The sequence below is a fragment of the Mastigoproctus giganteus genome, chromosome 4, assembly GCF_048544385.1.
Source record: "Mastigoproctus giganteus isolate SK-2022 chromosome 4, ASM4854438v1, whole genome shotgun sequence".
Taxonomy (NCBI): domain Eukaryota; kingdom Metazoa; phylum Arthropoda; class Arachnida; order Uropygi; family Thelyphonidae; genus Mastigoproctus; species Mastigoproctus giganteus.
The window spans coordinates 53,422,909-53,711,266 of record NC_143578.1 but is presented as its reverse complement, the minus strand read 5'-3'; the positions used below and the strand labels follow the sequence as shown (position 1 = coordinate 53,711,266).

The following is a 288,358-nucleotide window of genomic DNA, read 5'->3' as shown; positions in this document are numbered from 1 at the left end:
ACCTTCTGTGCACACGTGCGAAAATCGTATGATGAGGAGCACGCCTGTGCGGGAAACGTTCCTGGTACAAGCGCAGTGCGGCGCGCCCGTTACAGTCCGCAGCTCCATACGCGAGGTGCATGTCGGCCAGTTCAACATTTGAATACTCGTCCATCCTACTGCCTCGGGAACCGGTTCGCAAATGCTGACTTCCAGCGGGATCGCTGTTCATGCGACCTCCCGTTCAAAGTCCTCTACCGCATGACGAAGGCATTTCGGACCCTGCAAAGCTAATCGCCTAGGAATTTCCCATTTCTAACACTTTTTCACGATATGTTACATTAATGACTACCATAACAAATAGAAATATAAAGAAAAGATATTTATTAATAGTTAAGTAATATTTATTAATAATAAGTAATATATGCCAGGTTCTCTCAAAATATTCCAAAATGAGCATTTGTAACATTTATACAACAGTTTTGGTAAACACAACAATTAAGGCTGAAATGTTATCAAAAGTCCTCAATTTGCTTCAGTTTATCATTTTAAATGTAAAAAAAAATTAAAAGTTCACCAGGTGAAAACTAATATTTAGTTGAACCTCCTCTGGCCCTGATGACAGCAGAACACCGTCGAGGTCTTGACAACATCAATTTCTAAAGATAATCAACTGATAGTTCGTGCTTCCAAACACGAATTATGGCTTCCTCAAATTCACGAGGGGTCTTTGGTTTCTTTCTGGCATCTGCAGATTCCACACGATGCCAACAGTTCCCTCTAGGATTCAGGTTCGGGCTGTTTCCAGGCCAGCTAACAGTTGTAATGGACCGTTCTTCCAACCATTTTTTCACCTGTAACAAACGTAAACACATTACTGTCGAACCTCTAATGCAGAAATGAAACTACAGAACTGCCTACTTACACTTTTCGCCGATGGCAAGGAGCAGAGTTGTCCTGAAAGATGCAATGACTTGGCAGGTTCAAATGGTCTCTAATGGTTGGCAGCAATTTGCCTTCCAATATAGCCAGGTATCCATTGGCATTTACGGAACCTTCTATAAACTGCAGGTGACCTACTCCACGATACGAAATGCACCCCCATATCATTTGGGTGGTAGGGAATTTCACTGTGTACATCATACAGTCTGGATGGTATTCTTCCCCACATCTACGGCGAATTGTTTGTCTCCCATCAGAGCCATGCAGGTTGAATTTCTTCTCATCTGAGAAAATAACTGCCTTCCACTGCTAGGGGGATTCATTTGACATGTTCCTTACACCAAGTCACTCTAGATCAGGATTCACAACGGAGTTGATATTTACCGCTAGGATCAATCGTCTTGAAAGGGGTCGATACATGCCAAGAGGTCGAACAGGGGACCATTCGACCCCTATAATATAATAATAATAATAATAATAATAATAATAAAATTATATGATTTGGAAATATAACTATGAGCATTGGCCTTGTTAATTTTTGTAAATACTTAGCTATTATTTACAGCTTCTTCTTATAATACATTCTTTAAAATATGTGTATTTTTTGGATGAGGGGAAAAAATTAGTTTTTCAAAGGGGTCGACAGGTAAAAAAAAGTTGGGAACCCTGTTCTAGACCACTCTGTCCCACTGCATTCTGAAATTTTCCAGAATGTTCCATAACCTAATTAAAATTCTGCAACTTCCCAAAAAGTTAAATTAGGTCCAACAAAAGTCGGATAAATTATCAAAAATCATTTAATAATTATTTCAGTAAGTCTTGAATTTCTCAAGAGAATATTCTCCGCGTGCTTCACTAAGAAGTGCTGCCATCTACTGGGCAATTCTGGCAGTGACGTTATTTGCATAAAACTTAAATATATGTACAGTACTGTATATAATTTTATTATTTCATTAAAATACCTGTACACTATAGTTTATTTTATTTTGTTGCCATATTTATCAACCCTCTATCAGAATGAATGACTCACTGAAACCAATGATATATTTATGAACGAAATGACAGTGTTTGGTTAAAATTTAAATCCGAAATGTTAAACCTTAATGGTATATTGTATAAGTAAGTTGATGATTGAAATAGCAACCGGAGGAGAGAGAGCGGTTTCGAACTCGCGGAACATTGGGTTCACCGATCTGGAAGAATTCATAGTAAAAGTATACTGAGCGAAGGCAGCACCCCACCCTTAATCAAACAACAGACCATTACGAAACCCACTTGGGGAAAGAGACAGCACAAGATAGAGGAGGAAATTCGAGAATGGGAGTACGCACTTAAAAATTTCATGGGGCGATTAAGAGCATGTGAGGTCACAAAGAAGATCCGGAAACTTCTAGAACTTCCGGTCATCCTTCTAGAACGTTCGAGAAAATTCTGGATGCCGGAAGTTCAGGCAACAAAGTTGGAGGTCAAGACAATAGGATGGGATTGAGCAAATGAGATAGGAGATGAAAGCGGCGAAATAGCTAATGATTGGTCAGAAATAAGGGGTGGGGGATAGAACAAAAAGGTGATGGGAGGCAAAAAAAAGGGGTTTTTTTCCTGAGAGAGTGTTCCGGAATGGAGATCATGAAGAGGATCCCTGAGAGGGAAGCGTCGCAGAGCTAAACCTAAAATAAGGAGGGAAATGTATAAGTTTCCAAAGAGTTAAGAAAATGTGTAGTGGGGGAGTAGAGAAGTGAACCTGTTAAAGAAGCGGTAAGGAAGCTGGAAATCCCCGAATGAAGATATCGGTGGGCAGCGCACATTGAAGATTACAGAAGTCCAATTACTAGGCGATGAGTTCTAGGGAGATAAGGTTACTTGAGATGGTATTAAGAAGAATGTTTATGTATAATCACAAGAAATTATACCTATATACCTTATGTACTCATGTTACACCTTTGTGAGAAATCAACGGCTTGGATATTGATGGGTGACAAGTGAGACAAATTCCTGGACCTGAGGATTGACATCTATCCAAGTGACATGAAGAAAATGATGTGATTGATTTATTAATTGGTCTAATCAATATTACATACATTATATAATTATTTGCTTGATATAGATCAACTGAATTATGATCACTGCCATCAATTACCTATATTTGTAAATAATGTTAATAAACAAATTTGTATATAGTTCATATATGAGTTGTGTCAGTCAAAAAGGGGGGCATAGTAGAGTTTAGTGAAGAATTAATTAAATAAGACTATAAACTAAAGGAGTAGGAAAAGATATAAAATAAAGGAATTGAATAAATAAAAAATTATATATATAATAAAGACAAGTAAAATAAAAAATTCCCCCCCCCCCTATTATAACCTATAGTACTTAGTACTGTGCTTGGGTTGGAGGTTTAGAAGACGAAAGAAGAAGATATTTGTTAACATTAGACTTGAACTTCTGTAGACTGTAATTTTCAGGAAATACGTATGAAGGAAGGTTGTTCCAGAAAACGGCAGTTCAATGAATAAATGAGGAAGATGAAAAGTTGGTTCTGTGGGTTTGAAGTTGGACAGTAAATGGATGTTGGCTGGTGGCGGCACGTGTTCGGACTGTTTTGAAAGAGAGAGGGAGAATTATAGAAGCCAATTCAGAAGAACAGTGCCCATGGAAGTATCTGTAGAAGAGGCATGCAGCAGAAACAGTGCGTCTATGAGAAAGCGAGTGGAGAGACTCTGTTAAAGATGAATCATTAATTAACCTAACTGCCCTCTTCTGAATGGAATCAAGAAGCCTGAGAGAGGTTTTGGGGGCTCCACCCCAGTTGTGGGAACAATATTCCATGGCAGGACGGATTTGCGATTTATACAGACTGAACAGCTGTTTGGAAGAAAAGTAACGCCGAGAGCAAAAGAGAAAACCAAGTTTTTTAGATGCAGAGGAAACAATATTTCTAATGTGCTTGTGCCAAGAGAGATTAAAAGTCAGGGTAATCCCCAAAACAGATATATCAACTTGCTTAGAAATCGGAGTGTCATTAAAGATAAGCATAGGAGCAGAAGAATCATTTTAGCGATATATAAGACAAGACTGAAATCAACTAAGTTGTGTTTGCCCCACTGGAGATCGACATTTAAAGAATTAGCAGCAGATATTCGAGAATTTGAAGATGATTGAGCAGGGCAAGGTTTCTCAAAATGGAAAGTGGAATGCAATGTGCTATCATCGGCAAACCTATGGATAGGATTTTCAGTCAATGGAAGAAGGTCATTAATATACAAGAAGAAAAGTGGGGGAAAGAACTGAACCTTGGGGGACACCGGCATTAGTGGAGAAGTTAGAAGACAGAGAGCTATCTGCCATCACCCTCAGTGAGCGATCAGAGAGAAAACTGGATAACCAATTACTAAAAACAGTTGGCAAACCATAAGATGGAAGCTTGTTTAGAAGACATTTATGCCAAACACGATCAAAAGCCTTTGAGATGACAACAGCAACTACTCGTGTTTCACCGAACCTTTCCATTGAATTAGTCCATAAATGGGTAACATAAGCCAGAACATCACCAGTGGATCGACACTGACGGAATCCATACTGGCGATCGTTGATCAGACGGAAGGTTTCTAGGTAGTTTAAGAGTTGGTGGTTAATTGATTTCTCCATTACTTTAGAAAGAGTAGAAGTAATTGCAATGGGACGATAATTGGATGGGAGGGATTTGTCACCCTTTTTAGGAACTGGCTGGATATGAGCAAATTTCCAAGCAGAAGGAAAAACACCTTTGTAATAAGAGAGTGAAAAAAGGCGGCAAAGAACAGGAGTAAGTTCAGGAGCACAGGTTTTGAGAACAAGTGGAGAAATACCATCTGGACCTGGATCTTTCTTAGCACCAAGATTCGTCAAAATTCTTCTGACATCCTTTTGACGGAAGACCACAGGAGACACTGAATGGAGTGTGTTGGGAATGGTGGGAGGTGTTTTTCCAAGATCATTAATACATGAGTTGGAAGAAAATGGGATGCTAACAGGTCAGCTTTATCCTTGGCTGAAGTGACAACAGAACCATCTGGTTTGGACAGAGGTGGGAGCAGAGATGAGCAAAAGATGCAACCAACATCTTTGGCAAGAGACCAGAATGCTCGGCTAACATTAGGGCAAGAAGCAAGTTTTCTACTCTTAGCCTGTTCAAACTCTAGTTTGGACTGATTAATAACTGTTTTACAATTGTTGCGAGCTTTGTTGTAGGCAGAAAATGAAACTGAAGAATTACAAACAAGCCAGTTACGATATGCAACGTTCTTCTCTTGAACAGCTTTAGCACATTTATTGGAAAAACCAAGGTTTAGATAAAGGATGAGATTTTAAAGGGGAGCGTGGGATAAAGGATTCCATTCCTGCAAGAATAATTTCACTGACACGATCTGAGCAAACGTTAACATCAGAAGTTTTGAAACAGTAATCCGACCAAGGAAAAGAAGAAAATAAGTCTCCCAGGTCATCCCATTTTGCATTCTTGTAATGCCAAAAACAGAGGTCGGGAAAAGCCACGAGATAAAGGTTCCATTGGAGAACAGACAATCACCAAGTTGTGATCTGAAGTGCCTAAAGGACCTCTCACTTCGACCGTGTACTTAGATGGGTTGTTTGTGAGAAAAAGATCAAGCGTGTTGGCTGTATTATTAGGATTGTCCGGTATTCTTGTAGGTAAATGAACAATCTGTGCAAGGTCATTAGTAATTGCAAAAGCCTTAGCATCTCGACCAGCTGGGTCGGTGTGACTAGAAAACTAAAGCCAGCTGCAGATGTGAACATTAAAATCACCAAGGAAAATTACCTCACTGTTAGGAAAGTTGGACAGGAGAAAGTCAAGTTGCAAAGAGAGGAAGACAAAGAGCTCCAAGTGATTAGTGGAGTTGGGAGTACTGTAGAGACAACAGATGAATTTGACACAATGAGGTAGCGAGATTTTAAGCCAGAGAAGATCAAAGAGAGGAGATTCCAAATTGCCAAGACTCTGACAGGGAATATAAGAACGGACATATGCACCGGTACCACCTTTGAGGCGAAAGGAATCATACAGCGAATAATTTGGGCATCTGAGATGAGCAGTAGTTGAATCAACCGATAACTGAGATTCTGTCAGAAAAAGTACATGGGGTTTGGCAGACTGCAAGTGGAAATGGACATCGTTGAGATTAGAATTTGAGACCACGTATATTTGTGAAATGAATTAGCAAGTCCTTGGGAGGTTTAGATCTTTTCGCAGATAAGCTTGCTCTATTATTTTGACAATTCATGGTGTATTCAATAGTAAGAAAAAGTGGGTGGGACATGCTGTATGAAGTAATGAAATTTTTGGATATGGCGTACATGTGGTAAGAATATGCCCAGATCCTTGACATAACGTGGCCTCGACAATGCTCCCCGCATACACACTACTCGGACTCCCTGCAGTCACTATCTGGCAGAGTAGAGGTAGCAAGACTATACACTAGCTGATCCGGAAGCCTCCTAGAGAGTTACCAATAGGTTCGGTCCGGTGTACTAACTAGAGGCCGGCCTGCGAACACCGTTTTAGAGCTGTACCCTCGAAATGTAAAGAATATTGGATCTCGCCACGATGTTCATCATAACCTGAAAAGTCATCAATCATACTGCATGATAGAAGAGGTAGGGAAGGGTTGACCGGAACTTAGCTCTAGAGACTAAACATGGGTTCCACCACTTCAAGCCTCCAATAAGCAAAGTAGTGGTATATTGTCATAATAATAAAATAACTCTTGTCATAATAATAAAATAACGGCCTCCATAATAGGATGTATGGGAGTCTCAGGATTCTGATTAATGGTGGGCCCTGCCACAGCTATATGGAGGACCTCCAACAATGAAAGATGGCGAGAAACATGGGCACCGTCTAATATTTCAACATCGGGTCGTGGATTGTAATTAAAATGCTGCTCACACCAATAAAGTTCCGTCAGAGCCGGCCCGAGGGGGGTACGAACGGTGCGAGCACACAAGGCCCCGCGCCGCTGACTGATTTTGTAAAATAAAAATGGTTTCATTTTTTTTTTTTTTTGTTTTAATACTGTCGCAAAATCTAGCGACATCGCCATAAAATGGCCATATTTCTAATATACATAAGAAATAAAATGTCAATAATCATGTTATTAACATTATCTGAAAGCCCGCCAAGAATTCTCCAAAGAACACGGAAAAATATATTTTCTTTCAAATATATTTAAAATATCTCTCCTTACAAGTCGCTCAGACGTACGATTATATGTTGCCAGCGTTTGCATAGTTATCGTACTTTAAAGGCCATATATATATATATATATATATATATATATATATATATATATATATATATATATATATATATATATATATATATATATATATACCACCGACTAGGCTATTCATTTTAAGCCTCTTTAGTAGGCCATTTACTCATTTGATCCTAATCTAGGCTACCGCAATATTATTGTCTCTCAGAGACCTTATAAGCAATTAGGCTGATCGAAGCCTACAAATAAAAATAATAATTATATAATAATTTATTGGAGTTTCATTTGAAATTATTGAATAAATATTCCCCACAAATACGAATATCTGTATATATATATATATATATATATATATATATATATATATATATATATATATATATATATATACAGGGTGATTCACTACCAGTGCGATAAACTTGCAGGAGGTGTAGGGGGCACAAAGACGAATCGGAATCACATAGCATTGCAGGGTCCGAAATGCCTTCGTCATGCGGGAGGTCGCGTGAACAAAGAAGCAAAGATAAAGAACAGAAACAGCAACTCGTTAGTGTAACAGAAATCATTTTAATGACAAGTTTTACATTGGCAAAAGGTGTTCGAAAGTTCGACCAGAAGCAGTCACGCAGGCTTCACAGCGCCGCCGCCGCATGGAATCCCTAACGTTCTGGAAGATTCCTGGCGTGTCTCGAATCTCCCCGGCAGCTACAGAAATGCGAGCGACGAGGTCTTCAACTGAATCAAGGGGGTCTCGTACACCAATGTGTTCATTTGACCCCAGCAGAAGTCCAGGCATGATAGGTCTGGCGATCTAGTAGGCCAATGAACCGGACCACCACGACCTATCCAATGCTGTCCAAATGCAACGTTTAGGTGTTGGCGGACGTCACTGGTGTAATGTGGGGGAGCCCCGTCATGCTGGAACCACATTGAGCGGCGCAACGACTGAGGAACATGTGCTTCTTCAATAAGTTCGGGCATATCAGAAGGCAGCTGAACTTGCAAGACTGAAAATTGCTAATGAATAATACACAAATAAACCATCTAAATTACAATAGATCTACCAACAAATACTTCCTAAAAATAATGCAGGTGAACGCGCAACGTTCACGTTGCGTTGCAGAGGAACTAAGAGCTTCATGTTTGCAGGATAAAATAGACATTTTGGCTATTCAGGAGCCCTACTCGATGTATAGACAAACGGATAAATTATATCACGTTGTTGGATACCCGTTAGTAGCTAGAGTCGTTGCATATGAATCCAAGCAGCCAAAAACTGCCATTGTTGTATTTAATGGAGCTCTAACTGTAACAGTCATATCTCGTTTTTGTACATCCTTTTCTACCTGCATCCATATTTCTACCCAGTTTTTAGACTGCTACATGGTCTCTTTATATTGCGCTCCAAATGATAATATCGAGGTACCAATGCACCTTTTGGAAGAAATTTTAAGCACTTTTCCTAGTGCAAATATATTGGTTTCAACTGACTCCAATGCAAAATCTCAACTTTGGTTTAGCGAACGCAACGACGCTAGAGGTTCTGTGTTTGAAGAATTTATATTGACTAACCATTGGAATGTGCATAATCTTCCAAACATGCCAACAACCTTTTGGAACGTTCACGGACGGTCTAACATAGACCTCACCCTTTCCTCTCCATGCTTGTCGCAACATGTAAAAAACTGGATGGTCTGCCCGGATGTATGCAATAGCGATCACCGTGCTATCACTTTTGATTTAGTATTAAATGGCACGGATGGAGGTTCTTCAGGTCACCTTCAGGATTTAAACCGCTTCTCTATGAGAACCACGAACTGGACCAAATTTAAGCAAGTCTTGCAACAAGAATTTTCAGATGATAAAATTGCACAATTGAACAGTTTATCTGCAGTAGAATATGCTTACTTTGTGCAAAACACTCTTTACAGAGCTTTGACTGAATCCACTAAAAGGAAAGTTAGGAGACCTGGCTCCACCCCATGGTGGAATCCCCAGTTATCTGTTTTGAGAAGACGGGTTATAGATGCAAGGAAGAATTTCCAGAGGCACAGATACTTAACAGAAACAGACGTTAGGCGACTAAAAGAAGTCTATTGTCAATTAAGTAAGGAATATTTCGAAGCTATTGCGGAAGCCAAAAGATCCTCATGGCAGAAACTAGTGTCCCAGACAGGAAATTCTGACCCATGGGGATTAATATACAAAATTTGTCGTGACAAACTTGCAACTCCTGAGATATATAGTTCTGTTTACTCTAACGGAAGTCTGACTACTGATTGGCTCTCCACGGTTGAAGCTATTATAGAGAGACTTTTCCCTGATGATCACCCAGAGCAAGACACAACCGAACAAGCTCACATAAGGTTCGTTAACGGATCTTACAAGGGATCAAATGACACAGAACTATTTAGTCTAGATGAACTTGCACTTGCAATTTCTAAAATCAATCAGTCAAAATGTCCTGGAATGGACTTAGTTGAAAATGTGGCAATCAAAAGATTTCACCAATATTTTCCACATATATTGTTGAATGTTTTCAACAAATGTCTATTAGAGGGGACTTTTCCAAATTTTTGGAAGATTGCATTAGTAAAGATGCTCAGAAAGCCTGGAAAATTGGCAACGGATCCCAAGGCATATCGCCCAATATCCCTTCTAGGAAATCTTGGAAAGCTTTATGAGAGATTATTAGCGCCTAGGATGCAGAAGGTTTTGGCTGCAAGTAATATGAGTTCTAATTCACAATTCGGCTTTAAAAAAGGCTCCTCCACTGAAGATGCCATCAGAAATTTGGTGAATCTATGCAAAACTACAGACAAAAAATACATGATGGTTGTTTTTATCGACTTTGAGGGCGCTTTCGATACACTCTGGTGGGAGAGCGCCCTCAGGTCACTTCGAGAGGCAGAATGTGATGATTTACTATATCAGGTTATGAGATCTTATTTTTCAAATAGGCAGATAAAAGTCATCTCACAACACTTGGTATTTTCAAAATTCATTTCCAGAGGATGCCCACAAGGCTCGGTCCTTGGGCCTCTCGTCTGGAATTCTGTTTTAGACCAGTGGTTACTAAAAGAAAGTCAAATTTGCAATAAAATAGCATTTGCCGACGATTTAGCGCTGTGCATACCAGGCAGGTCAAGACTTATGCTAGAAACACATGGGAAAGAAATCCTGGATGATTTGCTGGAATGGTCTAGAATAAACAAATTAAAAATTTCTCAGACGAAAACTAAAATGATGATCTTCAACAATAAACTGGATTATAACAGACCTCCTAAACTCCATATTAACAATGTCCAAATTCCTTATGTTTCTCAAAATAAATATCTTGGTCTCATAATTGATGATAAATTTTCTTTTATCCCCCACGTAAAGAACTTAGCTGAAAAGATTAACAAGTTTACTGCCAATGTGATTAGGCTCTCAAGAGCAGAATGGGGTATAAAGCACAAAACTTTGGCATTATATTATAAGGCTATATTTTTGCCAATTGTAGTATATGCGGCTGCCATATGGTTTCCTAGGGTTACTCACGTCACAGTGAAGGCCAAACTCTTATCATTGCAGAGAAAGATGATATTGGCAACACACAGATGCTGCAGAACGACATCAACCAATGCTTTACAGGTGATCTCAGGTTGTATTCCGATTGACCTTTATGTGGCATACCGAGGCATGATTTCTAACTTAAAGAAAGGTTTGGCAACTCAAATCCTCGACATTGCAAGTAATCCGGCCACGGACATTCGGCAGGAGAAAATTAATCTTTGGACAAAATTCACTGAGAAGTGGAAATACAGATGGCAATCCAGTGAAACAGGACTCACTACCAGGGAGTTCATTGAAGATGCAACATTTGCTGTAAATAAGAAAGTTATGGGATGGTTTTATCCTTCTATGACAACGTCATATTTAATTACTGGACATGGTTCACTACGGGATAAATTGTGTAAATTTGGACTTGAACCTGACCCTTTTTGTTTTTGTGGGGCAGTAGAAGATTGGAGGCATGTTCTGCTTTATTGCCCGGCTTATGACGACTTCAGACAAGAACTATTTAACAGCACTCGACCTATTAGGACTGATAACCTCGGTATTTTGATTCAAGATGCCAAGAACTTTGCAGCATTCCAATCCTTTTCTGACAAGGTGTTTAAAAGAAGACGCACCTTGTTTACTAATTCTAGAAGTGGACAGTAGAGTGATGTGTTCATGAACTTATATTTCTACCTTACTAGGTCAAACAGCTGTTAACTTAGAAACTAACTGTTGTGTTCTTAAATTAGTAGCAACATTCAATGTATATAATGGTATTAACTATACATATTTTTATTTTATTTTAACTTTTTTTTTTTATTAATACTATTATTTATTTATTTATTTTTTTTTATTTATTATTATTTTATTTTATTTTTTTCCCTCGGGTTGGGCAGCCTGAGAGCTCCTGTCCTTTGGTATTGCACTCCTTCCACTGGACGACAAATTGGTGCAGCAGCACTAGATAATAGAAGCAGGCACAACTACTCATGCTTAGAAATGGGCAGTGGTTGACAGGGTGTTGATCGCTGTAGAATGTAGACAGTTTCTCTCTCTCTCAACACAGATTTTGCAAGGTGGAGTTCGACTAAACGTCTAGGTGCCACCCAAAACAAGTACATCCGCATACATACACACATAGTATATCTTTTATTGTTTTATTGCTTGCAAGTGAAGCTGTATAATTAAAATTGTTTTGTTTTTTTTTTACGCAGAATGCGACGATTGTAAATAGAAAGTGTTTGTATCTGTGTATATATGTAATAAAAATGTATGTATGTATGTATGTAAAAAAAAAAAAAAAAATAAGTTCGGGCAGAACTTGCTGTAGAAAGATCAAGTATGCCCTACCGTCCAGACGAGGGGGCAGAAAGTACGGTCCAATGAGGTGGTCCCCAACAATGCCGGCCCAAACATTGACAGAGAAACGGCGTTGAGTTGCACGTGTTCGCGTACCATGGGGTTCTCCAAAGCCCACAAATGGGCGTTATGTTGATTGAAGGTTCCCTCTCTTGTGAAACTTGCCTCATCCGTGAACAATACGGACGCAACAAATGCGCTGTCTGCCACACTCAGCTGGAGAAACCAAGTAGCAAAAGTCCTCCAGAGTGAATAATCCGCAGGCTCCAATGATTGGACGCATTGCAGATGGTATGAACTCATTTGGTTTGTTGACAGTATCCTCCATACAGTGGATTGAGAAATACCCAAGCGTTAGCCTATCGCTCGAGTACTCGTACTCAGATTGCCTTCTGCAAGACGTAGGACATTCTCCTCATTGTCTGGCGTCCTCGTCGTTCGCTCTCGATTCATGGTACCTCTCGTGAAACAACCAGTCTCACGTAACCTTCTGTGCACACGTGCGAAAATCGTATGATGAGGAGCACGCCTGTGCGGGAAACGTTTCTGGTATAAGCGAAGAGCGGCGCGCCCGTTACAGTCCGCAGCTCCATATGCGAGGTGCATGTCGGCCAGTTCAACATTTGAATACTCGTCCATCCTACTGCCTCGGGAACCGGTTCGCAAATGCTGACTTCCACAGCGGGATCGCTGTTCACGCGACCTCCCGTTCAACGTCCTCTACCGCATGAAGAAGGCATTTCGGACCCTGCAATGCTATGTGATTCCGATTCGTCTTTGTGCCCCCTACACCTCCTGCAAGTTTGTCGCACTGGTAGTGAATCACCCTGTATATGACAGCTGATCGTACATCGTACGTTTTTATCGCGATTCGCGAGGTGTGAAAATAAATAACATATTTCACAACATGACTAGTAGAGACAGAGATGCAGGAAGAAAGTATGTGTGGCTCTGATAAATTGAAGAAAAAAAGAAAGAGAGAAGAAATTACGGAAAAACAGAGGAACTCCCTCGCAAAATTTTTAAAAACCGAAAATGTGCAACAAACTGAAGAAACGCATAATTCACAGTTACTGGAAGATCAAACTCGCGGAAATAAAATTACTTACTATCAGTTTATTAACACAAGGTTCACCCCTTGTACAGCCAGTGGGCTAGGAGGGTGTACAGAAATTTTAAAATATACATTATACACTTTTGTACAAATTTTCAGATCTTTACAAAATAATTATTGTATAATAATAATTATTAAATAGATTACGCTGTGCGACATCCACGAAAACGATCCTGATCATCATAAAGCCAGCTCTCGTCCTAATGAAGAGGAAAGCGATGATAAGAAAACTGTAGAACGGGAAGATAATCATGAAGCAGAGGGAAACGTACAGACGGAGGATTTTTTGTCAGCGTTGAACAAAGAACAAGATGAATTATTCCGAGGACCGCAGCTTCAAGAGAATCAACAAAGCGACAAGACGAAAATGTCGATATCAATGGTCATGGTACTTGGCCCGAAATTATAACTGATAAATTTAGAATGGCTATCATACAAAATGGCGTAACACAAGTAAAAAACTACGATTTTTCCGAAAGATAAAAATAACAGAAGTTTTTCCGAAAATTATTATTTAAGAAAATTAACGAATGGGGAACGTCAAGAACGAAGGTGGTTGGTTACTCTACTCAAAGTACAAAGATGCCACATTGTGTTATGCGTGTAAGTTATTCTCTTCAAATACCACTTCTCTGTGTTTAACTGGACTTAACGATTGGGTACATTTAAGTTCGCGATTACAAAGTCACGAAAGACCAGAATATCATTTACAAACTATGTACAAATTGTTACAACTTGAAAAGAATTTGAAACTTGGAAACACTATTGACAAAGAACATGAAAAAATAATTAAAAACGAAACGCAGCGTTTAAAATGTGTTTGTGAACGAATAGTGGCTGCAATTCTATAGTTATCAGAGCATAATTTGGCGTTCAGGGGCTACTTGCAAAATTTGACCCAATCATGAAACAACATTTGGATCGGTGCGTAGAATCAGCATCGCGTTCCTATTTATCTCATAGAATACAAGATGAACTGATTTCTGCTTTGACTAAAAAAGTTAGAAAGGAAATAATAAATACAGTTAAGAAAGCTAAGTATTTCAAAATTTTATTAGATTGCACTCTAGACGTAAGCCATTAAGAACAATTATATGTTATTTTAAGATATGTTAATGTAGATAACTCTGAAAGTGATAAGAACGATTTATTTGTTTTGAAACAGTAAAAGACTCGACAAGAAAAGGGTTATCAGCCAAAACTGAAAGCATATTAGAAAAGGAGGAATTAGATTTAGGGAACTGTCGAGGACAGAGGTACGATAACGGAGCTCATATGAGAGGTTTATATAATGGCTTATATAGAGTTTATATAAAGTTTATATAGAGGTTTATATAAAGAATTCCAAAGCACAATATATGCCCTGCGGAAGTCATAATCTGAATTTAGTTCTTGGAGACATTTCAAAATCATCTTCTATTGCAAATTCATTTTTTGGGACTTTACAAATATATATAATATTTTTGCAAGTTCTGTGATACGCTGGGATATATTAAAAGAGCGTGTCAAACATCTTACTCCAAAACCACTGTCAGAAACGAGGTGGGAATGTCGCCTCGAAAGTGTGAAATCTGCGAGACACCAAGTACCACAATTTCCTCTAGCTTTGAAATACCTTTATGAACATACCAGTGACATGAAAACGGAATCCAATCAATCGAAAATAAACTTACTTCATTTGAATTTTTATTAAGTTTGGTCATTTGGTATGACATACTGAAGGAAGTAAATATTGAGAGCAAGATATTTCAAAATTCAAATATAGATATCGGTACTGCAAATTCACATTTAAAAGGCCTTTTAAATTTTTTGAACAGTATCGTGAATCGGGATTCAAATCTTGTTTAATAACTGCAAAGGAAATAGCTGAAGAATTACAAGCGACATCTGAATTTAAGAATCAAAGAACTGTACGAAAAACAAAGCAATTTTGTTATGAAGGAACCGATCAGCCTATTTCATCAGGCGAAGAATATTTCAGAATTCAATATTTTCTAGTCATAATCGATAGTGCGATTATTTCTTTTAAGAAAAGATTCGAAATTTATCACGAACATGAGACATCATATGTTTTTTTATATAATTCGGATAATATTCAAAAACTGACTGAAAACGATCTTCTTAAATGCGACCTTGCAAGACGATATTGATTGCATTGATTTATTTAATGAAATCAAAATTTGTCGTCGAGTTTTGCCTTCCAGGATCACAATATTTACTGAAAAATATCCAAATTTTGTTACTGTTCTGAAAATTATATTAACCTTATCATTTACCGTCGCATCTGCAGAAAGATCTTTCTCAAGATTGAAAACAATAAAAAATTACTTGAGATCTAGCATTAGTCAAGAACGATTTACCACCTTAGCCCATTTTATCTATCGAATCCGAAATAGCCAAAAAACTAAATTATGATGATATTATCAACGAATTTGCTATAAAACATGTAAGAAAATGAAACAAAAATCACATATTGTGACCTTATTCGATTAAGTCGCGTACCAAATTGTATTTTATAAGTATATGAATCAATTATTTTTCTTATTTGATTTATTAAAGATTTTTTTGTGATTGAAATGTTAATTTTATTAAAATAATTTAATTATTTATCATTTTCATGTAATCCTTACTAAACCAATTTGTGCAATGTAATAAATATCAAAAGGCAATAAATTATTTTGTTGTACGAAATTTGTATCAAGGCCCCGCAAGTCAACTTTGCACCGGGTCCCGCTTTTGTTCGGGTCGGCCCTGAGCTCCGTGATGGCTGAGTCGGCGAAATCAGCCCGGCCAATAGCTCCCTCCCATGCTCTCATACACGATCACATAATCTACGTTCTGACTCACCGATATACCAAACCCCACAATCGGAGAAAGTAATGCGATAAACCACATTTGCACGATCCAATAGTGGAACAGTCGATTTCATTTTCGACAACATCGACTGTAATCTCCTGCCAGGAGTTGTACACATCCAATACGGTAACGGCGTAACACCCTGGCATGACGTGCAGAATAGTGGAGAATGTAAAGCGGTGGCAATGAGTGAACCGTTCTGGTGGAAAATAGACCTATTACCATAAAGTTGAAGCTTATCCAGAACATGAGAGGGAGGGTAACATTTGGACTTCAGAGCATTTTGAACAATGCTCTGAAGATGCCCTGGAAAATGTGCAGATTTATAGTTGGTAAACTGCCCTCGACACAGAGGTTGTCTGTAAACTGAAGTAACCAATCGATGATCAGCACGACGGACCAAAACATCCAAAAATGAAAGCCATTATTCTCCTCCCCACCCAGCTTTTCTTTTTACATTTTTTTTTCTAAAAGTTGTCGAGTAATAAAGGATATTTTCAAAAATGTTCCACATTAACTGTTCATTAGCGTTTCCGATTTTTAAACAACTGCATAAACAAGAGGGGAGACGTTAACCTCCACCTCAAAAAGCATGGTAATATTTTTTCAGCTTAGTATGATATTTTATATTCAATGTCATCTTTCGTTCGATTATCTTGACAAGTCCTTATTGAACATAGTCCTTCACACGTAAGTACGGTACGTCTTCAAACTGTTTACATTACAGTGAGCTCCCGTATCTGCGGAGGATAGGTTCCAAGACCTACCGTGGATGGCTGAAACCGCGGATATAAGCGAACGTCTGCTGACCCCATATATATAACGTGATTTTCTTGTACTGTGCATACATACCCATAATAAAGTTTAACTGATAAATTAAACACACAGTAAGACATTACTAACATTAAATACAGTAATAACAAAGTACAGTAGATTCTCGATTTACCGGGAAGCGGATTAACCGGGACACTTCAAGACTCCAAATTAAAAAAAAAAAAAAAAAAAAAAAAGAAGTCAACCAGAAATCATAAAATTCAAGTAATACCTAAAATATGTATACACATATATTTTGAAAGTCGTAAATAAGCGACAAGAATCAGCGTTATAAGTCGTCATTGGGAGATTGGTCTACCTATTATTTTGCAACCCTCGCTGTCTTCACGCCTACCGCTCAAAATAAAAAAAAATAATAAAAAAAGAGATCAAATGTTTAGTTTGATTTAGTGCGTCCCGTCGATTGTTGTGTTCCATCGCACCGCAAAAGGACAAATTTTGTTTCATTATTTGTCAGGGATGTCGGAATTTTTTTTTTTTTTATATAGTAACTTTTTTTTTTTTTTTTTTTATTTTTTTTATAAATCGCGAAAATAATGGGCAAACGCAAGAGTTGTGCTTTCAAATTAAACAAAAACTTGAAATTATTAAAAAGTTTAAAAACGGTGCATCCCTTATATCTCTAATGAACCATTATAATGTTGTTGACCAAACCATGCGCGACATTGTAATAAATAAAGGGAAACTATTCGATTTAAAACCTGACATCGTAAAAAATACAGGGAAGCATCGTATTGGACACGCGAGTAGTAAATGTTGAATTTTTCGTTTTTTTTTTTTTTTTTTTTTTTTCGTGGTTAACCGCGGGTAACTGAATCGGCGGATACGGGGGCACAACTGCATTTTGTAGTATAAACCTAGTGGCGATCCAGGATTTTCTAAGGGGGGCAGAGTGCCGTGTGCAGTGTGCCGGGAATTATTAAGCTTGAATAATTAAGTAACGGTTTAAAAAAAAAATAATAAATAAATATATTATTTTGATCATAAGTGATGAGGGTTTAACCCCCTACCCTGCCCAAACAAGTTAGACCTGTATGCTTCGACTACGCCAGAACTGATCTTGTGCTCCATTCAGTCTATCGAAAAGTGGTCGAAAGCACGCTACTGACAATTCACCCCCTCCCTTTTTTATCGTCAACAGTGCACCTATGGATTTTTTTTTTCTTTTCTTTTCCTATGCATCAGCAATATTTGCGTTCCCGAAGACAAATATTGTTTACTATAATCGCCTTACAACCGGAAGTAAGTCCTCCTCACGACACTGAAAGCATATGCAAAGTGACAAATGTTTGTCATCAGTCGTCACCCTAAGAAACAAGCTTTGCAATGTCATCTACCCAATTTATTTTTTCCTGCAAGTAAAACTGGCCTGTGAGGAAAGCAGTTACTATAATATTGTTATGAGATCGTTTTTTCTGATCTGTATAAGAATCTTGGATTGTAACAGATGACCACTACCAGAACTTTGGTAACTTCTTACTGTTTTTGACTCTTTTTAAATTTTACTGTTTTGTTTTTATTTATTTGTATATATATCTATTACGCGTTTATTTAACAATATTTCAACGTTTTCTAATGGATGAAAAAGCACTTCGAACAAACAATAATCTTAAGTAATCCAAGAGGAATTTTTGATCTTGTTCGAGTGATTAATCAAAACAGCAATAGCCACTGCAATGCCGTCTTTATTGCTCCCGAAAAATTGTGAACTAATTCTTTGGATTTATTCCTGCTTTGAAAGACTGGATGCATCTTGTCTCACTAATAGTTTCCCTTTCTCAGTAATTATTTCCTCTTACAATGTAGTCCGATTATGGAGGATGTTGTTTTCCCGTACGTTACTTCCTCTACAACAAGTAGCTCCACGTCTTACTTCTAACATAAAACGCCTTAAATGGGAAAGAAATATAATAGCCCTGTCAAAAGACAAGATTAATGGCATGGTGTTCCCTATCGGGAACTATTGCATTGTACGTTAGAAGTGTCATTAATATCTGTCACAGCGTGTCTACACCCGCAGTCAGTGGGCACCCGCCTAGATGTGTTGTAGTCGTTGCTTCGAGCTTAGAGAGGGACTTTGGTCTTCTTGTGAATGCTATAACTACACAATAGAATAATTTATGATCCTCTAATGTACTCAGGAGAACAGCCAGTAATTATTACTTAGGATTCTCCAAATCTCATGACGAGAGCAGGGAACATTAACCAAGTGATAATGTTGTTGCCTTATAACTATTTAAAACCTCTGATGTTTAATGAGGCTTATAATTGCTCAGTCCTTTCAGAACTGTTTAAATCAATTATCGCTTATTACACACTAAATTCATACCTGGTTAAATTAAGACATGTTGACTTTTCTCGTAATAACAGCCTTATCCGCTTAAAAAGAAAGATTTTCACCAATTTAATAAAACGTAAAGTTTACGAGACATTACTATATTATATAGAAACTACACTTCAATTTTCCCCTGAAGTGTACCTTCTTTATAACAAAGTAATGCCTCGTAAAATTTCGGCAAATGTAAACTCCCCTAAAAGAGTATAAATTCCCCAAACGGTTGAGACTTGTAAATATTTTGTCGACGCCAGCAAATTCTCCTAGTTAGTGTTGTCAGAAATAAAACAAATTATGAGTAAAGATGATAGTTCGTAATTAAATAAGTCTGCAAAGATTTTAAATTTCATTTTTAACATTCTGTATAAAGTGGAAAAGAAAAGTGGAAATTCTGTATTAAAAGGAGTCCGGCTATTTTTAAAAAGTGTGCGGATTTAGAGAAGTAGCCCGTTATTAGCAATGAAACATTGAGCGACTTTTTGAGTGGCAAAATGGAAGGACGCAGGGTATCCAATAAGCAGTAGCTTGCCAATGGTAACCTCAGCCATCTCAATATACACCCTTTCATGGATATTTTAAAAAGACACAAAAAGAAATTTATGTAAATTTAAACAGTATTCAAAAACCGTAAAAACTTCATAATCTCAAATCCAAAAAGCAACATAAATTGTTGACTCAGGTGGTATAAAATTTTCATTCAATAGAATTTATGCAGACCAGTGCGGATCGTTACAGTTATCATAATTACTCGAGTAAAAGAATTAATAAATTTTAATTACTGATATTTTGGTTTGCCCAAATTTTGATTCTTCCTGTACGTCTACAAAATTAACAGCGTATGACCTCTGATAAAAAAAGGTAAAAGTAGTAATTTTATTTTTAATGGAGTTAGCGAATGACACTGCATTGATATAACTACTAAAATAAGCTTTTAATAATTTGTTATTCTTTTGTTGCTACATTGCGAAATCATGATATGGAACGTTAACGCTATTAACGAAACTGGTTGTTTCTTGCAACCTGCCAAGTATTGGACACACTCTGTACTAAAACAAATTGATTACAAATTTGATAGAGAATATGATAATATCAGCAATATTTTATTTTATTTTTATTAAGAAGATAAGATTTTAAGAATGATTTTAGGAGGGTTTGTAAATCTGGAGGGACTACGTCATCCTACCCAAGTTATGATCCTGTTTAAAAGGGTACTGCTAATCATAACTTTTGGGTGCCGTCAGCTGAAAAAGTTAGAAACCACTGACTTAAAGTAACGGAAAAGCAGAAAAATACAGGAATGCAATTTTTAAAGAAAAAAAGTACTTTTTTTTTTCTAAATGTAATTTTTTTATGTAATGTAAATTATTCGTGTTTATCAGTAATTAAAAAAGGCCATATACGAGGCTTCACAAGCTGAGAGATGATAAAGGTAATTTTTTTAACGATAGGTTAAAAAACTAAGCTGCAAAGTAGGTAGGCATCTGAAGCAATAGAGACGGGTAATCGGGTTTTAAGAACTGTATAAAAAAAAAGATAAAAGCTGTTAATCTTTCTTTTTAATTTCTTTGTTCCGTTATTTATGATGTAATTAATGCAATAGCATTAGATTTTTCAGACTGCAATATGTAAATTGGCAAGAAAATACTCGATAAACAATATGAACCGGCGCACTGAGATCAGAACAGTTAACGCACCAAAAATCCCTAAAACAAGAGCAACCAGCATTTATATATATATATATATATATATATATAAATTTGAAAATAACAAGATTAACGAAGTTGAAAATGTTTGGGAATTTCAATAAGTCTTGCTGCTTGGAACCCAATTTTCTAAATGGTATAATCCACCCCTGGTCATTATCACAACATTCACAAACAACAACGCAACTTAACTTCCCTCACACTACTACTCAACTCGTGCGCCAATGAGCGAAGAGCCGTGCCCTGATGAAGGCTCACCTTGATCTTAAATTCTTCTGATCTTCCCCTTTTGGTTCTTATTGCTGTTCTTGTATCGCTATATACTCATATATTTAATATACGAACCTAATTTATAGCTAATAATTAATTTGCACTATGCATAAACATTTATATATATATCAGACGATGGAGAGCAACACTTTCCCTGAAGCATTTCGGCCTCCACTTTAACATTGCCTTCATAAAGTAAGGCGTTTGCTTCAATTACACATAACTGTACACGTGCTGCAAGTGCGAAGCACTCAATAGGTGCATCCACGAAGCACGGCAAACTCTTGGTGTTTGTGCACTATAATGATCCTGTCAGAGAAATGATTAACGAGCAGCTTTCATAGTCAGTATTCAAACTGGGCTGTTTTCGGATTGTCATTAATTCCTGTCACAGCCAAAGAGAGAGAGAGAGAGAGAGCGAGCGAGCGAGCGAGAGCGCATTTAGGATGTAAACAGAATTCGTTATATTACTATACTTAACATATGAGAGGTGCAGTTATTCTCGTCACAATCATTAAATAAATAAATATGCCAAACTGGCCTTACCATGTTAATTATGCATCGAATTCTAATATAGCTAACTAATCAATGCAATACAAAAACATTTTAAGTTAATTAGCCAACATTAATTCTTAATAACAAAGCAATTCCTTCAAAAATTGTGAGGTATATGTACTAATTCTTATGAAGTGTATCGTTTAAAGCACTGTTTCTCAAACTTTTTTGCTCCCGAATCCATTTTGGCTTCGAAAAATAACCACGGATCCTCACAATCTAACTCACTTAAATATGGGGCGTCCAGACTATAGGTATCCAAAATTAAAAATTTATGTCTCAGAACTGATTTATTATTTTTGCAATCTACCTTTTTCAGACTGACAAAAATAATTGAATAATCAACTCACTATTAGAGTATACAATCAATCGTACATCATAGGCTACTAGTGTGAAGAATAGTGTTTTTTCGTCTCACAAGTCCTTTAACGTTGGGAGTGATTGAAGACAACTGAATTCTCATGTCGAGTGCGACATTGTCTGTAACAATATTCAGATTTTGTTTTAAAAAATAAATAAAATTCAAAGTAGCCATTACAGAAATTATCCGCGGAGCACAGTTTGGGAACCACTGGTTTAAAGGATAAGTTAATTTAAGAGCGATCAGAAACTCAAGTAAATATAGGACATAAAACCTAGAGATCACAGTAAACTTCATACTAGGGATCAAAATAACATTCATCATGGCGTGCAAAATATTCTTGGACAAGATCGAAAAATATCGTATACTAAGGTGAAATCAACCATAAGGTTCACCGTTCAGATCAAATCTTCAGAACAGTACTAGGAAATTGTGATCATTTCCTAGTACTTTAATACTAATCTTCTCTCCCCACCCCCGCCAAAAATAGGAACATTTTCACTCACTAGAACGTTTCATCCAGCTACTCAGGCATGTTTTTGCACTTGATACTGCTTCATCAGGATGTGGGTAAGGAGATCTGCCATTGCTGAAATTAGTGAAAGGCATTTACTAAAGATTATGATTAACAAGGGCCTCGAATTAAGGAGATTTTTTTATGAAACCCCACACACGAAAGGCATTAGTACCGTTTATGTGTTGAAAGCTGAGAAAACATAGCATACTTCTTGACATTGGACTTGAATTTCTGTATATTGTAATTTTCAGGAAATACATGGGGAAGAAGGTTGTTCCAGAAAACAAGAATGGGTGCTGAGTGTTTTCATGTGTTCTAACTAGTTTGGAAGATACTGGGGGAATTAGATGCTAATTCAGAAAAAAAGTGCATATTTTGAAAAGGCATGAGCATCAACTGAACGTCTGTGAACAGAGAGTGGAGAGACTTTGTAAGAGATGGACTATTAATTAATCTGACTGCCCTCCTTTGACATCAAGAAGCTTAAAGGAAGTTTTGGAGACACCACCCCAGCCGCGTGGAACAATTTTCCATGGTAGAACAGATTTAAGATTTGCACAGAGTGAATAAGACAACTGAATTCTCATGTTGTTTAGTTGTTTAGAAGAAAAGTAACGCCGAGAGCGAAAAAGAAAACCCAGCGTTATTAAAAATAAGAATAGGAGCAGAAGGACTTGTTTTCGCAAGAAACCAAGTCTTCTGCTCCTGTGCTTTTTGGTTTCATGAGAAATAAAACAGGATTGAATTTTAGAAGGATTGAAGTTAACTACTTTTTATTCGCCCCACTGGGGAAAATACTTGGAAATAAGCATTCAAGGAATTGGTCGTGGATATTCGAGAAGTTGAGGCTGTTTGTGCAGGACAATGCCTGATGTAGGAGCGAGAGTGCAGTAGCCACGCTCTTTGAGCGGACCGGGGTTGAAGCCCGTGACTGCTAAATACGATTAATGTTTGTACTGATAATTAATTGTAAACTCCTCTGACCTGGTGGCGTGCCAAAGTATAAACGAGAAATGAAAGGTTGAATGCACGAGTAGTAAGCGATCATCAGAAAAACTATGGATTGGATTAATATAATGTTTAAACGGCATGCTGTACAGGTTACCCTGATCAAATCTTTTGAAATGAAAGCATTTCAACTTGTACGATTTAGAATCTATTTATTATTAATAGTCTAACAATCGCAGTTAGTAATCCTGCAGTTACACCGTGACAAAAACGCCAAAGTACCAAACTGCGATACCTATGATTGTTAGATTCGTAATAAATACACTGCTCGACAAAATTAAGAGAACAAAATGTTTCTTGCGAATATTTTATTGTTAACAGTATCGCTGAAGGTATTTGATATAACAGGCATACTGGCATGAAAATTCCGAGTATCCAATAGAAATCGATCCATCACCTTACAGAGCCGCATATTATGCAAATTATTCATGCCTATAAAAACACGGTTCCGACCACATCACTTCATTCCCGTTTTTGGCTTGCTCAGTGGGATAGCCACATCTCCAGTACTCACGATAGCAAGTCATCGTCGTTTAGATGATTCTTGAGATGGAGAGCCGTTGGACAACTCGAAGCCGGGCAATCGCAGGTGGCACGTTGGCTTAATGTGTCACGCAATGTCGTCTCGACACTATGGAAGCAGTTTGCGCAGATGTGGGAAACCACAGGTGGCGCCTAACCCTAACGCTATGGAAGCAGTTTCAGGAGACAAAAACCATTACAAGAAGGGCTAGTCAAGGTTGCCTGAGAGCTACATCAACCAGAACAGACCGCTATCTGGCTCCAACAGCAAGACGGAACCCTACGATGCCATGAGGTTGCTACGGTCACAAGTGTAAACAATCCCAACCGGTCTGTGTTAAGAAGGCTCAATTCAAGTGGATTCTACACAAGGAAGCCAGTGGTTGGTATCCATTAACCTCAAACCACTGCAGATCTTACATGGAGCCCTGAAAAATGAGGTACAGTTCTGTTCTCTGATGAGTCCCGTTTCAGCCTATAAGCAGATTCTAGATGTTATTTCATCTGTAGAACCGAGATATGCGGTACCAACCCTCCAACATCAGAGAAAGGGACACTCACGATGGAGGCGGTGTTCTCATGTAGAACGAAATAATGATCAAAGGCCACACCCTTTCATGTTTTTGATAGGGGGTACCGAGAGCAGATCCATGAACTCTATGTGCGGCATTTTAGAGGTGCGGTTGGCCCAGATTTTCTTTTCATGGACGACAACGCTACTGCACATTGAGCTCAAGTGGTAGAGGAGTATCTTGAAACGATTCCAAGTTCAAAGTATTTTATTAAAGTTTTGCGGGCTCCAGGGTTTCCCCTATCCGCCGCTAAAAGGTATCAGTATACATAGTGTACAATTTAAAGCAACTATAGACAATGATAATGATACATAAAGGCTATTTACAATGATGATGATACATAAAGGCTATTTACAATGATGATGATACATAAAGGCTATTTACAATGGTAATGATAATGATACAAAATAAACAGTGGACTTTGGAGTCCAACAGACTCATTAGTACATCAGGTAAGAGTATCCAAAAACGGAAACAGTCCACAAACAAGCCAAGGTTATCAGCCCCCAACAACCAGCTGATTGTTACAAAGATTTATACTTCAAAAGAATGATTACAATTTCTGGTTTCCAAAACAATAAAAAGGGCCCTAAACTCTTCCATCTAAAGTTCAAAAAAAAAAACAAAAAAAAAAACAATAAAATCTTTCCAACTAACCGACAGACGGCGGTATTTTTCTATCAATTAACATTAGGTTAGTATTTTACTGAACCTCAGGAGTAAGAATTCTTTCCCTCCGTTTAAACATTTTCTCCGCATAGGTGGAGAAGGCAGTATAATACTCAGGACAGGTAACTAGTCTTGGCATTTCAGAGCAATTGAATACATTTGTGAGAAGTTGAAAGTCCAGTCTTAAATCATCATAGAGAGGACAATGAAAGACGGGGTGCTCAACAGTTTCTTGAGCACCACAACTACAGAGAGGAGTGTTACTTAATCCGAATGAGAACAATTTAGAGTTAAGACTGTCATGACCGGTATATAGAAACGTAACATATAAGCCAGGATTGAACCAGTCCATTTTCTTATCATAATCAGCAACCTCGGGAAAAAACCTAAAGGTCTCCCTATCCAAGGTAGAAGTAGACCAGGTATTTTGCCACGCTCTACAACATTCATTTCTCATTCTTTTAAACAAGGGAGTTACCGATTCTGTATCCCCAGGCCCCAGCCGCGTAACATACAATTGATAAAAATATACAAGAGTAGTATAATTAAATGGAAGATTTCTTTACACCAAAAGTACTCCTGGTAATCTTAATAATTTTATAGGTCATAGCTTTTATTTTTATTTTCTGAAGTACATATTTTGTATGGTAATTAAAATTAAGATGCCATCAAAATAAATTCCTAAGTATTTATGCTGCCGAGTACTCCTAATCATTTCTCCATTCAACTTAATAACAAGATGGTCTATTCACATCATGAGAGCCTTTTAGCAACATCTATTTTGTTTTATTAGTCGAAATTTGAAGTTTATGTGTTTGACACCAGATATTCAAGTCCTCTAGAACTTCATTTGCTCTGCACTCTAGTTCTCGGCGGGAATTACCAAAAATCAGAATAGCAAAGTCGTCTGCGTAAGCTGTCTGAAGGATGTTGTCTCGATCAACAGAGAGCCACCCATCAAGGACCATGTTCCAGCACACGGGGCCAAGAACAGAGCCCTGAGGGCAGCCCCTAGAAACAGATCTGGAGACAGAGCAGAATCCTGAGGAAACTGTGATGCTGCGAGAATCAAAGTAATTCGAAAGGAGACGGTAAATAGGAGCAGGGATCCCGGCCTCTCTGGACCTCGCCAGGACACTCGGCCACCAAACGGTGTCGAATGCCCCTTTGAAATCAACAAAGAGACCGAGGACATAATTAGAATTTTGAACAGAACTGAAAACTTGACAAATAGCATCAACAGAAGACCCTCCACGTGTAAAGCCAAATTGAAGTGGGGAACTTAGGTTTCTGTCTAAATAGTAATTTAGAAGACGAGAAACAATTAATTTTTCCAAGACTTTGCCAAGGATGGGCAACAGTGCAATGGGCGTGTAAGAGACCGGATCATTGGAGGGTTTGTCAAAGGACTTAAGTAGAAGTTTAAGTCTAGCCTGTTTCCAAGCCAACGATATCTAGCGACTGCCGTGGCCAGTTCGATCTCAGACTTAAATCCGATCGAACATGTGTGGGACACCTTTGGGAGTCGCATTGCACGCCAACAACCGACTCCTGCGCTGATGGAAGAATGGGCTTTGTTGCCACAGAATCTTATAGACGCCCTTATATCATGCATGGTTCATCGCTGTCAGGCCTGTTTAGCTGTTTGAGGGATCATACGCTGTACTGGTGTCATGTGACCATATTTTCGAGCATCTTATATCGCCATCTGTAATGTGACCTTTTCTTGGTAATTCTTATAAAACCACTATAAATGTCCCTTATACCTGCCAGCAGTTTCTCGCTGTCTCCTAATTTCATCATTATTCTATGGTACACCACCATACCAAATTTTGTCCTGCTTCATTGCAAGCTGCACGAATTATACCACGTTTTCTACATGTTCTGTTAATTTGTCAACTAGTGTAGTAAGGGACCTAGTACTGAACCCTGAAGGATAAAAATGTTCTTGTGTCTGCATTCTGCCAAGACACGACAGGAGCGAATATATGATGAAAGTCTTGTGAAATAACTCTCAACCTAGGGAACTCTGCAAGGCTAACATGATGAAGTTTTTCACAACTTGGCCTGCCCGGGTGAGTAAACGAAATGTTTTGTAAAGACGAAATTAATTTGAAGAGAGAAGGGACAAGGGCTTTTGTTTTTAAACAAAGGTCATCGAGGAGGCCCTACGACTTCACCGGAGTAATTATGGGACGTAAGTCTAACAGGTTTGTGGCAGGGGCAAAATGTAAGCATTTCATTACCTTATCGCACAGTATCTTCCGAAACCTACAATCTTTCTACACCTTGATCGAGAAAGAATAACATACAGCCACTCGAAATGTTGAAAGTAAACATCACAGTAAGAACTCACTCTTAAATTAGAAGCTGTAAAGACGAAAAATAACAGCATATATGAATTTGTCACTTTTCCATCTTTTTCACAACAAAAAAGTTGTCTGAGTCACTTTTCTGTAAAGACGCAACTGAACTGAATCAGACAAAAGACCCAATAATATCCCTGAGAACGTTCACAACGTATTCCGTCCTCAGAAAAATAAATATAAAGGAATTAAACGAATTAAAAATGTAAGGAATCATAATATTCTGAATATACATTTATATTTTCTTAATTCTTCAACAAAGCATTTATAATTTTGTAATACTGAATGATTTGATCACAGTGTACTGATGTGGGATTTAAAGATATAATTACCATCTGGGGTAAAGGAAAGGGTTTTTGCTTCAGTAAAGGTGAGTACAGTGCTCTCAGACAGTTTTTAAATTCTGTACAGAGAGATCAACTGACGATGTCACCAACAGTAAATTCTAAGTGAGAAGCATTCAAGAAATTACTACTAGGCTTTTCATACCGATTAAGAAATATTGTTCAAGGTTTAGGCCTAAATGGTTGTCAAATGAACTAATGAGACTCGCGACAGAAAAGAAAAATGCATGGGATGCATATAAATTAGCAAGCAACTCAGAAGCCTATGGCAGATATAAGCTAGTCTGTAATCAGGTCACAAAGGAGGTTAGGCAGCCGAAGGCAGATTACGAGAAATCTTTGGCAAAAGATGCTAAGAAAAACAGCAAGGATTTCTTTACTTATATAAACTCTAAAATGAAGGGCATGAATCTGATTGGGCCACTTGATATCGATGGTCCGACTGTTGATGATCCTGCTCAGATAGCAAACATGAATGAGTATTTGGCATCTGCATTCACACATGAGGAGTTATTAAGGTTTGAAAATGGCAGAAGGTTATCAAATTGTAGCAGGATGCTTAATGATTTTGTAATAACTGAGAGCAAAGTGGGGGAGAAATTATTGAAGTTAAACATAAGAAAGGCACCTGGGGTGGATGGGATCTATCCAGTTATATTAAAGGAGGCGGCAAAGCAACTAAGCAAACCCTTAGCCATAATTATGAGAGCATCCTTGGATTCAGGGGAGGTTCCCACGGACTGGAGATGTGCAAATGTATCCCCAATTCACAAAGGAAGTTCGAAGGGTGACACGAATAATTACAGACCAGTTAGTTTAACTTCTGTTCCGGGTAAAATAATGGAGTCACTGGTTAAAGATGCATTGCAGGATCATCTAGACAAGACTGCAGCAATAATTCAGACACAGCATGGGTTTGTTAAGGAAAAGTCTTGTCTGACAAATTTGATAGGATATTATGATGTGGTTACAAAGGAACTGGATGCAAAAAATAATTTTGATATCATATATTTGGATTTCAGGAAAGCTTTTGACACTGTTGCGCATGGAAGACTATTGTACAAATCGGAGTAGAATGGTATTAAGGGTAAGTTGCTACAATGGATAAAAGGATGGTTGAGTGGGAGAAGACAGGGGGTGGTAATTAATAGGTGCTGCTCTTCATGGACTAATGTTATTAGTGGAGTCCCACATGGATCGGTGTTGGGTCCTCTGTTGTTTTGTATATTTATCAATGATATTGATAAAAGTATATCAGGCTTAGTGTCGAAGTTTGCAGATGATACAAAGGTTGGCAGGGTTGTTAATGACAATAATGACAGTGTGCTACTGCAACAGGATCTAAATAATTTGGGCAGATGGGCTAAGAAGTGGCAACTGAATTTAACCTTGACAAATGCAAAGTACTGCATATGGGTAGAAGTAACCCCAGAGAAACGTACCAACTGTGTGGTACTGCATTTAAGGTGGTAGAAAATGAAAAAGACCTGGGAGTAATTGTGCAGGCAGATATGAAGTTTTCTGAGCAATGCAGACAGGCTGCCAGGGCAGGTCATGGGGTTTTGTCAATGATATATAGGAATTTTGCTAGCAGGAAAAGGGAGGTGATTGTCCCTCTGTATAAGGCAATGGTCAGGCCACGCCTTGAGTACTGGAGGCCTCATTTTAGGAAGGATGTAGATTTACTTGATCGTGTGCAGAGAAGGGCGACAAGATTGGTGAGGGGAATGAAGGGATCCTCTTACCAAGAGAGGCTTAAGTTCTGCAAATTGCAGTGGCTGGAGACTAGGCACCTGCGCGGTGATCTGATTGAGGTGTATAAGGCCTTGAATGGGTTGAGCACGCTGAATTCTGATGGGATCCTTCCACTTGTTCAGATTACGAACCTAAGGGGGCATAAATTCAAATTAGGAAAGTACAGATGTAGAATAGATGTGCGAAAATTTGCCTTTAGCCAGCGAGTGGTTAATTGCTGGAACAAACTTCCATCCGTCGTTGTGGAAGTTGATAGGTTAAATAAATTTAAGGAGGAACTGGACAGGCATTTGGAGGGAATGGTGTGATTTTTTTTTTTTTTTTTTTGGCTGATGCTGCATAAGCTCATACACTTGCTTTCTTGCATCACATGCCACTACTACTACTATTTGTACGGTTACGAATTATTCATTATTCTAACTATTAGTAATGCACGGTTTCATTTTTTAATCCAAACGCTGCAGAAAATTATACTGTCAATTGAGTGCCAAATAAAAAAAAAAAAAAAAAAAAAAAACGATTACATAACTAGCCGCCCCGTAACAATTACTTAGACGCGTTTATAAATAAATAAATTATAATCCAAATACGCTCTATCTCTTACTGCCTGGTTATCTAAAAAAAAGGAACCATATTTAGTGGCGCACCTAGAAATTTATTTGGGGGGGGGGGGGTGTTGCATGTTCATTCTGCATTGGAAGCGTCAACACCAGAACTGTACAGTTTAAAGCGTTCTTGGGGAAAGAAGCTTTAGTTTATTCATACCCCCCTTTCCCATGGTACGCTTATGACGAGTGACAGGCATAATCGTGAAGTCATAATTGATTATTTAGATTATATGAAATCATTCTAACGACATAATTGAATTATATCATTCGATTATACTAACTACTAATCAATCCATTATTGATTAGTATTTCGATTATTGATGTGTATCACTATGATCGATATTCGTTGTTAATGTATATATAAAATACCCTATGTATTTTTTTTTTTTTTTTTTAATATATATATTTGTCTCCTTTGTACTGAATTATTGCCCCTAACGTGGTGCTGTGATGGGCTTGCTGTAGTTGCAATAAATGAATATTTATTTATTTATTGAATATCATCATATCGTCTAAATATATAACAGGAGAGTTTATAATTCTATAATTTACTCTACTGAATTTTATAAATCAGGAGAGTAAATAAAGAACAGCAGAGTTTATAAGGTCATATATCAAGTTAATCTTAGGTATATAATATATAAACAAATAAATAATAAAAGTATATCAAACATCAAATCAAAACATTTTATGATAAACAAATGTTGGCATTAACTACAAAACATAAAAATAAGTTTTCTCTTAGTATCATTGTAAAATTCGTTCCAGTATTTACTTTGCGTTTACGTTTAACATTCCTACGTAAATGTATGTGTGTGTGTGTGTGTGTGTGTGTGTAAGTATATGCATATAATTTTTACACGAGGCATATATTTAAATATATGCCTCGTTTAAATATATATTTAAATATAGTTTTGTGTTAACATCCATAAAAAATGATGCATGTTAATACTATTTATAATGTACGTTATGAAATTATGGGTGTTAATATTATTTAAAATGTAAATTATATACAAAATCATATTCCGTGGGGCAGCTAAAAGATCTGCATGAAATCTTTTAGCTGCCCCATGTAATATGATTTTGTATATAGTTTACAAAGCCAAAATTAATAAATCTTTAATTTATTCATTTTTTATTTGTATTCAGTATAAAATAAACAAAATATGATTTTACCTGTAATTAACGGTTAACACTTGACTATTTGCCACTTCAACTGTCGCTGTCAATAAACGCTCGCTGCAAATGAGTAATATTAAGAGGATAACTTAAAAATAATAATAATGAACTTCCATATTATCAGAAAATACTAAGACTGTTCATAAATAGCAAGTTATTTTAAACTACGCGCACTTTATTCGAAAATACTCTAAATCAGGAAGTACGACACACGAAATCATTAACTGTCGAATTTCTCCTCACATAGCAGACGACAAAATTGAACCACTTTCAACAAATACGTAATAAATTGGAGAAAAAAAATCAATTGGTGGTGCTAGCAGGTGGTTGCATATAGAGGAAAAACAAAAAAACCTAATATTCAAATAATATAGTGAAATCATTGTTAATTTTGAATGTAATACCTAATAATATTCTGTAATAGATTTAATAATATAATTTAGATATTAAAATTTGAATACACAGAATTTCTGCAAATTATTTTCATATACTAGTTCTCTCTCTCAGGGTAACTCGGGAATTTTTTTTTTTTTTTTTTTTTTTTTTTTGGCTGATGCAGCATAAGTCTCAGGCTTCCTTACACCTTATGGCTAATAATAATAATAATAATAATAATAATAATGATAATGATGGCGAGCAAATAGTAGGAAGGAATGAATGAGTGGCACGCATAGAATATAAATAGGATACACGCAAATATACAGGTATGCAATCACTGTACATTTTCTTTTTAAGACAAATTTGTTTTATGGCCTATGAACCACATTTAGTGGGGAAAGCAGTAATGTAATTGTGGGCAGAATTATACAGTAAGAAAGTTCTCATGAGAAACTTTCAAGTATTTTTACCTTTTTATAATATTAATAAAAATACTATTTACTAAGTTTAGTTCAGCGGCCATTTGTTTTAGTAATAGTGAAAAACTGTTATATTGCTGTTTTATCTTATTTTTGGCACACAGGCTGAAAAGGTTCGCCATCGCTGCTTTATGCTGGTCTCAGATACAGAGAAATACTGTATATGGACATTGCTTAATTTGTATAATGTAACTACCATTTGAAAAGAAATTTTCAGAGAAGCAGAACTTTCAAAAGTAACGTGACCTAAATCCTGACTGTTCTTCCCCGAAGTAGCATTCAACAATACTTCTTACCAATGGCATAGAAAACTCTTGTGGGCTATTTGATGTTGGGGTTCCCATTATTAACTTTATCAGTTTGATATCAGTCAGGAGCTCACATCTGGTGAGTATGACCATCAGGGGTAAAGGAAAGGGTTTTTGCTTCAGTAAAGGTGAGTACAGTGCTCTCAGACAGTTTTTAAATTCTGTACACCACCATACCAAATTTTGTCCTGCTTCATTGCAAGCTGCACGAATTATACCACGTTTTCTACATGTTCTATTAATTTGTCAACTAGTGTAGTAAGGGACCTAGTACTGAACCCTCAAGGACTCCATTAATAACGTTAGTTACATAATAATATCGTGAGAACGGACAAAATGTTCTTGTGTCTGCATTCTGCCAAGACACGACAGGAGCGAATATATGATGAAAGTCTTGTGAAATAACTCTCAACCTAGGGAACTCTGCAAGGCTAACATGATGAAGTTTTTCACAGCTTGGCCTGCCCGGGTGAGTAGACGAAATGTTTTGTAAAGACGAAATTAATTTGAAGAGAGAAGGGACAAGGGCTTTTGTTTTTAAACAAAGGTCATCGACGTAAGTCTAACAGGCTTGTGGCATGGGCAAAAAGTACGCATTTCATTACCTTATCGCGCAGTATCTTCCGTAGGTCCTCAGCTGGATATCACCATTCTTCTGTTTCTTGGCGATTCCCTTCTACTTCTCTCTCTCTCTCTCTCTCTCTCTCTCTCTCTGGGTAACTCGGAAATTTTTTTTTAGCTGGTTCAGCAAAAGCCTCAGGCTTCCTTGCACTATATAGCTAGTAATAATAATAATATATGAGATATTTGAGCGCCCCCCCCCCCTTTGCTGAGATACCTTTGTGTGTTTCACCAGTTCACCTTCCTACTGCTTCTAATTCTTTTCTCCACAAGCATTGCACAGGGCCTTCCTCTGTAATTTCCGTATTCCACTTTATTTCCATTTTTATATATGGGTGCAATTAATACCTTGCTCCAATCTTATAGAACCTTTGAGAAACAGTTTTCGAATAATGAGATCTAAACATTGTAATTTTTTCAACATTTCTGGTCTTATTTTAGCATTAGCATTACTAAAGGCACATGTGCAAGAAAGCAAGCTTATATAGCTTCAGCCAAAAAAAAAAAAAAAAAAAAAAATCTAATTTCACCCATCCACTCGCTCCAAATGTTTGTCTAGTTCTGCATTGAATCTATGTAAGCTATCGACTTCTACAAGGACAAATGGAAGCTTGTTCCAGCAATCAACTGCATGCTGGCTAAAGGCAAACTTCTGCACATCTATCCTACAACTGTCTTTTGTCAATTTGAATTTATGCTCTCTCAAGTGATTATTCTGGACAAGAGGAAGAATCCCATCAGCACTGAGCATGCTCAAACCATTCAAGGCTTTATACACCTCAATCAGATCACCTCGCAGGTGCCTAGTCTCCAGACACTGTACTTTGCAAAATTTAAGCCTTTCTTCGTAAGAGCAACCCTTTGTTCCATTGACTAATCTTGTTGCCCTACTCTGCACTCACTCCAGCAGCTCTATGTCCTTCCTAAAATGAGGCCTCCAGACCTGTATACAGTACTCAAGGTGTGGCCTGACCATTGCCTTATTGACAAATGTAAAGTACTACATATGGGAAACAGTAACCCCCAGAGCAACATATCAACTCTCCGGTACTACACTGACAGTGGTGGAGAATGAAAAGGACCTGGGGGTAATTGTGCAGGCAGACATGAAGTTCTCTGAGCAGTGCAGACGAGCTGCAAGAGTAGCTCATGGTGTCTTGTCAATGATATACAGAAATTTTTCTAGCAGGGATAAGGAGGTGATTATTCCCTTGTATAAGGCAATGGTTAGGCCACATCTTGAGTACTGTATACAGGTCTGGAGGCCTCATTTCAAGAAGGATGTAGAGCTGCTGGAACGGGTACAGAGAAGGGCAACAAGATTAGTGAATGGAACAAAGGGTTGCTCTTACGAAGAAAGGCTTAAGTTTTGCAAATTACAGTGTCTGGAGACTAGGCACCGGCGAGGTGATCTGATAGAGGTGTATAAGGCTTTGAATGGTTTGAGAATGCTCAATGCCGATGGGATTCTTCATCTTGCTCAAAATAATCACCTCAGAGGGCATAAATTCAAATTGAGGAAGGACGGATGTCGGATAGATGTGCGGAAATTTGCCTTTGGCCAGCGGGTGGTTGGTTGGTGGAACCGACTTCCGTCACTTGTTGAAGTTGATAGCCTAAACAAATTTAAGGCTCAACTGGACAGGTATTTCGAACGAACGGAGGGGTGAAATGGGAGTGGTGTGTGTTTTTTTCTTTTTTTCCTTTTTTTTTTTTTTTTTTTATGGCTGATGCTGCATAAGCTTGCTTTCTTGCATCATATGCCTCTACTAATGCTAATGCTAATGCTTATACAAGGGGATAATCACCTCCTTATTCCTAATAAGCAGGTGATTATCCCGTTGTATAAGGCAATGGTGATACTAGAAAAATTGCTGTATATCATTGACAAGACAAAATGAGCTACTCTTGCAGACTGTCTGCACTGCTCACAAAACTTCATATCTGCCTGCACAATTACCTCCAGATCCTTTTCATTCTCTACCACTGTCAGTGTAGTACCACATAGTTGATACATTACTCTGGGGTTACTGCTTCCCATATGCAATACTTTACATTTGTCAATGTTAAACTTCAGTTGCCACTTCTCAGCCCATCTGCTCAACTTTTCCAGATCCTGTTGCAGCAGCTTAGTGTCATTAACAACCCTGCCAACCTTTGTATTGTCTGCAAACTTGAACATTAGGCCTGATATACCATCATCAATATCATTAATAAATACAGAAAATAACAATGGACCGCACCCTGAGAGACTTCACTAATAACATTAGTCCACTAAGAGCAGTATTCATTGATTACCATTGTTTGTCTTCTCCCACTCAACCATCCCTTTATCCATAGCAGCAATTTGCCTCCAGTGCCACACTGCTCCAATTTGTGCAGCAGTCTTTCATGTACAATAGTATCAAAAGCCTTTCTAAGATCGAAATATATGATATCAAAGTTATTATCTGCATCTGGTTCCTTTGTGACCACATCATAGTATCCAATTAAATTGGTCAGACAAGACTTTCCCTTAACAAACCGATGCTGTGTCTGAGCTATTACTGCTGTCTTGTCTAGGTGATCCTGTATCACCTCTTTAACTAGTGCCTCCATTAATTTCCCTGGAACAGAAGTTAAACTAACAGGTCTGTATTTACTTGTGTAGCCCTTTGATCCTCCTTTGTGAATTTGGAGTCATATTTGCACATCTCCAGTCCATGGGTACCTCCCCTGAGTCCAAGGAAGCTCTCATAATTATGGCTAAGGGTTTGCTTACTTCTTTTGCTACCTCCTTTAATATAACTGCATAGATCCCATCCACTCCAGGTGCCTTTCTTATGTTTATCTTCAACAATTTCTCCTCCACTTTCCTCTCAGTTATTACAAAATCGTCTAGCTCACTGCCAATTTAATTCACCTCTGGCATTCCTCTCCCTGAATAACTCCTCATGTGTGAATGTAGATGCAAAATACACATTTAGTTTGTTAGCTACCTGAGCAGGATCATCAACAGTTGAACCATCGATATCCAGTGTACCAATCTGATTCATCCCCTTCCTTCTAGAGTTTACATAAGTAAAGAACTCTTTGCTGTTTTTCTTTGCATCCTTTGCCAAAGATCTCTCATAATCTTTGCCTGCCTAACCTCCTTTGTGACTTGGTTACAGACCAGCTTATATCTATCATAGGCTTCCGTGTCACCCATTAGTTTATATGTATCCAATGCATTTTTCTTCTCTGCCATATGTCTCATTAGTTCATCTGACATCCATTTAGACCTGAACTACCTTGAACAATATTTCTTAGTTTGTATTAAAAGCCTAGTAGCTTCCAAGATTAATTCTTTGAATGATTTCCATTTTGAATTTCCTGTTGGCAACACATCAGTTGGACACACCGTATAGAATTTAAATACTGTCTCAGACCTCCATAGTCGCCTTTACGAAAGCAAAAATCTTTCCCTTTACCCCTGATGGTAGTTATCTCTGAGTAAATCCCACTTCAGCATACTGTGATCATTGCCACCTAGTGGTTCCTTTATCTGCAGATTCTTAATGCATGAAGAATCACTAGTGATAATTAGATCAAGAGTGTTACTCCCTCTAGTTGCCTCCTGAACATGTTGCTATAGAAAACAATTATCCAATAAATTCACAAAAGCCTTGCTAGTGTGTGAGTGACCACCCCACAAATTCCAGTCAATATCTGGGAAATTAAAATCCCCCAGTGCCTCTCTTACATTCAACTTCAACAATTTCTCCTCCACTTTGCTGTCAGTTATTACAAAATCATTAAGCTTCCTGTTTAATAAGCTTCGGTTCCCCGCTTTCCTACAGAATTCCTCATGTGTGAATGTAGATGCAAAATACTCGTTCGGTCTGTCAGCTATATGAGCAGGATCATCAACAATCAAAGCATCGATATCAAATGGACCAACCTGATTCGTCCCTTTCCTTCTAGAGTTGATATAAGTAAAGAAGTCTTTGCTGTTTTTCTTTGCATCCTTTGCCAAAGATTTCTTGTAATCTGCCTTTGCTTGCCTAACCTCCTTTGTTGGTTGGTTAGTATGTTGTTTAATAGCACAAGTGCTGCTAAGGCCCTATATTGTGCTTACCTCCTTTGTGACTTAATTACAAACTAGCTTTTATCTACCATAGGCTTCTGTGTTGCCTGATAATTTATATGTATCCCATGGATTTTTCTTCTCTGATATGAGTCTCATTAGTTCATCTGACATTCAGTTAGGCCTAATCCTTGAACAATATTTCTCAGTTGGTAAGAAAAGCCTAGTAGCTTCCAAGATTAAATCCCTGAATGCTTTCCATTTAGAGTTTGCTGTTGGTAACATCCTCAGTTGGTCCTACTGTATAGAATTTATATGCAAGGAGGATTCGCAAAATGTTGTTTTCTGTGCCTGTAGGAGAACTATTCTACCACAGGCCATTGTACACTGGTGTTCAAAGAAAGTGCATCCCCATTTAAAATTGTAATTGTCATCTGATTAACGTAAGTATATGGCATTATTTCTTACAGATTGCATCAGATAAGATTGACACACATTGATGATGACATAATATTGCATCAGCTGTTACTTTCAGCTATATATGCACGCTCCGTAAAAGTTCCAGTCATTCCTTGCATGTGTCAGGATTAAGTGCAGTTGATGCCATGAAGAAAGAGTGCTATTGTTGCTTTACATGAGGAGGGATGTCTGTCCCATCATATTGCTTATAGAGTGTCTTGTAATCAGTTGACAGTGAGTAGATATCTTTCCAAACTGAAGAATTCTGGTTCTGCTGATAGGAAAAAAAAAAAGAATTGGATGCAAGCGAGTCTGTACTCCAAAACAGAACCGTGTTTTGAAGTGCTTATGCCTTAAAAACCGTAAATCTTCTTCATCTGAGCTGAAAAGAGAATGGGAAGAAAATATTCAGGAGTGGTAGCAAGTGTAGTAACAGTCAGAAGACTGCCTCTTCAAAAATGGACTGGTAGCACGTCATCCTAAGTAGAAGCCCCTCCTCACACAAAAAATGAAAAAGGCCCAATTAAATTGGTCTAAGGAGCATATTAAATGGATCCCCGAGCAGTGGAAGTCAGTTATTTTTTCAGATGAGAAGAAATTCAACCTGCATAGCTCTGATGGGAGACAAACAATTTGCCGTAGATGTGGGGAAGAATACCATCCAGACTGTATGGTGTCTACAGTGAAATTCCCTACCAGCCAAATGATATGGGGGTGCATTTCGTATCATGGAGTAGGTCACCTGCAGTTTATAAAAGGTTCCATAAATGCCAATGGATACCTGGCTGTATTGGAAGGTAAGTTGCTGCCTTTAGAGACCATTTCAATCTCTCAAGTATCTGCATCTTTCAGGATGACTCTGCTCCTTGTCATCAGGTGAAAAGTGTAAGTAGGCACTTCTGTAGTTACTTTAGCTTCATTTCTTTCTGCATTAGAGTTTTGACAGTAATGTGTTTACATTTGTTACAGGTGAAAAAATGGTTAGAAGAATTGTCCATTACAACTCTTAGCTGGCCAGGAAACAGCCCAGACTTGAATCCTATAGAGAACTGTTTGCATCGTGTGGAATCTGCAGTTGCCAGAAAGAAATCAAAGACCCTTCATGAACTTCAGGAAGCCATAATTCATGTTTGGAACTACGAAGTATTAGTTGATTATCTTAAGAAATTGAACTTGTCAATGCCTCGACTGTGTGCTGCTGTCATCAGGGCCAGAGGCGGTTCAACCAGGGACGGCTCCCCCATAGGCACTGCAGCACCCCCGGCTATTTAAATCCAGAAATACAATGAACGGAGTTATATGAAATTATGTGAAGAACGGAGTTATGTGAAGAACAACGCAAAGGAATGAATATTTTTATTAACAGGAACTGCACATAGTATGAGCATCCTCTATTTTCAGTAATCGTTTCAATAATAAACGAATAAAAACACGAAATCATTTCCAACTTTGAAGTTTAATTAATTGTAGGCTTCACTGTGCACCAGGCAATGACATATTTTGCATTCCAGTGAATATCTGAATAATTGGTAAGTTGCCATTGGCAACTTACCAATATACATTTTTTTATAGATGAAACAAATCAAAGTCACTGTAAAGCGCACAGTGCAGTTTTCATCGTTGACCATAATGGATGTATAGCCACAATGTCGGTGTCTTTTTTGTTATTCGCCTGAATTCCAATTAAATAACTAAATAATATCAGTGTTAAATCAATACTCAACATTCAACAGTGTAATTATGTGATTACAGCTTAATTGCAATTCAGCTTGATATAAAGTAAAACATTATTTCTGCGACACAATTTTGCGAAATTTGATTCGATCATGGCCTCTATACTTCCCCATGAAGTAAATCGCATGACAGTGTATAAACTTCAGCAACTTGGTTTTTCAGTTATCTCTCCAAGCAAAAAAATGTGATTAAAAAAGAAGGCCACCCCACAACAAAGATTCAAATTTCTCAGTGGGGAATAAGTAATAAGAAATATATTCGCAGTTTTAAAACTGAATGGTACCAAAGGAAAAGTTGGCTTTGTGCTTGTGAAGTTAAAAATGCTTTGTTTTGTTTTGTTTTTCATTTTTACTGTTTGGAGGTGACTTAACGTGGACAAAAAGCAGCTTTTTTTCCCCATCTGCTCAACTTTTCCAGATCCTGTTGCAGCAGCATAGTGTCAGTAGTGTCCTTAACAACTCTGCCAACCTTTGTATCGTCTGCAAACTTGGACATTAAACTTGATATCCCATCATCAATATCATTCATAAACACCGAAAACAACAACAGACCCAACACTGAACCCTGAGGAACTCCACTAATAACATTAGTCCACGATGAGAAGTGTCCATTGATTACCACTCTCTGTCTTCTCCCCCTCAACCACCCCTTTATCCATAGCAGCAATTTGCCTCCAATGCCACACTTCTCCAATTTGTGCAGCAGTCTTCCATGTGCAACAGTATCAAAAACCTTTCTAAGATCCAAGTATATAATATCAAAGTTATTCCCTGCATCCAGTTCTTTTGTGATTGCATCATAGTATCCAATCAAATTGTTCAGGCAAGACTTCACCTTAACAAAACCATGCTGTGTCCGAGCTATAACTGAAGTCTTGTCTAGATAATCCTGCAGTGCTTCTTTAACCAGTGCCTCCATTAATTTTCCTGGAACAGAAGTTAAACTCACAGGTCTATAATTACTTGTCAGACTTTGATCCTCCTTCGTGAATTGGGGTCACATTTACACATCTCCAGTCTATGGGTACCTCCCCTGAGTCCAAAGAAGCTCTCATAATTATGGCTAAGGGTTTGCTTACTTCCTTTGCTGCCTCCTTTAATATAACTGGATAGATCCCATCCACCCCAGGTGCCTTTCTTGTGTTTATCTTCAACAATTTCTCCTCCACTTTACTCTCAGTTATTTCAAGATTATCTAGCTTACTGCCAGAGTTCAATACACCTCTGGGATTCTCCTGGCTGAATAACTCCTCATGTATGAATGTCGATGCAAAATATTCATTTAGTTTGTTAGCTACCTGAGCAGGGTCATCAACAGTTGACCCATCGATCTCAAGTGGACCAATCTGATTCATCCCCTTCCTTCTAGAGTTTACATAAGTAAAGAACTCTTTGCTGTTTTTCTTTGTATCCTTTGCCAAAGATTTCTCGTAATCTGCCTTCGCCTGCCTAACCTCCTTTGTAACTTGGTTACCTATCAACTTAATATCTATCATAGGCTTCTGTGTCACACGTTAATTTATATGTATTCCATGCATTTTTCTTCTCTGCCATATGTCTCATTAGTTCATCTGACATCCATTTAGGCCTACACCGTGAACAATATTTCTTAGTTAGTATATAAAGCCTTGTAGCTTCCAAGATAAGGCGTTTGAATGCTTCCCAATTTGAATTTGCTGTTGGTAACATCATCAGTTGGTCCCACTGTATAGAATTTAAATCCTGTCTCAGACTATCATAGTCACCTTTACGAAAGCAATAACCCTTTCCTTTACCCCTGATGGTAGTTACCTCTTTGAGTAAATCCCACTTCAGCACACTGTGAACACTGCCACCTAGTGGTTCCTCTATCTGCAGATTCTTAATGCATGAAGAATCACTACTGATAATCAAATCAAGAGTATTACTCCCTCTAGTTTCGTCCCGAACATGCTGATGTAGAAAACAATCATCCAATAAATCCCCAAAAGCCTTGCTAGTATGTGAGTGACCAAACCACAAATTCCAGTCAATATCTGGGAAATTAAGATTCCCCATTATAAGACTCTCTGATTTACTGACCCACTCTATTTCCCTGTACAGTTTCTTATTATATTCATCAGAGTCATTAGGCCTATAAGAAGGGTTGTTTGTGAGAAAAAGATCAAGCATGTTGGCTGTATGATTAGGATTGTTCGGTATTCTTGTAGGTAAATGAACAATCTGTGCAAGGTCATTAGTAATTGCAAAAGCCTCAGCATCTTGACCAGCTGGGTCGGTGTGACTAGAAAACGGAAGCCGGCTGGAGTTGTGAATATTAAAATCGCCAAGAAATATTACCTCGCTGTTAGGAGAGTTGGTATGGAGAAAGTCGAGTTGCAAAGAGAGGAAGTCAAAGAGCTCCAAGTGATTAGTGGAGTTGGGAGAACAGTAGAGACAACAGATGAATTTGACACAATGAGGTAGAGAGATTTTAAGCCAGAGATGATCAAAGAGAGGAGAGTCCAAATTGCCAAGTCTCTGACAGGGAATATCAGAACGGACATATGCACAATTACCACCTTTGAGGTGAAAGGAATCATACAGTGAATAATTTGGGCATCTGAGATGAGCAGTAGTTGAATCAACCGATAACTGAGATTCTGTCAGAAAAAGTACATAGGGTTTGGCAGACTGCAAGTAGAAATGGACAGCGTTAAGATTAGAATTGAATTGAGACCACGTATACAAGTATTTGTGAAATGAATTAAGAAGTGCTTGGGAGGTTTAGATCTTTTCGCAGATAAGCTTTCTGTATTAGTTAGACAATTCACTGTGTATTCAATAGTAAGAAAAAGTGAGTTGGACATGCTGTATGAAGTAATGAAATTTTTGGATATGCCGTACACATGGTAAGAATATACCCAGATCCTCGACATAACGTGGCCTCGACAATGCTCCCCGCATACACACTACTCGGACTCCCTCCAGTCACTATCTGGCAGAGTAGAGGTAGCAAGATTATACACTAGCTGATCCGGAAGCTTCCTAGAGAGTTACCAATAGGTTCGGTCTGGTGTACTAACTAGTGGCCGGCCTGTGAACACCGTTTTAGAGCTGTACCCTCGAAATGTAAGGAATATTGGATCTCGCCATGATGTTCATCATAACCTCAAAGTCATCAATCATACTGCATGATGGAAGAGATACGGAAGGGTTGACCGGAACTTAGCTGTAGAGACTAAACATGGGTTCACCACTTCAAGCCTCCAATAAACAAAGTGGTGGTATTTCACCGGTTGATGAGAATTATCTACCACCTCGTACTGCCTGGTAATATAGAGTGGCGGCATTCCTCCATGTGGTGTGGGCGCCACATCTCGACCCCTGCTTACATTGGTTCACACCTGGGTGGTCACCCACCATGTACTTGTGCATGGAGGTTATACCCAGGATTACTAACAGTCCCACCATCGTGAAGGTGCAAGCAGAGGATTTGGCTGTCACAGACAATTCGAACTTCGCCGAAATTGGGTGCACTTGACTTGAGTGTCACCTGAATATCAGTTCCATCAGTGTTTCAGACTCCCAGGTAGCAAGTACAGCTTGTCTGGCATATCTGAGAGTGTCTGTGACAACCTCAAGGACCAAAGGTTGGATGATAATTGGTTACTGGACCAATCTAGATACAATCACTACCAATTCTTACACTGAATTGCACATATAGTGTCCCTACATATCTTCCCACTGCTTTATATCACATCCTATATTATTTCTGTAATCTCCAAGTGATGATTTTACTGAATGAGTGTTCCATTTCATGAAAAAGGTAGGTGTGCCAAATAAAGTGGGCAGTCATTGTATTATTAAACACACCATTTATGGAAGCTGTAAATGGCATTCATAACTCGCCCCTTGTAAATGCATACCAAGTTACCAAGTTTCAATATATGAATGAAGCTCCAGGAATCAATCCATTTTGCAAATTCAGGTGTTCCTATATTATTTCTCCGCAGCATGTTCCCCTCCCTAAATTAAATGGGTATTATTTGCGTGCTCCTCTTGTTTAAGGATAATTTTAAATATGCTATCGTAAATTAAATTTTAAAATTTAATTTACGATAGCATATTTATTAATATAAACCAGAGCTGTGATGCTCAATATGTTCTATGTTGATTTTAATATTTGTAAAAGAATAAGGGAAGTTTACCTCAATATGGTACATAGAACCGTCTGTAATTTCTGGAGAGATCATACGGAAGTGTTCTACGTATCATATTGAGGTAAACTTCTCTTATTCTTTTACAAAGATAGCATATTTATATATAAAATGCTATTTTATTTAAAAATATCATAATAAAAAGTGCAATTAAAATAAATAAAAACATGTTTGTCTAAATGACTGTTTCTGTTCCCTTGGAGGAGATGCATTCCACAATTTGTTAGGAAATTCTGGTATTTCAGTTTTCATTCCCAACAGTGAATCTTCGGCAATTTTCCAAAAATAAAAATAAAATAAATAAATTAGCATCAGAAAAGCAAATTTGACAATATCCATGTAATATGTATATGTAAAATCAAAATCTAATGTAGTAATATGTATATGTAAAATCAAAATCTAATGTAGTAATATGTAAATATCAAATCCAAACTTTTCAATCTAGGGTAACGTTCTCAGTTTCTTAAACATTTTTGTCTGCAACAAGACAACTGTACTTCAAACAGAGCTACGGCATACTTTTATGCCTATAAGCTGCAGTGTCTCCATGGCATTTGAATATTACACTGCTTGCTCTCATTTGGAGAAGTCTGGATTCGATTCCCATCTGCAATTAGAGGAATACTTTTAAGGTCTTTTCATTCAGGGATGTAGTTAGCCAATCTCAGGTGGAGGGAACTGGGTTATATTTTTTCCCATACAAAATGCAAATTAGCCTGTGGACACACTGACTGTACAATCAAAGGATATGGTGCCATTTAAGACTAGGTACCCAATATGTGGGGGGAAAATAACTATAGAAAGAAGCACAATTATTTTCCTGCCCACAGCTTTAGTTATGTCATAAACCATAATGAAACTACAGTATAGTACAGTCAGTCCTCGTACAGCACGATAGTTATGTTCCTAGAAACCCTCGTGCAATGCAAAATCGTACAATATAAACAACAGGACCTATGGGAAAAATAGGGTTAGGTGCCAACCACCCAAGATTGAACACACATTTGTAACAAAAACATTACCAAACACAATAAATAATCGTAATAAAATACTTACGTATTTTATTATGACTATCACGTAATAAAATATTGCTAATGCTTTTGCTTCTATCGTAAGCAAACTTGTTTTTTGTTTGATTTTCTATCCAAACAGATGACAGCCGTTCCATCTCTTCCAATTCTTTGTGTCTTAATCTAATGGATTTTAATTACACTTTTAGTTGTTCCTGCTATGAAAGTTTTTATTTTCTCTGCATTCTTTGTAATTCTTGGCGTTGCCTCATTTAGGTCTGTAGCACGTGCAATATCACATGGTCTTTCATTTCACTCAAAGCGTTTCACAATTTCATATTTTTTCTCTATCGACAGAGGCGGACTGGCCATAAGCCTTACCGGGGAAACCCCGGGGCCAGTGTGATTTTGGCCATAAACCATAGTATGAGGCCACTATAAATTTTCCCAGGTAAGAATTTTTGACTCAGTCCGCTTCTGTTTATCAATATTGCTTTTCTTTTTCTCTTTGAATCTGCAGTGTCTTCACTGCAGATTCAGACTTCACCCTAAATTTAGCATTACTTGATAAGCTATATATACTTTCAAAAAATTATTACAGTTGCAAAACTTGGATTTTTACAAAAATATTTATAAATAGCATTAACTAATACCAACTACAGGACTAATTAGCCCACAATCCCAACTAGTACACAGAAGGGAAAAATGGTTCCTTCAAGGTCAAATGGTTTAAAAGATACATTCTGGTAATGTTGTTGTTTGGTTTTTCAGGAGTATTAGCAACTAAGGCCATATTGCTCCGGGGATATGCGGTGGTCATTCCCTGACCTTTCCGCATCCTCCGTATTTGGTGGTCACAGGCTCGAACCCCGGTCTAATCAAGAAGCGTGTACTACGCACTGCTGCTCCTGCCCACCTGGCTACAGAAGTGCCCGTTCTGGTAATGGGTTCAGGTTGGGGAGGGTGGTTGCAGAATGGATGTGCAGAGATTTGCCTTTAGCTGGTATGTGGTTAATTGTTGGAGCTGGCTTCTTGCCTGTTGTTGGGGGGGGAGGGTTGGCTGATGCTTTATAGGCTTGCTTTCTTGCATCATTTGCCACTACTGTCTCTCTCCACAGATCCCCTTCTGCATGTTAGGTAGAAATCATATGGCAAATAAATCCAATTTTTCTTTTTCTATTCCTTCATTTTTCTGTTTTGTGTACGCCTATTTATGTTAGATATGTGTATTTGTTATATGTTTACCGAGTGACCTCATATATACTCTAGTGACATTTATGGCATGTTATTATGACAAACAACTTCTATATAACTTTAGCTGTACTTCATAAATCTTAATTATTATCATCAGATTCTGTTAAGTTCCTTTGCTGTATTTGCGATGACTTTGTACTTCATCATGACCTGTTTGTTTGTTTGTTATTTGGCTTTTAGGAGCATTAGCAACTAAGGCCATATTTCTCCGGGATATGCGGTGGTCATTCCCTGACCTTTCCGCATCCTCCATATTTGGTGGTGACGGGCTCGAACCCTGGTCTAATCAAGAAGCGTGTGCTACGCACTGCTGCTCCTTTCCACCTGGCTATGGAGGTGCCTCATCATCATGACCTTGAATGACTGATCTGCCATGGAAGAAGATGGTAGTATATTTCTCTAACTTGTAAATACTGTTGCTTTGCTGTTATTCTCTCATTAAAGGAAATTTATTTATCATTTGTTAAGTGACAGAACTGTTTTATTTTTTTGCTAATTCCGATATAGCTGTGTGTTTATGGAAAAACATCTAAACTTTATTAAATCTGTAAGAAAATACAAATAACAATTACAACCCATCTGAGATCAGCCAGGATTTTACCTGTGGATGATAGTATGGACAATTTTCTCAAAGCAAAAGCATCAGAATGATACATGTCTCATATGTGAATTCAAGTAAAAAATAAATAAATAAAAACAAAAATAAACTCGGCAAAATCTCAGAATTTACATCTTAGTTCAAGATCCTTTATTATACTCATACAACACTACAGAGCTGCTGTCTCTTGTATAAAAAATATTTCACACAAACTTCACGCCCAAAGTGGGAGCCCTGTTTGAAAAAAAATTTTGTTTTTGTACCATTATAACTTCTTTTGGATGACAACAACAGGTCTAGGGCAAAAGGCCTAGGCTGTGTTCGTATTTGCATAACTAGGTTTAGATTTTCCCTCCCTTTCCCATTACGATGCTGATGTCAATGGTTTATCACAGCCTAATAAATACATCAAAGCACTGGCACGAAACTTACACTGATTGACCATTAACAACGCATCTAGTTCACCCACTGACAAACAGGTTGCTTTACCTTTTATCACAGGCAGTCTGGCCATACAAACAAAACCTCGTAGTAACAGCAAGTTATCTAACTTTTCAACAATGTGAATGACAAAGAGCTGCATTCTGCCTTGCAAGCATGGCTGCAGTAGATGAGCAGAACATAAGGATAATAAATAGTGTGATAGAGGGGGGGAAGGGATAGACAGAGAATGAGAGGAACCAAACACAGCATGACATCATGATATATATACCAAACAACAGCTTAAAATTTGATACAAATTCTGCCCATCAGCTGTGTTTCATTTTAAACACAAAATGATTTCCACAGGGCCTTCTAAACACAATGGTATTTTCAGTTTATGCATAGGCACTGGAGCCTTTTCTTTAAGAAGATCTTCATACAAATACAATACTAACAAATTGTCCTCTGTTATGACATTTCTTCAATTTTTACTGTACACATAACAGAAAATCTGAGATTCAGTTTTTCAGTTCATAAAAACAAACACACACACAGTTTCACCCGGTGTGCACAACACATAAAATGGAATACTTCAGTTTGTAGCAAAGATGGCTTATAAACACCACAATTCCACCCCGGTGGAAGGCGAGAAGAGGGTCAAATGGAAAATAACCCTCAATAACATTGCATAGTAGTGGAACCATCCATCAGGACAGAAAACTCCCATAAGGTTACTGGCACACTGTGAAAGTTCTTGTCACCCAATTTTCTTTTAGGCTAACATACTGAGGTTTCTTCACCTTCAAGTGTACAGGCAACAGTTTCAAGTTTGTCAGCCAGGTGCATTTTTTCACAGTAAGGATCCAATTCCAATGCTTCCAAGACCTATAAAGATATGTAAGAATTAATATTTTTAAATATACTGTTTTATCTTTAGAATATTAAAAGTTGCAAAATATTTTATAAATAAATGCCATTTTTTCACTCATTATACTTATTAATTTTAAATTACAGCTGCCATCTAAATTAGAGAATTGATAAAATAAATTTCATACTTAACACCAATGTGAATTTATTGTTGTGTTCATGCCAAGGTATTAACTGTAATATTTCAAGTTAAGAATATTAACAGAGTGAGAAACATTAATTTTTAGGGTGTGTATACCAGAAGGAATAAACCCAGAACTGTACCTGTATTACCTCATACAGGTACAGATCTGGGTACAGAAATCAAAGAAAGCATTTTCAAAAACAGCTATTAGGGGTTTCAGCTGTGTGGATGGAGTAGATGAAATAGAGTTGCTGAAATACTGTTGGGGTCTCACCAACCCCACTTTCCAAACTGAGGGTCATTGCAGTCACCTGGTCAGAGACCATATTTTAACTTTCCCGATGTTAATAAGTATGGTTTTTTTTTTTTTTTTTGCTAACTAAATAATGTAAAAATTTGTCAGAAATTCCATTTGAATATTTTTATTAGATAATACAGTAGCTCCGATCACTAATTTCACCAGAATTAAACCAAAATGCGAACTTGCACTGCTGGATTGGTCAATTGGATAATATACAGTAAACCCCCGCTATTCGCGGGGGTTACGTTCCTGAGAAATGCCGCGAATACCGAAAACGCGAATACTGAGTTATGGCTCCCATAGTAATAAAGGGGTTCCGTTCCAAAGTATGAAATATATAAGAAAAACTAGTCTAAAATTTTGTCTATGTATGTATTATATGTACCTTCATAATATGACTATGTACATAGAGTACATAGTGAAATGCAAGCATATGGCATCGAAATGAAAATAAAAAACAATTTAATATTAAATGTAATATTTATTAGAAATTTCAAACAAATCTTTCAAACCAGCGTCTTTGCTAGCTAAAAAACCTATCCCGCCAGTGCTATCACCAGTTTCGCTAAAGCGTTGATAAGGAGTTTTGCGTTTTCACGAATGATGAGTGAATTTAACGGAATTTTATTTTGAGTTCGGTCTTCTATCCACAGATTTAAAGCTTTTTCCATTTTTTCTAATTTAACATCACAAGTCACAGAGCAAATTTTTGAAGCAATTAGCGGGTTTTCACGGACACTACGGCGGATTTTTTCTTCCGATTTTTTGATTGATCGTACCGTTGACTCATTGATTTTATAATGTTTTGCCACTGAGGAGACACTTTCACCATTAGAAATTTTATCTAATAACTCAATTTTATTCGCTAATGTCATCACCTTTTTTGATATTTTCACATTTCTCTTGTTATTCGTAGTCATATTTTTGTAGGGGTTAGAAAGAACTTGTCCACAATAAAGTCACTTTCTTCCGTTAACACACTCGAAAAAGTCTGTTTTACACTGCAAAACGGTAGATTTATCACTTTTTTAAGCATATCAATTTATAAATTGATAAATTTATTCAATTTATAAGCATATAAATTAAAAGCAAACGACGAAACCTTCCATAACAAGCGCATAACACATATTGAACAAGGATTAGCGAGAAACATTCACGCTCGCGATTTTGTCACCCCTCTCCCCCCACCCACTGAGCGCTGTTTTGACCGGGAAAGATAATTTTAGCCACGCCCATGTTTTTTTATGGCGGAAAATATTCACGGCGCTTTAAAATTCACATTTTTTAGGTTTCATTTTATATTAAATCGGCGATCGCGAAACCGCGAATACAGATACCGCGAATAGCGGGGGTTTGCTGTATATGTCTAAGAAATAAAAATTGCAGGTTAAAATAAAATCCTACCTCCCTCCAGTATGGATGTTGTGGTTGTCTAGTATTTTGTAATATGAGGTATATACAGTCGATTCTGGTTATTTGGGACACATCGTGACTAGTGCATTTTGGCCCAATTAAGCGGCTGCCCCAATTATGAAAAGTTTCACATCAATAGTTAAAAACACAGCTTTACGATTGATTTTCTGTACGATCAAATTATGTTACGATGGACTCACCATTGTAAAGTGTCATTCACTATACAATATGTAGTAAGCACCGGTCATTGTGATCACGTTTGTGAACTGAATTTTAATTTTATTAAACAGAGATTCTAACTAGTGAAAATAGAAGGAATATTATCCACAGGCTATAAAAGTAAAGATATATTAAGTACAAATTTACACTTTATTACCTTATCAATTAAAAAATTAAATTATACATGAAAATCAGAAGAATATTTTCCACAGGTCAGCAAAATAAAGATAAATTTACACTTATGTGTATAGCTTAATTAATATGTACTGTAATATGTACATACTAACTAGTTGGCATTTCTGTTCACTGACATTTGTGGGTGGGGGTTAAAATTCAAAACAGTAAAAAAGATGAGCAATCAATAACAAAGAACACAGCACACACAAATTGCAAATAACACGATTCGCACAACTGAGAACGGAGTAACAAGTTACGAAGTTTGAAAAATAGGAATGAAGAGAAGATTCTGAAAATTAATTTTTTTATGATTGGAAGTGTAAACACATTTTTCCATAATAACCTACAGAATTCCAGTTGTCGGTATCATCGCAAATTCAATAAGATCGAGTTTACTATCTGTTTATAACTGATTGCACTAACATAAAACCCAATAAACAGGGGACTGCTAATTGTTTTATGGTTGTGACCTCCAGAAATCTGACTGAACCATGTGGTATGGTCGGAGACAATCGCAGGGTAATCTTGAGTGCTGTGGTCTGTTGTCCCAATTAAGTGAAATAAACCCTGGCTATTTTCTCAATTGGGTTCTGTTCTTTAAGATTTGACCGGAATCCATTGTGTTTGTGTGTGTGTGTGTGTACACACACACACACACACACACACAAACACAATGGATTCCGGTCAAATCCTTTGACCTCCAAGGCACCTCCTAGTATATTCTGTGTGTGTGTGTGTGTGTGTGTGTGTGTACACACACACACAGAATATACTAGGAGGTGCCTCCGTAGCCGGGTGGGCAGGAGCAGCAGTGCATAGCACACGCTTCTTGATTAGACCGGGGTTCGAGCCCGTCACCACCAAATACGGAGGATGCGGAAAGATCAGGGAATGACCACCGCATATCCCCGGAGCAATATGGCCTTATCTGCTAATGCTCCTAAAAACCAAATAACAAACAAACAAACAAACAGTATACTAGGTAATATGGAAAAAGTGCAGAAAAGAGAGCAAAGAAACAAATAAATGAGAACAGAAGTAGAAGAATGGAAGGAATACATATCTAAAAATTTTGAAAATATTAAATATAAGGCATTTATAGCCAATAAATAATAAATCTAGACCAGTGCCACCTGACAGTCTTCTATTTATTTCTTTACTTTTACTCTTCTTCACAGTAGTTTTACAGTTTATATACAGAATATGTATATTTATTATATTTTTCCAAGTAATTTTCATGGATAAAATTAAATATAAATTTACCTGTTCACTGTATTTAGCAGCATAAACATATAGTTCTCGTAAAGCACTGACAACATCCAGTTCACCCCTGTGTGACTGTAAAGATAAATTATATTCTTTGATTACTCTTCAAATTCCTTTTTGTATTAAAATATTACTATTATGTTTGTGTTAAAATAAAAATTCCTTTTTATTGTAAAATTATAATAGTACCTTTCATTTACATTAGAATGTGCAAAAATATATTAATGAATTTTTCCCTTTAATTGACAAAACTAACTATATTACTATCACCATAAAAAAACATTTATTTATTTAATAATACCTGCAAGTGAGAAAATTTTATTCTTGAAAATTTTGATTTTTTTTATTTCAGAAACTGATAAAAAAAATTTTAATAAATGTAGTGTTAATTATTAAAAAAAAAACTTGTATTCAGCATTCTGCATGCAGAAGTACCTATCTACAAAGGACTATAATAGGATCTGTTTAGTATACCATTGAAAATGCACGACTGTGCATTTTCAGTGGTATACTAAAATTGTGCTGTTGGTCCTGAACTTAAGGACCAACAGCAATATAATCATATTCATGAATAAATTTTGAGAAAGAATCAAATTCATACATAAACAACATTTAGATTATGGCAGATACCCATATCATGTTATAAGTTTACTCCAGGGTTATGAGAATGGAAAATAAATACATAAATGAGGACTCCACAACAATAGCCAACTGATGGAGGCAGAGCTTTATCAGTTGCAAGCTTGATCAAGACTTGATGCAGTAGGGATTCTTGTCAGCCATGTACAGTAGCTGCTGATACTATGATGAATTTTGTGTCTGAGCAAAGGAGTTTCTGCATCTTGGGTGGTAAAGAGTTACACTAAATTTCAATATTGAACGGATCAGTGCCTTTGCACCATGTTTTGTTCGTACTGAACTGCCCAAGTAGATAATTGGCATCGTTTTAGTTGTATCTCATATTGTGGATACCTTCACAATGAATGTCCGAGGTATTGCAGTGCTTTGAATATGTAACGCTTAACAAGTAGAGAAGACTAATGTTACTTATTCTCGGTGGATACTACCACCCAGACAACACCGTTTCGAAGCTTGTTGGCTTACTCATCAGTGGGTGGGCAGGTACCCTGTTGTTGCAATAGCGACAACCCAAAGGTGCCATCTGGGTGGTGATATCTGCTGAGAATAAGTAACATTAGTCTTCTCCACTGGTGAAGCGTTACTTATTCAAAGCAGTGTAATACCTCGGCCACTCATTTTGAAGGTATCCACAATATGAGATACAATTAAAACGATGCCAATTATCGACTTGGACAGTTCACTAAAAAGAAAACATGGTGCAAAGACACTGACCCATTCAGTGAATCTTAAACATAGTCCCATGCATCATGCCTTAGTTTATACTAAATTTCAATGTAAATAGTAAGTAATTATTTTTGGTTTTGAAAGCATTAATCCAGTGTGTTGTACATCACTTATTTTCCAACTATTTTTTCCAGACCATTTAAATTTAGGGGTTTGGCAGATATGATTTTTTTCCCTATCATTTAACAATCTATCATTTTTATTATCTGTAGCATGATGTATTATAATTTAATGTACACTATGCTATAGATGCTAAAGTATTCAAAAGCAATTATATGAAATTCAAATTTTATTACAGTGAAATACAACTAGGAATAAAAAGCAATAATTTTTTTTTTCTAGTCATGTATATGTAATCAAGATTTATTTCAAAAACTATCATAACTGCCATATTCTCGGTTTAGCAATTATTGTTAGGTTGTCCTTTTTGTCCATCTTTATTCCATTGATGAGCACAAAGACATAAGTATCTGTTGTCATATGAATATCTTATGGTTATATACTTGATTCTTTCTCCATTAATATCCAGTCATATTTTGATGACTGTAACTCAAATCCAATTCAGTTATTGTAATCAATAAGCAGTTTCTCTCTTCTATCAACAGTTTCATATATGTATGATTTTTAGAATTTTAATTGCACATTTTGTTTTAGTAATTTACTTATTGATTATTGTAATTTCATTAAAAAAATTCACTGCTTTATGTACCACAGAAAGGGCCTGCATAAGGGCACTCATCTCCTGATCTGTTACTGCTGGCATGGTAGCAATATCCTGATAGAACCTATTTACCATCTTCCTATATGTTGGAATGTCACGAGCAAACAAGAGTTTATTGGAAGGCGAGTCCTATAAGAAATATAATACTGTAAATTAATATAATCAGCAATAAAAAAAAATTTTTCATATAATCTTATGAAGTAACAACTTATTTTTCAAGTTAAAATTAAATTACAAGGAAGTAATCAATGTGATTACTTTCTTGATGATTTCTTGAAAATTTTGATACTGAACTGTTTATAGCATTAAAATCTGCTTCTATTTAAGTGAACAAAAAAAGTGTTATCATCTAGTAATAATTTAAACTAAGAAAATAATAACTTAAGGACCAACAGCAATATAATCATATTCATGAATAAATTTGGAGAAAGAATCAAATTCATACATAAACAACATTTAGATTATGGCAGATGCCCATATCATGTTATAAGTTTATTTCAAGGTTATGAGAATGGAAAATAAATACATAAATAACTATCTATGATACAAATAATTAAAGAAATTGCAGAGGAGGAGGAACAATTGTAACATTATATACAGCTTTTTGAGATTATTTTAAACAGCTGCAAATAAGTATTAAACTTATCTAAATTATGAAAGAAAAAATATTCTACTTTGATTGCGTTTAGGTAAAAAAGGTTGCCTCTATAATGAATAATTATGGTTATTTGCTTTTCCAAGTTAAGTTACTTGCAGGCACCATACCTCTTACTCTTTTAACATACTAACATTTGAAAATTTCTCAGAATTACATGAAACACAATTCTTACTGAGGAAAATTTTCTGTTTCTGTGGTATTAAGCTGTCTTTAGCATTAGCATATGATGCAAGGAAGCAAGCTTATTCAGCATCAGCCAAAAAAAAAAAAAAAAAAAAAAACCACTCCCATTTCACCCCTCCGTTCGTTCGAAATACCTGTCCAGCTGAGCCTTAAATTTGTTTAGGCTATCAACTTCAACAACAAGTGATGCAAGTCTGTTCCACCAACCAACTACCCGCTGGCTAAAGGCAAATTTCCACACATCTATCTTTTTCCTCGATTTCAATTTATGCCCTCTCAGGTGATTATTCTGAGCAAGAGGAAGAATCCCATCAGCATTGAGCATGCCCAAACCATTCAAAGCCTTATACACCTCTATCAGATCACTTCGCTGGTGCCTAGTCTCCTTCGTAAGAGCAACCCTTTGTTCCATTCACTAATCTTGTTGCCCTTCTCTGTACTCGTTCCAGCATCTCTACATCCTTCTTGAAATGAGGCCTCCAGACCCGTATACAGTACTCAAGGTGTGGCCTGACCATTGCCTTATACAAGGGAATAATCACTTCCCTATCCCTGCTAGAAAAATTCCTGTATATCATTGACAAGACACCATGAGCTATTCTTGCAGCCTATCTGCACTGCTCAGAGAACTTCATATCTGCCTGCACAATTACCCCCAGGTCCTTTTCATTCTCTACCACTGTCAGTGTAGTACCGCCGAGGTGATACGTTGCTCTGGGGGTTACTGTTTCCCGTATATAGTGCTTTACATTTGCTAATGTTAAACTTCATTTGCCACCTCTCAGCCCATCTGCTCAACCTTTCCAGATCCTGTTGCAGCAGCATAGCATCAGTAGTGTCCTTAACAACCCTGCCAACCTTTGAATCATCTGCAAACTTAGACATTAAGCTTGATATACCATCATCAATATCATTTATAAATACAGAAAACAACAATGGACCCAACACTGAACCCTGAGGAACTCCACTAATAACATTAGTCCACGTTGAGCAGTGTCCATTGATTATCACTCTCTGTCTTCTGCCACTCAATCATCCCTTTATCCATAGCAGCAATTTGCCTCCAATGCCACACTGCTCCAATTTGTGCAGCAGTCTTCCATGTGCGACAGTATCAAAAGCTTTTCTAAGATCCAAATATATAATATCAAAGTTATTCCCTGCATCCAGTTCTTTTGTGACTACATCATAGTATCCAATCAAATTGGTCAGGCAAGACCTTCCCTTAACAAAACCATGCTGTGTCTGAGCTATAACTGAATTCTTGTCTAGATGATCCAGCAGTGCTTCTTTAACCAGTGCCTCCATTAATTTTCCTGGAACAGAAGTTAAACTCACAGGTCTATAATTACTTGTGTCCGCCTTTGATCCTCCTTTGTGAATTGGGGTTACATTTGCACATCTCCAGTCTATGCGTACCTCCCCTGAGTCCAAAGAAGCTCTCAAAATTATGGCTAGGGGTTTGCTTACTTCCTTTGCTGCCTCCTTTAATATAACTGGGTAGATCCCATCCACCCCGGGTGCCTTTTTTATGTTTATCCTCAACAATTTCTCCTCCACTTTCCTCTCAGTTATTACAAAATCATCTAGCTCACTGCCAGTGTTTACTTCACCTACAGACATTCCCCTTCCTGAATAACTCCTCATGTGTGAATGTAGATGCAAAATACTCATTTAGTTTGTTAGCCACCTGAGCAGGATCCTCAACTGTTGAACCATCAATATCCAGTGGACCAATCTGATTAATCCCTTTCCTTCTTGAGTTTAAATAGGTAAAGAACTCTTTTCTGTTTTCTTTGCATCCTTTGCCAAGGATTTCTCATAATCTGCCTTTGCCTGCCTAATCTCCTTTGTGACTTGGTTACAAACCAACTTATATCTATTATTGGCTTCCATGTCACCCATTAATTTGTATGTATCCCATGTATTTTTCTTCTCTGCCATATGTCTCATTAGTTCATCTGACATCCATTTAGGCCTACACTTTGAACAATATTTCTTAGTTGGTATGTAAAGCCTGGTAGCTTCCAAGATTAGTTCTTTGAATGCTTCACATTTTGAATTTGCTGTTGGTAACATCATCAGTTGGTCCCACTGTATAGAATTTAAATACTGTCTCAGACTATCATAGTCACCTTTACGAAAGCAAAAACCTTTCCCTTTACCTCTGATGGTAGTTACCTCCTTGAGTAAATCCCACTTCGGCACACTGTGATCACTGCCACCTAGTGGTTCCTTTATCTGCAGATTCTTAAGGCATGAAGAATCATTACTGATAATCAGATCAAGAGTATTGGTCCCTCTAGTTCTCTCCCGAAACATGCTGATGTAGAAAACAATCATCCAATAAATCCACAAAAACCTTGCTAGTGTGTGAGTGACCAACCCATAAATTCCAGTCAATATCTGTGAAATTCAAATCCCCCATTATAAGACTCTCTGATTTACTGACCCACTCTATTTCCCTGTACAGTATCTTATTATACTCATCAGAGTCATTAGGCCTATAGCACACTCCACTCTCAATTTTGATTTCCCTATGCTTATGTCACACCAAACTGACTGGACACTGCCCTGTCCATCGATGTCAAGTGGCTCCACTTCCTTGGATTTTATGTGTTTCTTAACTAATAGCATAACCCCTCCTCCCCTCCTGTCCTGTCTATCCTTTCTATACACATTGTATTCCCCAAATTCCAGTTCTGCATTCCTTATATCTGTGTGACACCACGTCTCTGATATCCCAACAATATCTGCCTTTGATGTTTTGAGCAATACCTCAAATTCATCAAATTTATTTACCAAACTCCTAGCATTGGTGTACATGCAAGTATACGTGCACCTGTTCTAATTCTTAGCTGCCCTAACACAACCCACGTGTTTACTTGTTCCGTGATGACTTTCAGCAGTCTCTGAAATATCCCACATCCTGTTTTCCAGGCTGCTGCTCATTTCAATAGAAGCAGTGCAAGAATCACTTTCACCTCTGCCATTGGCTACTGTTAATCTATTAGTCCTTGTATTCCCCCCAAACTAGCAGTTTTCCGACCCACCTAACACTGCCTCGACAGCATCAGCAAATATTCTTGCACCCTTTCTATTTAAGTGTATCCCATCCCTGTAGAAGCAGTCTCTCCTGTTAACGAGTACAGACCAGGCTGAAAAAAATTCTACCCCTTGAGCCTTGCACAAACTTTCCAGGGCCGAATTGATCGACAAGGCTCTCATCATATACTCCCTCCTATTGTGTCTGGGCAGAATTACAGCCACTTTCAAATTCAACCCTACTTCACGGCTTTTTTTTTCAACAGTGACCTGCAGACCAGGCTGAAAAAAATTCTACCCCTTGAGCCTTGCACAAACTTTCCAGGGCCGAATTGATCGACAAGGCTCTCATCATATACTCCCTCCTATTGTGTCTGGGCAGAATTACAGCCACTTTCAAATTCAACCCTACTTCACGGCTTTTTTTCAACAGTGACCTGCACTTGTTAAGTAATTCCACCGGTCTCCTACTCTTAATATCATTAGTGCCAACGTGTACAACTATATCACCTTTTGTGCCCTTAAAAGATGATATCTGCTCTACAACATCATCAACCTTTGCCCCTGGCAGACATACCCTGGTCCTGTTCCACCTATCCTTTTTACAAAGCATTTTCCCCGTTTCCCTGACAATAGAGTCACCCTATCTTTTACATAATAATTTTACATAATGCATAATTCTAGAAGTAACAGAAAAGTAATCATTTGATTAGAATCAGACTGTAAGGGGGCACTTCAGTTAATGTGCAGGATGTTTCACACCATAATTGAAATGGTTATTATGGAATTGTGTGTACAGTCAGTTATTTTTATTTTTACTGGAGAAGATCTGATAAAATTAGTATTGATACTAGTACTAAAATTAATATTGGTCATATTGTGAAAGGGTTTTTGCTACACAAGCCAAAAAAATTGTCTTCTTATAAGTTCTTATCTGGCTGGCCCTTGAAGTACTTCCAGCCATATGCCCCAAATACCAATAGAACTTATTCCAATTATTATTGACTCATTGGGTAGAGGAAAACCTCATACAATCCATACTACAGGGTATTTCAAAAATAGGCATAAAGAATTCTGGGATGTATTTCAGGGCCAAAATTAGAAAAAAAAAAGTCATCAACATATATCTAATTCTGAATGGATATATAGCTATGGTTATAAATAATAAGCAGAATAGACACATACCTAGTACAAATAAATATTTTACTAGGTATATGTCTGTTTGCTTATCCCCCCCCCCTCCTCAAGAAGCTCGAATATCTCTTTTGAAGTGTGGCCACACCACAAAGGGCCAAGTGCAGTCTCACAATTAAATAGTGGAATTATATCCTTCCTATCTATGCAAAAAATTGTTTGATAAATCACTTGAAAAGACACCATAGGTCATCTTTGCTGCCTGCCTGCCTGTACTGTATGGAGAAACGGTTATTATACTTCATGTTGGGCACCATAATTTCCAAATTCCTTTCTTCCTCTACTGTTTTTAATTCAATCCCTGGTATGAGTCATTTTGACTTGTTATTTTCAAAGTGCAAAATCTTGCTTTTTGCAGTGCTAAAGCTACCACTTATCTGATCATCCCTAAAAATTATCCAGGTTTCCTGGATTTCTGGCACTGGTCATTAACCACCATACTGATATTCACATCATCTGCAACAAGATCTATAAAAATTAGGCAGATGGGTTTAGAAATGGCAATTGAAGTTTAACATTGACAAATGCAAAGTACTGCATATGGGTAGCAGTAATCCCAGAATAACATATCAACTCTGCTACACTCAGGATAGTGGAAAATGAAAAGGACCTGGGGATAATTTTGCAGTTTGATATGAATTCTCTGAGTAGTGCAAAGAGGCTGCCAGGACAATTCATAGGGTTTTGTCAATGATATACAGGAATTTTGTTAGCAGAGATAAGGAGGTGATTATCCCATTGTATAAGGCAATGGTCAAGACACACCTTGAATACAGGTCTGGAGGCCTCATTTTAGGAAGGATGTAGAGCTGTTGGAACGAGTACAGAGAAGGGCAACAAGATTAGTGAGGGGAACAAAGGGTTGCTCTTACCAAGAAAGGCTAAAGTTCTGCAAATTTCAGTGTCTGGAGACTAGTAAACAGCAAGGTGATTTGATTGAGGTGTATAAGGCTTTGAATGGTCTGAGCAAGCTCAATGCTGATGGGATTCTTCCTCTTGCTCAGATTACGCACTTGAGGGAGCATAAATTCAAACTGAGGAAAGGCAGCTGCAGAATAGATGTGTAAAAATTTGCCTTTAGCCAGCTTGTGGTTGGTTGCTGGAACGAACTTCCTTCTATCATTGTGGAAGTTGTTGACAGCCTAAATACATTCAAGGAAGAACTGGACAAACTTTTGGAGTGAATGGATAGGTAAAAATGGGAATTTTTTTTTTTTTTTTTTTGTTTTTTGGCTGATGCTGTATAAGCTTGCTTTTTTGCATCATGCCTCTACTAATGCTAATTCTAATAGTAAATTTTGACATCACACCCTGCATCTCTTTTAGTGTCATTATTAGAAATCAGTCAATCTACCTTGAGGGACTCCACTTCTAGCTTTTGCCTATTTTAAAGGGTTACTATTTATTATAACCCTATGCCACTGTCCTGTAGCCATCCCACAATTCATCAAGCTTTTACTTATGACTGCAACATGTTCCAGCTTATATAATACCAATTCCTAATGGGACCATGTCAAATTCTTTGCTAAAGGTCGCCAAATAAACAATGGCAGAATTATTTCCTACATACAACTCATGAATGAAACTGCCAGAATTCATCAGGTTAGGTAAACAAGATTTTCACTTTACAACCCATGCTGCATTCACTTTAAGAAAACAATTTTTATCTAGACAACCCTGGTACTGCATTCTTAAACACTACCATGATTTTTCCTATCACTGAAGTCAGACTGACAGGTCTGTACGTATCCAATTTGTTCTTGGAACCTCCTTTATAGATTGGTAATATATTGGCACTTCTCTAACAAAGTAACCACCCCTGAGTCTAATGAAGTCCTCTGTTACACTTTAGGCTCAGAAATATCAAAGGTCCTCCTACATTAAGTTGTAAACCTGAATTAATAATGTTACTTGCTGCAGCATGAATGTAATGATGCTAATTTGTTTAATCCTTCCTCAGGTAAATTTATTTAATCTTAAACACATCCATTTGTCAAAATGGTATTTTTTTATCCTTGTGCAATGCACTCACCATATACACAGTAAGTTTCTTCAGTACTTCACTAATTTAACTGAAAAAAATAAGATTTTTACCAGTTCCATTATGACAGTTAGTTTTCTTGGTATTGCACTATTTCAAAATTAAAAATTATGTTTTAAATAAGTATATACATGGTTTATTTGAAATTAATGGACAGTGTTAACACATTCTTACATTAACAAATATACATGTTTAATACATTCAGTACAATAAATTTTTTGAATAAATTTTCAATTTCTCAAAATTCAATTGTATTTTTTCTTTTTCTGTAATAGTTACAATGATTCCAAAGATTTTTATTATTAATTACATGCAAAACTTCATTTATTTCTCACCCTGTTCACAGCAACTTGTACTGCACTATTATCTCCCCATCACTTGGTGAGAGGTTCATGAGCATTGATTGACAAATTCAAGTATATTTTTATTTTTTTTAAATTAATGTAACTTATTCTGTCATTTAATAATGAGTTATAAGATCAGTTTATTTAGAAATATTATGATCCAAATGGGCATGGTGTAATGAGTATCAAGATCACATTAACTTCAGTTAATGTGCAGGATGTTTCACACCATAATCGAAATGGTTATTATGGAATTGTGTGTACAGTCAGTTATCTTTATTTTTACTGAAGAAGATTACTTCCAAGTTTCAAATATTCTTGGAATAGCAATCTAAATAAAAAAAAATTACTTGGAGTCATGAACAAAAAAGAAAATAAAACATATATAAATTATACAAGTAAGTACCTGAAAAATGGGATAGGCACATAATTTCAATTTCTTTTTTTCCCCAAAAACAAACATGTGAAGGGCAAACCACTGTGTACTGTTTGCTTTATTAAAAATAAGTCTTAAACATCAAGCAAAGTACTAATGTCACAAAAATGTGACTTTTTATATTTATTCTGAAGTAATAATTAGCCTAAACTGCATTACATTTTTCCTTTTTTTTTTTTTTTTAAGTTGGATTTCTGTTAATTTCAGATTTAAAAATAATAAAATGAGCAGTGAAAAGTCAGCTTGTTACCTTGCCTAGTCGATGTTCAGATGTGGAACATGCATCCATGAGAGTCTGGGCTATAACCGATAGGCAGGAATCCACTACTGGTGTTTTATGTACGTCCAATATAAAATCAGGATTTTTTATAAAATTTACCCAGAACCTCAAAGGAAGACTAAAAAAAAATATATATAATAATGAAATAAAATAAATGAAATTCATCCTTTTTTTGATTCTCTTTTAAACTCATGAGACAACTATGAATATGATCTGTACACTAACATCTTTTTTTGAATTATTTTAAAACAGAATACCAAATTAAAAAATCCTGAAATAATGTTTCAGTACTTCACTGTATTTTATCTAAAAATTAATTATTTAATCAGTGCTCATTTCTGGAAAAAATTATTGCATTCCTTTCATTCTAACTTATGTTTATGCCAAAAATGATAAAATTTTGTGAACAGCATTTTTTCCAGACAAAATTCTGACACAATGACAAAAATTCATAACAAGTTAAGATGTAGTTTTAAACCAAGAAAAGTGTGTTTGCAGATATTTTCCCCCCCCTGTGAAATTTTTATCAGGATTACTCATGAAACTAATACAATTCTTACTGTTGATTACATAAATTAGATCAGTGTCCACTAGCTATCTTTCCAGTCATCTCTACCACCAAATACAGAGGATGCGGAAAAGTCAGGGAATGACCACCACATATTCCTGGAGCAATATGGCCTTAGTTGCTAATGCTCCTAAAAACCAAATAACAAACAAACAATAACAGTCATCTCTGGCTTTCGAAACTTATAAGCAGTGGATGAGGAAATATCACAAATATCTCATCATATCTCTGCTAGAATAGTGAATTTATTATAAACAGGATTGTGACTGAATAAAAATAAATAAAAAAAAAAAGCACAGAGCAAAATTAACTGGTTATAATTACAGCAAGGAACATATACATAAAAATATGCAAGAAAAACAGATTCATGAGTGTTTACAGTTCTTGCTCCATCTTTTAAACAGGATTTTTAAAACTCCAAAGAATATATAGCTATCCACCCTTCAAAGAAAATGAAGCTCAATCTAAAAATTATATCCTGAAAGCCAGTAATTAACTTGCTTGACTTTCAATTAAATGTGTTTATTTAGTAAATCACCAATTACTTGCAATTCCATAAAATGCTGTCTAATTTTATCAGAATGGTGAGGAAACTAATGATTGCCAGTTGCACTGATATAAGTAGTACCAGTCCAAGTTATTTTGTTCCAAGCAATGACATATTCTTTTAATCACCTCTCCCCTTTTAATAATACACAGATACAAACAGACGATGATTGAAAGAGAGAGTGCTCTGCTAATTTACTGAGATATTTTACTTGGCTTGCCAATATCTCAGGCCAACCCTGGGTAAATGTTTTTCCAATAAGATGAACAAACTTTTTAAAAATTACAGGGGTTTGTTTAAAAAAAAAAAAAGCAAGTTCTAAGGCATTATTAATACAATATACTATAAACAGTGGTCATAAAGGCTCTCAATAAAAAAAAATGGATGAAATATTTATTACATACTACAATTTTAATCTGATCAGCAGGTACTTGGTTGAACTATTAATACCTAACTGTAAATATCAGTACTTAACTTGTAAATCGACCAAACACAAATCTAAATATAATAAATATAATATACAATTTAAATTCTCTTTCTTACCTATTACTCTTCCATGCATGAGGAACTTCTGGATCACATATACCATGCCTAAGAGCTGCTTCATCAAACAAGTCAAATAACCACTTTACTGCTGGAGGTAAGGCATCACTGGCAGTTAAAATAGTGGTTAGGAAGTCATTAACAAATTTTTGGACGGTGCCCTACAGTGAAAAATGAATATTAAGTGGTATATGATTTGTAAAATAATAATAATGATAAAATGATACTCACTCTACACTTAATAAATAAAGTTATTATACTAAATAATAATTACAACAGACTGAACATAACTCTTGTCAACAAGAAGGAAAAGGTTGCCTATCTGATTAACACAGTGGTGCCCAACACTGGCAACCTCCAGAAAACCAATGATGAAAAGATCAGGAAGTACATGGACCTAAGACAGGAGATTAGAGATGTGGCATTTGCAACAAGTAAAGACCGTCCTGATCATCATGTCAACCACTGGTATGGTGCCAAAGATCCTACATAATAGCCTAGTAGCAATAGATCTCGCAGAGAACACCTACGAGGCAATCCTGAACACCTGTAGGATAGTCAGAGAGTTCCTCGACCAACAGTAACATTAAACATAACAACCACCCTGTACACTTGGTACCAGTACTCATCAAGGGGCGGAATCCCCATCAGGGAAAATTAATATAATAACAATAATAATAATACAATGTAAAATACATCAAACAAACATTTAAATTGGATTGCACCAATCATCCTACACTGATCTGAAAAAAATAAATAAATAAAAAAAAAAGATTATTGATCTGAAACAAAAAAAAATGTTGGAAATGTTAATGAAATCAGCTAAAGTTTTTGACTGGCTGGAAATCACATGTTATACAGTCCTGCAGTCTTCCTGTTCTTTTCATTTAATTTATCAGATCTTCTAAGCACAGGTGCCCTCAAATATTTGCCTTCTACTTTAATTTAACATCAGCAGGAGTGAACTCAGGAATGTTACAAGTCCGTCCCTTAAAGTGATATACCTCCGGGAATTTTCCTCTTTTTAGTGTGGTATCTATTCTGCACTAAAAAGAATATTCCTGAATTTTTTTGTTATCACAATTGAATTTATGGCATTCTAAGATACTATGTTGAACTATCTCGCATATATCCACATGGCCCAGATGTGTGTAATCCTTTTGCATTTTAATTCTCTTAATGTAAGTCTGGACTATGTATGTTGTATTGAACTCACAAGTTATCCTGTAAACAGCACATATGACAGCAAAGGAAATAATGGAGAAAAATTTTGGAAGCTGATTAATCACCTGTGCTTCTGAAAATTTGCTGAGCTCATTTCCATATGCTGACTGTAAATTACGCTGGTATCTCTGCATCGTCCTTATAGCTCTGTGCAACCATATTGCTCCTACACCTCACTAATTTGCACAAAATCTCTTTACTCATAATAGTTCTCTAAACTTTTGGTAGCATGTCTATTTTGGATTATTTATCCTTAAAATTGTGTAAAAAAAAAAATCCAAGCAAAGTCAAGTAATGATAATAATGATTGATACATAAAACATTCACAATAGTGATTAAAGTTATAATTCTCCAGCAGTTAAATGCTAATGAATCACTTTATAATGTACTAGTATAAGATCATTTGTTGTTGGCATTTCAACAACCCATGATATAAAGAAGCAATAATGAAATTTTTCCACAACACATTTTTCCAACATAAGGATATCCATAAATATACTTGGTCACAGGAGACAAGACAAATTAGATCAGTTATAGATTACATTATTTCAAAACATTCGGGGACCTATGTATTGAAAGATGTCAGAGTTTATAGAGGAGCTGAATGTGGATCTGACCATTTTCTTGTTAAAACAACACTGAGGTGGAATTGGATTAATAAAATATGTGTGGACAACCAACAATGCAGGGAAGGAGAAATGCTACAAGTGGATCAATTTAACATTGACCTACTCCAGGATGACAGCATTAGAAACAACTTCACCCAAAGACTGGATGCTGCAATTAACATAGAGATAAAAGGTAATACTGAAGAAATCTATGAATATTTAAAAAATACTGTTAAAAAAATAGCTCATGAAATCCTAGGCAAAAAGAAGAGCCAAGGACCAAAGAAGACCTGGATTACAGAGAAAGTAAGAGCTGCTGTAGAGGAAAAGAAACTTGATATCAGAAATGGCTGGGTGATAGGAATGATGCATATAGGAACATTTATGTTGAAAAAAAGAAATAGCCAATCGGTTGGTAGTAGAAGCGAAAAATGAAGAATGGGAAAGGAAATGTGCAACTATTAATAGCAAATTGGGCTTCAAGCAATCAGCAGAATCATGGAAGGTCCTTAAAGACTTGAGAAAACAGAATAAACACAATGCTGGTTTCCAATTAATACCTTTGAAAGACTGGACGGAGTACTATGAAGGACTTTTAAAAGAAGACCGGGAAGAGTTCAAGACGATGGAGGATTTTGGTGTTGAAGACTCGGGCTTAAAAGTTTCTGTTAGGGAAGTGGAACTCCTGCTAAAGGAAGGAAGGAAGGAATGGCAAATCACCTGGACCTGGAGGAATTTACATGGAACTTCTAAAATACGGAGGAAGAGGAGTGGCTGTTCTGATACAAAAACTGTTAAATAGTATACTGAGAGGAGAAGAAATACCGAAAGAAATGATAACAGGATATATTACATCAATTTATAAGAAGGGCGATCGGAAAAGCTGTTCAAATTACAGAGGAATCTGCGTCCTGAACCCGCTGTTAAAGATCCTTGGAAAATGGATCAGGAACCATTTAGAAGCCTGAATCGAGGTATCAGAAGAACAAAGTGGTTTTTCAGCTGGGAGGTCATGTATAGATCATATCTCAACAGTATGACAGATCCTTGAAAAATGCCAATCAAAAGGAAAAAAAATCTTTATGATTTTCATTGACCTTGAAAAAGCATATGACAGTGTTCCAAGAAAACTCTTATGGGAAGCACTGAAAGAGGCAAATATTGATGGACAACTGATTAACATTATTAAGGCAATTTACAGGAATAATAGATGCAGAATTAAAGTGAGATCAGCTTTGTCACCTGAATTCCACACTTCAAAAGGCTTATTACAAGGTTGTTGCATGTCACCAACACTTTTCAAAATTTATATTGACATCTGCCTAAGATCCTGGTCAAACAAATGTAATAAAATGGGATTGCCGATTAATAAGAACACCTATATTCACAATTTACTTTTTGCAGACGATCAGGTGGTGATAGCACAAGACTTAGAAGATGCAAAGTATGCATGTCGTCAATTGTTTGAGGAATATAAACAATGGGGTCTAAAAATCAATTTTAGCAAGACTGAAATGTTGTCTTCAGGGCCAGGACACATTCTAAATATTGCAGGTTTTAAAATCAAACAAGTCGATAAATTCAAATATTTGGGATCAATCTTACAAAGTGATGGATCATCCCAAGCAGAGATCAATAAGAGAATTACAGATGGCAGAAAAACTATCGGCATGTTAAACTCTGTTCTGTGGAGCAAAAATATCCTACATAAAACAAAGAAACTTATATTTCAAACGATTGTACAAAGTCTTCTATTGTATGGAGCGGAAACCTGGACATTGAATAGGCGAGCGGAAAACAAATTGCTCTCCACAGAAATGGATTTTTGGAGACACTCAGCAGGAACTTCTAGAAGAGACAGAAAACGGAATGAAGACATAAGGGAAAAAATGGAAGTGAAAAAGACTATTATTGACACCATCAGAGAAAAGCGTCTAACATGGTATGGACATGTAAAACGGATGCAAGAAAACAGATATCCAAAGGCTATCCTGGAATGGATACCTCCTGGAAGAAGGAGAAGAGGAAGACCTAGGAGGCCATGGATGATGGAGTACGGGAGTGCATGACAGCCCGAGGCTCAACTGACCAAGACACCTTGAACCGCACTTTATGGCGGGAAAAAATTCCTAACAAGAAATAACTTGTAGGCTGAGGAAACCCATTGTAAATGGAAACACTCCTCTTGAAGAATAAGAAGAATAATGAAATTTGAAGCTATCTTCACATAGTCACTCAAATAAGGGAATTTAGAAGCATGAGAAAACTTAAATATGATCATTTAAGACTTGTTTAAAGAATACCAGTGATGTTTTTTAAACCAAGAATTTCAAAATCTGAAATGCTTCATTCTAAAACAGAATTATTTATGATCCACAACACAGCTTTGTTCTATCATCAAGTTCAGTTCAGTTCCTTATATGATTTACACTAAATAAAATTTTGATCTTGCACAAATACTATCTTGTACACAGAGTCCTCCTAAATTTCCATAATCAACTGTATACTGAAAGGATGACACCTTTTATAAAGCACTCACTTACAATAACCTATAACTCTACATTCACCAGAACAATGTCTCTTTCTTTCTTTCCATTACATATTTCTCCCTAAATTGTATATATTCTGTGACATTGAAACTGCAGCACTCAGAAGGAATGATTGGAAGTGTATGCAAATCAGCAGGCAGATGAGTTTTGCCAAGATATACAAATGATTAATATATGGGACCATTCAGGTGGAAGCTTTGGCTGATATGAAAACAAATATAGGGATTGTGGAGTTTGAAGCAATGTGTGTGAGACACAGTTAACACTTTTCACTGTTGATTTTACTGACAACCTTTTTGACCCCAGGATTGAAATGAAAACCATGACATTGAGCCAATCTGGATTGGATTGGAGGAGGGGACAGACACTTTTGTGCTTTCTTCACTCTGTGACCGAATTAGTCAGCCTCTGGTGAAGTTGTTTGGCAAAAATATCTAGTTTTTCTCTGTCAAACTGGAAGAAAAAGTTCTAAAAGTGAGGTGGTTTACCCTTCAAGTGGATTAAAAAGTTTATGCCACATATTTGCATCATGATGCAGTGAATGTGTTAACAGACTTTGGTCTCATGGGAATCAACTTCAGAGTGCAAGGAGATCGTAGCGAATGCTGAGATATCATGTTTGATGTCTACAGCATTCTCTACAATACTCAATGATATCAGCAACTCAGTGACTTCGACAGAGGGCAAATTATTGACCTTTGAGAGGCTGAATGGTCATGTAGCGGAATGTGTGGGCTGTGATAATTCCACATTGCACAGATGTTGGCAACAGCGACTGCAAGGAAATACGACTGCTTATTGAATGGGTAGTGGAGCATGACAGAGGACTACAGAACAGGAGGATCATCTTATCCATCGAGAGCTTTACGTTGCACATACAGCCACACTGGCTTCCATCCAATGAGCTGTGATAACAGCTGGCTGTCATCCCACTGCCCACAGAACCATTACATGCTTACTGGCAGAAGGGGTTGCTGTGCATAACAGCCATTACATTGATTACCCCAACCACTGCCCATCATCAACAGTATCTGGAATGGTGCCACACACAAGTCACTGCTACATGACATACAGAATGGCATTAAATGACCTTCATTGATGAATCCCACTTCTGCTTGGGGCCCGGTGATCACCATACATATGTGGCGAATGCAAATCCTAGAGCCATTGTTGAACACCATACTGCATGCCCTGCTGGTGTTATAGTGTGAGGGAGCAATCAGTTTTGATGGTTATCGGTGTTCAAGCAATCTGACTGCTCGCTGCCATGTCACCGAGATTCTGGAACCCATCACTTTCTCATTTCTTACTGGGGTGCTTGATGGCATTTCTCATTGTTTGTATTAAAGACAGTGCTTGAATACATACCACGGGGATCCTTTGCTTGTCTTCATGATGTGGATGTATTGTCTTGGCCAATATAAGCATCATTTTGTGTCATTAAACATGTTTGCACACACATTAGTATCTGCAACTTTTATTGTGTATTCCTTAACACCTTGGCTATCATTACTCTTAAGTATCCTTTCTGTATTTCTGTTCCTTGAGGGTGCTGCAATTTCAATGTCACAGGGTGTATTTTTTTTAAATGTGCTTAAGCAATGTAAACACGAGCTGTGATCCTAATATCAGGTATATGTGTATATATAAATAAACAAATGAACTAACAAACATAAAAGACATGACATTAAGTTATCTACATCAATGATCAAACAAAAGAAATTGCTTTTCATTCATAAAATGCATTCATAAAAGATATGACTAAGTTACCTACAGCAATGAACAAACAAAAGAAATTGTGGCTAAGGTAAAGAAAGCCTGCACGAGAATGACGAGAAACATCGGATAACTTATGCAGAAAATTAGTTTCCCGATACCCGACTCTAGCGCTGCTTGCTCGATAAACAGATGGTAGGTGTTATCGGTCTGGAGCAGAAATTGAGAAGGATATACTGATTGACAGGTAGGGGTGGCAACCGATGAAATGATTGGTGGTGGGCACGGCAGACGACAAGTAGACGTGTAGTCATTGGTTGGCATTTCTAAGAAATAAGTGAATCCATACACCAACCATTAGAATAATTTTACTGTAACTAAAGTTTTACAAATAAATATCAAAAAACAAATTGTATAATTTACAATAAACTGGTGGCTGTATATTACAGAATACTAAAACTATTATAATAAAATCATTTACTATAAAATATGCTAAAATATAAAGATTAAAAGCGCTAAAAACTTGAAGCTTTCGAGAGCGTCAGCTCCCTTCCTCAACAGTAATAAGACTTCCTGCAACACCTCCTTATATAACAGGCTCACGGACCTCCACACGTATTCCTTCACGTGGTTCCCTTGGCGCATGGGCAGAACCGGAAGCGGAAATGGCTCGGGTGCGTGGCAAACAAAATCGTTCATCCGTACTTAGGACAACTGCTTCAAAAATAGGATGTATACACATACCTCTGTCTCTATTCATGGTATTCTTATTGGATGAGCCAATCCGTAAACCCTCTAGCCACTTACGCTCCCAGTACCCATGCGCGTGGTCCACGATAATCGCGTCCTCAGGGGAGATTTGATGCTGCTTCTCCCAAAAATGTTCAGCCACAGCAGACTTATTACTGTTGAGGAAGGGAGCTGACGCTCTCGAAAGCTTCAGGTTTTTTTAGCGCTTTTAATCTTTATATTTTAGCATATTTTATAGTAAATGATTTCATTATAGTTTTAGTATTCAGTAATATACAGCCACCAGTTTATTGTAAATTATAGTAAATTATACAATTTGTTTTTTGATATTTATTTGTAAAACTTTAGTTACAGTAAAATTCATCTAATGGTTGGTGTATGAGTTCACTTATTTCTTAGACATGAATATCCTGAAAGAAGCCTCTGAGGTCGCAGACCTCAGAGGCCTCTTTCAGAATATTGGTTGGCATTATGATGTGTATTTACCAGTAAAGAACGGTGCATAATAGTTCTGTAATGAACGGTGAACAGGTAATAGTAGCGATGAATCTTTTAAGGTGCTGATTGACGTTATGATACGTGTGTATCTGCACTAGTGTCTTTAAAATTAAAGTACGGGGGAAAAAAAATTAATATTTTGTTAATAAACAATTTATGTGCTAGTCCACCCATGATTCTAAAGAAAAAAGGTTAGGTTACCCCCTCCATTTCAGGAGGGGTTCAAGCTCCCATGAGATTCAAGTGGAGGCAACCTGACCTTTATTCACAATTAGGGCATATTATTGACCAAAAAAATAAAAATACAGTCATAAAAAATTTATTTTTTTATGAATGTATTTCTAAATATGACTAATTCTAAAGAAAAAGGTTAGGTTACCCCCTCCTCTTTGGGAGGGGTTCAAACTCCCATGGGATTCAAGTCGAGGTAACCTGACTGTTTTTCACCATTACAAAATACTGTAATGGTGAAAAAAGGTTAGGGCATGTGCGATTAGGACAAGTTACCATTGGTGCTGTTAAAGTGACACTAAACCCATGTTATCGTGTGCTGTGTTTGCGTACCGATCAGCACATTGTTTGCCATGCCTACTTGTCAATCAATATATTGTTCTCGACTTTGCTCCAGACCAAACACCTACCGTCTGTTTACCGAGTGAGCAGCGCTAGAGTGCCCCATATCGGGAAACCAATTTTCCGCGTAAGTTATCCAACGTTTTACGTTGTTCTCATGCAGGCTTTCTTTACCTTCACTGAAATTGTTTTTCATCCATAAAATGCATTTGTCTCTAAATAAGCATGTTCTTGTCAGCTATTAATCAAAAAGCAATAATCAAACAAAACAGCGTTATCAATATAATAGAATTAATATAGAATGGTGCATTCCTTCTACATTGTGACAATCAAAATGCAATTACATACCTTAGTGGACAATAAGCGAGTGAGGAAGATCTCTGGAATGGCCTTATGCATGTGATCTCTACATTGATAATGATCATCTAATGGTTTGACTAGATGCCAATACCTAATTCCTTGCTCAACATCGCTGTTACTCATGATAGGAGAAATAGAATTCAATGATGCATGACCTGTACCTGTGGAATATGTATTTTTTGAGAAAGCATATAAAGAGAAATATAAGCATAAGATAAAAGCATGTTCACATTCTTATATCTTGTGCTTTTATGCACACATTCTATGCACATTAAGTTTACAGTTTTCCTCTGAAAATTAATTTTTCTACTGAGGCAAACAGTACTCATATCATGCAGATATGTGTACTGTTTCTCTTTTGTTGTTTGCTGTTATTTCTTTGATAAGTCAATTTAATGTTTGTAAAATAGTAACTTTGCAATTAATAAAATTAAAAGGAGGCAGAATGGCAATATTTATGAAGACGTGCATATTTAAAGAAGCGAAAATTTTTAATGTGTGAAAAGAAAATCATATCACAAATAATCTCAACTCTGGTATTGCTGTTTAATACAGTATACTGTTCAATGAAAAAACAGCAAAAAAATGAAGTATAGAAAACAATAAGATTTTTTTTCCTAATAGTAATCCTAAATACAAATTACAAGCTGGGGTAAATCACAGTGAAACTAAACTATTATTAGGACTTGGCATTCAGTGCCACATAGCAGCAGTTTCTTGTCATTATCTTCTGCCTAGTATGTACTTTATAATCATTTGTCAGCATCATAAGTTAGAGTGAAAATTAGAAAAGTGCTGGTTCCATCAGATTGTTCCTTAGCATGGTTGACAACAGTTCTATGCATACACGTTTGAATAAGCATATTCCACCTCTAACTGTAAATATACCCACTAGAAGGTGTGTACCCTCTGCTATCACCTTGTTCCTTCTTTTCCAAACTCCATTATTTCTTCATAAAAAAATTCTTACTCCCAACTTACACCTTTGGTAAATGTGCCAAAAAAACACTCCCCTCCCCAAAATAGTCTCTCTTTCTTCAATTCCATGGTAATGTAATCGTCATGCCCCAATAATATCAGCCCATGACTAGCACAATGGTTATGACTGTTGTTCTTTGACACTGTTTGAAAAAGACCTTGGCTTACATCCCATTTAGGAGAAACACTTATGGAATTTTTATACCATGGATACCGTGTTGTTTTAACCTAAAACATCGCTGTGGCCTAAACTGTGCAGTAGAAAGTGCTTTGCATGTTTCTGATTATTTCTACTAATGCAATAACAATAAAGATCAATTATTCCTTCCCCAAAACATATCCTTATTATTTTATTATTTTTTTTTAAGAACTCTTAGCATTGCAAACCCAGTTAAGCGAGAGAGTTCATCAGGTGGCCAAGAAAATATCAGTTCATTTTAAGAAAAATGAGATCTAGCTCTGCTGTGCAGTGAAGTTTTCTGAAATAGAAGTAACATACACATATGTCAGTAACTATTAGAAAAATGCATATGCTTAAGAAACACAAATATTTTCATGAGGGAATGTTAGAAAAATTACAGGGAAAAGTTTTGTTTGTTTTTTTTTTTTGCAGTCAGTCATTGTAAGCAGAATTTCATTCTGAAAAAGGAGTCTCATAGTTCTGATGCTTCCTCATAGAGACCAAGAAATATTTTATAATTTTTGCAAAATAATTTATAGTATGCTAAGACAAAAACATTGACAATTTAGATATCTAAGACTGATATAGCTGCATGACTATATAATAACTGTATTTGTCTACTATCAGTTGAGAACAGTTTTTTTTTTTTTTTTTTGCTGCATAATTCTGTCATACTTAAATCTGTCCTTTCCATTTCCTACTGATAGAGAGAATTGTGCAGAGGTTAGTGGGACACACACATACACCATTCTTCACAAATGAATGACTCCCTTTGAATTATATATTAATTCAAAAAAGCAGTTACTTAAGCTGCAGATCCATAAAAAGGTATATTTATGGAAGTAGCAGAACAGCAAGCTTTTATGAATATTCCCCAAGATTTGAAGTTGAAGAGAAATCAGAATGCTTATATAGCAAAATACATAAATAAAATTTGGCAGAAGCATTATTATTCATACTCAGGAAAACTAGTGAACAAAGAAAAGAGATTATCTTAAACCTAAACATATGCATAATAAATGTACCATTTCACTCAAAGTACTTCCATACTCAAACAATCGAGCTTAATATTCTTGTTATTACGAGGGGTTTCCAAAAAGTAAGGTAACACACATTTTTTTTTTTATTAATAATGGTGAAAGGGAATGAGATGAAGCGTGGTGGACAGATAGACCCATTAAAAATGTTCAAAAAGATTGCCAATGCAGTGTTGCAGTACTGTCGCCTCACAGCAGATTCCAGTTGCAAAATGGCGGCTACCATGCGAGTGTGGTCCAAAACAGGTGCTAGTGAAATTATTCGCTTTTTGCAAGCAAAAGGGTCTTCACCAAATGACATTCGCCATGAACTGGTTGCTGTGTATGGTGAAAAAGTGATGACAAAGAAGCAGGTGTGTTTTTGGTGCAATGAATTTAAAGCGGGCTGTGTTGACATTGAAGATCGACATCATGGCCACAGTGTTCGGGATCGCCAAGGCCTGTTGGTGGATTTCTTGCCAAAGGGAGGAACAATCAATGCACAGTTTTACTGTGCAACATTGGAAAAACTGAAAGCCGACATTTGATGACACGACCAGGACTCCTGACAAGTGGCATGATTTTGTTGCATGACAACGCAATTCCACACACCACTCGTGAGTGGTTGCACCATAATTGTTGGGAAACTCTGTCACATGCCCCCTACAGCCCAGACTTAGTGCCTTCAGACTTCCATTTATTTGGCCCTCTGAAAAAACACCTTTCAGGAAATCATTTCACCACGGATGAGGAAGTTCATCAGGCAGTGCGATGATGAACTTCATCATCGCACTGCCTGATGAACATTTGACATTTTTTACCAGTACTGAAGAAGTACTGAAGAAGTACTGGTATTGATAAACTGATCCATCGTTGGGACAAGTGCATCAATAAAACTAGAGACTTCGTGGAGAAGTTGATAAACTGATCCATCGTTGGAACAAGTGCATCAATAAAACTAGAGACTTTGTGGAGAAGTAGTGCATGTTCACTTATTTCTTGGTGTGTAATTTTAACTTTGTATTATTAAACATCATAGGGAGAAAAAATGTGTTACCTTACTTTTCAGAAACCCCTCATATGTGGCAATCTGAGGTTCTAATGCTTCCCCAAAATGATGATCATACTCATTTAACAACATAACCCATTACAATGCTGCATACCATCAACCACGATATATCAGTTTTACAGGTTTATGTATTATAAATTAACACTGAAGCTGGTGAACATCATGAGAATACCAAAAACTTACTACAGTATATCCCCATTAATTCAATATTGGATTATTCAAAGTGCAGTGCATTTCAAAGTCACTACAATTCACTGACCAACAATACAGGATTTTATATGCATTTTAGTAGACATTATTTGAAACTTGGAGTCTGAATAGTTTCTAGCAACTTCTGAATAGCTTATCTAATTCAAAAAGACTACCAGAACCAACAGGCAAATGTTGTCATAACAAAATTGAATGGAGCTATAACAAAAATTTGCTAGTGTACTGCATAAGATATTATACAGTACAGTCAGTTCTGCTGTAACGAGCATTTTAGCAATGCGAATTTGCTCCAGCACAACTGATATATTTGGGAACAATGCAAATATAGTGTGATTTTCGCATTGGCTCATGCAAGATTTCGCCTGCGAGTAACACCAGGTGAACACAAAAGCCGGCAGCAATCTGAATGTAGTGATCTGCACAGCAATACAATCAAGTTTAAGAAGCTTAAAAAATGTCAAATGTGTGAGAGCTATATTTCCCATTTACTGTAGTTATATTCGTCGGAGACACACTGTTGTCATTTGCTGTATTCACAAGATAATAGGTGATACTGTAAGCTGACTCATGTTTTCAGAAGCTCACATTTTTCTGTTGAACATAAATTTTGTGAGGCAGGATAGCATGAGTGGAGGAGCACATTTCTGGAGGTCACTACCATAAAACAATAAAAACAATTTGCAGTTCCCCCAGTTTATTGGGCTTTTCTGTTAGTACAATCTAATTATGAACGGGTAGTAAACTCGATCTTATTGCATTTGCAATAATACGGATAGCTGGAATTTTGTATGTTTTTACATTATTATGGTGATATGTGTTTCCCCTTCTATGAAATCTCCGATCATATAAAAACATATATAAATTTTCAGAATCTTCTCTTCATTCCTATTTTTTAAGCTTCATACTTTTTACTCCATATTTCACTTGTGCAATTTGTACATGCCATGTTTGTCATTATTGATTGCTTATCTTTTTTATTGTTTTAAATTTTACAATCTAAAAAAAAAATGTCAGTGAACAGAAATATCAATTAGTATATATATATTACAGTGCTATATTTACTGTAATATTTATTTATTTATTAGAAATTTAAGATGTTTAAACTTGTGTTAGCAATTTTATTGGGTTTTTAACTTTTTTTAGTGTTTTACTTACCAGACTGAATGTTTAGTCTTTGCCCCTATCCCTATTTTTCCCATAAGCCCTGTTGTTTTTAATGCATAAAATATCATAATGCAGAGTTTTTAGGAACACATGTTATAGCAGAACTGACTGTATATAGTAACTTAAAATTTTACGTTTCTATTCACTTCCCCAAGAACATCCCAATGACTACAGTTTCACAATTATGCTGCCATCTATTGCAACAGGCACATGATAATTTTGGATGCCAATTTCAAGCTTTCAAGAAAATAAAATTTTTATTTCGTATTTAGCTGTACTTACAATTGGAACTAAAGCTATCATTCTGTTTTGTGACTAGGCTCATAACTGCAGATTCCTTCACACCATAATGCCGCAACGTATTTAACCTCCTCCAACCATTGACTGTTTTGGTTGTGAGATCTTCATCGGCTAGAGTTAAATGTCCACCCCTTCCATGACGCCATTCTAAAATGTGAGAAACAAATAAGTTAAGTACTCCAAAAAATTTTTATTGAGATCTAATTTTAATATACAGTATTCTGTAATAAACTGTAATTCTGAACTTATTCAAAGATATAAAAAAATGTAACATAGGAAACGAAGTACTCATGTGCCTACTAAAGTAAGCTCAACTTTAGCTAATTTATAGGTTTAGTCTAATCCAGAGGTGGCCAACGAGTCGATCGCTGATTTAATTTCGGTCGGATGACAAATTTTAAACATACAGTGATCCCTCAATTTGTGCACCTTGTGCAATGAAATTTTTGAGATGGTAGATTGTGGCGCATTTTGAAGGAAAAAAGTAGATCACATCACATATTAAGTTGGCTACTCCTGGTCTAATCCATTGTAATTCATTTAGTCTTACAATATTAACTTCGTTACTTTATAATCGCACCCTACGTAAGGATATAATGAAATATTAAATTTTTTATTTCTGTTCTTCTGAAATACACATATATAAGATGTGTGTTTGGATTTGAACCAAATTAACTAATGAACACATGATACAAATTTTAAAGCTATAATATGATTAAAGGGCATGCATCAATCCATTTACTGAAAAGCTGATCCAAGTTCATGCAGCCTTCACATATTTGAGCATTGCATGGTAAAATGGAAAGATGCAATGGTAGTCTTGATATAAATTTTGCCAAATAAAGTATTACAGTAGCAGTTGGGAGGGAGGAGAGACTCAAAATTTTGGATCTGAACAACAGCTTTCTACAGCCTCTGGATGGAAGAAGAGGTGAAAAAAGGTTTGGTTAGATAATAATAATTAAACCCCTGCAAGGCACAATGGGAACTGAGCCAAGCCCCAAAATTCTCAGAGCTTTTAAATCTCATCAGTCCTATAGGCTCTCATCAGGCCTGCTGAGAGCCTAAGCACCTTCAAGTAAAATTATCATAAAGATTTTGGTAATAATATTATGTGCTATCACTACACAGCACAAATTGATCAAAAATAAATTGGCACACTGTTCTGGTAAGTCCTAGTAGCTTTGAAAGAAGCCATTATCTTGTAACTTCCACAATTTTTCAGGGGGCAATAACACAACAATTGTGAAAAGCTATACACAAAATGCCACTTACATGGTTTACCTCTTGATGTGATGATATATGACCATTTGTTTACCCTGTTTGAAGTGTCTCTTTTCACAATCTCACAGAGAGCAACAGAGCTTGTGTAAACAACTTTGAAAAAAAACTGTTTTTATTCATTTGTTTATGTAATGTAAAAAAACTTGTCCTTCATAAGGTATTCTGTTGAAAGAGTACCAAATTAATTTTATTAAAAAAATAAAATTTGGATTATTTTATAAAAAAATTCTTAAAAAAGAACTATTGCAGTTATAAACTTTAAATTTGATATTTTCAATGGAAACAGCATCCTTTCATTTTTTATAACAAATGATGAATATTGAAATATATTGTGTCATCATTATTTTGAGAGTTGTATATTTAAAAAATTTATTAAAAACAACTACTGTAGATATGAATGTGATATTACATATTCTGAAAGCCTATACTATTCTTTAATAACAGGAAAAAATTTAATGAGAAATTATTTATTTTTACATTATTTGCTTTTGAAGTTGTATAAAATTGGCTGCCAAAAAATCCATTTTCTTTATAAATTGTATTTAAAAAAAAAAAAAAACTGCTAATAACATGAAAATGATATTTTGTATTTAGATTCCATGTAGTTTTTGGTGATAAGTGAAAGAAAAAAAAATGAATAAGAAATACTGAAAAATGGCTACAATATAAGAGTTTAAAACTGGGGATTGGCTCCATCCCCACATGATGATATTTCAAAAAGTTATACATCCTGCAGCAGGTTAATAAAGGAACATAAGACAATCTTCTTTATTTGTTGCATTCAGATGTTATCATGAGCATGAGTCAAATGAAAATGAGAATTATTTTTTACCAATAATTATATTATAATTATAAAATTCTTTTATTTTAAAAAAATCTCAGCCACAATTCAGGCATGTATTTCATCTGTACACCAAATTTTTTATACCCTATTCATAAAAGACCTGGTTGCAGTTGGCATTATTATTTGATGGCTACTTTCACTTTACCATTTTTGTGGAATTGACATCATGCCAGACCATTTTTTCAGTCTTCCTAAAATTTATGATGGTGTTGTAGACCAGTGACTGATATCCAGCTACCAGGCCATATCATCAACTGCTGTACACCAATCCGCCCTTACGAGAACACTGTCTTCTCTGACAGATATATAAGGGTGATTCTACAGAGTTTTTCTTTCTTTCTTCCTACTAATGATTTGCCCACTTGTTCACTAGTGGGCATTACAAAGTAGAAATTCCTGTCTATGATGGGAGTTCCTACTTAAGAGATGGCTTAGAGACACTCATCACTGTGAACAGCATGTTGTTTCTGTTGCTGCACATCACTTCCAATGCATAGAGAACAAGTAATCCTATTATTTGGTAAAAACATTAGTACTAATCCCTAAATGTACACCAAGGTAATGCTTAATTTAAATTTAGACAATAAAAATTATATTCATTTGAATCACCTTGCATTATAAATTATGCTCATTTACGTTTCCACATATCTTACACCTTTCTATATATAACGTAACATTCTGCATTACTATCTCCATAGAACATCCCCATTATTGTACTTTTTAATCCTTTTGCTTCCAAATGAATTATAAACTTACATTCAGGTATTTGTGTAACTTATATAAATATGATTTATAAGAGAACACCAAGTTTAAACATGAAATTTTACTCACCTAAATCAACATCATGTATTGATGGACGAAGGGAAAAGGGAGTATTTTTATAAACCGAATCAAGAAGTTTTGCTTTTACTTGACTGGTTGTATCACAGTCATTAACTTTGCACTGTATTTTCTCATCCTGATCTTCTTGGATAACTTGAATTGACTGTGATGAATAAAAACAACACGATGGTAATTCAAATAATATTATATAGCTTAACACTGTTATTTCATAAAAACATAAATTTTAAACTTAATTTTCTAAGATTTTACACATTAAGCCAGGCAATATCGTTAATGTTTATTTCATTTATAAACAAAAGTTGAACAGGAATATTTTTTTATTTATACATAGTAAACTTTTGATTATCTGGCCAGCCTAAAGTTCCTGGAAACTTTAGGCTGGCCAGATAATCAAATATAACTGATATACCTATGATTCAGTACTATAATTATCAAAGATATTAATAACCAGAACTTCAAACACAATAAATTAAAAAGTACAGGGCATGCTTAGGATTCTTGTAACAAATTGTTATTTTTGGTTTTTTTAGGAGCATTAGCAACTAAGGCCATATTGCTCCAGGGATATGCGGTGGTCATCCTCTGACCTTTCCACATCCTCCGTATTTGGTGGTCACGGGCTCGAACCCCAGTCTAATCAAGAAGCGTGTGCTACGCACTGCCGCTTCTGCCTACCTGGCTATGGAGGCGCCCCTTGTAACAAGTAATAGAACTGCCAGTAAACTGCAGAAAAACTGTCTGCTTTAGGGAATTCAATGAGTAATAATTATATTAAAAATCATTAATTCACATTACAATGAATGTAGTCAGAGGAAATATTAGCTAAGGATATTTGTAAACAGAAAGTAATAGTTTTTTTTTTTTTTGGCTGATGCTGCATAAGCTTGCTTTCTTGCATCGTATGCCTCTACTAGTGCTAATGTTAGTGTGTCCTAGACAGTAGGACACACTAATCAATTTTAGTTCCAAATGGAGGTTGAAGGAAAATTGCTCTGTTACATGTAATCACATGAACTATATTAAAGATACAAAGAGGTGGGCACTTATTTACATACACACTAATGAGATGGGCACTTATTTACATATACACTAATGAGATGAGTTTTAAATGGGGTGATTTTTTTTTTTTTTTTGCTGATGCTGTATAAGCTTGCTTTCTTACATCATATGCCTCTACTAATGGTAATGCTAAGGTTAGGAGCATAGTGGCCCTCTATGTCAATATAGTGGGCTTACCACTCTTGTTCTTGTTTGCAAAGGCCTGGATTTAAATCTGATCAGCAATCAGAGGAATTACTTTAGAATTATATCAGAGAAAAGGTGATTGTTTGTTTGTTTCAGGATTTATTGGGTGCATCGGCAACTATGGTCATAGTGCGCCAGAGAAAAGATGATAAATTATATGTCCACTTAATATGAATTGCATAATTTTTCATGATCCTGTACAGGTTTACTGAGGTGAGAATTGCAAATTTCTGTCTAATACTAATTGGGAATTAAATGATTTTATGATAACTGAGAGGAAGCTGTAAGAGAAATTGATGCAGCTCAAAGTGAATAAGGCACATGGGCTTTTGAATCTACTAAATTATATTAAAAGAAGCAGCAAAAGAGGTAATCAAATCTCTATAATAAGGAAAGCATCCTTGAATTCAGTGGAAGTACTCTACAGAGTGGAAATGTGAAAATGTCTCTCCTATTCATAAGAGTGGTTCAAAGGTTAAAGTGGATAACTACATACCTGTAAAGTATGACTTTTATGCCAAGGAAAATAATGGTGTCAATAGTTAAAGAAGTAATGGTCAAACATCTTAGGAATAGAGCTAAACAAATTATGAAATGTCTTTGGTTAAGAGTGCAAAGTATAGCAAAGAATTCTTTGCTTGTGTGAAATACAAATGGAAAAGAATGAACCAAATTCAACCACTTGTTATTAACGGTAATAGTAACTATGACCCTAACAGTCAAATTGATAAAGAACACTTCACCAAATAGGTTTAAACTATAAATATAACACTTTTATAAACTAAACGTACTCTTGAACACACACAGATATCAGAATACACTCTGAACAGGTTATTTAATATGAATAAATATCTTGCATCTGTATTAAAATGTGTGAGGAAAACTTTTAGACTTGAGAATGCCAGTTGCCTAACTAATAGCAAGTGAAAATTGAATTTTATTATAACTCAACTGGAAGAGAAATTACCATATTAAAAAACAAACAAGGCACAAGGAACTGAGGAATTCATCTATTTATATTAAAGGAAGCAACAAAAGAAGTTTACTGTATTTTTAATTTTCTTTACTGTTTACAATTTCTGATATTCATTAATAACATCAAACCATTAACTACATTAATGAGAGCATCCTTGGATACTTGTGAAGTCTCTTTAGATTTGAAAAATGCATATTATTAACTAGGGCTTTTTTTTTTTCAACCTTTCTTGTGTAACAGAACACTTTGGAATGGGTAAGAAATTAGTGGAAAACAAAATCAATATAAACTTTAGGCTGATCTCCAGAACAAGGGTACACCCGAGTCGCCAAGTTGTGGGCATGGCTGAATTCGGAATGGATTCAAGCAAAAGAAGTGTTGGTTTTTAATAGACTTTCAACTTTGGCTAGTGAAAAAAGGTTAGGATAGTTTACACCACTAATTTTGGACGAATTCAAGCAAAAGAAGCCAAACCCGAAAAGTGGTACCCATTTTCTGGAGTATAACCATACTTTAATTTGTTCACTCACTTTCAATGCAAAACCATTGTCTTCTTGGCTGAAACAAAATTCAAATTAATTACATCACAAGGATTATTTTTAAAATGACATTTTCCATTTATTTTTCAGTGCATAAAAATGCTGAAACATAGATAAGTACTAATTTTAGTGGAACACTGCAAAACATTTGGGTAATGCTTGTGAAACACCAGTTCTAAAACAATGAACTACAAAGTTTGAATTCTGTGGCAGGAAAAATTATAGGCACCACAGTTAAGGGATGCAATCAAGAATCATCTGTACAAAAAATTAAGACTGGAATTAAGAGAGAATCAAATACTGACTGTGGAAAGACAACAGAATTCAAACTTAAAAAAAAAAAAAAAAAACTGATAGAAAAGTAAAAATAAATAAATAACTTTTATATAGAGACAGAAAAAGATACATACCACTATAGAATACTCTATCTGTTCTCTCAGTAATCTTTCTTCTGATAATGAATAGCGAGCATCATGTGTAATAGCATCAACTGGACCTTTTTCAACTTGGTGTTTGATTGCACTGAACAACAGGAAGAGTGAGCTACCAGCATGATCCTGGTGATAAAAATATCAAAACAACTTTGAATAAATATAAACATTCATAAAACATAAATTGTGTATGTATGTACGTGTGCAACAAGTATGCACATGTTGATCATTTTCTGTGCACTAAAGTTATCACTAAATAAGAGTGAAAAGGAAATGATGTAAATTGTCTAATTTTAATGTTCTTTTAATGTAATGGTTCTAAACAGAATACAGACCCAAATCTGTTAATGGAAAACTGAAATTATCAAGCTGACCAAATGCTTATGTTAGCCTTGGCAAATCTTGACCTGCAACATATTATTATCCAGTCCATTACAACCTTCTAATAGATGTAACTTCCCAGTTTGCTTAAAGTTGATCATTAACTTCTTGCTTTGCCTGATGAACTCTTCTAACATGAACTTTATAATAAAAACAAAAAAATAAATATTACTCTTGAAAGACACTGAGGTAAATATGTTCCTCATTAGATATTATAATAGATAGTGCATTATGGTTCAGTGTTGACAATAGCACAACTAATTCAATTTGAGGTTTTCTGTTACAGCACAGTGGCTTCATAACTCATCACCTGTTTGATTCCCCTTGCTGACCAGAGTAATTCTCTATAAAGACTTTTTTACCTCATGAGCTATAACCAGCTGGGCTCATGGGAGGGATTTTCTCCCAGGAACTCAGGATTTCCTTCCCATATATATGTGAACCATCCTAAAATACACATTTTACAGATATGGTACACTATTGCCTTATGGACTTAAATGCCCCGGAATTTACCTTAAGAAACCCCAGCTACCCCACTTTGAATTGGTGTTAACAGCTGATATATCCTTGAAAAACTGTTTTGCAATTTTCTCTTACAATGGGTAAAAATCAAATGCATAAAATTCAATGCAGAAGTGGGGTAAAAGATAACATAATTAATGGCAGTATTCTGAAATTTGGTCATCCCACAAGTTTTTTAAATATTTTATTGTGGTTCCCTATGCTGAAAAGTTTCCTTAGTCCTACTTTATAAAATAGACACTTAAACTGCAATGCTTTGATTCATCATTAGCATCAAAATTAAACTAAATTTTCCAATTCACAAATATATACATAAACATATACATTTGTATGTATACAAGCATGTTGACATGCAACAACAAAAACTTGATGGGTTTTACAATTCCAGTTCCTTGGTTTGCAAGAGAAATCAAACCGCAGAACTTTTCCAACAGGCAATAAGTTGTGAATCCACTGTTCTGTTACAAGAGCCCTCAAATTGAAGCAGATGAACTATTTCCAGCACTAAACTACCATACAATGCACTTATATAATATCTAATAAGCAATATATTTACTTCAGTGACTTTCAAGAGTAACATTTCTTATTTTTGTCATAAAATTCATGATACGTATATATATATATTAGATGACAATAACATTTATTAATGCCATTCAGTAAAAAGATTAGGAATGATTCACAGTGTGCATTATGATACTGAATTTTATTCCTAAGTTTTGTATCTGCACAAAAATAAACTGGCTTATTAAATTGTTTGTTTGTTTGTTATTTGGTTTTTAGGAGCATTAGCAACTAAAGCCATATTGCTCCGGGGATATGTGGTGGTCATTCCCTGACCTTTCCGCATCCTCCGTATTTTGTGGTGATGGGCTTGAACCCCGGTCTAATCAAGAAGCATGTGCTACGCACTGCTGCTCCTTCCCACCTGGCTACAGAGGCGCCTTTATTAAATTGTAACAGAGATAACTGCTCAAACAGTTTTGGATTTTTTTAGAGACTTTCAAAGAATAAAGGAAATACAAAAAGTTACATATACATGAATTTAAATTATAGGGTAAGTGTATGGATGTACATATTGATCAAGCTTTATGACCTTTCTCTGCAACAAAACTAGATTTTTTTTTTTTCTTTGAAATGGAAAATTTACATAGCTGCTGCCTGTTCTAACCTGTGTGGTGTAGAGTACTTAAATTTGTTTTCATTACAGCTATGTAAAATTTGATGCATTACACTAATCGTGTAATGGTTGTTCTTTTCTGTAGCTTCAAGCATTTGCTCCAAGTTGGTTCAGACTTTTTCTTTGTTTAAAAATTTTTCTAAAAGTTTCTCTAAAAAAGTAAACTGTTTTGGTAATCTTGAATAAATCAGTTTATTCCCAAGATCAGATGCTCATCAAATGAAAGTTATTGCTCATCTATAAAAGTTTTCCATTTCTAGAAACCCCCCTAGTTTTTCCAATTGATTTATGTATTTTATTTGTACAACTATTATAAAATTAGTGTGCAGTGCATCAAATTGTACATAGCTGTTGAAATTGAATATTTCAATAATTGAAAACTGCATAGAAATTGAAGGGCACCCATCACCAATTTCATGAAAAAACTCAACATGCTTGTGCTACTAGAACGCACACACTGTAACAAAACTATAAATTTACAGAACAAAGTTATTTATATGGTAAAGCTCACTAATTTGGACTTCACTAATTCAGACTTCTTCATATGTATTTTATTTATACAGAATAATATTTTCTTTTTGAGATTCTTCATAAACAGGAATTTAATAATACAATTCCAAACATTTTCAGAATATTTTCATAGTAACTTTGTAAAAGAAGGAAAATCATTAAAAAGGAAAAATTAAATAGAAATGAAAACATTAAGGTATTGTTATTGTTAACAAATGCACTTGCAAATCCTTTTGCTGAAATTTTTAAGCAACAATAGCAATATGAAGTGCTTTTTTTACCTCCAAATACCAAAATCCTTATACAATCCATGGATCACGAGCCAATACTGTAAACGTTTGTATTGAAGGAAACAAATGAAGAGTGTTTAGATTTTTTGATAATTGTGAGAGTTAACAGGATACAAGAGAAGAAATGCCAGTGGCCAATATGAAAAATGTAACATAAAAAGTGGCTAATATTAAAAGTTATAACATTCAATCCAACTTGCAGCCCAGTTACTCTTTGCAAACAGACTGCAACATGTAATGCAATAAAGAAGAAAAGAAAACTTAAATTACATGAAGATAGAAGTTGATTTGATAAACAACTTAAAATATATTTTTATGCTATAAGAAGAATTAAAAATGGCATTATGAGATGCCAATAAAATAGGACCTTTATGCAATGGAAAATTTCTAATTTCTTGAAAATATGCAATAAGATTGAGGAGGGGCCATCTACATCAGATTAAATGTAACTGTTAATGTTTAATACATTAATTAAAGTTTGTCATTTAAAATATTATTATTTGTATACTCTGATATGAGCTCTTTATATCCAATTTTGCTTTGAATATAAACATTTTTATAAATTTTAATTTTCTTTATATCATATCAGTAGTGATACTTAAATTAACATATGTTCCTGAACTGTGAAAAAATTTGGTTCTTTTTATGAACTACAACTTGAAAACTGTTAACATATTATATTCTATTATTCAGACTGTTCCCTTTCTTACCTGTTAGTCTGAATTAATGTATAAGTAAAATAAGAGAAAACCGTCTACTAGGATTTGTAATCTACAAAATATTGAGATTTTATTTTATAAGAAAAATAACAGAAAACATCTAAAAAATTCAATTTTTTAAAAATTCAAAAGAATTATTTTTTCTTTACTGTCTACAGTAACTGATTCTCACCCATGCTTAAAAAAAAAAAAGTACAAGTTTTACTTAATAAGAATTTCACATACCTTGAGGTAGTTATACATGCTTAAAGCCATCCAATTAGTTAACATTTTCTCTACAACTGATTCTGTCCTATAAAATAAACAAATAAATTATTCTTACTCCCTAATCATTCTTAATGCTTAACATTAATCATAATCATTCAGTTACTCTAACTTAATTTTTTACTACTTTCTAAATAAATTACTCTTTTAAATAGCTTTTAGCAAGCTGAATATTCAATAATTACAAATAACATATTGTTCATCACTTAAGATAATGCTGTTCTACTCTGTCATTTGAAAACTAAACAATAAAAACAAAACTATGTGCATTTTTGAATTCAATTTCCATCTTCAAGGATATTTTGGTTCCTCCAGTAATGGCAACCAAAAGTGGGCCACTAATGCCCACATTAGAGATGGCACTGCTAACCATGGGTTAATCGATGCTGCTAATAACTTTTTTTAACAAACAAAAAAAAAAAAGTGACCACCATTTGTTTGAAAAATTGAATCTCTATTGTGACAGCTAATGTGTCATTACTAAAATATATTCCAATCTGGTAATGTATCAAATCTAAGTAGGAAGCCAAGCCGTGAATGGAAGAAAAATTTACAGTTAAACAAACAACAATGGTTATATACCTTTAACTTTTAATATTGGGCTACATTAGCCCTACACAGCTGAACAGTAAAGGTTGTAAGATTATATTTCAATACAAGTAAATGTCTAGGGCAAACATGTTCCAGAGAGGTTTGCTATAACTTCCAATTAAACCTATAACTTTTGCTGTGTATTTAAGAATTATGTGTTAAGTGTTGTTTGTTTATCTGTTCATGAGAATAATCTTCTGGGAAATATTCTTTTAAGAATATGTTCTACTTGCATCACTATATCTGAGTGGTAGTGAATTGGGCACCAAAGTTCCTGCAGCCTATTTTTCATCATTGAAGTAGTTCAACTTTTTATTTTTTGAAATAATGCCCTAAACGCTTAAAGTGCAGTCTGGTTATACATTCTTGATGATATCCTTGAATTTTTGCTTTTAAAAATTTGTATTGGCAATGCACGACTGGATCATGTATTCTCATTTTTTCATTTAAGCTATTTAATTTAACATATGTATTTGTTGAACATTATTTAAAATTTAAGAAATACAAAATTTGAAGGATAAAATTTATAGAAATTGGAACTAAAGCTCAAATGGAATGACTCACATGCACTTATCTGCTGACCACTCTTATCTCCTAGTTTCTTACCTGTGATCACTTAGTGCACAATTCCTGAGTATCAAACACAAACACACATTAAAGATTAATAACTTTCTGGTTGGTGCATAATTTGTACTTCTCTTTGCACACCCAATTAATTACTAATATGGTTTCCTAAGGTAAGAAACCATTCTTAGTAATTAACTTCCAAGTCTATGTGCAATTCATACACGTCTGTATATCCAACTATTGTAATGATATAAAGTTTAGCAGTTGCCAGTGATTAGTGCAATATATTAGTTACAGGACTAGGGAAACACTGCATCTTATTTACAAATTCACATATAGTTAAAAGTAGTACTGTAATCATAATGCATTTAGACTGCCTAAGAAATCCTTATATGAAATTTGTTACAGCCAATGCAAAATCTATATCACATAAACCTGTTCTGTATCAACAAAAAAAGAAAAGTAGTTCCAGTTCTCTTTCCCTTTCTCTGGGTTCAAATAAAATAGTAAAAATAAAGGACAAGTGCTTAGAGAAAAAACACTCAGGCCTAAAGGATGTGGAACTTTTATGTATCAGAATAATTTAAAACTTCATTTATTTTGAAAATATCAAACTAAAATATCATTCATTTAAATGACTTCATTAAAGCAGTTAAAACTTTTAAATGCACTAACCTTCTCAGCATTAGTTGTGGATGCTTTGTACAGACAGATTTCTCAGTAAGCTGTAGTAACAAGGACTTCAGGATACTAAAATATTAAAATATTTTTTAGAAGAAAGTATGCTATGCATTCAAAAATTATCAGAATTTTTTCCAACATCTCTTTAAATTTTATATAATTTAAAAATTTTCATTTTGCATCATAGAGATTATAGCTTTAATTACCATTCAGAACAGAACTCAAATATGAGCCTGCCTTGTTCTAATTAAATCTAAAAAAATAATTACTTTCGATTCATAATAGTGCAATTAGCAAATAATTTTATCTTAATTTTTTAATCTATGTACTACCAGATTTTTTAAAAATTCAAAATGTGTGTTACTTATTTCTATATAAATGCAACTTCATTAAAGCAGATATAACAACTATTAGTTTTCATAATATTATTGATATTATGAGAACAATAAATATGTATGAACTCATAAATTTGACTACTTATGTTTTTAAAGACTATAACATGGTACATTTTTTAAAAAATAATAATTCCTGAAATGTGAAAACAAATTATGAGAGAGAGAGAGAGAGCAGTGGATGCACAGAAACACCTTCTATTAATCAGATGTTTTCCAATACATGGTAATTGAAACTGCACCAAGGAAGTTTCTGCTGCTTTATGGAGGTTTTTTGATACATTGACTGCTTTGATTATATTATACCAGCCAACTATGGAAGGAGCGCTAAATGACTAGTAAACCTTTACCATAGCAGTCATATATATTTCACACTTAGAAATATTTCAATGCTATTCTGATACAAATTTCTGATACAAGTGTAACTGGCCACATGCAAAATAGAAATAGATGCCAAAACACAGGAGACAGATGTCTAGAGGCATTATTGTTTGAATTGGAATTCACCCTTGGGTACTAAAAACAACCATTTGTTGGTGAATTCATCTAAACCACAATCCATCTAAACAACTAAATTCAACTGCAACCAGCACTACAGCTCTGCACAATCTAAATTAAACTGCAGCTAGCACTACAGATCCCTGAAAAGGGATAGCAATGGCTTTGAAGTCGGCATTCAATATATTCAGTAAGTTTGTTTTTGAAAAGCAACACACACTTGATTGTATTCTGGAAGAAAAGTGAACTCTACATAATAAAAGTAAAAGACACATTATTCTGGAAATCTTTTAGGAAAAACAGAAAAGTTGATAGGTATGCATAACCATTTTAAAATGGGAATGAAAATTACCCTGTACTCACATTATGAACTTTTTCATATTATGAAACATCTTGCTGAAAAGACAAGTTAATTACTAGAATAAAATATTTACAATTTTGAACCACTTTTTTGTACTCCCCCCCCCCTCTTTTTGGTACCACATAATATGGATAGGCACCATTTGCCAGTCATAGCCCATACTGATTGTGGTGCTGCTTATTCACAGTTTCATTTTTACTCCAGTTTCTTCATTTGTGAACCACGTTTTTCTTATTCTTATGGAATTTAAAGATGAAATGCACAAGGCATAATTATATATGGGTTTTGAGTAATTAACTATATAATATTTGTGTAAATACACCATAGTTTACCCATCAATTTAAACTACGTATGTAGTGTAAAAGGCATCATTTTAATTGTATCTCATATTGTGGCTGCCTTCACAACAAGATACCAGATATTGCACTACTTTGAATAAGTAATGCTTCTCTAATAGAGAAGACTACTGTTATTTATTCTCAGTGGATACCACCACCCAGATCGCACCATTTCAAAGCTGTTGGCCTATCATCGGTGGATGGGCAGGTACCCTGGTAATGCAACATGCCATCATAGTTGTGATATTATATAGTTAATTACTCAAAACCCATATATAATTATGTCTTGTGTATTTCATCTTTAAATACATTTCATCTCTACACCATTTGGCTTCTCTCATACTGTGGAATCACTTCGCAACTGTGATGGCATGTTGCATTACGAGGGTACCTGCCCACCCACCAATGATAGGCCAACAGCTTTGAAACGGTGCTGTCTGGGTGGTGGTATCCACTGAGAATAAATAACAGTAGTCTTCTCTATTAGAGCAGCATTACTTATTCAAAGTAGTGCAATACCTGGTATTGCATTGTGAAGGCAGCCACAATATGATATACAATTAACACAATGCCTTTTACACTACATACATAGTTTAAATTTATGGGTAAACTATGGTATATCTACACCAATATTATATAGTAATTCTTATGGAATGTGGTATGATACAGTAAATTATTTGAATCAGGTAAGATGAAAAACACTTAAAATACTAAAATATCTCATAAATTGGGCACTTTTGTTTTTCAAAACTGGACAAGATTTTAATTTGTCAGAATTAAAAATACAAACCTATAACATATTTTACAGAGTGTGCACAGAGCCTCTGCAAGCACATGGCTCAATGCAGTCACACCATCACCAAGCCAGCCCAGCAGCAGCAGCAGCAGCAGGCTATACTTTATATTTTTGAAAGGACCATTGTCTTAGGTTATAGTGATGCTCAGTCATTAGTAAGTTCAATATTTATTATCATTAGAATGTTGCTGATTATGTTAAAGAATAAAAATATTAATGAAAGTATTTTGCTAAGAGGCAGCATAAAATTTATGGCACAGTAAGAAAATATCATTATAATCATGAAAATAGTGCTTCTCAAATTGCATGTATGGTATTGATGAATTAGCTAATCATTATATCTAAAAAGGCTGGAGAATGAACTTTATATGTTCATTATGCTGTAAAAATGTATTTATAAGTACACACGATGTCTTATTCAGATAAATCGTAAAACTTAACACTTGTAACATTTTTGCATATTGCTTCTATTTCATCTCTACATTTGTACTGCTTAAATGCTATAATGACTGTCCTCCATGAAAATATGATGGTTTCACCACTTCTCACTAACTTGTAAAGCTCTGAGTTTGAATACCATCAGAGACTTCAGGAATTGTTAAAGGCTTCTTAATTCATGGCTGTATTTGTGAGTTATTCCAGGTTTTTTAACCAGCACACTATGAAAATCAGCCTGTGAACAAAACCACTTTTACAAATATAATGCACAGGCCTAAGATAAATATAGTGTCACATGATAATACAAAAGCATTATAAAGTTTAGGACCTTTACTTAAAAACATCAGATCTGATTAGGTCTGATGTTATCTGTAACGAAGGAGTGCTCCTTAACACTACCTACAGCATTTTATATATGCTATAGAAAGCTGCATGCATCAATAAATAACTTAATAATAAGCACTGTAAAATTCATAATATATACGATTCCTAACATGAATGTTATAGCATAACAGTACTGGCCAATAAAAAATATATATACAGGCAACCCTCATATAACACGGTACTTCTACAACACGGTTTCACTCTAACATGACTGATAAATTGTGGCAATCCTTGCACAACACAGTACTTATATAACATGGTTTCGCTCTAATACGGTTAGAGAAATTTGGTAAATCTTGCACAACGGGATTTTTGAGCTTTTTTGCGGGGAAACCCTGCTATTATGTTGGATGTAATTTTTCAAAATTTCCACTCTTTTTGAATCCCCGCTGTTGATTCGCTTGTAAAAAAAAAAATATATTGAGAAATCCCTGTATTTTATTTTGTTGGGAAATCCCCGTGTTACATTCTGTGCTATTGAACTTGTGGAAAAATCTAGATTTCAAAGTTTTATTACTATTGGATAGCAACACCAGGCCATCCAAAAGATTTAAGTCATCCAAACATTGAAGTTTTGTTCCTACCACCACAGTTGTACTGGGTTAATACAACTTCTTTCATTCAGCCATTAGATCAAGGCATTATATCCACCTTTAAAACACATTCCATCAGAAAATCATTACAATGGATTTGGAAAAAAATTGATTCCGAATCTATTGAAGTAATGGAGGCATGGAAACATTTCTCAATTGTGGACTGTATCAGAATCATAGCTTTATTGCTGAAAGAAGTAAAACCGTCAATGTTAACTGTGTGTGGAAAAATTCAATTTAACTGTTAATGTCAATGTTAACTGTGTGTGGAAAGTTCATTCAGGAAATATGGTTGAACCAGCAGAAAACAGAATCGGTGTGATAGTATAACTTGAGATGTCAGTAGGAGGAGAAGGTTTTTGATGATATGACTACTGAAGCCCTTGTGGTTAGCACAGTTGATAGAATCGCCCTCCTCCCCACACCAGGCGGAAAAGACCTGAGTTCAAATTCCGTCGATGACGGGAGAAATTTTTGGGTCTTTTTCACAATGTGGCTGAGTTAGTCAGGCTCAGCCGAGGGTAGAATGGTTTTTTTCTCCTAGAATCTCGGGTTTTTTGTCCAGAAAAACAGAAAATCGACCTCAGGACACATGAAATTTATAGACAATATACACAAAGTAACATGGCCTTAGTTGCCGATGCTACTAAAAAAATTAAAAAGATATGATTACTGAAGACGTTCAAGAATTACTGGTAGAAAAAGAGGCTGGCAAAGTTGATTTGGTGGAAATGGCATCAGAGATAAAACCAAATCAATTCAGAGGATGATATTCTAAACTTCCAAAAAGCATACAGGATGGCATAAAGTTAGCCAAGCAATTATAATCTTATTTTTTGAATGCAGATTCTTGAATGAAAGGAGCCCAAAGTTCAAAAGGGAGCTTCAAAAAAAAATGCTTAGTTCCATACGATGAAATTTGCAAAGATTTATCAAGCAAAAGGGATGTGGTGCTAACACTGTCTGTGTTTGTGTAATAGATGATTGCAAATTACTTGAAGTAGCTTTAAGTATTTGTTCCTTGACAGTAATGATATTTTAGTGTAATTATGCTATTAACGATGAGTAGTATGAAATGGTGGATTATGAATTACATTTTAACAGCATTCTGTATTTATTTTACTTTAACTGCCCAATGGAATACAAAAGATTATCTGAAACGGGACCATTCATTAATTAAACCTTACCAAGGTAGATTATTAATGTGCATTTTAATCGATGTATGAAACCTTTTTTACTGTTGTCATCCTTCCAGTATAAATTCAGGATGAAGAACTCAGGGTGGCACAGAAGTAAGAAAATGGATTTGAAATTAAATCACTAAGCACTGTCCTGTTCAGTTGGTGAATATAAGTAGTACAAAATTGCAGGAAGTCATACTGCAAGATGATGATTTACATCGGAAGAATACTAATTCCTCATCACGAATTTATCTCAGTCATTTTTTGTCTTTAATGTATTCGTAGTTTTTGTACTAACTTTGGTAGCTGCTCTATTCAGTGCAGAATCGGATAGTGGCTTAAGTAGGGTAGTGTTTAGGGCTTGTTTTTTTTTTTATTTTAAAGAACCTAGAGCTATTAAAATAGTATATATAAGAACAATATATATATATATATATATATATATATTTGTTGTTCACGTATAACTACTTTTGACTCTCAGGATAACTCGGGGAATTTTTTTTTGGCTGGTGCAGCAAAAGCCTCAGGCTTCCTTGCACCATAAAGCTAATAATAATAATAATAAAAGCAAACAAACCCAGATTACTGATTTTTTAAAGAGAGTAGAAGATAAACAAAATCTAGAATAGTATATTTTTGTTAGTTTTGTTAACGAAATAGTGTATTTTTGTTAGTTTTGTTAAAGAAATAGTGTATTTTTGTTAGCTTTTGGAACATAACCCCCTTTTTTGTACTTTTTCTTAGTATAACATGGTTTCACACAACACAACATTTTATAGGAACCTAACTACCATGTTATATGAGGGTCACCTATATATGTATATACAGGAATCCCTTGCCAACTGCAGGGGATATGTTTCTGAAAAAAATACCACATTCGGCAAAACTGGAGTTAGCAAGCCTATGGGTTAGCAAGAAAATAGGAAATAAGGGTAAAAACAATAATTATGCCAATAAAATATATAAAAAAAACCCAGTAAATTTAATTTTCAATTAATACAACATAACACAAAAACACTGATAAGGTTGACAATACAAAAAAAAAAAAAAGATTTTAAGAACAAGGATGGAACCAGGTATGCATACACAAATTTATTTTCAATAAAGGGTAAAATAAATGTTAATTTACATTCCCATATAATAAACATGATAATTTTCAAAGCATTACAAAAACAAGTACAAGATACATCCAGGAAAAATGTAAATGTTAGTCAGAAACATGAAAATCTACAAAGAGATGGTAATATGTCCACATGTAACACTATATATATATATATATATATATATATATATACAGGGTGATTCACTACGTGCAACAAACTGGCAGTAGGTGTAGGGGCCACAAAGACGAATTGGAATCACATAGTATTGCAGGGTCCGAAATGCCTTCGTCATGCGGTAGAGGACGCTGAACGGGAGGTCGTGTGAACAGCAATCCCGCTGGAAGTCAACATTTGCGAACCGGTTCCCGAGGCAGTAGGATGGACGAGTATTCAAACGTTGAACTGGCCAACATGCACCTCACGTATGGAGCTGCAGACTGTAATGGGCGAGTCGCTCTGCGCTTGTACCAGGAACATTTCCCACACAGGCGTGCTCCTCATCATACGATTTTCGCACATGTGCACAGAAGGTTACGTGAGACTGGTTGTTTCACGAGAGGTACCATGAATCGAGAGCGAATGACGAGGATGCCAGACAATGAGGAGAATGTCCTACATCTTGCAGAAGGCAATCCAAGTACGAGTACTCGAGCGATAGGCCAACGATTGGGTATTTCCCAATCTACTGTATGGAGCATACTGTCAACAAACCAAATGAGTTCATACCGTCTGCAATGCGTCCAATCATTGGAGCCTGCGGATTATCCACTCTGGAGGACTTTTGCTACTTGGTTTCTTCAACAGAGTGCGGCAGACAGCGCATCTGCTGCATCCATATTGTTCACGGATGAGGCAAGTTTCACAATAGAGGGAACCTTCAATCAACATAACGCCCATTTGTGGGCTTTGGAGAACCCCCATGGTACGCGAACAAGTGCAACTCAACGCCGTTTCTCTGTCAATGTTTGGGCCGGCATTGTTGGAGACCACCTCATTGGACCGTACCTTCTGCCCCCTCGTCTGGACGGTAGGGCATACTTGATCTTTCTACAGCAAGTCCTGCCCAAACTTATTGAAGAAGCACATGTTCCCCAGTCGTTGCGCCGCTCAATGTGGTTCCAGCATCATGGGGCTCCCCCACATTACACCAATGACGTCCGCCAACACCTAAACATTACATTTGGACAGCATTGGATAGGCCGTGGTGGTCCGGTTCATTGGCCTGCCAGATCGCCGGACCTATCATGCCTGGACTTCTTCTGCTGGGGTCAAATGAAGACACTGGTGTACAAGACCCCCGTTGATTCAGTTGAAAACTTCGTTGCTCACATCTCTGTAGCTGCCGGGGAGATTCGAGACACGCCAGGAATCTTCCAGAACGTTAGGGATTCCATGCGGCGGTGCTGTGAAGCCTGTGTGACTGCTTCTGGTCGAACTTTCGAACACCTTCTGTAGCATGGCTTTTTGCCAATGTAAAACTTGTCATTAAAATGATTTCTGTTACACTAACGAGTTGCTGTTTCTGTTCTTTTTCTTTGTTCACGCGACCTCCCGCATGACGAAGGCATTTCAGACCCTGCAATGCTATGTGATTCTGATTCATCTTTGTGCCCCCTACACCTCCTGCAAGTTTGTTGCACTGGTAGTGAATCACCCTGTATATATATATATATATATATATATATATATATATATATTGGAATTATGTCTAATGACATTTTGATTTAAATATTAAATAGCGCAAATGAGGGTATTGGCTCCTACGTTAATGCTATTGTCCTGTAACAATTAGACATTATACGTGCATGGGTTATAGGAGATTGCAAACTGTGATAGGAGATTCTCCTACCGTGTTTGCTGTCATATATGTAAATCACTCTGCTTTTTTAAAATTAGGTACATACATTCAAAAATATTACTCTGATTATTCCAAATTATCCACCAAGTAATTACCTAAAGTTAACCTAGAAAAACTGGTATAAAGATTATAGAAATGGATATGTATAACACATTCCTTTAGTATGGCTATATGTCTGCCCAAAGCCCCTAAGGAAGTAGAAGAGGTATGGCCATGAGGGAGAATGTTAATTTTCTCCAATTTCTCTAGCTTTCTCTAACCTTCTTTAAATTTACATTAATTTGTTGTTTTTATATGTATCTATGTCATATATTTTTATATATAAAGCTATCCATACCAGGGCTAGATTTATATATAACTAGTGGGTTGGTTGGGGTCACTATAAACCTGATGCTCCCAAGTAGTACCATAATTTAATAAGTAATAATGTATAAATAAGTTAAGTACAAATACATATATATATATATATATATATATATATATATACAGTTAATAAGAGTATGAAAATTAATTAGATAGTATGAATCAGAGCTGTAATACTCAATATGTTCTACGTTGATAATGATATTAGTAAATTAATAAGAGGAGTTTACCTCAATATAGTACGTGGAACACTTCCGTATGATACCCTCCAGAAATTAAAACGGAAAAACGAAAAAATCGACAACTTACCGGTACATTAAAGTAAAATATAAATAATTAAAGTAAATTATAAATAATTAAATAATCAATTTAACACAATTCAAAATCAATTCAAAACAATTAAAATTCAAATTAACGCAATTAAAAGAAGCTAACGAAAATATTCAAAACGATTTTCCTTCCTGAAGCTGACAATGCTTTTCGACCGACTGTCGTGATCACAGGAATGAAAATTATCGAATCAGGCTAAACCTGCAACTTAAATAGTGATTATGTGTCTTCGCGCATGCGCGTAAAGGTCCACGCATCGGAGATCAAATATGGCCGCCGAACATTAACAGAATTCTCGTGTAATTTAATTTCAACGGTTTCTGCAATTAATAGTCGCGTATAATTACGTTGAACGTTAAGTATTTTGGCCTCGTTAAATAAAAAAGTATGTTTTTCGTTAATGGCATGAAAGGCTAATTCTGACGCTGCTGAACGAGAAGCACGAACAGAGGCTTCGTGTTGATTTACACGGATATTAAGAGAAAACCGCGTGGAACCCTGATAAGACGAGTCGCAATCACCGCAAGAAATGTTGTATACTAGATCATTAATTTGTGTTGCGAACGCCGAAAGAACCGAGCGATTGTTCAGTATAGTGTGTAACTTCCGTATAGGCCTAGCTATAATTTTAAATTCGGTATCTTTAAAGAATCTGTTAAGCTGTTTGTGCCACTGTTCAACATATGGGACAGAAATAAAGTATTTTTTGATATTACTATTGTTGATTGGTGCAGTATTTTGTATCCTATCCTTAGCTTGTGCCCTAATTCGATTTATTGTGTTAATGGGATAACCCCTGTTCAAGAATCTGCTAGTTAATATTTGTATTTCTGAGTCTAAAGCAGAATCCGTCGTTGAATATTTATAGGCATTTAGAAATTGATTAAAGATAATCGATCTTTTGTAGGTGAACGGGTGGTAGCTATTATAATGTAGAAGCATACCGGTGTTTGTGGGTTTTCGATAGATGCTAAATTGTATTTTGTTCGAGTCCCGGGTAAGCGTGAAATTAAGAAAGTTTAATGACTTAGTATCCGTATCTTCCCTTTCCAATGTAAATTTGAGTCTAGAATGAATATTGTTAAACGAATGTAAAATATCTTGGATAGTACTACTATCGGTAATAACTAGAACATCGTCTAAATACCTCCCATAGTATGTGATACGGGGACGAAAAGGTGTCAAATGTATCTGCTCAATCGTTGAGAGATAGATCTCTGACATTAAGCCACTCAGGCTCAAACCCATTGGTAATCCAAAAATTTGTTTGTACACCTTGTCTCGAAAGGTGATGTAGTTAGCCTCAACTAATAGTTTAATTAAGTGAAAAATCTCCTTTATAGGCAGCTTCGTATAATTAATCGGTGTCGAGTTTTTATTTAACATATCCCAAATAATATCTAATGTGTATTCAACGTTTACATTCGTATATAATGATGTAATATCCAATGAGAATAAATTGTCATTGTCGCCGAGTCTACAGTCTTTAAGATTATTAAATAATGTATCGTAATTCTTAATCCCAAATTGTATAACCTGTCTAAAAGGTTTTATAATGTTATATACATGTGTGGCTAAGGCTGAAAATGCCGAGTTCCTGTAGGAAACAATAGGTCGAATCGGAAATCCAGGCTTGTGTAATTTTACCTGACCAAAAAGTGCAGGAATATTGTATGTTCTGGACTTCAATTCCTTCAACTGAACCATAGTAATGTAGTCGTTTTTACGATATGTGGTTAACGTTTTATTGTATTGATTTACCAAATTGGTAAACAGTGTCGGGTCCACTTCACAATAAGTGGAGCTATCAGATACAACTGAATCTAACTTATTAATATAATCATGTTTATCTAGTATTACCACTGTATCTCCTTTATCTGCCCTCTGTATAATAATGTCCTTATTTTCTCGAAGTTCTCGTAAAGCTGAACTGTCATGTGTATTCAATTTAGGAAGTCGTGTTTCTTTTATGTTATTCACTACTTGGTTAACTTGTTGAATAAATACATCTTTTTGTGGAACACTACGAAGTCCAAATTCAAAATCAATTACGCATTGTTTTTTTGGCAGCTTTCGAGGTGGTAAATTATAATTTAATCCTTTGGATAAAAGTGAAATCTGGTCCTGCGATAGTGTACACGAGGAAAGATTTGTAACCTGTTGATGTGTCGGTTCGTTGGATACTGGGTGAGGGGGTGTTCGTGAACTAGCCGACATATTCTGTGGTAGTGCGTTATGTGTCTGTGGGGGGGATGTCACCCAACTCGTGTGAACTTGGTCGCAAGCTCGCGACAATGTGTTAGAATTCGTATGAACGTGTCTTGAACTATTCGATAATGTTTGCAACTTATTAACGTGTCTGTTTTTTATTTCTGAGGTTTGTGCTTCCCGTCGCAAATCTATGGAGGTCTTCAATACAGACCAATCGTTCGGATGTAGATAATTTTTTAATTTATCGCGAAGCTTCCTAACCTGGGAAAGGTATTTTTGTTTATCCGAATATCGAGATTTTAAGGCAAGCTTAACAATATTACGTGATGTCGCCAGTGATAGTTGTTTTATGCCTGAAATTTTTTGATTTAAATTCACCCTGGCAAACTTCGGAACGATGTTGTTTTGAAGGCAATATTTTAGGAAAGAAATATGGTAACTTTGGGCCGAGTACCTTAGTGTAGATTTAATGTAATTTTGTACCAAGCCATTCAAAAAATCTCCCATAATGTGTGTATCGATTGTATACTACTGGAGAGACAGGAAGTGAATGAAATAGTCAATAAGAGTATGAAAATTAATTAGATAGTATGAATCAGAGCTGTAATACTCAATATGTTCTACGTTGATAATGATATTAGTAAATTAATAAGAGGAGTTTACCTCAATATAGTACGTGGAACACTTCCGTATGATACCCTCCAGAAATTAAAACGGAAAAAACGAAAAAATCGACAACTTACCGGTACATTAAAGTAAAATATAAATAATTAAAGTAAATTATAAATAATTAAATAATCAATTTAACACAATTCAAAATCAATTCAAAACAATTAAAATTCAAATTAACGCAATTAAAAGAAGCTAACGAAAATATTCAAAACGATTTTCCTTCCTGAAGCTGACAATGCTTTTCGACCGACTGTCGTGATCACAGGAATGAAAATTATCGAATCAGGCTAAACCTGCAACTTAAATAGTGATTATGTGTCTTCGCGCATGCGCGTAAAGGTCCACGCATCGGAGATCAAATATGGCCGCCGAACATTAACAGAATTCTCGTGTAATTTAATTTCAACGGTTTCTGCAATTAATAGTCGCGTATAATTACGTTGAACGTTAAGTATTTTGGCCTCGTTAAATAAAAAAGTATGTTTTTCGTTAATGGCATGAAAGGCTAATTCTGACGCTGCTGAACGAGAAGCACGAACAGAGGCTTCGTGTTGATTTACACGGATATTAAGAGAAAACCGCGTGGAACCCTGATAAGACGAGTCGCAATCACCGCAAGAAATGTTGTATACTAGATCATTAATTTGTGTTGCGAACGCCGAAAGAACCGAGCGATTGTTCAGTATAGTGTGTAACTTCCGTATAGGCCTAGCTATAATTTTAAATTCGGTATCTTTAAAGAATCTGTTAAGCTGTTTGTGCCACTGTTCAACATATGGGACAGAAATAAAGTATTTTTTGATATTACTATTGTTGATTGGTGCAGTATTTTGTATCCTATCCTTAGCTTGTGCCCTAATTCGATTTATTGTGTTAATGGGATAACCCCTGTTCAAGAATCTGCTAGTTAATATTTGTATTTCTGAGTCTAAAGCAGAATCCGTCGTTGAATATTTATAGGCATTTAGAAATTGATTAAAGATAATCGATCTTTTGTAGGTGAACGGGTGGTAGCTATTATAATGTAGAAGCATACCGGTGTTTGTGGGTTTTCGATAGATGCTAAATTGTATTTTGTTCGAGTCCCGGGTAAGCGTGAAATTAAGAAAGTTTAATGACTTAGTATCCGTATCTTCCCTTTCCAATGTAAATTTGAGTCTAGAATGAATATTGTTAAACGAATGTAAAATATCTTGGATAGTACTACTATCGGTAATAACTAGAACATCGTCTAAATACCTCCCATAGTATGTGATACGGGGACGAAAAGGTGTCAAATGTATCTGCTCAATCGTTGAGAGATAGATCTCTGACATTAAGCCACTCAGGCTCAAACCCATTGGTAATCCAAAAATTTGTTTGTACACCTTGTCTCGAAAGGTGATGTAGTTAGCCTCAACTAATAGTTTAATTAAGTGAAAAATCTCCTTTATAGGCAGCTTCGTATAATTAATCGGTGTCGAGTTTTTATTCTATGGAGGTCTGTATTGAAGACCTCCATAGATTTGCGACGGGAAGCACAAACCTCAGAAATAAAAAACAGACACGTTAATAAGTTGCAAACATTATCGAATAGTTCAAGACACGTTCATACGAATTCTAACACATTGTCGCGAGCTTGCGACCAAGTTCACACGAGTTGGGTGACATCCCCCCCACAGACACATAACGCACTACCACAGAATATGTCGGCTAGTTCACGAACACCCCCTCACCCAGTATCCAACGAACCGACACATCAACAGGTTACAAATCTTTCCTCGTGTACACTATCGCAGGACCAGATTTCACTTTTATCCAAAGGATTAAATTATAATTTACCACCTCGAAAGCTGCCAAAAAAACAATGCGTAATTGATTTTGAATTTGGACTTCGTAGTGTTCCACAAAAAGATGTATTTATTCAACAAGTTAACCAAGTAGTGAATAACATAAAAGAAACACGACTTCCTAAATTGAATACACATGACAGTTCAGCTTTACGAGAACTTCGAGAAAATAAGGACATTATTATACAGAGGGCAGATAAAGGAGATACAGTGGTAATACTAGATAAACATGATTATATTAATAAGTTAGATTCAGTTGTATCTGATAGCTCCACTTATTGTGAAGTGGACCCGACACTGTTTACCAATTTGGTAAATCAATACAATAAAACGTTAACCACATATCGTAAAAACGACTACATTACTATGGTTCAGTTGAAGGAATTGAAGTCCAGAACATACAATATTCCTGCACTTTTTGGTCAGGTAAAATTACACAAGCCTGGATTTCCGATTCGACCTATTGTTTCCTACAGGAACTCGGCATTTTCAGCCTTAGCCACACATGTATATAACATTATAAAACCTTTTAGACAGGTTATACAATTTGGGATTAAGAATTACGATACATTATTTAATAATCTTAAAGACTGTAGACTCGGCGACAATGACAATTTATTCTCATTAGATATTACATCATTATATACGAATGTAAACGTTGAATACACATTAGATATTATTTGGGATATGTTAAATAAAAACTCGACACCGATTAATTATACGAAGCTGCCTATAAAGGAGATTTTTCACTTAATTAAACTATTAGTTGAGGCTAACTACATCACATTTCGAGACAAGGTGTACAAACAAATTTTTGGATTACCAATGGGTTTGAGCCTGAGTGGCTTAATGTCAGAGATCTATCTCTCAACGATTGAGCAGATACATTTGACACCTTTTCGTCCCCGTATCACATACTATGGGAGGTATTTAGACGATGTTCTAGTTATTACCGATAGTAGTACTATCCAAGATATTTTACATTCGTTTAACAATATTCATTCTAGACTCAAATTTACATTGGAAAGGGAAGATACGGATACTAAGTCATTAAACTTTCTTAATTTCACGCTTACCCGGGACTCGAACAAAATACAATTTAGCATCTATCGAAAACCCACAAACACCGGTATGCTTCTACATTATAATAGCTACCACCCGTTCACCTACAAAAGATCGATTATCTTTAATCAATTTCTAAATGCCTATAAATATTCAACGACGGATTCTGCTTTAGACTCAGAAATACAAATATTAACTAGCAGATTCTTGAACAGGGGTTATCCCATTAACACAATAAATCGAATTAGGGCACAAGCTAAGGATAGGATACAAAATACTGCACCAATCAACAATAGTAATATCAAAAAATACTTTATTTCTGTCCCATATGTTGAACAGTGGCACAAACAGCTTAACAGATTCTTTAAAGATACCGAATTTAAAATTATAGCTAGGCCTATACGGAAGTTACACACTATACTGAACAATCGCTCGGTTCTTTCGGCGTTCGCAACACAAATTAATGATCTAGTATACAACATTTCTTGCGGTGATTGCGACTCGTCTTATCAGGGTTCCACGCGGTTTTCTCTTAATATCCGTGTAAATCAACACGAAGCCTCTGTTCGTGCTTCTCGTTCAGCAGCGTCAGAATTAGCCTTTCATGCCATTAACGAAAAACATACTTTTTTATTTAACGAGGCCAAAATACTTAACGTTCAACGTAATTATACGCGACTATTAATTGCAGAAACCGTTGAAATTAAATTACACGAGAATTCTGTTAATGTTCGGCGGCCATATTTGATCTCCGATGCGTGGACCTTTACGCGCATGCGCGAAGACACATAATCACTATTTAAGTTGCAGGTTTAGCCTGATTCGATAATTTTCATTCCTGTGATCACGACAGTCGGTCGAAAAGCATTGTCAGCTTCAGGAAGGAAAATCGTTTTGAATATTTTCGTTAGCTTCTTTTAATTGCGTTAATTTGAATTTTAATTGTTTTGAATTGATTTTGAATTGTGTTAAATTGATTATTTAATTATTTATAATTTACTTTAATTATTTATATTTTACTTTAATGTACCGGTAAGTTGTCGATTTTTTCGTTTTTTCCGTTTTAATTTCTGGAGGGTATCATACGGAAGTGTTCCACGTACTATATTGAGGTAAACTCCTCTTATTAATTTACTAATATATATACAGTAGACTTTCAGAGTAATGCCACTTTGGGGATTCATATATTAAAAAGTTTTATTTTTAATATATTTAATGCAAAAATAATGAGACTAAATAAGAAATAGAGAGATTAAGAATGCAATTTTATTAACTGCACATAAAAAAACGTAAAAACATATTGACAATCCAATATTATATTCTGCCATTAATACACTCCTGCTTATGCCCCGTTCTATTTTCTTTATTATATCAAGTTTAGTCTGTGCCGGTAGCACAGTGGTATCATCACCGTCCTCCCCACAGCAGGTGGAAAAGGCCCGTCTTCGAATCCTGTCGATGATGGAAGGAACTTTTATGGACTTTTTTTCACTCTGTGACTGAGTTAGTCAGCCTCAGGCATAGATAGCAAGGTTTTTTCCCCAGAAACTGAAGTTTTTAGTCCAGCAAAACAGGCAAATCGACTAGAGAACACAAGCAATTTACAGACACAATACACATGGGTATATGAATTAACTTTCTGGATGATCCTAATGTAATAACTTGAATTATATCAAGTTTACCACTAAGCTTTAATGTTGTTTTCTTTTCTTCTCTGTATAAGGTTTATTAACATTAGAAACCAAAGTGAGGGGTTTTTAATTTAAAATAAATGTAAAACAGCGGTATAATCTGTGATTTCAGTACAGAATTTACTTTCAAAATGGTGAACACAAACAAATACAGTAATCATGTGAGTTGCCGTTTTCTTTTTTCGGCACTTCAAGACATCAGCGCTGTATATAAACATCCGATCTCAATGTGCCATCAGCTCGAATGTTCCGCTATTTGGGGTGCTGTTATTCCGACAGTCTAGTTATCGGGGACCAATTTGGCAGGCCGCCAACAATTTTTCACGGACCTTTTTTTTTTTTTTTTTTTTGGTAGTTGTTGCCGCATCGGCTTCTGTGGCCATATTGCACCTCCCAAGGTTTTTGCAGTACTTTGATCCAAGCCCGAGGCGGGAATCGAACCCGCGACCTTTGGGTTGCCGGGTAGGTACTTTACCCACTCGGCTAGCCCGGTCGGCTTCACGGACCTGACCTCTTATGGTTAGTGACATTGGTAAAGATTTCCCTGATATGTTTTGTAATGAGAGGGGTTCTACTTCTTCTACTCCCTCTCACCCTACTGTGAAGGCTTCTGTGGACACGGTTTTTGGTTTGCGGGACCTGCTGACTCGCGTCTTAGAGTCAGATCCTAATATTTCTGCAACCACTGTGATTGAAGTTACTAAGATCTTTAACGTTTTGGAACACAAGTACCTGGATGTTTGTGCCTTAAGGTCAGCTCCTTCTGTCAGTGCACCTTTGGCTTCTCTTCCATTGCCTTCCAATACCTATGCCAGCATGGCATCTACGGCACCGGCCCAATCTTCTCAGCGTCCAATTCAGCCGCAACACATAATCATCGTTCGAGCTTCTGAATCTTCGGATTTAAAAACTAGTGAGGAAGTAAAGAAAGAAATTACTACTCAATTCAGGGACGAATTTAGAAAGATTAAAATTAAGGCGGTCCGCAAGGTCCGGGACCGTGGTATTGTGATCGAAACAGCTTCTAAAGCCGACCTTGTTTCCCTGCAATCGTGTCAGAAGTTCAAAGACTTAAAATTTTCTCTTGACACTCCAAAGAAATTAAATCCTACGGTAGTTATCTACGACATTGGTAAAGACACTTCTGAAGATGATTTCATCCAGGATCTTCATGATAAGAACTTCATTGGCACTGATTATTCCCTTGAGGATCTTAAGAAATTAGTTAAATTTCGATTTAAGATGAATTCCAAGCAAAAGGACTGCCAGCACTGGGTGATTGAGGTCCCTGGCCCTATCAGGCATATTTTGTTACAAAATAATAATAGAATTTATATTGGGTGGTCAGTCCACAGTATTAAGGATTTCATAATATCTTCTAGATGTTTCAAATGCCTGGGCTATGGCCACTCATCTAAAAATTGTAGGTCACCTGAACACACCTGTGGGCACTGCGGTTGTCAGGGCCATCAAATTTCTGATTGCCCCAGTAAATCTTCCCCCATAGTTTGTCCCAACTGTAAAATTAGGAAACGCAAAGCTGACCATTCTTACAAGGACATTTCCTGTCCCGAATATCTCAGGGCCCAAGACCAGGTGAGGTTCAGGACATCTTATGAATAGTACCCATACTACAGTTGTAAATATGAGTGTAAAATTCCTTCAATTAAATTGTCAGCGAAGTTTATCTGTTATTAATGATGTATCTAGTTTAATTTCTTTACATAAATTTTCTGTTTTGGCTCTCCAGGAGCCATACTCCTATAAAGGTGTGATTAAGGGCTTGCCCTGTCAATCTCAGTTAGTTCAATCTATCCCTGATACGTCTGGGGTTGGAGGCAACGCGGTGACTAGGGTTTGGGCTGCTCTGGTTATCGTGGACCCTCTGATCACGGTTACTAAGATCAATAGTCTCTGCTCCAAGTTTGCTGCTTGTGCCTGTCTTGAGGGTTCCTTCGGTAGGATTTATGCCGTCTCTTTGTACATGCGATGTTCGCAGTATGCACAGCCTATTGAGCCGTTCTTAAATTACCTGGAACTGTTGTTAACCAGACTTTCTGGTCTTCCGTTAATCATTATGACGGATTCTAATGCTTCTTCTCCCCTTTGGGGAAGACCTACTTCTAACCTCAAGGGTGATCTCCTTGAGGATTTCATCGTTGCAAAAAACTTAATTGTCCATAATGTCCAGGGTCATCCCCCAACTTTTTCCAGTTCGCAGGGTCAATCTTACATTGACATCACACTTTCAAATCGTGCTTTTTCTTTTGGTATAAATAATTGGTCGGTTCGTACTTCTTGGTCGAGCAGTGACCATCACCCTATCACTTTTGACCTGGTCACCACTGTTAGGCCTTCTTCCCCTCGAGTTAATCATGATTTCCCTCGCTATAAAACTAAGGGTTCTGACTGGAGCATTTTCGACTCTAATCTTTTGAGTTTGGTTAATGAGGATTTCATCTCTAATCTTTCTGAATTGGATCCAAATTCCCTGGAAGAAAAGATAACTGGAATTATTACTGAGGTCTCTGACCTTAGTTTTCTTAAAAAATCTCGTCGAATCAATTCTGTTCCCTGGTGGTCTGATGGTCTTTCCTCTCTTAGAAGAGATCTTAGGACTACCAGGCGAAACCTTAATAGAGCTAGAACGAATAACAGGCCACCAATTGAAGTAAATAGGCTTGCCGACTTGTATAAGGCAGCTCGCAACAGATATTTTAACAGTATTAGAGAGGAGAAGGCCCAGGCTTGGGCTCGTCTCGTGGAAAGAACTATTAAATCAGATCCTTGGGGTTTACCCTATAAAGTCATTGCCTCTAAACTCCACCCACATATTCCTCAGACCTCGATCCATGTTCCAAATTCCACTGAAACTTTAACTTGGTCGGCATCTGTTGATGCCATCTTGGATGAATTGCTTCTCAGGGACATCTCTGTTCCTGAGAGCAATGAACAAACTCTTTTTAGATTACAGCATCTTGTGTTTGAAGGCTCTTCTTCTGAGGATCCCTTCACTAATATAGAAATTGATTCTGCCATTAATACCCTTACTATTGGAAAAAGTCCAGGTCTGGACCTCATGGAGGTTTCTGTGATTAAAAGAATCTGGAAAATCAAACCTATCCTTATTTCTATCCTAATGAATTCTTGCCTTCGGTTTGGTGTTTTCCCTGATCGCTGGAAAATTGCCAACTTAAAAATCCTTCCCAAGAGTCCTGGCAATCCAGTTGCCTCTCCTTCTTCTTATCGTCCAATTTCCCTTCTTCCTTTTCTTGGCAAGTTGTTGGAAAAACTTCTGGTTTCATGTTTCAAGGGTTACTATAACTCAAAAAATCTTTGTTCTTCTTCCCAGTTTGGTTTCACGCAAGGTAAATCAACTACAGATGCAATTAATCTTCTCCTGAGCACGGTTCGAGCATCTCCTTCTAAATACGTTCTCGGTCTCTTTGTAGACTTCAAAGAGGCCTTTGACACCTTATGGTGGCAGAGTGTCCTGGCGAGATTTCGGGAGGCCGAGGTCTCCTGTCCTATCTACAAAATAATTTCTAGTTATTTCGATAATAGAAGCCTTGTGGTCTCCTCCGGTTTTTGCTCGGTTACGAGGCCGGTTTCTAGGGGTTTTCCTCAGGGATCCGTTCTTGGCCCTGTTTGCTGGAACATGGTCCTTGATGGATGGCTAAATGCCCCTCATGATGATATTGTCAACATTGCCTACGCTGACGATCTTGCCTTGCTTGTACCTGGGAATTCTCGTCTAGAATTGGAAATTAAAGCAAACCACATCTTGGATGATCTTCACATGTGGTGTTCCCTCCATAAACTCTCCATTTCAGTCCCTAAAACTAAACAGGTTCTTCTGAAAGGCCTACTGAATCGTAATCGTCCACTTGTGGTTAAAATTCTTGACCAGGCTGTTAAATTGGTAAGTGAATATAAATACCTTGGGGTGGTGATTGATGATCGTTTATCTTTCATTCCCCATTGTAAGTACCTTTGGCAGAAAATCCGTTCTCTTACCGGCTGGCTGTTGCGTCTTGCCCGTTCCCTCTGGAATCTTAAGTCGTCTTCTCTTGGTCTTTACTACAAGTGTATCTTCATCCCCATCGTCTGCTATGGTGCTGGCGCTTGGGGCTTCAGAATTCTTAATTCACTGGTCCAAAAATACCTTCTGCAGGCACAGCGGTCCTTCCTTCTCTATACTTGCAGGGCATGTAGAACTGTTTCTACTGATGCCCTGCTTGTTATTAATGGTCGTCTCCCTATCTACCTGGAAATTATATTGCATTTCTTGTCTTACCATAGGAAATCTCTCTCTCCTGCCTCGGTGGGAGATTTTGCTAATAATTATGAGAACTCTGCAAATGTTGATCTGGCCAGACTTTCCAATCTTGCTTTGGAAGAGTGGCAACACTCTTGGGATGATTCCTCTCTCGGCAGAATCACATACGCTTTCTTTCCTCGTGTTTTTATTAAAGATAAAAATTTTAACTGGCTTCAACTTGGGTTATTTCCCACTTTCTTAATCACGGGACATGGAATTAATTCTCGTTTGTATAGATTTGGACTCGTCCCCTCTCCTCTCTGCTCTTGTGGCTCTGAGGAGACGGTTGAACATATTGTCCTACATTGTAATTTATATGTGGATTTAAGACAACAATTGTCTATCTGTACAAATGTATATAATTTAGATGATTTTTGGCGCCTGGTTGGGTCGGCGGACTCTCTTTCTGCCTTCTCTTCTTTTGCTAATAGTGTCTTCCGGAGAAGAGCGGCTTTATCAAGGAATAACCCTTGATTTCGTTATTTGTTCTTAATATTTATATATATTACTGTATTGATTTTTTTTTTTTTTTTTGAGAGGAGTTTCTTCCTTGCCTAAATTGTCTTGTGTTTTGGACGCAGAGTTTTTGCGTCTTTTTCTGGAGACTTGTTTCAGATTTTTGCCTGGCCGAGTGGGAGAGATGGACCTCCCCTCTCCCACTTCGAACTCTGTCCGGGTTGCCTGAAATGATTTTCTGTGTTAAATTGTATGTATTTTGTAAATACTGTAATTATCTTGTTAATATCATGGTGCTTTTGTTTGATTTGTTGTTTGCTCTCAGAATTGAGAGTAACTGATTTTATTGTGTTTTAAATCAGCAGTTAATCTTAGATGTTTATATTGTACATTACTTGTGTAGTTAGCTCATTATTATGTTGAAGAGACAGTTTTTCTCTTCTTGCGTTGTCTGTTTGGCTCTGAGGAGTGGGATGGACCTCTCCCTGCTCCCTCAGATCCAACCTTCAGTTGGCTATTCTGGTTGAGTGAGATGATTTTCCTCTCTAGCCTGTCTTACTGCTGGCTGCTTCTCTTGCTGCTTGTGTTTTGATTTAATTTTGTTTTCCTGCAGGGCTGATTATTTGTTGTATTTTTCTTTCCTGCCTGATTGCAGCTGCAATCAGTTGGGTTTTTGCTAGTACCATATAGTTCTTAGTCTAGCATTTTTAGTTGTAAATGGGTTTTGGTTCTGAGGGGTGGGATGGACCTCTCCCCACCCTCTCAGATCCAATTGCTTTGTTGGCAATTGACATCCATTTTTTTTTTTTTTTAATGCTTACCTATGCATTATTGTTAATTCTACATGTCTTGTTATTTGAAACAAGTTTTGTTTTTCGCAGCTTGTGGTAGCAGCTTTGCACTTGCTGGTTATGTACATATGTTTATAGATTAGATTACTTGTGCAGAGACATTTTCTCTGCATATTAATTAATTATTGTTTAATACTTAACTTATTATTTTGATCTGTTATACTTAGATTTAAATTTAGAATTGCTTTTGATTCGGTTAACTAATTTATTTGTACAGTATTTATTGGTTTTGCCTTTGGCATATCTTTGCCTTGGGTGAGTTCTGTTTGTCTCTTTGTGTTTTGTATATATGTTTCTACATTTCTTCTGGTTGACTATTTCTGTTAATTTCTTGGTTGACTAATTTTTCAGCCAAGATTTTAATTACTTATTTTGTAAATATTGTATATTTTACTCTCTGCTTATGCAGTGTAATTTGTTAATATGTTTACTGCTATGTTTCATATCGGTGACATAAGTATTTATTATTTATCTTAATTTATTCTTTTAAGTGGCTATCTAATAGCCACTTGTACATTAACTATGTTCTTTCCTTGAGACTTTTCTTTTTCCCCTTGTCGGTGCAAGTTGGGCTTCCTTCCCGGCTAGGGGAATCTTTCTTTCAAATGTACAAGCCTTCAGGCTTCAAAATTTTACCTCTTCAAGCTCTCTCACTTGTTAGATTTTCCAACTAGTGTTTTCCTCTTTCCTGTTTCTTCTTTTTCCTGAGAGAGTGTTTTGCTCTCATTTCTTCTTCTACTTTCTTTTCTCCTACTTTATCCTCCCTATTCATTATTTACTATAACCGGGATTCCACTTGTTGGAATCCCACTAAGTGTAATTTAGATAGTTCCTGGAGCGCCTCCACGTGGCTAGGGACGGGAGTCGGGACGCAGGTAGCTTGCTCCCTGCCTCCCGGCTGCTAAGACTCCAGGGCCGGGAAACAACAACCATCACAACACACATATATACTTACACACACACACACTTACACACACTTGCCGGCTATAAATAACCTACAGATGCTACAGCGGTATATAGGGGTAACCCTGGAGGCCGCAATCAATACAAGAATACCTTGTCCCTTGTCCCTTGGACCTGACCTCTCAAGTGCTCTGAACTTACACTTTGAACAATTCAAGTCAACAATGTGAACATATAGTAATTACTTTAGTTTTTCATTTCTGTAAGTCCCCTTAATTTAACCTGTGACATTTAAAAATATTGATTATACATATTTTTATACCTTTCTTTGTTCTGCAATAAAAAGAAATAAAAATACACTATCGTAATGTTTACTTGACATTTCTTAATTTTATGCTAAAAAGGAATCTGGACTGTGATGAGTTAGTTATATTTTTACTAATATGGACTGCGATGAGTTTCTAATACATACTGCAAAAAAAAATTAATTGGTGACTGCTGACATATATGGTACTATGAATATGTGATTGGATGTTGTTGTTGTTGTTATTTGGTTTTTTAGGAGCATTAGCAACTAAGGCCATATTGCTAATCAAGAAGCGTGTGCTACGCACTGCTGCTCCTGACCACCTGGCTACGGAGGTGCCGCTTGTGATTGGAGAGTAGAACATAAAGAACTCTGCATTAGCAAGGCAGTTTACTGAGGATGAAATGTCACAGTTGCACCAGAGTTCCTAATATCACTGAGGACATGGAACAATGCAATTAGTGTTGATCCTGAGACCTTATTTTTAGGGCTTCTAAAAATAAGTGCAAGGATCCAAGATGGCCTATATCTGACACTATCCCTAGACTTGCCCATGTGACCTACAAAAGGTGAGAAATAATTGTCAAATTATTTTGTTTAAGGAGCCTGGCCTGAGCTGCATATATGTAAAAAAAGAAGTGCAGATTGAAAAAAATTTGATACAGATATAAAACTACATTAACCCAAATCTTTGGTTGGAGAGATTCCTGTATATATTTGGCATAATTCTATTAAATTGAAAACATATACATATCAGAAAAAAAGTTAAGAATTCATTTTCTGATTTGGTGCACAAATTTGCTGATGTCATTTTTTCCAACATAAAACAGTAGATTTCTTATGTTAATACAAGCTTTTCCTTTTGCTTCATTTCTCATTTAATAATAATGAAATTTCCCCTATTTGACAGATATTTTATAATCACTGTCAAAAGTTATTCTTTAAAAAGAAGATGAATTTCATTATAGTATAAAGTATGTTTAATTGCAACACATACAAAGCAAATACTTACTCTGTGGCATATTCCATTTTCTCCATTAAAATAACCATTACAAGAGAGGCTACATTTACCCTGAAATAAAAAAAAAAATGGACAGGTCAAGAAATCATTGTTTAATTCTTTAGCAGATAAAAAATATGATAAAAATCAGGATTCGTGCTCATAAAGAAACAGATAGATATATGGTTGCCAGGTCAGAATGTCAAAGCATAGTAGATGGAATTTTTCTATCTTCTGGTTACCATTTAGAAAATTATTATTTTAAATATTGACAATGACCATAGCTAATCAACAAACTGTAGGCTGTCATTACACTATTTACAAAAAAAACTACTTATTCAAATGGTAAGCTGAATTACCATTAAAATTTGGATGGGACGAGAATTCAAAATTATGGGTATCTGATTCAAAAATCAAAATATAAATTTCATCTTCTTCTTCAAGAGGAGTGTTTCCATTTACAATGGGTTTCCTCAGCCTACAAGTTATTTTTTGGTAGGAATTTTTTCCCTACCAAAAAATTGCAGTGCTTGAAGTGCAGTTCAAGGTGTCTTGGTCGGTTGAGCCTCGGGCTGTCATGCACTCCCATACTCCATCCATCCATCCATCCATCCATCCATATCCTCCTAGGTCTTCCTCTTCTCCTTCTTCCAGGAGGTATCCATTCCAGGATAGCCTTTGGCTATCTGGTTTCTTGCATCCATTTTACATGTCCATACCTTTCTTTGATAATGTCAATAATATTCTTTTTCACTTCCATTTTCTCTCTTATGTCTTCATTCCGTTTTCTGTCTCTTCTAGAAGTTCTTGCTAAGCATCTCCAAAAATCCATTTCTGTGGAGAGCAGTTTGTTTTCCACTCGCCTATTCAACCTCCAGGTTTCTGCTCCATACAATAGAAGACTTTGTACAATCGTTTTAAATATAAGTTTCTTTGTTTTATTTAGGGTATCTTTGCTCCACAGAACAGAATTTAGCATGTTGATAGCCTTTCTACCATCTGCAATTCTCTTATTGATCTCTGCTTGGGATGACCCATCACTTTGTAAGATTGATCCCAAATATTTGAATTTATCGACTTGTTTGATTTTAAAACCTGAATTTAGAATGTATTAGAATCCTGAAGACAACATTTCAGTCTTGATAAAATTGATTTTTAGACTTCATTGTGTATATTCCTCAAACAATTGACGACATGCATAGTCTGCATCTTCTAAGTCTTGTACTATCACCACCTGATCATCTGCAAAAAAGTAAATTGTGAATATAGGTGTTCTTATTAATCGGCAATCCCATTTTACTGCATTTTTTTGACCAGGATCTTAGGCAGATGCAATGGTGAGCTATAGTGGACTCATGAGAGCCCATTGTTATTTTTTTTGAAAATTTGCGAGCCCATTGTTGAGATTTATTTTACAAATGAAATCCTGAATGCAATTATTGAGTATCCAGAACCAAAACTACAGTGGGGCGAGCGGGGCCCCATTCCCAGCATTTTAATGGCAAAATCGATCGGTTATGTATTTTAAAGTTGCTTCATTTTAGATTTAATTACAGTCGGACCTCTGTTTAACGAACTTCTTTATATCGAATTTTTTTGATTCCCCTTGGTAATTACATTTAAAATAATTTCCATTGAACAAAGAAAATTTTCATGTAACGAACGGATTAGGAGAGAAAACTGTGTATGCACTGTTCTCACCTCTGGCCTTTAAGTAATTTAGGTAATTAGAAAGTGCAAATTAAGGGTGAAAGGATTACAGTTTCACAATGTTAGTGGTGTGTTCGTAAAATTTCTGCAGTCACATACTGAGAAGTCGCACTAGTCAATATGCTTTCCATAGCCAATCCGAGGATTAAGAAGATTCCCAACAAGGATTATAGCCTCTGGTCAACCTGTGTTTTGGTTCCCCTTTACTCTGACAAACGGGCATATGTTTTTCGGAGAAGTGAGTGATCCACTCCTTCCAGTAAATTTCTCCTGTCTGTGTTTACATGGTCACAGTAGCAGAATATCCATGTGATTTAGGCATTTTGCACAGTATTCAAAGAACTAGTGAGAGAGTAACGGGTGGAATTGAGGCAACTGAGATATTGTATAAACTTAACGAAGATGAAATGCTGGCAGATTTTGAAACTTTGTCGAGCCTTTCACTGTGTAGAAAATGTTCTAAAATATAATGGCATACAGGCAATAATTTAAAAAAAAACGAAAAAAACTGTATCATCAATCTCCAAAAAACTAGCGCAAATTAAGGATGATTGCTAAAGAACTTGATATGAAAACTATAAAGATCGGTCGTGTTTTCGGGCCACAATGGGCAGCTTTTAGCTTGTGAACAGCAATTGTAGGTTGGACGACTTATCCCACCTAGTCTCCAGACACTGTAATTTGCAAAACTTAAGCCTTTCTTTGTAAGAGCAACCCTCATTCTGTACTCATTCACAGTTCTACATCCTTCTTAAAATGAGGCCTCCAGACCTGCATACAGTACTCGAGGTGTGGCCTGACCATTGCCTTATACAAGGGAGATAATCACCTTCTTATCCCTGCTAGAAAAATTCCTGTATATCATTGACAAGACACTATGAGCTACTCTTGCAGACCGTCTACACTGCTCAGAAAACTTCATATCTGCCTGCACAATTAGCCCCAGGTCCTTTTCACTCTCTACCACTGTCAGTGAAGTACCACACAGTTGATACATTACTCTGGGGTTACTGCTTATAATATCTAGTACTTTACATTTGTCAATGTTAAACTTCAGTTGCCACCTCTCAGCCCACCCGCTCAACTTTTCTAGATCCTGTTGCAGCAGCGTACTATCATTAACAACCCCGCCGACCTTTGAATTGTCTGCAAACTTGGAAATAAGCTTGATATATCATCATCAATATCATTAATAAATACAGAAAACAACAATGGACCCAACACTGAACCCTGAGGGACTCCACTAATAACATTAGTCAAAGATGAGCAGTGTCCATTGATTACCACTTTCTATCTTCTCCCCCTCAACCATCCCTTTATCCATAGCAGCAATTTGCCTCCAATGCCACACTGTTCCAATTTGTGCAGCAGTCTTCCATGTGCAATAGTATCAAAAAGCCTTTCTAAGATCCAAATATATGCTATCAAAATTATTCTTTTCATCCAGTTCCTTTGTGACCACATCATAGTATCCAATCAAATTGGTCAGACAAGTCTTCCCCTTAACAAACTCATGCTGTGTCCGAGCTATAACTGAAGTCTTGTCTAGATGATCTTGCAATGCTTCTTAAACCAATATCATTAATAAATATCATTAAACCAATATCATTAATTTTCCTGGAACAGAAGTTAAACTAACGGGTCTGTAATTACCTGTGTCTCCCTTTGATCCTCCTCTGTGGATCTGCACATCTCCAGTCCATGGGTACCTTCCCTTAGTCCAAGGAAGCTCTCGTAATTATGGCTAAGGGTTTGCTTACTTCCTTTGCTGCTTCCTTTAATATAACTGGATAGATTCCATCCACCCCAGGTGCCTGTCTTATGTTTATCTTCAACAATTTCTCCTCCACTTTACTCTCAGTTATTACAAGATTATCTAGCTTACTGCTAGAGTTGAATACACCTCTGGCATTCCCCTCCCTGAGTAACTCCTCATGTGTGAATGTAGATGCAAAATATTCATTTAGTTTGTTAGTTACCTGAGCAGGATTATCAACAGCTGAACCATCGATAGCCAGTGGACCAATCTGATTCATCCCCTTCCTTCTAGAGTTTACATAAGTAAAGAACTCTTTGCATCCTTTACCAAAGATTTCTCGTAATCTGCCTTTGCCTGCCTAACCTCCTTTGTGACTTGGTTACAGACCAGCTTATATCTATCATAGGCTTCTGTGTCACTGTTAATTTATATATATCCCATGCATTTTTCTTCTCTGCTACATGTCTAATTAGTTCATCTGAAATCCATTTAGGCCTAAATCTTGAACAATATATCTTAGTTGGTATGAAAAGCCTAGTAGCTTCCAAGATTAATTCTTTGAATGCTTTCCATTTTGAGTTTGCTGTTGGTAACATAATCAGTTGGTCCCACCATATAAAATTTAAATATTGTCTCAGACCACCATATTTTAATTTAATTAATATTTTAATTTATGCTCAATTTCACATTTATACGTTCAATAAACTGAACTATGTATTATGTCTTTATTTTCTATTAAAATGCATTGTCTATGGACAAAAGTATCATTTTTGGGGTTAAACTATACAGTCAGTCCTCGTATAGCACGATAGTTGTGTTCCTAGAAATCCTCGTGCAATGCAAAATTGTGCAATATAAATAAGAGGCCCTGTGAGAAAAATAGGGTTAGGTGCCGACCACCCAAGACTGAACACACATTTGTAGCCAAAACATTACCAAACACAATAAATAATCATAATAAAATATTTATATATATATAAACTTATATATATATATAAATAAGTTTATATATAAAAAATATAAGTATTATATATAAGTTTATATATACAAAATGTCTTGTATTTTGTTACGACTATTACGTAATAAAATATTGCTAATGCTTTTGCTTCTATCGTAAGCAAACTTGTTTTTTTGTTTGATTTTCTATCCAAACAGATGACAACCGTTCCATCTCTTCCAATTTTTTGTGTCTTGATCTAATGGATTTTAATTACACTTTGAGTTGTTCCTGCTATGAAAGTTGTTTTTATTTTCTCTGCATTCTTTCTAATTCTCAGCGTTGCCTCATTTAGGCCAGTAGCACGTGCAATATCACATGGTCTTAATTTTGCTCAAAGTGTTTCAAAATTTCATATTTTTTCTCTATCAACAGAGGCGGACTGGCCATAAGCCTTACCGGGGAAACCCCAGTGGGCCGGAGGCCGGTGTGATTTTGGCCATAAACGCTAGTATGAGGCCGCTACAAATTTTCCTGGGTAAGAATTTTTGACCCAGTCCACCTCTGTTTATCGATATTGCTTTTCTTTTTCTCTCTGCATCTGTATTGTCTTCACCAGGACTCTTCCTTTTCACACCGTTTAAGTATTATACTCATTTTTAGGGAATAAAGCACAATTACAAAATGAGGAGGCATGCTTGATACACATAAACAAAGCTGCGCACGTGTAGCACTGAATAAACAACATCGTAAAGGCAGAGACACACTATGAACACCTCACTAGCTCATATTTTACTAAAACACATTTCTGGGGGTTATTACCATAAAACAATAAAAACTATTTCCAGCTGCGTTTCTGCTAGTGGAACCTGTTATAAACTGGTAGTAAACTCGATCTAACTGAATTTGCGATAATACTGATAGCTGGAATTGTGTGGGTTTTTACGTTATTATGGCGAAAAGCATTTCCCCTTCACTGATATAAAAAACATAAATACATTTTCAGAATCTTCTCTTCATTCCTATTGTGTTGCATTTAGTTGGGGTGATTCCGCATTCGACTGCCATTTCTTGTAAACACAAAGGCGAATTGTGCATAAGCGAATTCGGTTCGTGTTATATACGATATCATTCCCCTATTTATAAATCGTGTATGATCGAATTCGTGTAGTGTAAACACTTGTTATACGAGGACTGACTGTATCTCCAATTATAGCATTCCAGCTAAAGGGAAATCGAATTTAAATTTTCAAATTTTTTTTTCACATTTGTTTCCATTGTATTATTTTCAAAGTTCAAAAAAGGTAGTGTACTGCAAGAAATAATGTTAAGTGTATTACCAAATATACCGTGTTAATGAAAAAAGAAAAGATATAAACATAGCATTTAAATAAAATGAACTACAAAAACATCTTTCTTCACTTTAATAAAAACTGTCATCACAGTGTAAGCATATTTCATTAAAGACAGGTTAAATATCTCACCACAATAATGTTTGTAGTGAGAATAATAATTGGAAACAATAATGTTTCCAATGCTGATACGTTTTGGGATTAGAAAGTTTTAATAAAGGTCAGTAAGAAATAAATAAATGACTATTTCAGCATAATAAATGCCCACCTGTCTCTAATGCTGAATGACTTTTGTGATTCCAAAGTTCTAATAAAGGCCAGTAAGAAACTCTTGTTATTTAATAACTGTTCAAACTGATTCATAGCAACTTCACAATTACTGTACAATCCATTGGCTCGCATCTATAAAAATGAAAGAAAAATACTTTCAAAATTATTATAAATACCAAAAATATTGATTTAAAATTTTCATACTCATTTTTTTTTTTTTTTTCATTTCTTCTGCATCCATTAAAAAATAAAAAAATAATTTAATGAGCAGCAACAATTGTACATACTCCTCACAATGCGAAAATTAATTAATCACCCAATACCACTTCGAGAGTTATTTGCTAATGATTCAGCATAATAATTCATTCCATTATTCTATTCCATTCCATTCCATTCATAAATGAAAATCATTCCATTAATAAATGCTTTCAGAATAATCAGCGAATTAAGAAACAAAATAAAACACTACCTACAAGTTATGAAAAGTAAATAAATACAGCTGAATTAGATGGTGCTGCACCACCATGTGGTTCAGCACCATCTAATTCAGGCCTGCCTATAACCATTCTTCAGTTTTGAATATTTCACTGTAAGTTATCTATTTGCAGTTCTGTGCTTTTCTTTGACAACCATAATGTTTACACTGGAATCTACGTCAGATTTATCCAAATATTTGCAAAGAAATTACTGTTCACCATTAATTCACTCAGAAATGGCAGATAATACTACTTTCTATCATTTTTGTTGCAATGCCAAAACGTACTATATTTCCAGTAACTTAGTGCTGAAATGAGGGCTGTAAATATTATTATGATTACTAGTCATATGGTGCAAGGAAGCCTGAGGCTTATGCTGCACCAGCAAAAAAAAATTCCCAAGTTACCCTGAGAGAGAGAGAGAGAGAGAGAGAGAGAGAGAGAGAGAGAGAGAGAGAGAGAGAGAGAGAGAGAGAGAGAGAGAGAGAGTGTCAGAGAGAGTCAGAAGTAGAAAGGAATCACCAAGAAAGAGAAGAATGATGATATCCAGCTCAGGACCCTGGGTATGGTGTGGGTATGGGTGTGTCAAGCCCATACTCACCAGATATGAGTCCCTGGGGTGATAATTAAGTTTACCATCCAATTTAAAGTCTAAGGGGTAAAGGATCAGAATCCACACGATACACAGGGTGAATTATATGTCAGTTTATAAAGAAGACATACAATTTACCAAGAAGCAAAACACCAAAACGTTTGAACAATTCATTTAAATTTAATAAATAATATCATGTAATATTAACATTAAATAATTTTATATCCATTAAATATATTTTGTTGGCATGAAATAACTTATTTCAAGAATTGAATTGTACAAATTATTTCTCAGTATATTGACTTATGGCCTAACCTGTATATATTAGGATACTAAATGAAAAAAACAACTGGTTAGACAAAGACTTTTTTTTTATTGAGTATGATAAAAGATTTTTGTCCATTTTTTTCACCCCTCCATAAGGCTATAGTTAGTTCCCTGTTTGAACTAGGATGTCTTGTTCTGGCTCTCTAGGACGTCTTGTTCTGGCTCTCTAGGACGTCTTGTTCTGGCTCTCTAGGACGTCTTGTTCTGGCTCTCAGCTGTCATTCCAAAACATTCTAAAGGTGTTCAACTGAATTCTGATCAGAGTTTTTGGGCTGTAAATGACAGTTTAGCACATTATTTTCCTCAAACTACTGTTATGTACTGACTATGCTTTGGGACACAGAGTGTTGTTATTCTGATACAAATATGGCCCCTTCCAAAGAATTGCCACAGTACAGATAAGGCAGAATTGTTCAGAATATCACAACAGACAACTGCATTCATGGTTTCATCAATGGCAAACAGTGGACTGGTCCACCTCAGGGACTCACATCTGGTGAGTATGGGCTTGGCACACCCAGGATCCTGAGCTGGATATCATCATTCTTCTCTTTCTTAGTGATTCCCTTCTACTTCTGACTCTTGTTCTCTCTCTCTCTCTCTCTCAGGGTAACTCAGAATTTTTTTATGGCTGGTGCAGCAAATGCCTCAGGCTTCCTTGCACCAATATGACTAACAATAATAATAACTACTTAAAGCAGGCCCACACCGTCATACTACCACCAATGATAGTGCATATCCCACACACTTTTAAATCTCTGGCTTGTCCGATACAGAGAACGTACATGGAGATGGGAAAAATCCCAGGTGCCGTCAGACCCCGAACATACCTAATACCTAATAATACCACCAATGATCCAACGGAGATGGGGGAAATTCCTGATGCCGTTTGACACTACATACTCTTCCACTAATGATCCACAGATAAAGGGGCCAAAGCCAAAAAATTCATTCCGGACAACCTACCCGAAGTCACCAATCTGGTTCTACCCAGGTCTCCTGACAACCTCCTGCGTCCAATCTGCTGATTGGACGCAGCGTCATCAGGGAGAAACTTATCACCCTGGGCCTCACCGACAACCTGTTCTGTTCCTGTGGCCAACTTGAATCATGGGAGCATCTGATGTACCAGTGCCCATTATATGAGGACCTTTGGTGCATTCTGATATCAAAAATTCAATTCATCCTGAGACTCTGGGAACAATATCTCCTGGAATCAGAGGAAACCTATGCTGCAGTTTCCAAATTTGCCCAAGAACTCTTCAGAAGGCATAGGACTCTCCCAACACCACAGAATCTTCCTGATTTAGTCCTTCCACCAATTTTCTTGGATGGCACCTGTTCCAGGGTCTGTGACACCTCAGAACAAGAGCTGTGACCTTCAGCTCAGCTGCCAACACCACCTGGCGGTCTGAATAGGGTGCTCTTACCCAATTCACTTTAACTCCCTATCCCTTGGCGGGGGGGGAGATGGTTTCCTGTCTCCTCACCCCTTCTTTTCCCTCTGGTTGGGCATGCACCAACTCTTGGGGTTATCTTCTCTATTGGCCCCATACTTCTGTCTTTCACCCCCAGCCTTCAGTCTCCCTTCCCTCTCTATCTTCACTACTAGCACCGAACACATGTCAAAATTTTAATCTTAAATCACATAACTTATGTATCTATATTCCTTTCGGCCAAACCCAATCCTAATGATTTCTTCTTCTTTTTTTAGGTCCTAGCTGCTGAAATCTCAGGAAACTAGGTGGCAGGCCCTGCCAGAGTACAATAAAAATTACTGGGTACCTGACCTGCCTCCCAGGGGCATAGTGTGGTAAATGGTGGGCTCCCCCAGGGGCCCAATGGCTAAAAGGTCAGATGAACAATGGTACACAATACTACATTCTACAATATCCATACATTTTTAAATCTCTGGCCTCTACAGTGTTCTGTATCATGCAGAGATGGGGGAAACCCCTGGTGCCGTTAGACCCCAAATACACTATACACTATACCACCAATGATCTTCATTGTTGCTACAATACAATCTGGTGCTGAAACCATTTATTGGGTATATGCTATGCCCAGGTACATCTACCTGATGCCTGGACCAAGTAGCATGATTTATCATTCCACATCACATTCTGTCAATGCTGCAATGTTTAATGCATCTATTCTCTGCACCAGTATAACCAGTGATATGCATTATTGAAAGACAGATTCACTATAAGGGCTGCTGTGCAACCATAATAATCCTTTCTCTGAAGTGTTTTTCTGATGGTTGTTGGTCCTACAGATCCCATTTCTAACAACTTTCTCATCAATCAGCTCATTGAGGGAGGGCAATGAATCTATGATTTCCTCTTAATCCATTTTAACTGTTAACATGCTCTTAAAGTACACTCTCATTCTGTTCTGTCTACATGTCACTGTGTATGCATGCCCTTTATATATACACTACTTTTAACTAGTGCTAACATCTGCCTACCATGTGACTCTGAAAAAACATTGCAGCAATATGCCAACAAAATGTCAGCAACAAGCCTATGATGTGTTTGCATTTTTAGTTAGTTCTATATTGACCCAAATATGTGAAGTAAGTTCCTTTTGTTCTTTTTTTGCCAAATATATGACATCAATTTGTTCATGTCTTGGCTTACTTTATTGTTGATTGAGAAAGCTTGTTTACTCCAATGATATAAAAGGTCACTTTATAAAAAAAATACTTCAACTTCAGGTGTGCAAAATAAAATAAGTTTTTAAGTGCTCTGTAGTTTTGAAGTGCCATGCAGAAGTGTAACTTTAGAACAAAGTACTTCAAAACAAAAGCTTTAAAAAAAAAAAGATAGGAAAAAGGTTGGTATTATAAAGTTTTGGAAAGCATAATGTAACAAAATCATATAACTAACCTTACTCTCTTGAAGGACAGGATGGTCAAGTACACCAGGAAAAGACACCTTCATTACATAGCTTCTATGATCTAGTGTAGGAATGCCTGAAGTTTCTAGGTCATTTGTTAAATCAGTCATATCAGTCTGAAGCTCAGCAAAAGCTATATTGAAGAAATCAGAATGCTTAATAAAAGGAACAGATTAATAACAAATATGTCCAAAACATTTAAACTTAATTTCAATAAATATCATTATTATTATTTCCAATTATGATGCTACTGTTGCTATTTTTCTCCTGAGGCATTTTTCCACCCCATGATGGGTACTGGTACCAAGAACACAGGGTGGTTGGTTATGCCTGGTTACTATTATTACTGTTGGTTGTGGGAACTTTCTGACTACCTAGAGGTGTTCGGGATTGTGGCTTTCTGAGGTTCCATGAAAGTTTTCTCTAGGAGGCCTATTACTGCTAGATTCTTATGAAGGCTCTTTGGCACCATGAAGGTGGTTGACCCAATCATCAGGACTGTCATTACTTGTTCCATATGCCACAATTCTTTGACTTTCTGTCTTAGGTCTGTGTATTTCTTGATCTTTCATCATAGGTTTTCTTGAGGTTGCTGGTTTGGGAACTGCCGTGTCAATTAGGTAGGCAGCCATTTCCTTCTCGTCGATGAGACTTATATCTGGTTTGCTGTGCAGGATTGTTTCATAATGATGGCGCAGTCCCAGTATAGTTTGTCGGTAGGGGTCTCTAGTACGGCAAAGGGTTCATGCTTGTAATATGGCACAATTTCTTTGAACAACTAGTATTTTTGCACTAGCTTCTGATGTATCTCCTAGCGACCTGGTCAGGTCTATGAGTGTACTCCATCTGGTTGATCACCTTGCATAGTGCAGTGATATGCTGGAGTGTTTCTGGGGCCAGGTGGCATCATTGACATGTCGTCTGTCACTCTGAGGATCCTTGGTGGTGTATTTCCTGTAGTTCCTGGTACTGATTACCTGGTCTTGGATGGCAAGAATGAATCCCTTGGTCTCAGGTAAAAGCTTCCCACTACAAGCCATTCATTGTTAGCCATTTTATGTGTAGTCTTGATGGAGATCACTGTAGTATCTGGCACGGAGTGCCTTCTTTGCCTATCTTTCTGTCTTTGTTTCTTCTGTCTGCATAAGTGGGGTCTCAGTGTGTGCTGTTTGTCTATCTTCCTTATGGCTTGGTAGACTGGTGTTGTGTTTTCCTGGAAGTAATTGCTCAGGTTCTTAATTGCCTTCTTCTTTTGTTCAACGAGGTCCATCAAACCCCTCCCTCCTTCTTGCTGGGGTATGTATGGCCAGGCTATTGAAGGCCAACTTCAGGTGCTGTTGGTGGTTCTTGGTCATCATTATCCTAGTCAATCTCATAATCTCTTCCAGTTCAGTGTTGGTCCAATCTATGATCCTGAAGGAGTATGTTAGTACTGGGCTACATAGGTGTTTATGGCTCTGACAATGTTCCCACCATTCAGCTTTGCTTTAAGCATGCCTTTCAGTCTCTAAGGGTATTTCTCAGTCAGGCAAGCCTTAAATCTCCTTATGTTCTAACTGTTAAGCTTGCACCATCCCCAGATATTTGTAGATCTCTCCTCTCATTGCTTCAATAATCTTCACTGGTCTTTAGTTAGTAGTTTCAGCTGACTAGATTTCCCTGATGCAATCCATAGGTCTTGCATTTTTCTAGGCCAAATTGTATCCTGATGTCAGTGCCGAACTGTTCAGTAATCTGGATAGCTGTTGGAGTTGATTCTCGGTTGCCGCATAGAGTTTGATGTTATCCACATACATCGGGTGAGAGAGCGTACAGTGGTTGAATGCTAGACAGAACCATAGTAAGTTCAAGGCATCTCCCTGAAAGATTCCTCTTCTAATGGGGATCAGTCTGGTCATGACATTCTTAACCTTGACGGTGGTCCTCCATTTTACCATGGTTGTTTCTAGGAAGAGTGTCAGTGTCAGATCGACTTTGTAGATCTTCAGTGTGTCTATCAACCAGCTATGGAGCATGGAGTCAAAGGTCATGTGATAGTTAATATAGGCCATGTGCAGGTTGCAGTGCTTCCCTGTAGGCTTACTCTGTAACTGCCACATCAATGGTTAATTGCTCCTTGAGTCCTTTGTTCATCGGCTTACCTCCCTTCTACTGCTTGACCACACTGTTCTGGTTCTCCAAGTGGTCTGGTATCTTCTTGGTTATAGCTGGTCAGGACCTTGTACTATAATATTTATTATTATTATTAGTAATAGTAGTAGCAGTACTGAAATCTATTTACAAAAATCACTCCTGTACAGCCATTTAGCTAGGAGGGTGTGTGTTACAGTATGTAATGCCCTCATACCGGCGCCTCCGTAGCCAGGTGGGAAGGAGCAGCAGTGCGTAGCACACGCTTCTTGATTAGACCGGGGTTCGAGCCCGTCACCACCAAATACAGAGGATGCGGAAAGGTCAGGAAATGACCACCCCACCGGAGCAATATGGCCTTAGTTGCTAATGCTCCTAAAAAAAAAACCAAATAACAACAAAAATAAATAACAACAGCCCTCATATCTGTATGTGGCCTGTATCGACTATCAGTAAGGCCTTTGACTTTGACACTTAAAGAACTTAGATAATTTAACAATTTAGCTTATTTAATATAAAATAAATATCTTTAACGTTGTCTATTAGGTGAACTATAAATCTTGCTATTAATTTTAATAACTTACCTTGCTTACATTCTGATCGTACACTATTTTCTAATGTATCCATTTGTAATTGTATCCTCTTGTATTCTCTTTCAGCTTGAGAGCTCTTGTGCCGCAGAACAGCCAAAATTATAAGTGACAACAGCATAAGAATGGCTCCACCTGAAGCAATACCACCAATTGCTTCAGGTGGAAGCTCATATTTTTTAGCTACTTCATAGCGTAAAAAGCCCAATTCAAACCTCAGGTTTCTACCAACTCGAACCTGTAACAATAGAGAGACATTATTAAGTATACCTCTCATTTTATAGCTTTTATTCATTAGATATTAAAAATATTAACAGATCCCTTCTCTGATTCTGCTATTCAAGTAGTATCAAAAATTTTAAATATTAAACATTTTTAAATGAAAACAGGAATAACCACATGGAGGAAGGATGCATGCAATACAGCTTATAGAGCTTATTAATTAATAATGATGATAATAATAATCCCTGGGGATACTACTTTAAGCCAGTTGTGACCAATCTTTTTTTTTTTTTTTTTTGGATCACAGATAAATATATTGTATTGCAATGTGTAACTTACTAGCTCATGTTTGTACACCTGTGTATCCCAAGATATATAATCATGGACCATAATGCATCTTCAGAACAAAGTCTGTTATACACCTAGGTGGAATTTTATTCTATTATCTTATCCCATTTTTTTTATTATTATTACTGTAATGTTCCTAGGCATTGAATGCTAGAATAATACTATCCACTTGATGTTCCTGGACTCTGTCGAACTCTTGCTGAAATTTGCATCACCTTTTCAATGAGCTGCCAAAATAGTTTAGCATTTTCAAATAAAAGAACATCTGAAAAGAGAAGTGCTTGTGATTCTAAACGAACATAAATACCCTTGAAACTGTATCAATGTTATGCTATCTTGTCAGAAGATAAGTGAACTTTGGTTAGAGAAAACTTATCAAAAAAATTGAAATATATTGTTTATTTGTAAATAGAGACATACAGAGGCAACATTGTCTGGGGGCATTGAATCCTACAGAAGGTATAAATTAGTCTGTGAGCAACCCTTTTTTTTTTTTTCTTCTGGATCACAGATAAATATATTGTTTTGCAATCAAATTACTCAGGGGATCACACATGCTAAGGAAGATTATAAGAAGTCCATGTTGAAGAATGAAAAAAGGAAAAAAAAAAAAAAAATTATTTATTTGCTTATGTTAACTCTAGAAGGAAAAGCAAGAACCACATTGGCCTACTTGATGTGAATGGCATAAATACTGATTATCTTATACATATTGCTGACTACATGACACACCCTGATGTCAGCAAAGCTTTCGATACTGTTACACATCTATGAATGTTATATACATTGGAGCAACGTGCCATTAGGAGCAGGTTACTGTGAAAGAAAAAAGGAATTATTAAGTGGTAGGTGAACAGAAGTTATAAATGGCTACTGTTCTTCACAAATTAATGTTATGATCAGGTTAACACAAGACTCATGTTAGGTCCCTTACTGTTTCATATTTACTAATGTATATGTTTCATGATGTAGATGTTTCAAGTTTAATATCTAAGTTTGCTGATGGTACAAAAGTGGGCAGGGTGGCTAATAACATTAATCAGGATATGCTACTTCAAGATATAGACAAACTAGGCAGATGGGCTGGAACAATAGCAACTGAGATTTAATGCTGATAAATGCATTTGGGAGGCAGTAATCCCAAAATAACACCATTTGAGTAGTATTAACTTAAAGTAGTTGATAATGAAAGAACCTCGGGATAACTGTACAGCATAAGATAAAGTTCTCTGAACAGTGCATATTGGCTCCTAGAAGAGTTCATGGGGTTCTGTCAACAATATACAGAAACTCTGTGAGTAGAGACAAAGGGATGATTGTATTAGAGAATGGTTAGGCCACATCATGAATGCTGCATACAAGTCTGTAGCTTTCATTTTAGGAAGGATGTAGATCTGCTGGAAAGGATACAGAAAAGAGTAACAAGATTACATGGAGACACAAAAGGATATTCTTACAGGAAAGAAAGGAGTTGGTATTAATATTAATACTGACAAATGATGCAAGAAAGCAAACTTATACAGCATCAGCCAAAAAAAAAAACCCATTTCACCTATCCATCCCCTCCAATAGTTTCTCTAGTTCTTTGAATTTATTCAAGCTATCCACTTCCATAAAAACAGATGGAAGTTTGTTCCGGCAAACAACCACCCACTGGCCAAAGGCAAACTCCTACTCATCTATTCTACAACCATCCTTCCTCAATTTGAATTTATACATCCTTCCTTATGCCCTCTATGTGTGTAATCTGAGCAAGAGAAAGAATGCTTTCGACATTAGGCTTGCTTAATCCATTCAAGGCTTTAAACGCCTCAGTCAGATCACCTTGCAGGTGCCTAGTCTCCAGATGCTGCAATTGGCAGAACTGAAGCCTTCTTGTTAAGGGCACCCCTCTGTTAGTATTAGTAGTGAAAATGATGCAATAAAACAAGCTTATACTGCATCAGCCAAAAAAAAAAAAAAAAAAAAACCCTTCCCATTTCACCTATCCATTCCATCCAATAGTTTGTCAAGTTCTTCCTTGAATTTATTTAAGCTATCTACTTCCACAACAACAGATGAAAAGTTTGTTTTAGCAATCAACCACCAGCTGGATAAAGGCAAACTTCTGCACATTTATTATGCAATCATCCTTCCTCAATTTGAATTTATGCCCCCTCGTGTGCAGTCTGAGCAAGAGGAAGAATTCCATAAGCATTGAGCTTGCTCAATCCATTAAAAGCCTTAAACACCTCAATTAGATCACCTTGCAGGTGCCTAGTCTCCAGAAACTGCAATTTGCAGAACTGAAGCCCTTCTTAGTAAGAGCACTTTTTTGTTCCCCTCACCAATCTCGTTGCTCTTCTCTCTACCCATTCCAGCAGCTCTACATCCTTCCTAAAATGAGGCCTCCAGATCTGTATGCAGTGCTCAAGATGTGGCCTGACCATTGCCTTATACAATAGTATAATCACCTCCTTATCCCTGCTGGCAAAATTCCTGTATATCATTGACAAAACTCCATGAGCTGTCTCGGCAGCCTGTTTGCACTGCTCAAAGAACTTCATATCTGACTGCACAATTAACCGCAGATCTTTTTCATTTTCCACTACCTTGAGTGTAGTACCACACAGGTGGCATTTTACTCTGGGATTACTGCTACCCATATGCAGTACTGTACTTTGCATTTGTTGATATTAAACGTCAGCTACCATTTCTCAGCCCATCTGCCTAATTTTTCTAGATCTTGTTATTACTGTCATTAACCAACCTACCAACCTGTAAATTGCATTAGCAACTAGACTTCCAACATGCAACCTAAATGAAGTGTTTAAAACTTTAAAAGAGTTTAATAAACTAAATGCTGATGGTATCATTTTCATCATCCTTTCTTTCTTTCTTGGATGACTCACATAAGGCAACATAAATTGAGGAAATAGGAATAATGTGAAGAAGTTCTCATTCAATGAGTAATAAATTTCTGCCTAATGTTCCAGAAGTGGGCAGCTTGAATAAATTTCAAATTTGGATATATTATTAGAAGGATATATTATTATTAGAAAAAAAAAAATTTTTTTTTTCTTCTTAGCTAATTTTGCTTTCTTGCTTTATCTGTCAATAACAATAATAAAATAAATAAATTTTCTGTTTATACTTGGTGACACCCACATAGGGTCAAAGGAGTTTATGACATAGAAAGAACAGCACCATATTTAGCAGTCACACAGGATAGAAACACAGTCAACTCAAATGTGTAATACTGCACCCTCCTCACCACATATGACCACTCAAATAAGCCAGCCAATAGCTGAGATATGCCACAGCTGGCATATCTCAGCTATTTCAATTAATTCTTGTGAAATTATCCTTTCACACTAATATTAATATTAAAACTATAATAGTTTTAATAGCTTGCTTTAAGTGAGTTGGCAAATACAGTGTAGAGTAAAATATTTTTTGTTGTTCAGTTATTCACATTTTTCATAATTAGAGTTGCTTTCCAATTCACAAAGGCAATATGTGGGCTACAGAGCTTGGAACCTAGACCTCTTAAAAGGAACCTGACTGGGTTCTATAGTCTCTGAGAGAAGGGAAAGCAAAGTGAATGAAAGTCAAATTTTTTTCTATTATAAATGATCCCAGAACTATGGAAAATAAATTCAAATTATGGGGTAAAGGTTTAGACTGGATTGTACAGTTATTAATACTAACTGAATAAGTTATCTTCGTCAGTTTCTTAGGCTGACAGCTTTTGAAATTCAGAGGTCAGCTGGACAGTTAACTACACGAGGAGGGAAATACATAAGTAGTTTATTGTCTTTGTTTTTTTTTTTTGTTTTTTTATTATTTTATACAATTATCTATAAAAATATCAGTGATATATCACCATATTTTTCCGCAGTAGTAAAAAACTACAAAAGTAGTGTAAATGGCATCGATTAATTGTATCTCATATTGTGACTGCCTTCACAATGAGTTACCTTGTATTGCACTACCCAATTAAGTAACGCTTCACCAATGGAGAAACCATTGTTACATATTCTCTTGGGAGCTTGGGAGATACCACCATCCACACAGCTCCGTTTCAAGGCTTGTTGGTCTATTGTTGGTGGGTGGGTAGGTAGTCCATTGGTGAAGCATTACTTATTTGAGGTAGTGCAATACATGGTAACTCACTGTGAAGGTAGTCACAATATGAGATACAATTAAATCGATGCCATTTACACTAATTTTGTAGTTTTTTACTACTGTGGAAAAATATGGTGATATATCACTCATATTTTTATAGTCAATTACCAATCTGTAGCCTATTATGCCCTGTGCATTTATTCTTTTTAGTATTTATACAATTATATATATATTTTTTAATTATTTTTATTGTTTATTTTTTATTTATTTATTTTTTTTTTTCACAAGTGCAGCAAAATCACGTGGTTTCCTTGTACTGTATGGCTAATACTAATACTAATTAAAATAATAGAGCTTCCATCCTTGTTTCGTAATAGTTTAAACATTCCAATAAACTGTGATGTGATTAGACTATTATAGGCCCTATTTCTCATGTGCAGAGTACAAATCCCTAATTGTACTTGAAGACCTAGTACTTCACTAATCATATAAGGTCATCAATTCCGAATGCCCATTTTTTCTTTTATGCTTTGTGCTAGAATTAGTCAGCTTGTTTTCATTAAATATGTAAGATATGGAAGATTTTTTTTTTACCAGTTGGTGATGTACCCTAGCAGGAAAATTCTGTAAGTAAGATGCAGTACACAACTCAGTAGCATATTTTTTTGGTGTGGAAAAGTTTTAACAAATTGGTAGTTTACAGTGAGGTGAAGTGAAGTGAAGTGAAAATTTAAAGTATGATTTGGTTGCATAAAAAATACAGGAGGATAAAGTATTTTGAGGTTAGGAAACAAGTTTGAATAGTCTAGTTCTGTAACAAATAATAAGAAGTGCATTAGAAACATTAAACGATGGCATCATCTATGATCAATATTAGTATTAATAGTGAAAAATGACTGCAAGTAAGCAAACCTGTACAGAAGCATCAGGAAAAAAAAAAAAAAAAAAAACACTACCCACATCAATTTTCCATCCCCTCTAATAATTTGTCTAATTATTCCTTAAATTTATTCAAACTACCCACTTCTACAACATCAGATGGAAATTTGTTCCAATAATCAATTACTATTTGTTTCATCAATCAATTTAAAATTTTTGTCACCTTATGTGTGTCCTCTGAGAAACAGTGAAAATGCCATTATCATTTAGTTTACTCAATCCATTTAAAGCCTTAAACACTTCAATCAATTTTCTTCACAAGTGCCTGCTTTCAAGATGTTGTAATTTACAGAAGTCATCTGTCTTGGTAAGAGTCTTGGTCTGTCTTGGTCATCTCTTGTTCCCACTTATTCCAACAGATAAAACATCCTTCCTAAAATGAAGCTTTTGTATGCTTGGATGCATAGGGTTTACATATATAATGATTTCACTTGAATAATAAACTCCCATGTTTTATGTGTTTAATGAGACCAAACTCACCAATGTCAGCACAACAGATCAAAACATATATATGGGCATTCCTAACTATAGCATCTTTTAAAACTTGATGGGCATGTGGAATAATAATTCAGTAAGCTGCTCTAAAAACTTTTAAAAATAAATATAAATGATATCAGTATTAATGGCCTTAAACATACATGTAATTTCTTATGTGAATATAGTCTTCATACTTACTACCACCATAGGTAAGTTAGTTTCAGTTTTTCTGCCTATATCATCTGTGCCTCGAGGCTGGACTTCAGGAGGAAGACAGACTAGCTGGGTCATTGCAAATGAAGTAAGATTGCACTGTTGTGTTCCTATGGTAATATTAACCTCACCTTCAGTGCCTGCTAAACGTAAGTTTTCTCCCTATAAGATAAACAGGAAATGGAATTAATACTGGACATTAAATAAAAATTACCTATTAAAAACTTTTGAAGTAGAAAATAATACTCAGTATATCTTATGTCTATATATGATTTGTTTCTGTGAGGAAAAATAAAAAAAAAAAAAAAAAAAAGCAAATCATTGAAGAACAATATCTATGTGAAAAAATGTATAGATGTTTTTTAGTCTTTTTCTTTTACTAATAGGTCAATTGAAATTGCTCTGAGACATATTAATAATGATTAGAATCTGAATCAAAGAATGACAGTTTTTCCTATTACACTTACTACTGATGTTACAAAAGGAAAATCACTCTAAGTAGTTATAGTTAAAAGAAAAGAGAATCAATATGTCTTTACTGTTTGTAAAGAAAACAAGTTAGGTAATGTATGTATTGTTTTATATCTTGGGTATATTTTATTATCAAATAACATACCTCTGCAGTTTGTAATCATGAACGTTGGTAAAAAAATCCCAAAGAATATAAAGAATATACAAAGGAAAGTCAGTAATATCATAAAGGTATAAAGAAACATGAAACTCTCCTAAACTTTGCATTTATTTTTAAGGAACAGTATTTATACACCAGTCCCATCACTTTATCAAATTCTAGAAACCCACTGCAAAAAAATACATTGATTGGTGCTATAGCCAGAGGCAAACATAATTTTTAACCTCTGCATCATCAGAAATGGAATCATGGGATGAACTGTGGGTCCACTTTCAACTCAAATCTAAATGTGCAACAATACAATAGAAGTATCCTGATTCACTCTTCCCTACAAAGAAGATTAAAGCATGCCATCAGTATGAAATGTAATGGAAAGGCCAGATTAACTAAAGTAGTGCAATTGCTCTGGGGTCCCACATTAATGCAATTTTCGTTGGTCCAAGGCTATCACAAACTTATTTTTAGGGCCTCTTAATATGCATGCTTGGGCCCTAAACTACCCAACTCCACAACTCGGTAATGGTGATTGTTTTCTGGAACTATAATGGCATTGTTCTTGTGTATTTTCAGCCTAGAGATACCTAAATGCAGCACACTTTTGAAAGAACATATGATAGTTTTACTACTGTATAACAATATAAGGCTGCATAGAGTCCAAGCAATCCAAGAGGCTATTAATGACTTGGGGTGGTAACTTCTTGATCATCCTCCCTGTAGCACTATTATATATATATATATATATATATTCAGCAAGGTTTCCATAATTTTATAAAGCAACGGAAAAAGTGTATAAATGTTTTTAATGAATATGTTGAAAATAAACTGCTTATAGGTCAGTTTCCTGCTTCTTTCCCCCCATTACTTTGTGACTTAATAATTTTCCTCATAAACATGTGAGAAATTTTGAAAACCATTAGAGCTGCTGTTCCCAATTTAGTGCAGTTGTTCTGTGGGTGGGAGTGCTGGGGGCTATGAAATAAGAATTGGCCTGATATCTTTCCAGACAAACAAAGCACATTTTGAAAATTCTGCACCAAGCCAACTTTTCTTTCTCAAATAATGCTGAAATATCTGAAACATACATAAAGGTGGCCCTTGACTTGCAGCAGGTTACATTCTGAGAAAAGTACCATAAGTTGAAATGACATGCAATAAGTCAAAACCAGTTTTCTCATAAAAACAATGACATAAGTCAAAACCAGTTTTCTCATAAAAACAATGACATAAGTCAAAACTAGTCTTCTTATAAAACCAATAATGTAAGGGATTATATTCTTCACCAAGGGTCTAATTTGCAACTTTTTAAATATATGAATACAAAATCATATTTCATTAACTTGAAATCATGTATAAAATGCAATAATAATGTTCAGAAAGTTCTTACTTTGATTCTTCTAAATTTCTGATTTGATTTGGACTGAACACTGTACATTATATCTGCAGTCAAAGAACAAAAGGAACACCTTTATCACTCTCATGACATCTAGAAGGATTTTTGTTGGACTTCTTTGAGAAATCATAGGAAAAAAAGACTGAAGGGCACCTGATGCCTTTTATGAAGAATTCATCCAAATAAGTTTGTTCACCTGCTCTCTTCTCACTATAAATTACTCTATAGCCATTATGCAATGACTATCATGCTATTAATCTTGGTACTGTATTACAAGTTGGGATCTATTTCCTTGAAACTGGCAGGGCATATTTAAAGGCCTCACTCATGGTTGTCATGGTACTTTGTGATGTACTCTCATGAACTGGTGAGTAATCAACTACCTTCATCTGCTCCTCTAAGAAGACAGGGTCTTCACTGGTGAGTTTCAGAGAATAAGAGAAAAGCAGTTCTTGAATATTATCTGCTTGAACTTCTACCTGTAATTGCCCAGTCATCTCCAGAACATCAGCAATCATTTGTCCCATTTGATCTTCAAATCTCAGGAAACCAAGAATAATTTCTGGCCACAAATTCTCTGGGTGGCCTTGAGGTTGGATTCTTTACCTTCCTTTTAAGATTTCCCAATATTCTTCAATGCATTCAAAATGTTGAAATCCTTCCCAAAATTCTTTCAAGGATCTATCATTGTATTTTCTGTTGTTTAGATAACCAGGCAAATATGCTTTAAAAGAAGCAGGCATCCTCTGATCCATAGGCTGGAGCAGTGATGTTGCATTGGGGGGCAAGACCGCAACATTATATTGATATCTATGTTAGCAAAGTGCAGAGGATATCCAGGGATCACTGTTCCGGAGTAACAAAGCTTTAAATGGAAGGTTGTTCTGTTATCCATGCTTTTTGACTGAATTTCTAGAAGACAAGCAGTCTTCCTTTAAAATAATTTTGAGTGATTGGGTCTTTGGCATGATAAACAAACTAGAGTTTCAGCTTGAAATCAACCACAGCATTTAAACCAAACAAAAAGAGTGAGTCTGTCCTTTTCTGGTATAAAAACCAGGAAGTGATTTTTTCCTGATTGACATATGTTCGTGAAGGCATCTTCTCACAAAAAAAAAAAAAAAAAAAACCCTAGTTTCATTGGCACTGAAGGCCTATCTGGAACCATAGCCTTCCCATTCAATGGTTTCCCTCGGGAAAAAAATCCTTCAGCTTCCTGTTCAATAGTACTAGCAGTTTTGCCTTGCCCCCTGATGTTATGCATACCTAGCTTTGAAATGCATAAACCATCCCTTATTTGTATTGAAACCTTCATCCTTGGATCCTTCCCTCCCTCATGCTGGTCTTTCACTGTTGCAAAAAGGATTGAGAGCCTTAGCTTGAATGGTGGCAAAGTTAAAGGCATTTGGTGTTTTGTTTGTTTTAATCCAAAAAATCAAGTCTTTCCATCTCAGCAACAAGGCCTGCATGTTTTCTGGATGCACTTTTAATTTCTGCACTTATTCTGTGGGATTTTTTTTTTTTTTTTAAGAATTGTTTGTTTAGATTTACAGTTTAGGCCCAATTGTTTTCTGATTTCAGACTCTGCTCTTATCAAACATTATCACTTTTGTCTTTACTTCTAATATAATTCTAGTATAATTCTCACATGAGCAGTTACTTTACAAGTTGGAACAGGTTGCAATCACAGGGAAAATCCTTAGACAGTAGTAGTAGTAGTAGTGGCATGTGATGCAAGAAAGCAAGTGTATGAGCTTATGCAGCATCAGCCAAAAAAAAAAAAAAAAAAAAATCACACCATTCCCTCCAAATGCCTGTCCAGTTCCTCCTTAAATTTATTCAACCTATCAACTTCCACAATGACAGATGGAAGTTTGTGCCAGCAATTAACCACCCACTGGCTAAAGACAAATTTCCGCACATCTATTCTACATCTGTCTTTTTTTAATTTGAATTTATGCCCCCTTAGGTTCGTAATCTGAACAAGTGGAAGGATCCCATCAGAATTCAGCGTGCTCAACCCATTCAAGACAGATAGCAGGATGGCTTCAGGGCAGGAGGCAGAGGGTTGTGATAAATGGCTATTCCTCACATTGGGTTAATGTGAGAAGTGGGGTTCCCAAGGGATCAGTATTGGGACCAGTTTGTTTTTGAATTTCTTAAATGACATCGATGAAGGGATAGAGGGTGTGATGTCTAAATTTGCAGATGATGCAAAGATTGGTAACGTAGTTAATGATCACCGCCACGCAGAACTTCTTCAGAGCAACCTAGATAGACTTCAGAGATGGTCAGAAAAGTGGCAGCTTTGTTTTAATCCAACAAAGTGCAAAGTCTTGCACCTGGGAAACAGTAACCTCAAAGTAAGTTATACACTTGGTGGAGTTAAACTAAAGTCAGTAGTGAGAAAGGGACTTGGGAGTTACGATATGGTCAGACATGAAGTTCTCCAAGCATTGTACACAGATTGCAAGGAAGGCCCATGGTGTCCTATCGATAATTTATCGGACATTTGCTAGTAGAGATAAGGATGTCATAATCCCATTATATGAGGCTATTGTTAGACCACACTTGGAATAGTGCATTCAAGCATGGAGACCACACCTAAAAAAAAGACATTGAGCTTTTTGAAAGGGTCCAAAGATGGGTAACTCGCCTGGTGAGATCGGCAAAAGGGCATCCATATGAGTAAAGGCTTCGAATATGTGAATTGCAAAGCTTGGAAACTAGAAACCTTAGAGGAAACTTGATTGAGATGTTTAAGGCTCTGAGAGGCAAAAGTAAAATGAATGAGGACGAAATTTTCATGGCTATAAATGATTCTAGAACTAGGGGCCATAAATTCAAGTTATGGAGAGAGATGTTTAGACTGGATTGCGGAAAGTTTTATTTTAGCCAGCGAGTTATAAATTATTGGAATAAGTTACCTACAGGGTGGTAGAGGCTGATAGTTTGGGAAAATTGAAAGTTCAGCTGGATAGTTACCTAAGAAGGAGGGAAATGCATAGGTTGTCTAGTTCCCTTTCTTTTATTATTTATTAATTATTTATTTTATTATTATTATTTTACTCTTTTTTTTTTTTTTTCTTTTTTCTTTCTTGTTTTTTTTTTGGCTGCACCAGCCAAAGAAAAAAAAAATAATAATAAAAATAAGCCTTAGGCTTCCTTGCACCATATCCTTCAACCCATGCATGGTACTAAGTACTATAGGTTTTGATACCTTTCATGTTTGGGGTTTTCATCATCATATGGCCATTACTAATACTAATAACCTCTCTACTACATTTCTTTACAACAGCATCAAGTGAACCCTGACCTTTCCAATATTTTATTCTTTAACCTTGTATCTGACATTTTAAAGGATGAAATATGAAATGCACGAACTGTTAGCACTGAAGCTTGACTGACTAAATAGCTTACAGCACTATATAAATATCAATGCATTATGTATTTACAAAATCAAGTGGCCATGGGAAAAAAATTTCCAATTATCAACATAACATTTTCTCATGCATTACAGTAGAAACAAAAAACAACTTGCTATAACGTATTTCAAAACCAGTTAACATCACTAGTTCTATTCATTCAAAAGCTCTCTCACAATATCATTTGTATTTTTAAATTACAGCATGTAGATAAAAGACAATAAAATTAGATTTGGGGTTTTTTTTTCATCCAATATAGCACAATGAAAGCAGGTCTAGACTTCTCAATAATCAAAACATGATAATTACTTTTATGAAATTAAAAGAGCACAAGTCACAGTGCTGTAAATGCAAGTCAGGCTGCTGTAAGCAACAACATAGGTGGCAACTTGCTGATGACATCAGTGCAGATGGACATAAATTAAAACAATATGTATGTAATATATATGAAAGATTATATAAATTAAATAGATTTTCTGCTTATACTCAAGAACAACCACACAGTCAGAGGAGCTATATATAATGTAGTTAGACAGAGATTTCAGTGTGAAGAAACTGGGAGGGAGCTATGGAATCTGAACTAAAAACAATATTTAGAATATACTTTTTAGGTTCTTTTTGCATTTTCAAACACACCTCAAAACTGTATTAATTCTGGTGAAAAAGAGGGTATTCTTCTCCTGCACACAAACATACACACATGCAGTACAAAATGAAAATAATTTTCTAAAAAGTGAGAAATAATTCTATAATAACAGCTGAACTGAAGAAACTAAAAATCATAATCAATGCCTAACTGTGAGTACTGACACATCATTAGTATTAAGGAGCAAGTTATTAAGAACTTGCACCAAGCTAATGAGGCCATAAGATATCAGTATATCAACTATGTAAAGTGCACGAATTTTATGTTCAGTTTGCCTGTTTTTTTTTTTGTTAGATGAAAACTATGCAGTCCTCATCCAACTAATTCAGTCAGTGTTAAAAAAGTTTATTCCATTTCATCAGGAAGTATTTTTCAACTTCATCTAGTGATAGGAATCAAACCCAGCACTTTTCCACATAAAAATAGGAACACTATCCACAGCAGCACCCATAAAGCTCATTACCAAGGTCAAAGAAGTACACTCCAAACTAAGTTACTGTACTTCAATGTTCATCAGGGTACCGTAACTTTTATAATACTAATGAAAACTGTCAAAACACAGTATAGTTATTTCTCAATATATAAAAATTTTTTTTTTCCCCCATTACTATATGAGGTCAGCATTTTTACTATTTTGGCATGAAATTTTTATGGCCAGATGCCCTTCCTGAGGCCAACCCTCACCCTTTATCCAGGCTGGGTTGTTGTTGTTTGTTTTTTAGGAGCATTAGCAACTAAGGCCATATTGCTCCGTGAACATGCGGTGGTCATTCCTGACCTTTCCGCATCCTCCGTATTTGGTGGTGACGGGCTCGAACCCCGGTCTAATCAAGAAGCGTGTGCTACACACTGTTCTCAATATATAAAATAATGAATTAAAAAGAGATCACTTTTCTTTTGAGTCATACTTACTTCAATCACTAAAGACTCTCCTTTATACAGTTTTATTCCATTATTTTCAAAAGTAGAAAATTTAGGATCTCTCACATACATCAAATCAGAATGAAGGTTGGGAAAATTTTCTTGAAGTTCTCTTAATGAATAAACATCATCCATAATAAATCCAATTCTAAATTTCCAAACTTCTCTGTATTCTTCACCATAATATTCATAAACTGGTAAATGAAAACTTGAAAGTATGCCAATTATAGATGGAGAAGGACACTGCATCATTGAATTACTGTGAACTTCACAAATCTGAAAAAAAAAACAGCTTTAATAAGAAACTTTGATGTGGCTGTTGAATGATATATTTGACATATACTCAGTGCCAGACCAAGGAATTTTTGCACCCCAAGCAGAAAGATTTTTCAGTGCCCCTTTTACTAAGGATATATATATATTTAATGTTTTGTAAAATTTACACCCCTTAAAGAATGGTGCCCCAAGCAAGGGCCCTGCTAGCACATGCATTAATCTGGCACTGCATATGCTAATTATATGACATTATAATTTTACTAATTACTAACACTAATTATATTACTTTATCATAAAATAAATCATTCAATTTTCCAATGGACAATAAGCGAATGAAACAGAGAAAATACATTGCTTTACGAAAGAATATGCAAAGTCACAGGTGTTGAGACATTTGTCACAACACTGCACAGCAAATCCAACAGATTATAATTAACATTACTGTTCTTTAAACCACCTCATTACTGCAGACTGCACATTATCATCCATATGATAAAGCTTACCTTCCAGAGCATTATAACTTTATAACTATATAACTTCTCTGGTTCCAGTTCAGGAACCAGAGAAGTTATAGAATAAAAGGTATAGCTATTAAGAGTGATGTTTCTATCCCAATTAAATAAATCAAGTGCAAACTTCACACACAATTCTTACCTCTGTGTGTGTGTGTGTGTGTGTGTGTGAGAGAGAGAGAGAGAGAGAGAGAGAGAGAGAGAGACATTCTGCATAACTGCATAACAATGCAGTAAAAATATTAAGGTGAGCTATAAGAAATACATTTAGTGTGCTGGCTGTGTCACAAATACTGCTACAATTTGCAGCAGCATTCAACATTTATCATGGTGTCATGCTCCAAAAGCTCTAAGTAATGATCTACTGTGATCAAAGAAAAATACTGGTCCTGCAAACATTTTTATCTTACCTTACCACTCACTCATGATCACTTGTTATACTTTCTTTTCATTTTGGTAACTCTGGAAAGTGCTCATGTGGCTTTTCTTGTCACTTCTACCCTCTTCTTTAAATAGACTTGGAAGAGGTTGCCACTATTCTGTTAGCTTACTTAAACATTTACCCCAAGACTACACATTCTTCAAAATATTTTTTTTTTATTTCAATAGCATGCATTAACTGAAACTGTTTGAATTCTATCTTTCCTTTTAGCACTTCTTTCTAGGAAGTGGCTGAATATTTGGTGGATATTTACTACTATCTATTATCATAGGAAGACATGCATCCCTCTTTTCATCACAAAAATGAATGGACTTATAAGAACAACATATTGTTATCAACTGCTCAATCTTTTATTTTACTACCCTTGCTAATTCAGTTATGAGGCTCACCATAGCAGGGACATTATCAACACTAAGTGCCAGAAAGTTTTTAAAAGAATCCCACATTTCCAGATTGTTCAGAAGATATCTAATTTTGTACCCTGTAGAGTTATCTTCCAGACATTGGTACCAAGAGCAAGCTGCTTTTGATTTAATGATTTTTTTTTTTTTAATGAAAAGTCACCACAGTGGGATATAACTTGGAATCGCTTTGATTACTTCCATCTGTAGCAATCAAAAATGGCATAATTTTTTAGAGCAATCATTACCTTTTCTTTTTCTCTCCATGCAATTTCATTAACAATTCCTGCTGGTTTTGTTACTCAACAACCATACTGTTTTGCTATTTCACTATCAAGAAAACATATTTTTGAATAACATGCCTGCATGATTAGCATAACTCATTGGAAGATTATGTTCTATGATAAATGATCCAAATACAGACACAATGCAAACATGTTACCTTTTCCACATTTTACAATACATAGAAAATCACACATGTCTTCTGAAATTTTACATTATATTTCTTAGACATCTTACTGAAGGATACTGTTAATTACCTTGCACCACATAAGTACATTTTTATTTTATTTATTATAATAAGTGTTCCCTACAAAAACTGGCATCCCCGCATACATGAATCCACTTATACAATATACATAAATACCCAAAAATATATATATTATATTTAAAACACAGATCCAGTTAGTCCAGTCCAGTAAGAAGCTCAGAAACTACAACCCCATTAAATAGGAAGCTCAGACTTAATGAAGATGCCACCAGAAAGAAGAAGCAAGTTAGCTGATTTATTCTATGAAGTCCAAAAGAAGTGATGGGCTCACCAAATATGTGCTCTCCACAAGAAGTATATCTTGGCAGACTGTAAACACTGTTAGTCCAGATGAACTGAATTAAGTCCATCTGTCACCAGCAGTCCATCACATACATATTTCACTGCACCACATAAGTACAATGAAATGATGCAGTGATAAGAATTTGCAGATAAAGGAACCATTAGGTGGCAGTGATCACAATGTACTGATGTGGGATTTACTTAAAGATATAATTACCATCAGGGGTAAAGTAAGGGGTTTTTGCTTCCGTAAAGGTGACTATAGTGGTCTCAGACAGTTTTTAAATTCTGTACAGTGGGACAACTGATGATGTTACCAACAGCAAATTCTAAGTGGGAAGCATTCAAAGAATTAATAGTGGAAGCTATTAACGTTTCATACCTATTAAGAAATACTGTTCAAGGTTTAGGGGGCGCCTCCGTAGCCAGGTGGGAAGGAGCAGCAGTGCATAGCACACACTTCTTGATTAGACCGGGGTTCGAGCCAGTCACCACCAAATACGGAGGATGCGGAAAGGTCAGGGAATGACCACTGCATATTCCTGGAGCAATATGGCCTTAGTTGCTAATGCTCCTAAAAACCAAATAACAAACACAGAACAAATCTCAACACCACTCATTTGGGATTTGTGTTACTGGGGAATACCCAAGCCAGAACTTTGGTCGACCCCGATGCTCTGCATGAAGTATTGAAGACTTCATATCTCAGATTGCTTTCTCCCAAATCAAATGCTAACAGATGTATAGCACCTCAATGCCGACTTGAATAAGTTCACCAATAAAACCTATAGGAAAGGTCTTAGCAGCTTGCTCGAGTCACAGAAGCCAATAAGAACAAGCTCGTGCTCCTCTTCACACCACCTGCCAAGACAAAACTCGTTTGCTACATGTGGGGGCAAAGTCTCACCATATGTACGCATATTTAAACAAGAGTGCATCAAAGTGCCTCCATAGAATAGATATGAGTGCCGTTCATGTATATTATTGTAAATATAACCTTATGTGATGCAGCATGTAATTATAGTTAATATTGCATTATGTAAGGATCTATCTCTCTCTCTCTCTCTCTCTCTCTCTCTCTCTTATAATAACAAACAACTTCCATTGTACAATCCATTTGAGATTCCAGCTAAATTCAGAATGCCAATAATAGAACCTTCAATGAATAAATTATAATGAAAAATATACAAATGTAAGAAACAGTTGTTTTGTTCATTCAAGTACTTACTGTTTCATTCAAAAGGCTGTCATTAAGAAAAATAACCATTCTTGGCTGCTGCACTGATGTTAAATTATCACCTATCACAGTCATGGTACGACCACCACTAAATAAAACATGAAATAAGTTTCAATTATTATACAGCGTTACTTTAAAAATAAAGAAATGCTAATTCCAAAAAGCACATTTTCTTTTGACAATGCCAAAAGTGTATTGCATTATAAAATACAGTGTCCCAATAAATGTATATGCACATAATCAAATTTAACTATTGATCAGAAATGGTGGACTTCAATCATAACAAACAACTCAGGCTATTCTATAATGGAATGAATTATGCATGCAGGCCAGTCTATAACTACAGTAGTGTCTTATCTTTTTTCAATGGTGGCATAATCTTTTGACTATGTCATTTGAACAAATGACATTGCCAAAAGTTGCAATACTAAAGCAACTTAAGGTAAAGACAGAGTGTTTTCCACTGTGAGAATTAAGACTATTGCATTTACTAGACAGTTTAAAACCTGCTGCCCATAAAAACATGAGAGAACAAGAAAATCCTCATTGTGACTTTAAAAGAGTTTACTTTGTGAGCTATTTCCACTAAGAGCAACAAATTGTTACACTAATACACCACAATTATTACCTTTGTTAACACCATCATGTTCCAAAAATTTTACTAATTCCTTGGTCACATGCACTGCTTCTCTCAGTGATCAGGATGTCCAGGAAAGCAAAAGAAAGGAGGTAGCAGCATAAGAGTGAATGACCCCTAATTAGCCAATGAGAAGAGACATCCTGATTACTGATAGGAGTGGTACATATCACCAAGGAATTGGAACCAGAATGTGATGTTAACAAGAGCAATAATTGGTATATTAGTGTAATAATTTGTAGTTTTCTCTTAATATTAAGAAAATCTTAATCTCTATAACTTTGAAAAGGTTAAATCAGCCTTAACTATTTTATAATTTTTAAGTAAGCAGTATGCTCATGAGACTTAAAACACTACAGAAAGCATATACCTCATCTGAAAACTGCTGAGTGTATACTATAAGTACATGCCACAACTGAAAATAATTCTCAATTGCCCAAAAGGACTTAATAATTTTAGTTTTAAATTAGTATTTAAATGATTTTATCAATCAGTTTTCGGAAAAGTATATATTTTTAAGATGTTCTGGAATTATTAAGTGAAATTTCTACAAAAATAAACTACAGTTTAATTTATATATTTTCAGGTTTTCAGGGTAGATGTTCTTAAAGGAACAAATTCATGAAAGAGTCCCTTACCATTTTTTGGTCAATCTTCTTGACCAAAAAATGGAAAAGGAATTAAGCTAATAAATAAGAACATGATTTTTTTTTTTTTGTTTGCAGAAAAATGAAAATATGAACTGTGATATTAATGCTGTAAATTGTTTAGGAAAATACAAACCTTTCAAAAATATCAACCCAAATTTTTTTTTATCAGTGAAGTACTCATTTAGCAAATCAGATTTATCAAAAAAGTCATTGCTTTCATTTATTTTATTGATGTTTATTTTCCGCATTAAGATATATATATTTGAATAACAATCATAATTCATTGAATATTTCAAAGCATGGTTCATACCTTACAAAACTTTTCAATGGCGAAATACGTCGAATTACTGGATCTTCTCTATATACAAAAGGAGTTGGCAATGTTAAATTTGCATCATCAATTGAAAGTAAAAGACGAGACACATGATATGAAGGGACTGGAGCTCTTGTGGTGCGGCAGCTAATTTGACTGTTACTTGCCAAAGTTCTACATTTGATACAAAAAAATTATAAAAACAAACTTAAACCTATTAAAACTTACTTATTGATTTAAGCTTGGCTAAAATTTTAATAATCAGAAGAACTTGCCTATTTACAGTCTGTACGCTTAATTTTACCAAGTAAATATCAGAATAAGTTGGCTGCATACAATGTGCCAGCGTGACATTTTTTTAATCATAATGAATAAATCCTATTATATTCATTATTTTAATATATAAAAATTTTATTTTTAATTACAAAAAAGTGGTATGCATTTATGATAATTTAATTAATGCAAGCAAAGACCAAAAATTTTAAAAACATTTTACCTCACGTTTGTTATCCAGAATAATTCTCAATAAATAACATCAATAGTAAAAATGTTGCTTAATTTACAGGCCAATCATGTTATGTAAAGTAATTTTTTAACTTTTTGAACATCCCCCTCTTACTGTAACACTTTGTAACAACAACTTTGTTAACCCTTCTCCATTACTGATAATAAATTATTCATATGACATTCGCAGAATTACTCCACTCCCACCCATAAATGAATCATAACATTTTATGTGATTCCCTCAAGTCATTCTGAGAATTAAACAAATAAGCATAGATTTATTTAAGACACCCAACAACTAATATTATTATTAATTCATCTCTACAGCTTAATGTAAGAGTGTGCTAGATGTCACCTACCTTTATAAAGCATAATAATGAATACTACCCAGTTGCTAATGAAGTGATAAATGGCTATTATATGAAATAAATGTTCAGGTTGATTAGAAAGTGTTCTTTCATTCAAAAATAAAAACATCTGCCAATTTCAAATTTACTAATCTTGAAAACTGACAGCTGTGTGTGTGTGTGTGTGTGTGTGTGTGTGTGTGTGTGTGTGTGTGTGTGTGTGTGTGTGTGTGTGTGTGTGTGTGTGTGTGTGTGTGTGTGTGTGTGTGTGTCAATTACATGTCAGCATGCTTAGCAAACCTGTTTTAATCAGTGTCCAAGTTAAGATTAACACTGACGGCTATTGTACTTGTGATTTTGTTGTGATTCAAATTGTGATTATTTTTAGATGTTGCAGAATCTTACAAATTAACTGGAAATGTTACTTTACAGTTATACAAATTAACTACACCCACATTATTAAGTTATAAGAATCAGGGCTTTACTTCAAAAGTGAATGCATGTTTTTTTCAACCTCCTTGCTGAAAAATCTGCCCTGCTGAAAAATCTTAGCAGTGTTATGAATTTGCAGATTTTGTTAACTTTTATCTTTGACTGTACATGTACCTTGTTAATTAAAAATGATTATTAGATAACCCTGAGTTCTGATGCTTTGATGATACTGAAATGAAACAATCCTATTCAAATCAGTGTTCTTTGCAAGAAGGCTGTAGTTGTAAAACTAAATTTGTATGCTGTGGATAATACTACTCTTTAATTATAATTTGTATATATCAAAAAAATGACTGAATATAAGAAAACACAGCAGGCTCTTAAGCATTCTAGTTACAGTCACAAGTGAATATTCTTTGTAACCACATATAAGGTGTTTATAATAGTATATGAGTGGTAATTCACATTCTTGGTAGCTGGTCCAGTAACAATTAAAAAAAAAATTGTCAATATCAAAATCATATTACAATTTATTTTTGTTTTGAATATCTGTTTAGCTAATCTCCCTTCTCCTATCCTTTCTCCATGCCCATAACAATTACATTTTTTTCACTCACCTTTGACTAGATATTTGTTATCCCAAAGAATTTTTTTCTTATTTCCATCATTTATAATATGACCTTTCCATTGTTTCTTAAAACTCTCATTTCAACCTATATCTAGGATTCTAAATTTTGACCAGTTTCTTTGCTTCATGTCAAGCTCTTGGCTCCATAGATTACAACAGGTTTAAAGACTGTGTTATAAAATAGCTAATTTCTCTTGTGTTTCAAATGAATTTCATTAGCCTCTATACTTTCTACTTCAATTATTTTATTGATTTTTTTTTCCATGTCTACTCTTCCAACTTCATTAAATGTTATTTCTAGATACACAAAATTATAACTTGTTCCAATTTTTGGTTATTTAGTTTTCAATCTAAATTCTCCTTTTCTTACCCAACTTACATAACTTGTTTTCTTTTTCTATTTTTTTAGTAAGTAATTTTTGTATCATGCTATTTTCAACTTATATCTAATTTATTCAGAAATTCTTGAGGATCTTAGCTACTATTTTAACAACACAATATCAACTGCAGATAAATCCAATTTTTGTATCTTCCATACTATATGCTTATAAAATGCTATTAATCATATAAAATTAAAAAAAGGTTAATGTATAATCCTCACCTATACATTTAAATGTATTGATAAGAAGTAACAGTGCATACCTATCAACAATGCATGGAAGCTCATCAAGATAAACATTGAGATTACTGCCAACATTCAAATTGGAACCATTAAGATATAATCTTGTTCCACCTGATTGAGGTCCAGTTTGAGGATGAACTCCAGCTAATTCCACAACCTATAATTAGAGAAAAAAATACATCAAATCAGATACAGGAAGTTTTGAAATGAAAAATAAATATTTGTACAGTTATACAGAAGATGAACACAGCACAACATTAACTGAACTGAAGATAGGTCTAAACCCTCCTTAGCCTTTTAAGGAAAACCATCGCCCAGCTTTAACCCTGTTGTTATAGTAACTAAAGAATGAGCTTTCAAATATATGAACAAAATGAATTAACAAAGCAGGCAAGTAATGAAAGATAATAAAGTATATTAAAATATTTTGAATATGAATACATTTAAATTTTGAATTAAAGTATATTAAAATATTTTGAATATGAATACATTTAAATTTTGAATTAAAGTATATTAAAATATTTTGAATATGATATTCCTACATATTTCAATATACTATGATATTCTCACATATTTCAACAGATAATAAAAGGCTATCGGAGAAGCTCAGATGAAAGCCTTCATGTCATTAAGGTTGCCATCTGCCTTTTGATGATAGTCCTTTAGCTGTAAAAAAAAGTTATTTTAAACTAAAATCCTTTGCATAAAGAATATCACATTCAAAACCATCATTTCTGTCTATCTGTCCATCCCTTAAAAAATATGTTTAGCATTTCTTGTTAGATATAGTGCAAGACTTGTGAATTTATTATTCAGGATGAGGCAGTTATTCCTTCTTGATTTTGGAGGATAGTTTACAGTTCAATACAAATGTAACCACACATATTTGTCATTTGCAGCTATGGCTCTCTTCTATAAAAATGCCACCTTTTTTAAAATTAATACAAATATAACTAGAAAATAATTTCCACAATTCACTTCTGGCCTCTCATAGTTTTGAATTAGTGAACCTTTCTTATATACATACTCTACCTATACAACTAATAATCAAACAAGAAACATGCTGAAGGTATTTTTTAATTATAGGAAAGTAGCTATGTGGATGACCACATAATGAGATTATGCAATAATCAGTATACAAAAAATCAGCAGCTTTTCGTGAGGTACTCTATTCATAAAAAGTAAACCAACTTTTCTTTTTATTTGTGAACTCTAATGTGCTATTTTTAAAATGAAAGAGTTTTAGAGGTTTTCAAAAAACTAAAAGGGGTACTTTAACCAAATTAAATAAATTTTAGTTTATTGATAGCTACTTACAAGTACATGACTCTCTGCCCAGCTCTTAACTGCTAAACACACCCAGGGTCCTGAGCTGGATATCATCATTCTTCTCTTTTTTGGTGATTCCCTCCTGCTTCTCTCTCTCTCTCTCTCTCTCTCTCTCTCTCTCTCTCTCTCTCTCTCTCTCTCTCTCTCTTGATGCCTCCGTAGCCAGGTGGGCAGGAGCAGCAGTGCATAGCACATGCTTCTTGATTAGACCGGGGTTTGAGCCCATGCCCACCAAATACGGAGGATGCGGAAAGGTCAGGGAATGACCACCGCACATCCCCGGAGCAATATGGCCTTAGTTGCTAATGCTCCTAAAAACCAAACAACAAAAAAATAAAACTCTCTCTCTCTCTCTCTCTCTCTCTCTCTCTCTCTCTCTCTCTCTCTCTCTCTCTCTCTCTCTCTCTCTCTCAGGGTACGGTACTCATATTTTTTTGGCTGGTGCAGCATAAGCCTCAGGCTTCCTTGCACCATGTGGCTAATAATAATAAACCTTTCAGGCTACATTCTGAGTCCTCTGTGGGATTCCTTTTCTTCAGACCAATGGGGAGCTAAATATTCTTTGAACAGTACTCTACATGCATGACTTAAATTAATTTCAAATGAAAATGGATTCAAATGCATGAACCCATTCAGTCAATATTATCCATTAGGTGGGTGCATGCAGAGTACTGCTCAAAGAATATTCAGCCCCTCCCCTCATTGTCTGAAGAAGAGTCCAACAAAGGACTTAAAACAGCCTAAAAGTTTTACAAGTTGAGAGTTGGCTCATATATTGTGTAATCTTCTAAAAATTTCCTTGTAATCTCAGTCCTATCAAGATATGTTGGGATGTTTAAAAGTATCAATGTTGAGCTCAACATCAACAACCACAAAATTTTTATTATGATAAAATCAACAGCTAGGTCATGGTAAGCTATTCCTGAAAGCAACAGTAAGATATTCCTGATGAGATACACCAAACATAACTTACAGGCGTGTGTGTGTGTTAAAAAATATATTATCATCACTGCCACCATGATCTGACTCCATACTAGGACATGACCTTGTTATTACAGGTCCTCCATGAGAGTACAGTAGCTCTGTCATTTATTATTCATTTGGAAAATGTCTGAATTTGATTTCCATTACACACTGGAGAAGATTTTTGTCACTATAGGATGTTACTTCTCTGCATCTTGGTGATTTTCCTTCCATGTACATGCAGACTGGTGTAGGCTATACAGAACTAATACATAATGTGTACTGACACCTCATCGCATTAGTTGTCTCAGCAGTTACTTTAAATACACACGACCAAATACAATCTAATCTGTTATTATTCATTTAAGAAATCATATTCTACAGCAAACAGGCATATACTTTTAGCAATACAGTCTATATATTTTACCTGTAATTCATACCAAAATATAAAATTTATCATACCTTATAAAAAAATTTCTCTCTTGCTTGTGTGAGACCTGCCTTGTTACCCACAATTACATCTGCTGTAACAGGTCCACCACTAGGTCCAGTGCGGCACACCACCCTAATAAATATCAAAGTTAGAGAAAGAATGAGAACAAATTTTAAATAACAAAATAATGAAAAAGTAAACAACAATATTACATACACAGCATTAAATATTCATCTAGTTTTCTAAATTGAATAACATATTTGGTGGGGAGGATGTTTGTTAAGTTACTTATAAACAAAAAATTTACTTATCATTTTCAAGAAATCTAATTCTTTGCTCACCTAACAGATATATTATATTCAACAGGAACACAAAGAATTCCACCAATGGTAATATTATCATGGATTTCTTCTTCACTTGTACCTAGATTACTACCTTCAATAGCAACAAGTGTTCCACCTTCAACTGGACCACTAAGGGGATATATCTAGAAACAAAAATAAAGTTCCTTTTAAACATGGAAAAGTAAATTTCTTTTAAGGTGATACCATATGCTATATCACATCAACAACAATCAAAGTATTCCCATGCTCACACCAAATATATCAATTAAATTCTTCCTTCCATCCAAAAAACCATCCATCAGTTACAAATATAAAAACATATAAGCAGAAAAAAGACACTCTGAAGGATTACCTATAATAGAAGAAATACTTATAACAAATTACAATCATGCCTAATAACAAATTAATTCATTTTTAATAACCAAAAAATCTAGGCCTGAAAATGGATTTCGATATAAAAATCCAAAACATGGCCAATTCACTTGTTTGTTGGAACTGTTCGGGTCTATTGTAATAACTGTCCTCATGCTGCAATAAACTAATTAAATACTTCATACAGTAATGTGTCTTTACTAAACACACTTAATTATTTAATTTCTTCTATATAACTTAATTTTCATTTATCTCTCTTCATGCTTTGACCAGGAGATAAGTGTCATCTTCTAAAACCATGTTAATTTATATAATTACCCATTTACTATTAAAATGTGCAGAGCATAGCTGGAAAAGTGGCAAATGGGGATACATAAGCATTAGCAATCAGTCTACTTTCAAACCACATGGGTGTGATAATCTTCTATCAGGATTCATTCATGCAGTGGCAGTTGTTAAAACTGTACAACAGCTACGATTACGCTGCTAATAATTTTGAGCTTCTGAAGTATTTCCTGAAGTTGTTGTGCAGTATTAAGATCCAGGGAGGTATCAACTACCTGTATATACAAACTTTTATATAAACTCTAAAAGGGGATGAATCAGATCGTTCCACTTGATATTGATGGTTGGACTGTTGATGATCCTGCTCAGATAGCTAACAAACTGAATGAGTATTTTGCATCTACACTCACACATGAGGAGTTATTAAGGGACCAAAATGCCAGAAGTTTATCAAACTGTAACAGGGTGCTTAATGATTTTGTAATAACTGAGGGCAAAGTGGAGGAGAAATTTTTGAAGTTAAACATAAGAAAGGCTCCTGGGACGGATGGGATCTATCCAATTATACTAAAGGAGGCAGCAAAGGAATTAACCAAACCCTTAGCCATAATTATGAGAGCATCCTTGGACTCAGGGGAAGTCCTTACAGACTGGAGATATGCAAATGTATCCTCAATTCACGAAGGGAGAACAAAGGGTGACACGAGTAATTATAGACCTGTTAGTTTAACTTCTGTTCTGGGGAAAATAATGGAGTCACTGGTTAAAGATGCACTGCAGGATCATCTAGACAAGACTGCAGTAATAATTCACACACAGCATGGGTTTGTTAAGGGAAAGGCTTTTCTGACAAATTTTATTGGATACTATGATGTGGTTACAAAGGAAGTGGATGCAAAATATAATTTTGATATCATATACTTGGATTTCAGGAAAGCTATTGACACTGTTGCACATGGAAGACTACTGCTCAAATTGGAGCAGAATGGTATTAAGGGTAAGTTGCTTCAATGGATAAAAGGGCAGTTGAGTGGGAGAAGACAGAGAGTGATAATCAATGGACACTGATCTTTATGGACTAATGTTATTAGTGGAGTCCCACAGGGTTCGGTGTTGGGCCTATTGTTGTTTTGTATATTTATCAATGATATCGATGAAGGTATATCAGGCTTATTGTCAAAGTTTGCAGATGATACAAAGGTTGGCAGAGCTGTTAATGACAGTAATGGTAGTGTGCTACTGCAACAAGATCTAGAAAATTTGGGCAGATGGACTGAGAAGTGGCAACTGAAGTTTAACATTGAAAAATGCAAAATACTGCATATGGGTAGAAGTAACCCCAGAGAAACATACCAATTATATGGTACTACACTTAGGGTGGTAGAAAATGAAAAAGACCTGGGGTAATTGTGCAGTCAGATATGAAGTTTTCTGAGCAGTGCCGACAGGCTGCCAGAGCAGGTCATGGGGTTTTGTCAATGATATACAGGAATTTTGCTAGCAGGGAAAAGGAGGTGATTATCCCTTTGTATAACGCAATGGTCTGCCATGCCTCGAGTACTGCATACAGGTCTGGAGGCGTCATTTTAGGAAAGATGTAGATTTGCTTGAGCGTGTACAGAGAAGGGCAACAAGATTGCTGTGTGGAACGAAGGGGTCCTCTTACCAAGAGAGGCTTAAGTTCTTCAAATTGCAGTGGCTGGAGACTAGGCACCTGCAAGGTGATCTGATTGAGGTGTATAAAGCCTTGAATGGGTTGAGCACACTGAATTCTGATGGGATTCTTCCACTTGCACAAATTATGGACCTAAGGAGGCATAAATTTAAACTGAGGAAAGACGGCTGTAGAATAGATGTGTGGAAATTTGCCTTTAGCCAGCGGGTGGTTAATTGCTGGAACAAAATTCCATCTGTCGTGGAAGTTGATAGCTTAAATAAATTTAAGGAGGGACTGGACAAACTTTTAGAGTGAATGGTTGTGTGAATTTTTTTTTTTTTTTTTGGCTGATGCTACATAAGCTCAAATGCTTGCTTTCTTGCATCACATGCCTCTATTACTATCATACCCTTTGATGCCCTCTGAACCATTCCTGCAGCCTATGATATGATGAAATGTACAATCATTACTCTAGACAAAAGCATGTCCACCTCGACCATTAAACTCCACTACTAACCTGAATGCTGAAGTTGGCAGATGCAGTTAGACTCTTGTGGATCCTCTCCACACTCTGCCCTGCTACCACTGAGAATGAGCATGAACCTCGACTTGCCTAACCACCTTATGTTTTGCTGCAATACAACGTTTAAGCTCTGACGGTCTCTCTCTCTCTCTCTCTCTCTCTCTCTCTCTCTCTCTCTCTCTCTCTCTCTCCCCCCTCACATATATATATATATACAGTAAACCCCCGCTATTCGCGGTATCTGTATTCGCGATCGCTGATTTAATATAAATTAAACTTAAAAAAAATGTGAATTTTAAAGTGCCGTGAATATTTTCTGCCATAAAAAAACATGGGCGTGGCTAAAATTATCTTTCCCGGTCAAAACAGCGTTCAGTGGGTGGGGGAGAGGGGTGACAAAATCGCGAGCATGGATGTTTCTGGCTAATCCTTGTTCAGTATGTGTTATGCGCTTGTCATGGAAGGTTTGGTCGTTTGCTTTTAATTTATATGCTTATAAATTGAATAAATTTATCAATTTATAAATTGATATGCTTACATAAGTGATAAATCTACCATTTTGCAGTGTAAAACAGACTTTTTCGAGTGTGTTAACGATAGAAAGTGCCTTTATTGCGGACAAGTTCTTTTTTACCCGTACAAAAATATGCTACGAATAACAACGGAAATGTGAAAATATCGAAGAAGGTGATGATTAGCGAGTTATTAGACAAAATTTCTAATGGTGAAAGTGCCTCTTCAGTGGCAAAACATTATAAAATCAATGAGTCAATGGTACGATCAATCAAAAAATTGGAAGAAAAAATCCGCCGTAGTGTCTGTGAAAACGCGCTAATTGTTTCAAAAATTTTCTCTGTAACTCGTGATGTTAAATTAGAAAAAAATGGAAAAAGCTTTAAATCTGTGGATAGAAGACCGAACTCAAAATAAAATTCCGTTAAGTTCACTCATCATTCGTGAAAAGGCAAAACCCCTTTATCAACACTTTAGCGAAACTGGTGATAGCACTGGCGGGGTAAGTTTTTTTGCTAGCAAAGGCACTGGTTTGAAAGATTTGTTTGAAATTTCTAATAAATATTACATTTAATATTAAATTGTTTCTTATTTTCATTTCGATGCCATATGCTTCCATTTCACTATGTACTGTCTATGTACATATAATACATACATAGACAAAATTTTAAACTAGTTTTTCTTATATATTTCATACTTTGGAACGGAACCCCTTTATTACTATGGGAGCCATAACTCAGTATTCGCGTTTTCGGTATTCGCGACATTTCTCAGGAACTTAACCCCCGCGAATAGCGGGGGGTTTACTGTATATATATATATATATATATCACTCACTGATAATGGACTGATCTGTTGAACTGCTATAAACCAAATGGCATTTTTACATTTATTGTATATGTATTTATTTAAAAATACATATATAACTGATAATAATACATATATACAGGTAGTTCCCAAATGTATGAGTTAATTCGTTCCTGGCGAGTGCTCGTAAAGCGGGAATTTATTTCCCATAGACATAATGTTAAAAATAGGAGTTACATTCTCAACAATGAAATTAGTTAGCTAATTAGTTTATGTTTAAACAATAATTGATTTACCAAAGAAATGAAAATGTAGCCTGTAAAATCAAGCAAATTATAATAATAAAGAAATTATTTATGACTTACAAATGTTAAAGAATGTTTATTCTTCATCATCATCATCGACTAAATGCACACTCGTTGATCACTCATTATTGGCTCGGCACTCATTGGTTTGTTGCACAAGGAGTCTTCAATACTTCAAGAGGCATTTGTTTCCAAGATAATCCTCTCTTTTCTTTATAAATTTCAATAGTTGCAATTTGTGTGTTCCATTAAAAAAGCATTTTTTAACGGAATGCACAAATTGCAACTAAAACGATTTGCACAGAGTAACAAGTTTACAAAGCTTAAAAAAAAAAAAAAAGGAATGAAGAGAAGATTCTGAAAACTTCTTTATTTTTTCATATGATTGAAGATTTCAGTAAAGGGGAAACACATTTCACCATAATAACGTAAAAAAACCACACAATTCCAGCTATTAGTACTTTTGAAAATGCAATAACATGGAGGTTACTACCCAATTATAATTGCTTGCAGTAACAGAAAAGCCCAATAAATTGGAAAGTGCAAATTGTTTTTATTGTTTTATGGTCGTGACCTCCAGAAATGTACTTTAGAAAAATATCACAGAGCCATACAAAATTGGTTCTTAGAACAGAACATATGATAACAATGAAAGTGTAGTGCATTAACAATGAATTGGTAACTAATATAATTTACCCTATAAAATGACCTTTTAGAGAGTTATCTAGCAAAGGCGCCTCCGTAGCCACTTGGGCAGGAGCAGCAGTGCATAACACACGCTTCTTGATTACACCGGGGTTTGAGCCCGGGACCAACAAATACGGAGGATATGGAAAGGTCAGGGAATGACCACTGCATATCCCCAGAACAATATGGCCTTAGTTGCTAATGCTCCTAAAAATCAAAAAACAATAACAACAACATGATCTAGCGCAAATTTCAACTTCCAAGGTCGCGGGACGAATTACCAAAAAACAATGTGTTATTGGGTTCACATTACGATATTTTCACGATATGATGGTGTCTCTGGAAAGGATTAATATCGAAAAGCGGTGTGCACTATATTGCATAGCTATGCACGTGATTTGAAATGCGGTATTTATGAATATTTAACATTCATTTTTGCAATTAATGTTCATATTTTCGATTTTGTTGATACTTGAAAAAAAAAAAAAAAAAAAACTCGTAAACCCGGGAACTCGTAAAGTGAAAACTTGTAAAGAAGGAACTGCCTGTATATGTATTATTATGATAAACATATAATACGTATATATATATATACACACTCCATCAGTCAATTATCTGGCACAACCCATTTTCTGGATACGTTTAGGCAGTGCTTTTTTTGTAAAAAAATAGGTGCTGGTTCTCATTCTTTGCTATCAGGAAAAATTTTAAATTAAAAGGATATGAAAAGTACTCTAAAAATTTTTTTTTCCTGATATTGTTACTTTAGTAGTAATGTTTTTTGGAATAAGAACAACAAATTAAGTATATTAACACAGTTTGTTAAGCATAAATTTATTATTCAAGTATATAAAAAAAATAAGCAAAATGTGCAAAATGTAAGTAAAAAAAATAATTCCATAATAAAGTTTTTGTAGAATATTCCAAATTTTTATTAAGTTCTCATCCGACACACTGTGCCGACTTCTTTTCGTACTGTTTGTGTCGGTTGCTAAATGATGTTTCCGAAGCAGCCATGAAACGACATATTTTGCTGGATCAAAGTGGGTCAGCAGTGAGCCTACAATTTTAAGAAACAGTAGTGAAGAAATTGTTTTTGTCATCAACAAAGCTCTGGTTGGGCTGACGATCAGATTCATTTGTGAAAATTCTCGTTCACATTCATTTTATGAAATTGGTATTGTACTCAGAGCATTCATCAAATGCTTCAATTTTTCCGAAACTGTCTTTTCAATTAGGTATTCCTGAAATCCATGAATTTTATCTCTTTCATTTAACTGTAAACAATGATTGACAATTTTCTAACTTAATTTTCACCAAATGCCAACATTTTATGTTTAGAAGGTTTAATACTTTCGTTGTCCTCATTTTCCTTCTCCCATCATCGATACTGTCACTAGTTCTTTGAACTAGTTAAATTTGAATTTTTTGAAACTGGACGAAATGTTGGTGTCATTCGGATATTCAGGTATTGTGACCATGTAAACAGATATAAAGAAAATTTATGGAAAACTGTGGATAACACACTTCCGCGAAATAACAGATGATTATTTGTCGGGTAAAAGAAAATAACTCTCTCCTAATTCTCGAACGGGGCGCTTATAGTTAATTCACAGCGTTTTCCAGCCTACGGCCCACCCAGAAAGTGAACTAAAACAGCATTTTAAATTTTGTTAACTATCCAAAAAAAAAAAAAATTCTCATTTAATGTTTTGTTCAGTAAATGTAATTGTGCATTGTACTTAATAAAATTTTTGAATATTTTCAATTTCACTTTTACTGTTTTACATGTAACGAGATATGGAAAATGTAACACACTAATTTTTCTCGAATCACTCAGTGCGGCCGGCGAAATAAATCTTAACTTTGAATTTTTTTGAATATGGCCCCTGTACTGGAAAAGGTTGGACACCACTGCAGTAGAAGGTTGACCACAGCTCATTGTCAGCATCGGGAATACCCCTTGATCTGCTCACTGTTGACCAGCGCGACTTCTCCATATGTGGGACAGGTGGTCAGATAGGTTTTACGAGTACCACAAAGTTGTAGAATAGTAATCCCATTAGCTCTCTTAATTTGTGCAGCAGCACTAATTGCCTAAAGTCCAGAAATGCGAACTGTGCATACTGAGTTAAGTCTGTCCTAATCCATTCACTATATGAAAATTTTCTTCGCTCAACGGAAATTATTTTAAATGTACCTTCCAAGGGGAATTCAAAATAATTTGTTATAAAAGGAGTGTGTTAAACAGATGTCCAACTAAGTAGTTTAGAATTCTAAAAATGGTTATAAAATTTTATATAGAAAATATCTTAACAATAGACAATGAAAAATGCAAATTTAGTTAAATAACTTTAAGCTTATTTGAATAGTAGGTAAATGTGAAAAAAATTTACGGAATATTACAAATTTCAAAGTGTACTGCATCCAAATGTCACACGTCACTGTTAATAAAGGTGCCGGTATGCCATACCATTGTTTGCCATCCCAAAAAAAAAAAAGCATTGCATTTAGGAAAATGGATGAATTTGGAAAATTGTCTGAAAAACAAAAAAATGAGCACTTTCTTGTATTACACAGTCTCTATAATGGTTTATAAACTGAAACAGACTTAAGAAAGATAATTATTAAGTCTGTTATTTCATTACATGAGAAATGTCTTTACACTAACAATCTGAACTGGAATCTGATTATGTATATACTGTACACATGGTTGATTTTTACTACCTTATTTATTGGTATAATTTAATTAGCCTTTTACTGTTTTAATTCTATGTAAATCAATAAAAAATATTCAATGATGTGATGATTATATTCTCCTTAGTAATAGTAATGGCATGATAATGCAAGGAAACAAGGTGAGACGGCATCAGCAAGAAAACATATCCACCCACCCATCCATCCATCACCTCTAATAATTTGTGTAATCCTTTAAATTTATTCACACCAGGATTAGACAAATCATTAGAGGGGATGGATGGATGATGTGGGTAGTTTTTTTTGGCTGATCCTGTATAAGCTTGCTTCCTTGCACCATCTGTCGCTACTAATACTAAGGTGATATATTCATCACATCATGAATATAAATTTTTTTGACTAACAGAATGAAAAAAAAAAAAAAAGTAAAAGACATTAAAATATTAGATGGATGAACAGGGTGGTAGGCCACCCCCTAACTATCTCCAGATCGATCCTACAGGCAAATCTGGGCACCACTCCCTGGAGACATATCATCATGACAAAAAATGTCCTCACGCTTGCATGGCTTATAACAAGGTGAATTGATGCTCCATCGTATCCCCATTAATCTCTGGCCAGAGAAGGGCAAGAGGGAAGCAACCAGACTCCTGTCTCCCCCTGCATCTTATGCTGTCAAGCATTGATTCCCTGAGGAACATGTTTCCAGCCAATTGTCTTCGGATCTTCAATAAATTTAGGATCCACCCTGATAGGTTCTGTGAAGACAAGCTCTACAGGAAGGAAATCCTCAAGAACTGCTACCAGATAATGAATCTATGATACTCACCTGCTCCTGGACATGACAGACTTGTTTTTTTTTTTTTTTAAACTTGCCTATTTGTATATGACAAAGACTTTTTGTCTTCATGCAATCATATATTTTGTTTGTTTGTTTGTTGTTTGTTTGTTATTTGATTTTTAGGAGCATTAGCAACTAAGGCCATATTGCTCCGGGATATGCGGTGGTCATTTCATGACCTTTCCGCATCCTTCGTATTTGGTGGTGACGGGCTCGAATCCCGGTCTAATCAAGAAGCGTGTGCTACACAATGCTGCTCCTTCCCACCTGGCTACGGAGGCGCCCCATATATTTTGTATATTTAATCCTGTAACGGTCTCGGGTCGAGCACGCATGTACTCTTGTTTATTGTACATGCATTTCTCGCATCTTAGTCTGTAAATATTCACACCCTTCTGGCACAGAGCCATCCCGGGGTGACCCAGGGTTTCTTGGGAAATAAACTGATTTTAATAATGATAATAATAATAATAATATCAAGAAATAATGAAATTAAAAAAAAACATATAAACAGTATATACATAAACAAATTCAAGTTCTGTTAGTGTAAAGAATTTCTAATCTATTTAATTTACTATATGAATTATGAGGAGAGGGTCATCTACACTCAGGTTCCTTTTTTTGCAAAAATGGAGCTATTTATTACAGAAATTTTCTTTTCATTTTTATGGTTACTTAACCAAATTGCTAGTGTGTAAAGTATAACAATGCAATTGTATATTTTTTTTAAATTCTATTAAAAAATTTTATATATGCTCTAATTTCTGGAAACCACAAGGATTCAATTTAAGCAAAAATAATACAATGTCTAATTTTTTTTACATTTCACAAAATAAATAACTTCTAAATTTTTCTACTTGAACAAGCATTAGATAATGGTTCTGCAAGCATTGGATAAAGGAATTAGAAAATGTGAATTGGAATATCATCAGTTTGGCTGAAACAAGAAGAAGAAATGAATCACTTATAAGTTTATCAAGTGGAAATCTGCTGTACACCAATGGAAACAGTGAAAGGAGTGAAGGTGGAGTTGGGTTTCTGGTCCATAAAGATTTTAAAAACAACATTTTGGAATTCAAAAGTACACCACCAAGGGTGTCAAGACTAATACTCAAGATTTCTAAGAGGTACAAGCTAAAGGTTATAATGATTTATGCACCAACATCGAGCCATGATGATGAAGAGGTTGAAGAAATGTACACTCAAATTGAGAGTCTTCTAGATGAGCAGAAAACCCACTACACTATTATTATGGGGGATTTCAATGCTAAGGTTGGAAAAAGGCAAAACAGCGCAGAAAGAGGAACTATAGGAAATTTTGGAATTGGTGAAAGAAATAAAAGAGGTGAAAAACTTGTGAAATTTGCAGAATCTCAAGGACTGTCAGTAATGAACACTTTTTTTCAAGAAAAGGGTAAACAGAAAGTGGACATGGAAGAGTCCAAATGGATTAACAACTAATGAAATCGACTTCATCCTCACTAACAGAAGATATATTGTGAATGATGTTACCGTCCTGAATAAGGTAAATGTTGGAAGTGATCACAGAATGGTAAGACGTATACTTGATATAGATGTAGGAAAGGAAAGGAAAAAACTGACTCGAGTAAATAATACAAAGGTCTTTGAGATAACAGAGGAGGAGAAATAGCAGTATGTACTGGAACTTAAAAACAAGTTTGAGCTTCTGCAGACTGCTCAGGACCAAGATATCGACGAGGAATATTACAACTTTCTGAAAGTGATAAAGCCCAAGAAACCTATAGGTAAACAGAAATCCAAAGAAGAAAAAATTAGTCAAGAAACGCTTGTCATGATGAACCGAAGACGACAAATGAAGAGCAAGAAAAATACTGACAGGGAGAAAATTGAGTATACTGAGTTATGCAAAGCCATTAGAAAGAGACTCAGAGAGGATATAAGAAGATTTAACACAAGAAAAGTAGAACAAGCATTAAAGGAAAACAAAGGATTTAAATCAGCAGCCATGAGCAGTAATACAGAAAGACAAATGATACTGAAACTGAAGAATAGTGATGGTGTACTTATAAACAGCAGAGAAGGCATAATTCAAATAGCAGAAGACTACTATAGAGAATTATACAAGGAGCAAGGGAATGATGCCAGCAGTGGGGAAGATGGATTGCAAAGTAGCAACACATACGACATACCCGATATTCTTCCTGATGAGGTAGAACGTGCATTGAAGAATCAGAAAGCCCCGGGGGAAGATGAAGTTACTGAAGAGTTGTTAAAATTGGGAGGAAGAGACATAACACAAAAACTGGCAAGGCTCTTCACAAAGTGCATTAGAAAAGGTGTGACGCCTAAGCAGTGGAATAATGCAATCATAGTTTTGCTGCGTAAGAAAGGAGATAAATCAGAAATGGGAAATTATAGACCAATTAACTTGTTATCCCGCATCTACAAGTTGTTCACAAGGGTCATTACTAACAGATTAGAAAGAATACTTGATGAGAATCAACCGAAAGAGCAAGCTGGCTTTAGGACAGGATTCTCAACAATGGATCACCTTCACATAATATCACAGCTAAAGGAGAAAGCAAATGAATATAAAACACCATTATGCCTGGCATTTGTGGATTATGAAAAGGCATTTGACTCCATACAGCATAAGGCAATGTTTCGGGCACTAGAAAGACAAGGCATAGATACCCCACATATTATGATTTTGAAGAAAATGTATGTGTGTGCTACCTCCTTTATTAGACTAGACAAAGACAGTAGGAAATTTAAAATCGAGAAAGGAGTTTGGCAAGGAGACACAATATCTCCGAAGCTGTTTACTGCTGCCCTTGAGGAAGCTTTCAGAAGATTACACAGGTCGCAGAAAGGAATCAATGTGAACGGAGAGTACCTAAACCATTTACGATTTGCAGATGACATTGTGGTCATAAGCCACGATCCCAAAGAATTAGAGGAAAATCTTAATCAGTTATGCACAGTTAGTAAGGATTTGGGACTAAAAATGAATATGGCTAAAACAAAAGTAATAATGAACAAGTATGCCACAGAAAGGAAAATTATGATTGAAGGAGCAGTAATTGAAAAGGTGGAGTCATATACTTATCTGGGACAAGTTATTAGCTGTAATAACGATAAATGGCTGGAAGTTAAGAGAAGAATAAATTTTGGATGGATAGCATTCAGGAAATATAGTCACATACTGAAGAGCAATATATTAGTTTGTCTGAAAAGTAAAATAATGAACCAATGTATACTCCCCACCATGACTTATGGAAGTGAAACTTGGGCACTCACCAAAAGAATGGAAGAGAAGCTGAGAACTACACAGCGAAGAATGAAACAAATTATATTGGGAATCAGACTGTTAGATAAGAAGAGTAACCCATGGATTAGGCAGCAAACTCAAGTAAAGGACATTCTTATCAAAACTAAAGAACTAAAATGGTCTTGGGCAGGACACATAGCTCAGAGACATGATGACAGATGGACTAAGAAAATAACAGAATGGTACCCAAGAGGAGCTAGAAGAAAACCTGGAAGACAAAGGCAGAGATGGATAGATGAAATTCGTGAGTTTGTGGGTAGTAAATGGATGGCCAGTGCTCAAAACAGAAGGAACTGGAAAGTTGCTGGAGAGGCCTTCATCCTGCATTGGATTGAAAATGGCTGATGATGATGATGGATAATGGTTCTACATATCTCACAGAATAACGTGAGATAACTTTCTGTTACTGTATCCTTAACTGAAAAAACACACACACACACAACAATAAAAAAATCTAATTCAGAATTCACCTTGTTGCCATCTCAAATAAAATAAAAATGAGCACATGTCAATAATTCAAATGAACACATAATAAAAAAGAAAGAGACATAATTACAATTAAGATAAAACTAAAAATTAAGAATGAAAAAAGGCCCATTTTCTTCTCATTAATTGCTATTATATCAAACTGCAAAGTACTTACCCAATCTATACGAGGAGGTGGGCAACTTATTGCCATAGGATCTAAACAAGAATCTTTATAAGTACAAACACCTCCACACCACGCACACTGAAACTTTCTGTTTCTTGTAAGACAAAGGGAACAATCTGCTCTTCCACCATGGCTTCCAAGTAGTGGACACTTGTAAACAGTAACTAAGAAGTTATATTAATAAATTGATTTATATCAAAACAATCCAAGTTACAAACATAAATATATGTTTAACTTCAAATATGTATTTTAGGTCAATAAGAAATTAAAGACAAGATAAACATAGCTAATCATTTCCTTATGATAAGAAATGTAAATTTAAGAGTGAAAATGCAAGTTTGCCCATATATAGGAACATATGCCAAAAATACTTCACAAAGAGAGAATCTGATTAAAGGGCTTTACTACAGAGTAACCAAACCATAAGAATACCTTCTTCAAACACTAAAAATAACAAAAATATAAAATGGAAACTCCAAAAATTAATGACACAATGTCAATTTTTATTTATTTTTTATTTTTTTGGTAGTTGTTGGCGCATAGGCTTCTGTGGCCATAATGCACCTCCCAAGGTTTTTGCAGTACTTTGATCCAAGCCCGAGGCGGGAATCGAACCCGCGACCTTTGGGTTGCCAGGCAGGCACTTTACCCACCCGGCTAGCCCGGTCGGCTACACACTGTCAAAGGCAGCATCAGAAAGTCTACAAAGAAAAGTTAAATGAAAGAGGAAAAAAATAATGGAATAAGGAATTTGGAACTGAAATTATAATTAAAGACAAAAAAATAAACATAAAGACAGTGGATAAAAAGAAGTCAAAATAAAAAGCATATAGAAATAAAAAAAAGAAGCATGTTATTATATCACAGAAAAATAGCAGAAAGAACAGATCAATATTTAAAATTATTCTGAATAAAAATTTTAAATTATAAAAGAAATTATATTTGAATAATATTATACTTTTCTAGAGTTACACAGTTTAAATCAATTTCTCTGTTTTAACAATTAGAAATTTTAAGGGAAAAAATATCTTTTGAAGTCATAAAATAAAACTTCATTTTAGAAAATATTAATATGAATGAAAACTATTTACAGGTATGGTGAAACCCCTAAACTCCATTAGTCAGTTATCTGGCACCACCCATTTTCTGGCTACTTTTAGGAAAATGGATGAATTTGGAAAATTGTCTGAAAAACAGAAAATTTATTTCTATTTCTTTAAAAAAATAGAAATTTTCATCAGAGACGATTTTATGTGAGTTGGAGAATTACATCCCCGAGTTATAAAGTTTTTACTGTGCAGTCATACTGGATAATTTGCTAGAAGGTCACGGAATTGTCTACTACTATTCATGAAGGAAGATTACTTTTGGAATTTCTGGGTTTCATAATTCATTCATGAAGAATTAGGCTGATGTAATGCATTTGCTAAATGCTGATCAAATTTTTTACTGTGTTTGTAAGCAATATTGATACAGTAAATTTTGTTCATTTGTCTTTGTCCAAATGCTGCTTAAGAGAAAAGCAAGTAGTCAAAACAACTGTAATGGTTCAAAACACAAACTCAGCTTATCATCTGTTGTGGAAATGGCTGCACTTGTATAGAAATTAAACAGTCAAATTTCAGTAAAGCAACTGTGTGAAACTTTTGAAGTTGGTTCATCAACTGTGTACAATTTTGAAAGGGAAAACAATTTTATTTTTACTGCTGTACGTACACGCTTTTATGTGTATTGTATGTTGCATTTTTCTCAATGTAGAAGACACACTTGTACAGTAATGTATAAGTTGCAATATTTATTTATTTTTTTGATTGGGTGATGTAAGCATAATATGACCACCTGAAATCTGGAAAATTCTAAGACCCAACAGGACTCAGTCAAATATGAAGGTTACCATGTTTGGGAGGTTTCACATATATCATAATAACATATAATCTATACTACTCTAATTCCTGATTAGTCTATTTAAAAATTTTAAAGTTAATCCATAAATGAAATAGCATAGCAACATATTACTTTATGAAATAATATTACCATATTTAGTATTCATAAGTCACACAATTAAGCATAAAGAGTATGGTTAAAACACATTAACCTAAAAAAACTTTAAAAGTGCTTACCACTGGTTTTATCAATAAATGTGTCTTCATTTAACACTGTTAGAACTGCTTCAATTTTGCCAACTTCTGCTTGATAAGTATACTGCAAAAAGTAAACAAAACATAAATTATTTTGAACTGCCAACAAGAGAAAATAAAGAAACATAAAAAAGAGGAAATAAATATTTTTCATTTAATAAATCCTCAGTTCTTCATTCATGCTCATTAAGTTGCACCACTTGATTTTGTCTAATCCCTTAATTTGAGAAAATATATATATTCTTTTGGATTGCTTCCAGTTGATTCACTCTATGCAGGAGTAATTCATTCAACAATTTCCTGGAAAGCTCAGCAAAAAGAAATTGACACTTCAGAAAAGAATTCATCTTGAAGTTCCCCACCTTGTGAGCAACTTCAAAATGACTTTGGGATTTTTAGAACAGTAGCAAAAAACTCAAAAAACAATGAACCTGCACACTACCCAGAAAGGTCATCAACCTCTAATCTAGAGTGTTAATCTCCATGGTTTCTTGTCCTCTTTTTATTTTTATATATTTTTTTGGTTTCCTAGTCAAGAATTTCTAAGTATAAATACATATGACACGACATGATTACCACACAACCATAGCTATGGGTGAGTAAGTGATACTATATCTTTTCGCAGTACTTTTTCCTACTTCAGCACCCCCCTCCACTCTTCCCATACTACACTGGTGTGTAAAACTTAAGGACCAACACTATTTCCAAAGGTTATAATCACAAAATCTTTACTTAAGGTACTCTTTACTGATGAGAGTAGATTCAGTCTCAGCAGTGATTCTGGATGTCAGCTAATCTGGCGAGAGGTTGGCACATGGTATCACCTCGCAAACATCACTGAAGGGGATCGATATGGCAGTCGAGGTGTTCTCGTCTGGGGAGGCGTTATCTTGGATGGACATACACAATTCCAGATACTGGAAGGTGGTACTGTAACTGGTGCACACTACTGTACTGAGGTAATCCTTCTCCATGTGTGTCTGTTCCGGGGTGCCATTGGCCCCAAGTTCATGTTTATGGATGATAATGCCACACCCCATCGCACTGCAGCTGTGACATGCTTTTGGAAAGTGAGGACATTGTTTGTATGAATTGGTCTACCCGTTCCACCGCTCCAAATCCCATTGAACACATATGGGGTGCTCTGGGGAGATGCCTAGCGGCACATCCACACCCACCAGATAATGTTCACCAGCTGAAGGTGGTGCTGAAGGAATGGGCGATGTTACCACAAGAACTTATCAACAACATTGTTCTAAGTATGGACAGGTGGTGCAAAACCTGCATCGACATTAGGGGTGACCATATCTCCTACTGAGGACCACCTCTTCCCTTTGTTCCATTTTTGGCAGCGATGCATCTGTATCATGGTAGCCAGTGCTATGTTGCCATTTTTGAATAAAGTCCCTCTGTACTGTTTTGTTTCCATTGTTGTGTTGGTGTTGTTTCCTTCATCGTTTCTGTACCTCACGAGGTTCCTTTGGTATGCTTTTCCCATATCCACGCCACTCCTATGAGAAGCTACAGGTGAAAACCTAACTGGTCCTTAAATTTTGCACACCAGTGTAGCTGACTGGTCCTCTAATCTTTATATCAGACATGTCTTTTTGCTGCATGATTTGTGTTCGCATGCCAATCTACATGTTGTACAGGTGGAAAAACCCAGAATAACTCACAGGAAAAAAACACTGCTCTCTCTCTCTCTCACTCACTCACTGCCAATCTCAGCTCAGCTTTAAGCCTTTACAAAATTGTTAAAGAGTGTGAACTCATCAACAGAAGAGGAATTTAACTAATAAATTAGTGAACTCATCAACAAAAGAGGCACAACATCAACAGGAGAGGAATTTAAAGCAAACACTGAATGGTTTAACTGTTTCATCAAATGCTATTGGTTACACAATATCAGGGTGCAAGGAGATGCAGATTGCTAATGCAGATGTTTCATGGGTGAAGCATTCACTGCAAAGCTAATGAAGGTCATTGGGGGGAGTTCTTCAAAGCAAGTTTTCAATGCTGATGATCTGGAAGAAGAATGCCTTCCATTAATGGGCCTTGAATGGGTTGAGTATGCTGAATTCTGATGGTTATTTGGTTATTTGGTTTTTTTTTTTTTTTTAGGAGCATTAGCAACTAAGGCCATATTGCTCCGGGATATGCGGTGGTCATTCCTTGACCTTTCCGCATACTCCATATTTGGTGGTGACGGGCTCGAACCCCGGTCTAATCAAGAAGCATGTGCTACGCACTGCTGCTCCTTCCCACCTGGCTACGGAGGTGCCTGAATTCTGATGGGATCCTTCCACTTGTTCAGATTAAGAACCTAAGGGGGCATAAATTCAAATTAAGAAAGGACAGATGTAGAATAGATGTGCGGAAATTTGCCTTTAGCCAGCGGGTGGTTAATTGCTGGAACAAACTTCCATCTGTCGTGGAAGTTGATAGGTTGAATAAATTTAAGGAGGAACTGGACAGGCATTTGGAGGGAATGGTGTGATTTTTTTTTTTTTTTTGGCTGATGCTGCATAAGCTCATACATTTGCTTTCTTGCATCACATGCCACTACTACTACTACTAATCAGTCAAGAAGAGAAATCTATGGCTGGATACAAAATTGCAAGGATAGATTGAATCTCCTGATAGGAGACAATGCAGCAAAAGACTTCAAAGTTAAATCTCTGCCCACCTATCAGCTGAGAGGTTGCCATTTTGGCTGCTGAACATAGTGGACAAGTGTTTCTAGTGCTCTGATTTATCACCAATATCTTTAGATATAGTGAAGTTAAAACTGCACGATACATCTCCACAGATTCCTTATCATTCAAGCTGTGTAATGATAAGAAGTTTATGAACTTTATTGGGCTTCATCACTTGTTTTGAGCATTTTCTATCTGGCATATCTGTCTGTGGGATTGGACACACACACACACACACACACACACACACACACACACACACACACACACACACACACACACACACACACACACACACACACACACACAGGACACTAGAGTGCAGCCAAACATATTCCTAAGTTTCCACATTCAAACCTTGCTCCAGTCAAGAAGCAAGATATGAATGTGGATCTCCCCTCCCAAACATGACCTTGACCTTGGACCATGCAGCCATCCTAACTATTTTCTGTGCTTCTAACATTGTTTATGGTGACTTTTACTATGTGCTCTCCCTTTAATTATTTGTGTTGTGTACATAGAAAGTAAATCTCACAAACCATTGCCCTCAGTGGAAAACCAACCACACCATCGTTCTTCCCCTTCTGCATTCCCCAATAATAACCCAAACCTTCACCATACTATTGCTAGGCAAGAAATCATACATGTTTTTCATGCCATATCTCATTCTACTCGTCTCTGACAGCTTTATCAAACTGTGACAGTGTCTGTCTTGTTTATCCAAAATCCCAAATTTACTGGATTTTGCCTATAACCTGATCCTGACAAACTGTAATGAAAGATATCTGGGTCTGAGATGGACTCAGCTGATTCTGAACTCATTGAGGCCATTAACAGGGTCAACCAAGCCTCTCTATTGGTATACCCCAGAACTTTGGGGCATGCTGCTAAGCATATGTGTGCCCAACCTTCACATGCTGGCACTGATTTCCCACACCCATCTCCCAACTGTCACAGAGAAATTTTGTGTTGATGATGACACTGATGAGGAAAGCAATAATGTTCCACCATGTCCAGTCAATAAGAAAAAAGGCCAGGAAAACCATTGGTCAAACAGAAATTGAATCCCGAACAGAAAGTGTAACTAGTGAATGCCTAATGCAAGTCAACATGGACTCTCCTACTCTTGACAGCTTAGAGCAGAACTCCCAAAGAGAACAAAATCCCTTGGATATCATAGTCACACAGAGAATTAAGCTGGAGGATGTGCTTTGCCTCAAATCCAACAAAGTCACAGCTACTGTAAGAGCCCAGATAATACACATCTGGATGACCATAGAGAAGGTTTTTTGGACCTCCATATCAGAAATGAGAGGATGTCAGCTATACTGGAGGTATAGGCTTCTGCTACTGAGCAGGAGAAACAAATGCTACAGGGTTCCTACTCATATACCCAGGCACTGAGGAGTAATATTCAAACTGACCTGGAGACACGCAGCAAGCAAAAATACCAGCGACAAAACCCACACATAATCTGGTAATCATTAAATCCACAGAAGACTCGACCCAGACATCAAGCAAAGCCATCAAGGAGACAATTATTAAACACATCAAGAATAACATGAAAATGCTCAAAGTGAATTATATCAGAAAGACCAGGAACACTGGCATCGTTATTTAGATGGCCACAAAGAGAGTGCGCAGCCCCTTCTAAATAACACAGTGACCACTGAGTTTGGCTTCAAAGTTGAAACACCCAGATTTACAGGTCCATCGATTATTATCTTTGATGTTCCCAAAGAGGTGGCAAAGGATAAGCTCACTGAAGAGGTGTATAACTGCAACCTCAATGAATTATTCTCCAAAGATGACACTCTTAGGGGATTTCATCCAAAATTTTTCACATCCTCAACCTCAAAACTCAGTGCTAACTGGTAGTGGAGTTCCACCAGAGATCTGGAAGACAATTTCCACCATGCCAAGAATCTATATTGAAGTGGTAAAAATGCTCTTCACCATCCACCCTGACTGCCTCTTGGCCCTCTACAACAAATGATTCGACCACACAACTTTTCATACCATCTAGAAGACCGCATCCCTGAAACTTATCTTGAAGGGACTAGACAAGCCACTGACAGAACAAACTCCTATCAGCCCATAGCACTCTTACTTGTATTCAGGGTACTATGAACATCTACTTTACGAAAGAACACACCAACATACATCGCTAAAACCCTGCGGTCAAATCGACAATATGGCTTAATAAAGGTGCAGGGCATCCTCTGCAGAGGATGCCCTGCACACTCTTACAACTGTCCCCACTGCTATTGACCGGAAGTACTTGTTAGCAATCTCCACTGATTTGCTGGGGCATTCAATGCCATTTGGTGGCCAAGTGTCCTGAGGCATCTTCAGCAGGCTGGCATTCCTTCCAATCTTTATCACTGCCTCCAAGATTACTTTCCAAATCGCCGAGTCATTGTGCGAACCAAATATGATGAAATATCATATCACGTCTCCAGAGGCTGCCCACAAGGGTCCATCTTAGCCTCTCTGTTTTGGATAGTTGTGCTAGATGAATTGGCATACTTGCAATATACCGGGCGTATCAATGCACCTGATGTCATTCTTGAAAATCTACATTTAGTATATTGTGTCACTTATACATATATTGAGAAAACACACTCTTCTCCCTCTTGGTGCTGGATTATTCAAGCAAAAGAAATATAGTTTTTTTTAATAGATTTTCATTTTGAACTACTTAAAGAAGGTTATGTTAGCTTATGCCACCAATTTGGGATGGATTCGAGTGGAAAACGGTGTGTCCATAATCTTGTATACAATAGATTACGAAAAACGTTTTATGCATGAATCCGTTAGTCTTGGTGTTTAAAACAGCAGCAAGTGGGGGATAAACACCCTAACTAAAACTAACCATAAAGAACTAGGCGTGTCAATCACTACTACTCACAACGATCTGTTGGAAGGGATACCAGGTTGTAAAGACTTACGTTTTCTTTTCTTTTTTTATTTTTTCACAATTTTACTTTTACTAGCATAATACAATGGGAGCCTCCATAGCCAGTTGGGCAGGAGCAGTAGTGTGTAGCACAAGTTTCTTGATTAGACCAGGGTTCGAGCCCATGACCACCAAATACGGAGGATGCAGAAGGTCAGGAAATGACCACTGCATATCCCCAGCCCAGATAAAGGGTGAGGGTTGGCATCAGGAAGGGCATATGGCCGTAAAAATTGCATGCCAAAACAATAAAAATGCTGACCCCATATATAATGGGAAAAGGCGAGGAAAAAAAACACTAGCATAATACAACGATTTTTTTAAAAATTTGATAATGTTATGTTACCAAGCATAACACAATGGTTTCCCCCCATATGCCATTATATTAAATCAAACTGTGATTCACTGCGGAAGTGTTTTCTCAATTTATGTATAAGTGACACAATACACTAAACCTAGATTTGTAAGAATGACGTCAGGCGCATTGATATACCCTGTATAATGCAAGTATGCTGATGAATTAAATCTGTAAGTAGAGCACTCCACCATCCTAGTATATGCCAATGATGTCATCATGCTAACTGAAGCACAACTAGAAGCCAGATCTACATCTGCCTTAACCCAAATCCAGACATGGTTGCATCTTCATAAATTGCAAATTTCACCGGAGAAAATGCAAGCCCTTCTAATTAAAGGAACCCTGAGCCCCAGAAGATCACCAACTGTATGCCTTGATAACCAACTCATTAAACTGGTAAAGAAGCTCAAGTTTCTTGGCATTATCGTTGATGACAAGCTTACATTTTATTCTCACCTTGCACTTAGCTGGAAAGATAAGAAAATATATCTCCTTAATTGCTGGGGTTTCCAAATGTGATTGGAGCTTAAGTGCTGTACCCACCTCATTCAAATTTTGCAAGATGACTGTGACCTGGCCAACATCTATAAGGCTATCTTCATTCCGGCAGTATGCTATGGTGCTGACATTTGGTTTCACGGGGAAGCTTGATTTCATCCAGCGGCACATTCTACTTGCCAACACCTCAGATTGCTGCACTGTCAGCACATTTGCCCTTTAAGTACTGACTGGGGCCATACCACTCCACCTCAAAGCCATTGCCAGGTGGTTTTGTTACTGCTTCAGGAAAACCAACAGTACTCAACTTCACACTGGACCCAACTAATAATTATAAACAAAAAAAGAAAGAAAAGAATGTATACCCACCTCATTCAAATTTTGCAAGATGACTGGAACACCATCCCTAAAGGGTTGGTTACAAAGAGATTCCTGAAGTCACTATCACCTTTCTGCAGCTACCCCCTTGGATTTCACCAGGTCTTTATGCCACTTATCTTCTGACTGGACATGTCTCATTAACCCAGAAGCTTGCTGACTTGGGCCTCACCGACAGTCCATCCTGTGTTTGTGGTGTTCCCCAGAGGACTGGGAAAATGTGCTCTACCACTGTGACAATTACCATTCCTTTCAGAAGCATCATGCTGGCAAGCCTCCACAACCTTCCGCCCTTCCATGTGGAGATTAAAATTTTTTTATCGTAGACAAGCAGCACTACAAAGAACTCTCCACATTCATACAGGCAGCCTTCACACACAGGTCTCTTCTCTCTAGAAACTGAAACATTCAAAAAAAAAAAAAAACTGCAACTACAACACACCACCTCAAGGGTCTCACCACAAGCTAACCCACTGCCACAAAATCACCTTACCAATGGACTTACTGCCACCTTCCTGGTAAACTGGAAATGAGAGCTGTGCAGGCATCCTCCTCCGGATGGAGAATCTCTCAACCTGTCAAGGTTTCCTTGCACCTGTATAACCTGGGTTGGTTAGGTGCAGCTGGCATCTGGCTTGCCAGATGTGGGATGCCAATCTGGCACTCACCTTCGCAGATGTTTTAAACTTGAGGGACATATAAAAATATTGGGCAGCTGCCTACATTACCATGTAGATTGTGCACAATGTGAAGAAATGGGCTGCATGCAGCCTGTATGTGGGTTGAACACCAACCCTGCACTAAATAAACACTCTAAATAACTCTCTCACAACACTATATAAAAAGCACTGCTCCAATGGAGGAAGTATTGTTATTTATTAAAAGGTATGCTATTCAAAGGTATATAAAGAGTACAGTGCAGTTTTATCCTCCACACTGTAAGATTGACTGCACTCAGTTGCAAATTTAAACTAAGAGGCTATGCCCTATTTGTACAATAATATTTCACAGTTCCCATAACGTGAGGCCTTTACCTTAAATTTGTTGGCATAATAATTGTATTAAAGCATACATACTTTTAATAAAAATTCATTATAAGTACAGTAGAACATCAGTTATCTGGAATAATTTGAAAGGCTGATCTTTCTTCTTTTTTTTTTATTAACGGTAGTACAGTAAGCTTGGGTTATAGTGGTCACTTTTGCAAATTGAATTTTGATTATAATAAGCAAAAGATCGAGTTTACTATCTGTTTATAACAGATTGTGAAAACAACAAGCACAATAAACTGAAAACTCCAAATTGTTTTTATTGTTTTATGGTTGTGACCTCTAGAATTCTATGTGACCTTCAGAAATGAGCTTTTGAAAAATATCACGGAGACCACTGGGTTTTCTCAGAAACCATGAGTGAATTTCAGATTAGTTTAGCTCCAGATTCGGTAAGAATAATATCAGCCCGAAACTGTGCAATTTATTATTTTTCTCAATTTTTAACAGTAAAATGTGAATGAAAAGAAAATGCATAGTTTTAACATTACAACGAAAAACAGAAATTATTAATAGAATTAGAAAAGGTGAAAATTTAGGAAATCTCTCCAAAGAATTTAATGTGGAGATTTCAACAATTTACGACATCAAGAAAAATTCCAATGCTATAACAAAATTTGTGTAGATTACTGATAGTGAAGGAGGACCTAGCAGGAAAAAGGCAATGTTGAAATCTGAAAATGCTGCTTTAGAGAGTGCACTTTATTTGTGGTTTCTTCAGAAGTAAAGTTTAGGTGAACCAGTGTCTGGCCCAATATTGGGTTAAAAAGAATTGGGTTTTAATCAAAAATTAATAGGTAATGAAGATTTTAAGGCAAGCACAGGTTGGCTGAAAAATTTTAAACTGAGACACAGTATACGTGAACTAGATATTCAAGGTGAGAAACTTTCTGCAGATGAATCAACAGCAGAGTCCTTGTAAGTTTGCATCAGTTATAGCAAACTAAGAGAAAGAAAACTTTTATAATGTTGATGAGACAGGCTTATTATGGAAATCAATACCAAGAGAAACCCTAGCCACTAAAAGAGAAATGCCTGCACCAAGTTTTAAGATGAGAAAAGAGCGAGTTACAGTTGCTATGTGTGCAAATTCCACTGGGACGCACAAATTGTCCGTGCTTGTTATCAGTAAGTCGAAAAAACCAAGAGCATTTAAAAACCCTAGCCACTAAAAGAGAAATGCCTGCACTAAGTTTTAAGATGAAAAAGTTGCTAAGTGTTCAAATGTCACTGGGATGCACAGATTGTCCGTGCTTGTTATCGTAAGTTGAAAAAACCTAGAGCATTTAAAAATCTTTCTAATTTTCTTGTTTTGTATAAAAATCATAAAAATGCCTGGATGGATATTTCTCTTTTCTGAGATTGGTTTATAATTTTTTTTGTTTAATTAATCTTATTTAATTTAATTGTAAGGTAAGATTAAATTTATTTAAATTTATTTTTATTAGATTAAATTTATTTAATCTAAATTTAATCTTACCGGAAACAATTATCTGGAAAATTTTCCTGTTCGATTATCCGGAATATTTGGCTATCTGGAAGAGGTCTGACATCAATTATTCCAGATAACTGACACTCTACTGTAACCCTAAATTGAAATAATTTCCTCACAGAAAATAACGTAACATCTGGATTACATTGTGGGTCTGCCAAACTATTTTTCATATTATTGTTTTATAAGTATACTAAATTCAAAGTGCACTTCAAAAAATGTTCCAACGAATACAATTTACATATATGAAAAAATAACATATCTCAAACTTATTTAACTCGAGATATAACAGTATAGCATTATTGAATAATCAGTATTTGACTGAGTAATAAAAAAAAAGAAAAAAATGTAAAAATATTAAGGTATAGCTGAGCTTATAATATTTGGAGAGTTTTAATCATCTCATACAGCTAGTTTAGTTATCAAAATTTTTAAAAATTAATAATTATAAAATAAATAAATAAATACAGCCATAAATAACAAATATAATTTTATTTTGCTATAAAATTAAAATTTAACAGCAAAATAAAATTAATGTCTGTGTTATAAAATTCTAATGTCAAGATGAAGCAAACACCCCGATTGTCCATTAACATTGTTATTAAAAGCATATGTATTCAATTAAGAACTAATGTAACTAATCTTACACATACAAAAACTTTTAAAAACAATCAATTTTGAATAAATAATCAGTAAAAGTAATAGAACTCATAAATTAAGTGCAATTTTAATAGGGATGTGGATGATAATGATTAACATGCAAGCAAGCAAGAATAGAAGCAGCTCAACAACTATTAAAATTTAAGTGAGAATTAATTCATTATTGATAAATATAAAATTGTAAGATATACCACTGTTTCTGAGCAGACTATTCTGTTGTTTTTCACACTAGCCAGAACACGTTCTTTTGCACCTTCTATTTCAATAACACACTGAAATTTATCCTGAAAAAAAAAAAAAATAAAAATTGGAACAACAATTGTTTAGGCAATAAACAGAACAATAAGTCACTTAAATTATAGTGAATCATCATTCAGTTAAAAAGCTATTATAATATGGCTTGCTATATCTTGGCTTCAAATATTAAATGAGCAATATCACATCTCCTATGAAAAATAAAATTAAGTTGTTCACTTTTTTCTGTATTACCATTTTACCAAGGTTATTTATGATGTTATGTGCATGTGCACAATTCCTTCCAAATTTATGTGTCACTTTAAATTTATCTAATGCTTTCTGTATTATAATGAGTTAAACATGGTATTTAATTTTAAATGCATATAGAAAAAACATGGATATATTGCTATTTATAAATGGGTAATGGATAAAAAGTTCCAGATGACTCCATAAGTTAAAATTGAACTTGCCAAATATTTGCCATTATCCCCTTCAAAGCAGTTCCCTTGAAAAGAAGATAGAAATGGAAGTATTTCTAGAACTCATTTATCGATAATGATTTCAGTGCCCTCGACATATGTTGTTTCGGATCTTCTGGACTTCCTCCAGAGATCCAAAACATATCAGTCAAGTTTTGATATTTCAGAATATAAAAAGTCAGATGAAGCTAAATCAGGGTTGTAGGGAGGATGTTCCATCAAATAGAGCCATTTTTCCATTAGAAATTGCCTTGCCAATTATGCAGTGTGAGAGCAAGTTATCAGAAAGGCAGTTTCTGGAAACACAGATCTTTCAGGTAGAACATCCTCCCTGCTTTCCCAATTTGGCTTCATCGGATTTATTTATATTCCCATTTAACAGCACTTCACCAAAAGGGGAATATTTTGGATCTTTGGAGGAAGATGAGGAGCACACAATGCTCCTTGTCTTCCTCCAAACAATCCAAACACTAAAATCAATATCAGTAAACAAGTTCCAAAAATGTTCTGATTGTGGCAGACGAGAATGTTTTCAAGTAGAACTGTCCAAGGGAAATACTTTGAAGGGAGCAAAAAGCAAATAATTGGCAAGTTCAATTTTAGCATACTTATAAAGTCATTTCTAGAACTTTCTAGCCATACCTCATAACATGAATAAATCAAATTTAGTCATACCACATAACATGAATAAATCAAATTTAGTCATACCACATAACATGAATAAATCAAATTTAAATTACAGAAATGTAAATTAATCAAAATTCAAATCTTCATTAAACATAATATTAATTAATTTAATTTTGATTAATTTGAGTTAATCAAAATCCAAATCTTCATTGAATGTAATGTTAATTAATTTAATTTTGATTAATTTGAGCATTATCAGTAGTATCCATAATCAGTATATTCTGTTCCTTATTTATAATCTCATATCTGGCCTATCCCATATTAGATATCATAGTCTGCGCTTTGTTGGTGATTTTCATATGCTTAATTCTTTCAATAATTATGAGGGTAGATGGAAACATAATGCACTTTAATTTATAACTCAGTGCTAGGTGACACAACAAGTTCCAAATAAGTTTCCACATAGAAAATTAGTTTGTTTCAAGAAGCCCTAAACAAACTATATAATCTTCAATTATTGTACACCATCAGGCATCTCTCATATTCTGGAGTTATACTTCGCAACTGGGATGTCATCAGTGCAACACCAGGGTACCTGCCCACCCACCCACCGATGAAGAGCCAATAAGCTCTGAAATGGTGCAGTCTGGGTGGTGGTATCCATCGAGAATAAGTAACAGTAATCTTCTCTATTAGAGAAGTGTTACTTATTTGAGGTAGTGCAATACCATGGCAACTCGTTGTGAAGGCATTCACAATATGAGATATACTTAAATGATGCCAATTATTATTATTATTGTTGCTCTTATATTATTTCTCCCTGACTGGGGGATTCCACTCAGTGACGGGTACTGTTACCAAGTACACAGGATGGTTGTAATGTCTGGTGTTACTGTTGGTCGAGGAAATCTCTGACTATCCTACAGGTGTTCTGGATTGCGACTTTCTGGAGTTCCTTGTAGGTGTTCTCTGGGAGACCTATTGCTGCTAGGCTGCTATGTAGAGTCTTTGGTACCATACCAGTGGTTGACATGATGATCGGGATGGTTGATACTTCTTGTATATGTCACATCCCCTTGACCTCATGTCTCAGGTTCATGTACTTCCTAATTTTTTCCTCATGGGTTTTCTGGATATTGCTAGTGTTGGGCACCACTATGTCAATCAGGTAGGTAGCCATTTCCATCTTGTCCACAAGGGTTATGTCCAGTCTGTTGTGCGGGATGGTCTTATCCATTATTATGGCGCAGTCCCAGTACAGCTTGTGGGTTCGGGTCTCTAGTATGGTACACTTTCTTTGGACAACTGGTATTTCCTCGTTAGCTTCTGATGTATTATCCTGGCTACCTGGTCATGTCTATGAGTGTACTCAGTCTGGGTGATCACCTTACACCCCACGGTGATGTGTTGGATCGATTCTGACGCCAGGTGGCATCATCGACATGTGTCATCTGACATTCCCTTTGTGATGTATTTTCTATAGTTTCTGGTGTTGATTACCTGGTCTTGGATGGCCTGCATTAATCCTTCAGTCTCGGGGAAGAGTGTCCCACTTGTGAGCCATGCATTGGAAGCAATGTTATCGATGTGATCTTGGTGGAGGTCATATTAATGTCTGCCGTGGAGTGTCTTCTTTGCCCATCTTTCTAACTTCGTTTCTTGTGCCGTATGGGTGGGGGTTCCTCGCTTAGGTTGAGTGGGGTATACCACTTATCTGTCTTCCTTATGGCCTGGTGGAGTGGTGCTATGTTGTTCTTGAAATAATCCTTCAGGTTAACTATCGCTGTTTTCTGTTGCTTTATCAAGTCAGGCCCCTTCCTCCCTCTTTCAGAGCTATTGTTAGTCTCTCCACTGCTGACTTCAGGTGGTGTTAGCAGCTCTTGGTCATCACTGTCCTTGTCTTTCGCATGATATCTTCTAGCTCGGTGTTAGTCCAATCTATGACTCCAAAGGAGTATGTTAGTACTGGAGCTGCATAGGTGTTTATGGCTTTAACTGTGTTCCCTCCGTTCAATTTTGTTTTCAGCAGGCTTTTGCATAAATATTGTAGTAAACATTATTATTATTATTATTATTAGCCAAATAATGCAAGGAAGCCTGAGGCTTTTGCTGCACCAGCCAATACTGAGAGAGAGAGAGAGAGAGAGAGAGAGAGAGAGAGAGAGAGAGAGAGAGAGAGAGAGAGAGAGAAAACAAGAGCCAAAAGTAGAAGGGAATCACCAAGAATGAGAAGAATGATGGTATCCTGCTCAGGACTCTGGGTGTTCCAAGCCCATACTGACCAGATGTGAGCCCCTGGGGTTAAATTTTGTAACTACTTAGTAGTTGGCTATGTATAAATATGATGCTATAGCACAAACCTATACATTAGTTTCCACATAACTAACAGTTTATAGTTAGTATGTGTAAGTAGTATCTCTGTGCTGTTATTTGTTTACACATTACGCTGTTTTAAATGGAAGCATCTTTGAACACATGGTTCAGTCAATGCCCTGTTATTGAGTTTCTGGATACTAAAAATGTTAGATAGACTGAATTTTATTAATATTAGCTAATATAGTGCAAGGAAGCAAGAGGCTTTTGCTGCAGTGGCCAAAAACAAAATAGATAAGAAAATACAAATTATGCACTTCTCTCTTCATGCAGGTAAATATCCAGTTGGCCTCTGAATTTCTTCAAGCTGTCAGCTTTAATTACCTGCAAAGGCAACTTGTTCTAGCAATCAACAGCTCACTGGCTAAAAGAAAACTTCTTACAATGTAGTCTAAATCTTTTTCCCTATAATTTGAATTTATGGTCCCTATTTCTGGAATTCTTGATAGTAAAAATTCCCTTCATTCATTTTACTAATTCCTCTCAAAGCCTTATAGACCTCAGTCAGATGCCTGGTAGCCAAGCTCTGCAGCCCACATAATCGAAGTCTTTCCTCGTACAGTCACCCTTTACCAATCTCACCATGTGAGTTGCCCTTCTTTGGATCCTTTCAAGCTCAATGTTTTTTTTTTTTTCCAGATGAGGTCTCTATACCTGGACATAGTATTCCAAACATGATCTTACAATTGCCTTTTTACAGTGGAATTATGATCCCCATTTTTCTACAGGATAATACTTAAAAAATCATCGATAGAATACCATGGGCTTTCCTGGCTGCCTGTTTACACTGCTCAGAAAACTTCATATCTTCCCACATCATAACTCCCATATCCTTCTTTTCCTCTACAGTTTTTAATTCAACCCCATCAAGGGTATAATTTATTTTGGGGTTGCTATTTCCCAAGTGCAAGACCTTGCAATTTGTTGCATTAAAATATAGATGACACTTTTCTGACCATTCTTGAAGCCCGTTCCAGTCATCTGAAGGAGCACTGCTTGGCACTGATCGTTAACAACTCTCGCAATCTTTACATCATCTGCAAATTTTGATATCACGTCTTTTATCCCTTCGCTGATGTTGTTTATGAAAATCAGAAACAATGGTGGTCCAAGAACTGACCCTTGGGGGGGACTACACTTCTGATGTTACACCAACTGAAGAATATCCACTGATCCCAACCCTCTGCTTTCTGTCCTGCAGCCACCATGTAATCCATCTTAGAATCTTTCCGGTAATCCCAACATGTTCCAGCTTATATATATAAAAAAGGCGCCTCCGTAGCCAGGTGGGAAGGAGCAGCAGTGCGTAGCACACGCTTCTTGATTAGCCCGGGGTTCGAGCCTGTCACCACCAAATACGGAGGATGCGGAAAGGTCAGGGAATGACCACCGCATATCCTGGAGCAATATGGCCTTAGTTGCTAATGCTCCTAAAAACAAACAAACAAACAAACAAGCTTATATAATAACCTCGCATGATGGACTGAGTCAATTTCTTTGCTAAAATCCAAATAAACTGTCAAAATTGTTCCCTACATCCAGCTCATGAGTAACTGTGTCAAAATAGCTTATTGAGTTAGTTAAACATGATTTTATCTTAACAAAACCACAGTGTGTGTCCTTCAGAATGCCATTTCTATCTAAATGACCCTGAATTGCACTCTTGACCACTGCCTCTAGGATTTTCCCCTACTATTTAAGTCAGATTAACCAGCCTGTAGTTTCCAACTTCACTCTTGGAACTGCCTTTATGTACTGGCAATATGCTGACACTTCTCCAATCCAAAGGAATATTTCCCAAGTTCTAATTTCCAAGATCAATACACTCCTTACATCAGATGCAAAGAAAAGAATCGTTAGATGAGCTTGGTTTGTCTACTAGACCAACCCTATAATATATACCATATACAAGTGACAAAATTGTGTCTCACACTGGAAATGCCTGCAGGCATTTCTGTCTGAGTCATTATGTCCTTGGACTTTGTAGTGTAAGTGGATCATGTAACAACCATTATATAGGAAAATTTGAACTTAAAAAAATTACAAAATTTAAATTGACATTATATTACAGAATTTAAATTAATAAAATATACTAAATTACTGAAATAAGATTTAAAAATTACAGAAATTAAATTTAAAGAAATTTTAAACAAAAAAGACACTTGATGTTAATCACCTTTCATTTAATTCCCTTATGAGCAGGCAGAAACATATTTCCATTTGGAAAAGGGACCACAATCAGTTCCATCTGGTACACTGAGACATTGGGAAAGCTCAAAAAACACAATCAAATAAATAAGGCCTGGAAATATAGCAATACTACTTCAACATGACAATACTGAAGCAATGCAGTCATGCAACATTGGCAAGAATTTCATTGCTGGGTTTAAAGTTGCTGCATATCCTCCCTATAGCCTATATTTGGCCACAAGCAACTTTTCTTTCTTCCCATAACTTAAAAGAACATTTCCAAAGCAACAGATATGAATCTTATCAAGGAGTTAAATCAGATGTAAAGAGATAGTTGGCCTCTCTCTTTCTCAGCTGAAAAAGTTTTACTTAAATAGCATATAAAAACTAATTGAGTGCAGGACAAAATGTATCAAGTTAAGTGGAGTGTATATAGAAAAATTAGACGTCAAATTAAAAAAACTGTGGTGGATGGCATCTATCCAGTTATATTAAAGGAGGTGGCAAAGGAAGTAAGCAAACCCTTAGCCATAATTATGAGAGCATCCTAGGACTCCGCAGCCGAGTGGGAAGGAGCGGGAGTGCAGTAGCACACACTCTTTGAGTAGACTGGAGTTCAAGCCCCTGAGTGCTGAATACGGTCGATTTTCCAACCCGCACTGGACCAGCGTGGCAGATTATGGTCCATTTCCCTCAGCATGAATTGTTGAGGAGGCTTCCATCCTGCAGTGGGTAGATAATGGCTGCACTTTACCTTTTTTTTACCTAGGACTCAGGGGAAGTCCCCAAGGACTGAAGATGTGCAAATGTATCTCCAATTCACAAAGGGGGATCAAAAAGATGACACGAATAATTACAGACCTGTTAGTTTGATTTCTGTTCCAGTGAAAATAATGGAGTCACTGGTTAAAGAAGCATTGCAGGATCCCCTACACAAGATAACAGTAATAATTCAGACACAGCATGGGGTTGTTAAGGGGAAGTCTTGTCTGACCAATTTTATTGGATAACTATGATGTGGTCACAAAGGAGCTGGATGTAAAAAATTATTTTGATATCATATACTTGGATTTCAGGAAAGCTTTTGATACTGCTGCACAAGAAAGACTACTGTACAAATTGAAGCAGTATGGCATTAAGTACAAGTTGCTACAATGGATAAAAGGATGGTTGAGTGGGAGAAGACAGTGAGTGATAATCAATGGACACAGCTCTTCATGGGCTAATGTTATTAGTGGTGTCCCCCAGGGTTCAGTGTTGGGCCGATTGTTGTTTTATATATTTATCAACGATATTGATGAAGCTATATCAAGCTTAATGTCAAAGTTTGCAGATGATACAAAGGTTGGCAGGGTTGTTAATAGCAATAATGATTATATGCTGCTGCAACAGGATCTGGAAAAGTTGGGCAGATGGGCTGAGAAGTGGCAACTGAAGTTGAACATTGACAAATGCAAAGTACTGCATATGGGTAGAAGTAACCCCAGAGAAACATACCAATTATATGGTACTACACTTAGGGTGGTAGAAAATGAAAAAGACCTGGGGTAATTGTGCAGTCAGATATGAAGTTTTCTGAGCAATGCCGACAGGCTGCCAGAGCAGGTCACGCTGTGTTGTCAATGATATACAGGAATTTTGCAAGCAGGGATAAGGAGGTGATTATTCCCTTGCATAAGGCAATGGTCAGGCCACACCTAAGTACTGTGTACAGGTCTGGAAGCCTCATCTTAGGAAGGATATAGAGTTGCTAGAAAAAGTACAGAAGAGAGCAACAAGACTGGTGAGGGGAACAAAGGGGTGCTCTTACAAAGAAAGGCTTAAGTTCTGCAAATTGCAGCATCTGGAGACTAGGCACCTGTGAGGCAATCTGATTGAGGTGTATAAAGCCTTGAATGGATTGAGCAGGCTCAATGCTGATAAGATTCTTCCCCTTGCTCAGATTACAAACCTGAGGAGATATAAACTGAAACTGAGGAAAGACAGTTGTAGAATAGATGTGCAGAAATTTGCCTTTAGCCAGCGGGTAGTTGATTGCTGGAACAGACTTCCATCTGTGTTGTGGAAGTTGATAGCTTAAATAAATTCAAGGCAGAACTAGAGAAGCATTTGGAATGAATGGATGGGTGAAATGGGAAGGGTTATTTTATTTATTTATATTTTTGGCTGATGCTGTATAAGCTGGCTTTCTCTCATCGTATGCCTCTACTAATGCTAATGCTAAAAAATACAACTTTTATAAAAAAAAAAAAAAACGAAAAAGAAAAAAAATATATTTTTAAAAATTTTAAATAAGATGCATTACTTTTCAGCCTACTCCTATATTTAGATATTTAGATATTTTTGAATAATTTCAGCTTGCATACATTAGCCATCATGGTCTGTTATCCAAAAAATAACATCAAACTTCCCTTCTTGGGTGGGGAATGTTGTTGTTGTTGTTTGGTTTCTAGGAGCATTAGCAACTAAGGCCATATTGCTCCGGGGATATGCGGTGGTCATTCCCTGACCTTTCCGCATCTTCCGTATTTGGTGGTCACGGGCTTGAACCCCAGTCTAAATACGGCATGACATTTCACTTTGTATCACTAAAATTATATAAGATTACTGTAAACGACAACAGTCCAACCACATGCCTTGGGATTTACTGAGTGAAAAATTTAAATGGGTCTAGCTGCCACTATTCATAAAATTTCATATTTATTTATTTATTTTCCTTTTCAGATTGAATGATCCCATCATGACATTTACAGGACACTGCTACCATCTTCTATAACTTATTTTAATAACTGTATGAAATTAGTTAAACAATATCTGATTTAAGCAGATCGTGTCAATTAGTGATGATCGAGAATCTTATTTATGTCACCCTGTATAAATTAATTAATAAGAAACTCTTGATTTCTTTTCATGTAGAGCTTGGATGTTTACATTACATAACTCATACACTTTATAGTCAAGATGTAATTTTTTTGTTTCTGTGTAACCCCACCCTTCCACTCTTGGACTAATATTTCATGTATTAAAAGGAAATGTCTTAAAGAAAACATTGGGGTATAGGAGGGTAAGCTAATAAAAATTAATATATAGATTAAATGGAAAAACAGACAGATAATGATCTAAATCAGACGGTTATTAAGTATAATACTTACAGTAGTGCTGGGTAGATTTTTAACTTCGATTGTTATCTCTTTTCGAACACCATTAGGCAGAAGGATTTCATCTTCAATTTTGAAACTTGGGCAGTGCTGTCTTCCCTTTATTAGAGAATTCTGAGGGTTCTATAAATAAATCAACGATTTCAATAATTTAATTTGAAGAAAATAATAAAATTTAAAATTTTCAATATTTTTTGATGACATCACCTATGATGAGGAAAAAATACCTAAGTTATGATAGCTGTTAATAAGGGTTTAATACAGTATACAATGCTACTTATACATATTAAACTGATTAGATGACTCACATTTTCACCAGTGATAACAATTCTTGAACAAAAAGAAGCATTATCTGTACAAATATTTTCATGTGGACACCAACTACAAGCCCAAGCACTGGTTACACAAGATGTACAACTATAAGATAGAAAAATACTTAGATATTCAAATAATACACAAAATATTGTATTTAGTTAAAATATTAGTCATTTAAATAAATTTCAGTATAAATAAGTAAATGCATAAAACAGGGCCTTCAGTGTATATTAATTTAAATTATGTTTAAAGAAAAGAGAGAGCAGTGTCAAGATTTTTAAGCACTCACATGCAAAACAGAAAATATTGCCCATTCCCCACTATGGAAATGTCGCAATGAATTTTTCTGTCGTCCTACTTCATGAAAAAGTCCACTTGCTGCCCCTGAGAGTTAGTGTGTGGAAGTGGTCACTTCCAAGATTCCACTTTGCCCCCCCCCCCCCCCCAGCAACAGATACTAACTTTCAGCCTTCAAGGCTTGGCCTCATGTTCATGCTGGAGAGGCACCCACCCTCCAAAAATAAAACCTAAACTGCTAATATTGTTATAATATAAACAGCATCACTAAAAGGATGAATCCACTAATGAGAGACCGGCAGGTATCACAACATCTGTCATAACAGTGCTTTGGATTTTAACTTCAGCAGATTTACTTCTGTGGTGCTGCTGCTAGCAGTGTAGGTTGACTTGTGGATAACAGTGTCATTTCTTATGCAAGCATGTGTCCAAGTCTTGCCCAAGCCAGTTGACACCAGAGGGACAAAAGTTTCCCCAAGCCAGAAATTAAATGCAGAAATGTACAAGGCTTAAATTATTCCAGGCTTCATTCTTTGAGAAAAGGCAACAATGATGAATTAAAAAATAAAAGTAACAAATTTGGTAAATGATAATTTTTCTTTATATGAAATTAAACTTTAAAAAGATAACTAAGTGGACATTACTAATTACAGGACTAGTAACATGGGTTTTTATAGGGTTTGAAACAATTATGAAATTTATAAACTTAATACATGTATATTTATAATAAATGAGAAATCTCAGTAAATGAATAATCACACTTTGAACAAAAATTATTCATTTTGAATTCATTTATATCAGGAATCAATCCTCATAAAGTTCAATTAATTTCTTAATTAATTCATTTAATTTATCAAATTAATGATAAACAAGCATACATCACAGAAAAAATATAGGAAGCATTTGCCCTTTATAAATTATTATAAAAAGATTTCTATGTATGTACAGGACGTTGAGAAAATTGGCAATTAGTAAAACATGGTATGATGCCTGGCAGAAGATCAATGTGAATGGAATATACAGAACTTTATGAACATGAATTTTGCTGCCCACATATTTTCATATGTAGGCAGCAAAATTCATGACATCACATCCAGTATACCCTTGTACCTTGTAACTTGAATAAATCAAATTTAAATTACATAAATGTAATTCATGTAATTTAAATTCAGTCAGTCCTGTCACAAAAGGGAAAGAAACCATGAACCACATGTAGAATATTAATAAGTTTTAACTGTCCAATAATTTTGCACAGTAGTGGTGCATCCAAGACCGCAACAGGAATAAAGCCAACCTTATCTCAGCAGTACAGTAATGTATCATTCCATTTTCATTCTCTGCTGACATTGATTATATTCATTCAGAATTTGTTACTTCTAGGTGAATGACAGTATTATCCTGTCTTCAACTTCTTCTACTGTATGATAACTGGTTGACCCACTTGCTCTGTTACCTGATGAATAACATACCCATAATGTGCCACCCTACTAAACCACTTTGTTGAATGAAGTTTGGGTCTTTTCTTCATCCTACCTTACTTGTAACTGTCTGGTTCTGAGTCTGCTGTCCTCTTATATATACCTCCAAACCAGTGTTGCCATCTACCTGCATTGTTAGCTCTCCAGAATGGATCACTATTTTCTGAACTTGATACCTCAATACATGTTAAAAATCAATGTGCAAACACATATCTTTATAATATTAATATTCTCCTTCCTCTATCATGCTGGCAAGACATCAATCTGAGAATCTTTCAAAGCTGAACAAATAATATAAACAATAATCTAACATATATATAGAACTATGCAAGTTGTATATATAGTTCAAATTTTGTGTTGATCTTCTTTTAATTTTTTAATTGTTTTTAATTGTTCAATTAATTTTTAATTGTTTTTTTTAATTATTTTAAATTTATTATTTTTTACTGTAATCATTTTGTGCTAATGTTATATTCATTTTAATATCTGTAGAGTAGCATACAGAAGTGTTCTACATATCATATTGAAGTAAATTTCTCTTATTCTTCCAAAAATATTGAAATCAATGTAGAACGTATATTGAGCATCATAGTTCTGGTTTATACTAACAATTATGCAAGGTATTACTTAAAAGTTATGAAAATGGCCACATAAGCACTACTGATAATAGTATGCACTTTTCCAGATAGTTGGCAAGAAGGCAAACTACTCTACAAAGTAAAATATATTGCATTAGTCACATATGTGAAGTTGTGTACCAAGTACACAGAAATACTTTTAAATGAGCTATTCAAAATAATATTATTTTGAATTGATCGTTCATCAATTAAATAATAACTGAAAATAATAAAATAATACTGTATTTACTTCAGTTTTTCTTCAAGCTTGGTAAAACAGCTTCAGAACATATGACATTACAAAAAGCCTTTAGAGAAGGCACGTTTTCAAAAAGCACCAATGTCCAGGTGGTTTTTAAGATTCAAAGCTGGAAAAACTTCCATGGAAGGCTAACAATGTTTTGGATGTCCATCAACAAACAGAATGGATGAAAATTTTAAAAGGTTTTCAGAGTTAATTAATCAAAACAGAATCTCATTATTCATGATTTGCACAAAACATTGACCTTTTCTTTTGAGAGCTGCCAATGCATTTTACTCCTCTGTTAACAGATGAACAAAAGGAAAATCAATTCCGTGTGTGGGTGTATATGCACATGTGTCGTGATCACAACTACTAGTTTAAATGATCCATAGTTCCTGTCAGAGGTCATTAGAGGTATTAAAATTGGGTTTATGGGTATGATCCAGAAATAAAAAAAAAATTTTTAAAAACCAGCAATCATACTAATGGAAATCTCTGCAGTCATAATGTCCAAAGAAAGCCAGAAAAGTCTGATCCAATATGAAGAGCATGTTAATTTTTTGACTGCTATGGGGACCATGTATCACAAATTCTTCCTCCATGCAAAACTGTCAATCACTATTATTACAAAATCTGCTGTGTCATCTGAAGAAAAACACCCACCAAAAATGTTCTAAAAAATAATAAAATGAAGATTGGTTGGTTCATCATAACAATGCACCCACAAACAAACACTGCTCCATCTTTCTAACAATTTTTGGCCAAAAAATGTCTCTACCACCCATATTCTGAACTTTCCTTCCTGCACGTTGTTTCCAAATATACAATTGAAGATCAAAAGAAAAAGACTTAACTCCAAAACAATAATGTCTTGGAGATTTAGCAAAATATTTCAGGAGATACTTGAGAGTATTATATAAAACAAATTTTTAATATGCTTCCAATGATGTCAGAATCACTGGGTTCCATATATTAAGATCTGGTAGGTGGAGGAAGTACTTTTAAGGGAGTCATGATGCAGAATTAGGCAAAGACACCAGGCAAGAAAAATAAAATGTTCTGAAATGTATTCCCATGACTTTTGGGCAGCACTTCATATAAAATACAATACCTTAATTAACAGTCTAGTGCAAGGTCCTTTTTTGTTGAGTCAGTCTCTGTTTGTTGTATGCATATAAGGCAGATAATTAGAGTCAAATGTTTTCAAATAAATATTTGCTTACAAAATGCCACATACTGGGAGTTGAATAATTACAAATAACTGCTATAAGAAGGCCACAAAACAATCACATTTTTCTACAGGGTGATGCAAACACTCGTGTAACCCAAAATGAAAAAGCTAATTTCCTGCACTTTGATAACCATGTGCAATTCTTACAAAACCACAATGACAGCATACTGTACATCACTCATTGCAGACCAGTGTTTGTTGGTGTTTGAACACTTACACAAACTCATCCACGCCAATTTGTTCATGATGAAGTCAATTATCACACATTCCTTTCTGAATGTGTGTTTTTAGTATTAACATTAGTAGAGGTACATGATGCAAGAAAGCAAGCTTATATAGCATCAGCCAAAAAAAAAAAAAAAAAAAAAAAACCCTTCCTCTTTCACCCATCCATTCACTCTATAGTTGAACAAAACTTTTGCTGAAAATCATATGTGAACATGAAAGAAAAATTTGAAGAAAAATATTTTTATTTAGTTATTTATGATTATTATACTTATTATAAATACTTGATTACATAATATGATAGCACAGGAATTAATCAATAAATTTAATTTCCATTGTGTGAATTTTGAATCACCTAGTGGTGTCAACAAAACCCAACAAATTAGGTAATGTAAACGTTTCAGGCAGATTTCAATTTTTTTCCCCTTAAATTAGCTAAATTAATTTTCATTTTTTAGGATCAATAAAAGTGGGAAAAAAATAACTGATTACCTTGTTACCAATTCCTAATTAATTGATAAATAACATATAAAAGCAATTCTTTATACTTCCTTGTAATTCAAAAAAATATTCGGTCAACTTTTTGTAATACTGTACTTTATTTCTCCCAGATTTGAATAAAAATTTAAAAGCAACACATACTTCATGGATTTTCATTCATTTAATAAAATAAGTAAATAGCACCAAGTACTTCAGATCATAATACACAGTCAATAACCTTATTTTTTACTTGGTTTTTAATAAAAATTTGAAATACAACACGTATTTCACATTAACGTAATTAATATAATAAATAAATACTATAGTATATCTCATTATTTACACATTTAGTAAACTGATAACAAGGAAATAAGCTCTCTAAAATGTAATGATTTTCATATGTAAGCAAACGGAAAACTTCTTTCTGTGCATCCACCATGTTTCCAATTCATTCCTCCAATAATACTAGCCAACAAAAAATATTTTTTGTCATACCTTCGCAATAAAAATATGTGATTCTGGAGGAAATAAACGCGCTGATTCCAAAAATCACCATAAAAAGTCTCTATCACGTCTACATCAAAAGATGTACCAACGTTTATTGTTAAAATAAAGGGATATATACGTATAATTCAAGCTACTCGAGGGGCTGTTTATGTTTGAGGATAGATTTACAACCCTGAGAACATGTCACGATCAATTAATACTTAGAAAACCTTGGCACAGCCTACAAAAATCCTCAACAAAAATGCTAAGTGTGCTCTCTTCAAATTGTAAATTGTTGCATTGGAATTTCAACCTAAGAACCATAGGTAGAAGTCTGATTATGTTTATCACAAGAAAATCAAGGCCAGAATCAGTTGCTAAAATTAAGAGAATTAGCTTATCTGCTAAAATAAATCGGTATGTCATACATTACTGGCCATATTATGCAAAATTGGAATATTTTGGTAAAACGTAACTCCCTCTATGTTTAATAACTGTGACGTGATGTGAAACTATTGTGGTAATTTTCAAAATCTACGCATAAAAATGGATTAAAAACAGCATTTAAATTCTTGGAGGTAAAAATCACATTGGCAGTGTAAGTGCTTCAGCTACAATATATGATATATGGATATGCCATGTGACAAGTATGAAAAAAAATAAAGAATAATTGCTAGATTTCTATTTGTCCAATTTTAATGATATTTGAAGAAACAGCTTGACAAATCTTTCTAAAAGAGCCAAACATAAAATTTCATGAAAATCTATCCACTGGGAGTTGAACTGTTAGATGCACACAGACATACAGTCCCACAGACATGGTGAAGACAATGCAAATATGCCTAAAAATGCTCTCTCTCTCTCTCTCTCTCTCTCTCTCTCTCTCTCTCTCTCTCTCTCTCTCTCTCTCTCCATATATATGGAACACGGAACACTGAAGCTGAGTGATCAGGAGCAGGAGTTCTATAGCACACACACTCTCAGTAAACTGGGGTTCAAGCCCCTAACTGCTAACTATGATCGATCTGCCAACCCACACTGGACCAGCATGGGAGATTATGGTCCATTTTCCTCAACATGACTTATTGAGGAGGCCTACATTCTATGGTGGATTAACAATGGCTGCAGATTTATTTATTTATATATCATACCCTCACACCCAATTGCATTTCAAATTGTCAAATAATTATTTCTGGTCCCAATATTTCATCAGATAGTTTTTTAAAACATTTTAAAGAGACAAAAGATGTTCACAGATTAATCCACTACCCTATTTTTTTTTTCTATATTCCTTTGCATAATTAAGCTCATTTAACTTAATTTTTCAACACTTCTTTGTTTATATAAAGAAGTGTTGTTCATTCATTTATATTTATTCATTCATATGAATATTCATATTTATTCAATTCATTCATATTTAAACCAGTTTCTGAATTCAGGATGACATCTTGCCTTTGGGTATATGTCTATCTATCTTTGGTAATTAAAACATTCTTTCCAATTTATATAATTTACAAATAAAGAAAGAAAGGCTAAAGTAAAACTGTCTGATGTCTGTTTTAGCTTATTCTTTCCAAATACAAGTATAGACTTGAAACAAAGAGTAGGGGTAAAAATAGTTAGAGAAAATGTATAAAATCACATTTTCAATTATTAATACATTTTTGAGAAATAAAACTGGGGATATAAAAATTATTGCTATTTCTATTATCATTTATTATTACTATTTCTATTATTATATTCCATTATTATTTTAATAAAAAGCTTACAAATTTTGCCCTGGATCAAACAGTGTCAAATATTAAATTATCTGTACAATATCACATAATAAGAAGCCATGATATCAATATCCTCGCACAATAACTTAAAGAAACCACATTATCAAGGTAACAGAGAATAGCACTTAATATATTATAATTAATAATTTAATAACCACAAACTGTAGCACAATATCTTTCTTACTTACAATTTATGTATGCTGCAATCATAGAAGGCAAAAAGTCTGTTCAGAAAATCTGTGTTGGTCTCACTGGATCTCACAGCTAGGTCAACAAGCACATGATCTGGAAAGAAGAGATTGCACATGAGGGAAGAATAAAATGCACTCTTAGGCAATCAAAGTGATTTTATGGCCAGAGAAGTAGAGAACATTGCTCCCAAGAGGAATATATCCACTATATGAGAGCTATGCTTTGATTTTCGGTACCTCCCTCATGATTCATTTGAAATGTATAAAATCTTGACCTTTTGGACAAGTTATTGGTAATAATTTCTAGAACATTGTTACTGTTACATATAAAATTACTAAGCCTAAGTTACACACAGAACGATTCATTTATGTCAAGTCTTATTTAAAATACTTCCTTGTAAATACAGAAAAGTTTTACATACCATTAATGAAAATAGAGACAAAATATAATTTTAAAAAAAAATAAAGAAAACAAAACAAATTTTATTTTAGCAAATACAATTATTAGGACGTACTAATGCCTTATATTACCAGGAAGTACAACAGACTTCTCAATAATTGTGTAATGTAGCTCTTCAGTCATATTAAACAGTTGTTTATACATAGAAGTTTTAATATCCATTTCATATTAAAATTTTTTACATGATGCATTACAAATAATTTAACCAAAGTTTGAAATTTCACTTGCTCAAAAACATTTTTAACATCAGCCCATACATTTTTTAATGTGTATTATGCACTTGTATATAGAAAAAAAAATGGATTGAAGGAACTGAAAAATGAGACAATTATTTCATTAGGCATTTGCTAAGTAAAATTTATTGATGTTAAAGAATTTTTTCAGTTTTACGAATAAAGAATGAATCCAAAGTTTGTTTGGTTTTTTGTTTTTTTTTTCTCGTATTTTTTAAGATAATTGTGTCATAGCATTTACTTATGTCTTTGACTTTGCACTTAACTTTTACTGCACGATAATGAAGAGAGTTGTTCTCACTATAATATTCAAGTGCTTGGTCAGTTTTCTCAAGGACTTCCTTTAATTTTTTAATTTTCAAATCTTTATCCTTTAGCAATTCCATCATGTCATCATTTTTGGCTTCCTCTTCTTCTATGAGTAGTTGGTCTAATTCTGCTAGCTCCTCATTTGAAAGTGGTTTTGCACTTGAATCAAGCAATTGTGAAATATTCCCCACATCAACTTCGTGGAATCCTGCTTATTTCTCAAGACTTACAATTTCATTTTGTAACCCAGTCACATTGCATCCTTCATATTCATGAACAGCATCAGGGTTTAACTTTTTCCATGAGCTATTGATTAATCTACATGCAATTTCTTTTCAGGCTTCTCCAATTTTTATACTGTACAAAATATTAAAACTTTTCCAAAAATACTGCACATTACATTAGATAATATTATATTTTTTGTTTTCGTATTTTTTTTATATATTATTTGCAACCTCGTAACTGCGGAGACTCAGATAATGAATACTCGGATACAGGGACCCCCTGTATATATAGGCAGCAGGAGAACATCGTTGCATAGCAAAACACAAAAGCAGTTTAAAAGTAGTCTCAAATAATAAAGAAAAAATAGACTGGACTGAAAAAATTAGTTCTAGGTTGGTAACTCACCACTTAGACACAGGACATTACCCATCCTTTGAAAACACCATAATATTAGACAAAAAAGAAACAAAATTTAAGTTAGAAACCAGTGGGACTCCAACAATAAGATCAACAAACAAGTCAATAAACATAGACCAATAATAATTTCTGAGGAGGGGGATCTAAAACAAATATCTCACAAGTTCAAATTTAATAACAAAACATAACAACACCCCCACCCCCATCCAGGACCTCTACTAATGGGGTCGGGTAGTCACACACCTGGATTTCCGAGTGGAAACTTTCAAATTCTCTCCTCCAAAAGACCCTTAAGCTTTTCTAAATCCCTAAACTTTCAAATTCTCAAACTATTAGTGAAATATGGGGGGGGCAGGAATTTTTCTATCCTTCTCTTCCTTTCACCTACTTAACACACACAGCGGGGTGTTAAAACTGCGGGGTCAAAAGTCCCCGCAGGCCCAACTACATGGTCTCCCCCCCCAAGTAATACTCAGAATTATTATAGGTGCAATAGTAATACTATCCTCAATCATATAATGCCCCCCAATAAATGGGCTCCTATCCTCAATAAGTGGGTCCTATTTGATTTTGTCCCCCACAGTCACAAATCCTTAAAAATTGCCCTGGAAGCAGCAGCTATGCTAATACCATTTCACCTCTATTCATTGCAGTTTCACTTGTGCTGTCCAGCCAACTAAGAATAAACATGCTCTGTGTGAAAAAATTATTGTTCATAGACATAATAAATTTTATCATAAACATAACTAAAAAACTTACATTTTTACTCAATTAATTTTTTTTCTATTCCAGGCAGAAGAGCAGTGGACCCATTTTCAGTTGTGGGCCCCAATGCACCACACTGGCATAGTTGTGCCACTGGAATTATGATAACATCCCACGTTGCAAAGCATGACTTGTAGACAATAGTACTGGGATACTGTCATGACTATAGCAAAATTAATCTCAACCCAACAGAGTGCCTTTAGGATAAATCAGAATTCTAGATTTGGATGTACCTAAGAAAGCCCTCTGCACTGCTTCTTTGAAAGAAGAATGAAGTGCTACACTACAGTTTTTTTATTAGAAATTGGTAAAAAGCCTTCACCAAAGTATTCATACTAGTTAGCATTAAGGCTAAAATTGGCCCAATCTAAGATTAATTTTCTTAATAAAAGCATGCTGTGTCCTAAACTATATGTATCCCATTACTTTGTTAGAATAAAGTATATACATACAGAAGGCCCAAGTTAAGGTTTTTAAGTACCTCAATGCATACAAGAAATGCTGCCTCTACTAACTACGTGAAAAGGTCCCGCTAATAATGTTTATTTTGGCTTCTCTGGATTGGCTTTAATTAGCTTCAATAATATGGCACACAGCTTCTCAGGAAACAAGAAAGATACCAATTATAAAAGTACCACTGAAAATATATGGAATAAATTTCAAAAATTAAAATCTAAGATGAAACTGAAAGTTTGTTTCTTGCATGTGAAAGTACACTTTTTTCCAGAAAATCTTCATTCAGTTACTGACAAACAGGATGAGTAATTCCACTAAGATACAAAACAAAGACACAAGATTAAATATAAATATAATGGTAGATTACTCTGGCCTTTAAAAAGGGGAACTCGACTATTATGCATAAAAAAAAAAAAACAAAAAGAAAAAAAAAAATAGTTATTTGAAACCAAAATGACCTAGAATTTATTTCAAAAACAATCTAATGAACTGCATAAACATTCAGTTCTGTATTAGTTTTCTATTTTCTTTACTTTTTGTCGATTTCACTAGAAAAAATGCAAAAAAATTGTTATTTGGACAAATTAGATAAAATTTACAAAATACAGAAACACTATAAGGAAACAATGTTTAAGGCATGGTCCATCATGCAGGTAAACTGGATTAAGTGATCAAAAAAACATATTATAAGATCAGCTGTAATGAAAAACAAATATGCTTTACTACAACCTCATTAGGCAAGAAAGGAGTAAGGGTAGTGTACAAATTTCAATAATTTACTGATTGCTTCAATCAGTAATGTACTGAATGAAAATAATGTAATGAAAAGCCAACCCTGCTATATACTCATGAATATTTACAGTTATAGTGACTTATATGCACTATCCATTCTTAGACCTCTCAAAAATAATAAATGAAATCACAGTGACAACCTAAATTAAGATTTAGGCTTAATGTATCTTTTCAAAATGATTTCATTCCTGGCTATGGCTCTATAAATATTGTTAACTATTAATGGTGTTGACAAGAAAATATAAGCAAAACATTTAACAAACAATATGATGGTCTGTCTTCTTAAGTTTTGTTATTCTTTACCTTTACTGTCACAAGTACTAGCGTGCATTGCAATAACATAAGTTTTGGTAAAAAGAAAAAATTTCTTTCTCTTGAATCTATTCTATTATTATTTCATATGCCATGAAAAATACAATGTTCAGTGAAAATCAATTATTAAAATATTATTATGGTCACATCATATTGGATCTTAGATGTATTATGGGTGGGTAATACTGACACGAGCTCATCTGATAATATTGGTCAATGTAACTCTTGCACATACCTTAAGAGTTCTTATCTGTTACCCCAACTGGATGTATTATCTAGATGTTCTGGGGGCAAAGACGTTTCACGTGAGCGGGTAGCTAATATCAGGGAAGAGAGCCTAAAAAACTTCAAGGGTTGTGTTAGGGTTGTTAAATATACAAGAACAGTAAATCTTAATTGTTTATACAGTAACGTTAGACGTGTCGTCAATAAAATGAGCGAATTCGGACTGCTGGCTAAAACAAGTAACGCGGACATAATAGGGCTTACAGAGACGTGGTGCCACCCGAAAATTGGGGATGATGAGTTTCAGTATGGCTTGTATAATGTATTTAGGAAGGATAGGGTAGATAGAAGGGGTGGTGGGGTAATGCTTCTTATCAGAAGCAGCCTGAGTGCGACGATAGCTTTCCCGGATTCAGACATTTCACATGCTAGTATAGAGTCTGTATGGTGTGAGATAGTTGGAAACAAAGGTATAATGCGAGTAGGAGTAATCTACAGACCAGGTGATTGTGAAGATTATGACAAAAGCCTCTACATGCAAATGGAATGGGCAAGTAAGCATCAATGCCTTATTATGGGTGATTTCAATTTGTCTCTAATTGATTGGAGTAAATGGGAAGGAAACTCGACATGGGGAACAGAATTTTTAAATCAACTAGATGACTGTTATTTGTATCAACATGTCAGGGAAAGTACTAGAGAAAAGAATATCCTAGACCTCGTCATCACACATGAATCAGATGACATAACAGGGCTGACAGTAGAGGAACCAGTAGCAGGAAGTGATCACGGAGTTCTACGGTGGGTGATGACGAGAGAGGTAGCAGCAGTAAAAGGCAAAGGAGTGGGTTTTAATTTCAGAAAAGGAAATTACGATGCCTTAAGGTACTACATGGCCTCTATTAACTGGGTAGATATCGCGCAGAGAATGAATACAATTGAACTGTGGTACGCTTTTAAAACATTAATCAGAGATGCCTTGAATGCGTATATACCATTAAAAAAATACTCCACGAGAAGGGTTCCAAGTTGGATGAATAGTGAAGTTGCCGCATTACTTGAGCAGGAAAAGGTGGAATGGAAAGGTTACAGAGCAATAAAAAGTACTGAAGTCTATAACAGCTACAAGGTGATATGTAATAGAGCCACAGAAAAGGTTCGACAGGCAAAGGCAGTTTATGAGAAATCACTAGCAAACAGAGCAAAGAGGGGGGGGGATAAAGAATTCTTCACATATATAAATGCCAAGAAGAGCAGGACAAACCAGATCGGACCTTTACGTAAGGGAAAGGGGATAGTAATAAATACACCAGCTGCCGTTGCAGATGAACTCAACAGTTATTTTGCATCGATATTCACACATGAAAAGCCTTTTGTGGCAATGGGAAATTGTGGGAGCAAAGTTAAAAAATATGTAATTAATGATATTGAATTTTCGCAAGATTATTTAATGAAAAAACTTTTGAGCCTACAGACCAGTAAGGCTCCTGGAGTTGATGGAATATACCCTATAATCTTAAGGGAGGCGGCAAGCGAGTGCATTGAACCATTGAAGCTAATTATGTGAGCATCACTAGACTCTGGGGAGATTCCCTTGGATTGGAAAAGTGCAAATGTATCTCCCATACATAAGGGTGGCTCTAAAAGTGAAGTTGGAAATTATCGACCTGTCAGTCTGACTTCAGTAGTAGGGAAAATCATGGAGGCAATGATCAAGGGTGGAATTCAGGATCATTTGGATCGAATTGAAATTCTCATGGATACTCAGCATGGTTTTGTAAAGGGAAAATGATGTTTAACAAATCTGGTTCGCTATTTCGAAAGAGTCACTCACGAGCTGGATTTAGAGAATAATTTCGACATTGTTTATTTAGATTTCAGCAAAGATTTTGACTCAGTCCCACATGAGCAGTTGCTTTATAAGCTGGAACAGGTTGGAATCACTGGGAAAATCCTTAGATGGATAGAAGGATGGCTTCAGGGCAGGAGGCAGAGGGTTGTGATAAATGGCTATTCCTCAGATTGGGTTGATGTAAGAAGTGGGGTTCCCCAAGGATCAGTATTAGGACCACTGTTGTTTTTAATTTTCATAAACGACATTGATGAAGGGATAGAGGGCGTGATGTCTAAATTTGCAGATGATGTTAAAATTGGTAGAGTAGTTAATGATCACTGTCAAGCTGAGCTTCTTCAGAGAGACCTAGATAGACTTCAGGAATGGTCAGAAAAATGGCAGTTGTGCTTTAATCCAACAAAGTGTAAGGTATTACACCTGGGAAACAGTAATCCCAAAAAAACTTATTCACTTGGTGGAGTTCAACTAAACCCAGTACTGGAGGAAAGGGACTTGGGTGTTACAATACGGTCAGACATGAAATTCGCTGAGCATTGTAAACAGGGTGCAAGGAAGGCCCATGGTGTCCTATCGATGATCTATCGAACTTTTGCAAGTAGAGATAGGGACGTGATAATCCCATTATATAAGGCTTATGTTAGACCACACTTGGAATACTGTGTTCAAGTATGGAGACTGCACCTAAAGAAAGACATCGAGCTTCTTGAAAGGGTGCAAAGAAGGGTAACTCGCCTGGTGAGATCGGCAAAAGGGCGTTCTTATGAAGAAAGACTTCGAATATGTGGGTTGCAGATTTTGGAAACTAGACACCTTAGAGGAGATTTGATTGAGGTGTTTAAGGCTCTGAGAGGCATCAGTAAAATGAATGAGGACAAAATTTTCAAGATTATAAATGATGCTAGAACTAGGGGACATAAATTCAAGTTACGGGGGGGAAATGTTTAGATTGGACTGCAGGAAGTTTTATTTAAGCCAGCGAGTTATAAATTACTGGAATAAGTTGCCTTCATGGGTGGTAGAGGCTGACAGTTTGGGGAAATTCAAAGGTCATCTGGATAGTACTTTCGGGTAAGGGAAGCGCATAGAATGATAGGTTTAATTTCCTTTTTATTTATTTTTTATTTTATTTTTTTTTATTTATTAACTATTATTATTTAGTTATTTATTTTATTTATTTATTTTTTTTTTGTTTTTATCATTGTTTTGTTCGGTTTTTTTTTTTTTTTTTGGCTGGTGCAGCATAAGCCATGGGCTTTCTTGCACCACGCGGCTGTTACTAATACTAATACTAATACAAATAACTTCAAAAAAATAAATACATTTTAAAAAACATACATATAAGTCGTCTGGTTACCTTTTTCTGGTAATATTAGTGGCCTATCAGCAACAACTGGAGACATACATGCAAGTCCATTATGAGTGACAGTTGCCTGAACAGGTGTGCTATTGCCAAAAACACAGAGGTAATGGGCTCCGTATGGTAATTGTGGCAATTGATTTATCACCAGTTCAACCTGTAAACATTTTATATGATGAAATGAAATGGAAGTAAAACCAGATGTTTATTATATCAGTATATAAAAGATGTTAAAACCGTATTTCTTCTTTTAATTAGTGATGGGCATAAACAAATGATTAGTAATTGAGAAAGTTCAGTAATTGAAATAATTGAATGATTAGTAGTTCCTAACTATTAATAATTTGACTATATCGTTTGAATGATTTTCATAATCAAATGATTTGCTATAATCAAAATAATTGATTATGACCTCTCAATTCAAGGGTTTAATGTCAAACAACGTTAATTACAAAATGTTTTTGTAGTCAACGTTTTTGTAATTAACCAAGAAAAAGTCATTTAAAATTTTCTTAGTTTACTGGAAATGTATGTACAGCCTAAGCTAACTTCGTAAACTACCAGAGAGATACAGTTCCTTGACATGATATGCATTATTATTTGTATACAGTAAAACTAAGTTATCTTTAAAAAAAAATGCAATTCTGTAGTTAACATTGTTTGACACTAAAACTTCGAATTATGCCCATCATTACTTTTAATTTTAATTACATAATTATTATTTTTATTTCTTAAAAATTTATATTATATAAACCCTACTTATTACAATGATATGCACATCATTTTAATAAGTTTGTACACTACATTTGCAATGCTGAAGTACAGAAAATAAAGATTATTTATTTATTATAAGTATGGTATAATCCTTAATCTATGCAATCTGTTATCTATGAGTCAGATAAATCATGAAATCATTACATGCCTATAATCAACACATAATAAAATGGCCAAAGAGAATCTGCGTATAAGAAATATCTCTTGACAAACATATGGAAACCAATCATATTTACTCTGTATAAATAACGTACACTGTTCAGTTTATTGTGTTATGTACAACCTCTAAAATCTGGCAATCCTGGGATCAAACCATTGCAAAATTTTGAAATGACAACTACATGGGCAGCAGATTATCCAGTTCAGTAGTTGTTAAACAGGGATACTTATGCCCCCTGGCAAAGAAGTGGAGCTAAAGATCAGAAGAGCTGATAAGGCTCATTTCTGATCAGCAAGATTTAATGATGAAAATGGGAATGGCAGGGAAAAATCACACAATGGATGAGAAATTTTTTTTTTTTTTTTTAAATATCTGTACTGTGTTATTATCTAATAAGTAAATTATTGATTATTTTTGTACTACAGATGGCAAAATTTGCAAAAACAGGAAAACTTCATAAAATAGTATAATAAATATATATGTACACATATATACAAAAGCTATGGATTTAACTAGGAACTTTCTACAAACTTTTTAAATCACTTCGGAAAAATACAGGGTCTCAATTCTAATCTCTGTTAACATCTAAAATCTCCCTAAACTGATACCAGAAAACAACAAAAGACAACAGCTATGAGATCAGTGAAGATAGTGGCATGTTATAGATCTCAATTAATCAACCATGTTTGACAAAATAATGGTAAAAAGCTTTTGTCCAATACATGGTGGCCAGTGAGGAAGCCATTACATGTGGACCTGAAGACTTTTTTTTTTTTCATTTTGTTATATAAGTTTATTATTAGTTACAACATAATTTTCTACTAAATTTGTTTCTGTTATTCACCGTTGAGGGTCCTAAGATAAAATTTGCAATGTATGGTTTCATATTCTGCAATTTAGTTAATTCTATTAAAATTCCTTCATGATTTTACACAATCTAGCCATTACTGTGTAAGGATGCCATTCAACAACCAGATTTGTTGATTAAAAATTATCATTCCAACCCATAAATTCACTGTTCATCTACTTTCAGAGTACATAAAACCTTTCTTTAAATATGGTATGTATAAGATCTCCAATTCCACAAGGTAAATTGACAGTTGAATTCCAACAACAAATTTCTTTCTGGCTAAAAGAAAATTCTTACATCCAGTCTGCTAACCTTTTTTTAACTGTTAACTAGGACATTGCAGTCTCTCAGAGTGCAAGACAATGAAATTTCCCACTTGTAATGGTTTTACTTTACTCATAGTCATGAGCATTTCAGCACCTTTCTAGCATCTGTTCAATAATATTCTTATATATATATTACATATTTGTAATATGTTTTCATTTTTTTAAATTTCTTACATCTTTGTAACCTGCTGACACATTTTGTTATAGAGCAATTAATTTTTAAATTATGTTTATGATCTAATAGACCAGACCACACTAGTGGCTGTTGTTTGTTTGTTATTTGGTTTTTAGGAGCATTAGCAACTAAGGCCATATTGATCCGGGGATATGTGGTGGTCATTCCCTGACCTTTCCCCATCCTCCATATTTGGTGGTCATGGGCTCGAACCCCAGTATAATCAAGAAGCGTGTGCTATGCACTACTGCTCCTGCCCACCTGGCTACGGAGGCGCCCACACTAGTGGCATAATATTTTTGAATATATAATAATTAATACATAATTAAATTTTTAAGTATTTCTGTTTCTTTCATTTTTTAATCAAGAGATTAATTACTGTGAGTTTGGTAACATTTAATCCCTTAAATTTTGATAAAATTTCATAATGTTTAATTTTTTCACTTTTTATGTAACTGTCTGAAATGCATAGTTCAATAAAATAAAAAAATTAAAATTCTTATGTTTTCTACAAAAGTTATTCAATGTTGTTTTATACAGTACAACATACACTATTCCTATTGTACCAAAACATTTTTAATGAAACCTGCAACACATCAGAGGTTAAAAAGCTATAGCAATCTGTGAGACTGCACGATACTGCTAACACAGCAAAAATCTCCCCATACTAGTGCTAGCCAGAAGGTGGCGGTGGATCACCTAACAGGTGACCTGCCACCACCAAAGGAAAATAATGTTCCTGTATTAACTGTTAATCAATGATTGAAAATCTGAAATTAATTCAAAAAACATCTCTTACATTAGTTGTTTTTGAAAGATTTATTAGTGTTTTCACAAAGTAAAGAGAGGGAAAATGAAACCTGATATTCTCTCCAGAAAACCACTATGCTGCAGGACATAGTTTCAAATTTGGTGCACTGTGAAGTGCATCAAATTTGAAATAAATTTTTAAATAAACCTGAAAATTCAAGTAACTGACAGTATCAACTATATATATATATAGTGGCAGACAAAAAATTTGCATCACCTTAAAAAAAGTAACGTTTGTAGTGAAACGTATAAGATATTGTTTGATTACAGTCATTTGTCAGATAACACTTCTATTGCATCAGCCATTTCTGTAAATACGGCGTTAGAAGGGTATATATGCTCAATAGTATCCTGTTTTGCAGAGGTGTAAGCATGGCTCCATATATTCAGTTGACACCAAGAAGAAAAAAAAAAGCGTAGCTGTTGCTCTGTCCCAGGAAGGGCTTTTTATGCATACTATCACTGATAAAATAGGCTGCCACCAGTCAACAATATTCCGGGTGCTGAAATTAAAGCATGAAACTGGTGATGTGAAGAGAAGGCCTGGATCAGGTGTCTTCTCTTCACATTATGGGTTAACTTAAATAGAAATCCTCCAGTCTATGCCACCAGAGAAAGAGAAAAGATTTCCCCATAAGAGAGAGTGACTATGCCTTCCCAAGATCGATATTTGAAACGGCTATGCCTTCGTAATTGCCATACTAGTGCTCCTGATCTAAAACTGGACTTTGAGATGGCCTCTGGTGTTGAAACAAGTGCACAAACTATCCAAAGACGGCTTTCAGAATGTTGTCTGCATGCCTATTGGCCCAAGAAGAAACCTTTGTTGACCCAACAAATGAGGAAGAAGTGACTTGCTTGGGCTAAAACACGTTTCATGGACAAAAGAGCAACAGGACACTGTAAGCTTTTCTGACGTATTGAAATTCAACTTGCACAGCTTGGATGGGAAGCGATATGTCAGAAGACAAAAATCAGAGGCATACCATCCTCAATACGTCAGAAGATGAGAATCAGAAGCATACCATCCTGACTGCATAACACCGACTGTAAAGTTCCCCGCCGGTCAGATGGTCTGGGGATGCATAACAAGCAAAGGGGTGGAGTTATTAAGTTTATTAACAGAATTAGAAACCTGCACTGCTATCTTGGAAGAGTGAAATCCGTTATTAGGGATCACCACACAGATGTCCAAAACTGCATTTTTCAACAGGACTCAGCACCTTGCCACACAGCAAAATTGGTAAGTTTTATGCTATTTAGATTTAATGATGAGTTTGTCTTCTTGTCTGACAAGGCTTAAAACATACTTACACCAATGCTTTCCCTCGTTTTTCTCCCTTAAGTCATACCTCAGAAATGCTGGCATTACAGTGTTGGACTGACCCAGCAACAGTCACATTTGAACCCTATTGAAAATTGCTGGTACGTAATGTTGTCTAAAATTGCTCAGAAGAAGCCAACAAGTAAGATTCAGCTGCAGGAGAGCATTGTAAGGGTGTGGTACCACAAAATCGGGCAATCGTATATCCAGAAGTTGATTAACTCTATGCCAGATCATTGCAAGGCTGTAATTGCCGCTCGAGGAGAAACAACAAAATATTGAGGACTTATTTTGCTGATTTACAGTACATAATTCTGTTACGTTATCTTTTCATTTCAGTTTGTACACGTACATGCAATAAAATGTATGTTTGGTTGTCGTGATTGCCATTTGCGTGATTTCTCATATTTCCATTAATTATGCATTTTACCCTTTGGGAAGATATTTATGGCAATTAGGTATATCAGGTGGAGCCTTTTTATTGGATTTCATTCACAGAGATATATATCCCATCTAACAAATGCATTTCAAACATTTCTGCAACCCACAATGAAGTGCAAAACACATTATTTGCAAAATTCACAAGTGATGCAGTTTTTTTGTCTGCCACTGTATATATATATATATATATACAATATGTTTTTTAATTCTTTAATAACGTTTACATACATAATATGAAGAAATAAATATGCATATGCATGTTAAAATTTTGCACACTTAGCAGTCTTTTAAACTGCAAAATGAAAGAGAAATAAGAGATTAATGTTTCTGTTTTATGTCTAAAATGTTATATACAATTTTCAGTAGAATTATTATTATTTTTTTGTGTGAAAAAAAGTGTAAAACAAACAGCATATTTTAAACTTTAATTTTTTATTAAAAATTAAAAGTACATATAATAAGTACTGCAACCCATTAAGAAATTATAAAATACTGGTGTCATTCAAGCAGAATTCAAAAAATATCTAAAATTTTCCAGAAATTAAAAAATAAAGTTGAGCACCTATCAGATAACCTTCCATCATTTTTGCTACATTTTGGGAACCACCACCACTGCCAAATTATGAGTTAACTTAAATAGAAGTCCTCCAGTCTATGCCAACAGAGAAAGAGAAAAGATTTCCCCATTGTTTAATTTAGTCAACTCTTTAAAAAAACTTAAAAACCTCATTCAAATCCCTATGCACAGGTTCTTCAAAAAAAAGGTGCAACAGTTTTGAATGCTAATAATTCTTGATGCACTGTGCTGGCATTAGTGAGTTTATGTCATTCATATAAGACATGGAAATTTATTGTTCAACCAAAAACATGTTGAATACTGAATATGTGATCTCCGTGCACTCATCACCATTGGCAGATATTGACTGAGGTTTACCACAACTGCACCCAGTTGTGGTAAGCATATTCAGAGATAACTTCAGAGATTGTTCTCCAAGGATCAGCACAAGAAATAATCACAAGGATTTATGTCTGCTAAGTATCGAAGCTAAAACTATCCAATCCCATACTGTCCAAGATATTAATCAAAGATGATCCCATCATTAAAATGTTCCTCAAAAAATGGAGAACTGCATTTTATATATTGCAGCCTTTCTCCATTTTGTGGGAAAAATGCTTCTTCCATGCTCGCTAAAAAGCTCACTATCATGTCTTGAAGAGGTGGAACAAAGTAGTCGTGAAGGACTTTCAGGCAGCATTCAAAATTAACTTTGTCATCCAGGAATACCGTTATGATGAAATGTATTTTTCAGAATGCAGAGCCAGTTCATGCCTATGTGGAGATTTTCACTGTCCTATATATGCACATTCTGTTTGTTAACGTAGCTGCCATAGTGGAATTGGCTTCATTAATGAACCATATATGATGAAGAAATTAGCATTAGCATTAGCATTAGTAGAGGCATTTGATGCAAGAAAGCAAGCTTATGCAGCATCAGCCAAAAAAAAAAAAAAAAAACCCACTTCCACTTCACCCCTCTGTTCACCCCTTTGTACAAAAGAAATGTTGTTGTTTTCAAATTGTTGATGAAATGAATCATAAAAGGTGAATTATCTTTCTTTGTTAATGTCAATCAGGAATGTTGCATCTGCATTTTGTAAGGAAACAGTTTTAAGTCTTGCAGAACAATACTTAAAGTGGAGTTTTGTTTTAAAACCAATGTTGTGGCAACACTGATTTCACAGATTTCCTTGAACTACAACTTTCACTTTCTGTACACCTGCAATATTTTCAGGCATCCTTACAGATTTCATTCTGCAAACAGTGCACTTCTTATTGTCTATCACAAAACCAGAATTATTAACCTTCTTTACTAACCTCAAAATTGTTGAACTTTCTCACCCTTTTCTGCAACCAAATATCCTTTTAAACTCCCAATGCACTGTCAGTTTGATAAAATATTTTCACAAAAAAACACACTGCTCACTAGTGCTCCATCTTTCTCACTGCATTTTCGTCATCTCTGGTAAAAAAACTTCCATGTCTTACGTGTTTAATAACACCACACTCATTAATGCCAGCCCAATAACATCAAAAAATATAAGCATTCAAAACTATTACATCTTTTTCTCATAACTATATGGATGCATGGTTTCCAGATTCTGCAACTAAAAAGTTTTGCTATCACTCCCATAACTCCTGAATATTTCTGAATTACTGATAATGAGTAACAATTGGTTTACCAATTTTTAATCTGGTACACTCAGAACAACAGACAATTTCAGAAATAATATATAAAAATAATAAGCAACAGTTACAATTTTCAAACTTGGGAAACATTTTAGAGCCTTTTGGTACACAAAACATCCAGTGAATCATTTAATTTTTGTCACTTGATTATTTGATTTTGTTATTTTTATAAGAACTGAGAATACAGAGCAGCATATGTGTTTGCATCTCATTCTGTGATTTTCTTCCTTTAATAAAATACAACTAACAAACAAAATATATCCAAAAGTTCTTTATAACATTCTGTACAGTACTTTCAGATATAGAGATCACAATCAAAAGCAGATTTCTCCACAGGTTTTTTTAAGAAGTTTTTTTTTTAAAGTTGCACAATACGGATTGCAATTTCAATTTCAATCTGTACTGAAATAAATTTCAAATGGATTTTTGCCAGTTATTTTTTATAACTCTATTAGAGATAAAAAATAATTTTGTACCAATATAAATTATTGTAATTCAGTTATACAACTTGAGATGTAACAACACATCAAGGAATAATTACAATAATATATACAGGGAGATTCAATGTTCGTCATGACATTGAGAGGATTGGGATTTTTTCAAAAAAAAAAAAAAAGAAGCATAGTCTTTAAGAAAAACTATGTTTTCTGCCATTGCTTTTGGTATCGAATAAATGGGTGCAAAATAACATGACTACACTGGAATACAGTAACCTTGTAAGTATACTCATAACATAATTAACATGAATTTAGAAAGTGAAACTTATTTTAACAAACATGATATGCCCATTGATTTATAGAGTGCCACCTCTCACATTTAGTCTGTAGGAGAGCAGTGGAGGTATCAGCAAAAACTCACAATGTGTTACAATCCTATTATTATTCACAATGGAATGCAGTGCAGGTTGGTTATGCAAATAAGAAAAAAAAAATTTTTACTATTATTGGAGCGCTTCCTTAGTTCATCTTGGTTGAAAAAAGAAAAACTAACTGTACAGATTAAGGAAACAGCCAAATTTTAAACTTTATTCCAACTTCCTTTTCTTATAAATATTCTTTTTAATTATATTAATCTAATTTGTGTTTCCATGTAATTAAAACTTATGTTCTGAATTTGCAATTTGTGTTGCATGCGTTTTATATAATTTGCTATATTCCAGAGTAATCATATTGTTTTGCATTTGTTTCTCTAATACCAAAAGCAATGTCACAAAACTTTAACATCATTTTCTTAAAAACTATGCTATTTTTGAAAAAATCCCGTAAGAAAATTTGGATCCTCTTGTTGTCATAAACCCACTGTAGAATTTTTGATATACAATTTTGAATCATCCTGTATATTTATAAACTGTCTCTTGTACTAGCCTGTAAAATATCTCATTCAAACTTGATTGCCATACAGAGCCAATTAAATTAAACTCTGCAAGTGTTAAGGAATTAAATTATAAAAAAAGAAAGATAAGCTGATATCTGTCTAGTAGATAATTTTATCCCAAACAAATATATCATAAGCTGGTGGAAGAATAACACAAAGTAAAAGGCAAAAAAATACATAAATCCAGAATAAACCACTTACCACAGCTACACTAGTAAATGGAAGGTGCTCAGGGCTAATGGACTGGAAATCAATACACTGTTGTGTATTAAGTGACAACCATCTGGGTGAACTGAAGTCAATAAGACCACCTGTAGCATTCTGACAAGCAGCTTTGATTGTACATCTAGAAAGAAAGAGAAATGAGGAAGAAATTTAGCAAAATGAACACTACTCCAAATGTAATGATGCACTATTAGAAACTAAAAGTACATTTGGAAGAATTTAAGAGTTTCAGCTGAAAGCTTAAAGCTAATTCAAAGATGATTAATGAAGTTAAAAATGCACTAAATTCCACCCCTTCCTTCCCACAAAAAAGGTAATGAAAGTTTTGCTATGAAAAACATTATAAAAAGTTAACTAAGTAAATTATAAGTAATAAAAAAGCTGTATATTTTTAAATATTTTTTTGTTAAAAAACAGTGTTAATAGTTACATTAACTATGTATGTTTTTACCAAACAAAAAAATGATACTGAATCTGGCAGAAGCCTTACCAGAATTATATGTCTTTTCACTACTTTGAATGCCAGTAAGGCAACACATATTCTCTTATAAAATATTTTAAAATTAGAATATCAGTTTTAAAATACCTGTTTTAATAATGCCCAAACAAAAGTTAAACCTTTATATCAGACATTTCCGAATAATGTTTGTCTTGAATGTTACAAGGTAATCATTCTTTCCCTGTTAATTACAGTATTGTGACTTTGAACTTGCATTCTCAATTTATCTAAATTATAAAATACATATTTCAACTAATGTTGTTCTGCACATGAGCCAAGATAGTAAAAGTAAATACTAAATTAAAAAAGAGGCACATATGATCTTTGAACTTTGTAATAGAAAATTACAAAATATTCACATAAAGTGACCAAAATATTAAGACTCTTAACACCTGAGCTTAGTACATACCATCTCACAATTATACACAGATCATGAAAGTGAGCTGAAACAGAAATATCTTTATTGCCCCATTCAATCCATCTTTGAAGGAATGCCCTATCAAGAGCACACACTTTTCTTTAAAAAAGAGAAAAGGTACTTCATCTTGTTGAAAGGTGCATGGTGCAGCATTTCTACACCTAATGAGGACAGGAAAAAACTGGCAAGTTTCCAGGTCCTGCCAAATACCTGTGACTTTGAAAAATTAATCGACCAAAATGGTTGGAAATTTAAAAAAAAAAGCCTCCTTTATTTTAAAATGAGAAAATATCAAAAAAGGAAATAAATAACTACCTTACATAAAAATAGAGATCTCAAAGAAAAATCTGATAATTGACAGTGCAGTACATTAAAATTCAAAACTACTTTGTATTCAAACATTAGTGCCAATTAGTCTTATGGAAATCAATGAAAGTTCATAAAATATCATTTTATTCCAATATATTTGAGGGAAAAAACTGGGTGGATTCATATTTTAATTCTCAGAAGTATCTCAATTTATTTCATCTTTTAACTCTGCTGATACTTCTATGGAGCAGTATTTTTACACAAAATCTAAACTTGATACCCAAATGTGAAAATATACTTTTAACACAATTCTTATATACTGAAAAGTACTTAAAAAATAAAGAAACTTTAAAGACAAAAATAAACTTGATAAAACTTCAAGAAGGCTTGGCAGCTTCAACTAAATAACTAAGTTATGCCAAATATTTTTACTCTGATATTCAGTTTTGGAAGGTAAACCTTGGTTCTAGACTAAAGTGTTAGACAAAAAGAAAAATTAAAATAAAATTCTGTTCAAAAAATAATGTTAGCTGATGTTAGATACTGTGCTAATAATTAATAATTAATTCTAACATGGACTTTCTATTTTTTTTTTTCATTTTGATTTAATTTCGTTTACAAAATTTACAAAATGAATTTTGTAATTTTTTATAAATCAAGTCAAAGATTGCACTGATCACACAGGTTTCTTCAATAAAATTAAAGAATCATTAACGACTTTAGGAATTATTTATTTTATTTTTCAGTGATATCATCTTTTCAAGAAAAATAAATATCAATTCAAATTTAAAAAGAAAAGGTCTGCATTACAATATAAAAAAACACCTAACATGATTTCTATGCTGTCACACATCGGGCAGATCAAGTCAAAACTATTACAAGACAACACAATGCATCTGCAATAATAACACAACACATTCATTTTCCAATTATGACCTGTGCCCCATAACAAAGAATTTCTCACAATGAAGCTGACAGAAAAATTGGAAATAAGGAAGTAATAAGAAATTTCATGACAAAGAACAATTTCAACTAACTGTATCTAGAGAAACCTGTTTAACTGAGCAAATTTGAAAGATATCATTAGAGATTTAAATATAATAAAAATGAGGCAGAACTCAATGTCTGGACTGTAATATTTCACACTGAAGATAAATATCCATCAATCCTTGTGTGAACAGCGGGTACAACATGAGCTAATGGATATTTTGGATCGTATTTCACTTTATACAAAAAATATAAAGGCTGTTCAACTGAAAGCCCGAATTGTGCATTTTTTTACTTTGTATTCCAAAAATATTACACATAATTGCATTATTTGACTGTGTCATTCATCTAGCTGCTACTTACCGCTTCTCTAAAGAACACCATCCACAGTAAGGATTTCTAGCTTGAAGACACCGATCACAACTGTCATGCTGTTGGCACCTTTCTACTTGTACTTTGCTAAGCTGTATAAAATAGAAAAATCACATCTGATATTTATACAATTAACATTATACACTAAACAGACTAGCATGAAAAGTCAATAGTTTCTTCTTTTATAACATGTTCTAAGAGTGCAATATGCAAACTTTTACTTTTGTTTAAGTTTTTAACAAATCACTTAACAAATTTTTTAGCCTCTTTAAAGATAAATGGTTGTTCCTTTGATTCAAAAAGAATGATAAGAAAAGTTTCCATTTGAATGATAATGATAAGTTCCCAAATCCACATATTTATGTGGATTTGGGATAGCTTATGTCTGTTCATTGAAATCTTTACTGAATCCTCCAATAAGAAGTATTATTTCAAGTCAAACTCAATGTCTCAGTTTAGAATTTCTAATAAAGATTATAACTTAATTTCAAAAAACCACCAACTGAAAACGAATGTTCAGTAAGCAGATATACTGATTAAATATCAATTAATTATTGAAAATTATAAAAATTACAAAAAATTAGGACTTTGTTATCCTGTCTTATATTTTTGTGGTCAGCAGGATTTAAATTGCTTAGTAAATGTAATTAATGGTCTTAATTTTCATCACAGAATGAACTTAAAGAGTAGGCAGCAGTTTCTAATGATAGCTCCCTAACAAAACAGTGATTAATGTGTTAACACTATTTCGCCTTCTTTAAATTTGTAAAAAGTACAAGGACTTTCTCATCCTTTCTTTTATTTTTGTAGGTAGGTTAAACAGCCTAGTAAATGCAACAATAGTTCTAATTTCCACATCAGCACAAACTTAATGTTACCACCAGTTACTTTGCTTTGGTATGGTACTACTTTGAAAAAATTGCATTTCTAACTATATGGCATTTGGCAACTCAAATCAAAAAACTTAATTACCAGTTCAGTCAAGAACTGTTACTAGAGTTCTTATAAGTCCTGAAACAGGTTGTTGTATTAGTGTCCCATCTTTTAAATAAGCGGCAGATTAATCTTTTGGCAGAACCATTTGTTTAAAACTAGTGCAATGCCAATATAACCAGTGCAGTATGGTCTAACTCACCGATGCACCTAAACCCAACAACAAGCATTTAAGACTATTCCATTTATTGGAAATTTAAATCCTGTTGGGCACAAAAGAGGATTAAAAACCACTACTTTTCATAATTTTTGAAAATCAAAACAGAATTATCTACTTTATAATTCTGAAGTTTTAAAATAACAATTAAATGCTATTTTTGCTACTACAAAAAATTGCATCTATTCATAACAAATTTCTTAAACATTGCTTATCAGCATGAATATAAGCAGTGTAGTTTTAAAAAATAAATTTGGCAACTTTTTAAAATTATTTTTAAGATAATTTATTTCCTTAATTAAAAAAATAAAATAATTTGAAGTCCTCAAAAACCTTTTTCAGGATTTTTAAGAAATAACTCGCATATCAAAAAAAAGTATGGGATCATTCTAGAGCTATTCCTCGAGTTATGTGATTAATGCATATCTCAAAAATAATTTTTCCATATAGAATAATGTAAAAAACCTGGGTTATGTTCTGCAGCAGAAAATACACTTTTTATTTTCACACACTTACTTCTTCATACTTATGTTTTATGAGCAATTTAAACTTGAGCATAATAAAAATTGTAATAACATAGAAAATCATCTAATCTGTTATGTATCATGTATGTATTAATACTGTCAGTTTAACCCCTAAAAGAAATGCATCTGGTCATGTGGAGTCTGTCAGACTTTTTTATTATAAAAATTTATTTTTAAATTATTTTTGAACTGAAAATGGTGTTTTATTGATTATAAATTACATAATTCATCCCACTTTTATTGTCTGAAACCTTTTATGCTATATGCAATTTTCACTCATCTTTTGTTATATGATCCCCCTTCTCTCATTTTCCAGCTTTTCATCTGGCAACACACCAACCCCACAAAAAAAAAAAAAGCAGTGGTCTCAAAAAATTAACATGACAGATATAAAGAGCCAAAATTCATGCTCCCAACCACCGTTCAGAATGGATAAGGAAAAATTATGGTTGCTGGATGAGCAACATTTGCATGCACCAGCTAATAAAAAAAAAAACAATCCATCAAATGCTATCTGTAAGATGCCAGATAAACTTTTAAACCTGGTAAATCCTAATAAAAAATGAAAATAATGTATCATCATTTAGAATAAACTGGTAGAGAAAGTTATATGGAAGGATATGATTTTATTTAGAAATTAAAAAAAATAACAGAAAATTTTTAAGAGTGGCATCTGTCAGTTGAAGGGTTAGTTGAAGGGTTAAATATGTTGATAACCAATCACAAATAAAGAGTTGTAAATGGTTAAAACACTTAAAGTTCTTAAAATTCATAAATAATAAAAAGGATGCAGTAAAAATTAATACTAAAAAGAATAAATGCACAAGGCGTAATAAGCTACAGATTGGTAATTCACTATAAAAATATCAGTGATATATCACTATTTTTTTCCGTAGTATTAAAAAACAACAGTAGTAAGTAGTATAAATGGCATTGATTTAATTGTATCTCATATTGTGACTACCTTCACAACAAGTTACCATGTATTGCACTACCTCGAATAAGTAATGCTTCACCAATGAAGAAGACTACTGTTACTTATTCTTGCGGGATACCACCACCCAGACAGCACTGCTTCAAGGTTTGTTGGCCTATCGTCGGTGGGTGGGTAGGTACCCCAGTGTTGCAATCATGTCAACCCAGTTGTGAAGTAGAATTCCACAATCCATAACTTATTACGTACGCCTTGTGCATTTATTCTTTTTAGTATAATTACTATGCAGACCAACTGACATCTCTCATATTGTGGAGTTCTACTTCACAACCGGGTTGGCATGATTGCAACACTGGAGTACCTACCTGCCCACCAACAATAGGCCAAGAAGCCTTGAAAGGTTGCCGTCTGGGGGGGGGGGTATCTCCCAAGAATTAGTAACAATAAGCATTACTTATTCGAGGTAGCACAATAGATGGTAACTCGCTGTGGATGTAGTCACACAACAATTAAATCACTGTTATTTATACTACTTCTGTAGTTTTTACTACTATAAAAAAATATGGTGATATCACACTGATATTGTTATAGTGAATTACCAGTCTGTAGCTTATTACGTCTTGTGCTTATTATTTATTCTTTTTGGTATTATTACTATGCACACCAAGTGGCATCTCTGATATTGTGGAGTTATACTTCACAACTGGGTTGGCATGATTGCAACATTGGAGTACCTACCTGCCCACCGATGATAGGCCAACAAGCCTTGAAACAGTGCCATCTAGATGGTAGTATCCCCTGAGAATAAGTAACAATAGTCCTCTCCATTGGTGAAGTGTTATTCAAGGTAGTGCAATACATGGTAACTCGCTGTGCAGGAAGTTTACAACATGAGATGCAATTAAATCGATGCCATTATACTACTTCTGTAGTTTTTTTACTACTGTGGGAAAATATTAGCATTAGTAAAGGCACATTATGCAAGAAAGTAAGCTTATATAGCATCAGCCAAAAAAAAAATTTTAAAAATCAAATTTCACCCATCCACTCGCTCCAAATGTTTGTCTAGTTTTGCCTTTAATCTATTTAAGCTATCAACTTCTACAATTACAGATGGAAGTTTGTTCCAGCAATCAACCACGTGCTGGCTAAAGGCAAACTTCCACACATCTATCCTACAACTGTCTTTCCTCAGTTTGAATTTATGCTCTGTCAGGCGATTGTTCTGAGCAAGAGGAAGAATCCCATCAGCATTGAGCATGCTCAAACCATTCAAGGCTTTATACACCTCAATCAGATCACCTCGCAGGTGCCTAGTCTCCAGACTGTAATTTGCAAAACTTAAGCCTATCAGTGATATATCACTGATATTTTTATAATAAAAATTAATAAAGAGAAAAGGAGATACAATCATTTGGGGGGGGGGTTGTACCTAAACATGGGCAGATGGAGGTTGTCCTACAGATGCTTTGTTAATAATATGAGGATCAGGTGAAACTGTCTTGCAGTGAGAAAATTTTATTTTTCCTTGCCTATGTATTCTGTAATACTTTCTAGAGTATGGCTTGACACCTGTCTAACCCCTCTACAGAAAACACAGCAGGGGTATGAAGCCATACCAGTAGGATTTTATAGGTACACTGCAGAGAAAATATTCTCTTCTTTGTATGTTTTCTTCAGACTACTGTTTAGTCCCCAGTAAAAGACCTAATAACCACTGTGACCTCTATGGCCACATTATAATCAGTGGTACTGTTTAATAATTTATTTGGTGGTTTATTTCTAAATTCTAAATTTATTTGTCAATTTAAGCTGCTCAAAACAGGTAACAATAAACTGTATAACAATAAATTTTCAAGCAGAGAAGTGTATTATTTTCTACTTATCAATGTATCCTTTTTCAATTAACAGTTATATCAGAACTAAGATATTATTCACATATTTCAACTGTACCACATTAGAAATAAATGAATTAAAAAGAGGGCTCAAAAATTGACATTTAATTTCTTAAGGATAAATTATATGTAATTTTAAATAGATTAGCATGCAAATATTTATTTTCTGGAATGAAGGCAAAATATGGATACCTTGTATGGGGACAAAACAAGCACATACTGTTCAGTGGGATCAAGCTGAGTGTTTGGTAAGATGGGACTTCCTTCGAAAATAAGGACTTCTTCAAATTCATTTGCCTCGGCAGCATTTCCAATAAGAAGCTACATGATAAAATTTATATATAATAATTTGATGACTGAAATACTGTGATTAAAAATAAGTTGTATATGTTAAAGTAAAACAGTAATAATTGGCAAATTTTTGTGAGCCCTTCCTGTTTGAAGTGCAAAATGCTTTTCTAATTTTCTCTTCAAAGACAATTTGTATTAATAAAAAGCAAATCATTTCTACTGCCATAAATTGTATAATTTATATTAATCAATATTTTATATCAAACATTAATAAATAAACCCTTGGAGCAATTGTGATACAATAGACTGGAATACTAACCAATTTATGTTATCACATAAATTGGTTAGTATACCATAAACTGGAGCTATTAACCAGTAGTATTGGTTAATAGCTCCAGTTTATGGTATCACAATTGTAACTACTTCTAATCAAAGATAACCGCAATTTGTTTTAAATATCTTATCTCATTCTGATCATTTACTTTGGAAACATGGTGTATACACAAACTGGCCAAAAAAATGCAAACCTCTGTATTAACACAGTCACAGACAAAAGAAATGCAAATAAATGTGAATAAATGCAAATAGATGCAAAGAAAACTGTGACATAGGGTGATGACGTCTTGCCTCATTGAGTATAAAGACTGCACAGGCTGTTTGACTGCAGTAATCTAAAGTCAGAATATGGAAAATGCACGATCTATCAGACTTTAAAAAAGGTCTTATCGTGGGTGTAAATTTAGCAGAAGCCACAATTCAAGAAATGAAAGATATATAACTTCCAAATTTCATCCTCCGGTATCTTTTATAATTCAACTCCTCCAAGCATATAAATTACTTTAGGGTTGTTATTCGCCAAGTGTAAACCTTGCATTTTGCAGCATTAAACAGAGTTTCCACTTATCTGATTATCCCTGAAGATAAATAAAAAATTGTCTTCAAATAATATAATACCACACCTCAACATCATCTGCAAATTTTGTTATTACAATTATCCCTTCATCAATGTCATTTAAAAAAGTCAGAATGGGAACAGTCCATTCACCAATCTCTGAGGAACCCCACTTCTAATGCTAACTCATTTCAAAGAGTAATCACTTATTTCAACCCACTATCTCTTGTTGTGCTGCCATTCTATAATCTCTCTAAGGATCTTACCCACAATCCCAATGTATTCCCAATGTGTGCTTTTGAGGAAATCTCTTGTGAATGCTCTATTCAAATTCAAATAAACAATGTCAAAGTTATTTTATTAATCCAACTCATAAGTCATACTGTCATAATAGTTTATTAGATTTCTTACACAAGACTTTCCCTTGAGAAAATCATACCCCGCTAGATAATCCTGTATTGCATTCTTAATCATTGCCTCCATGATTTTTCCAATCATCTGAAGTCAGACTAATCAATATTTAGTTGCCCACTTCATTCTTAGAACCATGTTTATGGATTGACAGTATGTACACCGATGATTCTACAATCCAAGGTAATCATCCGAATATAATGAAATCCTCATAATTAACCTTATAGGTTTGATGCACTCTCTTGCTGCTGTTCTTCAAAATAACTAGGCATATGCAATCTATTCCAGAGCCCCTTTCTTTCCTTCGGGATCAAAAATTGTTTTGGAAAATAATCCTCTATAATTTCCACTTCACTGATTTCAGTGCTCACATTCACTCATACAGTTTCTCCTTGCCATAAAGGAGCTTTCATATGTAAAGACTGATGTCTGATGATGATTGAAACAGGCAATATATTGTGCAAAAAGGATAGGTGGAACAGGATGAGAGTATGCCTGCCAGGGGCAAAAGTTGATAACGTTGTAGAGCAGATATCATTTTTAAGAGCACAAGAGTGATATTGTTGTACATGTTACCACCAATGATATTAAGAGTAGGAGAATGGCAGAATTACTTAAGAGTACAGGTCAATGTTGAAAAAAAGCCACAAGTTAGGGTTGAATTTGAAGGTGTCTGCAATTCTGCCTAGACACAATAGGAGGGAGTACATAATGAGAGCATTGTCAATCAATTCAGCCCTGGAGAGATTGTGCAAGGCTCGTGGGGTAGAATTTTTCCCAGCACGGTCTGTGCTTGTTAACCAGATGGACTGCTTCTACAGGGATGGGATACACTTAAATAGGGTGCAAGAATATTTGCTAATGTTATCGAGGTGGTGTTAGGTGGGTCGGAAAACTGCTAGCTTGAGGGGATACACAGACTAATAGATTAACAGTAGCCACTAGCAGAGGTGAAAGTGATTCTTGCACTGCTTCTATTGGAATGAGCAGCAGCCAGGAAAACAAGGTGCAGGGGATTTCGGAGACTGCTGGAAGTAACTGCAGAACAAGTAAATACATAGGCTGTGTTAGAGTAGCTAAGAATAAGAACACGTGCATGCATACTTGCATGAACACCAATGCTAGGAGTATAGTATATAAATTTGAGGTGCTGGTCAAAACATCAAAGGCAGATATTGTTGGGATATCAGATATGCGGCGTCACACAGATATAAGTAATGGAGAATTGGAATTTGGGGAGAACATTGTGTACAGGAAGGATAGACAGCATTAGCATTAGCAGGGCACATGATGCAAGAAAGCAAGCTTATATAGCATCAGCCAAAAAAAAAAAAAAAACACAGACCCTTCTCATTTCACCCATCCACTCATTCCAAATATTTGTCTAGTTCTGCCTTGAATCTGTTTACTCTATCAACTTCTACAATGACAGATGGAAATTTGTTCCTTGGGATTGTCACAGACATTCTCTCAGATATGCCAGACAAGCTGTACTTGCTACATGGGAGTCTAAAACGCTGATGGAACTGATATTTGGGTGACATTCAAGTCAAGTGGACCCAATTTCGGTGAAGTCCATCTGGAAGGTCTGTGAAAGCCAAATCCTCTGCTTGCACCCTCACGATGGTGGGACTGTTAGCAATCCTGGGTATAACCTTCATGCACAAGCACACTGTGGGTGACCACCCAGGTGTGAACCAACATAAGCAGGAGTCGAGGTGTGGTGTCCACACCACACCACATGGAGCAATGTCGCCCCTCTGTGTTACCAGGCAATACTAGGTGGCAGATGACTCTCATCAACCGGCAATACCACCACCAGTATGACTTATGACTTTTAAGGTTATGATGAACATCATGGCGAGATCCAATCTTCCTTACATTTCGAGGGTACAGCTCTAAAACGGTGTTCGCAGGCTCACCGCTAGTTAGTACACCGGACCGAACCTATTGGTAACTGTCTAGGAGGCTTCCGGATCAGCTAGTGTATAATCTTGCTACCTCTACTCTGCCAGATAGTTACTGGAGGGAATCCGAGTAGTGTGTATGCGGGGGGCATTGTCGAGGCCATGTTATGTCAAGGATCTGGGTATATTCTTACCATGTGTACGCCATATGCAAAAATTTCAGTGCTTCATACATCATGTCCCCACCACTTTTTCTTATTATTGAATACACCATGAATTGTCAAACTAATAGAGCAAGCTTATCTGTGAAAAGATTTAAACCTCCTAAACACTTCCTAGTTCCTTTCACAAATATACGTGGTCTCAATTCTAATCTCAACGATGTCCATTTCCACTTGTAGTTCTGCCGAACCCCACGTACTTTTTCTGACAGAATTTCAGTTATCGGTTGATTCAACTACTGCTCATCTCAGTTGCCCAAATTATTCGCTGTATGAGTCCTTTCGCCTCAAAGGTGGTAATTGTGCATATGTCCGTTCCGACATTCCCTGTCAGAGCGTGGTAGCTTGGAATCTCCTCTTTTCGATCTTCTCTGGCTTAAAATCTCTCTACCCCATTGTGTCAAATTCATCTGTTGTCTCTACTGTTCTCCCAGTTCCACTAATCACTTGGAGCTCTTTGACTTCCTCTCTTTGCAACTTGACTTTCTCCAGTCCAATTTTCCTAAGAGTGAGGTAATTTTCCTTGGTGATTTTAATGTTCACAACTCCAGCTGGCTTCCAATTTCTAGTCACACCGACCCAGCTGGTCAAGATGCTGAGACTTTTGCAATTACTAATGACCTTGCACAGATTGTTCATTTACATACAAGGATACCAGACAATCCTAACCATACAGCCAACATGCTTGATCTTTTTCTCACAAACAACCCTTCTAAGTACATGGTTGAAGTGAGAGGCCCTTTAAGCACTTCAGATCACAACTTGGTGATTGTCTCTTCTCCAATGGAGCCTTTATCTCATGGCTATTCCCAACCTTGTGTTGTTTGGCATTACAAGAATGCAAAATGGGATAACCTGCGAGATTTCTTTTCTTCTTTTCCTTAGTTGGATTACTGTTTCAAAACTTCTGATGTCAACATTTGCTCAGATCGTGTCAGTGAAATTATTCTTGTAGGAATGGAATCCTTTATTCCACACTCCACTTTAAAATCTCTTCCTTTATCTAAACCTTGGTTTTCAAATAAATGTGCTAAGGCTGTTCAAGAGAAGAACGTTGCATATCATAATTGGCTTGTTTCCAATTCTTCAGTTTCATTTTCTTCCTACACCAAAGCTCGCAACAATTGTAAAGCAGTTATTAATCATTCCAAACTAGATTTTGAACAGACTAAGAGTAGAAAACTTACTTCTTGCCCGAATGGTAGCTGAGCATTCTGGTCTCTTGCCCAAGCTATTGGCCGCAACTTTTGCCCATCTCTGCTCCCACCTCTGTTAAAACCAGATGATTCTGTTGTCACTTCAGCCAAGGATAAAGCTGATCTGCTAGCATCCCATTTTTCTTCCAACTCATGTATTAATGATCTTGGTAAAACACCACTCACCATTCCCAACACGCTCTATTCAATGCCTCCTGTCGTCTTCGTCAAAAAGATGTCAGAAGGAATGTGACAAATCTTGATGCAAAGAAAGCTCCAGGTCCTGATGGTATTTCTCCACTCGTTCTCAAAACCTGTGCTCCTGAACTTACTCCTGTTCTTTTCCGCCTTCTTTCACTTTCTTATTCCAAAGGTGTTTTTCCTTCTGCTTGGAAATTTGCTCATATCCAACCAGTTCCGAAAAAGGGTGACAAATCCCTCCCATCCAATTATCATCCCATTGCAATTACTTCTACTCTTTCTAAAGTAATGGAGAAATCAATTAACCGCCAACTCTTAAACTGTACCTAGAAACCTTCCATCTGATCAATGATCACCAGTATGGATTCCACCAGTTTCGATCCACTGGTGATATTTTGGCTTATGTTACTCATTTATGGACAAATTCAATGGAAAAGTTTAGTGAAACACAAGCAGTTGCTGTTGACATCTCAAAGGCTTTCGATCGTGTTTGGCATAAAGGTCTTCTAAACAAGCTTCCATCTTATGGTTTGCCAACTGTTTTTTGTAACTGGTTATCCAGTTTTCTCTCTGATCGCTCACTGAGGGTGATGGTAAATGGCTCTCTGTCTTCCAACTTCTGCACTAATGCTGATGTCGCCCAAGGTTCAGTTCTATCCCCCACTATTTTCCTCTTGTATATTAATGACCTTCTTCCATCAACTGGAAATCCTATCTATAGTTTTGCCGATGATAGCACATTGAATTCCACTTTCCATTTTGAGAAAACTTGCCGCTGCTCAATCAGCTTCAACTTCTCGAATATCCGCTACCAATTCCATAAATGCCGATCTCCAGTAATTCTCCATTGGGGCAAAGACATCTTAGTTCATTTCAATCGTTCTAAAACTCAGTCTTGTCTTATATCTTGCAAAAAGGATTCTTCTGCTCCTATGCTTATCTTTGGTGACACTATGATTTCTAGGCAAAATGATACATCTCTTTTGGGGATTACCCTGACTTCTAATCTCTCTTAGCACAAGCACATTACAAATATTGCTTTCTCTGCATCTAAAAAACTTGGTTTTCTCTTTAGTTCTCGGCGTTACTTTTCTTCCAAACAGCTGTTCAGTCTGTACAAATCACAAATCCACCCTACCATGGAATATTGTTCCCACATCTGGGGCGGTGCCCCCAAAACCTCTCTCAGGCTTCTAGATTCCATTCAGAAGAGGGAAGTTAGGTTAATTAATGATTCATCTCTAACAGAGTCTCTCCACTTGCTGATTCATAGAAGTACTGTTTCTGCTCCATGCCTCTTCTACAGATATTTCCATAGGCACTGTTCTTCTGAATTGGCTTCTATAATTCCCGCTCTCTCTTTCAAAACAGTCCAAACATGTGCCGCCACCAGCCAACATCAATTTACTGTCCAACGTCAAACCCACAGAACCAACTTTTCATCTTCCTCATTTATTCATTCAACTGCCGTTTTCTGGAACAACCTTCCTTCATACGTATTTCCTGAAAATTACAATCTACAGAAGTTCAAGTCTAATGTCAACAAATATCTTCTTTCATCTTCTCAACCTCCAACCTAAGCACAGTACTAAGTACTATAGGTTCTAATACCTTTCGTGTTTGGGATTTTCATAAAAAAAAAAAAAAATTTAACCACCCACTGGCTAAAGGCAAACCTCCGCACATTTATCCTACAACTGTCTTTCCTCAATTTCAATTTCTGCCCTCTCAGGTGATTATTCTGAGCAAGAGGAAGAATCCCATCAGCACTGAGCATGCTCAAACCGTTCAAGACTTTATATACCTCTATCAGATCACCTCGCAGGTGCCTAGTCTCCAGACACTGTAATTTGCAAAACTTAAGCCTTTCTTCATAAGAGCAACCGTCTATTCCATTCACTAATCTTGTTGCCCTTCTCTGTACTCGTCCAACAGCTCTACAACATTCTTAAAATGAGGCCTCCAGACCTGTATACAGTACTCAAGGTGTGGCCTGACCATTGCCTTATACAAGAGGGTAATCACCTCCTTATCCTGGCTAGAAAAATTCCTGTATATCATTGACAAGACACTATGTGTTGCAGACTGTCTGCACTACTCAGAAAACTTCATATCTTCCTGCACAATTATCCCCAGGTCCTTTTCACTCTCTACCACTGTCAGTGTAGTACAACACTGTTGATACTGTGTTGTACTTGTTGATACTGTGTCGTTACTCTGGGGTTACTGCTTCCCATATGCAGTACTTTACATTTTTCAATATTAAACTTCAGTTGCCACCTCTCAGCCCATCTGATCAACTTTTCTAGATCCTGTTGCAGCAGCTTACTGTCATTAGTGTCATTAACAACCTTGCCGACCTTTGTATCCTCTGCAAACTTGGACATTAAGCCTGATATAACATCATAAATACCATTGATGAATACAGAAAACAACAATGGACCCAACACTGAATCCTAGGGGATTCCACTAATAACATTAGTCCACGAAGAGCAGTGTCCATTGATTACCACTCGCTTGTCTTCTCCCACTCAACTGTCCCTTTATCCATAGCACCAATTTATCACCAGTGCCACACTGCTCCAATTTGTGCAGCAGCCTTCCATGTGCAACAGTATCAAAAGCCTTTCTAAGATCCAAATATATGATATCAAAATTATTCTTTGCATCCAGTTCCTTTGTGACTACATCATAGTATCCAATCAAATTGGTCAGACAAGACTTCCCCTTAACAAATCTATGCTGTGTCCAGGCTATAACTGAAGTCTTGTCTAGATGATCCTAGAGGATAGGAAGGGAGGAGGGGTTATACTATTAGTTAAGCAACACAAAATCTAAGGAAGTGCATCCAGTTGACTTGGGTGGACAGTGCAGTGTTGAGTCAGTTTGGCATTAGCACTGGGAAAGCAAAATTGAGAGTAGGAATGTACTATAAGCCTATTGTTTGTTTGTTTTTTTTTTTTTTTTAGGAGCATTAGCAACTAAGGCCATATTGCTCCGGGATATGCGGTGGTCATTCCCTGACCTTTCCGCATCCTCCGTATTTAGTGGTGACGGGCTCGAACCCCGTTCTAATCAAGAAGCGTGTGCTACGCACTGCTGCTCCTTCCCACCTGGCTACGGAGGTGCCTACTATAAGCCTAATGACCCTGATGAGTATAATGAACAGCTGTACAGAGAGACAGAGTGGGCCAATAAATCAGACTGTCTTATAATGGGGGATTTTAATTTCCCGGATATTGGCTGGAACTTGTGGGTTGGTCATTCGCACACTAGCAAGGCTTTTGTGGATTTATTGGATGCTTTCTACAGCAGGATGTTCGGGAGGCAACCAGAAGGAGTAATACTCTTGATTTGATTATCAGTAGTGATTCTTCATGGATTAAGAATATCTGCCACCTAGTGGTTCCAGATAAAGGAACCACTAGGTGACAGTGATCACAGCATGCTGATGTGGGATTTACTCAAAGAGGTAACTACCATCAGCAGTAAAAGGAAGGGTTTTTGTTTTCGTAAAGGTGACTACGGAGGTCTGAGACAGTTTTTAAAGTCTATACAGTAGGACCAACTGATGATGTTACCAACAGCAAATTCCAAATGGAAAGCATTCAAAGAATTAATCTTGGACGCTACTAGGCTTTTCATACCAACTAAGAAATATTGTTCAAGGTTTAGGCCTAAATAGATGTCAGATGAACTAATGAGACATGTGGCAGAGAAAAAAAATGCATGGGATACATATAAATCAGTGTTTCTCAACCTTTTTTCAATCATCGCCCCCTAAAGGACAATTTTTTTTCCTAATCGCCCCCATGAAATTTTAAACAAGGAAATACTTTACACTTTTTTTATTCAATGGGATCTCTAAGCCTAATGCTTCTTAGCTAAAAGATCATTGTTTGGTATGATATTAATATGTTATATCTAATGAATCCTCTTGAACTTATATCAATTGTTATTCTGTTTCTTTCCTTTGTTAATATTTTATTTACTGAGCTAAAATCACTTGCAGCCATATAAGACGTTGGAAAATAAAGAAGCATCTAACTTCTGTATGTAATAGCCTCACATATTGTTCTTCATTATCAACACAAAATTTTCTGAAAAGGCGATCATATTTGCTATGTGACTTTATTTTATTGATGGTTTTAATAACTATACTGAGAGGTTGATAAAGAACTGGACTAATATTTTTTGCAACCAGATTATGTCGGTACACAATGAAGTGTATTATAAGAACTTCAGGACATACTTCCTTTAGGTGGGCTATAACACCTTTGTCTTCCAACCACGGAAGTAACACCATCAGTGGTACAGGACACAAAATTTTCCAATGGTACTTGTTTTTCATCAACCATGTTTTTACAGCAGCAAAACCAGCAGCAGCAGCAGCTCCAGTACAGTCATCTCTTCTAGAAATTTAAAATCCCCATCAAAATAATGAATGTATGCCATTAGAAGGACCTTATTGTCAGTAACTGTGGATCCATCAATCTGAATAGAAAATTTTCTCGTTTTTAGTTTGTCAATTATCGTAACTGCTCTTCAATGTCAACTGACATCTCATCGATTTGTCTTCAAATTGAATCATTGCTCAATGGCAATGCTTTTAAAATACTGGAAGGATTTTGATGCAACACTATTGAAATTACAGTCTCTAATGGAGGTCCGAATAACAGTCTCAGCAACCGTATGAGCACTACCAATTTTTGCAATGATTTCTGCAATATTTCATAAGACGCAATCATTCCATCGTCATTTGTTTGTGTGTTCTTCTTAAATAAGGAAGTAACAGTGTTACATTGCTCAAAATACTGTTTTCAATTTTTTTAAATATTCGATATGTTTACCAACTTTATCAGGATGTTTCCTTTTTAAGTGATCTAAAAGGCTTGATGGTTTCATAGCCCCATTTGAAAAAGAACTATTGCACATAAGACACATGGGCTTTCAATAAAACCATAAGCTAGATCCAGATACTGTCAACACTTTCTTTTCAGCACTTGACATGATTTTTGATGGGTTGAATAACTACAAAGAATTAAAAAATAAAATATAAATTATAAAATATTTTCTGTAACTCTCATAGTCCATGTCACTCACAAAAGCACTGTGGATCAAAAATAAACAATTTCCATGAGGAAACAATAAATCAATATTAATTACCACTTAGAAAGTAGAAACAACAGACTGAAACATTTCCTTATCCCATCCAAGACTTATATATTGACCAATGAAACAAAATAATAAACAAATAAACCACGCACACCACACCGATGCTTAGGTTGCAGCTGTTGAAAAGGCGCAAATGCCAAGTATTGCAGAGCATTACCTCTGAAAGCACTTAGGCATTTAATGCCTATGAAAAGCAAAGGCAGTTGGGTTAAATCACGCCCACTATCCTCCTTTTATTACAATTTCTCACTCCTAATATAATATACCTATATTTTAAAAATCAGTTGTCTCAGGGAGAAAAGAAAACCCAATGACAGAAATTAAATATTAAGGAATAAGATTTCATCTGGTAGGGATAAACTTTGGAGGGCCATAAACCATTGTAATATCCATGATTTATTTTTGTCACCCCCCCAAAAAAACAAATTTTTGCCCCCCTTGGGGCGATATCGCCCAGGTTGAGAACCACTGATATAAATTAACAGGTGGCCCAGAAGCCTATGGAAGATATAAGCTGGTCTGTAATCAAGTCACAAAGGAGGTTAGGCAGGCAAAGGCAGATTACAAGAAATCTTTGGCAAAGGATGCAAAGAAAAACAGCGAAGAGTTCTTTACTTATGTAAACTCTAGAAGGAAGGGGATGTATCAGATTCGTCCACTTGATAGATGGTTCAACCATTGATGATCCTGCTCAGGTAGCTAACAAACTGAATGAGCATTTTGCATCTACATTTACACGAGGAGTTATTTGAGGAGGGGGAATACCAGAGGTGATTTAGACTATGGTAGTGAGTTAACTGATTTTCTAATAACTGACAGTAAAGTGGAGGAGAAATGGTTAAAGATAAACATAAAAAAAGGTACCTGCGGTGGATGGGATCTATCCAGTTATATTAAAGGAGGTGGCAAAGGAAGTAAGCAAATCCTTAGCTATATTTATGAGAGCTTCCTTGGAATCAGGGGCGGTACCGATGGGCTGGAGATTTGCAAATGTAACCCCAATACACAAAGGAGGATCAAAGAGTGGCACAAGCAATTACAGACCTGTTAGTTTAACTTCTGTTCTGCAGAAATTAATCGAGGCACTGGTTAAAGAATCACTGCAGAATCATCTAGACAACACTTCGGTTATAGTTAGGACACAGCATGGGTTTGGATTTGATTGGATTCACAAAGGAACTGGATGCAAAAAATAATTTTGATATCATATACTGTACTTGGATCTTAGGAAAGCTTTTGATACTGTTGCACATGGAAGACTAACTGTACAAATTGGAGCAGTATGGCATTAAGGGCAAAATGCTGCTATGGATAAAGGGATGGTTGAGTGGGAGAAGACAGAAAGTGGTAATCAATGGACACTGCTCTTCATGGACTAATGTTATTAGTGGAGTCTCCCATGGGTTCAGTGTTGAATCCATTGTTGTTTTCTGTATTTATTAATGATATTGATGAAGGTATATCAGGCTTAATGCCTAAGTTTTCAGAAGGTTGGCAGGGTTGTTAATGACAGTATGCTACTGCAAGAGGATCTAGAAACATTGAGCATATGGACTGAGAGGTGGCAATTGCAGTTTAACATTGACAAATGTAAAGTACTGCATATAGGTAGCAGTAATCCCAGAGTAATATATCAACTGTGTGGTACTACATTCAAGGTAGTAGAGAATGAAAAGGACCTGGGGATTATTATGCAGTCAGATACAACATTTTCACCATGAGCTACTTTTGCAGTCTGCAATGGTGTCTTGTCAATGATATACAGGAATTTTTCCAGAAGGGATAAGGAGGTGATTATCCTCTTGTATAAGGCAATGGTCAGGTCACACCTTGAGTACTGTATACAGGTCTGCAGGCCTCATTTTAGGAAGGACGTAGAGCTGCTGTAACAGAGAAGGGCAACAAGATTAGCGAATGAAATAAGGGGTTGCTCTTATAAAGAAAGGCTTAAGATTTGCAAATTACAGTATCTGGTGATTAGGCACCTGTGAGGTGATCTGATTGAAGTGTATAAAACCTCGAATGGTTTGAGCAAGCTCAATGCTGATGGGATTCTTCCTTTGCCCAGATTAATTGGCTGAGGGGACATAAATTCATATTGAGAAAAGACAGTTGTTGAATAGATGTACAGAAATTTGCCTTTAGCCAGCATGTGGTTGATTGCTGGAACAAACTTCCATCTGTCATAGTAAAAGTTGACAGCTTAAATAAATTCAAGGCAGAACTAGACAAACATTTGGAGCAAATGGATTGGTGAAATGGGAAGAGGTTTTATTTTTAATTTTTTTTGGCTGATGCTGCATAAGCTCATATACTTGCTTTCTTGCATCACATGCCACTACTACTACTACATCATGTGACTGAGACATAAGGGATACAGATTTGAAGATGGTGATTACAAATGTACAGAAAGGACACGTGGACACATATTTTTATAACGATGACTCCCAAATCGTCAGTTCAACTCTGCCTCGTATCTCTGTGAAGAGCAATACCACTGCAAAAAGGACAGATATGTGAGTAATGTAGGTTTCTGTGTATTATGTGTGTGTTCTGTTGTTGTGCCGTTCTGGCCACTTGGCTACCCAGAAGCATCAGTCAACAGGAGAGATGATTCTGGGTACTCTTCCACACCACGAGAAGGCGGGCTAGTCTCTGTTGTTGTCGTTGAGTTTAACGACACATAGGCTGCTAGGGCCATATTGTGTCTTTCTAATGGTGAATATGAAAAAATGGGCCACTTGCAACAGAGCTCATACTGTCTCAGTTTGAGACTCTCACCCACCTGATGTTGCCAAGAGGTGGGCTAGATTCCTCTGGGAGCCCACTCCAGAGAAGAGAAAAATAAATTCCATGGTGTTAAAAAATAAATATATACACAGATGAGCCAAAACATTATGCAAATCGAAGCAACTGCAGGTGAACTATGGTGCATGCACGGGTGGGACATGGTATAAAAAACACATGATACTGAGTTCCGTTAATCAGTGCTACTCTTGTTCTTCAGATGGGAAAGGCAGAGGACTTAAGCGAGTTTGACAAAGGCCAAATTGTAATGGCCAGATGATTGGGTCAGAGCATATCCAAAACAGCACGACTGGTAGGATGCGCATATAGAATTCTGTAGGGGAAAGGGGTATTGTGGAATCGTAATTGGTGTTCAAAGCTTTCCAGAAACAAATTCTTCCTTCTTGAATAATGCTTAAACAAGCAAAACTAATATAGGCTTCTATAGTGGGGGAAGGAAATGGAAGGAAAAATCATCTGTTAACCCTAAAACTTTGCAGGAACTAAAAGAACATACACCCAAAATTTACTGTCAACATGACATTTCCTTCTCGAATGAAACATCTGAAATAAACTTCCCTTTATGTAGAGGGAAGTCAAAATTTTACGGGAAAAACTCAAATACACCAATGAGCCAAAACATTACGACCAGCAAGACATTATGCGTTGTTGTTATAGTGGCGAAGCAACTACAGCGTGTGCACGGGTCAGGACATGGTATAAAAAACACCTGATAGTGAGCTCTGTTAATCAGTGTTACTCTTGTTCTTCAGATGAGAAAGGCATCGGACTTAAGCGAGTTTGACAAAGGCAAAATTGTAATGACCAGATGACTGGGTCAGACCATATTCGAAACGGCACAGCTGGTGGGATGCTCACAGTCAGCTGTGGTTAGTACATACCGAAAGTTGTCCGAAGAGGGAACACCTATGAACTGCCGGTGAGGTGTTGGATGACCATGGCTCATCGATGCTCGAGGTGAGTGAAGGCTCTCCCGGATGGTACATGGCAAGAGAAAGGTTACTGTGGCACAACTCACCAGTAATTGGAATACCGGTGATGAGAGTAATGTGTCACAACACACAATACATCGAACCGTGCTGAAAATGTGGCTGCATAGCTGCAAGCCACTCTGAGTGCCCATGCTAACCACAGTTCACCGGTGACAGCACCTACAATGGGCACATGAGCATCGAAACTGGACCTTAAGTGATTGGAAGAAGGTCGTCAGGTCCGATGAAGCACGTTCCTTGTTGCACCATGTGGACGGCTTGGTATGTGTGCATCGTTTACCTGGGGAAGTGATGGCACCTGGATGCACCATGAGACGAAAACAAACTGATGGCAGCGGTGTCATGCTTTGAGCGATGTTCTGCTGGGATACGCTGGGTCCAATCATCCATTTGCTGGGCACTCTGATGTCTACCACCTACCTAAACATCATTGCTGACCAGGTACACCCTTTCGTGGCAACGGTCTTCCCCTCTGGCGATGCTGTCTTTCAGTAGGATAATGCACCGTGCCGCATCGTCCGGATTGTTCGAGACTGGTTCGCGGAACATGAGGAAGACTTCCAGGTATTGCCCTGGCCTCCAAATTCCCCAGACATCAATCCCATTGAGCATCAGTGGTTTGTGTTGGAACAACAACTCCGATTTGCAGCGTCTCAACCACGGACCTTAGAAGAGTTAAAGGATCTGTTGGTTACATGTTGGTACCAGATACCACAAGACACATTTAGAAACCTTGTAGCATCCATGCCTCACCGGGTATGAGCTGTTTTGGCTGCATGTGGAGAACCAACATCATATTAGGTAGGTGGTCATAATATTTTGGCTCGTCGGTGTATATCTATATAAAATAATAAAATAACAGATAAAATAAACATATATATATATATATATAACAAAAAAAACAGAAACGACACACAGTTTGGTGTGATAAAAAGCACTGGGAAAACAAAAGTGAGGGTATGAGTGTGTTATAGGCCTAATGACTGTGAAAAGTATAACAATTATACAGAGAAATAGAGTGAGCCAGCAAATCAGAATTTCTTATAATGGGGGATTTTAACTTTCCAGATACTGACTGGAACTTGTGGGTTGGTCATCACACACTAACAAGACTTTTGTGGATTTATTGGTTGACTGTTTTCTACAGATGCAACAAGTGGAAACAATACTCTTGATCTGATTATCAGCAGCAATTCTTCATACATTATGAATTTCCAGGTAAAACGCACACTGGGCAGCAGTAATAATGTTTATTGATCTTGGATTTACTTAAAGCCACAACTACTGTCAAGGATAAAGGGAAGGGCTTTTGCTTTTGTAAGAGTGACTACAGCAGTCTCAGACAACTTGTAAATTCTGTACAGTGGAGCCATCTGATGACGTTACCAACAGCAAATTCTAAACAGGAAGCATTCAGGGAAGTAATCGTAGAAATTACTAGACTTTTCATATCAAGATATTTCTTTCTGGACTTAAACCTATATGGACATAATATAGACCTCTGGATATAGACCTATATTGATGAGACTTGGGTCACAGAAGAAAAATGCATGGGATGCATATAGATTATCAGGTGATACAGAAGCCTATGAGGGATATAAACTAGTTTGTAATCAAGTCACAAAGAAGGTCAGACAAACTAAGGCAGATTATCAGAAGTCTTTGCAAAGAAAAGTAGCAAAAAATTTCTTTAATTACATTAACAGTAAAAAGAATGGATTGAATTACATTGGTCACATCATATTGATTATTTAACTGTTGATGATCCTGCTTCAGATTCCTGAAAATTTGAATAGGTATTTTGCATCTACATTCATACATGAGGAGCTCTTTAGGGAGGGGAATACCAGAAGTTTACCAAAATCTAACAGAGAGCTAAATGATTTTGTGAAAACTGCAAGGAAAGCAAAAAAGACATTTTGTGTAAGCTTAACATAAAAAAACACCTGATGGACGAATGGGATCTATTTAATTATATTAAAGAAGGCGGCAATAACGGTAAGCAAACCCTTAGCCATAATTATGAAACATCTTTGGGTTAAGAGAAGTCCCAATGGATTGGAAGATGTGAGAATGTATCTCCAATTGACAAAGAGGGGCCAAAAGGCAACATGAGTAATTACAGACATATTAGCTTAACTTCTGTTCCAGGGGAAATAATATACTGGTTAAATACATAATGCAGGGCCATCTAGACAGGAATGCAATTATACTGTAGTTGCATAGTTAAGGGGTGATCTTGTGTCACCAATCTAATTGGATAGTATAATGCAGCAATAAAGTAACTGGATGAAAAACACATAATTTTAATATCATATATTTGGACTTCAAGAAATCTTTTGATACTGTGCAGAAATTTGTAAGTTTTTTTTGCACATAAAAAAAAAACTGCTGTAAAAATCGGAGCAGCATGGCATTAAGGGCACGTTACTGCTCTGTATAAAGGAATGGTTCAGTAAAGGAAGACAGAAAGTGGTTATTAATGGACACTGCTCTTCGTGAACTAATGTTGTTAGTAGAGTCCTCCAAGGTTAAGTGCTGGGCCCATCGTTGTTTTCTATATTTATTAATGATACTGATGAAGATATATCAAGCTTAATGTCTAAGTTTGCAGATGATACATAAGTTGGCAGGGTGATTAATGACAGTAATCAGGGTAAACTACTGCAACAAGATCTAGAAATATTCAGCAGTTGGGCTGAGAAATGGCTATTAAAGTTTAGCATTGACAAATGAAAGCTACTGCACATAGGTAGCAGTAATGCAAGATTAAAGTAGCAACTATGTGGTACTACGCTCTGGATAATGGAAAATACAAAGATCTCTGAGCAATGCAGGCAGGCTGCAAGAATAATTCATGGGTTCTTACAATCAATATACAGGAACTTTGCTAGTAGGGATAAGGAGATGATTATTCCATTGTACAAGGCAATGGTTAGTTGCATCTTGAGTATTGCATACAGGTCTGGGGGCCTCAATTTCGGAAGGGTGTAGATCTGCTGGAATGGGTGCAGAAAAGAGCAATAACATTAATGAACAGAACAAATAAAATACTGATGGTATTTTATTATTTTTATTTACTGATGCTTTATAAGCTTGCTTGAATCATTTGCCACTACTAACACTAATATCTACGCTGTATACACATAAAATAAAAGGTTCAGGTTCAATGATAAATAATATTTTGTTGAAAACTGACAGTATAGCATATAACAAATACAATGGAAAAAATTGGTTCGATCTACACTGGCAACTTCTAAATACATCAACAAACTCCATAAAATAAAATGTTCTTGAAGTGACCTTTAATCCCCTACAAAACCCAATGGTTGAGCCTATGCTCAACCATTGCTTAACTTTGTTTCTCATTGCTTAACTGACTTCAGAATTTTAACTATTTTTCTTATATTTCTAGTAAACACGCTAATTTGTATTAAAAAAATTTTGTTGTGTGCTTTGTGGAAAAAAATAGTCGACCTGCGGCTATGCAACCATAATAAAAATATATATTGGCCACTAAAATAATTGGCACCACTGTTAAAAATGAAGAAATGTGATTATTTCGTTATGTAATAATGGGTAGACTGAACAACGTTGTTGTTATAGTGAGGACGGAAAAGTACAGAAAATTAAAAATTTTATTACATAAATTGGAAATAATCCCTTAGCGAGGGGGGGGGGAATTATGTAGGAAGCGGGTCTATCGCTCCTTCCTCACGTCGTTTTATTTCATCAAGGAAAACGTTATTTTTGTAAATGTTTTAAAAGGAACTTTACGTTTTACTATCATAAATAACACAATCGCATTATAGTAAATTACGTAAATAGTCTTACGCAGTAAATTACCTAAATAATCTACCCTGAAAATAAGTCTGTAACCCATAACACTGAAACCAAAAAGTTATAAAAATTAATCTTATGTCCATGATACATAAAAAATTAAATTATTTAATTAACGCGATCTACTATAACAAGCTAAAAAAAATTATTTTCGTACATGACGTCATGGCCAATCAAAAACCCCCCTTTAACACATCGATGGCATCAAATCCACATTCCTCCCCAACCAGTTACTGCTAAGTTAAACAAACCTTAGGAGCAAATATGTACAAAGTGGCATGTGAATATATCTCATTTAAAACGAGTTTAATTAATAGTAGGTGTATGCAATCGTACGTTTTCATCTCGTGGACAACTTTCTCTAATTATCACATATTTGAAAGGAAGTTTCACGAAATTCTAATTCGGTTTCCAGGTTAGTGCAATTTAAAATTCAATAATGATATAACTAACTGAGCGTAATTTTTCTTATAAAGAAAAGTTTCCAATTTATTTCGAATGCGCAATAATTCATTTATTTATCTTTTTAAAAAGCTGGTAGTTTAAAATTAATGTTACTATTCGAAAGCACGGTAAAATAAAAGCATTTCTTTCCGATAATGGATTAACTCCATAAAGAGACTCTTATCCATGGATCTTTGCGACACGGAACAATGGATAAGTTTATTGGACGCTCTATTCCTTCACCTAATTTTGTTTCCCGATTTAACACCATTCGTAAGGAGGGAGCCCCTAAACCGTTTATTGGGACAAGAGTTCTCCCATTTGACGCTAGTTTAAAATCAGGAAACGATCCTCCCCCATTTTACCGCTTGTATTAAATCGGGAAACAATTACGTGAAGGAATAATCGTCCAATCAGTGCGGGGCAGAGCTAGATCTAGCTATCATTCGCTGTCGCAAAGATCCATGGGTCAGGGTCTCTTTCTGAAGTTAATCCAGTAATGTCTTAAAGTTAGCAGAGTACTCTTCTTAAGTTAACCGGCCTCCATAGCCGGGTGGTCAGGAGTGGGAGTGCAGTAGCACACACTCTTTGAGTAAACCGGGGTTCAAGCCCCTGATTGCTAAATACGGTCGATCTGCCAACCCGCACTGGACCAGCGTGGCAGATTATGGTCCATTTCCCTCAGCATGAATTGTTGAGGAGGCTTCCATCCTGCAGTGGGTTGATAAAGGCTGCAGTTTACCTGTTTTTTTTTTTTTTTTTTCTTAAGTTTACATAACTGAATGGTCAAGCAGCGTGTAGTAATGCACACGCGTTTCGATGGACCGTGGTTCAAATTCGCGAGACTGCTAAATACGATTAGAGATTGTATTCATTGTCAAAATGATTAACTGTAAACTCCTCTGACTTATTGGTTGTGCCGAAGTATAAACAGGAGCACTTTTTATTTTTTTTTTAAATAGCAATTAATTTTCGCTTTTTCATTGAGTATCTCACATTGTGTATGGGTTCATAAAACACTGATTGTACACAATTCCCAAGCGTGACTACTGACCACAGATATGCTCTTCTTTTATTGGAAGTGTCCCGAAACAAGAGATAAAAGAAGACTAGTTTTCCTAGAACTTGTGCTGCAATTTCCAAGTCCTTCTCCTGCTCTGCATGTTTCTGCGATGATCTGTTGAGTTTACTCTGATCTAAGTAAGAAACGTTAGTGAACAATGCCTGTTATGCCCATTACGATCCTTAGTATAAATCAGGAAGTCGAAGAAATTACACGAAGGAATTTCGTAAGCAGTAATCACGGATGGTGATTTTCTTACCATGAAACCAGTGTAAATACCAATAAGGAAACCGCACCGGAAAGTCCAGGGATGATTGTAAATCATATGTTTGATGAAAAATGGTACAAATCGAGCAAGTTGATATTTTCTATCCAGTGAAAGATGTAAGAAAAAGTGATATTACTTCTCTCGGCCATTTCCGCTTAACATCAACCTATAAAATTAAATTGCAGAATCCACTGAACCAGGATATTGTACTTGTCTTTTGGAAAGTTTTGTTATTTATGGTACAGCAACAGGATTAGTATATCAATAACATCAACTTCGGAGATCAAAGCCTCAAAAAAAACATCTTTTTATAACCTATTCCCCCCCCCCCCACTAGCCAATCAGCTATTTTTTTCAAATGAACACGGACATGTGTTATTATGAAAGGCGGCTCCTAAAACCTCAGTTCAAAATCCGTCTCGTATCCCTGCAGAAGAATAGTACCATTGCACAAGGGTGAATAGTGTAGGGTTGTGTTGTTTTGGTGGCTAGATTAACCAGAAAACGATCTCCTGGAAAACTGTTCTCGAGTACTCTTCCATACCACGGAAAGGTGGGCCAGTCCAGAAGGTCTCATGCCGTCTCAATTCGAAACTCTGAGACAGCCTGGTGTTGAATAAAGGTGAACCAGATTCCTCTGGAAGCCCACTCCAAAAGGAGGAAAAAAAGCTAAAAATATAAATAAAATAACTAATGATTCCTCTGCAAAACACAGTAGGACCATAATACAAAAGCACAGTACAGGAGTTAGCATATTATACCATTATCAATCTCAGCCATTTGATAACATTTTTTTTCTTTTCCGAAAAACCTCAGTAGCATACAGTAGTTCTGCAGCATATGAAAATCAGATTTAGTAGAAATCAAAGAGTTTTCTTGTCCAGGAGAAAAAGTATTCACATGTTCTTGTAATTTCAATCTTAAGTCTTCATATAGGACACATTCATAAAGGATATGTTGCCAATTTTTCTTTTCACCGTAGATGCAAAGCTCTGTATCTGAGAGCAATAACTCGTATAACTTTTCTTTCTGAGAACCATGTCCCGTCAGAATAAATGAAGTCTCCATACTCAAAGAGAACCGCAGCATAACTTTTTTTTTTGTCCAATAAATAAGTCACTTCCGGTAAGAATTTCTTAGTTACTGCTCCAATTATGGATGACACTCACTTATTTTGCCATTTATTGATCAAACAGTTCCAGCAACGATTTTACTCTAACTTCTGTTTGTAGCTTAATCTCTATATCCATATAAGTTTTTGAAATTTGTTTCTTGATGTACTAACACAGTCCTCGATAACTAAGATATAAATCTAAAGCAGGAGTTCCATTTAATACCAGTTATATTAAAGGAGGCGAGTAAAGGAAGTAATCAAACCCTTAGCCATAATCATAAGAGCATCCTTGGACTTAGGGGCAGTCCCCACGGACTGGAGATGTGCAAATACATCCCCCAGTTCACAAAGGGTCACACGAGAAATTACGGACCTGTTAGTTTAACTTCTGTTCGGGGTAAAATAATGGAGTCACTGGTCAAAGAAGCATTGCATGATCATCTAGACATGACTGCAGTAATAATTCAGACAGCATGGATTTGTTAAGGGAAAGTCTTGTCTGTAAAATTTTATTGGATACTATAATGTGGTTACAAAGGGACTGGATGCATATACTTCAATTTCAAGAAAGCTTTTGATACTGTTGCGCATGGAAGACTACTGTACAAATTGGAGCAGTACGGTATTAAGGGCAAGTTGCTACAATGGATAAAAGAGTGATTGAGTGGAAGAAGACAGTGGTAATCAATGGACCCTGCTCTTCGTGGACTAATGTTATTAATGGAGTTCCCAGGGTTCGGTGTTGGGCCTTGGGCCCACTGTTGTTTTATACACTGAGGGATCACGGAATCATGACCACCTACCTAATACTTCGTAGGACCTCGTTTTGCCCTCAGTATAGCAGCTATTCGACGTGGCATTCATTCAACATGGTGTCGTAAGCGTTCGAGAAGTAGGCCAACCAAGCTGTGTGTAATGCGGTCATCAATGCAGGTATGGAGGTGATTGGTGTATCCAGAAGCCTGATATGCCTTTCCATAGTGTCCCACAAGTGCTCTATGGGATTGATATCGGGGGAGTTCGGAGGCCAATCGATATGCTGGAAGTCAGAACTGTGTTCCTCAAACCATTCCTACACAACAAGTGCCCGATGGCTCGGCGCATTGTCATCTTGGAAGACACCATCGCTATTCCGGAAAAAGTGTAACATAGCGGGTTTTACACAATCAGCAAGCGGTTGACGATAGATGAGACAACTGATACTTTGTTCCACATGCACCAGGTGTTCCTGCCGGTGAAACATGCCCCACACCATACAACCACCTCCACCGGCCTGCACTTTTGATACCATGGATGACGAATCAAGAGCCTCATGCTACTGCCGCCAAATCCGTACACCACCATCCACGGTGTGGAGTAAATAATGTAACTCATCCGATGCAGCACACCTTCTTCCAGTCTTCTAACGTCCAACTTGCATGCTCTTTGCACCAGGCGAGTCTTTTAAGCCGATGAATCTTGGTTAGGAGAGGTTGCCGTAGGGGTCGTCTGCTGGTATAGCCCATACGTGCAACGCATGGTCATGTCATATATTGTTCCGGGTTGGCCCATGTTGTATTGGGTAGCCAATTGTTCAACAGTGCTGCTCCTGTACGAGTCGTCGGTTCCGGCGTTCAACTCTAACATCAACCTTTCGCTGACATTTGCAGTTTTGCCGTCGGGTCGTTGTTTGACCATTTTGACGCCAGTCCTAGTACACTTTAACTACGGCAGCTCTCGAACACACCACCAATTCAGCCGTTTGGGAAATCGAGGTACCAGCTCGTCGAACACCCACAATCTGTCCTTTATCAAAGTCCGATAAAACCTTCATTTTACCCATCACGCTCGGAATTTTGCTGCCTACTGAACCACTGACACCTTATCTATGCTACGTAGTCGACTAACTCCGCACTCTCGTACCTCACATGGTCAACGGGTCGCATTCATTTTCCATAGGAGTGGTCATATTTCAGTGATCACTCAGTGTATATTTACCAACGATACTGATGAAGGTATATCAGGCTTAATGTTCAAGTTTCCAGATGATACAAAGGTTGGCAGGGTTGTTAATAACAGTAATGGCAGTGTGCTACTGCAACAGGATCTAGAAAAGTTGGGCAGATATGCTGAGAAGTGGCAACTGATGTTTAACATTTGACAAATGCAAAGTATTGCATATGGGTAGAAGTAACCCCAGAGAAACGTACCAAGTATGTGGTACTACACTTAACGTGGTAGATAATGGAAAAGATCTGAGTGTGATTGTGCAGTCAGATATGAAGTCTTCTGAGCAGTGCCGACAGGCTGCCAGAGCAGGTCATAGGGCGTTGTCAGTGATATATACAGGAATTTTGCTAGCAGGGAAAAGGAGGTCATTATCCCATTGTATAAGGCAATGGTCAGGCCATGCTTTGAGTACTGCATACAGGTCAGGAGGCTTCATTTTAGGAAGGATGTAGAGGTGCTCGAGCGAGTACAGAGAAGGGCAACAAGATTGGTGAGGGGAGCGAAGGGGTCCTCTTACACAGAGAGACTAAGTTCTGAAAATTGCAGTGTCTGTAGACTAGACACCTGAGAGGTGGTCTTATTGAGGTGTATAAGGCCTTGAATGGATTGACAGGCTCAGTTCTGATGGAGTTCTTCCTCTTACTCAGTATACAAACCTGAGGGGTCACAATGAGGAAAGACAGTTGTAGAATAGATGTGCGGAAATTTGTTTTTAGCCAGCGAATAGTTGATTGCTGGAACAAACTTCCATCTTTCGTTGTGGAAGTTGATAGCTTAAATAAATTCAAGGAGGACCTGGACAAACTTTTAGAAGGAATGGATGTGTGAAATGTTTTTTTTTTTTTTTTTTTTTTGGCTGATGCTATAGAAGCTTGTTTCCTTGCATCATATGCCACTGCCACTACTACTACCCGAAGAGCGCCATTAGAAACCGTTATACACGCTCCTGTAACTACAAGTAACGTTGAAGAGAATTTAATTTATTTCTAAATCGTACTATACCTGCCCTATGACACCATGCAGCAGCAGCATATGTTACAAGAGGAATAAAAATCAGATTATAATAAATAACCGGTGTACTCTGGAAAAACCCCAGCCTGCTCTAGAAATTCTGACTATTGAACTTGTAAACTTTTTAACTTTGTCTATTAAATAAGTAAGTTGTGGAAAGAAAGTAAGCCTGTGATCTACGATTAATCCTAAGTATCTGTTTCCCTTCACAAAAGGAAGCTGTGTCCCATTAATTCTGAATCGAAGTGAACGACCAAATCCAATGATGATCTGGAAACAATCATTTTAGCTTTAGACGGACTAATCTTTAATTTACTATTATCTGACCACAGGCCCAAATCTGAAAGAACAATAGCTGCATTTCTTCAAGCTTCAATCTAGATGGACCACTGATAATAATTATCAAACCGTCGGCAAAGCTATAACTCTGCAAATACTAACCGATCTGCCTAAGCAGTCTTTCAGCACCAAGTTCCATATCCAAGTTCCCAGTATTGAACCTTGGAGACATCCTCTAGTAACCTCTCTACATGCAGAATAGTATTTGGAGTTTATAATTATATAGCAATCGTTAAAATAGCTCCTAAGGTGATATCTTGGGGATACTCACCATTCCGTAGATGTTCGAGGGCGCTCTCCCACCACTCTGAGTCAAAAATGCCCTCGAAGCCCACGAAGACTGCCAACTCATACTTTGCAGAACCTTTAATGTGAGATAAAACTCCACTAAGGCTTTATATGATTTCCTTAGAAGTAAAAGCGTATTGTTTAGATGAATTCGAATTCCTATTTACAAGAATTTGAATTTGTTGTTCGTAATGCCATCAACGTTCTAACATTTTTCCAATATTAGCTAATAGGGCTATTGTATGATAAGATTTCAGATATCAGACTTATGCGGCTTTCTAATAAGCTTTAAAAAGGCAACTTTCCAAAATTGAAGTAATGCCTGCAAGAAGACATTTATTGAACATCAACAATAAAATTGGCGGTAATTTTTTGAAGAAAAGTAAAATAAATCCTTTTTTTTCTCATATCATTTCCCGAACATTTAGAGGCGCCTCCTTAGCCAGGTGGGAAGGAGCAGCAGTACGTAGCACATGCCTCTTGATTAGACCGGGGTTCGAGCCCGTCACCATCAAATACGGAGGAGCGGAAAGGTCAGGGAATGACCACCGCATATCCCGGAGCAATATGGCCTTAGTTGCTAATGCTCCTAAAAACCAAACAACGAAGTTCCGAACATTTAGTTACATTAATATTTTAAGAACAGCATTCAACTGCTCTATAGCGCATGGTTCACAACTGACTTCAGATTGATAATTAGCAATAGCTACTGTGATATCAGTATGATACCCAGAGTCATCAGCAGGAAATAGTCGATTTACTATTGCATCGACAGTATCGGTCCATCCAATTGTGTCATTATCCACTGATTAAGTTTTTCCATTAATAAGCGTTACTGTACTAAAAAGATCAGTTGTTTGTAGTTTGTCCCTTGAAATTTTATATAGTAAGCCCAAAATCACGGGTCTTTAACTAATCTTTTTGAATAGTCTAGAAGCTTGGAGAAGTTTTGAGGACATTACCCCAGATATTCCACGGTAGGGCGGATTTGAGATTTGTACAGAGTGAGAAGTTGTTTAGAAGAAAGCTAATGCCTAGATCGAAAAAGAAAACTTTTTTTTTTTTTTTTTTTTTTTTTTTTGAGCCAGGAAAGCAATATTTGTGATGGGCTTATACCAATAGAGATTAGAAGTCGGGGTAATCTCCTAATAGAGATATATGATCTCGTCCAGAAATCTGAGTATCATCAAAGATAAGCATAGGGGCAATAGTACTCGTATTTTCTGAAAGAAATAAGACAGTAACGAGTTTTAGAAGGGTTGGAGTTAATTGTTACCTTTGTCACATTGGAAAATTACTGGAGATTGGAATTTAAGTAATTCGTGATGGGTATCCTAAAAGTTGAAGCTGTTTGTGCAGGGAAAGGTTTCTCAAACTGGAAGACGGAATTCAATGCGCTATCGTCAGCAAACCTATGGATAGGACTTCCAATCAATGGAAGAAAGTCATTAATATACAAGAGGGTAAAGAGAAGGAGAAAGACCTGAACAATGGGGAACTAGCATTAGTGTAAAAGTAAAACAGTGAACCATCTATCATCACTTTTTTTTGCAAATGGGTATCCAGTATTCTCTCTGACCGCTCAGTGCGATCAGAGAGAAAACTGGATACACAACCAGTGTTGCCAACTCTTAATAATATTTCCCGCTAGCCGCATACTCAAAATCCGCTATTTTTAGCACTTGACCCGCCAAATTTTTAAAATTTTCATTTGTTTTGAGCTTTGAGCGAAATGAAAGACCACGTGATATTGCACGTGCTACAGGCCTAAATGAGGCAACGCCGAGAATTACAAAGAATGCGGAGAAAATAAAAACAACTTTCATAGCGGGAACAACTAAAAGTGTAATTAAAATCCATTAGATTAAGACACAAAGAATTGGAAGAGATGGAACGGCTGTCATCTGTTTTTATATAAAATCAAACAAAAAACAAGTTTGCTTACGATAGAAGCAAAAGCATTAGCAATATTTTATTACGACCTTTACGTAATAAAAAAATACGTAATAATCGTAATAAAATACTTACGTATTTTATTACGATTATTTATTGTGTTTGGTAATGTTTTGGTTACAAATGTGTGTTCAATCTTGGGTGGTCGGCACCTAACCCAATTTTTCCCATAGGGCCTGTTGTTTATATTGCACGAGGATTTCTAGGAATACAACTATCGTGCTATACGAGGACTGACTATACTAAGATATTATTACACTGTGGTTATTAGAAATAATTATTACCTATTGCTCTGTGGTTATTAGAAATAATTATTCCTTATTGCTCTGTGGTTATTAGAAACGTTGAAAGAGATGTCGGTAATTCGGATCGCATTTCTTGGAAGCCAAACAAATACGACGAAGAAAAATTATCCAATGCCATTCCTTTGCGGTTTCAAAAAAAAGGCGTCATTAGAATTTTTTCCACATTTTTAGATTTGATTCAACAATTTAAAGCTATGACCCAACGATCAGGTCGTTTGACCGCGAGCGTAACTACGTAAAATTGTTGGGGTTCTCCTCAGGGAAATCCAGAATAATATAAAACCGATTCTTCACTTTATAAAAAAAAAACTATGAAATATGATATCCCTACTATTTCAATTATGAATTATTTTTAGTGTTAATTAAATAATTGATTGAACAATTAATTTAATATTTCTTAAATTAATATTTCTCAATTTAAATGTTACATTGCCAAAATACATAAAATGCTAAACATTTATACTCTTCCCGCTAAAAAATCCGCTATCCGCTATTTCATATTTTTATCCGCTAAACCTGAAGCAATTCCGCTAAATCTAGCGGGAAAACCGCTAAAATGGCAACACTGTACACAACTGCAAAACCAGTCGGCAGTCCATTAAGATGGGAACATGTTTAGAACACCTTTATGCTAAACATAATCAAAAGCCTTAGAAATGTGAAAACTAACTTCTTGAGGTTCATCAGTAATTCGACTTTTCTATCGAATTTGTCTGAAGATGAAAAACATAAGCTAATATGAAGTGGATAAACACGTACGGAATCCATATTAGAGAACGCTGATCAGAAGCATGGTTTCGAGATAGTAGTTTAATAGATGGTAATTGATAGATTTTTCCATTATTTTGAAAACAGAGAAGTTAAGTGATTAAAAGAAAAGAAATGTAACAAGTGTATGGGGTCCACAGGGCTTCTTTGAATTTTTTTTTTTTTTTTTTTAATCTCATTACTTTATAGACATACTGTGTACTATTTTGAATATGGTCTAATGTAATATTGTATTATTACATTAAATATACGTTTTCAAACTTTCATTAGACGATGCGATTTTTTATCCACCAATATTAATATTACACAATTTTTACGAATATCGTATTTCCGTAAAAATTGTGTAATATTAATAATACAGTATGGTCAGGCGCGAGGGTACATAAGCGCACGTTTGAGTGACCGTGGTTCGAGCCGCGTGATTACTAAATACGGTGTTGTTTCTTGTATTCTATCTGCCTTCTGAACTCCTCTGACCATGTGATCGTCCCAGATTTAAACAGAAAATGTATTTATTTATTCATCATAATTTGGGATACCGTTCAAATTACTTGAAATGAAAACATTGCAGGGTTACAATCGCTGAAGAAACGGCGGAAAACATCCGAAAAATGGATGTTTCCGCCACTGTTGTTTCTCCACGATGTTTTTTATAACTAAATACTTGGTTATAAGAATATGGAATATGCATTGACAAATACACGGCGGAATGATAACTAATAAAGCAGTATCTGCTTCATAAATGGCGCCAATTCTTCATCTGCCAAAAAAAAAAAAAAAAAACGGGATAATTCGCTTAAATATGAAACGCCGTTCTTGGGTATTCTCTTGTCGCTTAAACTCAATCGTTTATAAAATAAAATTAAAAAATTGTGAGAGTGACAGCTTTCGCTGCAGCTGTAGTTTTTCCCATATATTTTTAACATGCAAGCAACTACTAGTCCCATTTGTGTCGTAACTGCCTTAGGCCTAACATTTCGCACTGAAATGACTCTTTACTAAAACTAGTGATTGGAAAAAGTAAAACTCTAGAGTGGAAGGGGGAAAAAAATGTCGTTCTTTATAAATAGTTAAACTGCTTAACAATAAAACATTGTCCACACTTTTTTTTTTATTTTAAGGAGGTTTTTTTTTTCTTTCACGATTTCTGTCTCATGTGCCAAGCTAATACGTGTGGAATAAAGTTGCAACTATCGCAATTGCCTTGATAAATAGTGGAGTAATTCTGAAATTACTTTGAACACTAAAAAATACCATTATGTAAAAGTATTTATTTATTTTATATTCGTTAATAAAAATTGGCGTAGTATTCATTTTACTCACCAGGTGGGAGTTTCTAACGTGTTAAAGTGGGCGTTCTCTGTGATGTGTTGTGATTTAGATTGGCGTGTGAGACAGTGATGATATTGCTAATCTCTTTTTACAAATCAGTAAAAATTTTAAAGGTTTGTTGAATTCCGTGTGAGGACAGGTTTAAATGGCTGAAAATTTGCAACAAATTTATTTCGTAATTATGTTTTGTTTGGAAAAGGTTAATGTTTTGTTTTTTGTATTTGTAAAAGAAGGTTGGATTAAATTTTAACGTTTATTTTTAATGTTTAATGTTCGTTGGTATGAGAAGGTAATGTTATCTTAAATCTGAGTAAGTAATGTTATCTTAAATCTGAGTAAGTAATGTTATCTTAAATCTGAGTTTTTGTTGTTGTTTATTACGGCGTTTGCTTAGCGGCGTGCTTGTTTACATATGTGAAGGAATATCCTTTTTAGGCGGTGTTTGAAGGTCACTTGACTTTGTACCGTATTAATAGATAAGCAGTAACTTCGGAGGTTTACCATATCCAGTTATTATTAATTAATAGATTAATTTATTATAAATACTATAAGTAAATGCTGTATGCTATTGGTTATTATAGGGAGGAGGGGCAGCATTCCAGTGAATTATTAAGCTTTAACCATAAGGTAGCAGTAAAAAAAAAAGTTCGCATAACTGGGATCGCAAGAGGGAATAAGCCTCTACTTTGGCCTTTAGCACCTACTTTGGCCACAGAGGGACTGAGGCCGATAATACGCAGCTTAGTTGAGATCACATGTAAGACGTCAACAAACAAGCAGTCCTATCAGTAGTCAGCCTAAGAGAGATCGTTTTTAACATTTATCCCTATTTGGAGAAAAAAAAAAGAACAAACAATACACAGATCCATGTATCATCGTAAGGGGGAGCATGGCAACCGGGTCCAAGTAACATCGTAAGGGAAGGCATGGCGACCAGACTTGATTTTTTTTTTTTTTTTTTTTTTGGAACGCCTGCTGCATTCTGTTTCTTTAATTTCAAATATTTAGCAAGGGAGGCATATTCCCCCTCTGCCCATCCCTGAATACACTCCTGCACAGCCTCATGGTACTAACATATCACATTCGGCGATTAACTCAGTCGTATTTTGTCAAGAAAGACAATAGTGATCCTGCTGTGCCTAGACCTACGTTCGTTATAGTGGGATGAAAAAAAAAATGACAAAAAATGAATTTCTTGTACCTGGGGTGGATAGTTTTGATTTGACTCACAATATTGATTCACTATCTGAGAGATATTCCGTGATATCCAATAGTCACAGAAATATTAAATCTATTGAAGAACAAATTCAGTTTACTATTAATAGTGCGACTTCACTTCGTCGTAATTTTTAATCAATCAGCTGAACCTTCGGAAGGGGACCGATGATCGGAAGTTCTTTAGTGAAAAACTGGATGTTAAGGCTTTGTCTTCATCGCTGTAAAACATCAGTAGGCGGGGTTTAGAAACCAATCAAGAAATTTCGTGTAGATGAAACTTAGTTCAACGAAAACCATGAAAGATAAAAACAACAGTGGCATAATGATAATAATGTAGATCTACACAATACCGATCGGGATAGGTCGACGTGTAGATTTGCTACATGCAAGAAAGAAAGGTTTTATACCCGATACTGAAAAGGAAAAAGCAAGTTCAGAAAATTCAACTTTCAAACTTTTCCTTTTTCGAAAAATGGTGAAAACGGGGTGGACCGCTTACTCAACCCGTGAAGTGGACTAAAAAAGTGTGGAAGTGAGGGATAAAAAGAACCATTGTGCTGAAATTATTTTTATTATCTACCTAAAGTCCTCTTCCTTTTAAAGAAATTTACGCCAAACCTAAGAAATTTCTTCGATTACTAGCATACCTAGTAAATCTCCATAAAATTACAGAGTAAAACACTTTAATTTCTTATATTTTTGAGAAATAATATAGCTACAAACCAAGGTCCATTTAAGCACCCCTCAAGCCCTGAGGCTGAGCACGATTTTGGGTCTTCCACATTGCCACATTTAGAACTGCATATAAACGCAGTTCTAAATTTCCTCGTTCTTCAGAGCCAAAAAGGTTGTTACCTACCCTTTCTTAAATACTCAAGTCAGAATAATTACTTTATAATATAAAGATTTTGTTCGTACGTCGTGTGATTGTCTATTGGTATTCGAAACAAAACTAACAACCCATTAATCAAGCCCGACCAGAAGTGGGGAGGGATTTGGTGGTCTATTGCCATGCCGAAACCATAATATTACATTTATTTAAGACTAAAAGCAATCGTTGAAGAAGAGCCTGAAGCTACGTAGCAGTATGGATTAGTGCAATTGCGTCATTTTTATATATAGCCAAGTAGACAAATTGGCATCGTTTTAATTACATCTCATATTGGGAATACCTTCACAACGAGTTGCCATGTATTACTGTACTTACCTCGAATAAGTAAAGCTTCTCCAATGGAGAAGACTGATGTTACTTATTCTCGGCTGATACCACCACCCATCAGCACTGTTTTGAGGCTTTTGGTTTTTCTTCATTGGCGAAGCGTTACTTATTCGAGGTAGTGCAATACATAGCAACTCGTACCATACGTCCAACATCAGCGAAATGGACACTTACGGTGTAGGCGGTATTCTCGTGTGGGGCGGAATAATGATCAACGGCCGCGCCCCTCTTCATGGTTTTGATAGGGGTGTCGTAACTGCGCTGAGGAACCGAGAATAGATCCTTGAATCCAATGTGCAACTTTTTAGGGGTGCGGTTGGCCCAGATTTTTTTTTTCATGCACGACAACGCCACTACACATAGAGTTCAAGTGGTGGAGGAATATCTTGAAACTGAAGATATCCAATGATATCTTCAGTTTCTACTGATCAGAGAACAGAACTGACCCCCATTTGTAAGGGCTCCAAATTACATGTTCATGAAACCAGCCACGAACATGTGACTTCGTACACACTGGTACCACTTAACGTTTCATCAACATAAACAGTTTTTAAAATGTCCCGTTTCTGTTGCAGATTTTCAAAGTTAAAAGCAAAATTTGATATTCGTTCGTTACTCCATTGTAAAATCATGACACAGAGCGTTAACGCTACTGACGAAATTGTTTATTACTTGTAACCTGTTAGCCTATTAGACACTCTCTGTACCACCATCTGTTGTAGGAAGTTTGAATTACAACACATCACTTCTGTTTATTTTCAAACTCATCCGACATGACTGCAACAGCATCAGTCCGGGAACTTTATTTCCACACCTCGTATATATATAATTATTTTATTTTGGTAATCCTATAGGCCGCTACTGATCATTATGCCTCTCCTAATTGTGCACTTCCGATCTCTTAAATCTAAGTTACAAAATATGAAAAATCAATAAAAAAATTATTGACCTGTATATTTTAATAATTAAATAAAAATAATTTTTAACAATTTTAAAACTTTTCGAGCCTCAGCTGAAATTCCTTCATAAGAATCTCTGACCTGTACCCAAAGGCAGTGGAGTCTGAAGCAAAGAAAGATATAAACTAAATTGTAATGCCCAAGGGAAATAAATCTTTCAAACAATAACTTATTTTTGCTGTCGTACCGATTTGCTTTATTGGCAGGATTAACTATATCCGTTTCATATCGGAATTTTCTATGTGAAACGGATATAGGACGTAAGTTAACTTTCAAAAGGGTAAGATAACCGTAAATGATTAACATCACCATCAAAATTGATCGGGTTTGTCTCAAGATAGGGTAATACGCAATCATAATGAGACTGACTGATTGTATAACAAACAGACGTATGAAAATACAGGGTTGTTAAAATTAAAGTATCCCTACGTAGAGGGCTCTGGGGCGAGTTCTAAAGCTCCTGCTGAAGAGAAATTTGGATAACAGACACAATAAAGAATGCGCTCGCCATTTATTGGGGAAAAAAGTTACAAAATTTGTCACTATATGGCGCGTAACTATCTTAGTTACAATTATGCAAATAACTTACATTATTTGCATAATCGTAAGTTATTGCCAAAGAGCCACTACTCAGCTCTACTGTACTGTATAAAAGCAAAGCAGTCTCTTCAAAATCATACAGTAGATGTTTGCCTGCACTACAGCAGCAATGCCAAAAATGTTGCAAGAAAAGGCGCTATTAATGAAACTGTACTATCAGAACAGCAACAAAATGATTGCGAGATTTGAAGCGACAGAACATCTTGCTGTTCAACCAGGTAGATGTCGAAAACGTGTGGACTCCTCTCGTGTTGAAGATTTGGCTATGGCTGTCGTGGATTTATCGAGTGAATCTCCATGTGGTAGCGCAAGTGTGTCAGCTGTTTCTCGTGAAGTGGACATGCCGTATTCCACTGTAAGGCTAGTAATGCGTCAGGTGATGCGGTATTGTCCTTACAAGATACACATGCTACAGCAACTAAAGCATGGTGATGCAGATATTCGTTTCACATACGCACTTCAGTTTCTGGCGCGAATGACAGTGGATTTCACTTGACCATGGAACATCCTTTGGAGTTCCATGCTTAAATGTCCATTTAAGCAGAAGTGGGCAAGTGAATAAGCACAACTGTCGCATTTGGGCAACAGAAAACCCTCGAGTTATCCAAGAGGTCCCGTTGCATTCTCCAAAAGTGACAGTGTGGTGTGGATTTACGGCCACATTCATGATTGGGCCATATTTTGTTGAACAGGTAACACCGACTGTACCCAGCAACTGTTCCGTCACTGGACAGTGTTATTATGAAATGTTGGCAAATTTCGCGATACCAGAGCTGCAACAATGTGGATGCCTTCAGGATACCATATTCATGCAAGATGGTGCGCCACCCCACATCCACCATTGTGTCCAAAGATTGCTAAGGCGACACTTTACAGCCGTTGTTTCCAGACATCTTGGCAATCCCGGTCACCGGACTTCACCCCATGCGACTTCTGGTTGTGGGGTTTTTTGAAGAACCAGATGTATCGGGAAGGATGTCAAACTGGTAGATCTGAAGGACAGCATTAGACATCATGTGCTGGCTATTCCAGTTGACATGTTACGTTCTGCTGTAGAAAATGCTGTTCTTCGAATGGAAACTGTTGTTGACCAAAATGGAGGACACATTGAACAATTGTAGCGCTGTTCAAGTGATTTGTATTGCCACAGCGCCATATAGTGACAAATTTTGTAACTATTTTTTTTTTTTTCCAATAAATGGCGAGCGCATTCTTTATTGTACCTGTTGTCCAAATTTCTCTTCAGTACGAGCCTTAGAACTTGCTTCAGCGCCCTCTACATAGGGATACTTTCATTTTAACAACCCTGTACACCTATCAACTTTATCACTTTCTTTATCTTAATACTGCCACTGCTGAAAACATTGGCGCCTCCGTAGCCAGGTGGGAAGGAGCAGCAGTGCGTAGCTTCTCGCTTCTTGATTAGACCGGGGTTCGAGCCCGTCACCACCAAATACGGAAGATGCGGAAAGGTCAGGGAATGACCACCGCATATCCCGGAGCAATATGGCCTTAGTTGCTAATGCTCCTAAAAAACAAACAGTTTTTAAAGCTGAAAACATTTCTGGAACTTATTTTTTTGAAATGCCTTTCATTCTGAACGTCTATCACGTTCTCTTATTCTTTCATTGAGTTTTTAAACTCTTGGAAGAGAATGACGTCACATGGACACTAAATGAAATGAATGCGCAGATTATCAAACTTTGTTAGTCCTTTTAACCAAACCCGTCCTACAGAACGCCCGCTATGGGCTGGCGCATTGTTATGGTGAAGAACCCATTCAGTTAACTAAACATTTTTTTTTTTTTTCCATTTCTTTCAAAATGAATCTCTTGTTCCTTTAGATACAATTAATTCTTCAATCAAAATAAGACCCTCCGTGCCACTCAGATGGCGAGCTACATCGCTGTCTGCCACTCTAATATTGCATATCAACATTTTTAAAGCAAAACTAATTGCCAAACTCGGTTCACTTGAGTTTCCGACAGATGGCGCTTGGGAAAAATAAGAAAATACGGAAAGGGCCAATATAAACTAGCAGGCGGATCGTGGAATCTTTAATATGGCTACCATTAGAAAACACCCATTGTGTTTTTATTCATTCGTTTATCGGTGCTAAGCGAACGCTATATCGGCAGTGTTAAACTGCCACGTCAATAAACTCACTTGAAGATCATATGCAATCTCTTCGTAGGTTGTTCCCCAACGCCCGCATAGTTTTTCTCTTGCCGATTCATCATTTCCTCATGCCACAGTGACAGGTCGTGGGACACTTCAAGCATATTCCATCTACTCAAGTTAGCGAAGCAGACTGCACTGTGCAAAGACAACAAAGTTTCTTAGGTTTCTAAAACAATTTTTTATTTTTATGACTCATACCATTTACCTCGTTGTGTGTGTGTGTATTTGTCTGTATATATAAAATAGGCTTAAGACTCTCGACTGCCCTAGAAAAAACTTTTCACTATTTATTTTCTACCACGTTCTAGGAAAAACAGTATTTCAAGCTGTACACACTGTCAGATAAAAGTAAAATGAGATTTTTCTTCAGCTTTATGTAAATACGATACAGCTATGACGTCAGTAACAATCCAACGCCAGCAGAGAAACACATAATACTGTAGTCACGTGTGTTTCATTATTTATTTTGCTTTTTATTACAGTTCTTAGGCAGCGAATCCGCTTCAACTAACATTAAAAATAAGGCAGCGTGTAGCACGGTAAATCATCTTATTAATTAACATAACTTTCTTCGTGCGTATATTAAGAAAATAACAAAATTACCAATGAAAATAAAGTAACTTACCTTTTTCAGATATCCGTTACTTGTTCCCAGAAAAGCTACTGTGTGTCTCCCAGTTGTTGTGGCTACCACAGATGTTAGAGTGATATTTGCATAAGTCATCGCTGCCCAGTTCGTAATTGGTACAGATCCATTTAACTTCAGAGTTTCACTGCAGAAATTGAAAATGTTTCCTCCCTGTCGGGAAAAACAAGTTTCGTGTTAAAAATGGCTTCAGTGTTTATTATTATTTCTTTTATTTATATTTTTAACAATTTCATTTCTTATCTGCACAAAAAGGGGGAAGGAAACAAGAAGAGTACATTAAAGTGCAACTTTTAAGCTACTGTTACAAGACAGTTGGCAAAGTTAAAGAGGTTGGGAGTCGGTTAAGGATCATCCATGGTGTGATCTGCCATCTGAAGTAGTCATTTCTGAAACAATTGAAATCGTTAAAGTGGAAAAGAAGAATTAGTGTCTGAACTTGAAAACGTACTTAACCTTTGTCATGGAATCATTTTAACAATATTATATGAACATTTTGGAAGGTCCAAAGTTTGTGCAAGATGGAAGAAACCTTTCCATACATGACAAACAGAGGGTGGAGTCGTAGAAAGAAATTTTAAAATTAATCGATCCAGTTAGATTTTTATCCTATTTAGTAACTGGTAATGAAACTTTGCTACATTTTTAAGATCCTGAATCCAAATTATAAATCATACAATGAAAACACAAGGGATATCCAATATCCATTTTCTGGGACACAAAAGGCTTTTTTTAAGATTACTGTGCAGTGAACATCTCAATAGCAATAACAGCGTAATATTATACCACAGTTAAAAGTTGAAATTCTGGGGAAAAAAACGAAAGTTGGATCGTTGGGTGTTGCTTCTCCATGACAATTCACCCGCGCACAAAGCTCGTGCTGCAAAAATCATGAATGAGGTTTTTTGAGAGGTACAAAATTATTATTTTGCACCTGTGTCTTTTATACCCCATTCTCGGAACTTTTTTTGACCACTCTTATGAAAATACCTCGTCGAAAAAGTCCCAAGTCCCCACCATCGAATCACGTCAGTCAACTACTGCCTTCATAATGGTTGTCATGTTTCCACTTTTAAGCACCCGCGTAATTCTAGTTTACAAATAAAAGGGATGCAGAAGTGATCCCATTAGTTACCATCCCGTCATGGTATTCAACGCTGTCGTCAAAACCTTTTGAAACGCTAATTTTCTCAGCGTCTACTTTCATCCTTTTATCAGTAGTCACCAATAACGACTTTCTTCCTAAAAATCCTCTTTTCGGTCTCTCCATAGTTATCTACTTTATTAGGAATCCGTAAACGGATTCCTCAATATATCACGCGCATTTGATTCTTATTATTCCCACACCCTCCCCCTTTAAACCTATGGTATGTTTCTCTTTACTGTATTTGTTTGAACAACTGCTTATTAACCATCATTTATCTGTTGTTATTGAAGTTGAACCTCCAGTCCTTTTAAATCCCACAAGGGATTCCTTTTAGACTTTCATCTGTTTATACTAAATTTAAGAGACTTATCGCACATGTTTGATCTACAATGTTGAGTAGCAACTGTTTACGTAAGACCTTTGCAAAGTTAATTCGTCTTCTGACACTGCCTAATCTCAATCTTGTCTCGATTCACTTCATCTTTGGTTAAAAACATTTCTAAATTAAACATTTCTAAGGCCGCCGTAGCCTAGTGGTCAGGCGCGCGGGTGCATAAGTACACGTGCCTTGAGTGACCGGGGTTCAAGCCCGTGACTGCTGAATACGGTGCTGTTTCTTGTATTCTGTCTATCTTGTTAACTCCTCTGACTGTTTGGTCGTCCCGGAGTATAAACAGAAAATTTATTTATTTATTATTATTTATAAATCTCTTAAAGTTCTCTTTCAAATTCAGATAAATGTATAAATGCGTCGCCCTGTACAGTATAACTTTGCTACAGCAACTGTAGCGCGTCAAATATTTCACGTTTGAAATGTTACAACCGTGCCCTTGATGCCATTACTGACTAAATATTGCATCATGTAAAAACCATAAAACAAAACCAATCTAAACTGCCAAGTATTAAAAGAAGAAGAAATTCGGCACATTTTAACATAATGGTAGTATAAAGAATAATTTTATTATTTATTTATTTTAAGGACCCATTATTAATTATTTTTAAGGATACCGTTTTTATGATCATGTTTGTCTGGTTGGTGAAAATAAGGAACAAGTGAATACACAGTTGGGTTCTCCTTAGTTGGGTCTTGAATTCAGAACGGGTTCGAGATCTACAAAATGGAAAAGACTCCGTGAATTTCTATCATGGCGACGGTGTAGACCGACCCAGGAATGATATCCAACCACTTGCCGCATAAACTGTCGTACACGGATTCGCCCTTATGGCGTTGTTTACGAGGGCAACTTCTGTGACAACTGTATAAATTTGCCCAACGTGAAGGTCATCTTCCAGTTTTTCTTCTCTCAAGATTAGCGATTTGCTCATTCGTACACTTGTTACAATAACTTAGATGCACCCGTCACTGTGAACACCATATTGTCTGTGCTGCTGCGGATCACTTCTAGCGCATACAGGACATAATATTCCCCATTATTCAGTACAAACATTAGTACTAATCCCTGAATTTTCTGTTTGGTATAATTTTTGAAAAAGAATTTTCTTAGAACTTATACAAAGCAAGATAGACTTAATCTGGATCACTCTACCCGAATTCTTTAATTCGATAATTCCCTTCCCCAAATGTCAGCTTATATGATACCCTGTATAAACACCATATAAATGAGCAGGTTCCATCCATCATTCTGTTCCCTCAGGAACTCGTGTATCAGCTTACTGGTCAATAGGCAGAAAACGAATTTTTAGTTTCGCGTATAAAGTCTGGCATCAACGAATAGAGTATGTACACTAGGGAAAAGCATGCATGTGTTTTAGTCCAAAGCTAATCGATCGATTACCTGACTTCTACAATGTGCGAGTGCAATCCTGTAATTCTTTCTCTTCCAGAGCGGTTACATTCGATGGTAAAAAAAAAAAAAAAAAAAGTCTACGGGTTGGTAGATCTGACACATCAAAGATGGCGGTAAGCTCACCAGACATTTCTAACAATGAACAAAGAATCGCGTTTATAAAACAGAAATTTACATGCAGAGCGAGCTGCAAATCTCGTGCACCATTGTTGTCATAAAACAGTAAACTGCATGCTTTTGAGTAATTAATTGTTGTAGACATGAAATGGAAAAGAGAAATCCATATTATATGGAGGGACAGACACAAAAAAAAAAAAGGAAAGAAAATATGAACCAAGAGCTAAAGCGCATTGCCTTCGACCAAACAACAGCTGCTGTTGTTTACAACATTTCGGTGCAACCGTAGTAAGGCTTACCATTTCCAATGGTTGATGTAGGACAACGTTTTGTAGTCAGAGAGGAAGTAATTGTTCCTACACAGCAGATATTCAGTGAGCAATCGGAAGAAGCAGGAAAATACAGTATATATCAGAGAACAAATTTATATACATTCTGGGTAAACAAACTCTTTTCAACCACCTGGACTTAATATTTTACTTCCCATATTAGCATAAATTGTCACTTTTTCTACCCTCTAGAAAGGTGTAAATAAAAAATCAATATGCTTAAAATGAAGTACTATTCACAATCATGAAACGCACCGTAATAGCCCTTAAAAGCCCTAGAAAAGGTCCTTCAGAACCATTTTCAAGCATCGTTTACCCCAGTCTCGTCATAAAGAGAATTTAGTTGCTTTTTCTTTTTTTTTTTTCTTTTTTTTTCTTAATTCTCTCTCAAAACGTTTGGAAACTGAGAGATAAGCCGAAAATATTTAGGGTGAAATATTTTATTAAAATTTAAAAAAACCAAAAAAAAAAAAAAAAAAAACCGCTATAACCAAAATTGTAAAGCATATCGTTAAATACGCGGTAAAGAGCTACGACACCTAGCTGCAGAAGACGCACGCCATTAGCGATATATGCGGCCCTATTCAATATGCAAATACGTGTCATGAAGTTAATCAACTCTGAGCAATATTCCGTGACTTCATCACTTCACAATCTTAATAGAGAGAGACAGAGAGAGAGAAAAAAGCACTCGACCTCGCGTATTTGCACTTAGAAGTTCAAAGTGTGCTGCTGCTGCCTTTAGATGACTCAGGACGATATCTGCGTGGGGTTACACTGACATGTAATAAAATTTTACGTCTTCTACATTCCGAGGGGAGCAGTAGCGCCCCCGTGCATTAGCCTAATTTCGGAATTGGCTACGCTCACACTCAGCAAATAAAGGTTTGGAGAAGAAGAAGAAAAAAAATTTCTACTTCGGCCTCCTTTTAAACAAACGAAATAAAGTTTGCTCAGGGTCAAGTGTCACGTAAACCATTAACAAAATTATCTTCGGGAGTTCTAACTACTCCGCATGCGCCAAGCTTGAACTAAAGGAAACTTGGTTGAAAATCAAGCATATAGTTAGCAATAATAAACTGAAGAAAATATTATAATTAAATCTTTATTGAAGCATTTAATTAAATATTGGCGTAACAAAAAATACTGCAATATTCCCTTCACGACCAAATGGCCTGGGAATAGAAGAATTTTTGTAAGCATAATAGAAACGCATGTAAGATAATATTAATAGAAATTACAGTAATAATGTTATAATAATACATACCAATAGTTATTGCAATGATATTATATATTATAATAATAATAATATCCAGAACATCATGTCTATTCGAAGCATCACAGCTTACAATTCATACGTATTGTTGACATTCCCCAGTGGGGATTTTCCAATTCCAAGTCTCACCTTTAACATTTTTGTCGAAGGCTAATTTTTCGAGGTCCGCATAGTTGGGTTAAGCACGCTTGGGCAGTTGGACCGGCTAAAACCGATCAGAGAGATGAAGTCTGCTCAAGTGCAAGCAGAGAACTGGAGTAGACCTTGAGGTGGGATTCTCCATTTACCAACATTCCAGATGCAAGACGCAGACATGTATCCAACAATCATTTTCACAATGTTATGAGTTTATTATTGATTAGAATTGAGAGCCATTTAATATGAAGAGATGTGGCATGTCTGTTGTAGGCTGATGAAGAGGGAATTGATGCTCTGGGGCTTGTCCACTTGAATAGCCAGTATTCTGTGGAGTATGGTTGGAGCAGTTGATACTAAGCCAAATATTCGGAGGTATGCAGGATCCATGGATACAGTTATTATACTGATGTATCGTCAGGTAACTGCATAATCCCGCACCTAAAGTAGCTGTTGACATTTTGTAATCTTAAGCGGGCAGCCTTCTTCAGTAGGTACTCGAATTGGTTGTTGTTGTTGATACGGGGGTTTGATGGCGCATAAGCTGCTTTGGCTATAATGCGCCTACTCGAATTGGTGATTAAAACAAAGCTTTGAGTCAAATACTACCTCAAGGTTTGCATGTTTCTCAGTGTTCAGAATAATCTTGCCTTACCACTGAGAATGGGCTGAATCGTAGCATTGTCAGGCTTGAGAGAAAACAGCATTTGTGAAGATTTAGTTGGATTAAATAATGTTGAATTGTTCAAGTTTTCTACGTTAAGGTTTATTTTGTTGGTAATTGTACGATGATTTTCTGTTGGCGAGAATCGGGTCAGACGGTTTAGACCATCTGCATAGTACAGAGTGAAATATATCCGGTATCATAAACTGTTTTTGTAATCCTAAATTTCTGAAAATTTTTCTATTGTACTTTACACGAAAATTATCATAATTAAGAAATAAACTGAGAAAGGTATTTGTACAAAGGCAACTGCCCGTGACCGGACAATTTATCATGGCCACAGATTTCTTGTTTTCTAAGATCAGTTTGTTTGTGGGATGAAAAATAATAAAATAAAAATGAGAGGGACGTCCTAGCATGGGGAATCCTGGACCTCCTGCTGAGGCCAGGTAACTCAACATTCTCCCTTAATACTGACTTGATAAATTGCCTTCTTTAACTTCAAATTTTAAAATTTTATGTATTCCACTACATACAAGGTTGGCAATTTAATAAATGAAATGTTTTAGTAGAATACTAAGCCACAGACAAAGTTTGAGTTTGAACAAAAGCTTCTTTACAAAATAACACTATGTAGCAAGTTTGCAAAAAAAAAAAAAAAAAAAAAACATTCTTTTTCTCAACATTTCTTGGTGTTTGACGTAGCCCTTAGGCGAGCCTGGCCAGCTTTCCTTGTAATGGTTCCTGTCTCCAGAAACTGCTTTCATAGTGCCGGGACGACACGTGGACCACTTGAAGCTGCGACTGCCCGACTTCAAGTGGTCCAACGACCCTCCATCTCAAAGGATCATCTAAACGATAATGAATTGCCATCTTGAGTACTGGAAATGTGACTGTCCCACCTGAGAAAACCAAAAAACAGGAATGAAGTGATTGGTCGCAACCCGTGTTTTTATAGGCATGAATAATTTGCATAATGTGCGGCTCTGTAAGGTGGTAGGTCGATTTCTATTGGATACCCCGAATTTGCATGCCAGGATGCCTATTATATCAAATATTCGCCTTCAGCAACACTGTTCACAATAAAATATTCATGAAAAATATTTTGTTCTCTTAATTTTGTCGAGCAGTGTACATAAAAGAAAGAGTTAATGTTAATATTTTTTCCGTTACGTAATGTAAGAGGACAGTACTGATCTTACAAGCGTACAAACATAATTTGATGAGTCTGATTTTTATTTATTTATTTGTGTATATATACAGCACATATGTCTGTTAACATTTTGCAAAGCCATCCAAACATATACACAATAAATCATAAGCATTCTGTGGCTTTTATAAGCTGAATTAGATTATTATGAAAAACCGAATCAAAAACACCGAAAAAAAAAAAAAAAAAAACCAACTAAAATTCATAATATTGGTCTGTTTCTTTGATTTCAGCAACATTTAATCTTGAGATTTTAATCAGGCTTATTTGGAAGTTTTGAAACAGTAATGAATTCTGTTCGACTCGAAAGATATTTTGCTTACTGAATGGATTTTTCACCATGACAGTGAACCAGCTCATACGTTTTCTGTAAAAACAACGCACATCTAAAAATTCCTAGACTTTAAATGCCCTTCATGAACATTTTTTTATATAGCAGTTACGAAGAAGGATAACGCTTAAGAACCGAAAAGAAAATATTCAAATTTGGAAGGCTGTATATCCAGAGAAAATTCAACTCAAGGTATTACAGTATTTAAAGCTCTTTCTCCCCATAAAAACGATACAATGACCTCTCCTCCACCCAAGAAGCTGAGTTCAGGATAATGTAAACGCTATAGTAACATGTTAGTTCGTTCTTACTCTGAATAGCAAGATGCCCCATGTAATTGCCTTCAAGAATCTGGAGTTATATCGTTATGGTCTTAGAAAGATGATAAACACTAACCCGGCCATTGCAAAAATGCGCCCATAATCATGTATCTTTTTAAAATTATGCTCATTTATGGAAAACTTATTCATAACTTTTTCATATTTTCGCATTTATCTTTCATTCAAATTTATATTCATTCGTTGTTTTAAACCTAGAATTTGGATAAAAATGTATAATAATGACTCATAATAATAATTATAATTCCCTCGGGCATTTAACAGCAGCGAAAAACGTTTTACCACTGCCTTTTTGATTTGTATTATTAATTTAATAAATAAAGCAAGGAAAGGTGCAAATACGTGATTTAATCAGTGATGGATCGCTTTTCAAATCATCAAGTACGCCATTTAAAGCGATGATAATATCAAAAATGCACATTATACTCTGAATGTTGGTACGATTTATGTAGTCTTTCCATAAACCCTGGAAACCAGTTCAGAACCGGTCTGGTCTTTCAGATAATTATAACGGCACGATTTCACTTATTTATCACGCACACTTATCATTACTATATATTCTCAATGAAAATTTTAAAGACGATTTTTACCTCCTCAAAGGATCCACGATGAAGTCAATTATTTTTAAAGAATCACATGGGAATAAAGATGAATACCAAACTTAGCCGTGCATGACATCCATTTCGGCCAGAATAACCGACTGCTGTTATATATAAACACACATTTTTACTACCCTATTTATGAACTGTACTCTGTCATGCGGAAAGTACTCTGAGAATTAATGGTAAAACATAAGCGTCTTGGGGTTCTCTAATCTTAAGAAAGAATCACAACTTGTTGATTCTCTAAAGAGCTAACGAGACATAAAATTAACATTATTGCTAATTTCTTTCTCTCTAAAGCTATTCGTTTTCTATATGGCTCACTATGTTACTTTGTTCTTCTCATGGTAGAGAAGATCTTAGCAGTTCAACCACTAATGTCAGCAAACATGGTTTGTCAACTTTTCCATGTCTTCTGGAGAATGTACGAACATTAAAAAATAGTTCTGAACTTTACTGTGTTTGTGAATGTCAGTGTTCAGGGAGCCTGGTGTCATATTGTTCGGGATGAAAAATCCGAAATAACCCCCTACTCCCTCCGCTTTGGACTGGCTAAACTATTTGCACTGATTTCACCAGCTTCCTCCCTTTTCTCAAGTGATGTGATGGTATCTGGAAAGTTTGAGAAGTGACCAACAACGAACGACAGATCGTTAGGGATTGACTCAGCAGTTGTTTCACGATGTATACCGAAGATGCATCCTCTTCTTTCAAAATTTAGACCTTTCGCTTTTGTAAAAAATATTTTATTTTGGGTAAAATGCAATATAGATCCATATCCTCCACCTAGTCAGAACAGACTGAGGTGTCAATGAGATTCCACGTGCAAAACGAGATCGTGTTTTTACTAAACCTTCTTGTCGTTGAACACCAAAAGCAAAACGCTATTTGCCTCTTCAAGTATTTCAGTTGTGAGTAAATGTGGTTTTTGAGGGCTTAGTAGCGTTCATGGTTCCAGTGATTACATTGGCAGTATATCTGTTTTCTCTTCAATGGAAATCCGAATATTTTTGGAAATTTTCACTTTAATTATGTGCAAAACATGAACTTTTTCTGAATGTAAACTCACTTGAACGCGTTTGTGTCTTCCCCCTAAAAAATCTTTCGAAGGGGTGTTTTTCAGTTTCGAAAAAGGATGTTGGGGTCAACGAAAGCTAGGGATAAATCAAATGAAAATATGAATCGGTTGCTAGAAGCTGCAAATTACATAGAAAGTGGGCATGTTTGTTTTTGCCCTAGTCTTCCAAATTGCAGCTGCTTTGTGTTTTAGAATTTTGATAGTCTCTTGAGCAATATTGCTATTCACTTCTTGTGTAAGCCACGCCATTAAGCATACAACAGAGATGATTTATTGTGAAGTAACATTTCAAACTCAATTCGTTTACAGATCGTTACATAACACCCACACTCTGAGATATATGGAATTGTTCAAAGAGGTTTATAGATTAATTGGACAACATGGAATATCCGGAGAGGCATTTCCAATGACTTTACTACCCCCCCGTGGGATATCTCAAAGAACAGGTATTTGTGAACAATCCACACTCAACTGAAGAACTAAAAGATACTAGCATAGAGTTAACTGCTAACACTCCCCAGGATATACTTCTTCGCGTCAGGGGAAACATGTACTGTATTCTGGTTCTAGCACGTTTAGCGCAGAATAGCCAACGCTTCAAGCAACTCTTTAAACACATTGTGACATTACCTCAGCGGAAACCATCCTTTTCCAGTTTAAATCTATGTCCTCTTGTGTGCGTGTTATCCAAAAAAGGGGTATGGATGCCATCAACATTTAGTTTACTCAACTCATTTAAACCTATTACTTTATCCTTCTGTTTTTTTTTTTTTTTTTTTGTAATTTCCTCTTTCTTCTTCCATTGGTTATATGCAGTTCATGATCCACATCAGTTTTTGTCATATTCTATGCTTTTTGTCACTTGGTTTTTAGAGTGGATTCCTCATCATATAATAATGATTACTATATTGCTTTTCTTAAAGTTGATAAAGGAGCACATCGCTCAAAAAGTTACTTTGTGTATGTTCGTGTATATATTTTATCGCTTTCAGTACTTTTATTTTTATCTATATTCTTGGCACTTTCTTTCTAAAAGTATTTAGTTATTTTAAAAACACTACTGAGAAGTCAATTTTTTTAATAAAGCTTTTTCAGTGTCGTCAAGTGTGACAAATGGCGCTAACGTATTTTTTGCATCCAGTTCCTTTGTTATTGCGTCATAGTATCCAGTCAGATTGCCTTAAAGCTGCATTCCTGTTGAGAGAGAGAATCGATCCCCCCACCCCTTTGAGAACAGGGGAGACATTCGCACATCTTCAGTGTGTAGGGATGCCCACTGAATCAAAGGATGCTCACATAATGATGACTAAAGGTTTGCGTACCTCCCTTGCTGCTTCTTTCAATAAAACTGGATACATCCTATCAGCCTCAGGTCCCTTATTTACTTTTAGCTTCAACAATTTCTTTTCCGCTTTCTTCTCAGTTATCACAAACTCACTTAGCACCTAGCTGTAACCTGGTGTATTATATAATATCCCCATCGCTAAAACCTTCTTCACTCGTGAATGTAAATAAAAACATTTGTCCAGTTTGTCAGCAACCTGTACAGGATCACGATTAGTTCATCATTCATTTCCAGATACGAATCCGAGGTTAAAACTAGAATTTCAGTTAAAAGGAGATGAACCTTTTTGGATCCTCAGGAGAAATATGAAATTGAAGTTCTCAGCCGGATGTATAGTTGTTGTTGTTGTTATATACAGTTCTCAGTTGTTGAATGCATTAATTCTGAAAGCGTCTGTCTCATCACAAATGCATAGCGAAATATTTCAATTTCCATATAATATTCCTGCTTTAAAATCACTAGATTCCAGTGATGCATTAAAGAATCATAAAGGTACATTCAGCATTGACAGACTTCTGATGCAGATACCTTTTAAACTGAACAGTGAGTGCCTAAACTTGCGCAGCTAATCAGATGAAACATCCCCTTTGGAGGATATACAGTATGGCTATCAAACTTGGAAGCTCTTGAAAACAGGTTAGTTTTGTTCATCTTATGTATAAATTACTATTTCTATCACTGCATCAAGGTTTTATTGGAAAATCCATACGCTAGTTCAAGCATGCGAAGGATAAAATAGCATTTCCAACCCCCCACAAAAAATACGTAAATAAGTATTTATAGCATTTTATGGCATTTTGCCTTGAACATCCGGGCTTCAGTAATAAGTTACCACTACTTGGCGCAGAAGGTGAGTTGGAAGGCTAGTCTCGGGGTCAATGGCTAAGGATGGGCGAAATATAAACTTTTCACAGAATAATTAAATCTTCAATCGGTGATAACTCTACTATAATTCTATACATGTCTCATTCAACTCTGAAATTCAACGGTTACCACGAAAACTAGGAAATTGTGATATTCTATTATAATTACGAAAATATAGATCTCTCAATAAAGCATAAACACAGAAACAGCGAGAGCCTTTGTTTATCTCGCCAAAAAAGTTTGCTAAATTACAAAGTACTTTTTTCAGACATTAATTGGCTTTCTACATGTTTTTTCCTATGCGACTTATTCTCTAGGAAAAATTAATCAACACCAAGAACAGTGCGCAATGCTTATTCGCTTTTAAACAGCTGTCTTGTACAATTTTCACAAACAGCGGAGGTAATTATGACCCTCTGATAATTACTAACAACCGCGCGCATGCGCAGAACTGTGTATTAGAAATATTACTGCCGTTTTCGCTGGCACTTTTTGTTTTGTTTTGTAAGATTAGCGACTGTGATCCGTTAAATAATTAGAATTTGTGCATCTCTATTTGGCCAAGGAATGAAGTCCCTACATGGTTTTGCTGTTGAACAGCATAATTTGTTGGGAATTATTTCACTTTCGATCGATATATGCAAAGTTTGATGAAAAAGTTCGGTGAATGCATCAAAAAATTAATTTTATTCAAATGTTTACGGTAATATTTTTCCGTATAACCTCCTGCCAGCAGCTCATAAAATAATTTTTGGGGTCTTCTTTTCTGAATGCTTCTACGCAGTCCATTGTGTTTGATTGTTTTTCTTGAATCGACTCAAATTGCTTCTTTTTGTGTTGTTTCAATTTTGGGAGTAGCCAAAAAGTCGCATGGTGCCAAATCATAAGAATAAAATGAATTTAGAACAACGGTAATGTTTCTGTCGGTCAAAAATTGCCGGACGGTGAGTGATCCGTGACATGGCGCATTGTCGTGGTGAAGCAGCAACCATTTTGCCATTTTTCAGGTCGTTTACGGCGGAATGCGTCTCTCAGCCGTTTTAAAACTTCGTGGTAGTAGGCTGCCTTGCAGAACGAATTCTTGTAACATCATCCCCTCATTGTCAAAAAACGCAATCAGCATGACCCTCATACGTTTTCTACCGGAAGCTATGAACCTTAATCTCTGGGTCATATCCATACACTCAGGAAACCTTGGAAACCCCGCCAGAACATTTTCCTGTCATAGAGGCATCTTCGTAAACCCTAACGAGCATTTAATGTTTCCGTGGTTGACTTTCCACGTTTACAAGAGGAATTAACGTTCGCATGTTCAAATGTTACACTCAAAAGTGACGTCACTGTATGGCCCACTCACATCGTTTAGATAAGGCTATGCGTTCAAGCATTATGAGATCATTCACCGAACTTTTTGATCAAACCTTGTAATTTACGTCACTATCGACCCACATTTAGAAGTCAATGGGCATTATTTATAGTGCAAAGACCTCCATGAATGCTTCTTTCTTTTGCCCACAAAAAAAAAGGTCGTCTAAAATGTGCTTTTGAAAACAATACCAGACCGCGTTTTTTCCCCTTTTTATTAATAAGCAAACTGATTTTCCATTTGACAAAAACGAAATAAAACTGCACCGCATTTCCTCCAAAATTACTATGCAAATTCAAAGAACTGAAAGGGGAAAAAAAAAAAAAAAGTTTTGAAGCTAATTTTTCAGACAGCGAATAAAAAAAAATAAGCGACTGCCCCTGCTATTCAATAATAATAACGGGAATCGTATAAGAATACGTAAACGTAAGTGTCAGGTTAAGGATATTGACTCGAGGGATATGAGAAAACGCATTCTTCCGACGAGAAATGGCTAGATTTAAATTTGATGTTAGACGATTTGCAGGAGAGTGAGGAAGGCTATTCACTAACATCAAGCAAAGAAGTGGTTTGGAAAAAAGTAAATATACTAGTGAGTTAATACGTGGGATAACAATAGGAATGTCCAAGTACGTTTTATAAATGGATATTGAGGCAAACGTTACTTAAACAAGAAGCCAATTCACGATGATGAATGCTGGATATTGAAAAGGGGTGCTACAGAAAATAGGAAGTCGAGACTTAAAAAAATAAGTCTCTTTCGATGAAAAGAAGCATTTTAAACCCACAATTCTTTGAGATTGAGATGAACCGACCAATAATTTTGGCCACTTCGCTATAATAATGGATATAATATATTACAGCTATTATATAATCATCCTAGTTGTGTTCACCGCCCCCCCTTGAGGTCTGAAATTTTTTGGGGTAAGCCATTAGTTACAGAACGTCAAAATAAAATTAAATCAAACGGACAGGGAGCAGACAGATCTATATCAGCTTATTTATCGCATTCCGATAACAGTCTCTAGCTTCCAAAAAAAAAAAAAAAAAAAAGAGAGAGAGAGAAAAAAAAAGCGGCATCAAATCCACAATACAACATTTAGCCCTGCATGACAGGCTATTTTTCTCTGATGTCAACACCAGTTGCGGCCACTCCCCCTGGCGTCAGGGCACGTGAAAAGTTTCACAGTCAACCCATACTACTAATGGAAGAGTTCAACGTTCTGATTTTGACATATACGCCCACTTGACGACTTCTTGGAAAGGAGGAGGGAATATCACGGGTTTTTTTTCCTTTTTTTTCTTCTTCTTCTGGAATTTTATATTATGTTCATTTGTAATTTAATTCAATTTCTAGCTGTAACTATTAAGAAAAGCTTGTCAAGTGACCTACTATATCAGTTTCATAAACTCATCGTATGTTCCAAGTTAATCCATAAAGTGTGAAATATTTTAAGTTTCTCTTACTGTTTTTTTTTTTTTTAATGACTTCGAATGTTCAGAACACATATTGCGATCTTGCTTTCCGTTATAAAAAGGAGTCCATCTGATCAACTACTGGAAGATCTCAGTTCTCAAACGAATGATTTTACCTCCCAGAAATATCGGTTTTTCATCCTTAAAAATAGGTAAACATACGAAAGAACACTTATTGGGTTCTGGCCGCCACCTTGGCTGTTTGAATGTCTTTATATTTATTGGTGATTTATATATATTTATTTATTTATTAATGATGCATTGGATATCATTGGTGAGTCTGAATCAAGTGACTTATTAAACATGTAAGCCTTGGGAGTTTTTTTTTTATTTTTATTTTTTATTTACTGGTTAGTGATGCACTCTAGTGGAAGAATTCCATCTACAGTTCTTCATATAATTATAGGGTTATCTCTAATCAATATCTTGGAGTTCTCGTGGATAGCACAGTTGGTATAAGCAGATCCACCCCACACAGGGTTGAAAATGCTGGAGTTCGAATCCCGTCAATGACGCGATGAATTTTATGGATCTTTTTCACAAAGTGGCCGAGTCAGACGAGAGTAGCATGGTTTTATGAACCAAAGAACACACACGCAATTCAGACATATTATACACGGCGCAATACGGCCTAAACCCTACAACACCAACCAAATATTCTGGATGATTGAGACTGGATAGCGTTTTCCGCCATATTCGCTGGATCTGAATTCCTGTGATTATTTTTGGTGAGGATCTCTGAAGGACAATGTTTGAAAGAAATAATCCTCATGCCACTGAAAAATTGAAATACGCAACTGTCGTTGAAACCATCTCTGAAGAAACAGACTGCATATTGACTGTGCTTTCTGCTTGAATAATCAACTCCCATTTCTTGCCTGTTTAAAGACACCAAATTAGCCAATGACAGTGCAATAAATCAAATATATATACTGCGTATTACACTGTGTATAACAGAAATTTTAATAGATCTCATGCAAGTTAATTTTAACGGACCTCTGAATACAGTGGTGACTTTGATCATTTTTTCTTTTTTAAAGAACGAAAGAAAGACCTAACTATCTTGAGAAAATAATAAAGGCTTCTCCCGGTTTAGTGAATTTTTTTTGATCATAGCCTGGAGGGTTGGCTTATGAACGAGCACAGCAACTGGTAACATGAGAACTGAAGGAAATTCTGCTAATGTACGTAGACCCAGTTCCTTTAAACCAATTACTCTATTCATAACAGTCACAAAAATCCTCACTAGCTAAAATATGACCTCGGAGTTCAACAGCAGGACGGAAGACGATGGGGGCGAAAAACCTCCAGAAGGGACGAGACCAGCGGGTGTCGAATTACCCCAAGAAAGAAAGATACCGAAGAATAATGATGGGTAGCTAATACAATTACACATAACATTAAAGCATGCTGACTACACAAACATGCGTCATAACTGAAGCTCGCCAACCAAAAACTCTACCGAATATGTGATTATCAGCAGACAATGCGGACGTTCGAGGAATGAGTATTCAGGGAGGTTTGGAAGGTCCACAGATGGACTACTAATCGCCTAGCGTGTACCTGAACTTTGAAGTAAGCGATCATCAAGAGGAAGATTGCCGGCTTACAACGCAGGGAAAATAGACATCAGGAGTGAACTTAAGGAAGAGATTAGTGACCGTTTGATTGTGTTAATGGACTTGAATGAGAACCCCGAAGGTGGTGAACCACATACTGATGTCACCAGAGACGTGAGAGAAATCTAAAAAGGGACGCCTAGACCTACAGAACGATGCTGGCCAGTTAGCTAACACAGTAATGAGTTCTGTTGGAAGAAGTTAGAAGAAAACCAAGCATCGTTAAAAAAATATGAGTACTGAGCAATCCGTTAAAGTGTTCCAAATGCCGGAGGACGAAGAAAACTTAGTGTACTGCGAACATAAAACCTCTGCTAGTTGTAAGCTTGTAAATTCCTACAAGGATTGCAGAGTGTTCACTCTAGGGAACATCGCGGCATCAAGAAAATAAAGCATTTCGTCTGAAATCTTTGTAAATCATAGTCTTCCTTTACTCTATGGGTTATTAAGCGCATTATACCGAAGAGGACAGGTACAGTGCGAGTGTAAACCGCTCTCCATGAATGCTTGTATTAATTACACTAACCGCAAAGAAAGGATTCGCAGTACTGTAAACATTACGAATAACAAAGTTGCCAATCTTAACAATCTGCAAAGAGCATAAACTGGTGTATCTATATACTCTATATTCATATTTCGATTATTTTCATACCTGTTCGTTAATAATGATGTTCTATCAAATCATGGTGTTGTTGTTTACTTCAAGAAATAGCAGGAAATAGTTTTGCATCTCAGTGAATTGAAAAGCGTGTGTGCAAAACGAGATATGATGTGAGGCAAGGTGGGAAGCGACCGCGCAAGCGCTTCATGCATCCTTTTGGGACGGCGAGTGTTGAAGGGCGATTCGTGGAAGAAAACGTAGAATGTAACTATACATCACTTACTCGGATTTCAGAAATGTTTCAGACAGATAAATAAAAGCAAAGAAAAAAAAAAACTGCTTGCTTGCTGAATTTATTTTATATTTTGTTATTTTTATTTTATTTATTTATTATTATTTTTTTATATTAGTACAGCCGTAACCAAGTGGCCTTGCGGAGTAATTTCGCACTTCGAATGTTCGAACTTGCACGACGCCAGAAAATATGCGTCCAGTGCTACCATTAAGCACTTGTAGGACTGCACTTCTATAAACCGCTGCTGCGTTGCTTCCTCTTGTTCTGCTCTCTGGGTTCGACTCCCGTCTCTAGATGGCACAAACTTTTATGGGCGTTTGTACGTCGTAGCCTAGTGTTAGTCGGTATTAGGATAAGATTGAAGTTTGTTTTGTCTCACGCTGAAACTAGGATTGCTCATTCACACATGCAATTTAAAGATGAACTGATGCCTAATGACCTAAGTTGCTTTGGCAAAAAATTAGCCACAGAAATTCACCAATCCAGATTATAAACACAGAAAGTTTAAAAAGTTTGTGACCTGAGTATGAGATGGTAGTGGTACCGTGTTAAAAATTCCTGTATTGAATGTATAAAGATTCAAAAAGTAACCCACAAGTTTCATGCACTCTCAATAAAATCCTTTTTCAAATTACACATCCTGAAGTTGACAAAGTTGGGCAAATGAGGAAAGATGGACAAAATCGGTCACCGTGCAGCCATCCAATATTTGGGAAAAGGACTAACGCCAAAGGCAATTCATGAGGACATGGTTACAACATTGCGGAGAATTCTCGTTCCTATTCCATGGTTAAGGAATGGGCAGCAGAATTTAAACGAGCGGAGAGCCTGGAAGGTGATCCAACCTGTGGAAGTCATGCAAAGTCCATCACTACAGAAGTTTTTGATAGTGTACATGATCTGGTGATGAATGATCGAAGAGTGACAGTTTGGTAAATTACCAGTGTCTTGGGCATCTCATCTGAACGTGTGTACTACATGATAATAGAGGTACTCGCTAAAAAAAAGTCTGAGCACGATGGCTCTCAAAGCCGTTGACAGCAGATCAAAAACGCACAAGAGTTGTGAAGTGAACATTTGCATCGTTTTCAAGTAGATCCAGCAAATTTCCTTGCAAGGTTATGACCACAGATGAGACGCGAATCCCTCACTTTCAAACAGAGACAAAAGAGCAGCCAAACGGTGGAAACACAGCTTTTCTCTCCCCTTCAAAGAAAACCAAGTCGATTCCTTATGTCATTTGGGTGTTTTTTTTTGTTTTTTTTTTGATGCTGGAGCGTTGCTTTTTTGAATTACTTTCAGAAAGACCAAACAGTCGTAGGGACATATTACGAAGACGTTATGAAGGGATTTGCGTGAAAACATCAAAGACAAACACCGAGGAAAACTCGGCAAATGACTTACGTTCCTCGAGTACAACACGCCTGTTTACTAGTCTCATTATTACCATGGTGCACTACATGAACGCGGCTTTGAAATCTTGGACCATCCACCATATTCACAGATCTAGCACCATTGGAATTTCCCCTATTTCCTAATTTGAAAAAATACATGGTCGGCATCCATTTTCCCATCGACAGTGATGCAAGGGCGAGGCGTCCCGAAGGTGAAGGGGTACACTGCACCCGGGCGCCACATGCCCTAGGAACGCCCCTGCAGTGATGACATTGTTGCAGTGAATGCATTCCTGGAGACCCAAGAGAAAAACTTTCTTCGCAGATCAACGCATTGCAGCAAAGGTGGAAAAAGTGTATTGACTCCAAAGAGGACTATGTTGAAAAGTAACATGTTACCAAACTCCTCAAACACACGCTTCATACTCGGGCCACGAACTTTTCAGACATCCCTCATATATAGATATTCTTATTACGGATCATGAAAGCACTGGAACCGTAATGAGATAGCGTGATCGAAGTTGTAAGTGGAATTAGGACTCCTCTGGAATATCGGACTTGGTGTTTTCCTGTTGAATGTGCAATATTCCATGTTATCGGATATATATATATTTTTAATCATTCATTTTTTAAGGTTCCATAAGTGAATTCTTAAAAATGGTAGTGCCTTATAGCCAGTCAATCGAGGTGTCATCTGCATAAATCAGATTCGTCGTTAAATCTAAATATTCAACTATATACTGTGTATATATGCAGTAAAAGTAATATGGTGGCTGTAAAATTCTGAAAACTTAAAACTATTCAATTATCTTCATCAGAAAGGACTCGACTATAGTAAGACCCTTTAATATTCATTCAAAATATAGGTTAAAAGTAATGTATGTCCATTTCAGTTTCAAACGAAGTCTTCTTAATAACTAAACGTAAATGATCGTTCTGACGATCATCCGATACCAATGGAGTTGAACGCCATAAAAGTTTCATTGAACCAAGTAAAACGCTAAGACTGCTGGGGCTGTCAAGGACCTTAAAGTCCGTGACAGCCCACAGCCAAGATAAAGAGACTGCCAAAATGCAAGAAGAGCATCCGAGTTAAGTGCCTTACTCCTCTAACTCCTACAGTTAATCTCTTGCTCTCTTAACCAGCCATTCCAATCTATGGTTAAGCAAGCAAGGAACCGGCTGTCAAAGCACTGATTATGGTGACTGTCTCTCTCTTCTCTTCGTTTAGAAGAATCAATGATTTTTAGTTGCCTTTAAAATCCATTTTTTTTAATATATTCTGTTCCAGACTGTAGCAGGAATTGTTAAAAATAAAAACCTTTTCATCATTTTAGGAAATGTCCACGGTTTCATCCTTAGCAATATGCAATTTCATTATTGTTTGAAATTCTATAGGACTTCCCTTTGCAACTTCCTGATTTAACATTCTAATAAAATACTCTGGAGACCCATCCTTCGACAATGGTTGGGTCTCTTTTACTGCATATAAAATAGCCTATATACTTATTTACCTACATGAACTAGATTAATTTTTTTAATCATTTTGTTAATGAATACAAAGAGTAAAGATCATTTACTATTGTTCCGTCCTTTATAGTATGAAAGAGTATAAATCATGAAGACAATACATGCTAAGCCACTTAGCTCAAGCACAATCGTTTTTCTTTTTTAATGGTTGTCATAACAATCGAAATAAACCAGATTTTAATCGAATGTATGGTTAAATTGATTACAAAAATACAATCCGTAACGGTTATCCAGTTAATACATAAAAATTAGTAATAAATATTAAGTAGGAAGGAACCCTCAGCAAGTAAACCGAAGTACTATACATCGTATACACTCCCTCCAAAAAAGTATTGGAAGGCACAAAATAGGCAGACACATTGTAACCCACGATTAATGTGGCATCCGGCCAACTTTGTATCCTCACGGTCGTGGCTTAACCCTGATGCAGTGCTATGATGCATCCAAAAGTTTTCATGTTATGACTCTGGGTTGGTGATACTATATATTCAACATTAGGCCTATCTGAAAACCACGATCTAATACACCAAGCAATGTCCAAAGTGTACTGGCACGTTGGTACCAACCCTTCGAAATGTCCATCAGTGTTGGTAAGATGGAATTTACCAAGATGTTACAGTGACCAACAGGCCAATTCTAAATCTGATGAAACAGCACCATGCCATTATCTGTGTTAACCAGGTTCATGAAGTCCAGCAAGCTCCAGATGAGCTAACTTTGGGGCTTTGAATTTCGAACTTTGTTATTAAAAAGAGAGGAAAAAAACTGTTATAGGTTACTCTGTGCCAATACCTTTTTGGGAGTAGTGTTATATAAATAAACTGAACGATATAACGAAAGATACTTACACCAGGCTCCGGACAGGATTCGATACTTCCAGCGATGTAATTCATATCCCTAGTGAGTACACTTCCATTATAGCACATGTGGATGTTTTCGGTGAACTTCTGTTCGACATCAGCCATCGCAAAAACACACACGGCGGAGTTCATTGACGGACGTGACGTGTGATCTCCACTACTGGTGAAAACGGCCACCAGCGCGTCCGAACCAGGTTCCACGTGCATGTCCGTTGCAAGATCTGCGCCGATGCGTACCAAACTTGCGTCTTGAATGAGATTGTACTCCGCTCCGTCCGGTCCTAAACACAGAAGGGTCACTTCGGTGTACGTGTTATACCCTGCATCCGAAACACATATTCGAGCCAGTCGACTGACGTACCCCCATTCTTCTAGAGCTATTAAATGAGACCTCTTCTGAACGGTGGCAAAATAAACGTAATCGCCTGACTGGAATCCATAGATGTAACTGACTAAGTAGTAGTCTCGCAACTGGGAACTGATGTCGACTCTTGCAATGGACGAGAATGATGTTTCGACTACGTTCAACATGCGAGGCTTCTCGAGACTTCGACTACAGATGGCAGGAACCATATCTCTATACGGTCCCAGCTTGGTATTGGTGGTGGCGACGTACAAAACACGAGATGGATACCCCACATAACGGGCGGGACCAATAATCGCATACGTAGAAGAGTTCTCGTCGTTAGCAGCCACCGGAACCGGAACCAGATCACCAGAACTGCTGATGTCCTCAAGGTTGTGCCGTCTACACGCCCCCTGGTGGACACTTCCGCACACTAGTAGCATCCGCGCTTCGTGATCGATGACTAGTACTTTGTTGACATTGTTCATGGACAATAGCTGCTGATCGTTACAGTCAGCGGGAAAACATAGGATGTTGTCTTCTACAGGTCCAGTTCTCCACGACACCTCCAAGTCCAAGGAGGAATTGAACTGATAGAGCCAGTTGGTGGCCCCAACGTATACCCGTCCTGTTTGGTGGTCGACCACCATGTGGGTAAAGTTGATTGTGTCATTGAACGTGCTATAAGTAGCACGGATAGTCGGGTGTTGGTCGGCTGCCGCTTGACAGAACAACACGGAACAAAGGCACAAACACAACAGCACGCACATAAAGGCATTGCACGTCCTTTTAACATGGGCAATAAAATTACATTTGTTCCCAGTTTCGATATACCTCGTGAGGTAGATGAACACCCCCGATGGAAAAGGGTGTTTAGAAACTGGATGCCAAACAGAACCATCTTCCTGGTTCAAGTTCATCTTGACTGCCGGTTCAGCTCGATAAGACGTCGCTCTCAACCATCCCCTGAAATAAAACAAATAAGATCACAATATCAGTCACATAATACGAAACAAATTTAATTAATACATAAAAAATCAGTTAATATAATTGAACTTTGAAGTCAAAAAGCTAGTTGTTCAAGATTGGTTGGTACTGCTACTTATGATTGGGAGACCTCTTGTGAGTTTCATTTCTGTTTACAAAGAAATAAGATATTCTTTGTCCATGATCAATTTCTACAACATTGTTTTCAAGGTTGCACTGCCTTTGGTTGTTTAAAGTAAACATCAAGACAACTGAAGCCACGAGGTTACAATATTATCGTGTCTAAATTTTATCCAATATCGCAGGAGAAAAAGTTTTCGTGAGGAAAAGTCTACCCAGGAGACTGCATAGGGCCCATACTATGCTGCCACAGAATCTGGTCATTTCAGACATTTTCTGTAGGCTCACAGGTCAATGGCAAAGGTGCTCAGGCCACAAGCGTCAGTAAACATCAGCTGCCTGTAAATAAATGTCGTATGTGTTTAAGGCTAGTTTGTCCGTTTGCAAAAAGCTTCACTCCACTGGATTGGCTGTGCTCCCTACACCAGGTTTCGAATGCTCGGCTTCTAATTCCACTAATGACGTACGGAATTATGGGTATTTTCACACAGTGGATCAGTTAGTGAGTCTCAGGCGAGGGTTACATAATTTTTTCTTCTGGAAATTCTGGTTTTTCATCTAGCAAACAAGAAAATCGATCACAAAACACGCGCAATTTACAGACACTCATCGATGCCACTCTAACTTGTGAGACTTTCCCAGAGTTTTTGCCAAAATACTGCAAAGCAATTTCTCGTGTATTCATCCGTCATGAAGCTCAAATACTGCAAAATCTTGTGCTGGAAAATCAGAGTAGAGTAACTCATTGGGTGCCATCAACAAAGCCATCAGGACATTGCTGGATTGGTTGTGCATAAATTATTATATCGCTCGCTGCTGCTTATTCAGAATAGATACAGAATGTCACTTTTAATTAAGATATAATTTCTAATATGGTTACAATAAATGTGTCGATTAACACGAACATTAAAAGAAAAGATAGCAAGTTTTGATTTTTATCATTTTGTTTCCCTAATGGTGAAAGAACGTTGCTTTGTAACTGTAATTTGACAAGTACTGACAGAAGATAAATCGTACTTACAATGTTCCAGAAAGACCAAGAAAAATCGTCAGATTTCTTAATGCTATAGTTTTGTGTCTTTTGGCACTTTTAAAAGATTTCAAAGTTATCCTCGAAGACTTTCCTTCCAAAAAAAACATTAGTTTATGCCCCAGTCATAAAAATGACGGACATGTCCTATCTCCAAGGGAACAAACCTTTCCCTGGAGTGACTCAAAATGCAACGTTAGTAATCGAAATGCATTCAATGTTAGGAGGAAAAGTCTGGTAATAAAGTACCATTTTGGTGCATCAAATACAGACGTATCCAGTGGTTCGATAGCCGCCTACTTATGGTGCAAGCTGGCCACCCTTTGAGGCAGGGACAGGAAAACACAGATAGTGTGCTTCAAACTTCTGTTGTATCACCCGATCTGTCTCCATTAAGTTCTTTTCCCTAGTGGAGCCTTCTTAAAAGTATGGTATACCAAAAAGAAAAAAAGAAAAAGAAAGCCACAAGACTTAAAAGCGGCTATCACTCATGTGCTATAGCGAAGCTGTCGATGTCGATGTAGACACTGAAGACATATTTTATCGCGAGAATTATAAAATACCTTTCTGGATAAAAGTTCGTTGAATAAACACCGTATTTCTTTTACCAACATTTCTAGTCAAGTCATCAGACCATCGTTGGATAGAAACAGCCATAATAATTACCATTTAACCATAATAAACGAATATAAATGCAACGTTACGTACCACGCGGTGTCTTCGCAATCCCTGTTGATTTTCTCCGGATATTATAACAAGGCCATACCACCTTTTGTAGTTTAGTCTTTTTTTAAGGAGAAAGCTCATCATCAATGAAACCAGTCTTCAAATTCCTACCATCTATTATCTTTATTTGTTGTTAATTATTCTTATCTTATGAACTTTCGCATCCTCTTATCGCTTTAAGACTTTTAAGTGGCCAAGATGTTTATCTTACGTGGACCCTCCGATTAACGTTATGCTACTTTCAGTCTGTATGAGTTAACATCTGCCTTTCTGCATGTTCACCACATCCGTGACGGCATCAGCGTCATTAGTGTGTGTGTTTATAATGAGTAATATCCGTCAGTGCTATGTGAATGTATGTTTAAAACTTATTCAAGTCATTAAACAATTCATTTAAGTGTCTGATACATCTTTCTTGGGCTTCTAGCCGACATTATCTTGAGAGAAAGCAGCTCCAATTAAAAACGAAAACAGAAAACTCTCTCTCAAAAATATAACCTCACTATTTGCCTTCATTTTTCATATTCGTTTCTTAAAAATTATTCGAAGGCAATTGGGCTAAAATTACACGGATTGCTTTAATGCAGAAGTAGTCCAAGTGAAGACCGATGGTTCTTGTTGACTTTAAGAGCTTGATTAATGATTTGATCATAATTTACATCCTTCATTAATTCGTCCAGAGTCTTTAGAAAATAATTCATAATTCTGTATCCTGGTCTTACTTGCAAATCCGAGGATGTAGCCCTCGTGGTAGCACAATTAATAGAATCGCCGTCCTCCCTCACACAGAAAAATACCTGGGTTCGAGTCCCTTCGATGACAAGAGGAATTTTTAAGGGCCTTTTTCACAACGTGACTGAGTTAGTCGGTCTCAGGAGAGGGCAGCATGTTTCTCCCCGCCAGAAACTCGGGTTTTTCATCCAGCAAACAAATCGACCTCAGAACACACGCTATTTACAGACAATATACACGGAGCTATATGGCCTCAGTCGCTGATGCTCCTAAAATCCTACTACAGCAGCAGCCTGGTCTGACTGCAAAGAGTAGTGGACCCTTTGAAGAAGTGAGGTAACCCAAACTTATAGGATGGGGAACACTTACAATATGAAAGCCTATATTTGTCCATGGACAATCTAATAAAAAAGAAGACTTAAAAAGTGATATCAGAAATCCAGGGCCGTAAGTGCTCCCCTTCTTGTTGTCACCTGACGTCTGCTATCTCGGCAGGAATCGAACCTCGAACAGCAGTCCGGCGCGTGATATGTGCTGAACCACAAAAGCCCTGAAAAGTCTCTAGTCAACAATATTTGATGTGGCTCGTCCCTCCATAAAACACGTGCTTTCATTAATCGTCTGCCACAATATAGTGCAGACCTACTTAATGCATATACAGTTTTTCTCACTTGCATAAAAGCACTTGGACAGCTCTGAAAACATTACACGTAATGCCGAGTTTAACCTATAAGTCATTCCAAATCGTTGGAAAATTCAGTAAACATGCTGGCGTACACGGGTTGCCAAGCAACGAAATAAATTACAAAAACATTCTCCTCAGGAAGAAAATAATATCATGATTTGTAGATTTTATGATATCTTAAGAAACCAATAAGAAAAATATGTCTAAAAAGATCATCCTTTTCACAAAAGACTACAAAAAAGAATCATTTTAAGACGATAATGCTTCTAATATACAAACTCAGCACTTCGTTTTTCTATTGGCACACTAATACAATGCGGTAGTGTTCATGCTGATTCTTCCAGCTACTTCTACTCGCCCCTTCTTACGTCAAACCGAAGATTCATTAATCTTGTACACTGCGTGGCTTTCATTTACCCTTAAATTTATATCGCTCCCAAAGCGCCACACTTTTATTAAATAAAAGAAGAGCGGCATTCCCAAAAGGAGGCACATCGGACAACCTTAGTACCATAGTTATTCGGATGTAAGACATTTCCAATTTCTAAGACATACCTGCGGGTTTTAGTGGACCAAATAAAAATAAACCATCGCGTGTGACTCATAACAGAGCCGAATCTTCAAATAACCATAAGTTAACTTCCGTATAACTGGTGGCATCACATCTAATATGAAATTTTTATCGTAAATAAAAATAAACCAATATATTATTATGCATATTTTATCAGCGTGAAAAATTTACTCGCCCTACTTACAATCTTAAAATAAAAAAATATAAAAAAAAAAAACTGAAAAACAACAACCTAGAGTCAGAGGAGCGTGGGCGTCTGATCGTGGAACAAATTGAAGGAATTCCCAAAATAGTATTATACATGGGCCGAAATTTATGGATTCCTGAAATAGCGCTGTGTGTGTGTACAAAATAATTTGATACCATATTGATAAAAACAAACGTAATGGTTAACTATGCTTCAACTATAATATATGGCACATGGATTACCGATGCGATATGAAAAATTTAATTGATGCATTTCTATTGGTCCGATTTTAATAAAATTTGAGAAAGGGCGTTCTAACAGAGCGAAATATAAAATTTCCATAAAGTCTATCCACTGGAAGTGGAGTCATTATTGCATGCGGACAGACGAACGAAGGAATAATAATTGTCGGATTTCTATTCGTATAATTTTAATGAAATTTTGGATGGCTCAACAAATCTTTCTGAAAGCCCCAATTATAAAATTTGATGAAAATCCATCAACTAAACGTCAAGTTACATGAAAGGGCAAAAAGAAAATAATTATAACTGCCGGATTTCTATTTGTCGAGTCTAAATTGTTTTTGTTCTAAGGCTGGTTCGTCTATGAGCGGGATCAAAAAAATCCCTAGGAAAACGGATCTGATTGAGAATACAAAAATCGTCACCACAATAATATAAAAAAAAAGTAAAAAAACGTCAGGTAAGGTGGGCAATGGCCTAAGAGGGCTTGCTGGAAAAACAAAATAAGGGCTAACACGTAGAACGGTTATGAAAATATGGCGAATACACACTCCAACCAGCACTAAGCAGATATAGCTAAGAGGGGTAGTAAAATAAAATACACTTTTAGAGAATAATACATCAAGTAAACAATTTTTAAATAATAATGGCCTTTTTTTTATAATGTGCAGTGAGTTAAGTAAAAATTAATTGAATTACAACCAATAGTACAGAAAGGATAGAAGGAATATATAAATACATAAATAAATAAATTAGATAGTGTGAATCAGAGCTGTAATACTCAATATGTTCTACGTTGATATTAATATTTGTAAAATAATCGTTTTAAATATTTTCATTAGATTCTTTTTAATTTTTAATTGTATTAAATTGATTTGAATTGTGTTGAATTGGTTTTAAATTATTTATTTTTTACTCTAATGTAAGTTTTCGATTTTTTTTCGTTTTAATTTCTGGAGAGTATCATACGGAAGTGTTCTACGTACCATATTGAGGTAAACTCCTCTTATTATTTTACAAATAAATAATTTGTGTATTAAGAATTTGCAGATAAAGGAACCACTAGGTGGCAGTGATCACAGTGTACTGATGTGGGATTTACTTAAAGATATAATTACCATCAGGGGTAAAGGAAAGGGTTTTTGCTTCCTTAAAGGTGAGTGCAGTGGTCTCAGACAGTTCTTAAATTCTGTACAGTGGGATCAACTGACGATGTTACCAACAGTAAATTCTAAGTGGGAAGCATTCAAGGAATTAATCGTGGAAGCTACTAAAAGTTTCATACCTATTAAGAAATATTGTTCAAGGTTTAGGCCTAAATGGTTATCTAATGAACTAATGAGACTCGTAACAGGGAAGAAAAATGCATGGGATGCATATAAATTATCAAGCGACTCAGAAGCCTAGGGCAGATATAAGCTAGTCTGTAATCAGGTGACAAAGGAGGTTAGGCAGGCGAAGGCAGATTACGAGAAATCCTTGGCAAAAGACGCTAAGAAAAACAGCAAGGATTTCTTTACTTATATAAACTCTAAAAGGAAGGGGATGAATCTGATTGGTCCACTTTACATCGATGGCTCGACTGTTGATGATCCTGCTCAGATAGCAAACAAACTGAATGAGTATTTTGCATCTACATTCACACATGGGGAGTTATTAAGGTTTGAAAATGCCAGAAGTTTATCAATTTGTAAAAGGTGCTTAATGATTTTGTAATAACTGAGAGCAAAGTGGAGGAGAAATTGTTGAAGTTAAACGTAAGAAAGGCACCTGGGGATGGATGGGATCTATCCAGTTATATTAAAGGCGGTGGCAAAGCAACTAAGCAAACCCTTAGCCATAATTATGAGAGCATCCTTGGACTCAGGGGAGGTCCCCACGGACTGGAGCGCCTCCGTAGCCAGGTGGGAAGGAGCAGCAGTGCGTAGCACACGCTTCTTGATTAGACCGGGGTTCGAGCCCGTCACCACCAAATACGGAGGATGCGGAAAGGTCAGGGAATGACCACCACATATCCCTGGAGCAATATGGCCTTAGTTGCTAATGTTCCAAATAACTAACTAACTAACTGACTGGAGATGTACAAATGTATCCCCAATTCATAAAGGGGGATCGAAGGGTGAAACGAGTAATTACAGACCAGTTAGTTTAACTTCTGTTCCGAGTAAAATAATGGGGTCACTGGTTAAAGATGCATTGCAGGATCATCTAGACAAGACTGCAGCAATAATTCAGACAGCATGGGTTTGTTAAGGGAAAGTCTTGTCTGACAAATTTGATAGGATATTATGATGTGGTTACAAAGGAACTGGATGCAAAAAATAATTTTGATATCATATATTTGGATTTCAGGAAAGCTTTTGACACTGTTGCATATGGAAGACTATTGTACAAATTGGAGCAGAATGGTATTAAGGGTAAGTTGCTACAATGGATAAAAGGATGGTTAAGTGGGAGAAGACAGAGGGTGGTAATCAATGGGTGCTGCTCTTCGTGGACTAGTGTTATTAGTAGAGTCCCACAGGGTTCGGTGTTGGGTCCTCTGTTATTTTGTATATTTATCAATGATATTGATGAAGGTATATCAGACTTAGTGTTGAAGTTTGCAGATGATACAAAGGTTGGCAGGGTTGTGAATGACAGTAATGGCAGTGTGCTACTGCAACAGGATCTAGATAATTTGGGCAGATGGGCTAAGAAGTGGCAACTGAAGTTTAACCTTGACAAATGCAAAGTAATGCACATGGGTAGAAGTAACCCCAGAGAAACGTACCAACTGTGTGGTACTACACTTAAGGTGGTAGAAAATGAAAAAGACCTGGGAGTAATTGTGCAGTCAGATATGAAGTTTTCTGACAATGCAGACAGGCTGCCAGGGCAGGTCATGGGGTTTTGTCAATGATATATAGGAATTTTGCTAGCAGGGAAAAGGAGGTGATTGTCCCTCTGTATAAGGCAATGGTCAGGCCACGCCTTGAATACTGCGTACAGGTCTGGAGGCCTCATTTTAGGAAGGATGTAGATTTGCTTGAGCGTGTACAGAGAAGGGCAACAAGATTGGTGACGGGAATGAAGGGATCCTCTTACCAAGAGAGGCTTAAATTCTGCAAATTGCAGTGGCTGCAGACTAGGCACCTGCGCAGTGATCTGATTGAGGTGTATAAGGTCTTGAATGGGTTGAGCACGCTGAATTCTGATGGGATCCTTCCACTTGTTCAGATTACGAACCTAAGGGGGCATAAATTCAAATTAAGAAAGGACAGATGTAGAATAGATGTGCGGAAATTTGTCTTTAGCCAGCGGGTGGTTAATTGCTGGAACAAACTTCCATCTGTCGTTGTGGAAGTTGATAGGTTGAATAAATTTAAAGAGGAACTGGACAGGGATTTGGAGGGAATGGTGTAATTTTTTTTTTTTTTGGCTGATGCTGCATAAGCTCATACCCTTGCTTTCTTGCATCACATACCACCGCTACTACTACTAATCATAAACCAAGTTACATGTTATCTTATTAAGAAGATACATGACCATGGTTCACCCGTGACTGCTAAATACTGTGCTGTTTCTTATATTTTCTCTATCTTGTGAACTCCTCTGACTGTGGTCGTCCCAGAGTATAAAGAGAAAATTTATTTACTGTATTTATTTTAGTACAGAGTATTTCGATTAGCCAGACAGTTTAGTGAAAGTTCGGAAGAATTTTTACTAAATTATTTTATTTAAATTTGGTGGCTTTGTCCATTTTAAATTTTGTACACCGGTGCATTAGAGTACAGGAAACTGTTATTACAAATCACGTTGTAACGCTATCCGAACGTTCCACGTGTAGGCAGAAAATGAGACTGAAAAAGCTGAGTTGATTAACTATGATGAATACAAATTAGCGCTCCCTAGTTTTTATGCTAATGCTATTTAAATTTAACATTTTAAATTATAGGCGACCATAATTTTGAGATTCCGCCGTACTGATATATAAAAATAAATGTAGATGTACAAAAATAATATATAAAAAATAAAATATAATATAATAAAAAAAGTTTAAGGGTAAGAATATTGCTAGTCGAAACATGGCTAAGTTAATTTTTTTTTTTTTTTTTTTTTTTGCGTGATGTTGTAGCTGAAGGAAGGGTTTATTTGTTCAAGGCTGCTTTTCATGATTCCTACAAATACCTACATATCTAATGCATCGTGCCGAAATAATATTCCTGTGGATTATACGAGAAATATTAGAATCCCAGTGCACATTCGGGCAAATTTGAATTCAAACGCATTTCTTTCATTATATAGATTTACCGTAACTTCCATTTTCATCTTTTTGTGTAACTTCAAAATCTAGGAAGATTGAGATGTCGGTGTTGTCGCCAGTTTTCTTTAGTGCGAGTTCTTCGGGGTTTATTTCTTTTTTTGTATTTTGTCGAAATCACAGTTGAAAATAGCCAGGTCGATCTTTGTTTTTGGAACTGTGATTCGAAGTAGTGAAAGAATAAGTTTCGGATGGGGGAAGCGATTCTTGACCCCGCTATCCGCTAAACTCAGAGATCATATGTACCTTGGTTTATGATTATTTATATATTCTTCCTATCTTTTCTATGCTATTAGTTGTAATTCAATTAGTTTTTACTTAAACCCACTGAGAATTATAAAAAAAGCCAATGTTATTTAAAAATTGTTTACTTAACCTCCAATTCTCTAAAAGTCTTTTACACACACACACACGCACGTATAAAATAAATGCCCATGTTACCCCATATCAGATTTCTTTCAAGTATTTGAATGAACAAATAGATCACAAACCGATTAGTCATTTCACTTTAATTCAAATGTACCCGTTTGTCAATTATAATTTCTAGCTACAGTATGTTATAATTAATTAATCACTTAGGAAAAAAAATTGTCTAGCAATTAAAATTAAGAAAGTAAACTTAACATCATTAGTCCCAATTAACTCATGAATCCGAACCTTTAAAAAAAAAAAAAAAAAACGTGATCGCCGTTTAGAAAGAAAAGCAAAAGCGAAATCTCTTATTAAAAACTGACGATCTTTGTAGATAGTAATGTGACACTGTCTACAAGGATCCAGCGGCAGTGGACGTGAATCAGTAACTGAACCCACTTTGCCTGGACCTCTATTTTGCATCCATTTATTCGCATCTTTGGAGATGAATTCTCTCCTCTTTTAAAGAAGAAGATACAGTATAGGCTAACCAATCAATGGTGACGCCATCGGAAATGGTTAGTTTTATTGTCACCCAGGACATCGATCAGGGTGCCGAGTAAGGACAAGGACGCCTCTGAACAGAAGAGAATAAAGTTTATTTTTGACCATTTAGCAAACATTTACGTACAAAGACACTTTTTAAGAGAAATTGCAAGGCCTAATCTTATAAATAAGTCGATGTCCAGATTTCCAAAGGTCTCGTCTTATACAGTGAAAAATACGGTACTTACGAAACTAAACATTGCTTGTAATCTGATGAATACTGTATTTAACATAAAATGATAATGGACAGAGATAAGCAGTGTCTGGCCATCAATCGTTGTTGGATTAAGTACGACAAAGGATAATACACGGGCTTTGTGACATGCATTTTTTCATTTACGTGGAAGGAGTCACACACCAGTGAGGAAAATGAGGCAGTAAATAAATATAACAAATAGAGTTCACGAAAAACGGCAGTACGAAACACAGAATGCTCGTAAATCATTGACGGAGACAGATTTCTACTTGGATTAATGAGCTGTCCATTTGCATAAAGTACATATTTTCTTAATATAATTACCTTCTCCATTTTACTTATTTAATTACAATTCGGTGTCCTAGTAATGACGCAGACAGTATATGGTGCAAACTAGTCCTTATTCGCTTTTAATATTAGATTTAGCATACAATTACGCTGTTCTCATATAATTATGATCCTCTGTGCTATCTCTGTACGTGGACATTTTCGCTTTATTTTAACTGGGTATCCTTCTATTCGAAGATCTTGTTTCAATTATGCTTTATTCCCTTTACTTAAGTACCTACAATGTAATATAATATATTACATACGCGATGCGTCTAAGATTTTAAAAGTTACTTAAAAGCCATTTCTGTCACTCTAATTTATAAATATAACTCACTGAGTGGTTCAAATAACCCTAAAAGATTCAAAATCCAACAATAAATTTAACAAAAGTGTATTATCTGTACTTATGTTAAATTTATTGTATTCTAATCTTTCATCTGCTTTTGGGCAGGGGCCTAAAAGTTGATATTGTTAGATCTATGCAGAAAGACGGCTCTGGTCAAGGGCAGGGAGATCTAAGATACCCTATCGACCAAAGATATTGGCAAAAGAGGTCCCTAAGAATATTCTAAATAAGTCCTGAATTCAGAAAAAGACCGGAACAGCTGTTCCTCATGGGTAGCACAGTTGGTACAATCACCGTCCTCACAATGGGGAGGACGATGATTGTACCGGTGAAGAGCCATTACGGCCTCAGCTGCCAATGAGCCATTAAAAAAAAAAAAAAAAAAAAGTGAAAATACCGGAGTTCGAAACCCGTCAATGACGCGACGAATTTTTGTGGGTATTTTGCACAACGTGGCTGAGTTAGTCAGTCTCCGGAGAGGGTAGTATGCTTTTTCTCCCGGAAACTCGGGTTTTTCGTCCAGCAAAACGACCACAGAACACACTCAAGTTACAAACATGTTATTCACTGAGTGATCACTGAATTATGACCACCCACCTAATGCTTGATAGGTCCTCCCTTTTGCCCTCAGTACAGCAACTGTCCGACGTGGCTTTGATTCAACAAGATGTCGGAAGCGTTCGGGGGGTATGGCCAACCAAGCTGTGTGTAATGCGGTCAGCAATGCAAGTATGAAGGTGATTGGTGTATGCAGACGCCTGATATGCCTTTCCTTAGTGTCCCACATGTGCTCTATGGGATTGATATCGGTGGAGTTCGGAAGCCAATCGATATGCCGAAAGTCAGAACTGTGTTCTTCAAACCATTCCTGCCCAACAAGTGCCCGATGGCTCGGCGCATTGTCATCTTGGAAGACACCATCGGCATTCCGGAAAAATTATAACATAGCAGGGTGTACACAGTCAGCAAGCAGTTGACGATAGCGGAGACCACTGATACGTTATTCCACATGCATCAGGGGTCCAAGTTCCTGCCAGTGAAGCATGCCCCACACCATACAACCGCCTCTACCGGCCTACACTTTTGATATCATGCATGATGGATGAAGAGCCTCATGTTGTTGACGCCAAATCCGTACACGACCATCCACAGTGTTGAGCAAATAACGTGGCTCATCCGACCAGGACACCTTCTTCCAGTCTTCTAACGTCCAACTTTTATGCTCTTTGCACTAAGCGAGTCTTTTACGAAGATGAACCTCCGTTAGGAGAGGATGCCGTAGGGGTCATCTGCTGGTATAGCCCATACGTGCGACGCATGGTTATGCCAGATATTGTTCCGGGTTGGCCCATGTTGTTTTGGGTAGTCAACTCTTCAACAGTGCTGCGCCTGTTCGCCTGTACGAGTCGTCGGACTCGGCGCTCACCTCTAATATCACCTTTCGCTGACCTTTGCAGTTTTGCCGTCGGGTCGTTGTTTGACCATTTTGACGCGTCCTGGTACACTTTAACTACGGCGGCTCTCGAACAACCCACCAGTTCAGCCCTCTGGGAAATGGAGGCACCAGCTCGTCGAGCACCCACAATCTGTCCTTTATCAAAGTCCGATAAATCCTTCCTTTTACCCAACACGCTGGGAATTGTACTACCTACTGAACCACTGGCACCTTATCTCTTCTTCTAAGTTAATAGGTAAATTAACTGCGCACTCTCGTACCTCACGTGGTCAGTGAATCGCATTCAGTTTTCATAGGGGTGGTCATAATTCAGTGATCACTCAGTGCATATACAGCGCAATACGGCATAAATTGCTGATGCGCCTAAAACCCAACAGCAACGCTGGAAGGGGGCATTGGACAGAAGAGATATAATCATAGTTAAGCCCAAAATCTTGTAAAGGCCCACCAAGAAAACACATATAATAATTATTATTATGAATAATCATTTATAATTGTTATTACTTACTATGTTTGAACTTGAGAATTTAATTATTAAAAGTAATATATTATTAATATATGCAATAAAAATATCATGATAATGTTTTATTAAAAATAAAGTAATATCTATAGTAAAATTCAAAAAGTAAAAAAAATTCAAAAATTAACCATCAAAATAAAATTAACAGATGCAGGATTATTCAACAGTTTATAAACAGGATTTAAAAAAAAACTTGAAATAACTTTTTAAATATAAATATTTGCGCTACATTATTGATTTAATTTTTATTTATGTGTTTATTTTTCCATCCGCTGCAGTTTCTACAATCCAAGTTCATTCTTAACAAAAAGAAAAAAAAAGCTATACCTATTTCGAAATGATAAAATCTCTAATGCGCTTTTTGGCGTTTTTAAGATTATAAAAAGTGAGAGCCTTTTTGTCTTCTCTTGTGATTTGGCAATCGATAGGATTCCAACTGTTTAATAAATACAACGGTGTTAATACTCGCAGCAGAACTAATTTCGCCTTTAACACGAGTTGCCTTGATATTGCACTACTCTTAAATCGCCAAACACTTAATCTGCCATATATTAAAAATTGACAAATGTTTTTAGTCTCCCTCTCTCTGAGCCTGAAAAGACGATCAACATTTTCCTTCATCCTGTATATTGAATCGACAATTCATTTTCAATTTTTCACATTTTGATGTCTTGAACGTCTTTTGCATTAACTTCCATTCTCTCCCTAGGGAATCGATAGGATGCTGGGGTTAATCTTAAAGATCACTTAATAAAATTACAGAACTCAAAATACCCTAATTATGGCCACGATGAACGAACCAACTGACATTTCGGATTTTACTTTTCCAAGAAGATGATACAGATCAAGAGAAACCAAGTAACTCTGGATTTAGAGCCCATCGAACGATGCACAGGTGAATGGCGTATCTGAATGAATGAAGAAAGGCACATTTTGTTAGCGTAGCTACATATCGATAACAATATTATTCTCCTGGGGCTGTCCAATGAAATACACATTACTGGTATGGCTTCGGGGGATGAGATAACGCTCGTGATTTCTCTTTTTAACTCCACCTTTACAGAGAACCTATATCAAGATAAGAAAATTAAGACATTCACCTTTCTGACGCTCAATATATAGTCAATAGACGCAATTTGTTATGGCTTCAGTGAAAAAAATAAGTTTTTTTTTTTTATTACTCTAAAGGCTACATTCCAGAAAGGGCAGATTTGGTACAGCAGGGATTCGTTGTTTGTCTTCAAGTACAATTACAACAAAGTACTACTTGTGTTGACTGTGAGAATAACAAATGAATGTATCCCGAAATGTTCCGTACTTATCTTAGTTAGTTGGTTATCTCAAGTTAGTTGGCTTTAAGGTGCGAATTCTTCAAATTTTTCCTGCATCAAACGTGCTGACGGTAATTAAAAGGGATGGGGAAAAGAAGAGAATACGTTAGCGACTCTAATAAGATAGCGTTATAAAAGTAGCGAAATGACCTTTTCAAACCTGTTCGACTTGGTGTCACCAACAATGGTAGTAGACGCGTTTTCTTCGTCTTCAACACTTTGCATACAGACTGAGGAATGTGTAATTATAACCACACACACAATGCTGCCATCGTTTCTCACTAACGTGTACAATGCAACAACACCCACATCTGAGAAAAAAGTTGACGGCTAGTGTTTCTTCTACTTCCATCCCCCTAGCCCCTCGTCTCCACCTTTCACCATTCCCTGCAGGTCCTCAAAGGGGACCATTATGGTTTCCATTAGGTAGCTAATACTTCTGCCTTCACAGACGGTCGCTAATTAGGGTTGAACACTGGGTCAAGAAATGGTAGTATCGTCTTCGGGCTAAACGGGGAGAGCGTTCCACGACCGACAGTGACGTTTAGTAAACAAAGAAAACTTTAATTGCACCTTAATGGAAACCTGGAAGTTGAGGGTGGAAGAAATTGCCTCAGTTATGGGACCGTTTATGGTGTCAGCATGATACGCTCCCCCGACTGACCAACATACGACGAACAAAGGAGTGCTAAGACACACCACCGCAGTTCCTACGTTCTCATTTCCCCACCCTCGTACGGGAGTCTTCCACATTCGGCAGGGGGTTAACTACCTACTTAGACAACCTTCCGTACTTTTTCAATTCGTTTACTACCCCTCAACTTTCGTGGTAGCCCCTGGAGTCCTTCAAAGCCTGAACAGGGAAAGGGGGTGGTATTGTAGTGTGGTTTATTCTTGTACTAAGCCGTATGTCTTCCTGGGTGGCAGGTTATAAATAAACTGGAATACTCATAGATTTAGATTAGTTTGCTTTCTACCTATCGTGAGCCGTGGGGCGTCCTCGTGCGGATACTTGTCACACCGAAATCAACGGCGATTATTTCAACAAGGACTAAACACGGTATGGTATGTTAATGAATGAGGGAGGCTTAGCGGGGAGAGATAACCTTTGACCAGTTCGAAAGAATCTCGTCTGACACAGAAAACTAAAGAAAAAGTTTACTGATAAGATTGGAGCACAAACATGTCAGATCAGCGTGTGCTGATGTTTTGTTTCTGCTGCTCAAAAAAGCCGACAAAAATATGGCACAAGACCGCACTTATTTTATAAATTTTAAGATGCAGAGTCCTGGTAGTAAATAAAGTTACGCGTAAGTACCGGTCACCCCTGTATGGTAAATGAGAATGGCCCATCTTTAGCCTATTATTATTCGCTAGAAGTACACCATTGAGTTTATCGTTGAAACAGTCAAAGATCATGATTTTACAGTTAGCCAATGTCATGCAGTCTAACCAATTTGCTGACACGATGTTTTAAAAGCGCCAAACGCATAATTATGTGTAGAATCGGAGCAGTTAAATGTCTGGCTTCATGCCAGAAAACACAAAAGTGGTTTCTTAATTAAGTCCGATCTCCAACCATACTATATAATAGAATGTATGGTTTTGGAACGTTCTATTTGGTTGAATATCGAGTGTTCTCGTTTTGAAAAGTTTGTAGGACTCATTTTTCGTGTTTAACCTCAGTTCTCCACCCCCACCATAGTCCAGGAATGTAGATAATATCCGACACTTACATTTCGCCACATTAAAAATAAATAAATAAAAAGCTTTAGGTGTAGGAGAGTTCTTTGGGAGACTACAGTGGCTATGATAGGAGAGTTGTGCACTGCTAGATTTTTCTATGACATAATAAGGTCACCAATTCTAATAAAGAGGTAGCAGTGATGAGATTGGCGACTGTCCCAGGCTTTTACGGAGGAAGGGACACAAGCGAGATAAAATAAATAGGTCATCGCTATTTGTATAAGTTCCAGCTGATGGCAGAATCGCGTAAAAACATTAACCTAATCTTACCCACATTACCTAACTTAGGTCCTCCCCCCATTGTTAACGAATCACAAGCCAAGTACAGAAACTTCCAGCGCACTGGTTTTGTAATCTCTAGGAAATGAGAGACCATAGCTCGCTGGTCACATTGTCCTCAAATACCAAAGCGGGTTAAGGCAGTATGGTGGGATTTTTTCCCCCTTCCCTATAATTTTTAGAAATTTCCCTTTTCCTCTGGCTAGCTGATCTCGGAAGACGTTTCTCAAAAGTCTAATAACTTAGCCTTCCTAACATTGTATCTGACATGCGCCACTTTATAAAATTTTTCTATTTTGTAGATTAAATAAAATCCACCCGTATTCTCTAACTGGTTATACAGTATTTTCTATTTCATTTCGATATACTATGAATTACGAGACATTAAATTTTTGTGCAGGGATTAACAGACGCCAGGTGAGCAAAGGCGTCTGCTTTTCTTCTAGGCAACTTCAGTTGTTACGTGTCAGTGAGACGCAAGCGACAGGTATCAAATATTGCTATAGAGCTATGATTTTTTCGGCTAAAAGCGATCTGCTGAAAAAAATAGACTTTCACGTGGCGTCTGCCAGACGCCATCGTGATTACCACAGAGGAAACCATCTTGGTTTCCATCTGGAGAATCAGTGACTTTAAATACGATAAAAACATCTTTATGGTTATTATTGGTTTGCATCGTTTATTTTCCTTTGATTTTCTTTTTATTTAGTTTAGCAAATCATAATTAATAGATTGCCGTTTTTAATTCATTAAAAAAGAAATTTTTCATAATTAAAACAAAAAAGAATCGCACAGACGCCACGCGAGTGTCCTTGTGAAAATTGTGGGTGAGTGACGAAAAGTTAAATTCTAAATTACAGAGAAATACGGTGTGAGTTTTATTAATTCTGAAAATTCTGGTTAATATTACAAAATTTTTAAAGACATGTTTTCTGTATCAAGAGCTCATTAAGCATATTCCTGACAAACAACATTCATATATTTCAATTTACCAAGAT

The 288,358-nt window shown here is 36.1% G+C and overlaps 1 protein-coding gene across 1 annotated transcript; it reads right to left on the bottom strand.

The window, feature by feature from the left end:
- Positions 1–46,851: 46,851 nt before the first annotated feature.
- LOC150086741 (plexin-B-like) lies at positions 46,852–285,566 on the bottom strand. Its single transcript, XM_090372734.1, has 35 exons — positions 285,486–285,566; positions 270,259–271,582; positions 249,865–250,038; positions 214,447–214,575; positions 209,743–209,843; positions 207,143–207,287; positions 198,457–198,616; positions 191,051–191,147; positions 184,020–184,128; positions 183,706–183,834; positions 174,839–174,931; positions 164,540–164,621; positions 162,411–162,583; positions 149,765–149,910; positions 149,453–149,555; positions 146,719–146,855; positions 144,163–144,339; positions 142,557–142,653; positions 138,857–139,141; positions 131,838–132,014; positions 125,541–125,784; positions 122,817–122,959; positions 118,532–118,665; positions 112,518–112,577; positions 88,562–88,636; positions 86,690–86,756; positions 82,845–82,991; positions 79,663–79,816; positions 76,686–76,850; positions 71,774–71,946; positions 63,508–63,668; positions 61,820–61,967; positions 53,657–53,797; positions 51,580–51,654; positions 46,852–48,040 (listed from the first exon to the last, which is right to left on the bottom strand). Exons 2-35 carry the CDS (start codon positions 271,534–271,536, stop codon positions 47,933–47,935), a joined length of 5,787 nt encoding a protein of 1,928 aa, XP_090228860.1. The 5' UTR covers positions 271,537–271,582; positions 285,486–285,566; the 3' UTR covers positions 46,852–47,932.
- Positions 285,567–288,358: the final 2,792 nt, after the last annotated feature.

What these genes read in the sequence shown, in the direction of transcription:
- LOC150086741 (XM_090372734.1), bottom strand. Translation starts at nt 271,536, where the DNA reads ATGAACTTGAACCAGGAAGATGGTTCTGTTTGGCATCCAGTTTCTAAA. An exon ending in TTGTTTTGTCCCCATACAAG is followed by an intron (nt 209,844 to 214,446) that starts GTATCCATATTT and finishes TATTTTATACAG; the next exon opens with CTTAGCAAAGTACAAGTAGA. An exon ending in AATACATGATGTTGATTTAG is followed by an intron (nt 76,851 to 79,662) that starts GTGAGTAAAATT and finishes CTCACATTTTAG; the next exon opens with AATGGCGTCATGGAAGGGGT.